Raw genomic sequence first — 229264 nt, 5'->3', positions numbered from 1 at the left:
CATGCAAAAAAATGCTATTATATGCTCATAACATTTAATGAATACCATTTCTGAATCTATACAAGAATAAGGAATACTTGCCACTATATTTGGATGCCAGTTACCCAGCCAGCACACAAAATTAACTCTTATGAATATTCTAAAGCCTAATGAGGAAGAGACTTTAGACTATAAGCAAGCATCTTTGGTTAATGTTTTCCTTACTGGGAGTCACCCTCCCCACAAGCTTCCCCACAACTTAAAAAGAGGAGAGGCCGGGTAAAAGAGGAAGAGTACAGGTATTGTGCTGAGAAAGTCTCAAAAAATTTGAACAGTGACACTCTACTGATAGCAATCAGTACCGGGGAAAGGGCCGTAGGAATGGAATGGTTGGAACCAGGCCTGTCCATTTCTGTGTCTTTCCATGCACAAGTGTTCTTACCTAGCCTTGAAGCTTTAGGTTAAGTGGCAGACAGGAGCTATGGAACACTGAAGGGCTGCTTGATTGCACAGTTAACTTTCAAGTGAGGATCTTCTCACTTTGGAACTTGAGGCTAGCGGGTACTCACAAGCTAGGTAAACATTTGAGAAAATCATTGTTCCTGATAAATTTAATAAGCAGTCACTGACACACTGGCTTAAGGAAAAGTGAAAATGAATGATTGGTGAGTTTAAAAAGCACACAAGTCTAGGCTACATCGCTGAAAGGTGGGTGGCAACTGGCCTAGTCTTAGTATCTCTTTTCAAGGCTCCCTTCCCTCCTCTTTCCCACCCTCTATAATCTTCTGCCAAAGCTCAAGGTTTGAGGCAGTGGTCAAGCTCCATGGCATAAGAATTGGTGTTCCTCATGATGTTCTCCACCAACATAACAGGCTTGGGTTTTTTTCCAGCAAAGCAAGAAAGCCAGGTACAGATCAACATGGCTGCAGCTGCTCCACCTCCGGCACAGTAATAGGCCCAGCCAAGCCTACAGGTACCTGTAGAAACAGGGACAGAGACATGAAAGTTAAAGTAAGAGTAGGCAGCAGTGAATGCAACTGGGATTCCTGTGTCCTCCTTTCCTCCTTTGCTGATGGCTGGTATTTGTTTTAGCAAGACGTTGTAACGTTTTGTACTGTTACAGTAGGAACTTGGGGGTGATGTGGGTAGTGGTAGTGGCAGTGACACTAATGGCAGTGATGATAAGACAACAATCAAGTGTCAAGAACTAGGCTAAAGTCATTACACATACATCCTAATAACTATAGATAAAATGTGTTTTGATGTGGCAGAAATAGTTGCATTAAAGAGAAATTTACAAGTTGATGAAGATGATTCAAAAGCAGTGGGCTCAACCTTGAATAAAGATGAATTAGAAAAGCAGGTAACTTGCAAAATCTTCAGTGAATTGGAAAAGGCAGCACTGATTTCAAAACGTGTATGATTTCCAATTACAAAATAACCCTTAGACTTCCTCACAGCCAAACTAACCTAGACAAGGGTCTTAGGTGTTAGTTGACTGGTGAAAATTACACTAGCGTCTGTCAAGCATTCAACCCAGAACAACGGCTACAAGAAACGGTTCCCTTTGACCAATTATGACATGGCCACGTTGTTGCCCACACATCTTCCTTATCCCTCACCTAAGGAGGAACATTTCTGCTTCATTCACGAACAGGATCACAGCAGGAGCGCATGCGATTACTAACTACACTGGAACTGCGAGAGAAGAATTTTGCTGGAAAGAATACAAAGGGTAAGTACGACCTAATGAGGGTCACCTTTCCTCTCTCCCAGCTTTCTTTTATCTGATGAGAAGGCACCCAACAGGAAGCTCCTCTCTAACAGGGCAAATCTAGGGTAGACCCAGGGGAAGGGAAACCAGGGGAAGATGGTTTAGGCAGCTGCTTTACATTCAAGTGAGAAAAATGAGCATGGTTTTTCTCTCTTCCTTCTGCTGTTGCTGAAGTAAGCATTTAGAGCACATAGCACCCTCAAACCCAGGGCCCACGGCAGACAAGACAGGCCCGGCCTTGGGAACCCTACGCTAAAGCGTCCTTGAGGCATACAAACTCTCCACTCTGGGCTACCTGGGCGGAACTGATGAGAATTTGGGAGTGAAACTCTAGTTATTAAGAAATTGTGTGTTTATTTCTTGGAATCATAGGAGGAAAGATAATTAGACAAAAATTCTGAGATTAGGGATCCTGGCAATATATTTCTCTTTCAACATGACCAACAATATTTACAAAGATAAATATTACTTTTATTTCTTTTCATACTGTAAGTCACAGATAAAATGTAAATCATAAGGAAAGTCAACTTAGAGGCATAATATGGGAAAAGAGTTCGTATCGTTTGCTGTTCAAATGTTTCCTGTGCTCCATGGTACGAAATGGCATGGCCAGACAGAAACGGAAAGCAGAAGTTGAGGTTTTAGAGTACTGTACCAATTACGAACATAGCCAGGACTGGGCTCCGTTCCTAAAAGTGTGTCAGGTCAAATAGGATGTTACACGGAGAGCCTCAGACCGCGAGCAGTTTCCCTATCCCTCATCTCCTAGTAACCACTCAGTAAAACAAAGATTATTTGAAGTTCTCTATCCTTTTGATAAAATCGCCGATCCTTTGATGCCTGAGCTCTGTTGTCAGCATGGGCTCAGAGGGGCAGAGATCCATTTCCTAAGGTGTAGAGTTCATAGGAGGCTTCTTCTGCTATTTGACATATCATCCTACATCTTCCTAGAAACCTGGAGTCTTACCCAATTACAAAATTTTCAAAGAGCAGTTAGTTTTCAGCACAATGTAGGGGGATATGGAGTGGATAAAGGATTTGGAGTTGAAAATACTGGATTTAATTCATCATCAGTTCAATTCAGCACTGTAAAAACATAACAAAACTAATGCTCCCAATGCTTACTTTGATTAAAGTGCATTCTTTGGTTTAGTAAAATTGTATATAATACTCATTCTTTCCAGAAAACATAAAATCTTACAGAACTGTCTAGAAACCTGCTTCAAATCAAGGTTCAGCTAGCTGTTACCAGGTTTAATGAGGTACCCACTGATAAAATGTACTTACTTCGCTGCTGACTGGTCCATAGGCATGACCTGAAGAATCTGGTTCTTCTAAATACAGAGTGTAAAAGTGTGGTCTAAATCAAACAGTATCAAAATGTAATATTTTATGAACACATTATAAAACAGAATGGAAAGAATAATTCAACAAGCCATAGTGAACAAAAATTATACAACACCGGGGTAACATTTCTAAACTTTTTGAGGAAATAACTTACAGGTTTCAAATTCTTCAAAATGTGACTGTAATAGCTCACTAAAGAGTTCGTTTGGACATAAAACCTCAGAGCCAATACCAAAGTTTTCTTGTAGCCTATTTCAAAACATTGCGTAACTTCTATAAAACAAAGGAGAAGACACAACACATACCTTTCGTCCTTGGGAAGCTGTAGCCATTTAAGAACAGCTAAAATTCTCTCTTCAAACGGCACTGAACTAAAGTTAAGAATAAACAAAATGAAACAAATCTGTGACAACTCCTTAGGTTTAAAATATAACATTTTTTCTTTAAAAAATTGCATTAAGAAAAACTAAAATAATCTAATGCATCAATTGTGTGTCTGAAGCCACAGAAGAGTTTTATTTGGAAACTTAAATTCGTTTTCCCAACAAAGGAACAAAAGGTAGGTTTTGCACATGTGAAAGTTGTCCTTGGGCTTCAGAGTTTGCTTGTTGTACTCCACCTGAGGCTGTTTTTCCAGTACCTGAGAAGAGTAATTGCTACCATGAGAAAAACCCATGTGTCAACACGCTCTTCACAGGGCACCGCAGGGAGAACCCACTCATTGAAGACTCAGTAAAGGTGAGAAGTAGGCGACATTTCCTCAGCAGAATTCATTACACCTTCCTCTGGGCACAGGATTTGGTTTAAACTCCATCAGAGTGTGCCTGCCCAACGCCAAGTACAATTAGTTGTGTTCTCGGTCAGACTGTGAGAAGCCAGAGAATACTATCACTGATCTTTGGAGCCTCCAGGCCTACTATAAGGCATGGCAATTAAATCTCAATTACCATCCATGGAATGAAAATGAAGGCAATTAGTAGGGTGGGGAGAGGCACTGGGCTGTGCTCAAGTGAACCAGTAGCATAATAAGGTCACCAAAGAAAATCATGACGCATTTCTTGTCTAGAATTTATTTTCTATTGTATTGATTTTGTGACAGAAATTTCCTGTGTAAAATAAACAAAATTATCTTCGTAGTCTCCGTAAATTACCCAAAGGGAGCCTTCCCCCCAAAAAAAGGTTGTTCTGTTCTTTTCTCAGTACATCATAGATTTTGACTATCACAGGGAGGTTATTCTAATCAGTTTCTCACACTAGATGGCATATTTACTGAAGTAATTTGGAAATACAAATCCAGAGGTGCCATCAATATCTTCTTTTAGATAATATTTCCAGCGGCGTCATTCCCACCTGTGTCCTCTTTAATACTTTCACCTTCCTGTCCTAGCTCTTCTTCCCCCTGGAGTGAAAATGGGCCATGCCTCCACTCTGAGGCCACTGCTTTCCCCCTGACTTCATTTTCCATTCCTGCCCAAAGATCTGGGTGCACACCCAACAGGATACCAATGCCTTCTAGAAAAGCTCTAGAAAAATAACTCATTTTACTATACCATCCACCTTAAACTCTTTGAAATGGAGTCCTTACATTGATAGTTCTCACTTTTCAGCCAACATAGACTCAACGTATTTCAGACGTGAAAAGAAGGAGGTGCTGAGATGAAAATAATCTGTCCTATGGGTGCTGGAAAAAGTTCATCTACACATACCCATTATATATTTTATAGATGTCTGGGAGAATTCCTTTAAGTTCCACATCTGAGCCTGGCCAAAAATATGTGCCAGTCTTCAGGCCTTGGTACCTAGCTGTGAGCCAAATCTGAAAAAGGTAACAAAGGGAAGTTAGAAAACTATGCAAATGTTCATCTCTCAGGAAAGTATATGTTCATGCAACACCAATGCATGCTTCTCAAGTGCTAGGAAACCTTTAACGTTAATAAGATACAGCAGTAGTATTAAATAATAATCATATAGTATGACTCTGAACAGCAGCAAAAATAAAGTGAATGATTAGAGATTATTTTAATCTAAAAAATATGGACATAAATCAGTTGGCAACTACTGCATTTTTTTGAGCTATCCATCTACTTAATAGGTTCCCCATGAAAAAAGAAAAATTCACAAACATACATGTCCAATTGATATTTGAACTTATATAGCTAACATTTATTAAGCATTTTTTATTGAAATTACAACTCTAAATAGTAGTCTTATAAGCATCCTACAGTATTAATTTAAGTAATCCTCAAATAAGCCTATGAGGTACTAACAGTATTGCCCACAGCAGAGAGATGACAAAACTAAGGCACAGAAAAAGAGTTTGCCCAAAGTCACAGAGCCTTAAATGTCAGAGCTAAAATATGAATTTATAACCTGTAAATTAAACATCATGCTCTTTTTTTCCTTCTAAAAGGATTAAGACTACCCAAACAGATCCTACAGAATTATGGTTATAATTTAAAAAATAAAAAAGATACATCTAAATCACAGAATCTTCTAAATTAGCTTATGCAGAAGAAGTCAAAGTTTGCCTCCTTCAGAAACAACTACCTTTGTGTAGATCAAAATAGTACCTTCCATTCACCTACTGCCATACGCTACTAGTGCAAGAAGGTAGAATCCAGTAGAAAGAAAAATGGTCCAGAATAACCCAAGGCCAGTTTTCAAATAAACGACTACTCTCGTTATACACAAACTGCCTTTAGGATTGTCGGCATTCATCTCCATTTACAAAAGGATGGCCACAAACACAGCACATGAAGTAGGTTAATAAGAGTGCCAGGGAATCTGGTATTTTACTGTGATTGAAATAGATGAGAATAATAAAAGAAACTCTTTTAGTAGCTAAAACAGACACACAACTTACTGGTTCTCCTTTGTACCACTCAGGATTAAATTTCTCTTTACTTTTAAGTGCAAAGGAAGCATTCATGTTTGGATCATACATTTTATTGTCGATTATGCCATGGGATTCTGGATAAAGACCCTAAAAATATAAAATACGGGTTTTATGCAAGTTTTAAGTGTTTTCATGTTAAAATCACAACAATTTCATCAAAGAGAAACAGGTTACTGAATCTACAGAAAACTTAACACAGTTTAGGGAGGGAAAAACAAAACAATGGGTATTGTCAAACACACAATGAACCACTCAAAATTTTATGTAGTATTTGTGTTTTAAATTATGTATAGGAGATAATAGGATAGCAATGCTGCGGATGAAGGTCTATGTAAGTAGGCAGCCCCCCAAATTCCAAGAAAAGGACTCTTTTTTGCATTGCTGAGGGAAGTATTTCTGCAGAACATACTTTTTTTGGATGGATCCAAGAATGGCTTTTATCAATCAATATAAGCTAAATTATTAATTTTCTGGCTTCAAGGCCAAATGAATGCCACTTTTATTTTTCTGGATTCAGATTAAATCTGGAAACTTTGCAACAAAAACAGGGCTGTAATCCTATCCAGAGTGAGGCAGAGTGACTTGCTCAAACTCACACATCAACACGACTGGAAAGACAAGTTGAGAACACAGGAGTGTGATCGTTTGGGGCTCAAATAACGTAGGCCTTTTAAACCAGTAAGAAAAAACAGAATATAAAAATGATAGATCTTAAAACTAAAAGGAAACCAAGAATACATTTATCGAGGTCATTAGTCACCTCCTTGCACAGATGAGAAAATTGAGACTCAGAAGGTCAAGTGACTTTCCAAGGCCAAGCTAGTTAGAAGCACAGCGAAGCCCAGAATCTAGGTTTCTTGGCTTAACTACACATTGGGAAAGAAGTTACTTTTTTCCTGATCTGATATCTAATTAATCTCTCAAACAATTCTACATTTACATCTCTCTTCTGTGAACATGAAAAAGTTGAAATGCGGAGCTTACTGTGACAATGCTGTAGTGATTGGGGAAGGTTTTTGTTGGGTATACTGGTCTCATGCTTTTAGCATACGCTCCACAGTTCTCTACAAAGGAAAAATAGTAAAGATTGTTGTTAAATGCAACTGGCTATCTGTTTACCTCATTTAGCTTTGCTGACACAGCAGTCTAAATCACATGAAAAATACAGGAGGAGTTTGGAATCACAAAAATTCAGGGGGATTATAAAGCAAAATTTTGAATTCAAATTCAATGTTAATATTAAGAGTTACTTTTTCTCTTTGTCAGAAACAGTAAACAAAATAATTAAGCCAATGAAGTAATTACCCCATACTAAACAATAATATTAAGTTCCAGATAAACCAGTTGTAACAATGACGCTTGCTAGATCTCCATTACTATTTAGTGGTCACAGACTCAAATTGCAAGACAGTACAAAGCGCAAAACAAAACAGCAACCACAAAAATGAAACTAACAGCTAAATCTGTAAAATTAAAACGGAGGGTGAAGCAGTGGCTGGGGTGAGGGTCCGGACCCACAGATTCAGAGCTAGCTAACTGGACAGGCTCAACGCTGCGGAAAGAGGCACACTCTGGCTTCACGTCGGAGACAGTGCAGAAGGCACACTGTTCCTGATTCAGCCCTGGGGTCACGCTCTCGTCTCCTATGTCTGCTCCTGAGGAAGGAACGTGTAACTAAAGATTTCTGGATTTTAATACCTCATTGCCTGAAAATGCTCCTTAGGTTGGTATGTGTTCCTCTCACGGCCTTTCAAACAGTTCATAATCACAGATCACATTCCCCAATTATCCAAAGCCAGGACTTGGGCTAATTGTGTAGTGGCTTCCTTTAAACGTCATATATGGACACCTACAGCCACTTAATTGTGAACTCAGGATGCCACGTCTGGTACCATCGGGACAAACTTTCCTCCTAATGGTGACAATGGGCCTGGCGAACGAGGACAGAGCCTTCCTTCCCTGCTTATATCAGCTCTTTACTAGAGAGTTTTTGTGTCAAATGACCATTTACAAAAACCATTTTCTTCCAGGTAAAAATTTAAAACTCAAACTTTTAGAAGCTTTCCAAAATGATTTTGGCTTGTCACAAGATAAGCACAATAAATGTACATATGTATTTACTGGAAGTAATTTTAATATTTAAACCAATTTCAGATATTCAAGTCCAGCCAGAACACTAAGTTAGTTGTAATTACTTACTTCTAGTTCAATCAGTATTAAGTGTAGCTATTTAAATACTGCTAACTGAGCAGAGTTCTACAGTTTATATCCCTATATGCAAATTTTGTTTCTTTTTCAATAAGAACAATGATACAAGTGATACCCATACTGCTGGTGGATAGTGTGATTTACATTAATACTGAGAAAAGACCATTCTATTGCATTAGTGATTTATAGAATAATCATTCAATTAAGGCCTTGATTGAGACAAAGAAATTGGAAGGATGCTACAAGATATTACAGGATAACTAGCAGGCAAATATTCTATGGCTACATGACTAGTATCATATCAGAAATACCTTCTGTTTTGAAATTCTATTTAAGATGTAATACTAAATAAATAAAGAAATGGTTTTTCCATCAAAAAAGGAAATTCTAAGAAAAATTTATATATATATAAATATATATGAAAATACGTACACATATATTAGCTAAGGGATAAAAAATTCTAAGATAACTCTATAATCTTAGAAGAATTTAAAAGGCAGCTTTAGAGTAATTACAATATTAAAGACTAGTTCCTTATCATCAGGTTCAGTCACTTTCTATTAGAGTTTAGTAAAATAGTCAAGTTCAGCCAGTACTTTTCCAAAGAAGATTACTGCATCCCTAGTCTATCGCACTGCAATTGTGATACTCCAAGCGTAAACTTTGAAGCTACTCACTTAGTTTGCTAATAACAGGAAGAAGTCCACCCCAAGTGTGTAAATATTCTGCCCTGAAACCATCCAAAGAAAATAAGAGGGTCGGAGGCGTTTCAAACCTGGGCAATAAGGGAAAGAAAAAAATGAAAAAACATGTTTAAAGAAAGAAGACACACATCCAGTGAAGAGTTTCTCCCTCCTTGGCACAGACCCAGTGAAGACTTTCCACTGAGGTCAGTATGTAATCTAGACTAAACTAACAACTTCAGCAAGCTCCCTCATAAAGGACATTTTATAAGCATTTATTTTCATATACAAGGTGCTTTCGTTATTTTATCATGTATCCATATATCATCAAATAGTATTTATTAAGCCCTCATACTATTGAGTTACCCTACAGAGAATATCACTCATGGTTTCTTCTATTCCATAAGCTGACCAAATGGTACTAAAAAGTAATATTTTCCCATTATGAAGGAGGAGAAATGCTAACACACAGTATTTTCTAAATTACATTTTTGTTTCTATTAATGTTTTTCCTGAACAACCACTTTTTGATACTGCCTCTACTTGAATCTACTAGATGTCGCATAAATTATATACTGTATTAAGTGTTTGAGTTTAATACATTTAAAAGATTAATATTTAACAGAGAAGTTTAAGAGGTATTTACTGCATTTAAATATATAAACAATAAAGAAATGATCCAACGCTACAAATGAACAATGATAGTGTGCGCACCTGCGTACACACAGTTAATGTGTGTGGTGTGGAAATCTAAACAGGGAGGCAAAAAAGAAAAAAAAAATACATGCAATGCTATGCTCAGCCAAAGAAATAACTATAGGCAACTGTCGATGGCCTCACCAAGAGAGCCACAGTAATGTTGCGATTCTAGTAGTATCGTAGATGGTGGGAGAGTTGTATACCACTGAATAACCACGAGAACTTTCCACGGACAATTCACTCAGTAATTCAAAATGTGAGAGCCAATGTTTACCTTGCCTTGCTTATTTCAACTCTGTCTCCTTCCCAGCTTACTCTTATATACAAACACAAACAGAAAAGGGAGAAAACGTGTATAGAATTTATGTTTGTTTGTACAGAGCTCTGTCAGGTGACTCTGCAGAACCAGCTGCACATGGTCTCAATGGCCCATCTCTGTGTTAAGTTATTTATACTCAATCAACAGAAAACAGAAAAACTACTGGACCACCAGGTAAATATACTGGCATAAGTTCTAGTACAATAAAATGTATTTTAAAGTACGTTCTTCTTGGAAAGAAAGAGGTTACATTTTCTACTAAAAAGTCAACATTAAAACTGAAAAATAGTAATCAACGTTTGGAAAGAAAAGAAAAATTCAAATTCACTAAGTTTAAAATTTCCAATATGCTTTGCATTTCAAGGCAGCTTAGGATTCATGAGAAGTGTACTTTGAAAAAAAGCCTCTTTTTTTGGCATGTTTTCATTTGAGTTTAGTTCTTTTCTATTGCTGTTACTATTATTTTAAACAACAAAAATATATTCTCCTATCCAAAAGAAAACAATTTTTATTTTTTAAAGCAAAAATACATTATATACATAAATAAAATAAGGTAAAATACAGATATAAAATTTTTAATAGTTTGGAAAAGTCATCATTTTAAATAAGTAAAAATATATTTTTTAAGATGAGTAATTCAAATTACATCTCTTAAGATGAGTAATTCAAATGCAAATCCGCATGAGGTAGATCTCAAGTGGAGAAAAGCTAAATGTACCTAACACCTTTTATAAAACTTCTGCCATATGAATTCCACAAAAACTTTTTTGATGGACTTGTATACATAAAGTTCTGTGCAAAATACTTGAAAGACAAAGAGAACAAATATGAACCGTAAACATTATATAGCATCCTCTCACAGATGCATTGCTTATCCTCCATATTTACAAATGTACCAAAATGCAAAAAATGAAGAGAAGCTGTAATGTGAGACAAGTTCAACTCTCAAAACCCCGAAGGAAAGAAAAGGGCCTTCCTCTAAGAGGGGAGATACACACACTTCCACCCGACACTCATGAATACTAAAGACTGCATACCCATCGCCTCTCTCTTTTCCACTGCTTTCCAGATTGGGGGATCGCACATCGCCAGTGCGAAATATGAGGCCTAACTACAAATCACGTTGAATGAACCAACAAATAATTATTATTATTACCTTTTCAAGTAGGAAAGAAAATATTGGCATTTCTAAAAAAGGAAAAATCCGTATCTCAGAATATCGTCTTACCCTGCTGGGCACTGCGGCTCATTAATGCTCTCACAGGATTCTTCTACCCAACTTTTCTCACCTAAGTATTTTAAAGAAATAAAACACATGAACACATTTGATAATAACAACAACTGCGATGCTTGTGAGACACATTAGGACAGATTCCAAAACCAAAATGTGTTAACATTTGATTTGGGGGAAATATAAGAAAAAGAGGGAGGTACTCGGTTTCAAAATAAAAATCTGTTCCCAAAGAGTGAGTTGATACCAGGAAGAAAAGAGCAAATGTGTGATTGCAGGACTAAACACAACATTGTCTTTGCGAGACCATGAAGGCATCTCTTCCATTTTCACTTTTTACTAAATGCATCGAGGTGACCATGGCTCATAGGTTTCGGGCGCACATTTCTATGACACATGATGTATACTGCACTGTGTGCCCGCCGCCCAAAGTCCAGTCATATTCATTCCATCAGCACATAACTGACCCCCTTTCCCCTTCCCAAATCACTCTATTTTCAATCAAAATTTACAACTCTCCTCCTACCCACCCAACACAAACTTCTAGGCAAGGCATCCAATACTACAAAGGCATGTGCTACCCTATAATCTATTGCAGTAATTTCACATCCACTCTCTCATGCATGGTAGACACTGTTTTAAAATATAAAAGTGTGAGATGGTGTCTATTTGCTAAGAACTCATAATCTAACTATGGAGAGAAAGCAAACACATGAGACTCCAGTAACTGACAAGAGAGAATATGCAATTAAGTTTGAAATGAGTGACACAGGTAATATGTGAGAGAATAGGTCAGAAACGAAGGAGACAGGATGGATGCTCCTCCCTCTGTGTCTTAACATAAGCTTCCTTTTAATGATCTAAAATACCACCTACTGAAATCTAAGAACCTAATTTTTTTTTAAAAAAGAAAATGTAATCTTAATACTATGCCTTAGGAAGTTGAGTTTTCAATATTTTCCCACTGTATATTTCACAAAATAAACAGGTTATCCTAAATGCCTAAATTATTTCTGGTAAGAATTTAGGCAATGGGCCTGGCCATGGGCTTGGTTGGTTGGAGTGTGGTCTTGTACACGAAAAGGTCTGCGGGTTCGATACCCGGTTAGGGCACATCCCTAGGTTGCATGTTTGATCCCTGGTTGGGGCAACTGTGAAAGGCAACCAATCGAAGTTTCTCTCTCACACTGGTGTTTCTCTCTCTCTCTCTCCCTTCTTCTCTCTCTAAAATCAATGAACATAACCGCAGGTGAGAATTTTTGAAAAAAGAATTTAGGCAATGTATAGTCACTTTTTCCCCAGGCATGATGACCCATTTGATGCAATGATATATTCTTGCTGAACTTTTTTTTAATTTGAGGAAGTGGTCACTTCCCTTCCTGAGATCCTCTGACCCAGCCAGCTCTGTGCTGAGATGCCCAACAATCTTTAATCGCTACCTGACCACACTTTTAGGAAATAAGGAGACAGGACCCTGTGGAAAAGTCCCATGTTCATTTGAAACAAGTCCCCTGATTCCTAAGAGAGGCAGATGCCACCATAAAGGACAAATTTACTTTTTATTCAGTGAGGCGTAGAGATATTGCTCATTCTTGGAGCACAGTCCCTGAAATCCATGAGCCAGCGCTCTCACCAACGTCTCAGAGTCTTCTGACCACACTCATATTTACGGAGCTATGCCAGGCTATAGCACACCCAACAGTAAACCTATAATTTAAGCTCCTCCTATTACTCCTGTCATAAATTCCACATCGAAGTTGTTGCTATTTTTCACTGAATTCATGGGAGTGGCATGGAAGACTTTATCCTCATTTTTTATGGGGAAACCTGGAACACAGGAGTCGGCCAGGATGACCTTTCCAAAACACAGCATTAAATATATAGCTAATGCCAAAATAACATGAGGGGGTGGCAGCAGATGAATGAGTGACTATAAATAAAACAAGATTGGCCATGTGCAGAAAAGAATTCTTAAGCTGGGAATGGGTACACTGTTCATTACACACTCCCCGTTTACTCATATATATGCTCAAAATGTTCTTGAACAAAATGTTTAAAAATATTTTTTTCAGCTAATATAGTTGGTCAATAAATATGATTCCTAATGTAAAAAAATAAAACCTATGCAAAACCCAGCTGAGACCGAGGAAGAGGTCAGGCTGCTGTCGAGCCTGGTGAGCACGTGGAAGGAAACCTGACCTTGACACACGGAGCTGTAGTTGATGCAGCAGTCACCATGGCCCCTGCAGTCGTCTGAACAGGAGCAGAGGCTTCTGGGCAACCTTTTCTCACCACACCTGAACTTGCTGCAAGTCCATATGCGTTCTAGAAATAAGTATCAACAAAAGCGTTATGGTCCAAATGTAACACATCCAGAGCAGACTCAGACCTGTGGTCTTCTGGAGCAAGACCCATAACAGACAACAAGCTACTCCCTACCTCTCAGTCACTTGTAGACTGGGCCATCACAACGGTCAACTACAACCGACAGACAGAAAACAGGCAGGCAGCAACTGTGATTATTTCACTACAACCGCAGAATCTCATCATTTAAAATGGGACAAACAATTCTTACTACACGATTCATATGAAGATCTTGGCTTTTTCTGCCAGCCATTTTCAGGGTTCTCAAACTTTCATCTAAACCTGGGTCACCCCCACTGAAATATTATTCCATGTCATGAAGAGAAGTTCGCAATCAGGCTGAGAGAAATCTCCATGTTCTGAAGGTTTTATTTTAAAGTTTAAGTGGACATCTAAGAACTCTTGCTTTAATAAGCCATAATGAAAATATTCACATATTTTCATGTGAACTTGGTTTAAATGCACATTAGACTGTGCAGGTTTTCAGCATACATCAAAAATGGGCACGGTTTTGCTATCCATACAATGTTTAATGGCAAGATATGTGAAATTTTTTCTCTAAGGGAATATGAAAGCCAAATTTTAAAAAATCTCAGATGAATTAGGTAAATCACAAAACTAAAGATGCAGAACCATCCAGTGACCTTGCATGAATGCCAGTAACCGCATTTTTTCCCTGCGCGTTTTTACCTGGTTCTATACACGTCTCCTGGTAATCTAGACAGCAGTTTCCAAGTTCGACGCAAGCAACATCACAGCGACAGTTCCCAAATGTTCTTTCGAAACAGCGACCTTTGCAACTTTTAACTGAAAATATTGAACAGTGAGTTAGAAGTTTCTAATCATTATAGAATCACAAAGCAAACATCAACTAATTCACCTAAGTTGAGGGTACAGATCAAATTCAAATACTGCTTCAGAAAACACAGATGGGAAAATAAAGTTACCTAAGAATCTTTCACAAATACACATGGAAACTGATACAAAGAGAAGGTAACATTATGTACAGTTTATGATTTTCTCTCTTGCCATAGAAAACAGAGAACTTTTTTCTTTTTTTTAATTTTTTTACTGTTGATCAAGTACAGCTGGGAAGAGAACTTTTTTCTTTCACGTATCACCAACGCTACTGGGTCTGATGGGACTTAAAGGCTTTGTGGTCCGGTAAAGAGGAGTCAGGGTGAGAGCTTGTGCTGAAGGTCGGCTTAAACAGCCATGGAGCTTTCTAAACTTTCAACATGTGTGAGACGATTTTTAGGGTGATTATCTATGAGCCTTTGAGAAAGAGAAAGAACACCTGACGTGCCGTACTCCCAGTCTCCGGGTGCAGAAGTGATGCGATTGCGCAGGACCCAGTCTCGGGGTGCAGAAGCGATGCGATTGTGCAAGACACACGCTGCAGGACCGCCCCCCCACCGTCACTGGAAACACCCCTTTCACCAGCAGACCCAGCCCGCTCCCTCCGGGGAGCTTTCCCAGACTCCCCAGTCTACCTCCACTTTCCTTCCTTAAGCTTTTACAAAATCTTATCCTTCCTCACAGCCACTTAATTCCATTTGTAACTACAGTATTTGATTAGGATCCCAGGCTCAGACTAGACTCAAACTTCCCGAGAACAAAGGCCACACCTAAATTCTGCCCGGTACAAATGTATCCCTTATACCCACAAGACACTTGACTATAAATTGGTACTAATAAGTTTCCATTAAATGGATAAATGGCAGATATGGAAGAAAAGACTTTTCATTAAAAACAATAATTTTACCTTGTAACTCTTTACTAAATATCTAGAAAAGCCTAGGATATTATTAGATTTCTAAAAAATCAGGTTGAGGAGGAAAAAATGGAAGTCTAACAAGAAAAAGGAATAATCCTAGCTCTTGACTTTAATGCCTTCTGAACCAACAAGGCCCTGCCACCGAATTAATTCTCGTGACACTGGGAGGCTAGGCAATTTTAAGGACATGAAACGGCAATAATAATTTTTAGAGTCAGAAGTACTTATTCTCCTGTCTCGGCGGGAGGGGGGGAGTTACTAGAATAATAGCTATTATTTTAAGCTCATTAATATGCACCAAGCAATTTTTAAAAATACCATACACACTATGTTGGGTTCAGATTAAAATTGCCGATTTTATGTGTGAACCTGAACTCAAGGGAAATTACTCCGTATCAAAACACTGTACCGGTAAACACTAAAGTCTGTAGCTTCTTAACTTTTGCTCTGAATACAGGCGTGCCTCGTCTTACGGCACTTCCCCTTTATCGTGCTTCACGGATGCTGCAGTGTTTACAAACTGAAGGCCAGCCCCTCAGCCAGCAGAAAGATTACGACCTGCTTTACTGCCGTGCGGGCTCTCGTGCAGCGGTCTGGAACCGACCCTGCACTGTCTCGGACGTGTGCCTGCAGATTGTTGACTCAATGCGTACAACTGCTACATTTCACTCATTTCAATAATAAATGAGAGCTTAGCAATCACTGAAAAAAAATTAAATGACTAATATTACAACTGCAGAATAGTTGAGTAGGAAAAGAATTTTCAAAATTGAATTCTCTAAGGAGACCATCAATCATTTTTACGAGGGGGAAAAACCTACCTCAAAGGCAAGATGACTACTACAATGTACTGTGATTCAGTTTTGTTATTTATAGCAATCCTATCAATACTGGATAATTTCTACACTTGCTATAAAAGAGAAACACATGTAGAAGCTTAAAAATGCCATGATTGCTTTGAAACCACCACTGCCCACAATTTTAAAAGCCTTAAGAGCAGGTGAAGATCAATCTCTGGTGGCCTAGGGATGCTGACTGGTCACCTAGTAACCTCTAGGGCTGCTTCACAACTAACTGCTTGGGGAAAATGAGTATCCCAGGAGTGCCTGGAGGAAGTCAGGGAACCTCTGGGAGCATGACACCAGAACCCGCTGGCTATGTCTGGTGGTTTGTTTCTTTGTTCTTAATTTATTTTCTGTTTTTCCAGGGTTTTTCTGTTTCTTTGGTTGGTGTATTGATCATATCCCCTCTTTGTTGTTTTGGGAGATAAGTATTGCAAGTAAATAAAATATTATATGGCTAAAATAAAAAAGCTTTAGATGGCTCAAACCAGCATCAAATATGCAATATTTATGGAGTAGCCATAGGATTAGCTCATCACACTCTGAAGGCTGAGTGTCATACACACACACACACACACACACACTGTACTAATTACCTTCTTTGGCACAGCTTGGTTTCAACCCAAATATACAACCGAGGATTGTTGTTAACACACAGACTGACAACACCTGTAGGGAGAAGAAGAGGAAATTATATAGCCTCAAGACCATTTTGTTTCTTCAAATGTTTTTTTCTTCAAATGTTTCTAAACTTGCTGGTGTTATCCTATTTCCTGATTGGGGTGCTGGTCACACAATTGTGCTCACTTTGCAAAAAGTCAAACTGCACACCTATTTTATGGACTTTTCTGTACGTATGTTAAGCTTCAACAAAAAGTCTACTTAAATGTTAGCAACAAATCTATGCATCCAAGGTTAACACTGTCAGAAAATTTCCACTTGGTGTAAATTAATCCAATTAGAGAACTTGTAATTATTAAGAGGGAAAAAGAGGAAAGTCCAGTTAGAGACTCAATTTCCTATTTGTTAATCCATAAAAGGCAATGTGAGTATCGGACGCTTGCTTTAACAGTTTGACTACACAAACCTACACCATATCCTCACATGCACTGTGGCAGCTTGTGGGGACCAGCACTGGACAGGGTTAGGTGAGTACATCTCCGGTCCAAATGTCACCACAAGCTGGTTGTATGATTTGGCACAAGTCACTTAAGAATTCTAGACAGCAGTTTATTCACCTGTAAAATTAAAGGGTTGGACTACATGGATCCCTAAAAATATTTCCGGTTTGAACATCTTGGTTCTTTCTCATTCACTACTCTTCTGGCCGTTGACATTTTAAAATAAGTGGATACACCATTCAACTCTGAAGAACAATGACATTTATTTGTGATTCAGAAGAAAAAGAAGAATCCATACAACAATCCATAATATTTTTAGTGGGATGGAGTTTCCCTGACAGCTCTGTGGAATGTCACTTTGCAGGACAATCCAACAAAATATTCATTGAATACCACCTATGTGTAAGTACTATGCTAGGCATTCAAAGAAAGAGTAAGAGGTACCTCAGGGAGCTTGTTTTTGTGGAAGGAGGTAAATACAATAGCATAAATGGCCCATATTTGGTAGCCTCTACAAAGCAGTTGCGGGGTTCTATCGTTTAAAGGAGAAAGTTTGGGGTGGTTGGGGAGAGGGAGAGCAGGAAGTGCATCATAGATAAAGCCTTTGGGGGGCAATGAGGGTCTGATACTGAAGACAGAGTGGAGGGGAAGGAAGAGAGGACACAGCGGAGCAAATCTTTGGATCTTGGAGGGAGACCAGCATAAGGAAAAGCTCAAAGAAAGGAAGGCCCATGGAAGATGGCACATGAATAATCAGCAGTCTCTTTTGGCTGGGACAAAGAAACTGCGGAGGAGAATGGACAGGGACCCGGGGCGGAGGCATGGAAAGGTAGAGTCATATTTCCCAAAGGCCAAGATAGAAAGATAGTAGAGACAGGAGGAACAGGCGAAGTGGCCAGGGTGAATGGTGGGCGGTGGCTTTTATGAACACATTTCTTCAAGTGAAACATTGAGTATTGATGCCAGACTCTAGGCTAAGTACTGGCTACTCAGTAATGAAACAGGCATGACCTCTGTCCTCAAGGTGCCTACCCTTGTGTGACTACAAGAACTAAAGGGAAGGTGAGTGATAAGTAAACTGAAGCAGCAGGTCTAATTTATTTCCAAAAAATGGGGGTGAAGGAAAGGAGAGCAAGAGTGCCGTGGGTCTAAAACACTACAGGATCTACACAAGGCCCCTCCCTTTTTTTAGGAAACCAAAACGTAAGTGTATTTATGTCCATTAAAATAGGGAACCATCACAAGAAGAGCTTGAGCAAGTACCTAAAACCAGCAGAGGCAGAACAAGGTACCTGAAGAGAGTACTAATGGATTCTCCAAAACCTTTGATGGCAGTGTAAATTGGCACAACCATACAGATTAATTTAAAGGTATCCATCAAAAACATTAAAAACCCTCTTACTGTCAAATCTATAGAGAAATGAAGAAAATAGTAAAACTAACCTGTATTTAATATACTGTAATTTAAAACACAGAAAATTAAAGTTTAAATTCATTATAATAAACTTTTCAAGAATAGTTCAAACAATGCTTATCTTCTCATCAAAAAACTTCCAACACAGAGTGAGAATCTTCTCTATGTCTTTGCGAATTGTCACATGCTTAGTTTAGATCTGTTTCCAATGCTTTAAACTTTGCCCTTTCAATATTAAGAAATATCTTCAAGATTTCCTTTAACATGAATTTTGGGGTCAGCGTCACTTCCTCTGAGACGTCTTCATCCTTTTCATCACAACCACACTCCTTCTTTACGTCAGTAAATTTGCCATCAGTAACTTCCTCTGGCTGCATATCCGGAGTCTGGTAACCAGTGGCAGGGTCAACATTCCACAGTTGGCTATTTCTTCCATCGCCTCATTTACATTCAATTTGTAATTCACTTTCAGCATTATCATTTTTATCTTTTAACCACTGGCTTAAAACATATGTAGTATATATAGACCTTTACCCGCTTGTTAAGCTATAGAAGAGATACACTGATTTTTTGAGTCACCTCTTCTTTGCTAAATATTACTTAGATTTACCTTTTATAAGATAATGTATAGCACGTAACTGAAACAGAAGTACAACAGAAGCAATCATTTCTCACCTACAATCCCGTCCATAAAAGATGAAATTTAGATTACCTACTACTATATTACACAACACCCAATCAGGATAATTTGCAGTAGGAAATTTCTCAACAATTTTGAGAGCTGCAAAATCTAATTCCGTCTTAATGTTCTTCTCAAATTAGTTTAATTCTACAACACAATAGCACAATTTCTTTATAGAATAAAATTATAACTTCAAAACTATCTCCATTTCTAATTTATGATAGCCTTCAAGATGTATACTTTATATCTCTGTATTTCCAACCCATGCTCAACCTCATCAAATTAAATTAAGAAATATTAATGCCTGGACTTCCAGTCAAGATGGGGTTGTAGGCAGACATGTTCACCTCTTCGTACAACCACATCAAAATTGCAACTAAAATATAAAACAACCATCATTCAAAACTATCAGAAATCAAGTTGAGTGGAAGTCTGACAACTACAGAATTAAAGAAACCACATACATCCAGACTGGTAAAAGGGGCCAGACATGGAACAGGCTAGTCCCCCACCCACGTGGATAAAATTTTGGGAGGGATATCTTGGAAGAAAGGAGTCCCAGCCCAACACCAGGCACCCCCAGTCCAAGGTTCCAGTGCCAGGAAGATAAGTCCCCACAACTTCTGGCTGAAAAAACCCACAGGGATTGAGTCAGTGGAAGAAACTGCTGGACAAGCCGTTCCACTTAAAGAACCCACACATGGACTCACCTACTCAGACTCACACTCTCTGAGTTCCAGCACTGGGGTAGTAGCTTGAAAGGCACCAGTGGCATAAAGGAAGGAACTGAAGTGCCTGGCATCAAGGTGAGCAGAGGTCATTATACCTTTTCTAAACCCTCCCCCCACAGAACTATAGAGCCAGCAAGCTGGCGCCATATCTGAGACTCCATCAACCTGGCTAACACTGTTTGACCCATTGTGGACATCCCCAGAGACTCTGCCCCAACCAACTTATGGGCCCACCCAGGCTGCTTTTTCATATGAATGGCTGATGTGGGCTCATGCTTCACAAATTCCTAAAGCCTACCAAACAAGCAACAGCTGGCCTCAGTGAACCACAGGACTGGCACTAGCAGCAGCCAGCCTAGATTCACAGCTTGACTTCGCCTGGGAACCTCCAAGCCCAGGACAATTAGCAGCCATCTCAGATAGCTTTATAGCTCATACAGGGTGGCCTGGGGCAATACACAGGTGGGGGCTGACCTTGTCTGCTCCACCTTGGAAACCCCAGGACCAGCTCACCCAGTGGACAGCTACAGGCCATGTCGGAGTCCCACCATCCTGCCTCTGCACAGCTGATTCTCCATGGAGGATGGATGTTGGGGATCAGTGGTCATAGCCAATCCTTTACCAAGGCCAGCTGACTGGCCTTGGTAAATCCCTCCCATTGACCTGCCAACAGCAACCAAGGCTCAACGATGAGAAGAGAGTGTACTCAACACACACAAAGGGTGCACCTCAAGTACCCAGCTTGGGTGATAGAGGCTATGCCACTAGACCCTACAGGACACTACAGTAGGCCACACTAGCAAGAGAGGGAATCAAAGCAGCCCTACCTAATACACAGAATCAAGCACAGGGTGGCTGCCAAAATGAGGAGACAAAGAAACATGACCCAAACCCCAGAAAAAGAGCTAAACAAAATGTAGATAAGTACTCTATCAGGTGCAGATTGCAAAACACTGGTTATAAGGATGTTCAAGGAACTTAGTGAGGACCTCAGAAGCATAAAAAAGATCCAGTCAGAAATGAAGGATACACTAATTGAAATCAAGAACAATTTACAGGGAAACAACAGTAGAGTGGACAAGGCCAAGAATTGAATCAATGATATGGAATATAAGAAAGCAAAAAAAACAACCAATCCAAACAACAAGAAGAAAAAAGAATCCAAAAAAAAATGAGAATAGTGTAAGCAGCCTCTGGGACAACTTCAAGATGTCCAACGTTTGCATCATAGGGGTGCCAGAGAGAGAAGAAATTGGAAATCTATTTGAAAAAAATAATGAAAGAAAATTTCCCTAATTTGGTGAAGGAAATAGACATGCAAGTCCAAGAAGTACAGAATCCCAATTATGATGGATGCAAAAGAGTCCCACTCCAAGACACATCATAATTAAAATCCAAAGGTAGCCCTGGCTGGTATAGCTCAGTGGATTGAGCGCCAGCCTGCAAACCAAAGGGTCACCGGTTCAATTCCCAGTCAGGGCACATGCCTGGATTGTGGGCCAGTCCCCAGTAGGGGATGTGAGAGAGGCAACCACACATTGACGTTTCTCTCCCTCTCTTTCTCCACCCCTTCCCCTCTCTATACAAAAAATAAATAAATAAAATCTTTTTTAAAAAATGCTAAAGGTAAACCTAAAAAGAGAATCTTAAAAGCAGCAAGAGAAAAGCAGTTAGTTACATATGGGGGAGTTCTTATAAGACTGTCGGCTAATTTCTCAAAAGAAATCTTTGCAGGTTAGAAGAGATTGGCAAGAAATATTCAAAGTTGTGAAATGCAGGGGCCTGCAGCCAAGATTGCTCTACCCAGCAAAGCTATCGTTTAGAATTGAAGGGCAGATAAAGAGCTTCCCCAAAATCTAAACTATGAAAAATAAAATGGCAAAAAATACAAACCTATCAATAATTGAATCTAAAAATCAAACTAAGCAAATAAGAAGAACAGAGATAGAATTCTGGATACAGAGAGCATTTTGATGGTTGCCAGATGGGAGGGGGACATAGGGGAATGCATGAATAGGTGAGGGGATTAAGAAGTACAAATACGTAGTTACAGAATAGCCATGAGGATGTAAACTAAGTATAGGCAATGGAGTAGCCAAAGAACCTGTACACATGACCCCCATGGACATGAACAATGGTGGGGGAGATTGCCTGAGGGAGTGAAGGGTGCTGGGTAGAGGGGTGACAAAGGGGGAAAAGTCAGGACACCTGTAATAGCATAATCAATAAAATATAATTAAAAAATAAATATTAATGCCTACTTGTACTGTGCCAGGGGAAACATCTAATATGATAACTTCCTTAAGCAGAATGACCCTTATCCCCACAATTATGTCAGCTTTGGCAAATAGGGCAATAGTGATATTGTTTATTATCTCATCACAAGTCTCAAGTAAGAATCAATAGAAATCATGATAGCAGTATCTATCAACTTACAAATAGCAAAGACCAAAGACTATAATGACAGAAGGAAGAAAAGGTGCTAAAACAAAAGAAAGAATCATTTTATAAAATTATAAGCAATACGTAGCAATTTATTAAACTACACATAACACACATGCACAATGACAACAAACCCCCAAAATGTCAGGGTCTGGACGGACAAGGCCATTCATTACCAAACCACTGCTTGTAAGAGTAGCTGAAGGGCCAACCAGAAGGCTAAGGACAACATAACAGAGGGTAACTCTCTGGTGGTTACTTTGGCTTTGCACAGATTCAGGCCTGTGGGTAGAAACTGTCACTACATGATGAAATCCAGTTGCCCAAGCACTTCCAGGACCTCGCATTACAAAAATGCTAAGACCGCAAGCTGTACAACCTTTCCTCACAGAGACTCCCATTTCTGTCGATAAAAACAATCTCTGCTCTGTGGATACCAGCACAACGATTTCCACAAACATAAAAGGGGAAGAGTGAGAGATAGTAAATCCACACAAACAAGCTTCAAAGACCTATCACAGAAGTTGTTTGACTTTCCAAGAATCCTCCATCCACACATTTTTTTACACGAATGATTAGCAGAATTGCTGGGTGTGTGCCATCATTTCAAATAGTACTTGCTTCTAATTTATGTGAGAAATAGTGCCATGAATCTGGTGCCTTTTTCTAAAATGGCAAATACTTCTCATATTTAGTAAGGGGGGAAATCAGCCGCAGGCCGAGTTTAAAAGAATTTAGCAAATTCTAGTTGTGAGTCAAGAGAACTATATTGACATTAAAAAAAACACATGCTAGCCCTGGCCAGTGTGGCTCAGTTATGTTCTTTTTCTTATATCTTGAAAAAAGAACATAAGAAAAGTTGGAAGGAGGTAGAGCAGTTTTGTAAGGCACAAAACAAATCTTCAAATTATTATTATTTTAAATACCGCTCTTCTTAAACGCTCCTACGTGTCATTCAGGGGCTCTGGGCCTTTAACCCTTTCCTACGTCAGAAGGAAAGATAAAAGCTGGTACGTACTTTTTTAAACTCCGTTATGACACTATGTACAAGAAAGACAGAGAAGACAATGTCCCCAATCTAATATAAATCTGTTAGGACTTGCTGATAAAAGAAAGTACAGTTTAAAACAATTATTTTGAATAAGCATAGGCAGTACACATTTGGTTGAACTGGTTTCTTGGGAAGATAAAACTATGAGATTCTCCTCTAAACTAAAATTAATAGTCAAGGTTTTGGCTATTAATTTTGGCACCTTTGATATTTTAGCAAATAGTCATTTCATCATTTCCCTGATTTTCAATGAATTATCCTGCTAAATAAGCATTTGAAGAGAAGTCTCAAAGAGAGCTTATATCAGTAGCCCACGGAAGCTGGTAATGATCATTGAAAAATATTTTTTTAGGAGAACAGGTTAAAATTAAGTATCAAATTAAAAGGCTGGCTTAAGAAAATTAATAATGCTAGTACTTTACCATAAACTATAAGGAAATGGTTAAAACTCTAGCAATTTTTTTTAAGATTTTATTTATTTATTTTTAGACAGAGGGGAAAGGAGGGAGAATGAGAAGGAAAGATACATCAATTGGTTGCCTCTCACAGGTCCCCAACCAGGGACCTGGCCGGCAATGCAGTCATGTGCTCCGACCAGAAACGGAACCAGCAACATTTCTGTCCACAGGCCAGCGTTCAATCCACTGAGCCACACCAGCCAGAGCCAAAATTCTAGCAATTTTTTAAATTAAAAATATAAGTATGGCAAAATCATGGCCCTAATCACAAAGAGACCAACAATTCTCATGCCCTTATGTCCAAATTAAGGTGTGCATTACATTTGGAGCTCTGAGATACTGAGAGAGCCACGTCAGCCGCAGCCCCTTCAGCGACTGGCCTGGGTAGTCTCTCTAGTCCCCAGCAAATCTAAGGGATCTCTGAATCTACTTCTCCCTGACAACTGACCCGACCTTTATGTGGGTCACTCCTGACCTGACATCCTACATAACCCTTCATACTAGAACTTCTTCCTGAGACCCTGCTAAGCTCCAGAGAATTGATTTATCTAGGGCAGCGATTCTCCTTTCCCATCATGTTGATATGTTTTTGTTTCAGAAAGTACCAAGCATTTTCAAAGGGAAGAACACCAGCACTTAGAACTTCTGCCTGAGTGGGCAAACCCCTTCTCCCAGATCTCACCGAGTACTTGCAAAGACCATTGCTCTATGAAGTTAAAGGTCAAAGAATAAAGCATCCATTGATATCCAGTAATGTTTTCAGTAGACTCACTCACTTCATTACTTGTGGACCCTCACTAAATCTTGGGGCGCAAGCACATAGTCAACAAGGTCAGTAACAAAAAGCACCCCAGTAACAAAAAACAAAGCAAACCACATAGGAAGGCGGGGAAATCTCCTCACACACAGCCTTGTGCCACGAGCTTCTTTACTCCCACAAATGGGTAATGCCACAGTGATCGCAGAATCACTAAATACCAGTGCTCTGGCTTCGGTCTGCTGGTTTACACAACTGTCGTCTGTCTTCAGTAGGACTGTTTGTACAGCAAAATACACTTCTGTGAACTTTATGTAAACTTCTGACTTACTTAAGCTTTTTAAGGAAAACTATTGAGAAAGTAAAGATCGTGAAGGAAGTGTATAGCAAAATGCATTTCTATCTCTTGCCTTATAACAAAATAAAGTGACAGATGGAGTTGATATTTACAGGTTTACCAGGGAATCATGAAGGGGGAAAAAGGGGCAATTATTTTTATAATTTTAGGGTGGCAAATACCTTTACAAACATTGTGCAGAATTCAGAAAGCGTACTGGAAAATTTGATAGATTTGAATCCATAAAAATCCATAGAAATTCCTGTAAAGCTAAAAAAAAAAAAGAGTATCTGCAAGCAAAATTGGAGTGGGAGGAACTAGGATAAAACATTTTCAACATATGACAAAGGTTCTATCCATGACAGATAAAATGTGTATAAAAATCAAGAAGGAAAAGATAGCCCACAGTTTTGTAATACCAAAAATAGTAAGCCAGATGTTTAAAGAAACAAGAGGTAAAAAATATAAGGTGTTTACCTTCATTAAAACTCAAAGAATTATAAATCAAAGAGTTCCCTTTTTACCCAATGAAATTGAAAAATGTTTTAAAAATTACTACTGCAATGATGACAAGAATATGAGGTTAAACAGACATTTTCACACTGTCTTCATGGAAGACAAAATATAAAAATATGCAGAGATATTTATTTATTGTAGTATATTTATGATAGCAATAAAGTACAAATAACCTAAATTTCTGTTCATAAAAAATTGAGTAAATCTAATACATATGGTAACCCAAACAATATAAAATTGATTAGCTCCAATTATGTAGATCACTGGAATACTTTGGAATATTTGCTCTTCAATCCTTCAGCAACCCCCCTCAAAGTCTACCTTGGGACAATCATGCTATGAATAAGCCCAAACCATCCCAGAACTAGAGACCGCTGGGCAAGTCTGAAAACTACAGAAAGTGGGAGCGGGACATGTGGCCAGCTCCTACATGCTCCGTCCCCTGCTGCCGCAGCCCAGCCGCCATCTATTTGACTACAATTGCATGATATCCGAACCACATCGGCCCGGCCATGCCTTTCCCAAACTCATGACCCATCAAAAACTGAGAGGGTTTGGAGTTACAGAGTTAGTGGCCAGATGCTGCACAGAGATGAACTTATCAACTTGGTAGACCTAACCAACATGGCTCCCTGACCACGGGAGAGCATGTGCTTGCTTTTCTCCTTCCCCCATGTCCTGTGCCTAAATCATTCCCAAGTGAAGTGATCAGTCAGGGAATCTAAGGATTGACTCTGCTGGAAGTGCACAGTGGGCCAGCCTCACTCAGATAGGAGCTGGTTCTTTATCATTTCACTGGAGGGAGGGAAATGATTAGGGGTTGCCTCCTGGCCACAACACCCCTTGTTCGGCTTCAGCTCTTCCAACACCTGTGTAACGTGCCTCTTACATTCAGTTCTCCTGAATAAGGCATCAAGTTTAGACACATACACACCCCCAGCGCATACTCTAAGCTAAATTTAATATGGGCACAAAAAACATTCCATTTTGAGAGTTCACTTGTTTTTAATTCTCAATCTCTGAGATGCAAAAAATATTTTAATTACATCTTGCTTCAGCTGAATTTCAAGGAAAAGAAAAACAGCATGACCAAGATAATCCTGAAAACAGTTTGTTTCTTCTAAAGCGATGATCTAGAAAGATGACTCATTAGTATTAACTGATTTAGAAAAAAAATGGTTTAAGTCTAGTTAAGCTTATGAGATAAAAAAAGGAGGAAAAGTAGTTTCAAAGAACAGCCCTTCCTGCCCTCAGGCAGAGGATAAAAGAGACTAAAAGTTTAAGCAACCTGGGTTTCATCTGAAAGACCTTGTTTTTCTTGCTTAGGCAGGTCTCTTGCCTACTCATATAGGTCGGAGATGAAACACAGAGTGGAAGAAAAGACACTGCACTCAGTTTCTGTGATTTCTTTCTTTTTATTCTGAAATAATTGTTGGAGCATATGAATAACTAGAGCTGAAAATGAAAACAAACAAACAGGAAAACACTTTAGTAATTTCAAATTGTCCTTAAAACAAAAACCAAAATCCCTAAACTGGTCTGCAAGGCCTGCCTGGACCTGGCCCCTGACCACCTTTCCGGTCTCATCACCCACCACACAACTCTTCATACACCGGCCACCCCAGCCTCCTCCCTTTCTGGGAAGGCCCACGCTCCCTGCTATCCCAGGGCCTTTGCACATGCTGCTGCCTCCTCTCAGAGTCCTCTTCTGCTCGCCTGTCCTCAGACCTCTGTGACTAAATCCAGCTTCCAGGCAGCACTTACCACAGCTGCAGCATGAGAAACCTCTCAGGATTCTTTGATAAATATCTGATCCTGGAAATAAGTGCACTAATATTGTAAAAACTTCGTACAGTGACATGTTACTAGACTTATTGTAGTGATCACATCCTAAGGGGCCTAAATATTGAATCACTATGTTGTACACCTGACACTGATATGACATTGTATGTACTTTAATATAAACAAACAAACAAACAAACATACAAATGTCTGGTCCTGTGGGGATGACCACGAGACCAGGGGGTAAGTCTTTCTCCTCCCTTGTCACCAGTTAGCCCTGTCCTCTTCCACCGAACTGATCACACAGCAGTAACCATAAATACTTGTTGCATTAGTCACTAACCGTAACAATAAACCCTAATCTAGCACCTACTGTCTCTCAGGCACTTTTTTAAATTACTTTACATGCAGTTAATTCATTTAACCCTCAACATAAAGTTATGACGTAGCTCCTATTATTATGGCCATTTCACAGGTGAGGAAACCAGGCACAGAGAAGGTAAGGGACTTGCCCAAAGACAGACAGCAGTTATTGGCAGAGACGGGATTCTCACTCCAGCAGTCTGGCTCCAGCATCTGGCCCTTAACCACTCAATTCTGTGGCCTGGATATGCTTAAGTGACAAATGATTAGTTCAGGGACAGGGGACAGCTGACCAGAGAGCAGCTAAGGAATGCTTCCTGTGGGAGGACAAATTGAGTTGAATCCCAGTGTGTTGCATAATAAAAGGGACATGCAAAGGTCACTCCTGGAGTAGAGGCAGAAATAACCTACGCAAGTATGTTTGGGGAAGAGTACAAGTCTGCGCTGATGGGAATGAAAGGTGTGTTAGCAGAGCTGGAGCGTCTGTGAGACGCACACCTTGAGCCCCTGACTCTCTAAACTGACAAAGTGCAATAAGAGTAAAGTTGACTGAAAAACAGCCCTTTGAACTCCTAATTCGAAGTTATGCACATAATACACATGTCCCATTGACGAAGAAGGACACAGAGTTTCACTGATGTGTGTATCCCAGACCAGACTCACTCACCGGCCAGCAGGTTTGCTCCCTCCTACCTCACACGTTTGTGCCAATTAAAGGAGATCGAGTGCTTAACACAGGGTCTGACAAACAGCGAACTCCAGGGAGGCACATATAAATTCAACAAACATCCACGCAACGCTGTGTACAAGGGCCTGCTCTAAGAGCTTGGCAAATATTGGCTAATAGATGACTGCACGTGTGTGTCCCAGCCCTTTGGGAGTGCTATGAACATATGAACCTGCTCATGCTAAGCCCCCGAGTGCTGCTCGAGTGATGAGAAATAAGGCTAAAAAGAACATTGAGTTTAGGAGTACACGTTTCCCCATATATGTTGTGGCAATCTCCGGGGAACTCTGAGCAGAATCATAATGACGGGAAACCATTAGGAAAACTAATAACTGAACCCCAAAAAAGAGACACAGCAATGGCAATACAGTTGAGAAATGAATAAAACAAGAAATATGTACTAAAAAGTGAACTGATTATATCTGAGGTACTAGTAGGGATAATTTCAAAGATTACACCCTGAACTAAGGTTAATAACATAAAAGTCTCAAACCCTATTCCTGAAAGATGCATTGAAGAGTTTTCTAGCAATGCATGTAAATTCACAACTGAACATAAGGGAAAAAAGGAAATGGTACAGTATATGCCATAGGATCCCATTTTTGTAAAGATTAAAAAAAAAGTGATCCATACACATAAAAAAGCCCCTCTGGGAATAAATCAAAATATAAATAGCATATAATAAGAGCAATTTTTAATTCTTCTGTATACTCTTTTTGCATTTTCTACACTTTCTGCAATATGTAATGTGTTTATAACAAAGGGAAAATATTGTAAGCTCTCTATATAAAGATTTTAGACCTAGAAGGAACCCACATAATCTAAACCCTCTTACTCTAGTTATGGAAACTGAAAGTCAGAGAAGAAAACAATTGTTCAAAGGTCAAATGGGAAATAATTCTTGTGACCTCAAGGTTAGGACTCTTTACCCGACCCCTGTCTCTCAAAACCTTTGTCTGAATCATCCCAGAAATATCAATGTTCTCTTTTTCTTTGAAGCTTCCAAGAGATGATAAATGTAAACCACGTTTGCATGCCAACAGGCTTCACATTTACTTCCTTTGAGCTCTCAGTCAGATCCTTAAGTTAATAGTGTACACTATAGAGTTGTTTCGTACTTATTTCCCTGATTAATCCAAAGACAGAAAAGACCAACACAGTCTTCATAATGCTCCTGATCCACCTCCTTTCCACTTGAATATACTTCATTCACCTGTTTCCTACTCTCCAGAAGGTTCTAATCTAAATGATGCTGGGTGGCACTTTATGGAAAGCCAGTGTGTTTGGCTAAGTATTATGGAACAATCTTTGTGCCAAGGATATTTAACCTGATTCAACTCCACCTGAAAAAGCCCTGGTAAAATAGTTCCTTGTTTTGATTTTGAGTCAAGTATATTGTTGATTGTGGAGAAGGTACTGCCGTGGAAACTTTGAAGAACTCTATTGGTGGTAAGATGCACAGTGAAATCTACCTGATATCCTGATAGGTGGATGGTTGAATTGGAAAAAACCTCTGACTGTTATTGGATCACAACACAGGCAGAAGACTGGCGGAGATGAAAGCAATAAGGAGCAATTAGAGGACAAGCCAGGACAGAGTGAGGAAAAGTCAGTTACACTACAAGAAAACAAATGAGAGCAGGGATAGGCTCCTAAGGGAGGGATTCTGCACAGTGAGGGGAGTAGGGAGACCGGTGCACCCAGTGCCTCCAATGGCCGACTTTCATCAGTGCATCTCTGAGGGGCCAGGAGGAAAAGGGGCAAAATGCTATCAACAGCAGCAGAGGCATTTTAACCCACGGTGCCAACATGGTTGAGGTCGTGTAGGAACATTTACTGTTTTAATTTTTTTATCATAGCATCATGTATGGAGTCAATGGCTGGCTGAACAAGGGTTGATTAGAAGCCACAGCTAAAGGAAGTCTAGCTGCTGTGCCTTGTGTACCACTCACAGCCTCTACAGTGCTGCTCCTCAAACTTTAATGTGCAGGCGAATCCCCGAGAATCTGTGGAAATGCAGATTCTGGTTCAGTAGGTCTGGGATGAGGCCCAAGACTCTGCATTTCTTACAAGTTCCAAGGAGCTGATGCCGACGTGCTAGGCTGCAGACCACACTTTGGGTAGCAAGGATGTAAAGTGACTTCTGAGTCAGGAAAAAATAAAAAATCCAGTCACACTGAGGTTTAGCAATAAAAACCAGAAAAACAACCATTTATTTGGGCCACACTATGTGCCACGTTATATATGATATGTATTTAATTCTCCTAACAAGCCCCAATATGGTTCTATCATCTCTCCTGGTTGTGGCAGCTGATGTTTGGGAAACTTAAGAACAGTACCAGCATTTAAACCCACTTCTGTCTGACTTCAAGACCATTCGTCATGAAGCTACAGCGATGAGATTAAGAAGTTTATTAGTTTTGTGATTTTGGAAAGTCCCCTAAATTTCTCTGAGCCATCATTTTTTCATCTCAAGCATGGGAACAATGGTGGAGCCATGGTTGGGACCAAAGGAGGTACTAGATGTAGAATTATTTTGAAATCTATAAAGGACCTTACTTAAATAAAGATGCAATTGTTGTAACTTGCTGATTCTTTTTGTCTTAATCTCCTTTCCCCATCCCTAGTTCTTAAATAGTAACGAATGTACACCTTTTCTTAAAGCAGATATTCTCTAAACTTTTGCTCTCAGAATTTCTTTATATTCTTAAAAATTACTGAGGATCCTAAAGAGCCTTTTGAGATAATTGTGGACATTCTTCTTTAAAAATACATCAAATTCTACAAGTGGTAATTTCTTAAAGGCAAAGTGCAACATGAAAGTTGAAACAACATTGATGAACTTTTCACACTGTAACATTAAAATCCATTATTCTATTTTGCACTTTGAATGGCACTTAAACCCATGCATACGTTTGTAAACCATCCATTGGTCCTTTGGAAAATATTGGTTCACTGAGTTACATAGTTCTTTCAAATGCTGACACATGTCATTATTCCACATTTGGAGATAAAAATCACATTCCTATCTTCATCAATTTCATCAGAAAAGCCTTTTAAGGGCTGGGAAGCTGTCAAGCTTACAATGGCAGATACAAATTTTCCAAAATTCTAAATTTTTCTTGAAAGCTCAAATTTTATCAGAGGCAACAGCTACTTTCATGTTTTCCTTGAAGTGGCGCACTAACACCATTCATTTTTGAGAATACATGTGCCAAATACCCAAGTCTGAATAACCACCGTTTGTCAGTTGTTCTTTCTACCCAAAGTGATGAGCCATGAAACGCAGCAGCTAGTTCAGCTTAACCTCATACAATCACAGCTGCTTTTCCTCCAGAAAACAACGGATGCACCTCAGTGTGCAGCGGGTGTGCTATATGCATACCTCCAACTTTGTCCCATGGAATAGTAAAGACGGATACTTTAGGGTTGAAATTTAATAAAATCTGCTTCATCAGGGACATTTTTACTGCTTCACCTAGAACATTTTTTTAAACAAAACATTAAAAAAATTTTCATCCTCACTTGAGCACATTTTTTCATTACTTTTAGAACAAGAGGGAGGGAGAGGAAGAGAGAGAGAAACAATGATGCGAGAGAGAAGCATCGATGAGTTTCTTTTCCGTTCTCTCTCTCCATGAGAGAATACAAGTTCTTGCTAATTGAATACAAGTGCTTGCTAATATCAAAAAGCTCTTCAAGGGAAAGAACCAACTTTAGAACAAGCTATACTCTCAGGATTATGCTCCTGAAAACCAAGATAAAATGATCTTTAAGGGTCCCAAATCACACCTGTGATAAAATGTTTGCCACCTAAACGTGTGTAAAGTCAAAAGCAATGATGAGAAAATGATCAGTCCACAAATGAGATATGCTTGGAAAACTCATTCCCTCCAAAATGACTTTCTATCATAACAACTTCCCTGTTCTGGTGCATTTGCAACGTATTAAGAAGGAAACTCAAAATAAAAAGAAGAAAGCCACTTTCCCAAAAGTGTGTACATACTGGGAACTGACAGTAACACATACTATTGACTTCACACAATGCAAACAGCAAATGGACAAGGTGGTAATAGCCATTAGTCCAGAATAGTTACTAATTTAGTAACTATGATCATTTAGTAAGTATCACTTATCATACTTACTTCACATACTTTAGTAAGTTTCACTTACTAATGGGGTGACTTTTGCCTATAAATTTAACTCATAGTTCCTAAAGTAAATGAACCACCTACATCTAAATCACTTGACGCACTTGTTTAACAATGCAGATTCCTTGGGTCCGTGCCTGCCTTAGTCTCCTCGGCTGCTATAACAAAATACCACAGACTGGGTGACTTAAACAATAGAAATTTATTTTCTCCCAGTTCTGGAGATTGGGAAGTCCACGAAGAAGATGCTGACCAATTCACTTCCTGGCAAGAGCTCTTTCCTGGCTTGCAGATGGCCACCTCCTCCTGTCCTCACCTGGCCTTCCTCAGTGAGTACGTGGAGAAAAAGGGTAAGATCTTTCTCTCCTCTTCCTCTTCTTAAAAGGCCACTGATCCCACCGTGAGAGTCTCACTCTCGTGACCTCCTACAGACCTAATTATACCTCCCAAAGGACCTACCACCGAATACCATCACATTGGGAGTAGGGCTTCAACACATGATTGGAGTGGGGGTGGACACAAACATTCAGTCCATTACGATTCCAAATATCCCAAATCACAATCTCTGGGACTGGAGCCCAGGAATCCCCCTCGTTAAGTTCCCAAGTAGTTTCTATGCACAGTAATATTTGAGAATGTCCACTGTATCATTGTGAGCCAGGTAAGTTTCCTTATTGGTAAGGTAGGATTGTCACCATACTTTCCTATTTCAAAGGTGTTGAGGTGTAGAAGATCAACTAAGAATATATGAACCCTGACTGGTGTGGCTCAGTGAGTTGAACATCGTCCCACAAACCAAAATGTCATCGGTTCAATTCCTGGTCAGTGCACATGCCTTGGTTGCTTCCCAGATCCCTGGTTGGGGTGTGCAAGAGGCAACTGATCAATGTTTCTCTCGAACACCAATGTTTCTTTCTCTCCCTCTTCCCCTCTCTCTAAAAATAAATAAATAAAATATTTTTTAAAAAGAATATATGGAAATGCTTTTTAAAACTGCAGAGTGCTATGTGAATAATCATAATCATTTAAGTTTTCACTACTACATTGCCAAATCTTATTCTAAAAACTAAGAGTGAAAAAGAAAATGAAATACCGATGTTGTCCTAATTCATGTAATTCAATCTCAGATAACTAAAATACTCAGGAAATAGGGTGCTCTATCCAGTTAATATTTAGTGAAACTTTCTGCACATTTTTAAAAAATTCTCTGTTAAACATATTATTAAATTTTCTTTTAATGCTAAATACATAACTTAGCTCTTAGCTAATGCCAAAGGCTTTCACGTTGGGTCAGCAGTCTGATTATCAGTTGTCGTTGCACAGGAGTTAGACTTAGAAGAGTGATCCCCATGCTGCCAGACACATTTTTGTTTATTCCCTGTTGTTTGGAGAACATTTGATAGTTGATAGAGGCATGTTTATTTTAACCAAAGGCAGGCAGAGCTCTAATTACTAGTTGTGTTCCAAAAGCGTATTTGTTCCTAAATTATTTGGAACATGAAATGCCCCCCCCAGGCCAAAAATCCAACAAGCCATGCTATAGATAAAAATACACTTGCTATATCTTAAAAGTCACAAATATTTAGCAATGGAATCATCAGAACCAAAATTAAGATATGATGGGGCAGGAGACAGCAAAACTGAGTGTCCAGAGTTAACTGAAAAAGTGCTATAGAATAGAAAGGAAGAGAAAGATATTGAAAGGGTGGCTGTGTATCCATGAAAGAGATGGCGTGAAGTAGAAACAGCTGAGATACAAAATGCTGAGACAGAAAAAGACTGGAATATGACTCAAAGCAAAGGAAAGGAACGAAGAGAAAACAAGTGTGGAGAAAACAGTTCCCTACAATAGCCACAATGACTGAATTTGGGGTGAGCCAGCAAAGTCGCCAAAACAGAAGAGATGTTGGTAGAAGCGAAGGAGCCTCCTGTTCGCAGCTACAGGATGGCCTTCCTTGTGCCTGCCAGATGGTCGCACTTGGGTTGTTTGTACCTGAGCGAATGCCCAGTGGCCAGATCCTAGGTGTGAATCCAAGTTATCACAGAGGCCCTGTTTGGCTTAAGTACACTGGCCTTCGTTGTAACTTTTGTTTATAGTTCATTCATTGCCTTTTCCATCTCCGTTCTATAGCAATAATTATATACAATTATATATTATAATGCTAATCATCATCATATGCTGATGAAATGTTTGATCTCCCTAAATTTACACCCAAGTTTCATCTCTCTTAGTGTACCTATATTTGGGTTCCTGACCTTCACCTGGCCATGTGAGTAAGTGGTTGCATATTTTGTCTTTCCACCTAGCCCTTTTCCAAGTGAAAGTATCACTAGGTCCAAGTGAAAATGCAGTGCATTCATCCATTCATTCAGCCAAAAGCTGACATGGAGTGTGAGGCGCTGTTAGGCCCAGTAGCAAACACAACATTCTTGCCGGATTCCAAGAAACTTTTGGCACATTTTATTAGAACATGCGAAACAAATACCATAAGGGCAAACCGGAGACCTCTGGTCTTTAAGATGCTCTGGTCATTTGAAATAAAATGTGAAACTATGGCTGGATAGATGTTAAATTTTATAAATCAAAGAGCAATGTCAATTCCAATTCAGAGTAGGAGCAGAGAACTATCTTAAACATTCTACATGCTGAATTCTAGAAATAACATAATGTGTTGCAAGAGGAAGAAGCGAGAAGCTAACAGAATTCATAACATTCATGTCTGAATTTCTAATAAACAAGGCTACTTCTGCCACTTAGAAAGAACTCTTTCATTGGAAGGTGAAAGTAGTCCTCGCTCACCCCCACCGACACACAGGCCCTTTACACATACAGAGGTCTATGTATTCATAAGTACAGCAGAAGGTCACAGACAAAAATAATGCTGTGGACCAGCTCACTGGAGAATGGAGGAAATTTACTGCCATGTGGTTGAAAGTTACCCAATCCTTCAAAAATTACACCACGGACAAGGACATTTCAGATCAATCTTCAAGTCCAACTTCAGGGGAAGTGGACATTTCAGTTCAAAAGCTAACTTGGAACCAAGGAAAGGTGTCTAGTATTTAACAAGCCTATGAAGCACAGAGAGAATACTACTTTCTACACAAGCCGAAAACTCCTGAGAGTGTCCTGCAGCCTGGCGTGGCGCTAGACTAGAGCCAGATGGTCTTCCCTTGGGATCAAATATCACACGGGGGCGAAGCAAGAGTAGGGCAGAATCTTCCCCCTCCGCAGCCACTCACATACCTACATCATTTCAGTTCATCTGAAATATCTTCATAAAAATGCAACAGTCAGGTTCCCACTGATTCTCTCCTGCAGGGAACCTCCTGTATTTATCCTGCTAGATATAAACGGTGTGCGTATGGACCTCCTAGGTGGCTGGCCTCTCATAACCTCAACCCCAGATGCAGTGAGTCAATCCACTTCTTTAGCTTTATGAGAAGTGTGCTCATGTTTAAACTGAAAAAGAAATCCCATAATTGCAGCTCATTTCTAGAAGACATGACCCAGAGCTCTTTGATGACAGCTGTCACATTTCTTTTGGGGATTTTTCCCTCTGGAAGTGCATCATTTGGAAAAAGTCTGGGGGGGGGGGGTGCAGCGGGGAGGCGGTGCGGAAAGAAGGGTATTGACATAGGGAACAAAAAGAAGACTGGATAAATTAAAGAGTTTTAAAAACACAGCAATAAGTTTTAGTGTATAGTAATGCTCCACAGAATTTCACCAAAAGATATGAGGCAAAAATTCTTTCCAGTTCAAGTTGTGTTAGAGCAAAAGACCCCATCTAAGGAGATAAAAAATATTCAGCGCTGTCCTGCTCGTGCAAGTCAGTCCTAGGACCTTCGTGTCAAACGTCCAGGGCTGTATCATCAGAGCAGAAGCGAATGCTGTCCCAGCGGCCGACTGCAAAGGTCAAAGATTGGAATGCATGTTCCACAGGCAAACTTCTACCGGCACTGATTGTGGATCTCTAAGTAAATGAGTAGGAAAGATTTAAAAACTAAATTTAGCAGTTAGAAATTTAGCAACCTTTCAAGACTATGGGCATTTAGATATGATTTCACATTGGAGTTCACATACAGATTCAGTGTATACTTACTGAATACTTTGTAATGGGCTAAATACATGAAAGTCCTGATACTAAATAATTTAGGTGATCAGGATATAAAAGCTAAGATCTCCCATTATAACAAAAACTAAAAATGTGACTCTAGGCAAAAACTAAGTTCTCATCAATGGTGATACATAACGCAAAAAATATCTTCAGATAAAAAAATGTGATTGGTTCCTCAAAGTACTCTAACATCTGCATGATACCCAAAATACGGTGAAAATGGAAATTCCTATGAAAGGAAAAAAGATTTCAAAATCAGAAAAGATGCTCTCTACACAGCATTGTTCAATCACAATGTGTAAGTGAGGATATATTTTAGGGTACCCTATACATAGAAATCTGTTCTTTCCAAATAACACAGTCAAAGTAATTGCATCTCCTCGTAGATTTCAATTTACTTCCCCGCATACATTGTTCCATGGGATCCTCACAATAACCCTGCGCAACGTGCAAGGGGGTTGACGCTGTCCTCCTTTTAACACAGAACAAACTGAGGTTCAAGGACGGGTTATCCAAGGCCTCAACAATTAATCACAGGCATGAAACCAAGAACACCTGCTCCTGACTCTCAGTCCGGCACTCCTCACCGCAGATCTGGACTGAAAAACAACCCCCCACGTCAGAAACTTGAGTGGATCCTGCAACTGTCATAACAAAATAGCAGAGGAATAATGAGGACTTCCGTTAGCAACAAAACCACGTAGCTTATGGTTAGAAGAGTGGACAGGGAATCATAAGCATTTTACGCACACATTTTGAACAGCTTCAAGGAAATTCTTAAACAGAAGCAAAGGAAAATGTATTTTCTAAAGTTCTCATAAAACTTGAGCTCCGCTCAATCTTTCCAAGTGGAATCAGTCAATGGCATCGGGGAAGTCATCAACACTGCACCCAGAGCCACCCAAACGCCACCCAGCAGAGGTGAAACATTTATTGGTGGTTCCCGAGACCAGCAGCTTTCTGGTTGGTCATTTTTTCTTCTAACAACCTTGTACTCTCTGAGGGTTACAAGTGGCATTTCTAAAGATCACAATTTTTTTTTAACAGCCTGCTTTTATAAACGGGCCCTTTTATAAGCATCAGGTAATACCAGTGAGAGTGAACTATTATTCCCCCGGGGTAAAGTGCAGGCACAGGAACGATGAGCAAGTGTTGCCGCCGGCGGAGCGGAACGTGGAGCGGCGAACAGCGTGCCTCTCTCCGGGCACCGGGTGCTGACCGCGATCGGAGCGCGGGAGCTGGGCGCCGCCCTCCCCGCCCGGGACCCCGGGCCGCGGACCTACCAGCGAGAGCACTTTGTAGGTGTTGGGGTCCTTGGCGGGGCGGGCGCGCGCCGCTTTTTCCAGCGGCTCCTCCCCCAGGTCCATGGGGGCCAGCAAAGACGCGGCCGTCTGCGGGTCCCCGGGCGCCTCGGCACCCGGGCCGCGGCTCGGGTCGCGGCCGTTCCCCGCAGGAACCTCCCGGTGGCCGTGGCCTCCCTCGCCGCGGCTCCCGCCCCCCGCGTAGCCGTCGCGCTCCATCGTGGCCCAGGCGCTCCCGCCCCGCCACCGGGTCGCGCCTTTAATAGGCTCCGCGGCGGCCCCGCCCCGCCCTGCCCGCCGGCGCGACCGCCCCCCGCCACCCGAGCCCTGGCTCCGCGCCCTTCGCCCGGCGCTGGGAGTGAGGGGAAAGCAACTCAACGCCCTTGATTATTTGGCTTCCTGTCTGATCTCGGGCACACAGCGTGTCGGTTATTTTGGGTCCTTTACGTGGGTGTGCCTTTAACTTCCTCCAAAGCCCTCCCTCCCCGCGCCCCGGCCACCGTTCGAACACTTGCTGGAATCGACCTGCGTGGCCTCGCGGCTCGGGCTGGCCTGGAACTGCGGTGTGGTCTGCAGAGCGCATGAGCTCATGAGGCCCCGAAATAGAGCGGGAGCCGAAGGATACGGCGGCGGGGCTGCAAGGTGGGAGAGTGCAGCCGGGCAGACCCGCGTTTCTGGGTGCACACGCAGAGGCACTCTAGGGCCGAGTGCGGGGGACTGCGTGCGACCTTCTCTTTCTCCCGCGTAGAAACGAACAGGAATTCCTTCAAAGCCCTGCTACGCACTATTTATGCTATTCTGAGAGCGGAACATCCACTTTAACGATCTAGTTTTACAAAACACACGCGGAAAGAATACTTAGTTTTCCACGGTGTGTGTGTGTGTGTGTGCGGTTGCTGGGGGTTTTTTTTGTCCTTGCTTTTGTTTTAAAATCTTTACGTTTGGGTTCTTTTACATTTTCTATACTGAAGGCTTCAAAGTATCATGACGCTCTCTCTTGAGGTTGATACTTGGTTACTAACATGGAACGTCTGGCGCAAACTGAACTACTTTGATAGTTTATTTTTGAACCAGGGCACGAACGGTAGGCCGTAATTCTCGGTGGGTGGTGATTCACCTTTGATTCTACAACTGTTAACATTTCCTTGCTCATCAGTTCGAAAAACCACAAATGTGCAGTGAAGGGAGTCCTGCCTGTCAGGGGGAAACCAGTGACCTCCAAGGGCATTGCAAGTATCTAGGACTGCCTTCACTGATGGGGGAGAGTTAGACGATCCCAAACAATTCATGTTCACTTCATTTGGATTACATGAGTATATTCAAGTGTTTTTTAAATGAGAACAGGTGTTTGACCAATGAAGTGTATGTTGTCCCCTTGAATGTAGTCAACTTGGGAGGCTTTCCATTTACATTGATTCATTCATTCATTCATTCATTCATTCATTCAATAATGAATCCTTCAACTCAAGCCCTTAGCCTCCAATTATGCATACCACATCAAAGATGAATAAAAGTAAATCTTTCCAAAGTGGCTTACGGTCTGGTCCAAGGGGGTGAAGGCAATAAACAAAAAATTAAAACCCAAGTCATATATGCACTATAGAGTCACAAATAGGATATTTCAAAGGCTTAGTGGGAAGGGTAACTGACATTTGGAAAAAAGGAAAGGCAATCTGTCAACGCATTATTGAGCTTTTTTTTTTTTAATTACCTTTGAGTCAGCTTCCAAACCACCCAAGAGAAACAAGTTTTCAACATTTCATAGTCACATATTTTTTACCCCAGACTTGGCTCCAAATATTCCCTCAACTGTTCCCAAAAATCAAATTCAAGAACAAAGATTTGCTCAAAGGGGACTGGTCAAATGAGTGTCAAAACTCCTAAAAGCAACTCAACAGAGACATGCCAAAGTGGCTTTGAACCTGACAAAACAAATGGAGTAAGTGTATTGTCTGCATCCCAAGGCAAAAAATCACTTTAAAGACTTCAGCCATTGGAACAGTCAGTGTACAGTCTTCCGGGTCACAAACTCAAACATCTAGGCATCCTCGGGAACCAAAAATCAGTGAGGTGGCCTCCTTCAGGCCAATAATGCACCCTGTCAATGGGGGCAGCTCTTACTCATCAGTAACTAGATTGTGTGTCCATTGTGGCCAGATGGATTTCTCAAGGGAAACAGGAAATTTAGATGTTTGTTTGAATACTCCAGATTGCAAAATTTTTGTCTACAAAATTCATAAAAACAATTTCTTTAAACACTTTGAAGGCCAAACCAAATGTAACACATCTGCAGGGTGGACCTGGCACACACACCACCAGGATGTGGCCTCTGCCTTAAGCTCCAGCCTTGCCTGTGCCAGTGGGGACTTTTATGGGTCACTATAAAAATCCAATTCCAACTCTAAAATCAGGGGAGTAAAAATGAATCAAGTGTGTCACTCATATCGTTTAGCTGCAGACATCACAATGCCTCATTACATACACCTTGCCTTGGGCTTCTTATTTAGAGTCTAAATGGTCTGAGGCACACAGCTTTACACTCCAAAGCACGATGATGACGTCAGGAGACAGAAAACTGCAACACAACTTGGTCCTCTGCTTAGTGCAAAGGTGAACAACCAATGTTTCACTTTCAGTCTTAAGACACTCCGTTTCAGTGATTGAGGGCTCTAATCTAGTGCATCATAAGATTATAGTTTAAGTATTTATAAGATTTCTTAAGTTTTACTGTACAGGAGTATTTAAACATTTCTCCCCTGGTGCCTTAGAATAGAACAGGCCACAACACCAAACAAAGCCTATTATTCTATGTTTGAACTACGACTTCTTAAGGCTAAGAAGCAACTCTCTCAGCTTTTAGAAATGAAATATGCTGCAGACTAATTATTTTTGCAGCTGCTCTGAAGCTTCCCCAACTTTCTCCGATTCTCGGGTGAAACACCCAAGACATCTAGCCCGGTCTTAAAAGGAAAAACACCACAAGGCTCTTTAATCCTTAAGAGACCTAGAAAAAAGTTTTTCTATGACACTAATTTATTTTTAAGATTTTTATACGACATCTTCATTTCTCTTTCTTTTTTGTAAGCACAAAAACATGCCCTTGGGAATAAGCTGGGATAACTATGTGGCCTGGTAGAGGTTGTAAGAACTCTCAGAGACTTGGTTTCCTCATTTACAAAATGTTGTTACAGATAATATCATAAAATCGCACTACTATCTCTAAATGCCAACAAAATGTTTAACATTCCCCAGATTTACATAAAAATTTAAATGTATTCTCTTTTGCATTTAAATCATCCAATTCCTACCCCTAAGAGAGAGAATATCCCTACTTCATTTTTACGTAAATTAGGCAGGCTTTATATATACGTAATTCTGGGGAAGGTTTGAGCACTGCAGCTGGGTACGCATCTACAGAGGAAGAGCCTGTGGGGGCAGGAAAGAACACTTACCCGTCTGGGACGGCAGACAGACAGACACCTTGTTGTCACTCGGGTCCCAAATGCATCACATGAACCCAGAAGTATAAGATGCAACTGCGAATGATAGAGACTGCGGAAAAAATGGAAAACGTATACCCCATCTAAAGGCAGCTGCTGCCCGCTCTTCACTTGTCGGTTGTCTGCAGTCTCTGTTCCTCCCTGTTGTCTCTTAGACCTCACAACTGACTTCGTCAGATGCCTCACAGAAATCCAGCCCATCCACTGGCGGTGCTGTGACCGGGCTAACTCTGTCGTGAGTGAGCTAAGAGGCTTGCTGCCACTCAAGAATTTTGCATCAAACACAGCTGAACAGCCATGATGCAGCTTTAAAGAGTGAGAGAGGCAACGTTGGGCTTGTGCGAGGTGAATCAGCAGAGGAATCTGTTGTAGACTTCAAGGCTTGGAGCAGGCACTTGGAGAGAAGCCGTATTGGGAATCAGCATGAGTGACCTACTGGTTTTCAGCATCCTGGCCCAGGACTTGTGTGGCTCAGATATATTTTGCTTACTGTCTTTGGATTTTACTGTTGTATTCTTAAAAGAGTGCTCCTTCTTTTTGCCATAATCCAATTTTAGTGGGTTTTTTTCCTTACACATAAAAAGACTAACACATTAAGAAAACATAACACTTTTACAGTGGCCAAGATATGGAAACAACCAAAGCATCCTTCAATAGATGATTGGATAAAGAAGATGTGGTACATATGCTCATATACAATGGAATGCTACTCAGCCATGAGAAAAGATGAAATATTGCCATTTGCAACAGCGTGGATGGACCTTGAGAATATCATGCTCAGTCAAATAAGTCAGGCGGAAAAAAGCTAAGAACCATATGATTTCACTCATAGGTGGGATATAAAATTGAAAGCAACAAATGAATAAATAAGAAAAACAAACAAACAAACAAAAACTCACAGACACAGATAACAGTATGGTTGTTACCAGAGGGAAGGAGGGCGGTAAAGGTAGTACTGTAAAAAGTAAAGAGTATCAAGTAAATGGTGGCAGAAGATGATTTAACTTTGGGTGGTGGGCACACAATACAATATACAGATTGTGTATAATAGAAATGTACACTTGAAACCTATACAGCTTATTAACCAATGTCACCTTAATAAATTTAATTTAAAAATAGGATAAGTTGTGATATTCTGGGTCTAAGAGAAAAATTTACAGAAGTATTGCTATGTGTAAATATTCTGTTTAGAAAATGATTTTAGAGGTGAGAGCTTTCAAAATACCTTGATTATCTAGAGCTGTAAGTAAACTTATTTTAAAAAATTAAATGTAAGACGAATGGAATAGTAACTATTCACAAATCTTAAACTTTCCATGTGGATCTAAAATCAAGTAATTGAGTTCTTGCTATCAATACATTGAGAATCAAAATTGAAATTAACTTTATTATAACAAAAACTAATTGTCCATAAATCCCCATATTATTGGGATTATCATATTTTTTCTGAAGGAAAATGAAAGTCTTGAACTTGCAAATTTTATTAAAGTGCTCAAATTAAAATGAAGGAAATCAAAGTTTCAAAAAATGTGTGAATAATTGACTTTGTTTACTCCACATTATATATTTTTTAATTGTGGAAATCCTCATAAGAACTGGTAAAACTTATACTAACAATTTAACTGTTGTAATAAAATTAAAATCAAAGTAAATATATGTTTTAATATGCATGATTACTAAATTTAAAAAGATTATTTCACATATCTAAAAAGCATTGATATATTCTTTATTGCTATATATTCACATGTACACACACATATGTTTTTCCTTCTTCATCCACACATCTGTCTATTGCATAACAATAGAAAACAATTCAACCATAGGAAATAACATATTTGAAGGAGCACAAAACTTTTGGTTTCTGAAGCCATAATCAGGTCTTCAACAGACTGAAATACTCAGCAAATTGATTTGATCTGGATGGAGACTCACAATAATAATATTAACTATTTTATTGAGTGCATTGGTCATGGTTCTGTGGACTTTAGTCATTCATCCATGTTTTTAACCCCCTTATTCATTCATTTATTCACTAAATATGTATTGAATCTCTGCTGTGAGGCAAGCATTATTCTAGGCTCAGTCTACAAGGGTAAGAGGACATCAGTGTCCTTAAGGAGTTTAACAGTCAAGTGAAGGGAGACCACAATTAATCAAATAAGTGCTGAGAATTATAATAAATACTACAGTGAAAAACTATGAGAGGCTGGAATGTATGCCTGGAGTGTCTGAACCAATTTGTGGTAGGGGCAGGAAGTGGTCAGAGAAGAATCCCTAAGGCAGGAATGCTTAGGCCATGATTTAAGAAACAAGTAGGGCTTAACTAGAGGAAGTGGAAGTAAGACCACAGACCCAAATGATTTTCCAAGATGGCTTTTGTTGGTGGTGTAAGATCTGTATATAGGAAGAAATTAAATAGATTGGCCATGAGTCACAACCTGGAGACTATCAGTTCTTAACCCACCAATTTAAGGGTTCTCTTTTATGCGTGAGAACAATTCAAGATCCCATCACACCAACACTGTCAGAAATAGTTTTGGGATCCAGATACCAAGGGACACTTGAATGGACAAGTTAAAACATTTTTTCAAAGAGATTAAAACAATAATATATATTTGAAATGTAATTCAGGTATATACATTTTAGAAGTAGGAAGAAAGACCATAAATTAAGTCAAGTATACCTTTGAACCTATGTTAAAATGCGTATTTTGAAAATAAGGAGTGTCACAGTAAATATAAAAGGAGGTTCAGAAAGAAAGCAAGTTGGAGAATGATGTTGAGAAAGAAAATCAGTAAGATATTTTTGTTTTGATTTGAGTTGTGAGATACTATAAATAACAAGTGACCTATAGTAGGTTAATAGGAAATTGAATGTCTTGTGCTTTTTCTCCTCAATCATATAAACTTACAAGGACATTTCATAGAAATGTTTGCTTGGCAAACTGGAAAATGCAACGTAAAGATTCATTTTGGTTATTTTTACACTTTCTTCAGAATAGACATATTTAAACCTCATAAACGTGGTGCTGCAAATTGCAAAATGTACCAAAGTTTCATTTTAGTAAATTATTATGTGTTTTCCCAAACAAGGGGATGTGGACACTGTGGGTCACAATGTTTCAGCCTTCGTCCGTCTTTCCACAAGGAAGCAATTGGCCTCCCCGCCTGGAGCAGAGGCTGCCACATGAACAGAATGAGCAGCCCTAGTCTCTAGCAGCTGCTGTATTATTGTAAACACAAGAATCCCCAAGTGGAGACCAAAAGGACGTTAGGGATTCACTGAATCATGCTCTCCTGCTCTCAGGCAGTAAGATACGACTGGGGAAACAGCAGCTGCTGACAGACCCATCTGGCCAGCAGCTGAGACATGGAGCTGCTTGTTTTGAGAAAAGGCTTAAAGTCAATTGTATCTCTAACTGACATTGATACAAACAATTGTAGGCACCTTGTTGCAATGTGACTCTATTACATGGAGACAGTGAATGATGACAAATAGTAAAATAATACTAGGTACCACTTTGGGGCATTAAGACTAAGCTAGGCTCTGAGCTATGCAATTTACAGATGCTCTGCAATCACGTCAATTCTCTTCACTGTTTACAACCCAGCAACAGCGAGAAAGCTGTGCTGCCACCACCCACATGCAAGAGGCAGGTCTCGTCAACTCCTTACTGGTGAGGAGACTAAAAGTTTGCAATAGTTTTACAATATTTCGTTGTACCAAGGAATCACATTTTTAAACCAGTTTCCTGTGAATGGAGTGGGGTACTAGGTTCTTTCTAATCTTGTTGCCACAATGTTGCACACAATGAATACCTTTGCATGTACCGTATTTCTCACATGTGTAACTATGCTTGTATGAGGTATCCTTCCACATGGAAATGCTGGCTTGTCGCTTATGTTAGTTTCTAAGGACTCTGGAAAAAAGTCTTCTACATAGAATAAATGAATTCCCTGTCCCACATGCAATACACGAGTGTTCCTGTCCTTACCCCCAACCTCTCGATACAGCAGTAATAACAGCCATCCCATGTCGGTGCCTACTCGACTCTGGTGTTGTTCTAAATGGCTTACAAACATTAAGTCACTCAATTCTCACAAAAACTGTAAGAGATAAGTACTATTGTTATCATTACCATTTTATGTATGAGAAAACTGAGGCAAATAGAGATGAACAAATTTGCCCAAGGCGACACAGTTAGCCACACAGGCTTTGGAGGCCAGGGCCCATGCTTTTAAATCCTTCATTACGTGGTTCAAATTTTGTTTTGGTACCTCACTGTAGTGGGTTGTTTTTTGTTGTTGTTGTTTTGTTTTTTGTTTTTGGTGTTTTTTTTGCATTTCTCAGCCCAGTTTTCTTGCCCTAGGAACATCATTTTCCATTAACCATCTTCGTAGCTCTTGGTGGCCCAGGCTCTTGTATTTGCCACTCCTATGATGCTGTTCATTGTGATAACTGCACCCACCTTGCTTCTAAGGTGAAACGCCGTCATCAGGCTTCCATTCTCCTGGTGGCTTTCCGGAAGCCCATATCTATAAAGCTGTTCTTAGTCTCAGCCTTGGCCTCCAGAAAGGACTGTCACAGAGCTCTGTAACAACACCGGCACACCCTCAGCAGTGCATGCATTCCTTGTGGGTTCAGTTACTGCGTTTTCCTGGGCCCTCCCACAGCTGGTGGGCTTTCTGGCCTTATGTAATATATTCACTCTGGCATGCCCACTTCTGTGAGCCTTTTGATTCCTTGCTCAACCTTTCATCGTGGACTTCTGGAATTTCTACTTAAGTGAGTGTGAGTTACTCTTTCCCCCAAGTTTTCAAAGCCAGTCTAGGTCTAGCAATGTATTAATACCATCTCTAGTGGACCCTGCCACTTTAAGTCCTGTGTCAAGAGAGGGGGTTCCTGTATCAATAAACTCTTATTTTACTATATTAAATATTATACGTTCCATCCCACTTGATTTGGCACACTCCCCAAAGTTCTCTTAGAAACGTCAATACACGTTAGCTGGATTCTACATCTGTTCTCCCCGAGCAGGCCCAGCAGTTCACCTGCTAGATAACATTTCCCCAAGTTGTGACTTGACCCTAGTTATTGGTATGGCTGGCAGGTGCACGGGAGTGGAAGGGAGGGAGAGTTACATCTTGAGGTGGGCAAGGCCTTGGCATCATCTTCTAGGTGGGAATACTAGTCTTTAAAAAGAAAGAATGTGCCAGTCTGTTTATTGGAGTCCTGTTTTCCATCAGAGAAACAGATAGCTTTTGAAGGATAGTGACAGAAATGCTTCTGAGAGAGGAGGCATGGACCCAAATCAGAATACAGACACATTGTATTAAAAGTTGTTGCTTAATTCTTCTGGTCATCTTTGGGAAGAACATGAAGCTATATTTTTGACTTTTGGGCTCAACTTCAAGGAAAGTTACTGTCGGGTCAGGATACTTGAATTACTGTATAGATATTGCACATAATTTTGTATTGTTTTGCTTTCTTTATATCATTTCTATGATGCGTTGAAGACATCCTAAGCATTCATATGTCTATCGGTTTATATGGAATCTCAGGGTGGTCACAAGACCTATTAAAAATAGTTGTTTCTCTTGACTCCAACATTTGAAAAATCTGCTCCTTAAAATATAGTTACTCATACAACTTCCTCCTTTGGTTGCGGATATTCTAATGGGAGATTTTTTTTTCTTTTTGTAGAGTGGGTGAAGAGAAGGGGAGGAGATGGCAGGAAGGAAGTGCATGATTAGGTCGTTCCCAGTATCTTTGAGTCCCCGCTGGGCTGTACTGAAATGTGACTTATTTGGGGGTTGGGGGGGGAGGGGGTGAGTCTACAGGTGTTTGTGAATAGTTAGTTGAAGAAATATTTTGTGGAGAGAAGAAGCTCTGGAATCAGTATACCTTTGTTAAAGTCCTCGTTTCTCTATTTCATAGTTGGACCACCCCAGCCAAGTCATTTAACTTCTTTCTGCTTTGGTTTCCATATTTTAATAATGAGGATAATAATAGTATCAGCCCTGCCAATCTCAAAAACAAAAAAAGGCTGTTCAAGATAGTAATTAACATTCTGGACAGGAAAGCCTTTGTAAGTTTTTCAGCTGACACTGGGTTGGTGATGATTCTCCCGTCGTAATTACTGTGGAAAGCTGTGAACTGAAGGCAAACTGATTTTCCTTGCAGGATGCACTTGCCACAATGGGGTGGAGCTTTGTTTTTTCTAAAATTCCTAGGATTTGTATTTTTTAATGTCTCAAACTAATTAAGTATTGGCAAACATAAATTGTAACCATTGTATATTTAAATTAATGTTCATTTCTAATTTTCTACCATGACTATTGAAAAACAAATTTTTTTACCCTGAAAAAAAATGTACAGGTTATGACCACAGACAAGGCAAACTGGTTTTTCTTAATTGTTCCGAAGGACACTCTCTGTATAAATCTGTAGACATTGTGAGGATCCAAAGTAAACTTCTAAATACACAGAACTCTATATGAGAAAATTACCCTTTATTCCAAAGCAAAATTGGAGTTTATAAAGAAAAATCAGTGTCTTTTTTTTATATGTGCTGAGGAAAACAGATCTGTCCTCCCTTTCCTTCCCCATAATGATCTTCATTCCTAAAGAGATCACATAAGATTTGTTTGCTGCTTAACATTACTCTTTTTTTTTTTTTTTTACTATATCCTGGCCTATTGTTACTTCTTTTGAGTCTGTTATTCCAAAGTGACATCAACATTCAGATAATTAACACCATTCAAGGACCTTTTCATAAGGAAGATTCTGAATAGTCTTTGGTCCTCTTTCCCTCCACTCAATATCTCCTGTTTATTTTCTTTCCAAAGATGTGTTGTTATTATATGATATCTATAATGTAATTAGACATAACAACACAAAATTGTATTATCATTATCATGAATAAGTGAAGGTTTTGCTGATTATAGATAACTCTTTGACTACTGGTAGAACGAAGTCTTTGAAAGATACTATCCTGTTAAAGAAACAGCCCTTCAAAAAAAAAACGATTCTCCTGCAATAATAACAAGTTTACAATGAAAAATAATTAAGCTCATAAAAAAATATGTGGCCTGCATAGCCTACCACATTTCTAAATTTTTCACCGGTATTAAGATCAATCTGTGCACAAGTTTTAAATGTGGGAATCGTCCACTTTATTTCGAAAACGTCGGGCAAACTGGAAGGGAAGAAAGAAAACATATTCTCAGGGTGAATTATTTCAGTTGGCTGTTCACCGTAATCAAATCACTGGGATAACTGCCAAATCCCTTCCCTTGTGTGGTGTGCCATATACTCCTAGCAGAACCAACATACCAGAAGTTGTTTTAAAGGTGAACCCTCTGCTGAGCAGGAAACTGGGTGATTCCAGGAGTTCTCCATACCCCACGCATGAGCCCCAGGAGGACTAGGACCCCTGGCGAGATCATCCATACCTCAGGTCAAAGGGCTTCTGTGGTATATTAGACTTTCAAGGAGGCATGTGTGTTTTGAAAAAAATACCAATATTGTGATACGATTTTTATATTTGGAAAACCAAATAAAAATGCTTATTTTGAAATTTCAAACCATGTGTTGCTTATTTGATTTTCTGAGGGAGGAACAGATTTTGAGATGTTGAAACGCTGTTCATACTTTTTTGTTCTGTCTGTTCCTTGTGAGAATTTGCCTGATTTTCTTACCAAAGTCAGGATCTGTGCTGAGAGTGGATGATGTCAACAGGACCACTGGCTTCCCAGGGTGAAAAGGAGAGAGATCCAGCCTCCATCACCCCTGATTCGGGGCACAGATGCCCTGTGTTTTCCCCACCCTTCTTTTCCTTGGTCAGCTTTCCTGTAGAAACTGTGAACCCGATGCCCAGGGGTCCCATGTGAAGCTGAAGCTGTGTGCCTGGAGAAGGAGTGGGCGGAGCTCTGGATGAGAGTTTGGATACAGAGAAGGGGCCATCCCAGAAAGAGCAATTCTCTTTTTTACCAGTCTCCTGAGGGAAAAGTAGGAAGGAAGAGGGGAAGGGGAAACCTAGCTCACACTTGTCAGTGTGGGCTTAAGTGTTTTGCTAAGTAACCATGGAAAAATACATTGATACTAGACTTCATTACTGCAACCAGAAAGAATTTTTCATGAGTAATAGTTTCTGAGTCTCCAATGCCTGGAATATGGTTCTGCTAACGAGAATGCACTAATAGTTTTCAAAAAAAAAACCCGTAAACAAAGTTAAAATCATATATGCTGAAAATATCAAGACATGTAAATGCATACATGTATTCATGTAATCTTGATTATTTCTTATAGAGAAATAAAAATGAAAGTCAGTTTATCACTCAATAACCAACAGGATGATGAATTGGCTTGATTCCTGTATCTAAGAGTTATTGAATATTTACATTTCTTCTTAATCAATGGTGATTCCAGAAGAATGAAGTCTAAAGATTTTATGGTGTCTATATTCTGTAATCAAAAAGAGAGCATCATCCTAGCCAGTGTGGTTCAGTTGGTTGGCCATCACCCCAAGAAGTGAAGGGTCACCCATTTGATTCCAGGTCAGGGCTCATGCCTGGGTTGCAGGCTCAGTCCCTGGTCTGGGAGCGTTCAAGAAGCAGCCGGTTGATGTTTTTCCCTCACATTGATGTTCCTCTCCCTCTCTTCCCCTCTCTCTAAAAATAAATAGATAGATAGATAAGATGTTTTTTTTAATGAAGCACCTATTGTACATAGATCAATATTTGAGAGTCCTGAGGTTCTCCAGCCTTAGGAAGGACAGATCTGAAGGTGTCAGGCAAGAGTGACTCCATCTCTTCTACGTATTCACTGGCATAGACTCTGATGTCAGAAACTAAAGCCTCCAGCCCTGGGTGGTATGGCTCAGTGGATTGAGAGACAGCCTGCAAACCAAATGGTCACTGGTTTGATTCCCAGTAAGGGTACATGCCTGGGTTGCAGGCCAGGTCCCCAGTAGGGAGTGCACAATAAGCAACCACACATTGATGTTTCTCTCCCTTTCTTTCTCCCTCCCTTCCCTTCTCTCTAAAAATAAATAAATAAAATCCTATTAAAAAAAAAAAAGAAAGAAACCAAAGCCTCCAGATTCCAGCATCCCACCAGTAACCAGCAGATGCTGGAATTACATAGTTACTACATTAAGAATGCCTTTGATTGGCCTAATATTTTATTTACCTCTATAGACTGTTCCTGACTTACGATAGTTCAACTTACTTTTGACTTTACAATGGTGCTAAAGTGAAATGCACTCAGCAGAAACCACACATCGAATTCTGACTTCTGATCTTTTCTCAGGCAAGCGATATGCGGCCTGATGCCGGGCAGTGGCAGCGAGCGACAGATCCCAGCCAGCCACACAATCGGGAGGGTAAACAAAAGATACTCTAAGCAGGGTGTCCAAACTTTTGGCATCTCTGGGCCACACTGGAAGAAGAGGAGTTGTCTCGGGCCATACATTAAATACATAAACACTAATGAAAACTGATGAACAAAAGCAAGGCTTTAAGTAAAGTTAGATTCTGTGTTGGGCCGCATTCATAGCCACCCTGGGCCACGGGTCGTCCACAGGCCGCAGGTTGGACACCCCTGCCAGTGTATTATGTTACCAGCATTTTTTAGATATGGTGTCTCATGGTTTTGCATGAACTACATGAGATAGTCAACACTGATTATAAAATAGGCTTTGTATTACATGATTTTGCCCAACTGTAGGTCAGAGTAAGTGTTCTGAGCATGTTAAGGGAGGCTAGGCTTAAGCAGTTTTGATTTATGATATTTCAACTCGTGATGGATTTATAGAGATGTAACGTCACCCTAAATTGAGAAGCGTCTGTATTAATACTTTATTTGCCAAAATGTAAATATTCTTGAAAGGAATAACAGAATATGTTTTATCTAGCATCTAAATATTAATGGAGAAAGTTTATGACAACTCGGGAGCTGGTTCTAACAGGGAAGGAAAAGAGAGAGGTTGAGGGCGCTGAGCATCTAAAATGACTGTGGCAAATGAGGGTGTCCACTGAGGTCAAAAGGGACTCTGAAATCAGTTTGCTTATTCATTTTCCAGCCTTCATTGAACCTTACCCCTGACAGCATTCCCCCTTCAGGACAGCACAAGTTATCTAGATAAAAGAAAGAAGCAGAAACTGGTGAACAAGGTAAACCAGGAATCCACATCCAATGGGAAGTGGAACAGGATGGAGCATCTCTTCGTCAATACAGAATGAAAAACCCACAATCTAAGGCTGGGACATCGGGACAAGGGTGTTACAGAAAGTACATTTGAAAAAGCTCTGAGAACACAGTGCCTTGGTATGAAATGATGCTCCATATTCCCAAAGTATTCGGGTTGCCCTGGTTTCTGCTGCATCCCAGGGTTTTCTCCACTCGGCTACCCTCTTACAGCTGTCACATCCATGCCCTGATAGCGTATAATGCCCCCCATCCCAGTGACCCTTGGACTCCTGGGTTGTCTTCCTCAGGGCTCTGTTCACAGTGCTTTAATTTCATACAGTGACATGGTTGCCCATAAGTGCTCAATAGAGGTCTGATCCACTTACAATGTAGAGCTAGCAGGTAAGAAACAAGTCAAATCTCACCAGGCCCATAGGTCCTCTCAGTCCCTCAGTCTGCCCACCTCATGGTCAGTCTGACCACCTTGCTACCTTTCAAAGTATTTTAATCTCCACTCCAACCACGGCTACCACCATCGAGGCCCTTCCAACCAATTTTTCATGAGCAACTACCCATGTATCAGAGAGATACTGGTAGCCTACTCTATGGCTGGCATTGGGACAGTACCAGTGACCAAAATAGACACAAAATCCCTGCCAGTCTTGGCACTTACAGTTCAGCTGGGGGATGCAGACAAGAAGAAAAACAAAAAATTAAGACCTACAGTATCATAGCCAGTGGTAAGTTCTATGGGGAGAAATAAGCAGGGAGGAAGACAAAGTGTACTAGGAAAAGGCGGTTGCAATTTTAATCATGGTGGCCAGGGAAGGCCTCACTGAGAAGGTGACAATTAAGTAAAGACCTGAAGGACGTGAGAGAGGCTCTCTGGGGGAAGAGTGGTACAGAAGGAGGAGTACAGTTCGTGCAGCTCTGAGGCTGGAGCCTGCCTGGCCTGTCGCAGAAATGCCCAGGAGGCCAACGTGCCTGGAGCAGGGCTAGAGAAGGATGGTCAGCGCAGGTGAGGTAAAAGAGGTAAAGAGGCTGGGCCCGGAGGTGAGAAACCACCCTGACCATCCCCAGGTCCCACAGGCACTGAGTAGCAATGTGAGCAGCTGCTCTGGGGAGCTTTCACCAGGACTGTGTATCCTTCCTACCTGACGGCAGCCAGAGGATCTACTGTGCACATCCAGGTGTTCTGCCCTCCGTTTGGGCCTCTGCCAGTTTGGGGCAAGGTCCTCACGTATGTCTTCATTCCTTCAATGGCAGTTACCTGGATAGGTTTTTAATCCAGAATTGTGACTGTTCTCAATTACTACACAGTTGTACTTTGGTAGGGATTCATTTGCTGTTGAGTTTTTAGTCAATTCAAGAGTAGAGGAAGTATGTAGGAGAATTTGCAATCACAGGTGCTTTTCAGCCATGCCACCAATATTGAGAAAAGATAATAACCGAAGGAAGATGGAGAGGAGGTTACGAGTTCTGAAGGGGATACGACTGACTACATCTGTCCCAAGGTGTCCCCAGTACCTAGATCAGCTCATCATTCTTCCCTGCACTGAATAAATGCATACTTCTTTATGAAATAGAAATACTTTGATAGGTAAGACTTGCTACCTTTCTAACTATTTTAATCTCTTTCTTATTATATTTCATCATATCTAGATGTCACATTTTTTTAATGAGGAGAAGTCACTCAAGAAAAATTCAGGGAATCCATTCAGCAGCAAACAGAGATTATTGGACTTTGGATTATAACCCAACCTTACTATACAATCACAACGTTTCATACAACTTCTGTATTAAAACCAAATCTTTAGGATACTTAATCTGTACCAGATGCTGTGGTGAGTGCATAGTAACTCTTCACATATATTAAGCCACAAAACACCTCCTATGTATTCTGTTATTATACCATTTTATTGATGAAAATATGATGGTTAGAGAGTTTAGAAATATGTATAGCATTGCTATCTGTAGCAGCCAAAGGCACATATTTTCATTTACTCTGCAGAGGGATGTATGAAAAACTGGGAAAATATACTCAAATCTTTTCTTTTTAGGTTAAGAAAAGTAGAAGTTTAATAACACATTACACTTTAGCAGCATACAATTAGGATTTACAAAAACATATACTCAACTGTTGGTATATAAGAAAGAAGCACTATTTAATTTTCTACATACAAAATTGTGATATCAGAGTACATCTCTTATTAAGGTAAGACCAAGTTGAGAAAAAGGAAAATATCCTCTAATTTAAACAATACATTTTTTATGTTCTATTTGAAGATATTATTATTTTATTATTTATTTATTTATTTTTAGAGAGAAGAGAAGGGAGGGATAAAGAGAGGGAGAGAAGCATCAATGTGTGGTTGCCTCTTGCACACCCCCAACTGAGGACCTGGCCTGCAACCCAGGCATGTGTCCTGACTGGGAATCAAACTGGCTACCCTTTGGTTTGAAGGCTGGCACTCAATCCACTGAGCCACACCAGCCAGAGCTAAAAGTATTATTATTTTTAATTATATTTTATTGATTATGCTATTACAGTTGTCCTGATTTTTCTCCTCCCCACCCCCTACCCAGCACCGTCCACTCCCTCAGGCAATCCCCCCACCATTGTTCAAATTTTAAGAAGCAATAAGCAGACTGATATCATTAGATCAGTCTGTGATATTTAATCTAGTTTATTCTCTAATGGATGTCTCTGAAGGTTGAGGAAATGCTCCCTTAAGGAGCAAGGTGTAGGTCAGGAAAGCCATAGGACACCTTGGCTTATTCAGATTTCACTGGCCCAGCAATCGACCTAAAACCTTGTAGAAGTAGATACAGACACATTATCGCACTTTTTCCACATCCGAATCCAGCTTGCACCAAGAAGGTCAGAATTGTGTGCTTGTGAAATAAGCTAAATGACCTGAGCCGAGCCCAGGAGCCCCGTGGTCCTGTGAGAGTAAGTACCCGCAGGGCTTGTCTCTTCCTTATCTCATTGTGAGAAATCCAGAAAGGTCTCCAAGAAATGAAGCATTGTTTCTTTTGTCTGTCTCTCCCACTGGAATCTAAAACTCTGAAGGGCAGGAAGCTTGCTTTAATTCACAGATGTCCCCTAAACACTTAGAACACTGCCTGGCATATAGAGCAGGCACTCAATAAATGTTTTGCAAATAGATGACAGGAAGTCAGTAGGCAGGGTAATATGGGGAGGATGCAGGCTTGGAGCAGGCAAACGTGAGATCCAATACTAGCTCTGTACCTTCTAGTTGGCTGAGCTCCACACTGAAGCTTTAGTTTCCCAAGTTGTGAAAATGTAAACAATTGAATCATTGTAAGAATTATTCTTGAAGCACCCAATGTGACATGGGTTTTATAGGTGTAGTTATTACTGATATCACAATATTTTTATTTATTTTTCTTTCAATTTTATCTTAGATGGGTTTCAGGCATACAGCTTAGTGGTTAGACAATCCTCTACCCCAATAGTCATCATGATATTTTTATATGAAATAGTTACAAATATATAATGTTATATTTTTTAGTGTTTTATAAGACATAATGATAGCTTGAATACTTAAAAATATTTGCTCACTTTAGCACCCTCTGTACTACTGAAAATGCTAAGGCTCATTAACAGCATAAGTTCTTCCAGGTTTCTCGGTGAGAACTTCAGCAGTTCAGTTAGCTACTCGAATAATATATAATATATCAGCAACTGAAACACATGATTGTCTAATGCCAGGGTTTCTTAAATCATAAACACCCCAGGACAACAAAATGGTCCCATTAACAGTATGCAAAGTTAGACGACTGAAGAAGACAGGCTCATTGCTTGGAGCAAATATTTTAATATTGACAAAAGACAGAGAAAAGGCAGTAATAAAAAATGTGATTGATTTTGCTTTTCAGTTTTCTTTCAGGAAGAATGGACTTCAGACCAAGAATGGTGGAACTAACCTCAACGAGAGGATATAGCGGCACGAGATGGGTGAGATTGTGAAGCAGAGAGGGAGGCTGCTCTGGACTAGTACATCCCCACAAGCTAAAGTGGTGCGTACGCAGGGACACCGCTCTGAAGATTTCTGAGCCTTTTCCAATTACTTCTGAGAGGCGAACTGAAATATTTTTACTGAGGGACAGCAGATGACCGTAGGGCTGCTACAGTTGCGTTTTCCTACAGTAAATTGCACAAGCCATAGCTTGGCTTTAAAGGTCATATGTTAAAAGCAGTCTCAGGGAGTAAGAAGAGCCAATCCAATTCATGAAGGGCAGGTTCATTCATTCACTCAAAAGGCATTTAGTGAGTGTCTTCCATGTGTCTGGAATGCCATAGTCAGAGTACAGCTGGATCTCCAAAAAGCACCTGACAAAACCTTTCAGAGAATACTAACAAAGTAGGTCTCTTCTCAGCTGATTGAATGGCAGGGGTCCCTGACAAATGAATGGTGTAATCTGTATGAAAGTGTAAGTTGATATAGATCAATGGCCCATTGAGTGAACCAAGAGGGTGAACCAAGAGGGTGAGTTCCGTTCTCATATGTGAGAGAAATGGTGTTCAGAGAGGATAGAAAGGCCACTCCCTTCTGTGAAGGTCACCTCCCCTGGAGTATTGACTTAGTTCCACACACCACCATTGAAATGAAAAGGAACGTTAAGCTGAGGACAATACAAAGATCCTTAGGGGGAACACAGACTCTGCTGTCTGAGGAGCAACTGCAAAGAAAAAACAGGTGTTTGCCCAGAGAGAAATAAAGACTCTGGGGACACATAATAGCTGCCTCCGTTAATGAACGGGTGCTGCAGAGTCGGGTGGAAAAGGAAGAAAAGGCTGAACATTTGTGACCCATCTCTGAGTCAGGCACTCTCTGGTGCATTATCCTCACTTAATCCTCACATTTAGCTTTAAAGTGTCTGATCTCTGAGGCACACAGACATATTTCTCCCCAGGTGTATCAGGAACACTGAAAGATGTGGCTTCTGCATGGCCAGTTTCCTCTTCCCAGGCCCTGAATACTACTCTTGGAATAACTGAAGATCATTGTTAAAATTCTGAGAGGTTAAGATCAGTGAAGATTCAGAAGACAAAACAAGTATTCTGTCTTTGGGGTGAATGTTTGACTAAGGGGTGGAGGCTGAGAAACCCTTCCAGTGATCTCAAGGGGCTTTGTAATTGAAAGAACACAGAGTGCAGCCTAACATGTCAGCGTAGCAGCCCTGTCTCACAGAACAGTGTACAGACACACACGTAGCACGAGCCCATGCACCCAGAGCTGCCCGCTGATTCCCCCAATGGAACTTTAGGAATATAAGACATGGGGTCTGCTTTGAAAAAGACAAAAATTGGTACACCTGAGTGGCAAAGTCAATTGGATGTCTCCAGTTCAATAACCATTTCTGAATCAAGCTTCCATTCCTTTAAGAACCGTGCTTACCTTCAAACTCATCTTGGTTTTGCAGAGGCCCTCCTTAATAGCCACGTTCACGAAGAAAGGAATCCTTTCAGAAAGAGCTCAGAAAGTACATGAAAAGGTTCTTTGAAAGCGATCACGTTTTGCAACTGACTTTCAACGCGCTATTGCCAGCTGCGGTGATCAGTTTAAGTGCAGGTGATGGTTTTTCCTTATTTTTTGTATTTAATAGTTCACTGTTTCCTACTATTCTCAAATAACCTGAGTCTTCTGAGCTTCCTGGTGTCCCCTTTACGAGGAAACCAACAGCACGAGAAGCAGCGTTCTTTTTCTCTGGTACGAGATGAAGACACGTCTGAGGTTCTGTGGTTAATGGCATAAACTTAAGAACGATTCAAGAAAACAGACATCCAAAACATCACCTTCATGAACGGTAGTGCTGTGTTAAATCCTATGGCTTGGGGTTAGGGAATAGAAAGAAGTACTTTTACTGAAGAAGTAACTGCCCAGACAGCTCCACTCGAGGTGGGGGTAGTCACATTCCCTGACTCAACGAATCCCAGCCATAAGCTCAGTCCAATCTGCCTTTCCACCGCCTCTCAAACCAGAATCAAATCCTTAACTCCCCCAAAGCTGTTCTTTGCTCATGTTGACTTTTGTTAAATACTTATTATGTGCCTACATTTAAGGACACAATTAAATGTAATCCTCACAGTAACTTCTTGAAGTGGGCAGTATTTTTATTCTCACTTTACCAAGGCAGAGACTGAGGCTTAGACATTCTGCTGGAACAGGCCCAGAGCTGTGGGTCTTCACTGTCACACTAAACCGCCTCTCCCAGCCACATTCCTTCCACGTGGGGTGGGTCCACAGATGCCTGAAGTACTCTAATGAGAAGGGAAACCCCAGGTAGGAAACAAGTTAGTGGCACCTTGAATTTCTGGCCACTTCGAACAAGAAGAACCCCCTGGCAGAACATTTTGACAGTTGCCACATGGGAAGGTTGTTTGGGGGTGGGGGGGAGAGGTTATGGGGTGAAGAGGTGAAGGAATTAAGACATTCAAATTGGTAGTTACAGACTAGTGACAGGGATGTAACAAATGTAGTCAGTGATATTCTAATGCCTGTGTATGCGTCAGATGGGTACTGGACTTATCGGGGTGATCACTTCGCAAGTTACATAAATGTCCAATCACTGGGGTGTACACCTGAAACCAATATAATATTGCAAATCAACTTCTTGAAAAATAAAAAAAATATTCAAAGAGAAACAAAAAGGACCCTGTGGCAGGAGACACAGGGAGCCTTAGGGGCATAGGCAGTCACCCTGGCTGGTCCACCCTCAGCCTGGTGGAGGAGCCCCAGGGCATCCGCACACACGCGGAGGAAAGAATCTCCGTCCTTCTTTATTTTGACTTTTCACATTTCTGGGCTTTGGAAATCTGCCAGAAAAGCCTGAGAATAGCCTTAGACCTGTTGGCTTCACCCTAGAAGTTGTTAGCCAAAAGCTTCAAACTTTTCCTCAGCATGGAGACTGGTCTTTTGGGAGTAACACAAAGATATGCTTTCAACCAAGATAATTAGTTTAGCAAAAGAGAGCCCTTGTGGTGTAAGAGCTCACGCTGATTACTAGGTCGAGATAGAATTGTTGTCTCCTTTTTTCCCCTTTTGAGACCCTAGATAGTGAAGTACTTTTGACCTTGTGCAAGAGAGATCCTCTTTCCCACTGAGAATAAGGTGAGGTGAGGAGGAAGGGGAGGGAGGCAGGAAGCAGTTAATGTCCTCGAACCACTTCTCAGCATTTCTGTTTACACCACCATCCTTCCCTTGGTCTATAGGCAAGTGACTCACCAGTAGAGTCAGGAGACAAACATGACTTTCGTAAGGCCAGCCGTGGGCCCGAAGGGGTCGAACACGCAACCCAAAATATGCTGCTTTGGCGTACTGATTATTTTGAGCTGAAGGCACTGGAAAAAAACTGGAGAAGGGTTCTCTGACCTCTCCCTTTATACCTAAAAACAGGCCATAAAATTTCTCATGAAAAAGGTGCCCTCTGTGCACCCGGCAGAGGAAAACATCCTTATCACCAGAGACTTGTGTACAAACAAACCTACTGAAACAACCTCTAACTTCGATTCCTTTCCGCCAGGTTTTTCCTAGTTCCTGTTTCACAGGTCATTGCCCCTAGTTCAGACCTCTGTATCTTATCACCTCCCCACAACTTATCTCTCTTTGTTTAAAAAGACATGTAAGCTGTGGGGCTTCATAGCTTCTTCTGGTCATCATTTTTATTTTGAAGACCTCCATGTATGCATATGAATATTAAATAAAACATGTATGCTCTTCTTCTGTTAATCTGTGTTCTGTCAGTGTAATTCTTAGGCTCAGCCACAGAATTTAGGAAGAAAAAGGAAGATTTGCCTCCCCTACAGCTTTCTTGGAATGCATGGAAACTCTCTTTCCAAATAACTGGGTGACAAAAACTAGCCAAACTGATGAAATGCCTCTTTAAAATATTCCCCCCCCCTTTTTTTTTTTTTTTTGCCCTTATGCATTCTATTCAGGATCACTGGAGAAAATTTGGAAAGGTTAGAATGTACTGGGTCCTGGAGGGCCTAAGCCACTGTCTGTGCTGGGACAAAGAAGGTATGCGGCCTCACAGGCTTTAGCCTACCTGACAAAGAGATTCCTCATTATCAGAAGCAACCGAGGCGTGGCTGCCGGCATCCTGCTGGAAACCCATTGAATTCTCACTTTCCCTCCCCTCGAGCATTTCCCAGAAACAATGCCCATAAATCTCCTCACTTTCCGTCTCCAGGAATCAGCCATCCCTGATCAGAGGACATTGTCTTGCAAACACCTACACCCAGGACTACTGGGGCAGATCAGCAGGGTGACCCACCCTCCCCAGGGGTCTGCTACACTCCCTTAAAAGCTCTTCTACCTTTTCCTTGCCGCTGTAGTCTGCTTGGACTCAGTCCACCTGATCACAGAGTCCCACCGCTAACAAAAGCCCTTAATTGGACCTTTTAATCTCTCAGTCCTTTCGTAGCCACCTCGGCTATCTAACAAGAAATATAAACAAAAAGATAATAGGTGTTTGGCTGGTGTGGCTCAGTTGATAGAGTGCCGACCTGCTAAACCAAAGGGTCGCTGGTTTGATTCCCAGTCGGGGCACATGCCTGGGTTGCAGGCCAGGTCCCCAGTAGGGAGTGCAGGAGACGCAACCACACATTGATGTTTCTCTCCTTCTTTCCCCCTCCCTTCCCCTCTCTCTAAAAATAAATAAATAAAATCTTTAAAGAAAAGAAAATAAGTAAATTAAAACTACTCAAAATACCACTATCCAGAGATAATTACCATAAATTTCATCTGGATTCTTTGAAGGTTTTTCTATTCAAATATAAACATAAAAGTTCTCTCTTTTGAAAAAAATGGAATCAAATTCTCCACACCGTTTTGTAACTTGGTTTTTATATAACACTATACCATGAATAATTTTTTATATAAAAACTTCTCTTACTGCCCTATATAGATTGAAATATATAAGCATGCCATCATTTATTAATCAGTTTAGTATCGTCAAACGTGTAGGTAGTTCCTTACTTTTCAACATCACACTAAGCAACAACACAATAGAATCATTCATACATTTTTGAGCACTTGCCAATTTTTACCTCTAAATAAATGGCTAAAACTGAAACAGCACATTTCTTAAGGTTTCTGAGACACTGCCTTTCAGAAAGATTATCCAACAACAATTTCACAATCAATGTTTGAAAGTACCATTAAGATTTTAATATAGCAAACCGGGGAGCCCCAAAATCATCTGAGGAGAGGGGAGAGGCCAAACCGCAGCTTTGTCAGGAGCCCCTCCCCCGAGCCCTCACACAGCACTAAGATAATGTAAATGATTGTCGGTGTGTGTCGCCATCCCAAACTTGTAAAGTGAGACAGCAGCGGAGGTCGATCATTATCGCAGAACAGTGGCGAGTCCCAGGGGCCTCCTGAGAAGGGATCCCTGCAGTGTGCCCCGCCGATGAGAAAGCAGAGCCAAGGCCTGCATTTGGGGTAAAAGCTCGTCTGCAGCAGCTAGTGAAAACTTCAGAGGTGCAGAACTTATTTATTAATCTCACACTTACACAACACTCATATGTGCCAGCCACTCTAAGTGCTTTATAAACCTCAAGTTACTTAATTCTCATAATGACCCTATAATAATGCGGGTACCACTTTTATCCTCATTTTTACATGAAGAGAGTAAGTAACTTGTGCGTCTAACCACAAAGCAATGTTACCCATCAGGGAATATCTCTGATACAACTTTGAACACCCCCAGCTGCTCCCACATATTAGGAGAGTAAACACTCAGTTTTTCAATCAAGCAGACAGGGCCATTTTCCTGGTATTGCCACAGGAAGAGCGATGAAAACCGACTTTTAGCCACAATAAGCTACTTCATACTTAAAATCACTAAAATAACTTCAGATAACAACACATTCCCCATACTGATTTAGCCCTGGTTTCATTTGCCATTTATTAATTTTAACTGTTCCTTTTCCTGGGCACTTTCAATTTTTTCTTCAATAAATCAAAATTGGATCACTTAGGCCTTCTACTTCCCAAAGCCCCATGACGTATAATTCAGTTCCCCAAACAACAAATTTAGGAGGTATGAGGCTTAGAAAAGATAAATGGCTTCTAGTCACTCCGTGATTGTACAGATAAGAGAAGCAGGACAGGAATAACTGGCCCTGACTGCGTCCTGTCTCCTGGTCTCCACGCGCTTGCAACAGGCACTGAAACCGAGCAGAAATGTGAAGTGCACTGATGTATGAGGAGACATAGGTAGTTAGAGAGAGAAGTATCCACACACACGCACACACACGCGCACACATACGGAGAAAAGGGGCCCCCATGCTAAACCTGGCAAGCTCAGGGGAGGCCCGCACCAGCACGGCAGCCTAACACACTCAGAGACCTAACGTAACCACACAGGGTGGTCTGAAATTAAAACTTTTTAACTAAAAGTAATTTATGAGAGATAGTCATGTTCTGGGCTAGAATCTTCCTTAACAAAAGCCGATCTTTACCTTAAATGAGACTATTTTCTATTTAAATCTATGATAGCCTAACTTTGGAATGTCAAGGTAAGTTCCCTTTTCCCAAAACCCAGGGGCACAGCCAGGCCACAAAGCAGAGACCACAAATCCCTTCGTCGTTATTGTTATCATGTTGTTGACTGTTAACTATCCTGTACCTACTTATGTGTCTATCATTTTACTTTTTAATCCAGTCCCAGAGGGTTCATGGCATTGCTTTCTCCCACCTCTCTAATCTATCACCAATGGATGTCACAGAACCCTTTACGATCTCTGTTAAGCAAATGAGAAAGGGGGCAGGCAGGGCTGGTCTAAGCCATCCCACAAGAGCAGAGAGAAAAATGATACTCAATCCCCTGAGACCAACGAGGGAACATGGTGAGTGTGAGGCTGGAGGGCGAATGGGAGTGGGGGTGGCCATGGAAAACACAAATGAAGAGCAAGCACAAAAATAAAAAATAAATTCCATTGTGTATGAAGGAGCTTATACCCTTTGCAACAGCATGGATGGAACTGAAGAGCATTATGCTAAGTGAAATAAGCCAGGCAGTGAGGGACAAATACCATATGATCTTACCTTTAACTGGAACATAGTCAACAAAATAAAAAAGCAGACAAAATATAACCAGAGACATTGAAGTTAAGAACAATCTAACAATAGCCAGAGGGGAGGGGGGAAAGGATAGTGGGGAGAAGGGTTTTCAGGAACTACTATAAAGGATACATGGACAAAACCAAGGGGGAGGGGGTAGAGGGGTGGGAAGAAAATGCAGACAACTGTAATTGAACAACAATAAAATAATTTAAAAATTGAAAAAATAAATAAAAATTAAAATTAAAAAAAGACCAACCAAAGGGCCAAATATTTTCCTAAAGACATTATTCATTGTCTTTCCTAAAGACAATGAATAATGTCTTTAGGAAAATATTTGGCCACATTTAGAACAACCTGTTTAAAGCGGTAGGAAAGGCTGTAAAACACTTCATAAAGCAGTTGATCAAGTATGGTTAAATGATTTCAGATACTGTTTCATAGAGGTAAACATCCAGGCACATGAAAAATTTAGTTACTTAAAAAGACTCATCCCCTCAGTGGTCCTAGTGGCTCCTGATAACTTCCGTCTCAGAGTGAATTACCACAATCATATAGAAATACAAAAAACAAAAGATCAAGTAGTTCCGTCCCAAAAGTGAAAACACCAAGGATATGCATTTAGGTGAGACACATCAATGTGTAAAATAAGACACCGTCTATTCTTTAATTCTTGCTCTTGCTCTTGATTTCTCTTTTTTGCCACCCACCTTCCAGGACATCTGCTTAAACATCCTGGAAGAGTGAATCACTGTGTGTAAGGAAACCCAGGAGTATTGCTTTCTTGGAAATCTGGCAAGTGACTCATATTGCATAAATTTTGCCTTTAACAATTTCATTGGGCGTGTTTTCACGTTTCCCAAATAGGCAGTGTGTCTGTTAAGAAATTTAAACATGATAAACTAATACATAGCTTGTGAAAGCTGGAAAGAGTTATATATTTTTAGTAGCATAAGTGTTTTCACTTCAGCATATTGTCACCTACATTCATTTTTTAAACCATAATTATCATAAATAATTAGAGTAACGCTAAGTGTTTTAATAAGCACACTAAAAATATATAATGTTCAAGCACAACCACCTTGAGTATGTTATTTAGGATGACTCCATTTTTTTTGTTTTGTTTTGTTTTCCAGCAATTCTAACTCATATTCATATTTGAAAATTAGCCAAGTATGAGGATGTATTCTACTACATTCCAATCGATAAAAAGAGAATTCTTGAACATTAGATATTTCTGAATTCTTTCCTCAGTAGGTTAAGAAGTTTGGCTTTGGTCTAGATTTCTTTATATTACTAAAATATCATTGTGAAACTTTTTGATTTAGTCTAGTGTATGGTGGGTGCTGTAACGTAAGTGACAACAGAGCTTACCCAGGTAATTTGTCATTGGCCATGGAGAAATAAGAAGACTGCTCTATGAAGGCAATATAGCCAATGTTTCCATATGTATAAGATAGCAATACCTAATAGTGTCAAAAGAGGTTTAGTAAAATATTGTATGTAGAACACTTAGCACAGTGCTTGGATATAGGAGACAGAGAAATCAATGTACAGTATATAAGCCTATACAAGCAGCACTAGATGGATACATATCCACATATCAGCAGTGATTTGCTCTGCTTGGTAGTATTTTGAGTGTTAAAATCTTTGCCTATCTGTATTCTCTGTTTATAGTAAACGTTGATAGCTTTTTAATAAAAAAATTAAAAAGTGGTTTTTAGTTTTTAAGATAATATTTTAAATTCAGTGCAAGTGTGTATTAATTCATCTCTCTTTACACCCAAACTTTTCCTGTTAACTGAATAGTCCAAAATACCCATTTGCAAAATGGGTCCTATTTTTTTCATTAGGAGTTTAACATGTGTTAAAATTGTTGTTAATGACATACAGATATAACCATAGAATATATGTGAAAGACAATACTTTTTCACCTGAGAAAGTAATCATCTTTTTTATTCAACAGCCTAAATTTGGAAGGAAAGTATTAATGGCAGATAATCTGATAATTATAACAGCATTCTCAATGAGGAGTTGGATCACTACCTGAAAGTTGAGGCAACCCACATATACCTGAAATGCCATGGCGGCTTTTTTCTTCAACCTGTGCCTACTCTGAAGCCAAACTCAACTTTTGCCACACCTCCAAATGAAATCCAAGAATACAATGTATTCTTGAGTAATACCAATTTTTCTGAAGATTTCTAGGGGGAGTGAGAAAAAGAAATTATATCACATATAACCTAAAAAAAACTTAATAAAAACTTAATAAACTTAATAAAAGCTACTCTTCCCTGTTTGCCCCCAGTCTCTTCTCTTGTCTTCCAGTCCTCTCTTTTTCTAACATTCAAATCCAGCCTTTGGCTCGAATTCTTCAGTTACCAAAAAGATACCCAAGCAAGTTACCAGCAAGAACCTTCACAAACAGCTATCACCGTTGCAATAAAAGAACAGACCAGTAACTGCTGTTAGTTAAGTCTGGCCTGTGGGTGTTTTATGCTTCATCTCAAGTAGTTTATCAAAATATTTGCTCCACCACACAGGTGTATGTGTGGTGGTGGTGGTGGTGGTAGTGAAATTCTGCAGCAAAGAAAGGAATATTTTACCACATAGATGAAAGAGTTATAAAAGTTACAAAAATTATGACACGGCCCCTCTCATTTCTGCTCTCAACCTGTCTTTGGCCTGAGATTTGGCTTCTAATGAAAATGAGCTGGCCGGCTCTGGAGCCCCTGGTGACAGAGCTGAGGCTCTTCGACTTAAGTTCCCTCTGTTCAGGGGTCCTCTCCTGTCTGTTGTCTCATAAAGCACATTGCAGTGGCTTCTGGGAACACATGGAGTCTTAAGTATTTTATTAAAAAAAGAAAAAACTTTTCTTGAAAAGAAAAACAATTTTCTATACTTTGTATAACACATTTGGCTGATCAAGATGAATTTGCATTGGAAATACATAGCAAAACTCTCCTTTCATAGTCTTGTGTCCTATTAGCATCTGAAGCTGTCTATAACAGGGGAGCAAGAAGACTTACCTTGATAGCTGTCATAAGTCCACATTCAAGCTTTTTCCAACTATTTACACCATCACTCAGCAACCATTTGGTATCGCCCGGTTACTCTTTCCAAGTATGTGGGTTCTGGCTTGTAAAGTCAGAGCGGGAAAAGGGGAAAGGCCAGCCTACAAAGTTTCCATCAAATAAGTCTAAATGCCAGACATGTCTTGAGTCACTCTGACTCTACTTGGTTATTGAAATTATATGGAAAATTTTTCTACTCATTGGCGCTGCTAAAACCTCCGGACAACTGGTTTCCAGTCTTATGGTGCGGTGTACTGTTTCTCTCTAGCTGCTTTTTGAAACAGAAAAGCGTGTAATTTTTCCACTTTCATCCTTGCTGTTTTGGGATTTCAAAATTTAGCCTTGCATATTATCTAGGTTATTCTTATTTTAAAATAAAGACAATTACAATTTTAGCTTTTAATATTTGACTTCTTTATTTGCAATTGCTTCTCAAAAGCTAAGTGACCCACCCTGTGTCTGAGGTGGGCACAGTCCACGGTTGTCCTAGACTGCCTCACGAACACGTGTTTCCCGCGGCAGATCTGCGATGACGCTGAGGAGCTTTGTCCGGAATCACCCCAGGCTCTCCTTCTGCTGATCCTTCCTCCCTTATCAGCACCTTACCCTCGAAGTTTTACCCACAGGTCTTAGGCAACTAGCGTCTCTTGAGATCCCAGGAAAAGAACTGAATGAGTTAGAAAAAAGATGAAAATTGAGCAGCATTTGTTCTCACTCAGATTTAAATATATGGCACAACAAATCATGTTATTGCGTCCTGACATATAAAGTCTCTCGAAGCATAGTTTCGAAACAAGTTTCAAAGCTGAAACTTGTAATGCTTTTCTAACAAAAGCTTAAATGGGAACAGTTGAGTCTACTTGGCATTTACTAAGCTGCTTCTCAACCAGACACACTGGGTACTTCCTGGTACAAAGGTGAATAAGACAATGTCCTTCCCCTCAAATTGCTCACAGGCATCTAAATAAATAACTGTGATACAATTTATGCACCAAAATTACTTTTAAGAGCACTGATGTCGACAGAAGTTCTGAAGTTAAGGTACAAATCAAGAACAAAAATCCATCAGCCAGTTTTTTACTGATCTCTTGCTAACAATGTAACTGAATCTATAATGGCTCTTATAATAGTACCACCCATTGTGGTTCAAATAATTATATTTTTTAATTGTGTATTTTTTATATTTTTGATAAAGTGCATTATTTTCCTGCAATTTAATTTTTAAGACTAGTCTAAATTCTTTCACATGGAGCTATATAAGTTCACAGTGATTTTCAGAGGAAGTAACATTGTAATAGTAAAAGCAGCATTTTTCACTTTTCTAAGCATGTTTTATGTGTTATGCCACTTACCCCTTACCAGAGTTATTAAATGATCTCATTTTACCCATGAAAATGAACCCCACAAAGTGTGTGCGGAAACATATAAGAGCCCTGTGTTTAACCACTGCACTGCACTCCCTCTTCCCTGTGCTTTCCCTAAAGCACTTGGCAGGTCCTTCTGGGTAGTATTGGTTTATACAAATTGGCTCCATTCCTCCACATTTATGAAAGTATATTCTTTAAAACACTAGAACTATATCCACAGGTTGTTGGTGTGTTTTGCTTTTAATCAAATTTAAAGTCGTTTTTTAACCAAAAAAATAATTCTTTGAGCCTTTGATATCTTAATGTGCACTATAAATATTTCCAACAAACAAATAATGCTTAGAACTTCCAAACATATATATCCTTTTGTAATGGAATACCCCAGATCTATTAGTCAAGGTTTTCCAGAGAAACAAAACTAATATATTATTATATGTACATATTGTATGTACTCATTATATGTGTGTGTAGGAATATACATATATACATATGCACATACACATATACACATGTACATATACACATACACATACACACATATACATATTGGTTCCTTCCAGGGAGGAGCCAATACATAGTTCAAATCAAAAGAGCTGATGTTGCAGATGAAATCTGAAGGCATTCTGCTGTAAAATTCCCTCTTGCTTGAGGAGGTCAGCCTTTTGTTCTCTTTAGGTCTTCAAATGATTGAATGAGGCCCACCTGCATTATGGAGGACAATCTGCCTTTCTCAAAGCCTACCAATTTAAATATAAATCTCATTTAAAATACCTCCACAGAAACATCCAGAATAGGTCCAACCAAGTTAATACATTAAATTAATTATCACATCTGGGCACTAAGACCCCACAGGACTCACAGGACTGCTTTAGCTGGATTATAGAGGTTCCTTGAAGGCAAGACCTGAATTTTGAAGTTCTTGTCCCCCTAAATATCTTGATTAATTGATAGACTGTAGTTGTGGGAAACTAGAATGAGCACTGGACTAGGAGTTAAAGAATGTGCACCACCTTGTCTCAGCACTCCAGTAACTTTGTGATCTCATATAAAGAATTCAAACTCCATTCTTCTGAGGTTTGCCATATGTGAACTGGGAATAATCAAACCTGTATCAGAAGATTGTGAGTTAAATAAGGAGATAAGTGAAAGTGGTTGATATATAGTATAAATTGAAAAATCCTTCACAAAGCAGTTATAACTCCATGGCAAAAGACAAAATATGACAATGTCAAAGTATGTCTCTGGCAATCAACATACTTTGTGTTATGTTAATGTTACCAAAATGGGGTGTAAGTTAAACTACATGAAACTGTCAATGTTTAACAGTTTTTGAGTTTTAAGAATGGCTTACCTTAATATTATAATCTGGCTAGAATAAAATGCAGAATTATACTTGTTATTGCCAGCTAGAACTTGATATACCCCCTTTATCATTTGTCGCTGCCTACAAAGAGATTGTAGTCTGGGACAGGGTGACTCAGAGTACCTGTGGAACACAACAATAACAGAAAAACATTGACCGCTTTTTTGAATTGGTTACAACTTAAAAAAAAATTCCTTCATCTACATTTTTTTTTAAACATCAATGTGCAGTTGCCTCTCATGTACCCCGTACTGGGAACATGGCCCAGAACTCAAGCATGTGCCCTGACTGGGAATTGAACCAGCGACCCTTTGTATCACAGGCTGGCACTTAATCCACTGAGCCACACCAGCCAGGCTACTTTTTTATTGTTCAGATGGATCCCTGTAATGGTTATGAGAGGTATGAGCCATGCTGGTTTTCTACTGCTGTTTGAACACACCAGACATGTGCCGTGATAGCTTCCATATAAATCTGCCCAGTTAACTTCTCATCTCCTCCATGTCTTTGCTCAGATCTCAAGCAGGCTTAACTTGACCATCCCGTTTCATATTTCTTTCAGTGTGCCCCTTCATCCCTACAAACCACTGCCCTCATCTTTTTTACCCTACTTCATTTTTTGACCATAACATTTACCACTTTTTAACACATATAATTTAATTTTATGGGCTGTATCTATCTTTTACTGTATCTTTCCCACAAGAATATACATTTCTGAATGGCAGAGATGTTTGTTGAGTTTGTTCGTGATTATCCAAAACCCCTAGGACAATACCTGGAATGTAGTAGGACCTCATGAGCATAAGTTGAATAAGTACATTTAATAAGATTTTGAATAGTCAAGACATGTTGCTGATTGACTAGGAAAAGGTAGTTGGTTTCAGATTCAAAGGGACAGCAAGAAAGGAAGACATTTAGTATCAAAGTGACGAACTAAAGTCTGATTCTAAATTTCTGTTCTTGATTTGTGGAAAATTTTGCTTAAATGGTCCAAGACAGTGCAGTCAGAATCTGAGGTGGTAATGGACTGAAATCTCTGCAGAATAAAACCATTTTCTGAAATGAGGTCCTGGAAGATAGGGAGAATGTGAACTTATTGCTAAGTCCAGTCGATATGATCCAGAGAAACAGGATTAACCATGCCATGGTCCTTTTCCCCGCCTAAATTGCTAATGTGGCCATAACTTATAAAAATATTCTTGAACCTAACCAATGAACAGGGATCGTAATAGAGGCAGGCCAAATTTAAAGATCGGGACAACCACAAACCATGATGGGGGATGCTATTGATGTGACTAACTCATCCTGGCAGGAAATACAGGAATCAGTCTTCCAAATCACAGGGAAAAGATCACCCTGACACGATTCACAGATTCGAGTCACTGAAACTGTGCCAAAGTGAAGCAGAAACAATTGCCTGGTAGGTTCAGAAAGAGTGCTTTCCAGACGATTGAGAGAGGGCAGTGCTGCCGTGTTATAGTCTGTGTTGCGCATGCTCTACACCGGGTAACTTACTGAGTCTCCGCAAGTCTGTGTGGTAGGCACTAAGCGATCCCCCCATACAGATGAGAAAACTGAGTTGCAGAGTTTAAGAAAGCTGCTCTGATTTTCACAGCTAAAAAGCCAGGATTTAAATCTTGGTGTCCAATTTATTATCAGAACTCTCATTTTTATCAATTTATTATCACCCATAACACTCACATGAAAAAAGATGATTCATTAAGATACTGTTATACGCAAACTTTACAGATATCACATTAAATAGACAAGACACTGCTAATTACTAGGTAAAATGTCTCCATTTCAAGAAATATGAAAAAATGTTTAAGGTCTTTGTTCATTCATCCCTTAGAGATATAGAGAAGTATTTTTTAATAGAGTGAACTTAAGAGATGGCTTAGCTGGCCTCTCTAGATTTCTTCTAGACATATGAGTCTTTCACTTACACATTTAGAAATGTTAGTATCTTAGGATAACAGAACCAGCCCAGCTCTAAATCCAATGTCCTCCAGCTACAATCACACTAGATTTGGGACAAGTTGGAACAGCACGAATTCTGTCATCGGAAGGCTGAGGCTTGTTCCTGTCTGGAAGTTTGTCCGAGCGTGAATCCACTGATTGAGGGAGTGATTGTGGTCTGCCGAGGGTGCTGTGTAAAAAGGAAGTTGTGTCTTGCAACCACCTTGTTTGTGTTTTTGAAAACGGTTTCATTTTGTGTCCTGTTTCCATTCCCATGCCCAGCCCTCCCAAAGTAAATAGATGACAAGTAGCTGTGGTGGGGCAGTGGTGATGCAGGGGTGGGGATGGAGGTGGAGGACGGAAAGAGATTTCCCCAGGGCAAGAGGATTTTCAAAGAACCCAGATGTAATTTGGAAATAAACTCTTGTGCCCAAACCAGATGAGATTTATAGGATCAAGATCAGCCCAATCTATAAGCAGAAACACAGACTCCTAGAAGTTCCATTTACTTATTCCAAGATGATCAAACACTGCTGGACATTCTTATACTAAATTCCAGTTGAATTAGTGGCTAAGGAGGAATCATTGGAACATCAGTAGGTGCACCTCTTATTCCCACTCATTTCCACCCATCTACTTTTGCTTGCCCAGAAAATTCATTTGTTTCTGATATTTTCTACACCAGACACTGAGCTGCCTTAATTCCAACTAGTACTAAAAGCCCTGAACGTTCATTTTTAAAAAATGGATTGAAGAAATAAATTTCCAGAATTTTAACTAAGTCTGCAAAATAAGCCAACATTTAGAATTTCCCTTCTTTCCAAGTCTGCTCCCAAGACCTTAGCTGACCTCAATTTGATTGGAAAGTTCTCTTTCTACAAACAAAAATTAATTATAACCTTTGGTTCAATAACATTGGAACTCACAAAAATGTCCCTCTTATATGCCTGCCTAAGAAAATATAAATAACTAAAAATAGCAACAATATGTTGTTCTCTTTAGAAATAATGCTGTTATATTAAATTTATCATGTATCAATATATAAAAACACTTGTCAAAAATTTAATTGATCAGATATTTCAATGTCAGCTGAATAAAAAGAAGATATTACATTACCTGAGATGATATAGTTCTATTGTTTGAAAGTAAACAACTAAATCAAGAAGACTGGGGTGATAATTATTCATCCGCCACGTAAGGCTCCATTAATTCTCAGCTACACATGTCTTGGATACAAATTTGTAAAAAAAAAAAAAAAATCAAGGCATTTATTGAAATTTCAAGCACTCATTTTCTTACTTGCTCCAATAAGTTACACTTCCTGATAGAAACGGTTTTAAAAATCCCCCAAATACAAGAATTTTCCTGAAAAATTTGAAGTTTCCCTGAGGAGGAAAAAAAATTGAATCTGAATCAAAGTAACATGTATTGACATTTCCCCAAATCTCATGTTCAAATATTACGTTCAAAGGAGAGCTATTCCCAGGGGCCATCAGTTAATGGGGTTTAATAGTTAAAATTATTGGTTAATGGAATTATGTGTAATAATTTATATTGTGTATGTATATATATACCATCCATCACACCAACAGCCTGAAAAAGGAAAACTACATGATTACGTCAATAGATGCAATGTGGCAATAGCAATCAAAGCTCAACTGCAATCAGAGGGTGTATATAGCCCACCTGGGTGCGTCTCGAGTACCCAGCTTAAATGATCAAGGAAGCAGTGCCACTGGACCCTAGTGAACACTTACTACATTAGGCCACTCTCTCTGCCAAACCTGGAAGGCATAGCAGCTCTACCTAATACACAGAAATGAACACAAGGAGGCTATCAGACTGAGGAGACAAAGAAACATCTCTCAAATGAAAGAACAGAAAAAATTCCAGAAAAAGAACTAAACAAAATGGAGACAAGCAATCTACTAGATGCAGAGTTCAAAACACTGGTTATAAGGATGCTCAATGAACTTAGTGAGGACCTCAACAGCATAAAAAAGGACCAGTAAGAAAGGGAGGATAGCCCTGGCTGGTGTGGCTCAGTGGATTGAGTGCTGGTCTATGAACCAAAAGGTCGCTGTTATAGTTCCCAGTCAGAGCACATGCCTGGGTTGCAGGCCAGGCCCCCCGTTGGGGCATGCAAAAGGCAACCAATCAATGTCTCTAGCACATCTCCTTCTCTTTATCCCTCCCTTCCCCTTTCTCTAAACAAACAAACAAACAAACAAACAAATAAATAAAATCTTCAAATCTAAAAAAATTTAAAAAGAAAGAAAGGATACACTAAGGGAAATGAAGAATAATTTACAAGGAATCAACAGTAGAGTAGATGAAGCTGAGAATCAAATCAGTGATTTGGAATATAAGGAAGCAAAAAACACCCAATCAGAACAGCAAATAGAGTCCTGGTCAATGTGGCTCAGTTAGTTGGAGGATTGTTTCATAAACCAAAATGTTGTGGTTTCAATCCTTGGTCAGGGTACCTACCTAGGTTGCAAGTCTGATGCCTCGTTGAGGAACATATGGGAAGCAACCAATTGATGTTTCTCTCTCACATCGATGGTCTGTTCTCTCTCCCCGCCCCCCCCCCCATCAATGAAAAAGGAAAGAGAATTTTTAAAAACGAGGATGATATAAGGAGCCTCTGGGACAATTTTAAGCTTACCAACATTTGCACCATGGGTGTGCTAGAAAGAGAAAAGAGAAAGTAAGAAATTAAAAACCTATTTGAAAAAATAATGACAGGAAAATTCCTTAACCTGGTGAAGGAAATAGACATATAAGTCCAGGAAGTGCAGAGAGTCCCAAACAAGATGAACTTAAAGAGGCCCACGCCAAGATACATCATAATTAAAATGCAAAAGTTTAAAGACAAAGGGAGAATCTTAAATGCAGCAAGAAAAAAGGAATTAGTTGCCTGCAAGGGAAGACTGTCAGCTGATTTCTCAACAAAAACTTTGCAGGTCAGAAGAGATTGGCAAGACATATTCAAAGTGATGAAAAGCAAGGACCTACTGTAGGGAACCGCTCTGCCTGGTTTCAGAAGCTGTAAACCCCCATGGCTAAGGCTGAGTCAGAGACCTTGGGACCTAAGCCACTAAGGAGAAAAAGCTTATCTCCCTGGCAGGGGCGCTGCCCCTGCCCATTTTACTTTACCCTGCTTGGCCCTGAGGACGACCAAGGGCAGGACGACCTAAAACAGGCATGGTCACGAAGAGGCCCTCAGGGAAGGACTTGGGGGGCTATAGAAAAAGGGGGTGATGGACCCTCACCCCTCGGCTTTGACAGAGCCTGAGTCCTCATTCTGTCTGCAAGAAGTCTCCTAATCTCTTGGCTGCCTTACTTCCCCTTCCTGACTTAAGCCTGAAACAATGACAGAGGGCGGTGCAGTCCTGTGCTGGAAAGGGCAGATTCCCCGGGGCAATCAGGCCTAAGAAAGAATGCATGAAACCCTGTCAAACCTGCTTTGCTAACACCCTCAATTTAAATGATAAGGGCCAACCCTGAAATGAGTTTGTTTCCCAAAGTCTTATAGCCCTTTAGCTAACTGACCCTGACTCAGAATAAGCCCTCAGAGTTCTTTCTTTGTTATCTGTTGTTTGATCCTTACTGCCTGACAATGATTGATGAGCTTTACCTGTACTCCTGTGCAAATTGAACCCAATAAAAGCCCATTGAGGAAAAGGCTCTTGGCCCTTCTCCTTTGAGAGATCGGCCACCTTTCCTCCCCAAGCAGATCACGTCGTGGTAGACTTATTCTCATCTGTGGTGGACAGGGGTGCACTGTGGGTGGAGCCCCCCCACAACCTATAACCAAGATTATTCTACCCAGCAAAGCCATCATTTAGAATCAAAGGACAGATAAAGAACTTCCCAGACAAGAAAAAGCTAAAGGAGTTCATCACCATCAAACCAGTGTTATAAAATGTTAAAGGCTCTTCTTTAAGAAAAATAAAGATTAAAAATGTGAAAGACAAATTGGCAATACATACATATCTATCAACAATTGAATCTAACATGCAAAATAAACAAACAAGCAGAACAGTAGCAGACTCATTGATACAGACAACATTTTGACTGTTACCAGATGGGAGGAGGTTAAGGGTGTGGGTGAAAAATGTAAAGGGATTAAGAAGTACAAATTGGTAGTTACAGAATACTTTACATGACAATGAAAAGTACAGCATAGAGAATATAGTCAATAATATTCTAATAACTATGTTTGGTGTCAGATGGCTGATTTATAGGGATGATCACTAAGTAAGTTATAAAATGCCTAGTCAATTGAGTATAACCTGAAACTAATATAATAGTGTACATCAACTGTGGTTGCAAAATAAAAGTGATTTAAAAATGGGAAAAAAGATGCAGAGAAAGCATGTAACAAATTAAATATCCAATCATGATTTAAAAAAAAAAAACTCAGTTAACTAGGAATTAGAGGTATTCTTCCACTTGATAAAGAATATCTACAAAACAGCTATAGCTAACATCATACTTCATGGTAAGAAATTAAAATTTTCCCCACTAAAATTAAGTATAAGGAAAGAATATTCCCTCCCACCCCTCTTTTTATTTAAAGTATTTTATTTATTTATTTATTTGTTTGTTTGTTTAATTTTATTTTTATACAAAGGAGAAGGGAGGGAGAAAGAGAGGCAGAGAAACATTAATGTGTGGTTGCCTCTAGTGTGCCCCCTACCAGGGACCTGGTGTAAAACCCAGGCATGTTCCCTGACTGGGAATTGAACTGGCAACCTTCAATTCACAGGCCAATGCTCAATCCACTGAGCCACACCAGCCAGCGTTCACCCCTCTTTTACATCATCACATTCTAAATTTTAGCTAATGTAATAAGAAAAGAAAAGGAAATTAAAAAAAATACAGACTAGGAAGGAAGAGATAAAAATGTTTTTGTTTGCAGATGATATGATTGTTCATGTAGGAGATCTGAAAGAATCAACAACAGAAAAAACCTGCAGGAACTAATAAGTGATATGCCAAGGTTGCAAATTGGAAGATCAATTTACAACTGGAATTTGAAATTAAAAACACAATACTATTACATTATCACTCCCCAAAATGAAATGTTTAGGTATAAATCTAACAGAATATGTGCAAGATCTAAGTGAGGAAAACTACAAAACTGATGGGCAAATTAAAATAAGAACTAAATAAGAGGGGAGATATTCCATGTTTATGGGTAGGAAGACAATATTGCTGGGATGTTAGTACTTCCCAATTTGATCTATAGATTAAATGCAATCTCAGTCAAAATCCCAGGAAATTATTTTATGAATATCAACAAACTAATTCTAAGTTTATATAGAAAAGCAAAAGATCCAGAAAATCAACATGATATTGAAAGAGAAGACTATTTTTGGAGGACTAATGCTACCTGACTTCATTTCTCCCTATGAAACTATGATAATCAAGACAGAGTGGTACGGATGAAAGAATAAACAAATAGATCAATGGAATAGAATAGAAAACCCATAAATAGGCTCATGTAAATATGGTCAACTGATGTTGGGCAAAGGAGCAAAGGCAATACAATGGAGGAAAGGTAGCTTTTCAACAAATGATGTTAGAAGAACTGGACGACTACATGCAAAAAATGAAATCTAGATACAGAGCCTACACTCTTAATGAAAATGAATTCGAAATGGGTCACGGACCTAAGTGTAAAATTCAAAATTATAAAATTCTAGCAGATAACATATGAAAACAATCTAGATGATAATTAAGTCAGTGATGAGTTTTAGATACAATATGAAAGGCACAATCCATGAAAAAAATAATTGATAAGCTGGATTTCATTCAAATTAAAAACTTCTGCTCAATATCAAGAGAATTGGAAGACAAGTCACAGACTGGGAGAAATATTTGCAAAATGCACATCTTACAAAGGACTGTTATCCAAAATATGCAAAAAAACAACTGGATTGGATGGCAAAACCACTGAAAGCCAAAGCCTTAGCACGGGCCTGATACTGAGTGCTTATTGGTTCTTAAGTTTAACATACTAAACTAAAATTAAACAAAAGAGAATTAGTCCTCTGTTATTAGGAATCATTCTTCTCTTGTTCATAAATGGCAACATGAAGGGCAGTTTCCTGAATAAAAATCCAGATGTGGTGAGAAATTTTTAAAAAACACAAAGAATTATTAAAACTCCAACAAACATACATGCATAGCCCATAGACACAGACAACAGTGGGGCAATGGCCAGAGGGAAGGGGGTGGAATAAGGACATCTGTAATAGTGTCAACAATGAAAAAGACTCAACAGTAAGAAAACAAGAATCTGATTTAAAAATGGACCCAACACCTTAACAGACACCTCACTAGAGAAGATATACAGATATTAAATAAGCATATGAAAAGGTTCTCCACATTATATGACATCAGGGAAATGCAAATGAAAATGACCATGAGATGCCACTGCACAACTATTGCGATGGCCAATATCCAGAACACTGACAACATCAAATGCTAACGAGTATATGTAGCAACAGGAACTCTCACTCATTGCTGGTGGGAATGAAAACGGTACAGCCACCTTGGAAGACAGTTTGACACTTTCTTACAAAACTGAACACACCCTTACCATATAATTCAGCAACCATGCTCTTTGGTATTTACCCAAAAGGAGCTGAAAACTTATGCCCACACAAAAACCTGTACATGGATGTTAATAGCAACTTTATTCATAATTGATAAGACTTGGAAGCAACCAAGATGTCCGTCAGTAGGTGAAAGCCAATGGACTATCATTTAGCACTTTAAAAAAAGAGCTATCAAGCCATAAAAAGCCATGGAGGAACTTCAAATATATATTACTAGATGAAAGAAGCCAATATGAGGAGGCTACATATTCTGTGATTCCAACTACGTGGCGTTCTGGAAATGGTATGGAGACAACAAAGCAGTGATTGCCAGTGGTCAGAGGTGGTGGGAGGTAGTGGGAGAGAGAGAGATGAACAGGAAGAGCACAAAGGAGTTTTAAGAAAGTGAACATGTTTCATATAATACTGTAATGATACACAACCAAAATCATTGAATAGAACACAAAGAATGAACCCTTAGGCAAACTATGGATTTTGGATGATTATGATGTGTCTATGTAGGTTCATCCTTGGAAAAAATGAGCATTTTGGCAAGTGATGTTGATAATGGAGAAGCTATGCATGTGAAGGGGTGAAGGGTATATAACAAATCTGTCTTTTCCTCTCAATTTTATTTTAAACCTAAACCTGCTCTTTAAAAAAGCCTTTACAAGAACTGTGGTGCACTCGTATGGAGTACTGTGCAGCAATGAATAGGATGAGGAAGATCTATCTAAACTTATATATATGAGTGACTTCCAAGACAGGGCGTCACGTTAAAGAAAAAAAAGTATCTCTTTTTGTGTGAAAAAATAAAAAAAATTAAGTATCTTTTTATTTTTCAAAATAATTACAGGCACGGTAAATCAGAAATTAATGACATTAGTTGTCAATAGAGGGTACATGGAAAATGACTGGGTGGAGAAAGGGCGGACACTTCTTGTGAGTGTCCTTTTTTTATCTGCTATCACCTTTGGAACCATATTAATATTCTACATGCTCATAAAAAGAAAACAGACTCAGCAAAGTTGGGAAAACCTCTAAATGGAATAAAGTAACTACACTGAAGGGAGAAAAAATTAATCCAAGTATTTTTTTTAATGTTTTATTTTTCAATTACAGTTGACATACAGTATTATATTAGTTTCAGGTGTACAACATAGTGATTGGACATTTATATAACTTCTTAAGTGATCACTCTGATAAATTGAATACCCATCTGACACCATATATAGTTAATACAATTATTATTGACTATATTCCTATGCTATATTTTACATTCCCATTACTATCTTGCAACTACCATTTTGCACTTCTTAATCTGTTCCTTTTTCTACCCATCTTCCCAAACCACACCCCCATAAAATGTCCTCTGTATTTATGAGTATGTTTCAGTCTTGTTGTTCATTTATTTTGCTTTTTATTTTTTTAATTTAATCTTTGTTATAGTTTTTCCATTACCACTTAGTCCCGTTATACCCCACTCTCCCCAGCCATCACCGCGTTGTTATCCATGAGCCCTTTTTCCTTTTTGTTCAATCCCTCCACCCCTTAACCCCTATTTTGTTTTTTTAGATTCCACTTGTAAGTGAAATCATATGGCATTTGTGTCTCTCTGTCTGACTTTCTTCCCTTAGCATAATACCCTCTATGTCCTTTAATTTTGGAACATGGAATTCTCACTATAAATTCTTAATCTAGAGACACAAAGAACTGGGTGTATTTCTTGAATTCTACGTAGTAGATGTGTTTCTCTAGTGGTATTTGTTAGCAACTCCTACATTCCTGTGCTGTAGGATTGCGCACATGAGTAAACATGTTGATGATGTTGAGAACCAAATTTCTCAATATTGAATGATAAAGTAGAATTATGACATAGAAAAAGTTAGAGCCCTGCAGTGTTGGGTAGCAGTGGAACTCATCACTTTTTTATACATGTACTTATAGAGATAAAGACATAGACAAAGAGGTACAGGTACAGATGTATTTTTGTTATCTAAAGGGTCCTGGATGCAATGATAACCCCAGAAGTGATTAGGGCACCAGCTCCTACTGATTAGAACCAGACGTCCTCAGAGAAGTGGCTGATCACAGCACAGGGAAAGTGCAAGATGAGCCTAAAATGCTTTTTTTGGCACTCAAAAAGTAAGTGCTAAAAAAAAATAATGAGCATATGTCAAAAGGACTCAAGAGCTCACCTAAAGAAGCTCCCAAAGGCCAAATCTGGGGCAATTTAAGTACCAAAATAAAGAATGATTATAGTGTATTTTATTTCATTGGTATTCATACAGCTAACTAACAAATAATAAACAAACAAAAAATAAGAAGGGAAGACTTTTTCTTACAGTAGAACAGAAATAAACGGAGAAGGAATAATGACAGCTTTAAAAGTCACCCTTTGCAACTCTCATAGTAAAAACTGAATCAGGGAAGAATTATTAATGGGTACTAAAGCCAGTGGGTAAAAATTTAATAAGAATCAGGATACTTACAGGGTCTCAACTGCCACCCCACCCCCACACCAGAAATAACTTATAAATTACCAAGGGAAAAATACTGCCTTTACCGAAGAGAAGCCTGGTGAGCACCAACTTAACCAAATGATCAGATTTGGCATCAATAATAATGGCACAAAAGAACATGTGGTGCTTCCGGACATGAAGCACTTAGCATACTGGATCACTGATGTAGTATTCCCACCAAAAATGCAACACACAGATCTAATCATGAAGAAACGTCAAACAAACCCAGACTGAGGAACAGTCTACAAAATAAATCACCTATATTCTTCAAAAATGTCAACATTATTTGGCAAAAGCTGAGGAACAGTTGCACATTATTAAAGACCAAAGAGAAAAGAAAACTTAATGCAACGAATGATTCTGTTTCGGATCCCAGAATGAAAGTGTGATTCCGTGACCCGTGTCCTTCCTCCAGAATAATTTTACATATGCACATTTCTTTTTTTTTTACTTTAAGTTATTTTTTATTTTTTAATTATAGTTGACATACACTATTATATTAGTTTCAGGTATACAACCCAGTGATTGGACATTACATAAGTTACTAAGTAATCACCCCATTAAATCCAGTACCCATTTAACACCATACATTGCTTTTGCATATTACTGATTATATTCCATAGGCTGTACTTTGCCATATTTCTTTTTAATGGGATAATGAGTCTATAAAAGGGAAATAGAGTATCATACAACATATATGCAAAAAAAATAAACTTCATTTTTTCTCTGACTGAAATTTTTATTTCTATGTTGGATAACCATTTGAAAATAATACAGAAAATAATTTAGTCACTTTCAGAGAAACTCAGAAGCCGTGAGGTCATCCAGAGTTAAATTAGTTAAGGGTTGTAACCATCCTCCATTTGTCTCCCCACAGTGGGTTCTAAATACCTTCAGTGGGCCAAGGGAACACTGTTTGGAGGGATTTTTATCTATATACAGGATATTAACAGTTTACTATATAGCTGGAGATAGATTCCAATTTGTGCCTTGTCTTTCAACCTCTCTATTTTTTTACATAAATGTCATTCTATTTTTTGTTTCTTCTTTTTTTATACGCTACATAAATCCTATAAGTGAATAAAATATGTTTTATAAAAATCCAATGGCATTACACTAACATCTCAATTACTTATAATGAATGACCATAAGCCAATTGAAATCTTGACAGAAATTGTTTGGTTTTCTTTGGAAGCTCAGGTACAAGATTTTTCATCACAGCAAAGCCTGTGTCCCCTGGCAGAACTGGTCTGTAGAGCAGGGAAGACTCTGGAACATTACGAGTCTGGTAATCCCAAAAGCTGACCAATGGTATTGCCCCTCAAAAAAGTCCTAGGATCTCTTTGATGGATAACCACATCTTGAAATGTTACAGTGATACATAAGCAGAGGATTTTTTTAAAATTTTAAACAGTATGAAAAGGGCACGAAATCAAAATTTTATCTCCCTCTCGCCGTTTACCGTTAATCCCTGCCTCTGCCCACCCATCGTTGTCACACACCCCAGGGTGGACAGACGACAGCGCGTGGGCCGAGTCTAGCCCTGTTCGTTTTTGTAAATCAAGCTTTCAGAGGGATTCGGGAAAAATAGAAAATTTTATTTTATGATTCTTCAATAGAAAAAATTTACATTTTGCCAAAATTGTTTATATATTTAGTTAAATAATGGTTTCAAATGTGGGTAAATATGTCTTTAGTTGCAAAATTTCGGAGACAGGCTGTGCTTTTTCCTGGTAAAAGTCAAGCCCGGTAAGAAGTTCCACGTCGCGGACCCGGGCAACGTGCGCTTTCAGCCGTTCTTCGATCCAAACAGCTTCCGCTTTGTGTCCCTGTGAAAGAGACACAGAAGACTATTCTCCATGCGGTACACTTTTTCATTAATAGAAAGGTCTTTTACTAGAAATTCTCCTTTTTCCATGATTTTTGTGTTGCTTTTTAAAAAATTTGGTGTAATTGACAACCTTCTCAGTTTCAGGTGTACAGTGTCATAATTTGATATTTGTTCTGGTGGGTTTTATTACCTTAAATCTTAATTTCATACAGCTAAATCATGTTGTTTATTCAAATAAAAACCAAAAACATCAGTACAAAGTATAATAAATACAGACCACCACAAAGTCATCAAAGTTGAGACATTTTTATAACCACTTCAGATGCAAGTTTTTTAAGTGAAATGTTACAGGTGAAATGAAGTCCCTAGTGTTCCTCCTGTCAGAGTTCATCATTTCACAAGGCAATGTGAATTCAGGCTGTGTTCTTAAACTTTTACTGAACAGCAGTATACAATATATGCTATTGATTTATGAGTTTTCAAACTTACAGAAATGATATTATAAGTGGTATTCAGTATTTTCTTTTTCATGTAATATTATGTTTGTGATCTATTCATAGTGATATATCTTGGCCTAGATAAATCACCTGTTTTTAGCTCAGTATTGTGGTTGCACTGTTTATTTTTTTATTGCCATATTGATAGTATTTTGGGTATTATAAATAATACTGTAATGAATGACTAGACGCATGCCTCCTGTGTTCCAGAACATGAGTTTCTAGCATACACAGGTGGAATTTCTGCTTCAGAGAGTCCATGCAACTTTACAAATGTAAACCTAGCCCTCCTTGAAGTGTTCAGGCCAATTGGCATTTCCATTGGCAGTGGAGAACCACCCCACGTTTTCCCACATCCTTCCCAAACCACGGTGGGAAGTAATGTTTCATCCCTGTGACATTGCAGGTAGGTTTCTTTTCAGATATTTCTTGGCTATTTGACTTTTAATAGGGGTTTTGTTTTGTTTTGTTTTTGTTTTTTACTATGTAAGAGTAAGTTCAGTAATTCAGAGTCATGGATTTCTATGAAATTTTATATTCTTTATTGATTTCTAATGTTCATATCATATTGGTGATTTTCAGTTAAATTTTTAGAAGTAAGAAAGCTTAAAAGTTTAATTAGAGGAGTGTGTTTTAATAACTCTCATTCAACTTTCGTACAGTGGTATATTTGGTTTTTAAACATGAGTACTTAAAATAGGCAGCTGCTATTTCAGCCAGAGGAAGTGTAAGAGGAAATTACTTTTTGTTCCTAACCACTATAGAATTTCTCCTCCTTGGTGTGAGATTCATAGTTGAGTTAATTTATTAAAATAAATATGCAGTGTACCAATTCAAGCTCATATTTCCAATGGAGTTCTAAGTCATTCTTTTTTCCTACCTTTTACTATTTCACATTTCAGCAGCATTTAATATTTTGATTATTTTCATAAAGTTTTCTCCCACTATCTTACTCCTCTCTCTCTTGACTTATTTGGCATCCTTCCAACTAAATGTTTACTGAACACCTGACAATCTATACTCTTTTAAAATTCTAATTAAATGGTCTTAAAGTATAACAAAACTATACCTAGGCAGGGGTGATATTCAAACTCCTTAATACCGTAAAGGTCACCAGCACCAACTAACCAGAACAGACCCCGCTATAGACACACTCTAGTTGTACCAGTGCATCCCAACAGAATAGCAGCCTTGCAAATGTACAGATTTTATGAGTGGTATTTAAATACATGCTTTTGACTAGTACATATAATTGATATATATCTTTGATTATATATGTATTAGAACTGTTACATAAACAGAAGTATTTAATACTCCACAAATACAACTCTTTGTTAGTTTTTTGAGGCAATATCAGTTGCAGTATTTTTCTTGCCTAACCACTTTCTTGCTCTCTCTCCTTAATCACTTCCAGACCGGTTACTGCTATTACCACCCTTACAAAACTGCTTTGTCAAGGAACACCTAATTGAGTGGATTTTTAAAAAGATCTTTCAATTGTTGATCCCCCTAAGCTTCCTAAAGTTCCTTCTTTTATTTTCATAGCTCTATTTATTTGTTCGATGACACCTTTTTCCTCGACTGATTCTAGTTTTTTCTGTTCTGGAAGTGCAGATATTTCCCTCAATTTGATCTTGTTTAACTTCCGTGGTTTAACACCAAATCTGTCTCGACAGTGCTGATTTTTCTTTCAAGTTTCATACGTGTATCGTATGATATCTGCTGAATAACTTACAGCGATGATGATCACTTGAACTTGTGGCAACCTGTTCATTTATCTGATAGAAATTTAATAATATAAAATTGAGGGGAAAAGAAAAAGGAAAAGGAGGGCAGAAAAGACGAAAGGGACAAGGGAAGAAAGAAAATAAGTAAAGTAACATGAATTTAGTCCCCTAGGTCAAGTGTGAGGTGGAACTGTGAATCTATCATTTCTACAACTGGCATTTGTCCCCTTAAACTTCTGATAGTGGGAATATCTCCCCAGATTAAGTGATTAGAATAAACATTCTAAGTGTAACTTTTTATACAATGTGCTCCTTAAAGCAAGCCAACCATTTCATTAGGTGCTTAAAGGACAATTACCTGTTTTAATGTTAGAGGCAATATTGGCTGGTTTGGACTTATTAAGGTATAGTTTGCAGATGTACTGTACTTTCAGGGTGGTTTATTATAGAGGATTTTACCTGTATACAATTTCATTTCATGCTGATTTCAGAATGTTTACTTCATCATAAGAAGTGATTGCTTTATAGTGGCCACCACTTGCTTACTATTTATTGAGAATTCTTAGGATTTTCTATGAAATATTTAATCCTCATAGCAACTTCACGAGGGAGGCAAATTTTTTAACACAATTGAGGGGAATGGCATTCAGTTCTTTACCCAAAGAGGCCAAGTCAATAAATGAACCCAGGCTTTCCAACTCCAAAACCTGTTCACTTAAGTTCTATTCCATACTATTTCTCATATATCCTCTGATAGCCAAGTGGTTGTCTCAGTCTGAAGGCCATCAAGAGCAACTTCTTTCTTCCCAAAACACCTGATTGTCTTATATGTTTCCTAGCCAGTCATGCCTAGATTTTCAGTCAGCTTAGGCACTCTCTCATTTTGCCTCTTCCCATCCCATACTTAATTGACAGCCATTTCTTATTAATTTCACAATCTTTCTAATAATAATAGCTTGTTTTAAGTTTGCTTTATACTCATCCTATATCTCATAAATATCTTTATAGATTTTATATTCATATTACTATGCAGCAAATTTCTTAAAATTTTAGATAATGTCAAGTTCATTAGTGATGATGTCTACTCAATAGAGATGATACCATATTAATTTTGAGATCACCTCCACTTTGGATGATCAGGGAAGGCCTTGTACCATTCGTACTGAACCTTTAAGTATAAGTGGAATTTTTAGCAGAAAGGAAAACAAAAAGCATTCTAGAGAAAAGAAGAGCATGAGCAATGATGTCAAAGTAGGGAAAGTCAAGACGAGTTTAAGAAATTTCAAGGACTTTTGCTAGCCCAGAACTTGGGTCTGGAAGGGTCAACTGAAGGTAAATTGTATACAGGCTGGGAGATTTGTGTTCATTTGTGTTTTTTTATTTGAGGTAGGTAATCAAAATTTGGGGATAAGAAAATACATGATAATAAAAAAACTAAATTTTAAGTAAGTTGGTAGTGCTGTACAGAGGTGAAGGGAAGGAGGGAGGACAGAAGACAATTAAGCTACTTAAGATTCATTTTCAGAAGTACTGATAGAAGGCAATAAAGGCTTGGACCAGGGATTGCAATATTTTCTTCTTTGCACACCCATTCTAATCAATCCACAGTGGCTACCTAGAACCCTTGAGATAAACAACTCCCTACTTCCAATTCAGGGGTGAAGAGCACCACCATCTTTCTATCAGTCACCAATGTCTGCCACCGGAAGAGGACTGAAGAGGGGAAATGCTTCCCCTTGTCTCAACTAAATAAAATTCTGATGAGAAAAGTAGGAAGAGATTCAGCTAGTCAGCATTTTCTGAGAGCATCTTGTTTAGAAAGTCTTTCTCACTCTAGGACTGTGAGTGACCCCTTGTGTGGCCTCTAACCTTTGTCCTCTGTCTTTAGTCACTAAAAGACCTTCAAGTTAAAATCTTATCTTCAAGACCCTGTGAAATGTCACCTTCCCTTCCAAGAAGTATTTTTCCTTTGAAACCTTATAGCAGTTTGGTCTGTCCCACTTTGTGCCACTTATCTCTTCTGATTTATTAGGCTCTAAGGGCAAGACTATGAGCCCCTTTTGATAGAACTCACATCTGATGTATTTGTGAAGGCAGTTATGTGGTAAACACCTAAAAGAATAGAAATGAATCCTGATCGAGCCTAGAACCTAAGCTTTAATTCCAGTCTCTAATAACCAATGGGATTTTCCATTTCTACAAACTGGACGTCCCTGAACTTAATTATCTTATCTACCTGCCCAAATAGTTCTCATTCCTAACTGCCCTATTTATTTTTCCTAATAATCTACATTTAGAATCTCTGATTCATCTTTACATCTCTCTCCCTTTTCCTTTGGCTCTTGCATCCAATAAATTACCAAATCTTCTCCATTCTCCACTCCCTCCTTGGACATTCTTCCTAATCCTCTTAATCTGTTCAAATCTGCCCATCCTTCGGGGCACTACTCTCACCACATTTTATGTAACCTTTTTTGATTATTCCAGCCAAATGTGCTTTGAATTTGAAACACTAAATCTCTATTTGGCAATTAATCCTAACTTGATGACTTCGCTTACTTTTTTATTTGAAAAATAATTCTTCTATTATCAACTGCTCATTTACATGTCCACATTTCATTCATATTAACTTTACATGGGTAATTTTATTTATATTTGTTTATATTTTATTTATGTATCTTATTTATATATCAAATTTATATGTGAACTCTTTGAGGAGAGAGACAATGTTTTCCTCCTTTGTGCATTATAAAAAGTTTCTATTATAACTGTGCACTTAGTAAGTGCTCAATATATTTGTTGTTAACTTCAGTAAAATACAATTATCAGGATACATATTTTCTTGTATAATGAACTTATATCCAAGTTGAAGTAACTATTTACATATAACTTGCCTTGATCCAAAAGATTTTGAAGTAGACTAATACATGATGTTAGAAAAGTAATGTTACTTAAATTAACTTATTTTGTATATTTATATTTCTATATACATGCATATTTAATTTTAGACCACATGTTTCAAGTTGACGAAGTTTTCATATTTCAAACCTTAAAGTTTGTGTCCAGAATCAAAATATTAATGAGATGCCACCTTTTCCCTTATTAGTAAGTATGAATAAAATGTATGAATAAAATGTATAAGATGTGTATATATAAACACATGTTCATGTAGGCACATACATGTTTAAATTGTTATTAATTGCATAAAGATCAATAGTCTACAAAAAAGCTTTCAAATGAGGTTATTTTTAGTACAACTCTACCCATGAAACACCTAAAAAATATATTGTTGTAGTCAGAGCCACTTTTATGAGAGCCCAGATGAGCTCTGAGTAATCATTTTCTCAGGTCCCAAGGAGTCTCCGGGAACATACTCACAGGGCAGCTCTCCACGTTGGTAGGGCGGTGAGGGATGATGAAGGGTAGGACATCCAGCCACCCAGGGCAGGCGTCAGGGGTGTATCTCTTGTCTTTACAGCTAGTCAGCACCACGAAGTAGTGTGTCGGGATGGGAACACTGTTGTTGACTACATAGCTAAAAACATAATTGAAAAGATTTGATGTTGTTATATATTTATTTCTGAAGACTTTGTAGATGTCTTTATAGATTTTTAAAGGAATGCCAAGGTAAAAGTATAATATAACAGAAAGTACAAAAACATATCATGTCCTTTTAGATGTCAATGAGCCAGAGATTTATAGGAATCCACACTTGGTTATTTAAACATTATGGGGAAATATTAGAATGCAAAGGAAAGTAGAGCATGCTATTATGCCTCCTGTTTCTTAGTTTCATTGACTTTATCCTTCATAGTGACATTTTCTAAGAACATGGGCTGAGAAAGAAGCCCATATTCCAAATCTAGCTATGCACTCCCACTGGATGTGTGGATGTATTCTAATCCTCTAATATTCTGGGACTTACTAAGTTTACTCAGCTTAACATGGACTTGATCCTGTGTACCAACTTCATAGTGTAGACATGGGGTAAATCTATAAAACTGATACGATAGTCCTTATTTTCAATTAACAAACATGAAAGTTCTTTTGAAAGTTTGAAGTGCCGAATGAAGTTAGGCTATCAGTATGAGTCCTGTAAAAGGAATATATATGAGCTGGTATAAGAAGTAATATATTATTGTGACTTAGCATTTCTGCATGGACTCTGCACTAGACTGTCTGGCTTTACTGCTTATTGGTTGCAGAATGCAGGCAAGTTACCTAATCTCTCTGTCCTTCAGGTTCTTCATCTCTAAATGGAGTTAATGGAATCTAACATGGGGATGTTTTGTAGATTAAATGAAATGTATGTAAGCGCTTAGAAAAGTACCTGCAAGTAGAAAGGTGCTATCAAAGTGTTTGCAGAATTATTAAATGATGGAATATAGGACTAATAAACACTAAAATAAGGATAGGGCAAACAAAACAGAAAAGGGCCACACACTTGGTAGTTATATATGTTACTTTATCAGAAGGTATAGGTAGAAATTATTGCTTTCATTGTATAATCTAGGCTTAGACAATACAATTGTTTAGTTTGGCCCTTTATACATTTTGGTAATAAAGAGAAACAATGGATGATACTTCTAAATCTCTCCATTCCTGTGCGCTGCGTTTAAAGGCAATTCTTAGCCACCTGTTATAACTAGGTTTAGTACAAAAATGTAGTTAACGACTAGTTTTTGACATGAAGCCTACACCCTCTCATGAGAGATAGTTTTATGAATCATCCACTATTTGACAATAATATAAATTGTCATTACTTGTTTGTTTTTTTTAATTTATTGCTGGACTGGTTATATACTTAATAGTACAGTGTCTTCCCCATCTCTTTAACCTTTACAAAATCACGTTTTTCCTCTGCCCATTAGTTTAGAAATTTTCCTCATATAATTTTGTTAAACCTTTCCTAGACATCATTATTTCTTCACCCATTAGTTTACATTTTTGCCGTATAAAATTTTTGCTAAATACGTAGAGTGACTAGTTAAAAAAAGTCAACAATGACATCTTTATATAAATACACTATGTAATATTTAGAATACTGAGCTTTTATTTTAAATATTGAGGCTTCCCCTCAGGGTACCTAATTGCTAAACCACAAAGTCCATTTGGCTGCAAATTACTTACTCTGTAATTTCACTTGGATCATCAAAACGACCATCATAATTATAATCAAATACGGGCCCACTGACAACATTTACTCCATTTCTTTCCATAGCATGTTGTACAAGGAGAACACTGTGGAAGTAATCCCATATTTCTAAAAATAAAAACATAAGGCGTTAAAAATATCTACCCTTATGGAACACAGAAATATATTTTATTATAACAGGTACATTTAAATAGCATCAAATTCTGCTTCAGTCATTATTAGTAGTAATTGGGTAATTCTGCAAAATGGTCCATGCAACAAAAATGAATAGCCACTCTGATAACAGCTTTCTGTTGTGAATGTAGTACAGTCTTGAACTAAATTAATAGTATGTCTCCAAATTTCTCCCCAGGGCTGAGTTGCTTTCTGAACAGTGACTATAAAAAAAACAGCCGGACCACAGATACGGTCTTATGACTCTAGGGATGAACACCTTTCATTTACTTATGGTGAGTATCAGTAAAATGTTATTTTTTGAATAGCTCTTTACAGTTAAGTTAGGGTAAAAAACAAATGATCAAACTTCTAGAAACAAGTCATCTAAAGGTAAAGTAAGATAAAAAGGAATTATGTCTGAGATCTTTCCTTTTCCTATATTTAAAACATTAAAATGAGATGACTCAATAGGAACAATTTGCAATAAAAGACATGTTTAGTTAGTAAGGTTATAGAGTCGCTTAGGTATTTTAAATTAATAATCTAAGTATATACTTACTTTTGAATGCTTCATACATAGGGACCAAATTGCTTGTCATCAAAGCATCATATTGACTATCAGAAGTTCTATTGTTCGCTGAAAAAGAAATAAATTGTGTTAAACATAGCTGTACGAGAAAGTATGACATACTACATAATAGGCCAGTTGCCATTGCATACTGACATAAATTAACAGTAGTGACACAAATACTAAGTGCTCTATGACAGGGGCCATCCTGAATGCAGGCAGTGTTATGCAGAGGTCAGAGTGTGCGGCTGCGAGCCCCGCAACACCTGGAGCCCCCAGGAGCCCCCAGGAGCCCCCAGGAGCCCCCAGGAGCTGGGAGGGGTAAAGAACTGCCCTCTATCTTCTCTCCTTCAGAAGGACACGACCCTGTCAACACTGTGATTTCTGCCCTCTGGCCTCCAGAACTGTGAGAGAGCACTTTTCTGTTGTTTTAAGGCCACCAGTCTGTCACATCAACTCTAGGATAAAAGTGTGACACCAATATGAACACATACTTATTGAACGTCCACAGAATAGTAATGCTGTTCTAAAAACTTCTTCCCAAATAACATTTTCTGGAGAAAGTGAGTTTTAACTCCATGAAGACTGCTGGTGACACTGCAGACGCTTGGCTCTGAGGACGCTCAGACCTGCTGCGCCGCTTAAGGAGTGCCGGGTACCGTACGTGCTCAGGAGCCCCAGCGCCTGCCTGCCAGCCGACCCACGGAGCAAAGTGCTATGGCCCTCCCTCTGCGTCGTCTGTCTCACGGTGCCTACCTCACGGAAGTACTGTGAGGATTTAGAGCTGTAAGCCTACAGATGTGTATTATAATACTTTTTTATATTTAAACTACCCTTGGGTATCTTAACTAAAACGTAAACGAAACGTTAATGGGTGGGTCCCAAAAGGCAAGGAAAATAGAAGTTGTTGGTTTTTAACTTCAGATTTCTCATGATATTCACGGGCCTTAGATCCCCTGAAAGGCTTTTCTATTCTTTAAGCTAAGCCCTGAAAGTTGGAAGGGCAATATAACACCACTGCTTTTTTGAGAAAAAACAAGAATTAGTTTATGATGAAATTTTTAACAGGATATATAGTGGAAAGTTGGAAGACAGTTTCAATTCATCCTCAATGTTTTTAGACAAGCTCTTTAGTTATAATTTCATTCCTTTGTTGAGGCAAACATATAAATATACCAACCAACATGCTATGGCTTAACATATACAATTGTATATGTCATTTAAAATTGTTTATTAATAAGTTGCCACAAGTATTTAAGGTTTGCGTAAGTTTGGTAGCTCTATTTGTCTCTAGATATATATTTTAATAAGATATATAAATTTATCCTCCTTTACGAGTAATGCTAATGTAAACTTAGAAGTTTATTTCTAATGTAGTTTAACGTGGTAATGTGAGAAGTCTACTTAGAAGTGAACGTCCAGTGTGGAAGTTTGTAACAGCATTACACGCAATGCTGTTTGCTGTCATTGACCCTTCCTCCCCACTTCCCCAACTGTAAATCTCAGAATCTTTAAATTACAAATCTCTGAATCGACCTCTTTGGTCATGGCTTCCAGAAAAATGAAGCCAAACATCAGGAGTAAACCCACTCTCAGAAGCTGAAATTGCTGAACATCTCACAGGTGAGTTAATGAAAATGGCTCTTCCTGCTGAACAGGCCAGAGAGATGAGTTTTAGAAAAATCACACTGGCTTCTGCATGTTCCCATTAGAGATGCTTTCTAAAAACAAAGTTTATTAGGCTGCTTAATCCACAGTTTAAAGTTGTTGGATACACAGCGTGAGTGAGAGGGCTGAATTCCAGCTGGATTTCTCTTCATGGGCACAGCTGCATCCTCGATGTCGTCCTTATATGGGCAGCAGCCAGAAAAAGTGGTTTTTTTTAAAGATGATCATGACCCTCTCCAAAGAATATTCAGTTTTAAAATTAAATTTAAACCTGCTGAACTTTCTGAACATCTGGGCCAGATTAGAGCTGATGTGTGGTTCCCGCTGCAAAATTTATTAGTCTTTATTATAGCTGTCGCACTGCTTCAGGCCAGCCCACAACCACTGGAAGCCTGCTGGCCGGCTAGTTCAGCCCAAGCAGATAGTTTCGCTGGCGAGTATATGTTTAAGGCACATGCCCACATCCAGCTGATGAGAGCTTTCTAAGCTGCTGCTCTAAAAAAGAGTTATACTAACCAGGAGGATAGAGGAAGCCGTGGGTGATATTCTGGTGTGGTAAATAGAAGGAACATTTTTGGCTCTCAGAAGGAGCAACCCTGACATCAGCCCGCAGACAGTCTGGGACAGTGGGAGGAAGAGGCGATGTGTCTCCCTGTTGAAAGAGAGAAAAGAAAAAAAAAATTACACCCACAGTTGTGGTTCACCCATAACCTTATATGGTTTGTAACTTCCCTAGAATGTTTTTCATCTAATCTTTTCCTATTTTCTTAGTGAATCAGATCTACGCAAGCAATGAAAATGGATGTCTTCAGCAATGTTTTCTTCTGTGGTTCCGTTCTGGTTAGGAACACCAGGAGGGCAAATCAAATACACCCTGGAAAGAAATATTTGCAGTATAAACCCTGAATTGAGAGCAGAAGAATTATGGGAGTTGCTGCGAAAAACCAAACTCCTTTTCAGGATCTAACTTTAGGTGGTGATTTATGTTGTACTTGCAAATAAAAGTTGAAAATAAAATAAAAACTTAAAAAGTACATATTGAACTAAGGATTTTTTCTTCAGTTGGGCAAGAACTTCTAATGAACCTAAGATTAATTCAAAGAAGCTGTAAGTTGTCTAAATTTACTTATTTGGGGATTTCAATAAATTGTTGCTATGCTTCATTCATCATGAAATATAAGAATTATAAAAATAATTTTCTTTGTAACTATTTAAAAATTAACACTATAATTTATTAACTAGTAGCCATCTTATAATTGTGCTGTCTAACCCCAGCACTTAAGATAATATAGTATTAAATTATCATTATATTTTGATTAGCAAATAATCATGAATAAGGAATACTTGGGTATTCATTTATATTTTTTTCAGAGATTTTGATTTGTATGCCCTCAGCTGCCTACAATGTATATATTTCTTAACAAATTTTAACATTTACAAAAAAGAATATTAAATTATGATGTCTTCTTCTATTTACTGCCTTGTACTAAAAGCAAAAATGAGCCTTATATGTGGTAATCATTTTATTAAATCTTCACATTGAACACTTTAAACTTATACAATGTTATAAGGCAGTTATACCTGAATAAAGGTGGGGGGAATATATAAATAAATATAAAAGATTAGTTCACAAAGGAAAAGGCAATGTACACTTGTCCTATATTCATAGACCGAGAATACCATCGTAAGAAATAGAATAAGTAGGAGATGAAGATAAGGAAGTCTAGGGAAAGCCAAACAGAGAATGGACCCCCTAAAGGTACTGCAACAGTATGGATGGAAAACACTATAGTGAAGGTGAGTAGACCTCTCAACTTCTTTGAACCCTTATCTCTGCTCCCTTCTGAAATCCTATTAAAAACACAGTAATGATAAAGATAAGTAAGGGATGATGAGAAACTTTCAGAAGTGGAAATCAGGTATTTCTTTATAGGCGTAACCTGACTTAGCAGACCAGAGTACACTTACAACCAAAAGCCTATGGTTGGGGAAAGCACAAAGAAGCTGACACCTACTACAGGACCCCAAGGTAGAGCCTGATGTCTCTTAAAGACAGGGGATGTGTACAGGGCTGGAAAGAAGGATAGGCTGAAAGTCTGTAAAACAGGCTAAATGGGATCTTCACTCACTGGAGAGGCTGAACCAGAAGGATGATCAGACTAAAGGACACAAGACACCCCAGAGGGCAGGTGTGCCATATTGAAGACAATGGAATTAAATAAAAATCTAAGATCCCTCCCGATCTCAAAGTCCCCACATAGCCTGACAGTTTTATACCATGGGTCAGATTAAAAGTGTCCATTTTTAGAAAACAAACCAGCTTGAAATGAAAACTAGATACTTACTTGTGATAGTCCCCGATACAATGTCTGGGTCTCATCCTGATCGACCTCCAGCAAAGCCTGCCAGCTGACAAGCCCCAGCCATGCAGCTCAGTACCTCTCCATACAATTATGAGCTGACAACCAGGGACCACCAGATGGTGGCTGTGAAAGTTGGGCTCGAACAATTAGTTGAGTAAAATGCGTATTAATTTCTCAAAGTGGCATAGACTTTAGACTGGGGAAACGGACCAGGATGGCATTACCCAGAAAGTACTAAAAAGGTTACATGTTTTGGGCTAACTAAAAATCTTGTTTCTTACATATCGAATTTGAACCCTTAAGTATAATAAGCGCATCAAGATTAAGAAAGACAGGATGTGGACTTCTTTACAAGGTAAGATTATCCTCTAGAAGGATGGAGGGGAGGTAAGGTCATGTCTTTTCTGAGTCCTGGGCTACCTACCTGCTCTATACCCCCACCATATACACATATATAATATACACAGTTTTACCAGAACTCTTCTGAGATAACAACAAGAACGACAAGAATAAAAATTAGAAAACCCCAATTGGGACGTGAGGGTGGGTAGGGTGGAAGAGAGTAACTGGTGGAAAATAAGGACACTTATAATTGACGAACAATAATTTTTAAAAAAGAAAAAAGAAAAAGATTTTAATTGGAAAAACAGAAAAAAGAAAAGAAATCCACCAAAATCACCAAAAAACTAAAGCTCCATAAAACTTAAAGGCACAAACTAGTTAGAGCCATGTTTCAAAAAGTGCTTATTTAAAGTCTGATTTTTCAAACACAGAGTTGATTTACAACATTTTTATGTGAGTTTCAGAACATCCTTGTATGTAATTTTCTTGAGCCACAACATACTAACAGAGTGATTTCTGAATTAGAAAGCAGAAAATTGCTAGAATTCCATCCTGTCACATGTAGGGAGAAATACACAAGTAGTTCTGTGGACAGGAACTTTTGGTAACAAAGAAGCTAGTTTTAAAACAATAACAAAAAAGAATTGTACAAAACTCCTTGTCTGAGTCCACTTAAAGTCTCTCCGCCCTTGGTTTCCTCTAAAACTCATAGAAATTCAGGAATGCGAAACAGCAGGGGAAAAGTATTAAAACCATAAGCATTCCACACGATCCCTGGTACCTGGACTTTTCAAAATACAGAACTGAATAATAAGACTGGCTTTGAATATGCTGTCCCTCTCAAAAGCAAAAATGAGTAGATATTATTTTAAGGAATAAATAACTTCATATTGTCGTTTCATAGTATGCTTCACAGTATGTTTCACAGTATGTTGAACAAAACACAAACAGCTGAATATTGTGCATATTAAGAAAGTGACGTTTGCATCGTCAGGGAGAAACTTTCCTCTACTTTCCTCTACCCTTCTAGGTTCTTTCAGCTGCTGTAATAATTAAATCTACATGAGACGGATTAACTAGAGAAGATAACCAAATTTAGTTACATACTTGTGGGAACCCCACATACTAGGGGGACCCCCCAAAATACCGAATTATCTTCTGGAAGGTCAGTCCCTTGTAGTACAGGCTTCCCCCACTAGGTGAGTGTTCCAGGAACCCATCTGTATCAATGCACCAGCTGGTGGTGTTGTGAGAGGATGTGTTCAGCTTTACGAATTTTTCTGAAGACTCAACATGTCTTCCCATTTCATGATGGGCGATTTACGAGTGCACCTGCCCACACCACACTGAGTGTTCAGCAATTTTTGACCAAAAACATCATGACCCCCATGCCCTACCCTCCCTATTCACCTGATCTCCCCGAGTGACTATTTTTTGTTTCCCGGGATGAAAAAAGTCCTCAAAGGGAAACATTTTGTTGGTGTGGAAGAGGTGAAACAAAAACCAGCAGAAGCATTAAAAGGTATCAATATCGATAAGTTCAAAAACTGTTTGGGGCAGTGGAAAAAGTGTCTTGATAGGTGTATTGCATCACATGGAGAGTACTTTGAAGGTGACTGAAGTTTAAACATATAAGAATAAATACACAATTTTTTATAAATAAATTCAGGGATTTTTTTAGGTTCAGAGTCAGAAAGGAAAAATGAGGTATATATGGCGTTCTGAGCTAAGGATGAGATAAGTCACTTTGGGGCTTAATAGAGGAGGGCGGTCATTTGCAGGGTGGTAAGAACAGATGTTCAGTAATTACAAGTTTGCCCTGCTCTATAGATAGGTCATAAAAAGTTATTTCTGGTGACAACTCTTATTATGGGCAGCACCCCTAATTTAAGTTCTTTAAGGGAGAGCTAAACATTTCTCATAAGCCTACAGGGTCTCTATTGCCTTCAGCTCAAAATAATTCACATCTAAATCAGTATATCTTGGAGAGGACAGTTTTAAACCCCTTCACCATTAATCATTCATATGAACTCAGGTGACTGTAAAATATTTGCCCACAACGGAAATCAGCATTAGTGCTCTTCTTCCACGGACCACAGTCAAACCACTGTCGGCAGCACCGGTGCTTTCAGAACACACAGAAGCTCTTACTAGCAGTGGGAAACCATGCTTATTTTCTCCAAAAATCTTGAATTGGAATGAGAGTAAATAAACCAGATACAACCAATCACTTCCCTTCCATAAAAGAACAGTAACAGGTTGAGGTTTGTCATCAGAATCTTTGAATCAAAAAATACTACACATTTCTCTATAAAAACAGCTTCCTGATTACTGTTGAAAGTAGTACTTTATCTTTAAGTCTTTCAAAATAATGGTGGAGATTAACTTAGCAATGTGTTCATTCCTTAAACATGTGCTGGGCAACTCCGGTGTGCTGGGGATACATTAAATGAAACCACACCTGCCCTAAAAGAGTGTTGGAACTAAATTTTTGGCAGATTCTGACATTTGCTTTAATTTACATTTCTCTGATTGCTAATGAGGTTTAGTTGCTTGGCTCATATCCTTTGCTCCTTTATTAACTGAGATACTTGTCATTTCTCTTGTTCATTGGTAGAAATTTACTAGCTATTCTAGATCCTAATTATTATTAAGGTTCGTCATCTTGTTTTTTACATGCAGTGCAAATGCATTGTCCCATGATAACTGCCTTTTTGTCACACATTAATATAGTCAAATTAATCCACTGTCTCTGGGTTTTTGGTTTTGTTGTTGTTGTTATGTATCTTAAGAAATCCTTCTCTATCTCAAGGTTATAAAGATATGCACAGAGAAAAATAGATTTGCTGTTCACATTTAGGTCTATAAACCTACCAGCAATTTAATTTAGTGTATGGTGTGAGGAAGAGATCTAGTATTTTCTTTCTTATGGTAGACAAATGTCCCTGTCCTTTAACTGAAAAAGAGCTTGTTAGAGTGAAGAGAGAAGAGGATTTAAACCACTGGATTCTCAACCTTGGTCTGGAGAGATCTGTGGCATAGCACACCTATACATGTAAGCCTAACCTGACCTACTAGAGCACTAGATCCTTCAGGGAAGAATTGCCTCTTATTCACACTGTGTTCCTTGTGCCTACCATAGTACACAGCAGGTAGTAAAGTATTTGTTAAATAATCGAATAAATACAGAGGTCTTTATAATCTAGTTACCATCACCTTCTAGGTACACCCACCATATACAGGATGGAGCAAAAGTAGGTTTACACTTATGAGTACACAAAACACAGTTCATTCTTATATTATTATTCATTAATTATTATATTATTTTCCCATATAAACAACTGTAAACTACTTTCACCCCACCCTGTACTTAAAATATACCAAATGAATAGTATGCCTCTGGACTTCCTGTTGCCTCTGTTCAAAATCTTCTTTTCTAACTGCCTTACCAATTGGCCAATTGGCCTGTGAACATTTCTCCAGGCACAACACCATGTGTTCTTCCTTTGCACCCACACAACACCTACAAATTCCTTTAAGCAATACCTGGGGCATTGTCTTACAAGACACAGGCCAGTGAGATCCCTTTGGGGCCTCTACCAAAAATCAAAATTCAAGTCTTAGAATATTAGAGAACTACAATTTTTCTCCAACTTGGTTAGACCAGTGGACACAGGAACTTACAGGTTTGGGGACTGTATATGAGGTCCACATGGGCATCCTGAAAGCTTTTCCAAATCCACTGATATATTCTCTGTGATAAAGGAGACAGTGTTCCTTGTTCTTCTGCATGACCCTGGGCCTCCCATATGGCAAATTTAGTTTCTCTGTAGCTGTTACTAAAATAAAAACAATGACATTAAAATGTTGGTGAAATCAGGAAATTCTTCTATGCATAATAACTACCATTCTCAGATGACTTATATCGTGCCAAGTACTCTGATAAATATTTTACATGTTTAAACTCTTTTAATACTTAAAACAACTCTATCAGATAGATGTTATTGTTCCATTCTACAGATTAGAAAACTAAGACTTAGATATGTAATTTAGCCAAGCAGTTAACAGCTCTTGGGACATATCTGAAGAGCTAAAATCTCAAAATCAAAAGTACAAACTTTATAACAAAGATGATCTACTTTAATAATTGTCATAAGGAAGATATTGGAATTTTATAATAGGTATGTCCAAATGTATTTATTTTCATTTATTCACCATTATAATCTAAATATTCATCAAATATCAATAGTTAAAAACCTGTGGGGTATTTGTGCCATGGAATAACACTCAACAGAGTATCAAACAGCAAACTTACTGAGCTCTTCCTGTGTGCCAGGCACTATGCTAAGTGCACACATGTATTAACTCATTTCATCTTCATATGAACTCTACAGAGCAGATTTCTCCATTTTATAAATGATGAAGTGGGCCTAGTGAGTCTGATACAAGAATAGTTAAAAGATAATGGGTAACAAAATACTGCTTTAGGTCAGGCACTGTTCTAAATTCTTTCCATGGATTAATACTTTTAATCTTTATTACTACATGAGGTGGATATCTGTTATAGGTGAGAAGACTGAGGTACAGAGAGTTTCAATAATTTGGCCCAGGCGACACAGCCAGGAAACGGTACAAGTAGGGCTAAACCCAGGCAGTTTGGTCGGTTCACATCTGAGAAGGGGAATAGGGGGCTGTGGACCACGCACTACCTTTTCAGGGAGTCCCTGCTGTTCTCAGAACCACTGCAACCACCTCGCGCTTGCTATCGTAGTCAATAGTCCTGGGTTGGTTTCTTTGTTTCTCTCCCTTACATTGGCAATAAAGTCTTTATGAGCAAAAGCCCTCTGAGCTTATTTTGAAGAATTCCCAAAAGACAATATTGTATTCTGTTAGGTCTAAACACCAAGGATGTAACATGTATTCTATTGACTTACTTTCATCGTGAGTGAGATTTAGCAGTTGATTCACCCGTTCTACAGCGATATCCTGTAGGATAACGTGGGAGAGGGGGGGAAGTAAGCCAAGGCAATAACATGTTTTAAAAGGTGATCAAGATTATTTCTGCAGTAATCACATGAATGTTTTACTATCGAGCAAAGAAGCCACACGAACTTGAGTTTAACTTCCAGTTCCACCAAGCACTCAGAAACGTAGTGCCATTCCTTGGAGTTCTTTCACGTGGGAGTTTGCAGTGATGTAACCAGCAAGGGGCAAAGCGTCCTGACCACCGCTCGGATCCACTACTGCGCTGGGATGGCCACACCCCAAAGCTTCTCAAACTTTAATCTGCATACAGCTCACTAGAGGGCCTTACTAAAATACAGATTATGCTTCACCAAGCCTGAGCCCAGGGTGCCTGAGATCCTCAGTCTCTAACCAGACGGCAAGCGATGCAGGTGCTGATCCTGGGACCACACTTGGAATAGCAAAGGGCGTTCTTGACCGAGAAGAACTGGCCTCACGGTTAGGAAGAACAAGCTTCTGTGACCTTGGACAGTTTATCTCACTTCTCTGAGCCCTCGTTGTCTTTAAAATGGGGACTAAAGCACCCACTTTGTAATGTTTTATAATTATTATTTTAAATGGCAGTTCCGGTGAGGATATCTGGAACAGGTGGTAGGAAACCAACACTCTGACTCTGATCTTTGCTGTGTGTTTGCTTTTAATTGGGAAGCTTGACTGGACTTTTCTCCCTTGGAGCCTCTTTTTGTTGGTTATTTATGTATTTATTTATGTGGTGTGATGTTATTCTGAGGATTAGAGAATGTAAAGACTTTGCTGACTCCTGGCTATCAGGAACAATTCCCTCCTGAAGGAGCAGGTGGTTTATTTAGCTCTACGACCACATCTGGAACTTGGCATCGAGTGCCCCTTGACATTAGTTGGAGCTTCATAGACTCCTGGTAACTGGGCTCTGACTCCATTCTGAAATCCCAGCCCCATCCATGTGCTGTAATTCTCACAGGTAGGCTCCAGGCTTGCCCTTTGAGCTCCTGCCCTGACTCCTTGTAGTTAGGGGGCCCCTCCTCACACTGGAAACTCACCTTGCAGAAAGTCACCTGGCAGAAAGTTCACTGTCTTTGCCCCTGAGCTCAGCAAGTTACCCCACCCACTACAATGGACTTCCCAAATTTATCAGGCAGCCTCCAAGCATTCCCTGAGGGAGATCTTTCATTGTTACCTAAGGAATGCTGGGCTTTTTGCTGAGTAGATTCCACAGCACCCAACCTAGTGACTGTGCCTGACACTAGATCCCAGTTATTTCTGCTCTAAATAACCATCCACGGCCATCTGATTCTTCAGCTGTAAGAGAGATGGTTTATGAGGGAAAACAAAGAGAGCTCCAAAATTCTACTGTTTTAAATGGTTATAGACAGTTAGTTCATAAAAGAATTAACAACTTCCAAATAGTGCTTTCCAGTAGCACTTTACAAAGCAAATTCACATACTTAATCTTATGATGTATCTCTCATTTCCAGATGAACCCATGAACATTTACTTAGTAAATGTCTAGGCTAGAACACAAAACTGGTTGTCAGCTACCTTGCTTATAGATTAGCTCACCACTTACATTCTTATAGTTACATAAGTTATTACTCACGTTTTGTAGCTGAGGGCATGAACAACCTAGAGTATCTGTGGGCAACGGAACAGTAAAGCCACAAACAGAAAACTTGGACACTTCCTTTGCATGGGATGGCTCATAAAAAGGCACCTTCAGAAGATGGTTTAAACTACCATGGGTACCATTGTTTGGTGCTGGTTGAATGTGTAGAAGATCTGTTTTAAAACATAAGTTCAAAGTAGATTTAAATTGGAAGGCAACAACATCTGAGTAGGAGATGGAAGAAAAGAAACACCCGCTATTCACTTCCTTTAATAAGTTCTGCAGTGATGCAGTCGCCAACTGCATATGGCGCTCAGTTCACTGACTCTGCTCCCCGAGAGCTTCTGTCAGTCTTTCTAGACATTAGTGCCTGTTGCTGTGGGTGGGATGCAGGAACTCGCGGGGACTTTTGGGAACTGTCTCCCTTTCTCCAAAGAAGAGCATCATCGCTAAAATGATCACTTTGTTCCTTAAGCATGTTATGACTTTCTAGCACAGAAAGCTGTACTTTTGGTAAAATAAGTTTTAAAGAGTTAAATAATCTTACTTCTAGTATATTTAATTAATGTGAAAATTCTCTAAAGACAGGTACTTTTTAAAAATTAAACTAGTGAAGTTTGCTTAATATTAGAACTTTCTCTAATATTTTTCTATAAAAGCAAAATACACGAATGTTTTTACAAACATCGCCTTGTAAGTGGCTCCTGCTGAGCATGACCAAACAAGAACTGGAAGCCTACCTGGTTCCTTCTAAGCCTCCCTACAAAGGGCCAGCAGCCCTGACCAAAAAAATCAGCTTGGGAACCAAAAATTTAAATTGTTAAGGCAATAACACATTATTTTTAAATAGATACTTTTTGGTTTCTAAATCATATTCAATTACCATAGGCCTGGGCAAGATTAAGAGTGGCGACTGTGACAATATTTATGTGTAAATTCCTACAGCTAACTCACTCATTGCCTTGCCTACATAAATAATTTGTTAATAGAATAGTCTCAGGTAAGCATGTGAGCAGAACGGTGGGTTAGGTACCCTAAACCTCTAATTATTTAAGGTTTATACTATTGAGAGTAATAACAAGTGTCCAAATAGGACTTTCTTACCACTCTTTTATGCCAGCTTTCTCTCTCTCTGTAATTACGAGGGAATACTTGTGTTTCTAGGTGTATTATTCCTGCTTTGAAAAGTTGCAAGTGTAATTTCATTTATCTAAGTTTTGTTAAATTAAATTTTCATATAGTATCTAACTAATAGAAAAGCTGGTCTCCTGAGATTTAATGTTTAGCATTACTAGAAAAACAAAAACAAATTTATTCTCATAAATGAATAATTCTGAATCATAAATAATTCTTCCTCATCTTTTTTACTTTCTGTCTCAGTGGGAGCCTCTACCTCTGGAACTCAACTCAGCACCAATTTCAAAATATATTAAATTATATACACAATTTGCTGTTGAAGTCATGTAAATATACTTACCACACATTAGGTTATAGACTTCAATATTGTTAAAGGGCTCAACTTCAGTCTTCGCTTTAAAACTGGGTCCATGTGCCAAAAAGATAGCCTAGGCGGTGATAATCCGGCTATTAGTAAATGCCATCTGAGCTCAAGGACAGATAGTGGAAGGGACACAGTTTTCTTTCTGTAACAGTTCTCCTACTTGCATTTAGGCCTCTGTAAGGATGTCTTTTCAGATTTGAAAGTGACCTTTACATCGATCTCACCTGTGATGTTGTACCAATTCCAATCAAATATAACCCATACTGCATTTACTTTTTCTAAATATACCTGCCTCTGCAGTTCCTCAGATGTCACCAGGCTAGGAGAATACAACCAACTTTGGACGGCCAAAGTTAGCATGATTCTATAATATATGCACAGTATAAATTAGAATTCATCATATACCATTATATATATATATTTTTTTGTATTGCTTTCCTATCTTTTCTCGGATATGTTAATACTTGACAAAAATGTTGAAGTTACTGAGCATTAAAATTTTTGCACAGCCTGTACTAACCCACTGACTTCTCAAATATCTCTCCTTTTTAATTTTTAGGATAAAAATACTTAAATATTTTTACTTCTATTAATTAATTAATGTTAACTTAATTATATTATTTCTAACAGACCTAATTGTTTTAGATTGCAAATAACTTGTAGAGAAGTACCAAACATAAAGAAACAATTCAAACATAAAGAAACAATAGTCAGCAAAGAATTGGGGGCATAGGTTTTTCTTGCAGTAATTAACTTCTTTATCAAATAGTACCCTAATTAATAGCAAAGCTCTCTATCTCCAGAGATTTTTTAAATATTTACAAAGACATATAACTCATTATGACCATGTTAAGAGGCAGTGTATTCATAAAACGCCTAACGCATTTTCCTCCATCTGGAAAGGAGTGTGTGTGCGCGTGGGTACGCTCTATTTGTGGTGTGAGGTGTGTGTGTGTGTTACAAATGGACCTGGATACGACAGTCAGGTTGCAAACATCACAAAGCTTTACCCGTGGGGGAATACTGGCAGCACTAACTCATGGACTTCTCCAAATAGGCTTTTTCCTGGGCTTCTGGAACACCACATGCTCCTGGTTTTCTTCCTTCCTCACTGGCTCTTCCTTAACTCTTTTCCTCCCAACCTCTTCAAGTAAAGGCACCGAGGGCTCAGTTCTCGGTCCTCCTCTCTACCTACACTTAATCTCTGAGGATCTTATCTAATCACATATCTTTTAAATAATGTGTATACCTAAAATTCAGTTGTCCTGCTCTGGACAGGTTCTCTCTTTAATTGCCTATATAATGTCCCCATTTACCTGTCTAATGAATGAATATTCTGAACTGAATGTGTCCAGCCGCACTCTCACTTCTTCCCCGGCAGTCGGCTGCAGCCACAGTCACACAGCTTGTCAGGAGTCTATGGAGGCTCTCGCCCCAACACCCTAGGCGCATTCCCTGCTTCCTGCCTTTGCACTGGCTGTTTCCTCTGCCTGGGACACTTGTCCCCTGACTTTCCAAAAGCTTGTTTCTTTCACCTTTTTAAAATCTCTGCTCAAATGTCAGCTCAATAAATCTTATCCTCTCCACCTTATTTAAAGTTTCCTATTGACCTCATGGTACCTTGAAACACCCCAATTTTCACCTACGCTGCTTTACTTTGTTTTATTTCCAAAGCACTCGTCCACTAACACACCAAATAATATATTCTTTTCTTGTGCCAGTTGTCTATATCCCCTGTTAGAAGGAAAGCTTCGTGAGGGCAGGGGTCTTTATGTTTTGTTGGCAGATGTAGTCAAAAGTCCTGAACATTGGCTATCAGGAAGCAGGCACTTAATATTTGTTTAAAAAAAAAAAAAGCAGTAAGTTACCTCCATGGCCTTAAACTTATTGTCAAAACCATGGTCACCTCCTCCACAGTTTGAACTGGATTTACTCCTATAAAGAAATAATATGATTATACTCTGATCAATCTATTTATATGAGATCTTATTGCAAACTGAGATTTAGTGGATCTTTATGTCTTTATGTAGCTTCTGCTTTTACATAAGTAAATTGTTCTGTCAACAACAGCGTAAATCTAGTTATGTTCACACTCAAATTCATAAGCCCAGAGGGACAAGCAGAATGATAGAAGAGAAGGAAGGAGAATTCCAAGATCTACAAAGAGAAGTCAAAATACTTTTACTCTTAGACATTGACGAAAGGATAATAACAAAGGCATAGATTAAAAAAAAGAGTGTCTTCATGCTTACCTGCACATTTACATGTTAATGTCTGTGTTATTAAGAATAGTTTGATTAGTACGTTACTTTGCTTTAGAAATAATTTTTTAATCTGGAAAAATAGTGATTTTCTATTTTATGGCAGAGATGTCTAAAAAATAATATAAACATATAAATAAAAAAGCTCAAGGCAAGTTAATTATAATACTTGAAAAGGACAAGCCAGCATATTCTGTAAATTCAGAGTTTATTTTTAACTTTTCAGATTTTCTTCCAAAAGAAAATGGACTGCTGCTGTATAACTTGAATGATTTTTCAAATTTAATTAATTTTTTTTTGCTTACTTTTCACATTTCAGTCTTTGAATTGAGTAGTATTGGTAATTTCATATATAGTTGGTTTTTGTACTGAAAACAAAATAGCAATCAATGAACCTTTATTATTTTTTTAAAGCAACAATGTTATACTGGTTCAAATTAGATCTCTAAAGGGGAGAGAGAGAGAGTGAGAGAGAGAACAAGAGAGAGACTCTTATTTCTAAAGTTTCTAAAGGTTGTTCTTAAAAGATTTCTCTCACTTGCCTCTCCACTCCCCAAATCCCATTCTCTAAGGCAAACACACATGCACACACTATTTCTATTCCTTTTAGAATTGTAGGCTCAACTGAGCGCAGGACAAGTGTTGGCGAGGTTGTGGAGAAAAGGGAACCCTAGTGCACTGTTGGTGGGATTGCAGACTGGTGCAGCCACTGTGGAAAACAGTATGGAATTTCCTCAAAAAACTAAATATGGAACTGCCTTTCAATCCAGCAATTCCACTACTGGAACTATATCCTAAGAGCCCTGAATCACCAATTCAAAAGAACCTATGCACCCCAATGTTCATAGCAGCACAATTTACAATAGCCAAGTGCTGGGAACAGTCTAAGTGCTCATCAGTAAATGAATGGGTCAAAAAACTGTGGTACGTTTAAACGATGGAAATACTAAATAGCAGAAAGAAAGAAGGAGCTCCTATCCTACCCCTCACCACAGCACGGGTGAAACTGGAAAGTATTATGCTAAGTGAAGTAAGCCAGTTGATGAAAGACAAATACCATATGATCTTACCTATAAGTGGAACCTAATTAACAAAACAAACAAATGACCAAAGTAGAACCAGAGACTTGGTAATAAAGAACAAATTGACAGTGACCAGAGGGGAGGGGAAACGGGGATAATAGGGGTAAAGAGGAGAAGGGGGTAAGAAAAGGAACACAAATAGAGGACTCATGGGCAAGGAGAAGGGGGGATTGATGGTGAGAGTGGGGGGGCAGGGTAGGGGTGAGCAATGGGGAGAAAGGCAGGACAACTGTAACTGAACAACAAAAAATTAAAAAAAAAATACTAAGAGTAATGACCAAAAAAGGTCTTTTGAGCCATTCATTGGTAAAATTTTCTAAAAGTGATTTTTATTTATCTTTCTATTTTCAGAAAAATCTGTGTTTTTTAAAAATATTACTCCTAACCCAACTTAATGAAAAAAGTTTAGTAAATATTACAAATCTTTATTTGGAACCAAAAGATAAAAAATATTGTTTGAAAAAGCTCTAATTCCCATTGCAAGTGAAAACTTTAGAAACTTGTTCTTCTAAATCATTCTGCTTATGTTTCCAACTATTAATTTGGCTCTGGAAATTACATATGGAAAAATGGAAGCTGTCATTTGGAAAAGATGAGTTGATTTTATCTGTCGTAATTTAGCTCAACTTCCAAGTACTATATGAAATCTTTGGAACAATTTTTTTAAATGTTCTTCATGTCTAATTAATAAAGTCGAGATCAGGGCCGGGTCTCTCTGCCCCAGCTGGGCAATGACACAAATGAGAGATGAACAAGACTGCTTTCCACATTCCCCATCAGATGCCAACTCCTACCTTGCTCTGTAGTGTCTTGCACATTTTCCCTTGGTTGGCTCTTCTACTGCCACCATTCTAACCTGGATCCTCATTACCTCTGATCTGAACTAATTAGCTCATTGGTTATCTGACTCATAACTTCAGAATCTTACTATAAAACACACGCACACAAACACACACTCATATACACACACCTCTAATCCTATTCAACACTATCACTCCTGGAAATGGAATTTGTGTTTTAATGAATACAAATGTGGAACAGAACATGATGAACCAGTGCTACCCTGAAAAATCTAAGTTATGAGTTCACTACAGTTCCTTTCCTGGCAGTGTGCTACCTGACTAGTCTTACCATCATCCCCCCACTGCTCCACAGCCGCCCTTGGGGCTATTATAACCCTGAGGGATGGATCCCTCCACATCTTCCTAACTGGCCTCCCTGCCACTCACTTGACCTTCCTCCTCCATATGGGAGCTAGGGTGAGCTCTCTGAAATGCAAATCCCACTGTATCTGCCTCCAGCCCCCTTGTATTTCCCAGTGGTCTCTTCCTTTACTCTGGATCAAAGTCACAATCCTTAGTCTTGACAGAGAAGGTCTTCCATGCAGAAGGCAGCTTCATTCACCCAGTGCTCTAGCAATAGAGGACCACTTGGCAATTGCTGGGATCTAGTTGTTCTGCCAAGAAACCTAACTCTTTCTGCCATTTCTTGTCCCAGGGCTGCTCCTGGCTGTCAAAAGGTGCCCTACTGCTCTGGGAGGAGCATTTAGAGAAAGCAGCACCTCTGAGAAGACACAACCTGGCGGCACTCAAGTCTTGGCAAGCAGAGGATGCCTCCCAGCAAAAAGAAATACTTCCTCTTCTCCTGCAAGTGCAACTGATGTCAGGGCTTGGTGAGCTGAGAGAGGGTTACCTTTTGGCTCCCACTCACGTTCTTGGCTGAGGGCTCTTTACCAGGAACAGACTGCACAGCTACACAGGGTGGATCTGCTGTGTGCAGTAGCGTTTAGCCTAACTGATCCTGCATCTTCAAATCCACAGGAATCGTGCTTACCAGGAAGAATTCTCTGAAATTCTCTGACCATACCTGTGCCTTGTGCTTGATCCTAGTGCGCAGTTGTTACATCTGATGGCAGCTGCTGCCTCCCTCCCCACCTGGGCTAAGATCTTTAAGGTGGGAACTGTGTCTATTTCCATTTCTTAGAAAGGTTCCTGGGATGTATTTGTCAGCTTCTAATGAGCATAAAGCTTATTTCCAATAAAATTAAAAGTTGCTATTCATGTATGTCTGAATGGGCACTTTAACAACACTTCAACTATAGTGTTAAAAGTAATTGGGTTTCACCAAAACAATAAAATCTAACACATTAGGGGCAAAAGAAGGATGATGAAGAAGAAGAAAATAGATTACACTAAAATGATGAAATTTGCAATGACTTTGAAAGTGGGAATCTAATCTAGCTATCAAGTATTGAACACTGTAACTAAAGACAGCATGCTTCAACTTAGAAAATAAGTAGCCTGAGACTCAGGAGTGAAGAGTTGGACACAGACTGACCCAAGGACTTCTTCACATGAGACTCCTTCGTTGTTCTGCTTAGGGCTGTACTCAACCTTTCTACGATGTAAGCTAGGTTACCTTGTATGTTAATAGCAAGAGAATAATAAAACCAGGCTCATCTTGCATTACAGATGAGAAAAATGAAGCCCTGGGACAGTAATTAGTCCTATTTCTCACAGCAAGCTAGGTGCAGGGCCAGGTGTTGAACTCTGGCTGCTTTTTTAACATCTCACTGCTAGCTATTAAATGTACAAAGCGCATAATTTGAGACTGTGTATTAATGCGGGCAACCCAGAGGCATTCTGGTGGCTGGACTCTCCTTCTGTAACCCGCAGGTCATGCTGTGGGGTGATGGGCACGTTCTCATTTGTACCAGTGGCCTCCTAACTTTGATCTCATACTCCTAACAATAACTATTTGGAGAACTTACCCACATTTGGACATGTATTTATTTATATATTACATACATACACTACTAACAATCCTACTTGTTTAATATTAGTAAAGCTTAATGTTGTTCACACAATTTAACCTTCTTTTAGAGAATGTTGTTCTGAGCCGTGGTATACCCTAATGATGCGCAAAAAGGTCAGGCAACTGCAATCTCAAGAAGAGAGGCCAGTGCCATCTAGTGACCAGATGTGAAACTGCACAATCTGTGGCCTAGCAATGTACCTGCTTGCTTTCCCAGTACCTTATGAAATAGGCATGGCCGAATCTCCAGTTCCTCGCCTTGCACACTTATATTAGAGCCCAATTCCTTCGTCTACCTTCATCTCCTCTTCCTTTGTTAAACATGCCTTTCAGCCACTGTATTCCCACTGTCTTATGTATTTCCCTGGCTTTATGTAGCAGAGAAATAAGATAGGCCAGAAAACATCATGTAATCCTCATTCTATTTATATCCACTCACACACATGGGGAAAATACTTCAATAAAATTTTAAAGTGGGAAACATTAAACTTCTAAAAAACAAGCAAATTTTGTCTACTGGATGATGATCAGTCTTCTGCATTTCAAATGCTGGGAACAGGGTCTGACACACAGCAAGCATCAATAAAGTCTTGTTAAATCAATGAGTTAATTGGTTATTTGGGGATGCAGTGATGCAGAGTCATTTTTATTTCTCTTCCACACGCTCATGTATTGCAAAGGCCCCATGATCAACATGAATTACAACTATAGCTAGGAAAAAAAAGTGACAACCACTTGGTTGGCTTGGCCTTACAGCCTCAAATGTGCTCTGTTGTGAAAACCACAAAGCTGACAAGGATCTTAAAGAGCCAGCCTGGAATACAACTGATACATTTTTATATCCTGTCTGCTGCCCGAAGGAGGCCACAGCTGTTTGGATAAGAATGAGCTGGTACTGACAGTGTCTGGGAGAGTCAACGAACCATCTCAGCATCCTTCCTCACTCTCAGCTGCATCATGGAGACTAGGAAGCTAAAATCAGCAATCCAGTAACACTCGCTTCAAACACAGAAGTGCTGGGTAGCATATAAAAAGTCAAGAAAATATCATGCTCAAAAAAATTCACGTGATCATAATAGCAGAGAAAGGTCAAGTAAATTTATAATAAAAGATGGCTGCTAAAAGTATTATAAGGAAAAGGCACACAGACCTCACAGCCAGCCACTGTCGATCCATCAAAAGATGAGCTTTGTCAATTCTGACATTTTTGGCAAAGTGTAGTCGTTTTGGCAAATCAGGAGTCAAATAAGGTGTGAAATGCTGATCAGGTTTTTGGCACTGAAAAACAGATAAATTATTATTTTTTCAATTTTATTTTTCAATTACAGTTTACATTCAATGGCACTTTATATTAGTGCCAGGTGTACCGCACAGCAGCAGTTAAACAATCATATACTTACAAAGTGACCCCCTGATGTTCCAAGTACCTACCTGGCACCATACCTGTTATTACAGGACTGACTGCATTCCCTACACTGTCCTCTACGTCCCCACAACTATCTTGCAATGACCAATCTGTAATTCCCAATCCCGCCACCTTTTATCACCCAGCTCCCCCCAAGTCTACTCCCCTCTGGCAATCTCCAGTCAGTTCTCTGTACCTATGAGTCTGTTTCTATTCTGTTTATTTATTTTGGTTTTTAGATTCCACATGTAAGTGAGATCATATGGTATTTGTTTTCCTTTGTTTGACTTATTTTACCTAGCATAATACCCTCTAGGTCCATCCATGCTGTTGCAAATGGTTAGTTTTTCATTCCTTTTTATGGCTGAGTAATATTCCATTATATATATTTTCTTTTCTTTTCTTTTTTTTTTGCACCACCACTTTTTTATCCATTCATTTACAGACAGGCACTCGGGGTGCTTCCAAACCTTGCCTATTGTAAATAACACTGCAATGAGCACAGGAGTACATATATTCTCTCATTCTAGTGTTTCAGGTTTCTTCATATATATTCCCAGAAGTGGAATTGCTGGGTCATAAGGCAGTTCTATTTTTCATGTTGCACTGTTGTCCACAGTGGCTGCACCAGTCTGCATTCCTACCAACAGTACGTGAAAGGTCCCTTTTCTCCACGTTCTCGCAAGCACTTGTTTGTTGCAGATAAATTATTTCTTTATGACATATAAACTATGAAAGCTAATTCAGCAATTTTGCTTTCTAAGACAATTTGTTAAGTACTTTTTAAAAATAAGAAGATTTAAGCTTAGCTACTACAATAGGAATATTAAATCTATTATCAATGTGGTCTCATTCCCTAATTATGTTATTTTTATTATTGCAACAATACTTAGGTTGTGATTGAAAATATGATGTAAATTATATTGTTTAATGTTCTAAGTTTTTATTCCTATGTGTGTATGTGTATATATCTTTACCCACCATAAATTTCCCTTCTTGTTTTCTTATTTTGAGATAAAATAGATATAAGTCTAGATTTAGAATGGTACTTTTGAGTCTAAATTATATATGAAAACTATATACTATACATTAGCAGAATGAGTGAAAATTTTAAAATCACTTTACTTGCACCAAAAAATCCCTTCACTATTGACTCAATTTATACTTTAAATAACCCTACATTTGCTTAATTTCAAATCAAGTCAGTAGTCTTTGAAATCTACTAGTCTCCTTATTTGTAATATATTATGGAATTCTCACCAATTAGAGAGAAATGTTGTTTTTTTAATTATTACTGCTGTACCTAGATGGCATATTTTAAGAGTCTATAAAAACAAAAATCAAACTGCTATCTATCCACGTAAAAAAATGAAATGAGAAATTAGACTATGAAAGATCCTTTTTTCCCACATTACCTCTTTCAGAAGAGAAAGATAATACAGGTAAGAATATGGGTATGAAGGAAAAGGGAGTTCTATGGAAAATAATCTCACAGGGTGATCTGATCATAAATTCCTAACTGGGCAGCTCTTGGTGGGTAGTCTCTCCCCAGACTTGTAATTTTTTTTTTTAAATTTTTTAAATTAAAAAAAATTTAAATTTTTTTTGAAATAAATTTGACTTGTAACTTCTTTAGGGGAAGGTGTTTCAAGCAAGACCTGTCCATTGTTCTTGTGCATCTACATTAACACACCTTTTGAATAAACAAAATCATCCTCAAGAGAGCACATAACCTTGCTAACTATCCTAATCCAATTCCTGCCTTGCTTTCCCCCCATCCTCCTGTAATCTTCCCTACTTTCCTTCTTAATTTCAAATGTCTGAGAGAAGCTGCCAACACTGTCCTTCTCCAAGCATTTGAGATTTTGCTTTTTGTCAATTGTCAGTTTGGGCTCCAATAGATCCGTATGCATTCTCTATAGGTTTGGACATTTCTTACACAGACATGGGGAAGTAATTTTTTGCAATACCCTGATTTCTCATTTATTGTAATCATCAATAATATCATAAATATTTGAAGTCTGTGTCACTGTTAAAGAAATATATTATAGAAAGTAGGAAAACAAAGTATGTTGTAGAATGAAAGGGGGAAGAGAAAAATATTTATTGCACAGATATTTCTGCCTATTTTTTTCTTACTTAGTTGGCTGTCATTTCTAGGCTTATTTTTCTACTATTTTATTATTTATCATTACTTCCTTCTTAAGCCAGTGTCATTTGACAAGCCATACTTTCCTATCTGGATGATTATGTAGACAGTAAATCCAGGGAACAGTTGAGCTACACTCCTCACCCCTGAAAAAGTACATGATTACTGTTTGTGTTTGAGAATTTGATACGAAAACACTAGAGTTGAGATTAAATTTTGGTTATTTTATCCTAAGGAAGAACTTGATACTGTTGTCTGTCGTGCAGCCAGAACGCTGAGGAATGTACTTGAGTTGCCAGTCTGTATTTGGTTATGTTTGTCCAATCCTAGCTCCAAGTAGGCCCGAGAACAGCAGCACTGGGAATATTGTGCTACTACAGGCAATATTTTCCCAGGAATAATGGACTACTTGGTGTAATAGCGGTCCATGTGGGGGGCTCTGTAGCTCTAGGCCCAGTCCACATCTGTGATGCCACATAATGGATTTCCAAAGCCCATGGCAACCGACCCCCTGTACCAGGGGGATTATTTGAGATTTTTCCCTTCCTCGTGTTACCAGGACTTCAGCAATATAGATCGTGAGGTGAGGGATAAAAGGGAAAACAGTGCATGGATTCAGAGAATCCACAATTGAAAATATCTCAACTACCCATCCAATCAGGATGAACACACTGCATGTATAACCTTCACCAGTAGGGGGTGAGATAGCCTAGCATTCTTACTCAAAATCAGATTATTAGAAAGTGTAAAAGAAAAAAGGACTGCTTAACACTCAGGATTTCTTCTCTAGTGGTCATTCCTACTCCAAACTTGCACTGGGTCCCAGGTTATAGTAAGTTTATTCTTCACTAAGCATATCCTTAATCATTCACATTTCATCCTAACGATTTTTACTATAATTGCATATCACCTATACTTTAAAAATATCTAAACCTGGCTGGTGTAGCTCAGTGGATTGAGCATGGGCCTGCGAACCAAAGGGTCTCTGGTTCTTTTCCCATTCAGGGCACATGACTGGGTTGCAGGCCAGATCCCCAGTAGGGGGCACTCAAGAGGCAACCACACCTTGCTGTTTCTCTCCCTCTCTTTCTCCTTCCCTTTCTCCTTTCTCTAAAAATAAATAAATAAAATGTTTAAAAAATAAAAAATAAAATAAATAAATAATCTAGTCCCATCCTAAGCAATGGTAAAGTCATGAATATAGTAGCTAGGCTAATTGATATATAGATATTTATTTATGAAGATGATTTAAATATAGAACTATTAAAACTACCACACAAGACTAGTTTCAGGTCTTTCTAGGTGTAGTGAACTCCACCTTAAAAAATTCAGATTGATTTAAGCTGTCTGGAGTTTGTCTTGCTCATTCTCTTACAATCTGGGGTGTGGGAAGAACAACAACAAAAAAAACAGTTGCAATTATACTTGGAAGGGAAAGACGATTTTTCTGACCTGTACAAAAAGATCTGTCAGACTTTGTGTTCTGATGTAAAGTCACACACACACAAAATATGAAAGGTGACCTGCCTGAAGCTCATTAGCACGGCCGCTTTGAATGAAACCTGAGCCCATTCAGTGAAAACCAGGAGTCAGTGCCACATTTAACCCCAGATGAATTTCCTGTGGTGGCATCAACTCCAGAATGAAAACAACTAAGATCAAAGCAACTGATTGAAAAAAAAAAAAAGCAACTGATATGCATATGACAGAAGGTTTAAAAAATAAATTACATGTGGCTTATACTCATAAATATAGAATATAAATTTCTTGAGACCCAGATTAAGAACATTACATTAACTTAAATAGATGTGTCAGGAGACAGTATACTTACACTGAGGTTCCTAACAATTTCCTCAGAATTAACTGTTTTAAAAGAAAAAATATAAACCGCATTACAATTGGCACTTGACAACTGCAACAATGTAAACAACTCAGGTGAATTTGACATATACATTAATAATAATTATAATTTGGTAAAATTAAATAAAAAATTATTTCAAGCAAAGAAGTATTTTAGCATTTAAGAATGGAGTAGAATATATTTTCACCCAACAATATTAGGTTTTACCATGGCCTTTATCCGCTGACTGAACTTACACATGGGATTTTCTCATTTACTTCTGTCTGTTCTTCCCAAGAAATCCAAAGAGAGGGCCTAGTAATCCCTACATCTCCAGAGGAGGGGGCTAGGGTGATTCACTCTCAGTTTTACCTTTTTCTTTTTTCCTAGATGGGCATCTTCATACTTACAGCTGTAAAATTCATCAGGTATATTACGAGCCCTGATTCGGGGGGCAGGCCCTTGAAACATGTAGAAGTTTACTTGGGGAAAGTAATCGGTCATATATTCCACCTGGTCACAATAAGTCTGAGCCATTCCTGAAATTAAAATATATATATATGTAATTATATTATATGTAGTACATATAATATATATATATTAGTCGCTGAAAGTATAAAGATGTTAACAATTAGTTGTCTTCAATCCTGTCAAACAGAAGACTTTTTAGGTTACAGATTCCAAACCAAGTTTCCTGAGAACCTGTACAATTACCAGATTACTTTACTCTGAACGGCAGACCCTGAAATCCTGGCAGTGGAGGAGAAGGTCATGTTTATAAGAAGAGAACACTAGACAGAAACTATGAACGGATCACTTTGCTCCATGTGGGTCAATTAAGGTAATTTCGGAGAAAATGCTCTATAGGAAGTGAGTTAGATTTTATATCTGACTTGAACCTAAGGTAACATGATAGATCTTAAAATAAAAAAAAATAACATGCATTTTTATGAAACAATACATGAAGAGAATAAGGGCTAGAAGTATTTACTTTTTATAAGTGTACTATTTAATTTATCTAAGAATCATGTGCTCTAAAAACAATGTGGTAGTTAAGCCACTTTATTTGAAGATTCTTCAAACTACGTCTAAATTTTAATTATTAATATTTTATCTTCTCTGTTTATGATTATCTTTTATAATTTCTTTGAACACAATATACATTGAAATATCTTTTAAATTTTAAAACAATAGGCCAAATGTTAGGGAATCTTTTTATACATTTTAAATAAATCACTATGTTTCATATTACCTTGACATTCTAAAATATGAACAAAAGTTCTACAAACATGCTCCTTTCCTCTTCTTGCCCCATACCTGGTTCCTTCACAGCCCTCGGAACACACCAAATATCCTCCTAGAGAAGATGATTTTGACCATCCCATTTAGAAAAAGTTTGTTTCTGCTTTCTGTACTTTCAAACACACCATTATTAGTAAAGTACTCGGTATTAAGTAAGCCCTTAAAAAATATTTGTTGAATGAGTACTTTAAAATTGTGTGAGGTGGCAGAGGGTGTGGCAGCTGTTCCTTGTCTTTTTTTTTAGAGAGAGAGGAAGGGAGGGAGAAAGAGAGGAAGAGAAACATTGATTGGCTGCCTTGCACGCACACCCTGACTGGGGACTGAGCCTGCAGCCCAGGTATGTGTCCTGACCAGGAATCAAACCGATGACCTTTTGGTTTGTGGGATGACTCCTAACCAAGCCACATGGGTCAGGGCTATTCTTTGTCATTTAACGCTCAGGTTAACTGAAATGAAGAGTTAACCTCAAGTAGATGAATGTGAAGTAGCAGAGACTTTATAGAACTCTACTCACATAACTTAAAAAAGAAATCTGCAGGGCATAGCAAAATTAGCCAGTATAGTAACAGTAGCCAGTCTATATGAAAGAATCACCCACTGACAGGTAGCCCCCCAAAAACACCTTTAATGATTAAATAACAATCTAACTACATCCATGAAGTATGAACAACTTCATTCTTACCACAGTGTATGTATGGATTTTCAGAGTGAATGTTAGAATAATTAAACTAGAAATTTAAGGGCTACTCCTCTTTTCATCACTGCCTACCCAAAACTCATTCTTTGCTTATTTGACAGCATCCAGGTCTACAAGTATGGACTTTAAAGACATCACTAGTCTTTTTGTAACAGGTAATCAATGATAAAAACGCAATATTTTGAAGCATACCATGGTCAGCCAGAAGGATTATATTGACACAGTTGTCTAAGTTCCGCTGTTTTAGACCTTCCATCAACATTCCAAAGGCATTATCGACCAACTGTAAGGCTTGAATTACCTATGGAAAAAAATTGAAGTTAAGATGGTCTTCATGAATTAAGGTTTAACTAACCAAATCATTATCTAATCAAGTAAAAATTAAACATATTTTCTTCTCTGAAATTGCTGGTACTTTAAATAGGACATCAGAAAGCTTTACCAAATACCACTTCTCTAAATTTCTGTAGACAAGACATTGAAGCACTGTGTTTTGCCACGTACAATGCACTCCCATGCAGTGCCCACCCGCATTTTTGGCCTAATCTTTTAGGAAAAATGTCTTATGTTTTAATTTTTTAATTCAATTTTTATTTATTTATAGATACTTTTTTGTATTATAAAGGAACTTTAGCATTTATTTTTGAACATATTATGGTACAAGAAATTTTATGTAATGAATAATTATAAAATACAAGCACAGATACAAGGTATTTCAGGCACTACCCACGTATAATGCATAGCCTTATTTTTCCCTCAAAAATTTGGGCAGAAAAATGTGCCTTATACAAGGCAAAATGTGGCATCTTCCTACAAACAAAGATAAACTACTGTCCAGTAAATATCTGAGAAAAATGTTCAACCTCAACAAACATTACTTAGTTGCAGAGGTTTTCATGATAGTGCCCAATGTTGGGGAGGGGAATCCACCGAAATTTCTCTGGGGACTAAAATGCGTACGACCTTCTGCAGGGCCATGTGACAACAAGAGCATGAGTAACCAGAAAGTTAAAAGGAGCACGTCCAGTAACTTAGTAATTCTGCTTCTGGGCACTCGTCCTAAATAAACACTTAGAGTACAATTTACATACAAAGACATTCATCACAATATTTATTTAGAATTTAAATACAAAAACAAAGTTTTGCCACACCTTTGAGAAGGCACACTTGACAGCCTTTAAAAAGTACTTTTAAAAGAACAATGGCATAAGAAAAGGCTCACAATACAATGTCAAACATAGAAAAGTAAAACCAAACTATATATACACTGATAGATATCGCATAATCCTGACTTTGTTTTTACATATATTTAGCATTTTTTAGTAAGCACACATGAGCAGAAAACGGAAAGGAAATATGTTAAGGTATATATTATTAACCTTGGTTGTCTCTGAATAGTGAGTTGGAGTTTATTTTTGTTTCATTGTCAATATCCTTTTGTGGCTTTAAATTTTTCTACATTTTATCAGTATAGTACATTGAACTGACTTTAGTTTTAAATGAATAAATTTTAACTGGCATCACTTTTTAAATTTTTTTCAGTGGATAAGAAGGTATACTAGCCTCCATTAGGAGGGGGAAATGTTTATAATCTTTCTTAGTACTATTATAACAATGATGGCCCTTTTTCTCTTTTTTTGAGGAATTCTACTAGCCAATTTCTGTTAGGAACTTTAGTGCGTTATTTCATGAAATCCTCACAGCAAACATTCATGGGTGGTCCTTGTGGAACTTCCAGTTGTAGAGGCCAGGAAATTGGAAGTTTAAAGAAGTTCAGTGATATGTTCGTGGCTCCACCACTAATAAAGGACAGAGCAGCACTTGAACTGAAACTACCTTTATGTACTGCTAAATGTATCAAACTCCAAGATGTTTTCCTGACCCTCATTCTTAGGGTTCACCATACACTCCGGTTCGCCGGCGAGAGTCAGTTTCCATCGGTTGTCATGGCATAATTATGTCCCCTTTCACAGAGTCACCCTACTCACTCCCTAGTACACCAAGGGCCCCTCAACTCTGTCCTCTCCCAGCACCTGGGCATTCTGTTACTGTTGGACTCCCCACAGTTGTGAAATGACCTGGGCTTTCCTGCCTGCCTCCCCAGGAAAGCGTGTGCTCCTATGGCGGAGGGACTGGGCAACCGAACTCATCACAGGCTCCCTAAGCACAGAGTCGTCACAGAGTACACACTCCACAGACGGCACACCTTCCTGAACGTGAACTCTCCAGCCAACCCAGCTCTAGCCCAGCGGGGTTAGCTGCTGTTATTATTCTTCCCATTGCCATGGTGTCTACTTGTCTAGCCATCTGTCCTTGCATCTGTCTGTCCCTTTGTTCATTCTGTGTGATCCTTTAATGTGCTCAGCTCCACCCTTGATGAGGCTGCTTGTGAACTTTTTTCTTTTTGTCTCTCAGAGGAGAACTTTCTAACCAGCCCCAGCCCTCTTCCAACCCAAGAAGTTTAGAATCTACTCAAAGTCCTCTCTGGGCACCCTGATCTTTTCCTTTGCAGCACTTTCCGTAAATACACTTAAAATTTATTTGGGTGCTAAACTAGAGCATTGATTAAGAGAAAAAGATATGGTGCCTGATATTAAGTCAACTATAGTGGGCAGACAAATGCAGATTATAGCATACTCTGTCAAGGGATTAATCATAACAAATATGGGTAACAATTAAAATGGGAAAGAGGAAATTGTGAATATGCATTAGGACGTCCAACCTGCAGCCCACGGGCCACATGCGGCCCAGGATGGCTATGAATGCAATTCAACACAAACTGTAAATTACTTAAAACCTTTTTTTTGCTCATCAGTTTTTGCTAGTGTTTGTGTATTTAATGTGTGGCCCAAAGACACCAAAACATTGGACACTCATATGAGTGAGCCATTCACTGTCAGAATAACCTGATTAAGTGTTAAATTCTGTGCTATAGTTTAGAGCAGTATTGGACAAACACTGAAGGGTTAAGGTGGCAAGAATGAGCCAGGCTTTATTTAGAAATCATTTTGGTTTAATGGAAAGGAAAAGAAAAGGCATTTCTGATAAATAGCCAGTCATGCTGCCAGAATAAATATGCTTGTGTTCCAGTTGAGGATAACTGAGGGTAATTGTTAAGTGAGTTCCCATGGGATGGGGAAATGCCATAGTCATGAGGGCCTTCGAAGCTTTACATCAGTGGGTTTTAGAAGAGAGACTTTTTTTTTTTAATTAACCTTGAAGAACTGTTTTTCTATAGTAAAACCATAACAGAATGGTTTAGATAATGAAGAAACTAATGTTAAAAAGTCTCCTTCAACTATAATGGGAGTTCAGGAGGGGAATAACTCTGCCTGAGGCAATAACATGTTAAGTCAAATTACAAGGAGCTTATAAATGAAGCTGAGCGGGAGAACAGACAGCTGGGTACCCCACAATGAACTTGCAGGTGACTTAATGTGAAAAGGGCTACATTAACGCATTGGATAGACACATGCAGTATCTAGCTTTGATGTTTTCATGACATGAAATTACAGTAATATCATTTAATTTTATGGGTTAAGGCTGGATGATTTGATATTTGTACATTAAAAAAAAACTTACTTGGGCACTAACTGGTCCAAATTTATGTCCTGAAGAATCAGGCTGTTCCACATATAGTGTATAAAAACTGGGTCTAGGGGTAAAATTGAAACAGAGAAAGACATTGTTGACTTGGAATAAACCTATAGGTTGGATTTGGGAAGTTTGTAAATCTAGAACTTTGTGGCAGTTCCTTCTCTTTGTCCTTGGCCTCCTCCTATTCATCCAGGCCCAGAGGTTCCTCTTGGCCCCAGCAGGGACAGTCTCCAAATGGCAGTTAAGTAAGTGTCAGGGCCGGTCTGACTCAGTAACAAAAATCGTCTTGTTCTTGCCATTCGGTCCTCTCTTGGCGTGCCTCGGCCCTTTACATTTCTGAGTTTCTTACTTTTGGCTGGCTCTGTTCTACTGCTCCAGTTTTGCCTTTAAGTGTCTGGTTTCTGACACACTGTTGACCTGGCGGTCTCTTCCAGGGTGCTCTGACTCCGGCCTGCTGCCATGACCTTGCTTTGGTGCCACGGGCTCCTGGAGTCGGTCCTGACCCCTGAGTCTCAGATCTAATCTCAGCTCTGCTCTCAACCCATACCTGGTTCTGTGACACTGGCCTCTGTTCTGTCTCTCTCACCCCATAGTGGCAACCAAGTGCTCAAGAGCAAAAAGTCAACTGCACTCAGGAATAATTTGTAAAAAGTACCAATTAAGAGGAAATGTCAAGTTTCTTTGTCCCAAATGGTCATTTCATGTAAAGAAATAATTCCATTTTATGCCCACAAATCGCTCACTGTGCCTGCATTTCTTTGACGTTACCTTTCAGCTTTGGGCAGGTCCAGCCATTCTAACAAAGTGAAGATCCTCTGTTCATATGGGACGTTCCTAAAAAGTACAATAGATCATTTTGTTAAATTAATCAAATCAAAAATATTTCCATTAGATTCTTACTCAGAAAGGCAGGTGGATATTTTCAGATATCCATTCTGTGTTTAAATATGGCCAAAATACTGAAAAGAGTTCAGTATTACTTAAAGGGATTCCTGATTTTAACACTCGTATAGAGATACACTTGCCTCATTATAAATTAAATATAGTTTTTTTCCTTCTCATCTTTGTCTCCTTCAAATTTTCCCCAACTAAAATAAAAAAACAATCATTATTATCTACTCATGTAATTTGTCTAGTTTATTTATTTTATTCATTTGTGCACTTATATATGAAGCTTCTAGTGCCAAACACTATTTGTTCATTTTGAACAGAATTTATCAGTGAGCAAACAAGAATGCTTTTCTACCTAGAGATTATATTCTCTTGAAAGACAAGTAATAAATAATAAATCTAATATATAAATTATATAATATATTAAACATAAAATATTATTAAAAAGAGAGAGATGAGCAGAGAAAGAGATTCTGAGAAAGTGGGGTGGGGTGGTTTGGAATTTAAAATCTTAGTGTGAACAGGCTAAGACAAAATTGAGAAGGTTATTTTAGAGCAATGGCCCAAAGGAGGTGAGGGAAGAGGCTACACAGATGCAAGGAGTGAGATTATCTCAGACAGAGGGAACAGCAGCTCAGACGCCCAGCAGCAGAAGCAAGTCTGGAGAATTTGGCCCACTGAAAAGGTCAGCATGAAGAGTGGATGCCCAGGGAAGTAGTGAGAGAGGAGGCCCAAGAGGCAGGATGGGGGACAAAGGGGATCATACCACGTAGGGCCTTGCAGGCTTTTACTCAGAGTGAAACAGGGGCCATTGAAGTTTTGGATGCAAAGGACTGTTATAATCAGACCTGGGGGTTTTTTTTCTGTTTTTTTTTTTTTTAAGGAATTATTCAGGCTGGTAGATTGAGAATATAGGGGACAAATATAGAAGCAGGGAGACGTATGAAGAGGTGACCAAAGTCATTCAGGCAAAAGATGATAGCTCAAACAGATATTAATGCTGGAAGGAATAAAAAGTTCTCAGCACATACTTGGAATTAGAGCTACAAGCACGTGCTGAAAGATGGATGAGGGGTGCAAGAGGAGGAATCAATGATGACTTCAAGAGTTTGGGCCCCGAAACAGGAAGAATAGAATTACCATCAAGATGAAAACCAAAAAAGAAAAAAGTCCTAATCATTCTTGTCGAGATGGGGTCATATCTCGGTGGGGGTAGTAAGTGCTTTACTACCTGTTGTAAGGTGTGTAGATGGTAGGAAAGGAGCCATTTATAGCCACATCTGATCCTGGCCAAAAGTAGGCACCAGCTTTCAAGCCTTGATACATTGCTGTCAGCCAGACCTATAAGGAGGGGAAATTAAAGTGGAAGCCAAGAGAATAATCAGTTTGGGCAGAAATGGTGCCACTTATTAGAAAATAAATGATATTAACAGTTTCAGAATTTCTTTAAGTATTAAAATATATTTCACTTTTAAAAATTTATCTTTACAGCAGCTAAAAAATATAATTATCCAGGAATCCACCTGAAAAATAAAAATTGTAGTAAGGTGGTAAGAAAGAAGATCATTTTTTTTCAACTTGGTAAATAATAGCTTCTCTTTCCCTTTAAAAAATTATAAAACAGAATAAGGAAAAAATAACAGAAATCTTTCCAAGTAATTTCCAGATTGCTATGTTTATAATACATCCAACATTCAACAGGTCATTTAGTTGAACAATCATAAATATTTCAAGATTACAAATAGTGGTTAAATACCTTCCTACCCCCAGTCCTTAGAATTAGAGAGATAATGAAAAACTCAGGGCAGAGAGAAAAGAGGGACCCACCGCCACAATGGGAAATGCCATTACTTTGGCGCCACAAGCGGAATGCTACGTACCGGCTGCCCTTGCCACCAAGCTGGGTTATTTTTCTCCACCGACGAAAGTGAAAAATTCTTGTTGAGGTTTACATCGTACATATTATTGTCAATGATGCCATGTGATTCTGGATATAAGCCCTAAAATAATAATTTTTTTTAAAAAGGGTTTAAGGTAAAAGAATACATTACTAAAACATTAAACTGAAATAGCATGGATCTACAACACATCTTGGAAGGATGCCATACACATTTCGATATAAAACCCCTGAATCCGAACCCAAATATATGTGTGCGTGTGTATCCAGGTCCACCACGGCCCACGGCAGCTAATGAATATGAGGCGGATGGCGTGTGCTGATGGTGTTAAAATAACCCTTTGTGATTAATAACCTTGTTAACTGAGGTTTCCTATATTATAATAAGGATTAGGCACTGGTTATATCAGCAATAACATCAAGAAATTTACTACATAGAAACATTTAAGTATCAAATTTCCTGGCTAAATGGGTTCAGATGTGTTACCAGCACAGTAAAAGGGAGTCTGCCAGGTCTCCATCTATCTTCCCTTCTATACACACATGTGTATGTATTACCTCTTATGTATGCATATTCATGTTTTCATGTACACACAGTCAGCTCTTGTTATCATGGTAGTTATGTTCTATAAAGTTGTTGCCCCCACCACATGCCTCTACCATCGCCCTCAGGGAGACACAGGGTTAGGTGCCTGGGACCCTCTGGTCACAACAGCTCTGCCTACTCATCAATACATAATCTTATTTTATGTGTATTTCCATTTAAAGACACATTATTTAATATATATTGTTGGCTCACGATAACTCATGCCTGAAAGAAGCTTGTGCAATACATGTTTTCCTTGTAAGATGAATCACAGCCTTCTTATTCTTAGAACCCTAGACAGCATTTCAGCACTACACTTGAAGGACATTTTAAACAGCAAAATCTCCGCAAACAGCACAAACAGAAAACACAGCACTTAATAGACAATGGACTGTGAAAACCTCATTTACCGTATAAGAGCGCAAACAAGAAGGCAGAGTGCCCCTTGTTAGCCCTCGGCTGGGGACATGTGAGCCCAGCAACTCCAAGTTTTTCTGCTCCGTGAATGTTCTCAAATGACTGTGACCGTATCACAGGTATTGGCTTTGGGGTCGCAAATAAACCTTAGCAAGTAGGTAAATCTACAAATATAGAATCTGCAAATACATATATGTGTAAGTGTGTGTATAGATATACCTATACACACACTTATACATATATAATTACTTAAGGGTTAAAATTTAAATAAGTTATAGTTACTGTTCTACAACAATAAAAGACCAAATGCAAAGTAATAAAGACACAGTTGGGGCTTTGGCAATAAAGGCTGAGGCAGAGGCCTCCTTAAGAACTGTTCTAAATCTACAAAGGTTACGTAACTGAATTTTCCTTTGGGTCCATTTTGATCATTTCACTTATGTCTTTTCATACATTAAGGAGAATTTATTTGCTTTACTTGCTTAATCTAAAGAGAAATAGCCAGCAACAGTTCATTTATGAAACAAAGACTTCATAATGGCCTATGACAAAGGTGAATTAATCTAATGCCTGGACATCATTCATTGCTGTCACTCCCAGCACTGGATGGGCCATACACTGACACCTCCCAGCCTGAATTAAGCCATGAACTATCACCACATGTGCTGGTAAAATGTGTGCCTGCCTAAGCGTGTCTGGTGGCATGGTCAGTTGCCTGTCTGTGTCTGTCACTCTTTCACTGAGTCAAGTACTTACCGTGACAATGGTGTAATGATTTGGAAAGGTCTTGGTTGGATAGACAGGTCTCAGGTACTTTGAATGAAGTCCACATGTTTCTGCAACAAAGTATAGTGAGAAATTAAAGCCTTTACTGCCTCCAAAGTTGTTTGGATAACTAAAAATCTGAACATAAAAGTTTCCCAGAGAAATAGAAAACTGACTAAAGAGTGGATTGAAGATGAAAAGAGGTTAAAATTCTGACACCTACAATTCCTCGATTCTAAGGAATGTCAGTTTTTAGGAGAAGAGTGAACTAAGTTAAGGGTCTGCAAAGTAATTTTTCCAGAGAGAGCCAGATAGTCAATACGTTAGGCTCTGCAAGTCCCTGCGATCTCTGTTGCAACAGCTCACACTCTGCTCCCAAAACCCAAAGCATCCCTGGACAATACATAAACAGACAAGCACGGCTGTGTTCCAATAAAACTTTACTTACAGTTTTTCAAATTTAAACTTCACATAATTTTTTATGTATCAAAAAGTATCCTCTTCTTTTTTCCTAACTATTTAAGAATGTAAAACAATTCTTAGCATTTAGCAAGTCATACAAAAACGAGCAGAGTAGGCTGGATTTGGCCCATGGATGGCTACAGCCTGCTAGCCCCTGAGCTAACATACCCTGAACTATCCAGTAGGCGTTGTTTGCTTTTGTTGCCCCCCTCTTTCCGACCCAGGTCATTACATTAGAGTTTTCACATAACATTTGCATCTCAGCTAATAGTTCTTATATGTAAAGTATCCAATATAACAGAAGCCATCACAACTACGAGGTAACTAAGAAGGAACCGGACTGGTATAAACGCATAAGCCCTGTCATGTAGTAATGTTCGCAAAGGGAGCTAACTTTGCTGTTTATTATTTTCAGCGGTTTCCTTAGATGAGTGAAGTTTCCTGTAATCCATTTTCCACAAAGTGTGGCGTTCGTTGGGTTGTCCACGTGTCGTTTTCGGCCTGCACAGTAGCCTTGTTTCAAGGAAGTCAGAACCATTAAGCCAGTGCTGTTTCCTAGGCAGCAGTGGAGCAGAGGAAGTTTCTCATGCTAATCCCGCCCACTCGAACTCTAAACAAAAGCCTCACCATTACAGATTCTATTTAGGTTGAAACAAAGAGTGAAAATGATTGTTGTCCAGGAAGCAACAAACGTTACAGTTTGAAATAACGAATGTTTTCTCAAATACATTTGGAGTTACTCTCCTTCCCAGCCTCTAGTTCCGTGTTTTCATTATGATTCAGGAATTTCTCCCTTCAGAACCTTCTTGGGATCTATATCAAGTCTATCAAATAGGACTGGTGGGATGAGGGGTTGGGTGACAAGTAAGGAAAAGGGAGTTCAAAAAAAATCTACATTTTTAACAAACACCCCAAGTGGTTCTGATGTACATAAGTCCAAGGCCTGCTCTAGGAACTGATGCATAAAGTCTAATTAAAGATTAAAATACGTTTTCAAACAAAACAAAACAAAACAAAATTAAAATACGTTTTCCTTCTTTTTTTTAGTTAATACTGCCAATAAATAAATCTTGCCCCCAATCAAGACACAGTTAATATTGTTAAGAAATCACATAAAGAAATGAAATAAAAAATAATCCACTTATATAAGTAAAAGAAGTGGGAAAAAATCAAACAATAAACAGAGAGATAAAGTTAGTTTCTGTTTTTATTTCCTTGAGCCATGAGTGACACAGTCAAATTCTTAAATGCCTAAAGGCACAGAGCATTAAACAAAATATAAACTAGCTACTAGCAATGTGAAAACATGACATCTCCTTAATCAAAAGTCTCACACAACACAGCCCTGCTGACTATCTGCAGACTCACACTACCATTTCGGATCATCTGCCTTTGAACTAGAGCTATTAGAGAACAACTCACAGAAAACAAGGTCTACCATTGTTTCTTCCAGATGTTAGGGATCTAAATTACAAGTGAATAGAATAATTCTGGAAGGGCATAATACATGAATGAGAGTGGTTGTTTCTCCAGAGAAAAACTAGGAAGATCAAGAAAAAGGTTTTTTTTTTTTTGGTTGGTTGGTTGTTTTTTACTATACACCTTTTAATGCATTTTTAAAAGTTTATCAGCCCTGGCTAGTGTAGCTAAGTGGAGTGAGCACGGGCCTATGAACCAAAGGGTTACTGGTTCTATTCCCAGTCAGGGCACATGCCTGGGTTGTGGGCCAGGTCCCCAGTAGGGGGCACACAAGAGGCAACCACACATTGCTGTTTCTCTCCCTCTCTTTTTCCTTCCCTTCTCCTCTCTCTCGAAATAAATAAATAAAATCTTTTTTTAAAAATGGGCTAAGACTTGAATAGTTACTTTTCCGAAAGCATAAAAATGACCTACATATAAAAGAAAAGATGATCAATGAAGGAAGCATTTACCTTATTCATGGATAGGAAGAATTAACATCATTAAAGCATCCATTCTACCCAAAGCAATCTATATTTTCAGTGCAACTCCTATCAAGATTCCAATGTCGTATTTCACAGAACTAGAACAAATATTTCAAAAATTTTTATGGAACCACAAAAGGCCCTGCATAGCAACAGATCTGACTCACTGAGCTGTGCTATTACTTCATGCTCAGTTTCTACAACTGAAGCAGGGTGCAGCCAAGAGGAGGGCCCCAGGAAGGGATTTATAATGGGGTCCAGGACTCGGGGTGTCCAGGAAATATTAGAAAAATGTTTGTAGGATGTCTTCACCCCCACAGGCCTGAGCCAAGGGGGATGGGACACATGGAACAGGGCCATTCAGAGCTGTTTTGGGTAGCAAGAGCTTTGCAGCTAACCCCTGGCATGGTCATTTAACATATCTATAACCTTTAACTGGTTTCATGGATATGTTAAATAGCTGTGGCCCTGCTTTGAGCCAGGGAGATGGGAGTGACTTCCACCCAAGGTGGGACTGGGAAGCAACTCCCCCTGGTTACAGGGCCTTCGTGAGAGCTTGGAGATGATTGGCTCCATGCCATGGGGCCACACCTGCCCAGACTTACTATGGCAGCTCAGAAAAGCTGGAAGAATACGTGGATGCTGGCAGGTGTAACTGACTGTAGGAGGAGTCGGAAATGGGGCTGCAAAGGAAGATGGGCACTGGGATTTAAACCTAGGCCCGGCAGCCATAGAGAAAGAAGAGACCATGCGGCTCTGAAGTAAAGAAGAGACCACGCGGCTCCAAAGTAGTAGGGAGGACCACAAGGTTTTGGGGGAGAAGGAGGAGACCACGCGGCTCCAAAGTAGTAGGGAGGACCACAAGGTTTTGGGGGAGAAGGAGGAGACCACGCGGCTCCAAAGTAAATGGGGAGGAGACCATGCGGCTCTGAAGGAAAGAGTAGAACCACGAGGTTCTGAAGCAAGTAGATAGATAAAGGTCCATGTGGTTCTGAAGTAAAAGAGGAGAACCACGAGGTTCTGAAGTGGGGAAAAGGACCACGCGGTTCTGAGGGAAAGGAAGAGGACCATGAGGTTTTGGAGTGCTTCTTCTTGCCACGCAGCTTAGGCAGCAGGAGAGACTTTGCAGCCATAGAGAAAGGGGAGAGAGGACTCTTGCTGGTGGGCCATGAGAAGGTGCCGCATGGCTTTGGATTAACTGGAGATTGCAACAGCCACACAGCTGATGGTGCCGGGAGCCTGAATCACGGACTTCTACTTCTTTTCCTGAGACACGGTACCCCGGACTGGGCACAGGGAGAGGGAAGGACTGTGCATCTGTGGGTATTCTAAAGGACTTTAGTATCTTATTGAAGACATTAGGTCATTATTCTAAATTTGTGTAACTTTTAAATAAACAATTCCTTTCCTTTTCACCAGTCTCTGGCATTGAGAGACGTCTTTCCTCTGGCGGCGGGCATTGCGAACCTAGCAGGTGGGCGTGGGGGAAGGAACCTCCAGAGACAGAAAGGGGGAATCTTTTCTGTAATAATTTATCGTGAACCACCCCCCCCCCTCTGCTCTGTAACACAACCACTGTAGCCCAGCCTGATCCAGGCAGCTTAATGGGACACTAGAGAAGGGATTCTAAACTTCCTTAAAGGGATGCCTGCTGTCACATACCTCATCTCAAGCCTACCATTCTGGGGAGGTCCTAATCTACTCGTAATTGGGCCTCTAAGAAACTGACAGTACGTTTTGCCTTGGTATACCTAATGAGTGATGTATGCACACATGATGTTGTCTGGACGACTTAAAAAAATATTTTAGATCTTAGTGCAAAGCTCTGAATGACCCAGCATTTCATTGGCCTTATTTCTAATTGTCAGTGGCATGAGAAAATCAAATAATTCCACTTCAAAGGGGCTCAATTCAGCTTGGCTAGTTAAATTCCCTTTTGGACACAGAATTTGATATCTAGATCATTAAGGGAAATCCAGATAAGAAAATAGAAATTGAGAAGTATTAGTTAACTTTCCAGGCTAAAGTAACTCAGTAATATGTGACCAGTCTTGAATTTTGAGCCAGTTCTATCAGAGCCCCAAACCCTAAATCTTTTTGCTAAAGATCCGTCTCAGAGAGTGAGAAGCTAAAGAGACAAAACACCTTGTGTTATAGGGGTAGAAGTGTATGTGTCTACAATTATAAATTTTAGAGCTGGAATTAGCAACAGAAATCATTAGATCTAATTCCTCATTTTACAAATGAGGAAACTGAGGCCTAGAAAGAGTAACTCAGGGTCAGAGCTTTCTTATATCCAATTTCTTAATTTGAAGAAAAATAAAAACAGGAAACCAGTAAAACTGTCATAAAAACTTGAGGATTTTAAAAGTGAAAAAAAGAGGGGAAGGGAGGCTTATAGAAGGGAAAAGAAAGACAGGAATTGAAGAGCAGTGAAAAGTATGGCCTCTGGAGCCAACACTCTAAAACTTAGTTCCGTGTCCTTGGTACTCAATTGCTTTTTATTACTAACTTTATAAAATTGTATGCAGGCCAAGTGCCCTAACAAAGAAGTAAACTATCATAATAAAGATGATAATAAAATAATTATAAATCATCCAGTGTACACTATGTATATAGTCTCACAGTCTTTCTATCAGGTAGCAAGTGGCCGTTTTATAGATGAAGAGACAAGGGCACCAATAGGTGAGACAAACTTGCCCATGGTCTCACAGCTCGTAAATGGTGGAGCCAGGTTCCAGATACTTTGATTCCAGAATTGGACATAGATACTGGACTATCCACCTACTGGAGTACTGGTATGCACGGGCTCTGTCCAGTCTATGCAGGCTTCTTCAGGAGCCTGTCTTTGCTGGTCATATCCACCGTGCCAAGACCCAGAACCCAGGCCTGACAAATGCCACTGTTGAGACAATATACGTAAACAGAAGATAAGGAAACAGAAGAAGTTTCCTTAGAGCAGAAGATATATTCAAATACAAAACAAATCAAAATTAAAAAAAGAGATGAAAATGCTACAGATAAGAAAGGAGGAAACAACAAGTATGAAAATAGATATCATGTAGTAAAGTCATCAGCATCTTGAGAGGACAAGGCTAAGATGATACACCAACATTAGAGGCCAGAAAGACAAGTGCACCATCTAGAGATTGACTAACTAGGTGTCATCATCATTTGCATGCCTCCAGTTGTAGAAGACTTACTCATTTTATCAATGTTAGGCATCAGAGTACTCCATGTCTGTAAATACTCAGCTCTAAATCCATCCATGGAAAACAAAATAACTGGTGGCAGGTCAAATCTAAAAATGAAAACAAAAAGTTAGTTCATTATTTTGATCGTAAAAAATTATATATTGTGTATATATATATACACACACTTGTCTATACTACTCACAATTCTCTAAATTAAAAAAAAATTCTAAGAAAAATTAGTTTTAGGTCAAGTTTTCCTTTCTATTTTTTAAAATGGTTATTTCCCTTAACAATCAGTACTTCCAGTATTTTAGCAATCTAATAAAATGGACATTTTTTAAAAAACGTAAGTCTTATATAATTATCTGGGCCTTTCAACTATGACATCTACTACCCTTTGCCCTCTTGAGTTTAAATAAGTTTGGCTAACTTTCTTTATTTCTACTTAGTCCTTGGCATCGTCTGTCTATGACACCCAGGTACACCATGTCTGAAATTTCTCTGGCCTGGAAAGTTTACGACAAGGAAGTGTGCTATAAAGAAAAGGGAAGGCTGTTGGCCTCAGAAAAACTTAAGTTCAATTCTCAGCTTCATTCTTTACTATTATTTAACCTTAAGTAGTTACCTAACCTCTCAAAACTTGATCCCAACCCACTCATCCAATACTTTGACATCATTACAACATAGCTCATTGGCATGGATACATTGCATTACCTCAAATATATTTGGTATTTTACAATGGTAGATTACATGGAGCTAAGAAAATGTAGTTTTGTAAGAGAGGTTGCCAACACGCAAGCAAACCCTGTCAGCATTAACAAACCCTGACCAGAAACGAGGTCTACATTGTAGACCTCTCATGGTCCTGGCTTTGGCTGGGAGACAAAAGTAATGATTACTGAATGCAATGCTCAAACTCAAAAATTATAAAAATTATAAAAGTTGCAAGTAGTCTACTGTCTTTTGTATATAATTATGATATGAAATTTTAAAATGGTAGTTTATGAAGTGTTTTTATTATTCTAAAGTTCTACATTTTGATTATTCTAATATCTCAAGATATTAATGTTAACCTCAAGAGCATTGCAATCTTTTCTTAGGCCAGTATTTAAGTTAAAATGATAGAAGATAACTTTTGCATTAGATCCAGACAGTCTTTTCTTTAATTCAATATTTTTTACTTTAAAATTTTCTTGTATTTCATACACAAACACACTTTTAAAATTATGTTGTATTGATTATGCTATTACAGTTGTCCTGATTTTTCCCCCTTTGTTCCCCTCCACTCAGCACCCCCCCCATGGCTTTCTATAACTACTTATTTGTACTTCTTAATCCCCTCACCTCTCACCCTTTCTCCTACACCCCCCTCTCTTTATCTTTAACCTTTGGCACTTTAATTATGATGTGTCTTGGGTGAGCCTCTTTGCATCCACCTAGTTTTGGACTCTCTGTGCTTCCTGGACTTGCATGTCTATTTCCTTCACCAAATTAGGGAAATTTTCTTTCATTATTTCTTCAAATAGACTTGCAATTTCTTGCTCTTTCTCTTCTCCTTCTGGCACCCCTTTGAAGCAAATATTGGATTGCGTAAAGTCGTCCCACAGGCTGCTTATACTATCCTTGTTTTTTTCTTGCATTCTCTTTTCTTCTTGTTCTGATTGGCTATTTTTTGTTTCCTTGTGTTCCATAACATTGATTTGAATCTCAGCTTCATCCAGTCTGCTTTTTTTTCCCCTCTAAATTGTTCTTGACTTCAATTAGTGTATCCTTCATTTATGACTGGGTCATTTTTATGCTGTTAATATCCTCACTAAGTTCCTTGAGCATCTTTATGCCTAGTGTTTTGAACTCTGCATCTGATGGATTGCTTATCTCCATTTCATTTAGCTCTTTCTGGAGTTTTGATCTGTCCTTTCATCTGGGCCATGTTTCTTTGTCTCCTCATTTTGGCAGCCTCCCTGTGTTTGTTTCTATGTATTAAGTAGAGCTGCTTTGACTCCGTGTCTTGGCAGTGTGGCCCAAGATAGTAGGTGTCCTGTAGGGTCCAATGGCACAGCCTCCCCTATCACCCAAGCACGGTACTCAAGGTGCGCCCTTCATGTAGACTGAGTACACCTTCCTCTTGTAGGGGAGGCTTGATTGTTGTTGGCAGATCAATGGGAGGGGTTTATCCAAGCCAGTCAGCTACAGGGATTGGCTGTGACCACTTGCCACCAACTTCCACCCTCTGTGGAGGATCAGCTGTGCAGGGGAAGGGTGTTGGTACTCCAACATGGTCTGTAGCCATCCACTGAGTGCATTGGCACTGGAGTTTCCTGGGTGCAGGCCAAGGTCAGCCTCCACCTGTGTTTTGCCTAGGGCCACCCTGCCTGAGTTATAAAGCCATCTGAGATGGCTACTACTTGTGCTGGGCTTGGAGACATCCAGGTGAAGCCAGGCTGTAAATCTAGACTACTATTTCTGGGCCTGGGGCTCACTGAGGTCAGCTGGTACTTGTTTGTTCACATGGAAAAGCAGCTTGGGTGGGCTGGTAATCTGGGTGGGGCAGAGTCTCTGGGGATCTCCAGGGCAAGTCAAAGAGTGTTAGCCGAGCTGATGGAATCTTAGACGTGGCATCAGTCTGTGAGCTCTGTGAGGGGAGGGCCCAGAAAAGAGACAATGGCCTCTGCTTGCCTTGATGCCAAACACCTCAGCCATCTCCTGCAAGCCACTGGTGCCCCTGAAGCTGCTTCCCCTGAGCTGCAGCCCAGAGGGAATGAGTCTGAGTCGGTGAGTCTGTGTGTGGGTTCTTTAAGAGGAACTGTTTGGGGCTCCAGAAGTTTCTTCTACCAACTCAATCTTCACTGGTTTTTGCAGCCAGAAGTTGTGGGGAGTAATCTTCCTGGCACTGGAACCCTGGGCTGGGGGGCCCAGTGTGGGGCTGGGAGTTCTTGCTCTGGAGATATCCCTCCTGAATCTTTATCTACCACAGGTGGGTGTGGGACCAGCCTGTTCCGCATCTGTGCCCCTCCATTGAGATTTTGCTTCCTGGCATACGCTCAAACGTTTGGCTCAAGAAAACCTATAAAACTTTTCTATAGGCTGGACATTATTTTGTTGACAATTCTCCCATGAAATTACCTGAACTTTATTATATGATTATTATTCCAATTTTATAGATGAAGCTCAGAAAAATGACTAGTGCAAAGTCCCACAGACAAAACCAGGACTCAGACTCAAGTCTCTTTTTTTTCCTAAATGTGTTGCTCTTCCACCCAGAAGCTGCTGAAGAGGGCAGCTAGATCTGAGGGTTGGGTTAGACAGAAGTAGCATGGTACAAAAATGCAGTATCCACCCCCATTTAAAAAAAATTGAAATAAAGCTATCTAAAATGCCTCCGCCAAGTCTTCCTATTTCCTAATTCCTTTCTCCCTCTTCTACCCCACTGACATCCTTCCACTGCTTGGGCCAGAAGAGTGAAGTAGATCAAGGGCAGAAGGGGCAACCAGAGGACAGGAAATCCGTTCTGCCTGGGAGATGATGGGGGGGCGGGTTGCCAGGCCTGGGCAGTTGGAGAAGCGGCCATCATAACCATGTGGAGGAGATGCATGGGAGGAGTGGGAGTGAGGGGTGTTACCTCACAGGTTCATCGCCCATGCCCACCTGACAAAGTCCCCCTCAGCTCTTCTCAATGTCCACCTTTCACTGTGGGGCCTTCCATGGACAATCTCTTTCCCTTCCCTTGGTAAGAATAAGTTTGGCATGTCAGGAGGTTAACAGAAAAGAATTCTGGGTGGGGTAATGTAGATCTGAATTCCAGTGTTGACCAAAGGACCTTGGAAATGTTAATATAAATACTTCAATCAATTTTGAAGGCATTTTTTAAAGACACAAACATAATAAATTAATATAAAAGTGCTTTGTAAACAGTAAAGCAAACAGAAATCATTTAACAACTTGAGTCATACGGAATCTGATCTTTTTTTGTTTTGGAATATAAACAGTGAAGGAAATTCCACCCTGCCTCTCAGCTCCTTCTCTCGTTCCCACGTGCCATCTGTTCACAAGAAATAAAATTTCCCGTATCGTACTCACCCTTCTGGACACTGAGGCGGCAGGTGTGTGCTGCAGTTTTCCTTGACCCAGGGGGTTTCTCCTGGAAAGCACAAGATCAGCATCTTTAGACCCCTGCACCACAGACAAGAAAGAGAAACACACATTCTCTTTCTCTATAGTCTGGGAAGATGCACAAGATCTTCCCAGACTATAATTCGTGTTACTGCAATGAGAAAATTCTTCCAGAACGTGCTACATGTTATTTTATATATTGGCAAGCTCAGTGCCTCGAGCGATTTGCACAGATCAATAATCTATACTGACCGAATGCCAGGAAACTGATCTTTACCAAGATAAACAAATGGGATTCCTTTAGCTCTAGGCAAGGGACAATTCCTTTGTTTTTTTATTAATAATTTTTTTTACCCTCAAGGACAATATTTTTCTGTTAGAAGAAAACAAGTTTAACAAATACAGCTATACAATCTAAAAAAGAGGAAAGATGGCATTTAAAAAAAAAGAAACAGCTAATGATAATAATTGATAGAAATTGGGGGAAATTGAACATATTTTTAAGATCTTAACTAAAACATTCTTATTCCATAAATGTTTGTTTATAGAACATTCCAGTTAATTAATAAAGTATAAATGATAGAATATGAACATCATCATTTGCAAACCCTCATGGATCTAGGCAATGATCATCAGTAGCTAACATCTCTCCCCAAACAGACAAGTAGACAAGCTGTGACTCCTGCTGGAAGTAACGCCCCCATCTACTTGCAAAATAAACAAATTGTACCTGAATCTGAACAGTCCTCAGGTTCTAACTACCAGTTTGCAGGGGAAGTAGGTGATGACAAACTACCTATCAGAGAGGATGCAATCTGCACACCCAGACTGGAAACCTCTGCAAGACCACTGACCCCATTTCTCTAAAATGTACATTGCTAGCGGAAAAAAGAGGAAGGGCAAACCTGCTTTTAAAGGACTTGAAATATATCAGCCAGTTGCCATGTGTGGAGTCTATTTGGATCATACTTCAAAAAAGCTTTTAAATAAATATTATGAAACAGATAATATTGAACACAATGAATATTTGATGACAAATGATTTTTAACTATATTTCAGATATGTTGATGGTATTGTAATTTTGTCAAGTCCTCATGTTTTTTAGATGCATACTGAAAATATTTATGGATAAATTATATTAACTCTAGAATTTACTTCAGAATAATCTAAAATTTGGGGAGAGGTTGGGGGAAATAAAAGTATACTTTGTTAAGAAAAGATCCAAAACTTGAAAATAAGCAAAAAGAGAACTGATCACTAAATTTCACTTCAATGTCACACTGGAAATTATCTTTAAAAGCCCATATATGGATTATCCAGTTACCTAGGAGTATGTACCATTATCTTGCTTATTCTTTACTATTCATTTTATAATACAATAAGGGTAGCAGTTCACTGGTAGAAAACTAATAGCAGTATAACTGATTCTTGTTTGATAACAACTAAATTGTCCTAGAGAAATGCAGATCAATTCTGTACCATCAGAAGTTAGCTTTAGTCATTTTGTTCCAACGTTCTTTCAGTCTCATATATACTTCGTCTCTTTGACTCCCCTGAGCAGCTGAACACCCCAGTTGGTTATCTTATTAACACGTTCATAAATCTTTGACATGTTTACTTTACATTCCCATCAGATTCATGTTTTTATCTTTATGAAAATTGTACTGTGTCAATGAGACAAGACTGGCCAGGAATTAATCACTGCTGAAGCGAGGTGATGAATGTATGGGAAAGCATCAGACCATTCTCTCCTGTGTTTGTTAGAAATTTATCACAAAGTTTTTTAAAATTCTAAACTTAAAATTGAGCATTTGGTTTCATGCACAAAAATTATTAAAATCCCATCAGGTCATTGTCTGAAGATCTAATTTTGGCAAAAAATCATTTAAAATCTTTAAATATAATGTGTTAATCCTTAGAGTGAAAAACACTTTTGTTTAAAAAAGAAACTAAAATTAGTAAGTAGCAAAGCACCCAATTAGTGGTAATAGTAAATTTCAATCCTGCTGATAACAATTACTTTTGTTTCTGTGAAATTATGTGATATTATGCAATGAACCCAGTGGAAAAATTTGCCACGTGACCTGAGGACTAGTCTTGAGATAAAAATTAAGATTTTCAAAACTGGAGTTGGAGGCAGGAAGGAGAACACAGAGCACAGAGGCAATGTGGTCACTGAACTTGGCAGAGAAATAAGCAAACTAGAAACTATATTTGTGTTTAGAAATTTAGAGGAACTTTTAATGGTACAATATTCATTCTATCAAATACTATATCAAAATATCAAACAATTATATTTTTCTTTCTGATTGCCCTTTTTAACTAATTTTCAATTACATTTTATGTAAAAACAGATTCATCTATTAGTGCAAAACCTATTTTCTTTAAAGAGATTATATAGTTAATGTTTCTACTTCAACATTTTCCTCCTATTTAAAAAAATCAGAATTCAACCTAAACTCTTTTTATGCCTAAAAATATTGAAAGTGTACATTAGTTGGCTGAGTTGGGTTTGGTGTTATGAAAAAGGGGGTTTGTAGCTTGAAGCAATTCTTTGTTATGTGTATATGTGCATTTTGGTAAATCCCACCAGATGTTCAAAAGGATTGGTGATGTTTTTAGAAATTGACATCACTTATAATGTGGCAAGTGAGTGGAATCAGAAGTTGAATAATCTGGAGTCTAATCTTGACTTTGCATTGACTCCTGAGGCTCCTCAATAAGTAATTTAACCACTCAGGACCCAGTTGTTTCAACAATGAAATTGGTTTAACAAACTGATATTTGGGCCAAATAACTTTTCATGATGTTTTATCCATTGGATCTTCCATCTGGTGTCTCAAACCACAAGTATGTCATTGGTCATTGGACTGAAAAAGTCCTTGCCACATGGTCATTGGACTGAAAAAGACCTTGCCTTACAGACAAACAGGAAATTCTAATCTTTCTCTTCTCTCTTATAATATCTATGTTATGAGCTTGCTTCCTCTGTAGTGCACAAACCACATTTCTTCCCACAGTAAGCACATTTTGTTTTTTGTCCTCTATGGAGTCCTTCTCTGTCTGGTTTTAATTTTTGCAGCCTAGACCAGCTCTGGGGGCACCGAGCTCACAGAGGTGAAATGGATCGGCATCCTCGGCTTACCTTGGCAAACACTCTTGTAGTCTGCACAGCAGTCCTTCCTCTGCAAACAGTCATCTGAGCAAGAGCAAAGGCTGGATTCTAGTCTCTTCTCCCCACAACGAAACTTATTGCATGTCCATATTCGAGCTGTGAAATTACATGATTTGGTTTTGACCATTTAACTTATTTTAAGTATCCAATACCAAAATGTATAAATTCCCTGAATTTCTCCTTGTACTATTACATAATCAAATTCTTGGTTTACCTGCATTAATAAATGAAAATACATAATACAAATGAGAGGCACTCTACCACTTTTCTTCATTCGGCATGGGTGGTGGAGAGAACTGCAGCTTTAAAAGCTGTAGCTCTGGTCTACATAGCATGTACACCTGAGTTGGGAGAAAATCTGAACACTGGCTCTACCCGCACCCAAAGATAAGATGACAAACTAGTAACACATGAGTGATGTTGTCACCCAAGAGCAACTTTGCCCAGCCTTGTCTAAGGACAGGCAGCAAGGAAGGGCCAGTGACAACAGAAGTAACAGGAACACAGTCAGGTATGTGAGGACGTGACAGGTCAGGGGACCTCCTAAGCTGAGAGTGACAGAAGTGGTAGATCAGCACCTCATCATGTCACCAGTGTTCTCCCAGGCTAAGCACTAACATATGAGATAGTCTGAACAAATCTCAATGCTAAAAACAACACGAAGCTAGACTGAGGCTGCTTCCTGGTGATACCTGGTAGGAAACAATAACTAAAATCAACATCAGCCCTGGGCTTAGACAAATATGTTGAATAGGTGACTGCTGTGTGCTTCCTTAAGCACTGAGTTCTCTACTCCCTATTGCGTAGAAAGATCTTTGGAAATTAAGTGAAAGGAATACAAATCTTATCTATACTAGGTTACTCCTCACTCTCTTGCCTTTTTCAGAGAGGATAACCTAAAGAGGTCCATCATTTTTGTTTTCTTTTAAGATTTGATTTATTTACTTTCAAAGAGGGAGAAGGGAAGGAGAAAGAGGAGGAAACATCAGTATGTGAGAGATACATTGATCAGTTGCCTCGCACACACCCCCAGCCAGGGACCTGGCCCACAACCCAGGCATGTGTCCTGACTGGGAATGGAACAGGCCACCTTTCAGTTCACAGGCCAGTGCTCAATCCACTGAGCCACACCAGCCAGGGTAGGCGCTCCATGATTCTAATCTTCCCTCTCCTGGAAGCACTAGACGCCCCCTCCACCTTCCCTGATTTCTTAGGAAATTAAATGTTGCAATTGCTTCTTCTACCTAGAGAACAGTGTTTTTCTCAAGTTCTGTTCTGTGGAGCACTGGCAATAGAATCACCAAGAATCATCAGCTTTCCATGTTAGCCTTATGCACAATAAAATCTGAAAATGACTGCAAATGAAACTAAATATGATGATTAACTTAAGTCACAGCAAAACTCCATGGGAACTTACATAACGATACAGCATTTCATCTGCTGAAAACTTATTCCTCAACCTCTGTTAACTAAAGTGTGGACTCTGTGTCCATCACTGTAAATGGGGAAAGGATAATAATAGACCCTCTATACAAGGTGTTATGGGTTGAATTGTGACAATCACCCTCAAAAAGTTCAAGTTCTAACCCCCGTGACTATGAATGAGATCTTACTTAAAAAGGATCTTTGCAGATAATCCAGTTAAAATGAAATCATTAGGGTGGGCCCTAATCCAGTACGACTAATAAGAAGGAACCAACCATATCAACAACTAGATCTTGGACTTTCAGTCTCCAGAACGGTGTGAAATGAATTTCTATTGTTTAAGCCACCTGGTTTGTGGTACTTCATTATGTGGCCCTAGCAAACTAGTGTACAAGGTGTACGGTGAGCATTTGGACATGCATTAAGGATAGCACAACCAACGTGATAATAAAGCTATTCTCGGAATTCGTACTTGATTCCACACAGGTGTCTTCAAAATCCCAGCAGCAGTCACCTCGGTCTTTACATCCCACATCACACCTGCAGCCATCCAGTGCTCTATATGAGGAATCAAAGCATTTTTTCCTGCAGCTGCCTGTAATGAAAATAAGGAAACCAGTTCTTGGAATCTCGTGGCTAAATGGCAGAAGCACATTAGTACTTAGCACAGACTAGGAAAGACAGACACATAGAGAATTTTTATTATATGATCTCTCGGTGCAGCGATAAATAATGAGTGATACATAACGAGTGATTTTTCCCAAGACCCCAGAGAGGTTCTAAACTTGGAGACAGCAGGTACTATTAGGCAGGGGTAGGAGAGACACTCAAAGGCTAAATATAGTGGAATGGATTGAAAGTCTGGATATGGAGCAGTGACTACATCCACCCCACCTGCCCCTGTAGAATAGAAGGATCATTATCTGGAGCAATTTAGGAAGAGGAGGTTTTGTCACAGAGACAGTAGACATAGAGGATGGCTAATGATGAGAGAAGATGAACAGACCTTACTCTTCAATGTGAACAGATAGTTACCAGATATTTGAGCATAAAAAGACAAAGACCAAAAAAAGCCCAAAAGACCATAAAAGACAAAGACCAAACCAAACAAGAAAAAGAAAAATCTTGGTTGAAAGAAAACAATGCAGGGAGCATAGGAGTTAAACACACTCACATACACACACAGGCACAGCTAATATTGAGATCCTCAGAAAAGAGAAGATATTGCATCCAGGGAATAAGAAAGAGAGATACAGTTTTTTTAAAAAAGGAATAACATTCAGGGTGGTCTTGGAAATAAAAACATGGGGACAGTCACAGAAAAACTTCAATAGAAATGTGTGGCAGATAGAATTATAGTCCCCAAAAAGATTCCATGTCCCAATTCCTGAGACCATGAGTATGTTGCCTTAGATGGCAAAGTGACTTTGCAGATGTAATTAAGGCTACTACTTAGTTGACCATAAAATGAGGTGGTGCCAAAAAGTGAAAACAAAGAATATGGAGATGATATTATTTTAAAAAATCATATTATAAAATTTCCCTGAATGGAAAAATATAAACTACTACTTCAAAATTGCCCACCAAATTTCCCAGGGCAAAACTCACACCAAGGGATCAACGGGAATAAAGAGATCTTGAAATTTCCTAAGAAAGTTCGTGAACAATTGATAAAAGATCACACATCAGAATAGTATCAAATTTCTTATAAGCAACACTGAAAGCTAGAAGACAGGAAATTAATGTCTTCAAATTTCTGGAGGGGAGTTATTTTCATCTCAGAGTTCAATTATCTAACCAAATAGTCAAGTATTAGGTTAGGATGATGAAGATGTCTTGAGATAGGCAAGAACTCAAGTTAAAGGTTGTATGCATTCTATTTAGGAAGCTACAGATGGATGTTTTTCAGCAAAATGAGGAAGTTAAAAGGGAGAGAGATCGAAAAGTTATAAGATCCAGGGTTGGTTGGGATGCACGCTGAAGGTAAGGTAGGCTGGAAAGCAATCATCTGGGACTATTTACCCAAGTTAAAATATAAACCTTAAGGCCCTAGAATTCCATTCTTGAGTACATGATAAAGCAAACCTCACATAGGTCCAATAGAGAACCTGCAGAATTTATGTACATTAAGAAATTAAAGCCAACCTCTTCCAGCACTGGGAGAGGGCATAGGTCAAATGGCATGCTGGATCTAAGTCAAAGAATACTAAGTAGTAAGCAGGTAGATACATATGAATAGATGCATGCATAGCAATTAAGATGAGTCTTTAAAAATGTTCAGTGAAAAGGTAAGAAAAAAAAGTTTATATACCATTTACACAAAAGGCCTTCAGTGTCTGTCCATCCAGGACTTCCCCCCTAAAGCCAGCCCCATATATCCAACTATCTTCTTGACTTCTTGACCTGGACATCTAGTATATATTTCAAATTTAACATATCCAATTCTGAGCTCCTAATTATTCTCCCCAAACCAGCTTCTTCTACAATCTTCCCCAACCTAATTATGAAAGTGCCATTATTTTCAGACGTTCATGACAAAAGTCTCAAGGCCATTCTTTAAAAAAATTTTTTTTTAAATATGTTCATTGATTTAGAGAGACAGGAAGGGGGAGAGAGAGAAAGAGAGAAAGAGAGAGAGAAACATCAATCAGTTGCCTTCCGTAAATGCCCTGATGGGAGACTGAACCTACAGTCTAGGTACAAAGGCCGACCCCCCAAAATGGAGTTATCCTCTGGAGGGCAGACCCCTGGTAGTACTGGCTTCTCCCACTAGGCGAGTGTTCTAGGAACCCGTCTGTATCAGTGTACCAGCTGGTGTTGTGAGAGGCCACAATAGGCTTCAGTGATTTTTTTCTGAAGACTCTTTCAACATGTTTGCCCATTTCCTGATGGGTGGTTTACGAGCGCACTTGCCCACACTTTACTGAGTGTTCAGTAGTTTTTGACCCCTGAGCCCCACCCTCCCTATTCACTGGATCTCACCCTGAGCAACATTTTTGGGTTTTTTTGTTTCCCTGGATTAAAAAAGGGCCTCAAAGGGAAATGTTTTGTTGATGTGGAAGAAGTGAAACAAAAAACTTAAGAAATACTAAAAGGCATCAAAATTGACGAGTTCAAAAATTGTTTTGAGCTGCTATGAACATTGGGGTGCATAGATTCTTTTGGATTGGTGTTTCAGGGTTCTTAGGGTATAATCCCAGCAGCGGAATTGCTGGGTGGACATTGAAATTAAGAACATTGTAACAATAGCCAGAGGGGAGTGGGGAGAGGGGTCTATAGGAGCTACTATAAAGGACACAAGGACAAAATCAAGGGGGAGGGTAGAGGTGGGGGAAGGAGGTGGGACTGGCTGGGGTGGGGTGGAGGGATGGGGAGAAAATGCAGACAATTGTAACTGAATAAAAGTAAATAAATTAATTTAAAAAATTTGAGCAGTGGAAAAAACATCTAGATGGGTATATTGCATCAAATGGAGACTACTTGGAAGGTGACTTAAGTTTAAACATGTAAGAATAAGTACACAATTTTTTATAAATAAATTCTGGGGGGTTTTGGGTTCCCCCCTCATATGTGTCCTGACCAGGAATTGAACCCACAATTTTTTGGTGTATGGGACAACACTCCAACCAACTGAGCCATGCCAGCCAGGGCTTAAAGTCATTTTTGAGTCCTCCCTTTCTCACCCTATATCCAGGTCAATAAAATCTCTCTCCCACATCAAAAGATACTCAGAATCTAACTATATCTCACCAGCTACACACTATCACCCTAGTCCAAGACATAAAACGTATCTGTTATTACAATTACTTCCTCATTGGTCTCTCTTCTTCTCATTGTTTCACTCTGCCATTTGTTAATAATATAGCAACCTAAGTAGTAATATTGAAAAGCAAACACAGCATGTCATTCCTCTGCCTAAAACCTCCAATCACTTCCCATCACACCCAGAATGAAAACCAAAGACCACACTTTGACCAACCGATCTTTCTTTGACCTGACTGCTCTTTGTTTCTCATTTTGACTACCCTTCTTCTAGTCCTCCCAAGTTCTAGCTCAATGTTCTCCTTTCTATTCTTGAAGTTAAACTTGCCAGGCAAGCTCCAGCTTCAGGCCATTGCCCTTGTTATTTTCTCTTGCCTGAAATGTTCTTATATAAAATATCCTGGTTCTCGTTCATTTCCTTCAGCTGTTTACTCAAAAGTTATTTCACACATACACCCCATCTCACCCTGACTCAATAATCCATATTCCTTTTTAGAGTTTTACTTATTCCTTAGCACTTTCCCTAGAGTATTATATGTATTTTGCCTATTTATACTTTTATTGTCTGTCTTCCCTGCTAGAATGTAAACTCTCTGAAGGATTTTTGTTTCTTTACCACTGTATTAGAATTATATTAATTAGAATAGTATCTAGTTATATTAATTAGAATAATATCTAGCCCATAGTCAGTGCTCACTTGTTAAAGAATAAGTAAAAAAAAATACATGCACATAAAACAATAAATTTGTAAGAACATATACAAATGCGAAATAGAAAAACTACTTTAAAAATTCACACTAGAAAAAACATATTGTCCATAAAAAGTGGGTTAATTGGAGCAAAGAATGGCGAGAATGGTCCAGGGTTGAGGGTAGGAGACAGTTGTGGTGGGTGAATGAGGGGATCAGTATGGTCAGCACACTGGTGAAGAGGGGCTGGAGTTCAATCCCCATGCGTTGGGGCGATGGGGGTGTGGGGGGGCGGGGCAGCGGAAGGGAATGATGCCTCATAAGGGCTGACAGACCAAGAGAGGAGGAAAAGAACACAGAACAATTACTTTGGGAAGCCAGCCAGTAGGTGTAGCACTATCGGAAGGAAGTCAAAGAACTGGAGACTTTCTTCAGAGACTAGTATGTGCCTCTTGCCATTAAAGATAATTTGTGGGATAAAATAACCCGGAAATGATGCCCACCTGGTACACTAACATCAGAAAACCACTGCCAAAATGGCAAGCCAACATTCGCTAGATCTAACACGGGCACTGTAGTTCAGAAACACAACAGGCAAGTGACCAAGCAAAAACAGTAATTTTGCAGGTAATGTCCACCTTTTCAGTTGTACTGTGTTTTCATGTTACCCTAGGGGTACTGAGTGTGTGTGAATTGTCAAGTGGAAGCAACTGGAAAATTGTCAGCCAACCTCACCAAGAATCTCCCTCATAAAGAAGTGATAAGACTTGCCCCACAGGAGTCATGGTAGAAGTTAATCAACCAAATTAAAATTAAAAGGGGAATAAATTATCTAACATTTGACTTTATACTTCCCATTAGTAAAAGTACCAAAACAGTGCATAGTCAATTGTAAATGGATTATTTACTGTTCTTACTAATGAGGTGTTTTGGGAAATGTATCTCCTTTTTTTTTTCCCCTTGCTTCTTATGGGAAAAAGAAAAAAATGTGACGCTTTTATTCTGCACTATATTTCAGGAATGCGGCTCTGCCTAACCAAAAAATCTCGAGATTTCAGGGAAAGCACAATACTCAGGTGACATCAAGATGCAGGAGAGGTAGCAGGAGGTCCTGGGAAGGGAGCAACAAAGAACTTTGGCCAAGTTTACTATCAGATATTCAGGATTAGAGTAGGAGTTGGGTCAGGAGTCTTTAATCCAGCTATCAAAGTCCTCTAGGAAGGTAAGGAAAAGTGAGGATAAAATACTAGATGATGTGTATGACTCTCAAAGGAGCAGAGGGGCGAGGGTGAAGAATAAAGTCCAGCAATGACCTAAACAATGCGAATCACAGGTTGGGCTCCTGATAAGAGGAGTTAGGAGACGGAGAACCCAGAAGGAAGGTGCTACCTGTAAGAAAGAGGAGACTCAGGTGAGAAGCGGTACATGTTTTAACCGGTGAAGGTAAGGAGAAAGAAGAAATAAAGAAATGCTTTGAGAAAATGCTGAGTGGTGTACCTTGCTCATCTCGTTGCCCAAGTCCAAGTTTCAGGCCTAATCCAAGTGTCACAATCACCAACAAAACGAGAAGAACCTACCACAAAAAATGAAAAGTAACCTTCATATATATACAAAGATCCAGATAACTGTTTCCCTCAGTGAATTCTAAGGGCACACAGTGCTCTGGTTATGCATAATACACGACCCAACAATGACAGAGGTACATAGTTTTATTTAATGCCAGACAATAAGCGAGGTTTGGGAAGAAATACCATTTAGTACAGATCTTCAAATCTAAATACATTAGTCCCAGTTAGCTTAATCCTAAAGTGAGTTAAACACATGAAGCCATGGGAGCCATTTACCTTTGCCCATTTTTCTTTCTTAACTAGACAACTGTTTGAAGGTCATTTATCTAAAACAAACAAACAAACAAAAAACCTCTTCTAAAACCGTGAAGTCGCTAACAACCTCATTCTTATGGGTAGGTTCTCCCCCTACCCCACTCTGCCCATCAGAGGACAATGAGAATATTTAACATAAGTAAAAATGTAGTGTCCAAATAGTAAGCTGGTATATAATCTGCTTTAATATACAGCTCAAACAAAAATGATGTAGCACAATTTGGAAGCTACGTGACCGAAGATTGTGTGTGCCATTTATTATCACCACTGCTGACAAAGCTCTTCAAAGTAGTGGACTTTACATTATGACTAGTGTTAGGCTGTGGTATAATTAAAGAGAATTCTTCCCTCTCGCCTCTTTCCCCATCCATTAAGTCTAATGATAAGCAAAGTGGATGATAGAGTCTGAATACTGTATATTGCCATAAAGCATATTAATGCAACAGATGCACAGATCCCGTAGGAAGTAACTTACAATCCCAGTAACCTTTGCTGTAGTTTTTTCTTTTACAAATCACTTTCATGAAAAAAAAAAAAACCCCACAACATCAAAATCAACCAACAAATTAATATATCTAACAAACACAACTCTCCTATGAAGTCTTCAAGTTCACCCAAGGTTCAGTAACCTTCCGGCAGGCATTCATTTGATGGAGAAGAAAAGGTCAACAGAAACATTTAATAAATAACATCATTATCACGTAGTCCATTGTTATGATGCTCAAAAGCCTCTGGTGACAGGACTAGGAGTACTACAAGGAAATAGAACGCTGGGAAACTTTCCTGTGGTAAACCTCATGCATCATAGATTTACGAGTTGACATATTTCCGTGAACATCTTTAGTCCTTGGCAGGTCAAACTTGCTGGAGAAATAAGCAACGGCTAGCTGACTTTGTACTTTTTGTATACATTTATGGCTTGCCCTCTGCATTATTCTGTAAGCCCCTTGAGAGTAAGGCGTGTTTTTAATCTCATATAATTATTTACTCTAAAAATGTAATTCTGAATAAGCACCTTGATACTGAGATGCCTAGATATATCAGACTATCTCATGCTATCTACAAAGTGGAGAGGGGCCTCCAAAATTCACTGAGAATCCAACACTGGGCTATAGCTTGGCTGAATAAAGAGTGCTGGAAACACAGTAGATACCTTAAAATTTTTTAAATGAAATATTAAAATCTGGAAACATTAGGGTACCTTTGAACTATGATTATAAAGTATTGAGCATCTATTATATGTCCTAATAAACCACTAGAAGGATACAATGGTGTATAAACAATGCATACATTTTGCTCCCAAGGAGTTTATAATTTCCTGAGTTTAACAATATGGTAAATATAATGAATAGCAATATGAGCTAAAAGCATTGCTGCCAAGTTCCAGGAGGATAATAAACAAGTAAAATATGTTGAGGATTTACTTCACTATAATCACTGAGTTCCATGTTTACACACATCGTTCAATTTATTCCTAGAAACAATGCTTGAGCGACAGAGATGGTGGCGACCTTCACTCAAGGAAGGAATGTGGGAGAACACGGCAGCAGGATGGCTGTGGGGAAATCATGCCGTAGGTTTGGGCTTGAGGTACTGGATGAAGAGCCGGAGAGGAGGCACTTGAAATTGTGTGACAGAAACTCAGGGAGAGGTCAGAGCTAGGGACTTGGGACTGTAGGTTCAGAAAAAAATGACTCTTAAAAAGATAAAAGATGAGTTGTCTGAAGATCTTTGGCTAGGACTTCGTGAAAGACTGTTGTGAATTGAGAAGAAAGATATCAACGGAGAATACAGATAAGAAGAAAAGTCATAAAAATGGGAATTTTAATGTCATCAAAGAAGCAAAAGGAGAGAATAATTCAAAATGAGAAAACACTGAGCAACATCTATGTATTGTTGCCATAAAGACTCTGGAGCAGGACAGGGGTGGACTGGCTTTCGAGGGGTGACTTCATAATAGTGAAAGCAAAACTAAACAACAGGGAATGGTTGAATAGTGAGAAAGCCAAAACAACAGCAACCACTAGTGCCCCTCTTCCTGAAAGTTTAATGCTGCAAACAAAAAAGAGTGTGATAAAATCAAGAAAAGGTTTTTTGTAGTTTTTGTTTGTTTGTTTCTTTGTTTTATTTTTAGGACAGGAAAGAACAAGAAAGAGAATATAGGAAAAGAGATTAATTCTAGGAGGGAAATAAAACAGGATAAAATCAACAGTCTGGTAAAGGCTATAAGATACAGTGCTTTTAATTTCTGTTTCTGGTCTTAAAATATTCACGCAATAAAAATGTGAATTGGCAAGGAATTGCAATCATATGAAAAGAAATGCTGCAAAGTGTTTTGGCACAGACCCTGACTTTTCAGTTTGATCAAATATTCATTTGTTGTTACTCAAATGTTTTTACTTGTAAAATATGAATAAGCTATTAACTGCCTTAGAGTTGTCACAAAACTGAACACAATTATTTAAAACTTTACATTTAAATAGTAACACAAATAAATATGAAGAGAGTATCATTTAACATTTGACACAAAGCTACAATAAAGTAAAATAAAAAATAAATTGTACTTACAATACAAATTATTTTATATTTCTTAACAGTGCTCTTCTTAACAGTCTCTTCCACTTGTAAAGTCATCAGAGAATCCATTGGTTTTCAGCTGCATAAACCTGTTTTAGCAGAGACAGATTACTCCTTCCTCTCTCTAGTCTGGCAAGGAGTAACTGTAGCGAGCATCGGACACCAGCCAAATCCACACCCTCCATGCAGTTTAGACTTTGGAATAGGTTGCCTGCATCACACGGATCTGAGCTCACACTCTGAGTTACCTGAACCTTGGAAACCTCATGATTCCTGTCCCCTTAACTTTAGAACAGCCTGTACCTTCTTGGTTCTGAAACCTTCACTCTGAATATTTTAATGCTTTATGGCCAAGAACACCTGTGCTCTGCAAGGCAGCTAGTGTTACATTACATCCCCCACCAACCATACACATTCTTCATATTTTACAAGGTCCCTGTGTCCACAGAATTCAAGAAACTTCTCTAAAATCACAGGAAGCTCACCCCTTGCTGTCTCAGGAAAGCCCAAGGAGCCCGCCACCATCCACTTCTTAAGTCTCATCAATCTGTCCTTCCTGGTTCTAGCACCAGAGCAGGGTAGTAGTTGGAGAAACCAGACTAGGAGAGTTCAGAGGAACTCGACACATTGAGGAGGGTGGTGGAGATGGGGCAGATGCCAGGCTCAAGTCCAGCAGCAGGAAGGAGTTCAACAAAGCATGGAGAGCTCAAATAACATGGCAGGGTTGGGTGAGCAGGTGGCCAACTACAATAAAGGACCCATCATGGGAAAAAGGCAGCAAAACCTGCAGGGAGATTAGTGAGCATACCTTGCAGGCAGGTAAGCAGTTGGTATAGGAAGAACAGATGCTAGTCCTTGACAAGTGGAGATCCAATATTGAAGCTGAACCTAGAACTAGCTGTCTTGGTGGGACTGGTGTTAGCAATGACAAATAGGAGTCTAGAGGCAATGGTATATAGAAAGAGATGAGGCAAAACCTCAGCATGGACTACAGAACTCAAGTTTTTGAAATTGAAATATACAGTAAGTGTCTCAGTTATTAGATATCCAAATGATAGAGTTACTGCATGTGTGTTGATATCAGTTATTTTGCAGTACCTATGTATGTGAAAAACATTTTCCAAGGTGAGATACATAATATCTCATCTTTGATGAGCACGGATGAACATTTTAATCAACATGTAGAAAGGAAACAGTAATTTTGACCCTCAAAGAAAATGTTATTCCCCAAACCTGGGGTGGGGCATGCTCTATTGTTATATTTTGAATTTTATCAATAAAAATTGATGAAAATTTGTTTTCTCTCTTACTATATACATACACACCTCTTTGACTTCATACACATACCTATATAACATTTTTGGTGTTGCCTCTTGGCCCACAAAGCTTAAAATATTTACTAATGGGCCCTTTGCAGTATTGCTGATCCCTGATCTATTCCCTTAATTCTTCCAAGTCTCAAAGCCTCTCAACTAATGTACTTACCCAAAGAAACCTGCATTAGCTTATCACTTGACCCATATATTAGTACCTCTAGTGACTAAGACAGTGAGAACCTGACCCAATGCCTCCTGTGGCATCACAGCCAACATCTCCAAGGCTGGCCACGGCTCCTGGAGGACAGCTTCTCTTACCTGCCATCAAGCGCAGCAACCTGCCCAACTAGTGTTAGAATGCCAGCAGCCATCTCTTGTTCACTTCAAAACTCAGAAATAATTTTATTTCCAAAAATGTTGTAAGCTTTTGTAGACTCTTCTTGTTTTTAATGTTCTCATTCATGATTCATCAAATCATCATGAATGAGCAGACCTCATTCATGATTCAAATTCTAGAGATATCCGCAGAAGACACATCTAAAACCACGGTGCCACCATGCTACCTGAGTTCTCCAAGGCTGGGCCCCACGAGTCCCAGTTCATGAAGGTATAGGCTGTGGGTTCATTTTAGTTCTTGAACCCTGGCAGAAACTGGGTTATTTGCAAAACATTTCAAACCCCTCCCCATCCAAAAAAAAAAAAACCCACAAAAAAAACACTTGCATCCCCTCTGGAATGTCAGCTCCACGGGGGCAGAGGCCAGGTTAGTTTAGGCTTGTCCTTGTCTTCCAGGGTCTAGTACAATGGCCAGCACTTCGAAGCCGTTCAATGAACACTTGCTGAATAGCCTTGGAGGTCTAAGTGTAGCTCATAAATGGCTAGCAAAACAAGTTGTTATAGATTATAGTAACTTTAAAGGATAACTTTATATGTGATCCAAATCTTTCTCTACATCCAGTATTTCAGAAATAGCTGTTTCCTCCAAGGAAGCCTCGCCCATGAAGGAATGCGACTTTACATGCTTTTATTCAATCTGGGGTAACAAATAATAAGTGGGTACCTCCAAGCCCCAGATTTTATGCCAGGTGTTCAGAGATGCAAAAATGTTTAGTTTCCATATCTACTCTAAACAGCTTTAGTCTGATAGAAGAAACAGACATTTTTAACCACAATACCATGTGATTTGGGCTATACTGTGTAAAGAAATTTTCTTACACTATTTTCTTTAGTATAAGAAAATAATACACTTTTCTAAGAGGATTCAGAAAGGTACCTTATTAGTACTTTCTAGGGTTGCTATAATAAGGTATCCAAGACAGGGTGGCTTAAGCAACATAAATTTATTTTCTCACAGTTCTGGAGGCTGGAAGTCAAAGACCAAGGGTTAGTTTCTTCTAAGGCCTCCATGCTTGACTTGCAAAGGGCCGCCTTCTCCTTTGTCTTCACGTGGTTGTCTCTCTGTGCTTTAACCTGTCCAGTGTCTGTCTCTGTCACAACCTTCTGTCCTCATAAGTCCACCAGCCAGATTATATTAGGACCTCATTTTAACTTAGTGACCTTCTTTAAAGACTCATTTTCCGAATAGTCACATTCTGCAGTACTGGTGGTTAGGAATTCAACAAATGAATTTGGGGGGAACAAGTAAGTCCCTAACAATACCTCAAGAGGTAACATTTTCTTTTTTACACTGTCATTGCTTATTACTGTTTGGGCTACATTCTCTACAGTTTCAGCAGCATTTTATTATTTTTTTAATTTCTTTTTTTTGTAAATATATTTGTTGATTATGCTATTACAGTTGTCCCATTCCCCCCCCCCACTCCACTCCATCCTGCCCACCCCCTCCCTCCCACATTCCCCCCTATAGTTCATGTCCATGGGTCACACTTATAAGTTCTTTGGCTTCTACATTTCCTACACTATTCTTACCCTCCCCCTGTCTATTTTCCACCTATCATCTATGCTACTTATTCTCTGTACCTTCCCCCCCTCTCCCTCTCCCACTCCCCTATTGACACCCCTCCCTGTGATCTCCATCTCTATGGTTCTGTTCCTGTTCTAGTTGTTTGCCTAGTTTGCTCTTGTTTTCGTTTTAGGTGTGGTCGTTTGCTGTCAGTTTTACTGTTCATATTTTTTATCTTCTTTTTCTTAGGTAACTCCCTTTAACATTTCATATAATAAGGGCTTGGTGATGATGAACTTCTTTAACTTGACCTTATCTGAGAAGCACTTTATCTTCCCTTCCATTCTAAATGATAGCTTTGCTGGATACAGTAATCTTGGATGTAGGTCCTTGCGTTTAATCTTGGGTAATGTAATTATGATGTGCCTTGGTGTGTTCCTCCTTGGGTCCAGCTTCTTTGGGACTCTCTGAGCTTCCTGGACTTCCTGGAAGTCTATTTCCTTTGCCATATTAGGGAAGTTCTCCTTCATTATTTGTTCAAATAAGTTTTCAGTTTTTTGTTCTTCCTCTTCTCCTTCTGGCACCCCTATAATTCGGATGTTGGAACGTTTTGAGAAGTCTTAGAGGTTCTTATGCCTCTCCTCATTTTTCTGAGTTCTTGTTTCTTCATTCTTTTCTGGTTGGATGTTTGTTTCTTCCTTTTGGTCCACTCTGTTGATCTGAGTCCCAGTTTCCTTCGCATCACTATTGGTTCCCTGTACATTTTCCTTTGTTTCTATTTGCATAGGCTTCATTTTTTCATCTACTTTTCAAACGGATTCAACCAATTCTGTGAGCATATTGATAACCAGTGCTTTGAACTGTGCATCCGATAGGTTGGCAGATCTCTTCGTCGCTTAGTTGTATTTTTTCTGGAGCTTTGAAGTGTTCTGTCATTTGGGCCTTTTTTTTTTTTTTGGTCTTGGCGCTTCTGTTACTTTAAGGGGTGGAGCCTTAGGTGTTCACCAGGGCGGGGTAACGCTGGTCGCTGTGCTATGACGCTGTACGTGGGGGAGGGGCCGAGAGGAAGCAATGGCGCCCGCCTCACTCTCCTCCCGATTTAGGTCTTTCACTCTGCTACCCACAATCAAACTGGGCCCCTCTGGTGCTGGCTCCCCAGTGGGTGGGCTTGTGCACACTCTAGGCCCCTGTGGGTCTCTCCAACGACCTCTCCCGTGAGGCTGGGAGTCTCTCCTGCTGCCGCCCCAACCCCCAGGGGCGTTTTCAATCAGAGGTTTGAGGCTTTATTTCCCGGAGCTGGAGCTCTGGGTTGCGCAGTCTGCTTCGCTCCCCGCCGTTCGCCTGGTTTATCTGTGTGCGAATGTGGGGCCCCGGGGTGCTACCCACTGCTCTGCCTGCCCCACTCTCAGCCACTCTGAGTCTGGCCCTCTCGGTTTATCTGCGCAAATGTAGGGTTGCAGGGCCTGCTAGTGCTCGGACTGCCTGCCCCGTTCATCCCACACTCCACCAGTCTCAGTCCCGCCACGGCCACGTGAGTCCTCTCCACCCCGGTGCCCATCTCCGCCCCTCCTACCGGTCTGGATGAATGTTTATTTTGTATTTCCTTGGTGTTGGACCCCCTTGCTGTTGGATTTTCTGTCAGTTCTGGTTGTGTGAGGAGGCGCAGTGTGTCTACCTACACCGCCATCTTGGTTCTCCCAGCATTTTATTTTTTTAGTAATTGATTTTAGAGGGGGGGGAAGGGGGACAGAGAGAAACAGTGATTTGTTGTTCTACTTATTCATGCACTCATTGGTTGATTCTTATACGTGCCCTGAAAGGGGATCAAACCCACAACCCTGGCATATCAAGACAACACTTTAACCAACTGAGCACCCGGGCCACCCAGCCACGGCTACAGTGGCATTTTAAGGATACAACGTGTGTAGGAGCTCCTTCTTTCTTTCTGCTGCACATCTTCGCTCTTTAAAATGCTGCTGCAGCCCTGGAAGGGTGGCTCAGTTGGTTGGCATGGATGGAACTGCAGAGCATTATGCTAAGTGAAATAAGTCAGGTGGTAAAAGACAAATACCATTTGATCTCATCTATAAGTGGAACTTAATCAATAAAACAAACAAGTAAGCAAAACATAAACAGAGACATTGAAATAAAAGAACAGACTGACGGTAACTAGAGGGGACGCGAGAGAGGGATAACAGGGAAAATAGGGGGATTTGTGGTCAAGGAACATGTCTAAAGGACACATGGACAAAGCCAAAGGGGATAGGATCGAGGGTGGGAGGTGGGGGGAGGTAGTGGAGGAAAGAAAATAGAGACAACAGTACTTGAAAAACAATAAAAAAAAAAATGAAAAAACAAAATGGCTTGCTACATCAGAAATAAGAGCCAAAGTGTAATTGTACAACATTAAGGAGACTCTGTGGTTAAGTATAGCCTCTTTTTCTGCAACAGGGACAGCTTCCATGTAAGTATCAGCATTATGAATGTAACAATTAAGGAATAATTTTTACAGGAGTAAAATACAACATCCTGAAAAATAATGCTTTCTACTGGACAAGACAGTTAGAAAATGTTCACATTTTAACAAATCTGTACAAACCACAAGAAACTTGTTTAGGGGACCATCATCCATTTCTAATAAAAATTATGTGACTTCTTAACCTGGCTGGTGTGGCTCAGTGAATCAAGCATTAGCCCGCAAACCAAAAGGTCCCCAGTTTGATTCCCAGTCAGGGCACATGCTTGGGTTTTGGGCCAGGTCCCCAAATGGAGGGTATGTGAGATGCAACCTATCAATGTCTCTCCTCGCTTTCTCCCTCCCTTCCTATGTCTCTAAAAATAAATAAATAAAATATTTTTTAAAGAATTAAGTGACTTAAAAAGTAACTCAAGCACAGTTTTTGAGCAGCGAGAGCATGGGTCTCTCTCCCAGGCCGGTCGCGCTTACAGCACAGGCTTTGCCAAGTTCATGCACTTGCAGGAATAGGCTCCGCAGGAATAGGCTCCACAGGAATGTCTGTGAAATGCTTGAAATTATGCACAAACTTTATTTGCATACATGTGTATGTATGTGCATATGTGTACACATGTATATGTTTTCTATAGGGCTCACATCAGAGTCTCAAAGGCAGTAAGCTAAACCTTCCAAGAAACAGCACTTTTAAAGATACAATATGACTTATAGAGCATAACTATGGAAAATAAAATATGTTTAACTTGAATATAACAATGAGAAATGAGACAAATCCAAATTGAAAGGTATTCTGGAAAAAAAACTGGCATGGAATCTTCAAAAATGTCAATTTTATGAAAAGTAGGGGAAAAAAATGGTTAGTGAACTGTTCTGGTTCAAGGACAACAGAAACCTAACAACTAAATGCAATGCAAGAGCCTTAATTGGGTCCTGGATGGAAGACAAAAAGTGATAAATGAAGGACGTTATTGGGACAATTGAGGAAATGTGAGTGTGAACATATTTTCGATGGTAGTGTTGTACTGAGGTGAAATGTCTTGACTGCGATAAGTGTGCAATGGTTATGCAAGTCGGGTTTTATATGCGTGGCTTTCTGAAGGCACATGGTGAAGTGTTAAAGGGTGAAGTTATGTCTGTAAATAATTCTCAAATGGTCCACATAGAGATTTAATTAGTAGAGAGGAGGACAGAGAGAAGAAAGAAAAAGAGAAGAGGCCAAGAAATAGCAAATGTTATGAAATGTTTAAAATATGTGTGTTGATTGTGAAATTCTTGCCATTTCTCTCTAGGTTTAAATTTTCTTCAAAAATAAAAACTTGGGAATAAAGAAATAGTATTTTTGAGGAAGTTAAAGGAAAATGTGCATTCCCCCACCCCCCAGCAAGGGAGTAAATTGAGGAAGAGGAAAAGAGGAGACTGAGCTAACAAAAGATGTATATGGGAGAGAAAAAGAGAGTGGCCAGATGCTCTCCCTGGACAGTAGCTGGGAGGGAGACTTAGAAAGCAGCCAGTCCAGACAGGCAGAGGAGACAGAGGTTTCAGGAAGGATATCCACCCCCCACCCCCCACCCCCGAGGAAGATAAAACTGGTAAATACTTTATGTATCTGATCTCCCTGAGAGGAAATTAACATCCCAGGCAGAGGTTTCCAGAAGCAAGATCTAAAATGCTCCAGAGAATAGCAGTTTTTCAATTTCTCTTACACATTTGAAATTAAGGAGGGAACATAAGGAAGATTCCATGAAGGTGGGGGAAAGCCGGACAGGGATTGGGCTACATCGTTAAGGGCTTTCTTAAGGGTGGTTACCACCTTCAGGTGTATTACTTCTGGCATTTCAAAGGTGTGTTATCCCAGATGCAAAAGAACACTGAACAGGGCTGGCTTAAAATCTCTCACTAAAGCCCTGGCTGGGTGGCTCAGTTGGTTGGAATGTTATTCCATGCACTGCAAAGGTTATGAGTTCAATTCCCAGTCAGGGCACATACCTAGGTTGGGTGTTCATGATTGATGTCTCTCTCTCTCTCTCTCCCTCCCCACCCCTTCTCTCCCTAAAATCAATACACATATTCTTGGGTGAGGATTTAAATAAATAAATAAGTAAATCAATAAAACTTTTCACTAACAAACAAGAAGAATGGACAGAGCTTGCTTAAATCCTTTCACCAAGTAAGTTGTAGGCGTGGGCATGACTGCCCACTATGATCCGTCCGGTTATGAATTTATTATCAGATCATCCTGTGAGGTTACTTTCCATGAAATACCAATTGTGCCCACAGTTCCCCCTTGGGGTTAAAAAAATAAAAAATAAAAATAACCAGCCCTGGTTGGTGGTGCGGCTCAATGCATTGAGTGCCAGCCCAAGAACCAAAAGCCCACATTCAGTCAGGACACATGCCTGGGTTGCCCGCCAGGTCCCAGCTGAGGGCATGCAAGAGGAAACCAGTTGATGTTTCTCTCCCTCTCTTTCTCCCTCCCATCCCATCTCTCTAAAAATAAATAAATAAAATGTTAAAAAAATGATAGCCTGAGTGATGCATTGATAACCAACCTTGGGGTCAGACAGTGTGGTCTCACAGCTCTAGGGGGGCTCATCTGGAGGAAGTCTCAATGATATAGTCTTGTTAACACTGGGGAAGGGCATCTGAGTGGAGGCTGCACTTTTCCCAAAAAGGGAAGGGAAGGCAAATGGAAGGAAGTCAGGTCTTATGGCCTTTACTGTGAAAAAACACTCTGGATTTTTTCTATCTTATGAACTATCATGATCTGAATTTTTTTGTATTTGGCCTCTAGTATAACATCTACATAAGCCATGACAAGAGTATTAACAGATATTTTATATGTGTTTAGTAATCATAAATGGTTGGACTGTATAGAAAAGTCCAAAGAACAAGTGTAACTATTATTATGAGTAATGTCATTAACAAATAGGTAAAAAATATCAAACAAAATATTTTCTGAGTTCAATGCAAAATATGTTCAAACCTGTAAGAACTTTTATGAGTTTATCTGAGCCAAATTGATGATAGTTGCCCGGAAGCAAAACCTCAACAAATTGAGAAAATGCTCCAGAAAAATGGTAGTTTTACATTTATTTTATACATTACAATCAAAAAAGAAGATATATTATAAGTGGGTTACATGAAATCCATCAATGACAGATAAGGGAGGTGGGAGAAAGCAAAGTGAGGAAACCTGGGAATTGAGTAAAATGTAAAATGATAAACACATACTTCTTTTACATAGGCAGGTACAGGATAGTTAACAGTCAACAATTACCATGATAAAAATAATGAGGGGTGGGGGGATTATTCTGTTACTCCAAAGGCATGTTATCAAGAATGGTATCCTATATGCAAAAGACAGATAGGTAAAGATTGACCTTTGTTAGGGAAAAACACTGCCCTAGGACATGACTACCTGCCCTGAATTGCTTTTCATTAAAAAGTATTAACTTCAGATCATCCTAAGTGGTTATTCAGGTCTCTGAGTACAAACTCAGGAAGGCCACCACACAGGCCTCCCCTGAATATGCGGCCCCTTTCGTCCACAAACATCAATCCGCAGGTGTACTAGCCTTGTCAGCGCCTCAGGCTGGCTGTCCACCTCTGTTGCTGGTGGTTTCTTTTTCCCAAAGAGACTTCAATGTTCCTAGACAGGAGTCCACGTCCATTCATGGACAGGCGCCTGATAAGGTCCCTTCCAAGGTGGTTGAAGAGAGTCTTTTATTTAATCTTTTCCCAAAAAAGTATCTAAAGTCTTTGTGTCCTTGGAGCTCACTGTGAAAGGAAGCAGTTACCAAGTCGGCATTTCTGACTTTATCAAAACTTGGCAATGGTGTAAGAGATCACCTTTCAATAAATATCAGCTCATTAGTTTCTTCATCTAAGTCCAGTGTAAATGTGCTGTGATGTGTAAAGGGATGCAAACACTGAGAAATGGGAGCCAGGGACTAGGGGACAACTACGTAGTCATCTTGGTTTCCCACAGCCCTAACTATTCATTTAATTTACAACCATTGTTTAACCATACAATATACTCCAGAAGTTTTCCTACATATACTGAGATTTTAACCCTTAAAATCTCAGTGTCTAAACAAACTAAGAAGCAATCAATTGATATTCTTTATCTTGGACATTTAATAACTTCTAGAAATATTGGTCATACATATGTCAATTATTAACATGCAAACTTAAGCTAGCTTTTATTTACTAGGAACTAATTAGATCATGTGACCCTGAAAAGTATTTGATTTAGTTTCTGTATTTCTGAGAATTTTAGAATACCCAATCCTTACAAGCACTTGCCTTTAACTTAATTTTAACAATACTATCCATAGGTAGAAAATTATCTCACACTTAAAATATGGACATACACAGACACAAACAGAACAGTTGGATCCAAATTTTGTTTTGGAGGCATTTACAATTTATATCTGTCCTTGACAAGTCACGTTCCAAATGACCTTCCCCCTTTTAAACTGAGGACAGACACATTAAATTCCACAAAGAATTAGGTTGACACTCAGAAGATGTCATAGGTTGATCCATTACCTAAGTCCTTTTTCTTTTAGCTTAGAAGAGGAAGCCTTTTAAGTTCTAAGATAGTCTCTCTAAGTTATTTTTTTCTTTCATTCTGCCCAATTTTGCAGATGATTTTTTCTAATTATGCATGCAAAAATTAATTTAGAAGTATCAGAGAATCCTCATCTTGGCCATCGTAGTCATACATGGGAGACTAACTATAATGGGCCTTTTTGGCCCAGAGGCATGATTTCCACTGTTAATTTTGAGATCTGCAGAGTCTGAACCAACCTCTAGGGAAAACCAGTCCTCACATGCACATCTCCAGGTGTCACAAACGCGGTGGCTATCCCTGTAGGATTTTACCCTCTCAGGCAACTCCAAGAGTCAGAGGCCCCTAGGAAAACCTGAGTAAGGCAAAAACTTACCTGACGCGGCCCAAATCATGACACTTTCCAAGGCAGAGGCCCCTCTGTTGGGCTTCTTTCTTGGGGTGCATCCTTTCCAGGGAAATCTGCCTTTCCCCAGGGATCCCTCCAGCTTCTCCAGGATCATCTGCGCTACTACACTGGGCTTTTCACAGAGCCCATCTCGGCCACTCCACATTCGGGATCTGAACAACTGCTCTCACATCGCTGTTATTCAGGTTGGAAAGCACATGTTCCTTCCCTTTTGGAGCTAAAGAGACTTCAGTATCTCATTTAACCAGCAAAGATGTTGTGCATTAAGTAATCCAATGCAAAAGAACAAAATTAAAAGCAGCCGCCCCTTTCTTCCCTTTTTCCTGGGCTATCAGAACACTTACCCACCTCGAGGATTTTTTTTCTTTTTTTAAAAATATTTATTGATTATGCTATTACAGTCGTCCCATTCCCCTCCCTCACTCCACTCCATCCTGCCCACCCCCTCCCTCCCAAACTTCCCCCCTATAGTTCATGTCCTTGGGTCATACTTATAAGTTCTTTGGCTTCTACATTTCCTACACTATTCTTACCCTCCCCCTGTCTATTTTCCACCTATCATCTATGCTACTTATTCTCTGTACCTTTCCCCCCCTCTCCCCCTCCCACTCCCCTATTGACAACCCTCCATGTGATCTCCATCTCTATGGTTCTGTTCCTGTTCTAGTTGTTTGCCTAGTTTGCTCTTGTTTTCGTTTTAGGTGTGGTCGTTAATAACTGTGAGTTTGCTGTCATTTTTACTGTTCATATTTTTTATCTTCTTTTTCTTAGGTAACTCCCTTTAACATTTCATATAATAAGGGCTTGGTGATGATGAACTTCTTTAACTTGACCTTATCTGAGAAGCACTTTATCTTCCCTTCCATTCTAAATGATAGCTTTGCTGGATACAGTGATCTTGGATGTAGGCCCTTGCCTTTCATGACTTGGAATACTTCTTGCCAGCCCCTTCTCGCCTGTAAGGTCTCTTTGGAGAAATCAGCTGACAGTCTTATGGGAAGACCTTTGTAGGTAACTGTCTTCTTTTCTCTTGCTGCTTCTAAGATTCTCTCCTTCTGCTTAATCTTGGCTAACATAATTATGATGTGCCTTGGTGTGTTCCTCCTTGGGTCCAGCTTCTTTGGGACTCTCTGAGCTTCCTGGACTTCCTGGAAGTCTATTTCCTTTGCCAGATGAGGGAAGTTCTCCTTCATTATTTGTGCAGATAAGTTTTCAATTTTTTGTTCTTCCTCTTCTCCTTCTGGCACCCCTATAATTTGGATGTTGGAACGTTTCAAGATGTCCTGGAGGTTCCTAAGCCTCTCCTCATTTTTCCAAATTCTTGTTTCTTCATTCTTTTCTGGTTGGATGTTTCTTTCTTCCTTCTGGTCCACACCGTTGATTTGAGTCCCAGTTTCCTTCGCATCACTATTGGTTCCCTGTACATTTTCCTTTGTTTCTCTTAGCATAGGCTTCATTTTTTCATCTGGTTTTTGAACAGATTCAACCAATTCTGTGAGCATCTTGATAACCAGTGTTTTGAACTGTGCATCCGATAGGTTGGCTATCTCTTCCTCGCTTAGTTGTATTTTTTCTGGAGCTTTGAAGTGTTCTGTCATTTGGGCCATTTTTTTTTTGTCTTGGTGCATCTGTTACTTTAAGGGGTGGAGCCTTAGGTATTCCCCGGGGCGGGGTAACTCTGGTTGCTGCACTGTGATGCTGTACGTGGGGGAGGGGCCGAGAGTGAGCAATGGCACCCACTCCACTCTCCACCGGACCTCAGTCTTTCACTCTGCTACCCACAATCAAACTGGGCCCCTCTGGTGCTGGTTCCCGAGTGGGTGGGCTTGTGCATGCCCTAGGCCCCTGTGGGTCTCTCCAACGACCTCTCCTGTGAGTCTGTGAGTCTCTCCTGCTATCTCCCTAACCCCCACGGGCATTTTCAATCAGAGGTTTGAGGCTTTATTTACCCGCGCTGGAGCCCTGGGTTGCATGGTCTGCTTTGCTCCCTGCCGTTTGTCCGGTTTATCTGTGTGCAAATGTGGGGTCACAGGGTCTGCTAGCGGTCAGATTGCCTGCCCCGTTAGTCCCACACTCCGCCAGTCTCGGTCCCACCACGGCCACGCGAGTCCTCTCTGCCCAGGTGCCCGTCTCTGCCCCTCCTACCAGTCTGGATGAATGTTTATTTTTTATTTCCTTGGTGTTGGACTTCCTTGCCCTTTGATTTTCTGTCAGTTCTGGTTGTGTGAGGAGGTGCAGTGTGTCTACCTACGCCGCCATCTTGGTTCTCCTGAAGATTTTCTAAGAATAAATCAAATACAGTCATGGCCTGCTACTTAAAGCAAGAATGCCTGGAATTCCAGGAGCAACTCTCCCCAGGTCACTGGATGCAAAGCCCTGGGGAACAATGGGCCCTTGTTTGTACCTAGCACCAGGTCTCAGTCCTCAGGGGGGTCTTGGGAAGGCTTTGTCCAAAACCTGCCAACTACATCAAGTAGTTGTCTGAGTCCAAAACCTGTAGAGAATTTTTGAGTTGATATATACTGGCAGAAAGTTCTGTTATGCTCCATAGAATAACAGTTTTGCAGCTTCTTCTATACATTTGAAACTTGCAAGGGAACATAGTAAAGATTACATAGAAGTGGGAAAAAAACAGGGCAGGGTTTGGGTTACAGGACAGTTAACAAGATTATGTGTTCTGGGAGAACCAAGATGGCGGCGTAGATAGACACACTGCGCCTCCTGGCACAACCGGAACTGACAGAAAATCGAACGGCAAGGAAGTCCAACACCAAGGAAATAAAAAATAAACATTCATCCAGACTGGTAGGAGGGGCAGAGACGGGCACCTGGGCAGAGAGGACTCGCGTGGCCGTGGCGGGACCGAGACTGGCGGAGTGTGGGACGAACGGGGCAGGCAGTCTGACCACGGGCAGACCCTGCGGCCCCACATTCACCCACAGATAAACCAAGAGGGCCGGACTCAGAGTGGCGGAGAATGGGGCAGGCAGAGTGGCAGGCAGCACCCCACGGCCCCACATTCATGCACAGATAAACCGGACAAACGGCAGGGAGCAAAGCAGACCCCGCAACCCAGGGCTTCAGCACAGGGAAATAAAACCTCAAACCTCTGATTGAAAATGCCCGTGGGGGTTAGGGAGACAGCAGGAGAGACTCACAGACTCACAGGAGAGGTCGTTGGAGAGACCCACAGGGGCCTAGGGCGTGCACAAGCCCACCCACTCGGGAACCAGCACCAGAGGGGCCCAGTTTGATTGTGGGTAGCAGAGTGAAAGACTGAGGTCCGGTGGAGAGTGGAGTGGGTGCCATTGCTCACTCTCGGCCCCTCCCCCACGTACAGCATCACAGTGCAGCAACCAGAGTTACCCCACCCCGGGGAATACCTAAGGCTCCACCCCTTAAAGTAACAGATGCACCAAGACAAAAAAAAAAATGGCCCAAATGACAGAACACTTCAAAGCTCCAGAAAAAATACAACTAAGCGAGGAAGAGATAGCCAACCTATCGGATGCACAGTTCAAAACACTGGTTATCAAGATGCTCACAGAATTGGTTGAATCTGTTCAAAAACCAGATGAAAAAATGAAGCCTATGCTAAGAGAAACAAAGGAAAATGTACAGGGAACCAATAGTGATGCGAAGGAAACTGGGACTCAAATCAACGGTGTGGACCAGAAGGAAGAAAGAAACATCCAACCAGAAAAGAATGAAGAAACAAGAATTTGGAAAAATGAGGAGAGGCTTAGGAACCTCCAGGACATCTTGAAACGTTCCAACATCCAAATTATAGGGGTGCCAGAAGGAGAAGAGGAAGAACAAAAAATTGAAAACTTATCTGCACAAATAATGAAGGAGAACTTCCCTCATCTGGCAAAGGAAATAGACTTCCAGGAAGTCCAGGAAGCTCAGAGAGTCCCAAAGAAGCTGGACCCAAGGAGGAACACACCAAGGCACATCATAATTATGTTAGCCAAGATTAAGCAGAAGGAGAGAATCTTAGAAGCAGCAAGAGAAAAGAAGACAGTTACCTACAAAGGTCTTCCCATAAGACTGTCAGCTGATTTCTCCAAAGAGACCTTACAGGCGAGAAGGGGCTGGCAAGAAGTATTCCAAGTCATGAAAGGCAAGGGCCTACATCCAAGATCACTGTATCCAGCAAAGCTATCATTTAGAATGGAAGGGAAGATAAAGTGCTTCTCAGATAAGGTCAAGTTAAAGAAGTTCATCATCACCAAGCCCTTATTATATGAAATGTTAAAGGGAGTTACCTAAGAAAAAGAAGATAAAAAATATGAACAGTAAAAATGACAGCAAACTCACAGTTATTAACGACCACACCTAAAACGAAAACAAGAGCAAACTAGGCAAACAACTAGAACAGGAACAGAACCATAGAGATGGAGATCACATGGAGGGTTGTCAATAGGGGAGTGGGAGGGGGAGAGGGGGGGAAAGGTACAGAGAATAAGTAGCATAGATGATAGGTGGAAAATAGACAGGGGGAGGGTAAGAATAGTGTAGGAAATGTAGAAGCCAAAGAACTTATAAGTATGACCCATGGACATGAACTATAGGGGGGAAGTTTGGGAGGGAGGGGGTGGGCAGGATGGAGTGGAGTGAGGGTAGGGGAAATGGGACTACTGTGATAGCATAATCAATAAATATATTTTTTAAAAGTTAAAAAAATTAAAATCAAAATTATTTTCCTCTGAACACACACATGCACGCACACACACACGAAAGATTATGTGTTCTTTTGAGGTTACTACCCCCTTCCACAGGTATTCTGGTATTTTAAGTGTGTCTTAACCTACAGGCACAAAAACAACAGACAAGTCTAGTTTAAAACCTTTCACTGGTCAAGTTATAGGCCTGGGACATAACTACCCACCATGACCTGCCCAGTTTGTGAGGTTACTTTCCATAGAACCCTTTTTTATCACCCACAGTATGTAAAAAATTCTAAATATTGGCCCACAAATTATGAAAAGGAAGTTCTTATAAAAGTCCTCTCTTCCAACTGGTGAATCAATAAGTAATCTGTAGTATATTCATTTTTTTTTTTACAGATTTTATTTATTTATTTTTAGACAGAGGGGAAGGAAGGGAGAAAGAGAGGGAGTGAAACATCAGTGTGTAGCCTTTTGAGTATCCCAAACTAGGGACCTGGCCCGCAACCCAGGCATGTGCCGTGAATGGGAATTGAATGAGCGACCCTTTGGTTCACAGTCTGGTGCTCATTCCACTGAGCCACACCAGCCAGGACAGTAGTATATTCATACAATGGACTGATACACATAAATGAATCTCAAAATATAATATTGTATGAAACTAGACAGAAACGAATACATACTGTACTATTCCAATTATATAAACTTCAACAACATGCAAACTAGTTAATGGTTACATAAAGCAAAACAGTGCTTGCCCCTGAGGGGAGGGTTGAGTACAAAGAGACAACAGAAACTTTCTGGGGTGATGGATGTTATTCCGTATCTTGATGGAGGTGTAATTAAACAAGTGTGAACATTTTCAAAATTCATGAATCTGTACATTTAAAATGTATGCATTTCATTGTATAGAAATTATACATCAATTTTAAAATTTAGTGTAGGAGGAAGACACATTAAGAGGTTCTAGAAATGGTCGATTTTTATTCAATGAATGAAGCATCAGCAAGGATGATATAAAAATTAGTGTGTATTTGGTTATTACAAAAATATAATTCTTTCCTGACTATTTTACTACTTAATTATGTTTACCTTTTTAATTAGCCAATATTTGCTGAGAATACACTGGTTTGGAAACAGAGTGAAAGTATGGCAATCTGCTTGATAGTAGATGAAAGCTATTTTAAAAGAGTATCCGATTAAAAATAATCCACAACAAGAATCTATTTAGAATACAAAAAGAAGAACAGTAGACTGTTCAGGAAGTTGGATTGTAATAGTTCTAGCTCTGTTGTCCATTTAGCTTCGACATTCTGCAAAACTGATCACTGCAATGATTCATAAACGCTAAACCACGCACAGACTACCTGCTTCTGGGTCGGAGTTTCTCCTAGCAGAGCAGCTCCCTTGCTGCGATCTGCTGAAAGTCAGCCCTCCACACAAGGGTTTGCAAAAGAAGTGAAAAAGGAAAAAGGTAAAGAGGATATGTAAAGACATTAAAAAAAATTCATTAAATACCTAACACCGTGTCTAGTACTGAGCAAACAGTGGAAAAATATTCCTTCAATGACGTACTCTACTGGTTATACACAAAGGTGTTACCCGAGGATAAAGAAAACGCCCCGAAATGAGCTTGAAAAAGTTGGACTAGCTTCCCAGAATCTGTCAAACTGATGCTTGAAGCAATGAAACCGTGGGGGCCCGCCAGTCAGTGCACTTAGGCGTTTGCTCTTTCCACGCCAGGGAATTAGCCTTCCTCTTTGTCACCTTGCTCGACCCCAACCAACCCCTGCCAAATAGCCTATAGGTACTCAGTAACTGATATATATATGTATTTTTAGATTAGTATAATTTAGAAATGTATTATTATTCTAATTGAAAAGTGACAATGATGTGTTTATTCTATTCTTTTCTTTTTTCAATATCATTGAAAACCTGCAGAGTGTTCAGCACTCTATTGGGGTTGCCATAGTTAAGAAGACATGGTCCCTGTGGTCCAGGAAAGTGTGGTTTCAACTCCTGTTTCCAGGCTACAGGTCAGACGGAGCTACAGGTCAGACGGAGCTACAGGTCAGTAGCTCACAGACGTCATCTGGTTGACTCAGGTTGCGGCAGAAACAGCCGGCAGGCTGCAGCAAATCCCCCTCCAGCCTGGAGGTGGCGGCCTGCCCCCGACAACGCCTCGGGGTGACTCAGGCTCGAGGCTCCGCTTGGGGGCGCTCTCGTCTGGCTCTCAGGGCGCCCTTCCCCTCAGGCGGAACCATCTGGCTGGATCCCTGGTTTCTGGGGGTTTGGTAATGAGCGAGCGCCAGGCGCTTCCCGGCGCTTCCGTGCGGGCCCGGTGTTGGCTGGGCCGCGGAGAGGAACGTCCCAGCTGAGCGATTGGAGTGGGGAGCGACCCCGTCTGCCTGCGGATCGTGCGGGCGTCCCCGCCCCTCCGCCGGTCAGCTGCCGGAGCCCGGGCCTGACACCCGGCCGCGAGCCGGGCGCCCAGGAGGGCGGGGGCGATGGTGCAGATGGAGACGCAACTACAAAGCATTTTCGAGGAGGTGGTGGTGAGTGGAGCGCCAGAGATCCGGGGCGCTGGCGGGGCGTGGGGGACACACGGGGGCAGAGGATCGAGGGACCTTCCCAGATAACCTCTCCCTGGTCTCTCCTTTGTTGGGACTCCGTGTATGTTTGCGGAGCTTTAGCGATTCTCAAACTGCTGTCAAATTCTTTATAATCCACAACACCCATTGTGACAGGCTGGGCAGGTATTGTTACTTTCTTGCACGGAGCTGATTAAGATGATTTGCCCGATGTTACATTGTAATAGTTTGCTCAAGGAGGCCCCTCTTTTTTTTTTTTTAAATTCACCTCGTTTTCTTTTGTTTTTTACAGAAAACAGAAATTATAGAAGAGGCTTTTCCTGGGTGAGTATTTGCATGGCAGATTTTTGTGTTTTAACGTGAATGTATCTTTGTAAGATTTTGCTTAGCTTTACCTCGGAGATTTGTAACTATTCTGGTTATGTTGAATTATCTTTTTCAAAGTACTGGCAAGTAATGGTAATGTGATTTTTGTTTATAGAATGTTTATGGACACTCCTGAAGATGAAAAAACAAAGCTAATTAGCTGTTTGGGGGCCTTCAGACAGTTTTGGGGTGGTCTTCCTCAGGTGAGTACTGCATTTTTAATACATTCAGCTGATGATTTCTGACCTCTTCTTTTTTTAATATTTACTTTGATGGTGCTGTTTAGGTTTTCTGGGAAGGAAGACATAAAATTGTCATCATCTTTGGTTTGTCCATTCTAGTTTCCATTTGTTCTGATACCAGTTCTTCCCGTGGAGAGTCTGTATGGAGAAGTCAAGTTGATGCCAGTCAGTGGCAGATGTTGAGACTCTCCCCCGTGTTAGATTATAGAACACAATTTCCATCCTATTTTGATTTATTTGGTGCAGTTGAAGACAACTGTGTTAGGGATTATGAAAGATATGAATTTCACTTATTTTCTCAACAAAAGAATTGGTACAGTATAGTGAAGATACTATATTAAAGATACAAAAATGCCACAATAAGAATACAATGATTTTATAATAAGATATAAAGGTATAATAGAAATGAGGAAAAGAACAGTAAAACTTAGTAACAAAGAACAGTCACTAGGAAAGGTTTCCTTGAAAAAGGCAAAATGTGTGATCCTTAAAGAATTCATGTTCCAGCAATGCATTTTCTTCTCGTGATTTATTATAGTTGGGGAAATGTTTGCAGTTGAGGCGCTGGTGGTAAGACGTGCTACTCAGACATGGATCAAATAGTGGCAAAACATTCATTTTTTAAAAGTCTTTTAATTATGTTTTAATAGGTAATATGTTCCTATGGTGCAAAATGCAAAAAGTACAAAAAGGTGGACTCAATTAATAGTTTGCCTTTCATCTCTCTTAGCTTAATTACCTGTTCTTTTTTCTGCCTGCAGCCAGTATGAGCAGTTTGTTTTCTTAAGTATTTTATGCAGGTAGAATCATTTTTACAGAGTGATCATATAGGCCCTAGCTGGTGTGGCTCAGTGGATTGAGTGCTGTCCTGCAAACCAAATGGTTGCTGGTTCGATTCCCTGGCAGGGTACATGCCTGGGTTGTGAGGCAGGTCCCCAGTAGGGGGTGTAGGAGAGGCAACCATACATTGATGTTTCTCTCTCTTTCTCCCTCCTTTCCCCCTCTCTAAAAATAAATAAAATCTTACCAAAAATATAAGAACAATCATATACTGTGTACACTGTTCAGTCACACCTTGGTTTGTTTTTCCAATTAATAAATTCTGAAAGTAATTCTACAGAAATCCACCAAAAGTTAAAGTTTTGGCCTTTCTTTCTTTCTTGCAGCATAATATTATATATTTTTGGCTTTACTTTTCTTTATTTAACCATATTCCTTCTTACTGACGTTTAGGTTTCTTCTAACCTTTTTCTGCCTGAAACAATGTAGAATGAATGATATTATATATGGACACAGAACAGATTCCTTCAAGTAGTGTTGCTGGGTCACAGGGTATATTTATTTGTAATTTTTATAGAAATTGCCTAATAGCTTTCCATAAGTCACCAATTTATATTCTGATTAGCAATGTATTAGAGTATATATTCCCAATAGCCTAGCAATTAAGTGCTAAGAGACTTTTTTTAAATCTTCACTGGAGGGTATGTTTATTGATTTTAGAGAAGGAGGAAGAGGGGGGATAAAGAGAGAGAGGGAGATGGAGAGGGAGAGATACATCAATGTGAAAGAGAAACATTGACTGGTTGCCTCCCATATGATCCCTGCTCAGGGATTGAACCTGCAACCTAGGTATGTGCCCTGATTGGGAATTGAACCTACAACCTTTTGGTGCAAAGGACAACGCTCCAACCAACTGAGCCACTGGACCTGGGCAGAACTTTTTGATCTTTGCCAAACTAAAACATGAGAAATTTTTATCTCCATATAATTTTATTTTGCATTTCTCTGAGTGATGTTGAACATCTTTACAAAATATTTAAAATTTTAAATAATCCATTAAACATATTATGAGATAAGGTATAGCCCTTATCTTCAAGCAGTTTACATTCTAATGGGGAGCTAGGAAGAAAATGTACGTTTCTAGATCAGCACCATACATTCAACAGTAGGAGCATGTGTGAGGACAGTGGCGGTGCGGAGGGAGAGGACATAGGCCGTTCTTGGGGGTGTCCTAGAAGACGGACTGATATGATACTACATCTCTGTATCAGATTCCATGTAATATAAGTGTAGAAATGCGTTGTATTGTTGGGTTCATATTGATTGGGCTCTTAGGGGTTCCATTCACACTAAATTCTCACGAGGCTAATGTACTAACTCATAATGAATTTATCCCCCGGTGACAGGAATATTTATATCTGCCATTAAATAGGTTTCTGCTTACAGTGGCTTACACAATCCATGTTAGAATTTTCTATTGACCACAAATATGTTAATGATATCTTACTCCTTTTGGAGGGAGGTCCTCTGTAATAAAAATGGTGGGAATTTAATCTATATAGTTGCAAGATTTTAAGCTTAAAATAACTAAAATACTAAATCTGGGTTTTTTTAAATTTCTTAAAGATTGTCTTTATCCATGAATGTTTATAGTAGAGTATCTCATTCATAGTCTTGATATACTCCCAGGTATAGTATTGGCTGTTTGTTAGTTATATAACTTCAGACCTAAAATATAATCACTTTGTAATCTTCCAGGAATCACATGAGCAGTGCATCCAGTGGATTGTTAAATTCATTCATGGCCAGCATAGTCCTAAAAGAATTTCTTTTCTCTATGACTGCTTAGCAATGGCAGTTGAGACTGGCCTTCTTCCACCCAGGTATGTTTAATGGCAGGTGTGAGCAATCCAGAGAATTTTCTTCTTTTAATTAATGCTTGGAAATTGGTCAAGATTGTTATATAAGGATAAGAGAATGAAGAAGGAAGTTAGTTTCAACAAACAATCCTTCAGTCCTGGCTGGGTAGTTCAGTTGGTCAGAACATCATCCCGATCCTCCAACGTTGCAAGTTCCATCCCCTGTCAGGGCACGTACAAGAATCAACCAATGAATGCGTAAATAAGTGGAACAACAAAGCAGTGTTTCTCTCTCCCTAAAATCAATCAATAAGTTTTTTTTTATAAAAACCAAGCAATTCTTCATAATACCAGAGGTTTTAGTTTCTAGGAAACAATGTAATTAATTTTTTATTGATTTTTTTTTTTAGAGAGAAAGAGAGACACATTGATTTGTTGTTCCATTTATTTATGCATTCATTAATTGCCTCTTATATGTGCCCTGACCAGGGATCAAACCTGCAACTTTGGTGTATTGGAATGACACTCTAATCAACTGAGCTACCTGGCCAGGGCTAGGGTACAGTATTCTTAGAATTGTATATTTAAAGGCTCAAAAACAGGCTGTCTTTGCCTTTTAGCCCAGGGGCTAAAATCAAGCACTTTGAAGAGCTTGCTCTAGTTAACTTTTGTTGTACCTCAACACTTCATGCCCTAAAATAATTAATAATCATTTTATTATTAACATTCATGGCTAATGGTGGTTGACTGGGCTTACTAAGCAGTTTTTTCTGAGAGTCCCATGATTATAGTCAGAGGGTAGCTAGGACTGGAGTGACGACTAAAGCTTCCCCATTTGTATATCTGGTGGTTGATGCCACGCTTTCATCTGGGACCTCTGTTGGGGCTATTGGTTGGAATCTGCACATGCCCTCTCTGTGTGACGTGGGCTTTCTCAAAGCATGGTGGACTCCAAGAGCAAGCATTCAAAAGTGGGCTAGGTAGAAGTTGTATCATCTTGCTTTGGAAGTCATGCAGTGTCCCTTTTGCCGTGGTCTTAGGCCTGTCCAAACTTAAGGGTAGAGAATGTAGATTGTCCTTTAACCTCTTCAGGGGAGGAATATCAATGCCATATTTTAAAGGGCAGGAGTATCAAAAATCTTGTAGCCTTCTTGGAAAAATACAGTCTGCCACAAGCTAATAGATAGATGGTAAACATTTAACCATCTCTCTTTAGATTTCTTTCTAGTATAAATAATGAGTATTATTTAATTCTACTTTGTGCTTATTCTTTATACAAGTAAAATATGTAAAATACTATACATAATTTTTAAAAATTGTGCTTGAATAATGTACTTTTACAAAAAATACTACAAGTGTAATATCCAGGGTATAAAGACCTTGGCTATTAAAGAATTTGCAAAATTCTGTCTTTGTAATTGGAATGGGTATTTTTTTTTTTCTAGGATGGTTTGTGAATCCTTGATAAACTCTGATACTCTTGAATGGGAAAGAACACAGCTTTGGGCCCTAACATTTAAATTGGTTCGGAAAATAATTGGTGGAGTGGATTATAAGGTATTTTTTCCTAATTATAAAAATACTCACTTTAGGCCAGATTAATTTTTCAGTTGTGTATATCTTAATTTCAGATGGGAGCAATGAAGTGGAAGCATTACCAAATCTATTTCATGTTGCTGATTTCCTCAGAGGGTTTAAAATTCCTCAACATTTTCCACAGCTTTCTGCTTCTCCTCCCAACATAAATATGCAGATGGCTAGTACGTTTCTATGATGAGGAGATAATTTGCCAAGCAGTCTTTGGGTTTCTTATGATGTTGGGGCCCCTTTCAAGTGAAAGCACAGAGGAGGAGTCTGTGGAACTGAGAAGAGATGGAGACATCACCCAATGAAGGGAGCAAGTCCTGCTTCACCTCTACCTTGACCTTCCTTGCACACATGTCCTTTCTTAAGTTTCTTCGGTGCTCTGCTCTCAACCAAAAACAACAGCATATAGTCTCCAGAAGTGTCTCATAATACAGCTCAGTATTTCAATAGCTGCAAAAGCCATTCTGCTTCATTTAAGCTGCTTTTGTTACTTTCCTTTTTGAAAGAATTGCCAGTGTCTGACCCTGTGTTTGAAGTCTATATTTTGTCTAATCTAAAATGAATTAATTGATAATTATTTATTTGAATTGTGATTTAATACAAAATTAACTCTAAGAAGCTTTTTGTGATTGTTTTGTCTTTATTTCAGTTTCCCTAGCAGGTTAATATGCAGTTATTACCTTTTAATTTATATGGTGTTTTATAATTGTTTTTAATTTCTCATGTATATGTTTTCTCTTTTTTTAAATATATTTTATTAATTACACTCTTACAGTTTTCCCAATTTTTTTCTCCCCTTTATCCCCACTCTGCCCTGTACTCTCCCCACCCTCCAGCACTCCTCCACCCCCTTAGTTTGTGTCCATGCATTGTACATATAAGTTCTTTGGCCTCTCTGTTTCCTATACTATTCTTAACCTCCCACTCTCTGTTTTATGCCTGCCAATTATGCTTCTTATTCCCTGTACCTTCCCCCCCGCAATTCTCCCCCTCCGCCTCCCCACTGAAAACCTTCCATGTGATCCCCATTTCTCTGGTTCTGTTCCTGTTCTAGTTGTTTGTTTAGTTTTTGTTTTTGTTTTTTAGGTTCAGTTGTTGATAGTTAAGAGTTTGTTATCATTTTACTGTTTATAGTTTTTAATCTTCTTCTATTTCTTAGATAAGGTCCTGTAACATTTCATATAATAAGGGCTTGGTGATGATGAACTCCTTCAACTTGACCTTATCTGGGAAACACTTTATCTACCCTTCCATTCTAAATGAAAGCTTTGCTGGATAGAGTAATCTTGGATGTAGGTCCTTGCCTTTCATGACTTCAAAAACTTCTTTCTAGCCCCTTCTTGCCTGCAAGATTTCTCTTGAGAAATCAGCTGATAGTCTTATGGACACTCCTTTGTAGGTAACTCTCTCCTTTTCTCTTGCTGCTTTTAAGATTCTCTCTTTATCTTTAATCTTGGATAATTTAATAATGATGTACCTTGGTGTGTTCCTCCTTGGGTCCAAATTTCTTTGGGACTCTCTGAACTTCCTGGACTTCTTGGAAGTCTATTTCCTTTGCCAGACTGGGGAAGTTCTCCTTCACTGTTTGTTCAAATAAGTTTTTAGTTTCTTGCTCTTCCTATTCTCCTTCTGTCACTCACCCCTATGATTCAGATGTTGGAATGTTTAAAGTTGTCCTGGAGGTTCCTAAGCCTCTTCTCATTTTTTTGTATTCTTGATTCTTCAGTCTGTTCCCAGTTGGATGTTTATTTCTTTCTTTTGTTCCAAATCATTGATTTGAGTCCTGGTTTCCTTCCCTTCACTGTTGGTTCCCTGTATATTTTGCTTTATTTCACTTTGGGTAGCCTTCATTTCTTCCTTCATTTTGCAACTGAGCTCAATCAGTTCTGTGAGCATCCTGGCTACCAGTGTTTTGAACTCTGCATCTGATAGGTTTTCTATCTCCTCTTCACTTAGCTCTTTTTCTGGAGTTTTGATCTGTTCTTTCATTTGGGCCATATTTCTTTGTCTTGGCAGACCTCTTATGTTGTAATGGGGTGGAGCCTTAGGTATTCACCAGGGCAGGGCAACCCTCTTTGCTGTGTTGTGGCGCTGGCTCTGGGGGAGGGTTCAGAGAGGGAACAATGCCGCTCGCTTGCTGCACTCTAGCCCCACTTTCCAACCAACTCTTGTGTGAGACTGGGAGTTTCTCCCGCCATGGCAACCCCCACAGCGTTTACAGCCAACTTTGAGCCTTTAGTTTCCCGTTTGGCCAGTCCCACCTTGCCCACATGGTCAGCTGTCTTGCTGTGCATCCTCTCTGCTCAGCTGCCCATCTCTGCACCTCCTACCAGTCTAGGTGAATGTTTCTTTAACTCCTTGGTTGTTGGAGTTCCATGCAGTTTGATTTTCTGGCAGTTCTTATTGTTTATTGTTTTCAGATTGGTTGTTATCCTTTTGGTTATGCAAGGAAGCAAAGCATTTCTACCTACATCTCCATCTTGGCCAGAACTCTGTTTTCTCTATCTTTTTATAAGATTCATCACTGAGTTTATACTCAATAAGTGCATATTGAATGAAATTTCTTCTCTATATGTCAGATTCTGCTCTCAAATAATGCAACTTGTAATATATATGAGGAGATGAATGATTAACAGGACAGCCTTGTTGGATAAATTTGAAGGATTAAGGTCTGTGATGGATGAGAATGGAGAATAGTTAGAATATGCCAAAGGGAGTGAGCAGAAAGGGTCATCTACCAGAAAGTTTAATATTTTTGTCCGTATTTTCAGGTCATTTACAAGTTCTATTCTAATATATTTCAGTCTGTAAGCCCAACTCAAGCTTTTTTGGCCTTTATAACAATGGAAACTCTTAACACTCTGAAGGTCAAACAAGTTCAGCAGAGTGTGGAAAGTTTAATTTTTATTTATTAGTGACTCTTTTGTTCATTCATATGACAAGGCATTCTTTAGAATTCTGTCTTGGAACACGACTCATCTCTTGGGTTCATGTTAGAAGCTTGAATATCAGCTCTGATTCATAAAAATTGAAGGTGTGAACTTGAAGGAAAGTTTTTTTCTGAGTGTGTAATCTCAAAACTAGATGTCTGACTAGCACAGGGAACATTGCCTAGTTTGAACACTGGCTTTTTTTTTTTTTTTTAATCAGGGTGTTCGAGATCTCTTAAAAGCAATTTTGGAGAAAATCTTGACAATTCCCAACACAGTGAGCTCTGCCGTTGTACAGCAGCTTCTGACGGCACGAGAGGTAATTGAACGTGCCTGCAGTGCGCTGGCCATCACCTCCAAAAAGTATTTTATACAGTTATGTGCTCTTAAACCTTAGGGTAATTTGTGGGATGTTCTATTTGTTTACTTCTCAAATACCACTTTTTTGTTTTATTTTGAGAGTACATTTATTAAAGTGGGGGACAGTGAAACATGCAAGGACTTAGGAGAAACGAAGCAACAGGACAGAGCCTAGGCAGGGCTGCTCTGGCTCACTGGAAGTCAGGGAAAAGGGGCCTTGGAGACGGGTTCAGGGCTTAGCCCGGGAGGAGCTGCCGCTGCCCGCTGCACATCTCATGGGGACCATTAGAGTTTAGGAGCTGCCAGCTTGTGAGGGAAGAGAGATGTGGGCGTGCTCCTTTAGAGGCAGAGCGTGCCCAAAATCACCTTGAGTTTTAAAGATGCTCTTTTACTTTTTTACATTTTAATTAATTCATGGTTTTTGATTGTAAAAACAATATAGATATTAAAGTATTTTCAACCATTACAGGATGTCAGCCTATGGACCACTTAAAAGATCCTTGTGCTTTGTAACTCATGTTGCCAGAGTTGTCACTTTGGGTCTGTTGCTCTCCTATTGAAGTCTACTAGTATTTAAAGCACTTTCAATGTTACTTACCAAATATCAGCAATCCATTTCCTTGTTTGTTGTTTAAAGATTTGATTTATTTGCTTTTAGGGAAAGGGGGAGGGAGGGAGAAAGAGAGAGAGAAACATCAGTGTGTGAGACATATATATCAGTCATTTGACCCCCACACACTCCCACATGGGACCAGGCCTGCAACCCAGGCATGTGCCCTGACCAAGAATCGAACTGGTGACCCTTTGGGTCTCAGCCCAGCACCCAATCCACTGAACCACACCAGCCAGGACCATGTCATTGTTTATTAGTCTTCATTTTTAGAGATTCTTCACATATAAACGACTTCCTTCATGCTATAGTTTAAGCCCCCGAAATTAATGAAATAATATTTATACTTTTTAATACATTTTTTATTTTTATATTTAAAGAGATCAACAACAACAAATATATTTAAACTCATTTAAAGGGATTAGTCAAAAATAACAATATTTCCCTTTTATTTTTCCTAGGTTATAGCATATATCTTGGAAAGAAATGCCTGTTTGTTACCAGCCTATTTTGCAGTCACAGAGATCAGAAAACTATATCCAGAGGGAAAACTTCCACACTGGGTAAATTTGATATTTTTCAAAATTTTTAATAGCAATTTTTATAAAAAATAATTATATTAATCTTTTTTGTGTGTGCTTATTTTTAAGATTGTATTTATTTATTTCTAGAGAGAGGGAAAGGGAGGGAGAAAGAAAAGGAGGGAAACATCAATGTGTGGTTGCCTCTTACACACCCCCAACCAGGGACCTGGCCCACAACCCAGGAATGTGCCCTGACCAGGACTCAAACCAGCAACCCTTCGTTTTACAGGCTGGCACTCAATCCACTGAACCACACCAGCCACGGCTGTACTTATTTTTTAAATGGTCACTTTTATCCATAGATACTATGTATTTTTATCATTTCTTTCATTTCTCTGCTGTCCTATTGAAATAGTTTATATACTATGTGATAAAATATACATAGCTTCATCAAATAGCTTAGGACATTGTGGTGAGACTTGGCTTAATTCAGAGAAAGAGGAACTGGTAAGAAATTGTTTGGAAGGAAGCAAGAGAATTAACCTTTGAGTAATTTTAATGTGCCAAGTTTTATACTAAATCTTTCCATATACTGTCATTTGATGTAAATGATCATTCTATTGAAAGCAGTCTTGATTTTTTCTTTATACTTATTTATTTTTGTTTGGTTTTTAGTTACTTGGAAACCTGGTGTCAGACTTTGTGGATACTTTCAGGCCCACAGCAAGGATAAACTCCATTTGTGGTAGGATTATAATGTAAAATATACTAAACAGTGTGTGATTTCTAATGATTGACTGTGAACAAAATTGACAGTATCTTTTACATGTCTTGATGGATTGTCATTTTAGTAACTCTCTAGGAGCTTCATAATAGCCTTTTACTTGTTCTCAGGTGCTTTGTGTACTGAATAAAGGGAGGGAAAACAAATGTCTGGACTGGGTCTCAGCTTCAGATAGAACTGTCATAGAAGATGTATTTCCTGGTGATGAGAGGGAACTTTGAATAGAGCTGGGAAAGCACCATGAATCTCTAAGCAACTGGAAGTCTTTGCAGACCTGTCCCTCTGTGGCCACAGTACATAAAACTCTGAGGCTCTTTTAAGCCCATTCCAATTCACAGCTTTGCTGTCTATTTCCTTTATTATATTTTCCATTGTTTCACAATTGTTGGATTCTCAGAATTTTCTTTTGAAAATAAGCAGGTGATTTGGCAATGTTTGCAAGAAGCATGGTGGCCTCAGAACTGTCTGGAAATATGGTCCATTATTTAGTCGGTAGCGCTTCCTATGAGCAGGGGGCTGTTCTAGACGTTGAAATACAAAAATAAACTAAATACACACTAGACAGATAATTCTCAGGCTTCTAGCTTTTGTGACTGAGTGGATATTGATATTATTTAATGCATTATAAAAGTGGTGCAGGTTTAAGAAGTACGTTGATGAGTTCAGTTTAACACACGTGGAGCTTGAGGCACCCACAGCCATCCACGTGGCAGTATTCATCCTGTAGTCGGGGATGTGTGCTGGTAGTCATATGCTGCATCGAAGGCCTCTGGGAGCATCATGCCTGAAGTTAATCAGAGGTCTGCACACTTTTTCAGTAAATGGGGATACAGTAAATATTTCAGGTTTTGTGGGCTATTTAGTCTGCTGCAGCTACTCAGTTCTGCCATTGTAGTCCAAAAGCATCAGTGATCCAATAAAACTTTATAGAAGTGGGTAGCAAGCTGTAATTCACCTGTGGATTACAGTTTCCTGACCTCTGTCCTAGACACTTAGGTATATGCAACCTTTTTGAGCTTGGGAGGCCTGTACAAATTGGTGTCAGACTTGCGGATACCTTCAGGCCCATAGTATGTTCACAACCTCACAGATCAGTCTCTAAGCATCTGGACTAAAGATCAAAGAAAAAAGAAAGAAACTTTTTAAACTTCTATCTAATTACAACGTTTTTTAAACTAGCGCCTGGTTCAGCATAGATATTCATTAAATATTTATAGAGTGAATGAAGGACGAGGTATTGCTGTGTTCACATTTACTTGAAAACATTTTTTTGTGATACATGCAGGCCGCTGCAGCCTTCTGCCAGTTGTCAATAACTCGGGCGCCATTTGTAATTCATGGAAATTGGACCCTGCAACCCTCCGTTTTCCTCTGAAAGGCCTTTTGCCATACGATAAGGTACGTTGCTAATTATACTGGGACTTTTGGGCTAACAGTCTTCATCCTGTATTACATAATGTGTGGTGCTGAATTGTTCATAGACTGAAGAAGCAAATTTTTAAAAAAATTTTTATTGATTGATTTTTTTTTTAAAGAGAGGAAGGGAAAGAGAGAGAGAAAAAGAAACATCGGTTTGTTGTTCCACTTATGTATGCTTTCATTGGTTGATTCTCGTATGTGCCCACACCAAGGATTGAACCGCATCCTTGGCCTGTCGGGACAATGCTCCAACCAACTGAGCTGCCAGGCTAGGGCTGAAGGAGTAAATATTTAATGAAAGATAGTGTATGGCTCAATGTATGATTCCCGAATCGAAGAAAAGGCTGTGGTTTATATTTCAGGTGTTTGTGCTCCAGTGGTCCCACCTGTGGCAAAGCTATTGGCGTTAGAAAACTGACTTTTTACATTGATTCCTTGTTTTCATTCTTTACAAAGAGAGGACCAAGATGAATTTGCAATGTGTGAAATTTGAAGAGTGATCCTCCTATTTGTTAGATTTTTAAAAAGGGAGTATGGGATAAAAGTGGAATAGAAATTCTCAAAGGAAAAAAATCCCCAAATATTAATGAAGTGAACCGGAGGTAAAGACAAGCTATAATGACATTTGGTAGATCATTATAGTATCTTGGAGGCTGGAGTGATAACAGAGCAGGCTATTGGAGGGCTGGGTATTTTTCATGTAAATGATTCATGTCAAAAGCAATGTATAGAGTAATTAGGAAACTTGTCCGAAAGTGAGGCAGGTAAAATCGTGAAAGTAAGGTTACAATCTGAGCTCTTGGCATATTAGTCAGAAAACTTTGGAATGTGAAAAAGTGGTAAACTAAGTGGAATTTATTGTCATCATGACAGCAATAATAATGAAACCAGTAATAATAATGAAATAATAAATTTATTGCGTGCTGTGTGCCAGGTAGTTTTCCAAAAACTTTACTTTGCAAGATCCTCATTTTTTAACTGTCCTCTGGAGGTCTCCGTTTATGGCACTAGGATGGCACTGAGACACAAAGTGGGTAGTAGCCTGACTAAGGCCCCAAAGTTTAGGAAGCGGTGGAATCAGAATTTGAGCTCAGGCATGTGATTACAGAACCTACGCTCTTAAACCCTGTGCTATGAAGTCTTTTGTCCTCTCCAAATTTGGAAATCGTGTCTGTTTTCACTTGTGTGAGAATGATTGGACACTGCCGCCGTTTCCCTTTGATTCGATCTCTGAAAAAATCTTTTCCTTACAGTGATGCTCATGACTTTCATGGGACTACCTGAAGTCATTTCCAAGTTCATACTCTGTATGACTTTGGGCAAGTCCTTTCACATCAGTTTTCATTTATCAAATAAGGGGTGGGAATAGATTAATTGCAAGCACTAAAATCCTATGATTTTTTTTCACTAGATACTGCCTACTGTGTGCAGGTAACAAGTGCTCTTAGAGGCTTTTTTTGATCCCAATTTCAAATTATTTGAGTTAACATTTACTTTGATCTTGAAACAATAATTTTGTTCTTTATTTTCTTTAAAGGATCTGTTTGAACCACAGACTGCTTTGTTGAGATATGTATTGGAGCAGCCTTATTCCAGGGATATGGTCTGCAATATGCTAGGTTTAAATAAGCAGGTACTGTACTACGCTGGAAACCTAGTGAATTCTGCATAGAATCTGCACTATTCTTTTCTCTTTTCTTTGCTATAGCTAACTGAGCAAAACAGTTAAAAACTATTTGGTGATTTTTTTTAAATACATGATTTATTCAACAATGTATTATTCCTATCATATATATATATATAAATATACATTGCTTTAAGAATGTTTATATTAAAAAGGAAATATTTTAAAAGTTGGTTTATTTTGCATTGCTTTTTTTTCTATAAGGCCAGTTTCAAGTATACCTTTTGCCAGAGAAACCTACACATGACTTAACCATAATTTTTGACTTTTTTTGTTTTTTGGGTATTCTTTTTTATAACCCCTAGTATCTTCAGCGTGGCTGATTTTTTTTTTTTTTTTTTTTTTTTGGTGTGTGTTTGTTTTTTGGTGGTTTAACATGTGGGAGGGTTTATGCTGACTCTGGGTTCCTTGAGGCTGGCCTCATAGTCACTGTTTTGTCTTTTCTTTTTTTCTTCCTTTATTTTTGTTCTGTCCTGTCTTGTCCTGCCCATCCTCCAATGCTCTAGACCTTGAACATTGCTCAGGTATGTTCACAACCTTACTGTTGTATTGTGACTAACGATACGCTGGCCGCTTTGTAGCCACTGATTTCATTTAGAGAATACATGTATGGTCGGGGCTTGAAATTGGCAGGACCATGCTGAGACCAAGGCCACTATAATGAATTTCTTCTTGGGATATGCGATATGAGAGTTGTTTTTGTTGGATTGTTTTTGGTTTTGGTTTTTGGTATTTTTTAAATATATTCTTTTTTTTTCTTTTTAACAAAGAGACAACACCTGGTACACAATAAAGCCTGTCGCTTTTTGATGGGTTGTTTTTCCTTCCCACTCCATTTTATTGTTTTTCATACTTCAGGGCTAAAGCTAGCCTGGTGGAATTTTTAGAGATGGAAAGATTTGTGGTGGCCTTTATCTTTCCAGACTTTTAAAATATAAATAAATAACATCAATAAAAATACTTACATTGCTTTGCCTTAAAAAGGAAAACAAAAACAAAACAAAGAAAAAAAAGCACTTTAATAGAGATGTTACTTTGAAAAGTTGGAGTGGTAAACTTTATACAGGGAAGGGTTTTTTTTGGAAACATGGGGATTGACTAAGAAATGTCACACTCTTAGGTGACCCCACACCTGCCTGACAGACACCCTTCTTTGTCAGTCTTTGCCACGGTGTCCTCCTAGAGTGAGCTCCTCTCAGGTGAAGTTCACCTAAGGCGGGAGGAAAACACTGTGGCCCAACTTTATAAATCAAACTCTTATACAGTCCCAAGTCTGTTCCCGGACTTTTCACCTTGGAGATTTTAAGCAAAATAGTGGTTCCAATTATTTTTGTTAAAAATTTTTGAGCCCAACATATTAAAATAAACCAGCTTTTTTATTTTAAAAAGACGTTCTTGTCTAGGTTATATAAAATAGCGTCACTGTTTGCAATACTATAGTGAAGGTTGTGCCAGTGCTTCCATTTATAAAGCCCTATTTTTAAGGACATATAGCTTGGCCATAAAACTTGCTCAGTGTTGAAACTTTGCATGCCAAACCTCACCCTAGTAGCAGTATCTCTTATTATTTTAAGTTTTTTCTTCTGAAAAATTTACCAAGTTTCCTTGTTTGGACAAGCCTTTGTACATGTGAAAATGAAACTGCTTCCCCCTCCAGTATCTGACAGTTACCTCATATAATCAGTCTGTCAATTTTACATCTTAAATGCCCAGTCGTTAATTCTGATCAACTTTCACTTGAGTTAGAGGTAAGTATTCAGTTAACTTTGAAAGAATGCTTCATGCCGTGTCTTAAAACCAATTTTTGCAGTGAACTTTAAATCGAACTTGACTCGGTTTTTTTACAGTTTGGTGGATAAATGTACCCATGGTCATCTGAGCTGCGAGTACCTCCCCCCAGATAGCCTTAGCTATCGTTAGCTCCCTTCTTTTGGGGGGCAGCTCTCCTCAACCAAAAATTGACAGAACAACTCAGAGAAGAGTATCTCTGATCTGATCATTTTAATAACAAGTTTCAACCTAAAAAAAGTTTATGACTAAGACATAAATCCATAAAAAATAAAGTTTATAATGGAAATGCTGACAGAACATTATTATTATTGGTCCCACTGAAGTGTAAACATTGTCAAAAATGCATAATTCATCAGTAGTGGTTTGGTAGAAAACTGCAGTGAATGGACTTGTAGATGGAAGATACGTGCTGGATTGACTTGATGTTATTTTTACCACCTGGAAAGTAGAGAAAACGTGAGAGCACACAGCATAAGGCTCATATGGTTAAAAATAAGCAAGTTATCTAATCACATCTCTTATCATTACAAAGCTATATCCTGCACTGTACTTTCTTGTCCTCTCTCTAGCAATGCAGTAATTAATGAAAGCTTGAAGCCTCTTAAGAGCTGTCCAAATTGCATTTTCCAGTAGGAATTGGGCTATATTTTATCTTAAAATCATTCACATTTAGAAGGTCATAAATAGCCCAGTTCTGTGACCAGCAATGTGGAGTGTTCACAGTGGGAGAATACTGTTTTATGTGTTTACAGGAGTTTGTGTTCTTTCTACTAAATAAGAGCATCACAAAACATACCCCTCAAGCTCTTACGTGGTGTTGTGTGAACTCTTGTTAGCCTGAGACAGTGAAGCACTAGACTAATCACTGTGTATCTTTGAAAGGCGCCATTGAAAGTGCTGTTAACTAGCATAGTTTTCCAGTTCTTACTGACTGAGAATATAATAAATGATACGCAAAGGGATATTTTTTCCCAACTTGTCCTGAACAGGTATTGCTTTAAAATTGTTTTCTAGCACTGAAATAATGATTTTAAATTAATTTAAGTCCACCTAAGTGCAATAGGTTAAAATGTAACCACAAAAACAGTACCAGATCTGTTATATAAAAGTGTTAGAGGCCACGTAGCTAGAACATGGTCACTCAGACTGAAAAAAGCCTTAGCATTTGCCACGTGAAACCATGGTGGAAAAGGATCAGGGGCCTGGGCGGAGGCTAATGTTAATGTTTCTCTTAATGCCTCAGCTTTCAATGAAGCTGAAAATTTAAGATATTGCCAATGTAGTTCAAGCTATTATGCAGAATTTTAATTCTTAAAATATTGAATTTAGATTCTTATTCTTAAAAGAGGTTTTAACTAAATACGCATGTAGATGTGTAAACTAATTCAACATATATGCTTATAATGAAGACTTAAATTTATAAAAGTTTTCAGAAAGCAAGTTGTGAGTAACCATAGACAGAGTATTCATTGGCTTACAGAATTATCATAGCCTAGTGATCGATAATTAACCTTTGTTTACAGACCATTTAATTGCTTTGCAAATTTTCATTTGTTCCACTTTGTACAATAGTCTATGTGATGGAGAGTCTTAATTTTAATGTCCTTATCTTAGTAATTAAAAACTAAAGCAAAACTTATTATTTTAAAGTAGTTAGTAGCACAGATCATTTTCTTTTTCATATTATTAAAATCGGCAAGTAAACAAAGAAACATCTTTAAGTTAATGGTTTAAGAAATATCCTTGGCCTTGACCAAAACACCTGGGAAATAGAGAGTTAATCCTAGCAGATGTTGCGTTGCCCTCAGACACTGGGGTGTTTAGACTTCATAGAGATCCATCCTTACTGATCTAGTTCTTCACCGAAAATGTGCATGAGATCTGGAGTTGGTATGTATTGAAAAGTCATTAGCTTTAACTGTAAATTTCCTTTTTACTTTGTCAAAATATCCTCCTACTTGATCAGAGTCTTAATATTTTTGGGTTTTCTCCTTAAATCATTAACTGTATGACCGTCACCACACCCCTAAAATCTGTAGGTAAAAATCCAGTTTAAAAATATATATATTAAAAAGGGTAATTCCAAAATGACTCAGAGGCTAAAACTCATTTTATTTAGTTTGCTCTTTTTTCCTGAAGCAGATTGGTGAAAGATCATCATGGATGGAGGAATAGGTGACAAATTTGTTAGTTTCCAAACTAGAAGCAAATTCCCATCACTAATGAAAAATTCCTACTGGAAATAATGGCTTTACTTCTTTTCACGAATTTTTCTGACTCTTATATAACTTTGAATGATCTCACTCTAAACTTGTGTTGTCTGAAACACTTCTTAGGTTGTTGGTGGTTGGCAGAACTAGTGAATTTCAAGCCCTGTACACAGTAGTTTTGCATGCTGATTTAAGAAATAGTTTGTAGTGTTGTCTGTTGCACTTTGCTCTGCTTCATAATGATAATTACATTTGGAGGAAAAATACTGTAGTCTCAACTGGTGGTGTTAATATTGCTATTTGTAAACCTGTAATGTGGTTGAACTGTGAACATGGCATTGTGTTTTTGGAAAAAAAATGAAACAACCATTGATGCTGACTGTTCCCGATAGATGTTTGTTTTCTGTGCATGCTTTAAGAAAGTGCAGCTATACTGGAGCTTTACGAGTTTGGAGCTGGCAAAGAGCATGCAAAAGAGGGGATGCTATTCATTATGTTTTGTTTTTTTCCAAATTCGTCCCCATTTTGCATTTTTTCCCTAAATTTAAAGAAATCATATCCCTTTTTCATGGCAAAAGACTAATAACTACATCAAAAGTTTAGAAGGAAAGCATGTATATTAGCAATCATATTCACTAGAAAGGCATGTAACTGCCTCACTATTAAGCCATATAACATATTTTATTAAGGAAATATGAAAATGCATAAAATATGGCTTAACATATATCCTTTGGTAAAATATATTTTCAAAATCACTTTAAAAAGCATAAATCTTTTTGCCTCTAGAAAGGGAAGTTGCATTCTCATTTTTAGTGTTTAAACTCAGTTCTTTTTCTTGTTTTAGATTTTAAAATAGTCTAATTTATAATTAAAGCTGCATTATGTTTGACTTCTAAGAGAGAAGAGCAGAGATTAACTTTGAAACTTTTTTTTTTTTTTGGAGAGGAAGTTTCCACTTCAGTATCAGGATCAAAAAGAGATATTGAGTAATCTGGCAGCTGTTTAGGTATACCTCTGTATACAAAGTTAGAGTAAACTTGTGGTTACTTTAAAATAAATTCACACACTTCTTTGCTCTCCTATCATGATGTTTGATTCTTGAAAATCCAGGGTTTTCATATTTTGAGTTAGATTGAAAATTAATACTGCTATCTCCATTTCATATGCCCTTTAAATTAACTTTTTTCAAAGGATAAATAACAAAATGTTCGCCGGTGCAGTTCCTTTTGTCAAATTGAAATAATGATGTCTGTCATGAAAGTCAAAAGTTAATGGGAAGTCTGTCTCTCGTGAGGCCTAAAAAACATTTTTTTAAAAAATGAAACTCATCCTCCACGATAATGTAACATGATGCAGCTTTAATAGACTAAATCTAACCTTAACTTTCTAAGTTCAACTTCATTTCATGCTTCTCAGCCTCTTGTTACAAATAATGCCCATGAACTGGTAACTTAGGAAACTAACCAGGAGGCTTTTGGAATACTGTATTTAATCTCTGCCCTACAGCACAAGCAGCGCTGCCCTGTGCTGGAGGACCAGCTGGTGGACCTGGTGGTCTATGCCATGGAGCGATCCGAGACTGAGGAGAAGTTTGACGATGGGGGAACAAGCCAACTCCTGTGGCAGCATCTCTCGAGTCAGCTCATTTTCTTTGTGCTTTTCCAGTTTGCAAGTTTTCCACATATGGTTCTGTCTCTTCATCAGAAGGTTAGTACTAAACCTTTTGTTAGGGCTGCTTCACCTGTTGATTAGTATGTTTTTAGACTGGTATGGACTGTGCCTAGTGATTTTAGCATTGGCAGAAGTTCTGAGGCCTAATTTCTGTTTTGTTCAGTGGTTTCTTAACTTTTCACTTTCTTGTTATTACAAAAACTGGATTTGGCCATGCATTCTATATAGTCACAGTGCAAGGATCAGTGGATGTAAGATGATAAGGCACTATGGGACCCTCAATGAGCTCCTTACAGGTGGAAAGATAGAGATATAAACATTTGATTATAATTTAATAGTTTGCATAATGAAAACGTGTTTCCCTGAAGGGAATGAAGAGTCCCAGTTGAAGACATAGGAGTGGCTTTATCAAAGAGATCTTGAAGCTGGCACTTAAAGGACAAACAGAAATTTGCCAAGAGGAAAAGCTGGGAAAGTGTTTCCATGGCAATAAGATCATCATTTGGAGAGGGTTAGAAGTGTATAAGAACTGGAAATAAAATATAAAGGGGAAAGTGTTGGTGAGATAAGGAAGACGGGAAGGCAAGACTTTATACAGCCATGTGTTTGTTCTAAGGAGTTTAGATTTTCTTTGCGAGGCAAATGAAGAAGGGAATGACATCATCATATACAAGTTGAAAAGATTGTTAACGGCCGCATGAAGGATGATGGTGATGTGGGTATGGATGGGGCCGAAATCAGGGGCAAGGAAATTAGTGAGGGAGCTACTGAACTGGTCTGGGTGAGAGATGCAGAAGGCCTGAACCGAGAGAGGGAGGAGAAGCCAGAGACCAGGTATACTGAGTCAAATAGAACTTGGAGACTGTAGGTAACAGAGAGAGTAATAGCAGTCTGGGATCACTCACTGGTTTCTACCTTGGCAGTGAATAGAAAGATAAGAAAATGAATGCAAAACTGGAAATACAGTGGAAGGGTAAGTTTGAGGGAATAGTTGATTTTAGTCATAAGGTTTTAGACACATTGAATAGGAATAAACTAAGTGTTACATTTATAACATCTCTACAGCATGGATTATTTGGGGAAAAAATTTTCAAAAGAATTGCTAAATTTCTTTCAACCCCAGCTACCCCCAGCCACCCCACCATCATTGATTTCTGTTATGATCTACAGGAAACCAGAAAAAGTATTTTTTGATAACCAATCCTTAAGGATTGTAAATTATATTTGATTTTAGCCAAAAGGCTGAGAAGCTTGAGAATTCTAAATTAATTTTTTTTGGTATAATAAAGTATTCCTCATGTTTTGATGAGATATTTATAGTAATTATACCATTAAACTTGATTCTCATGCACACATGATCAACTTAATTATGTTCTAAAACATTTAGTTTGTTTTTTCTTTTTTTCTTTAAAAACATTTAATTTTTGATATGCATAGTTATTATTGGGGTCAGGGAGGAAAGTTATATATTAAAATAATTCAAAAGGCCTTCCTTGGTGTGTCTTGAATTAGAGAATACCGTATTTTTCGGACTATAAGGTACACCAGACCATAAGACGCACCTAGGTTTCAGAGGAGGAAAATAGGGAAAAACACCCGCTCCACCACCGGGGCCACCCCATCCTGGTGAGCCAGGTAAGCTACATTTGGACTATAAGATGCACCCCTATCTTCCTCCCAAATTTGGGGAGAGGAAGTGCATCTTATAGTCCAAAAAATATGTTAAGTAGTTAGCAAATGTCAAAGTTAGATGCTAACTTTCAGAAAGCAGGGTTTCTCCTTTTTGTTTTCACATCTTTAAACTTTACTGCATCCATCTCTTTAACTGGCTGTGTAGATGTGTATTTGAACATCTTTTACAGTTGGCGGGGCGAGGACTGATTAAAGGCAGAGATCATCTAATGTGGGTTCTCCTGCAATTCATTTCCGGAAGTATTCAGAAAAACGCACTAGCTGACTTTCTCCCTGTCATGAAACTCTTTGACCTTCTGTACCCAGAAAAAGAAGTAAGTTTTTCTAAATAGTTAACAATGTGATGAGTGAATTATGTCTAATTTATGTTTAAGGACTTCAGTGTGATTTTTGTGAAGAGAACACTGGATTTAGAAGCTGGAAATCTGCGTTTTGTTTTTTGTTTCCCAGTTCTGTGACTAACCACGATTATGGGATGACATGAATTAGGTCTCCCTTGTCATCAGTTTACTCGTGTATAATAAAGAAATTGAAATAAATTATTTATGAAGTTTTATTTTAAATCACAACTGAACAGTTAGTACAGCAAACTTTGTTCTACATTTTAGGTAGATTTACAATTTTAAAGAGCATTATGCTGTTTTTAGCTTGCACGTCACTGAATGACCAAATAACATCGGTGTCTGTGACTGTCTTTTGTCGTTTGTTTGCTAATTGTGTCCCCTCCCGTTATTTTATTACATAAGGTATTTGAGTAAAATATGTTATGTATTGATGATTGCCATTTTTTAAAAAACATTTTATTATGGAAATTTTTTCCAGTTTTGAAACAGGCCATCATTTTGTTAAATTATGTAAGCTTTAGGTGTACAACACTCTAATTCAGCATCTGTGTGCACTACAAAGTGATCACCTCCAAAAGTTTAGTTTCCATCCGTTGCCATACAGTTGACTCCCTCCACCCCTTTCACCCACCCCCTGACCCTTTTCTCCTCTGGTAAACACCAGTCAGTTCTCTGTATACATGAATTTGTGTATGTTTTATTTTGTTTGGTTTGGGTTTTTTTTCTTTTTTATGATTCCACATGAAGGAAATCATATACAGGGGTGTCTAACCTGTGGCCCACGGGCTACATGCAGCCCAGGATGGCTATGAATGCGGCCCAACGCAAAACCGTAAATTTACTTAAAACATTATGAGATTTTTTTGTGATTACATGCTGCAATGTATTTAAATGTGTGGTCCAAGGCAACTTTCTTCTTTTAGTGTGGCCCAGAGATGCCAAAAGGTTGGATACCCCTGATAGTATTTGCCTTTCTTCTTATGACTTATTTTATTTAGCATTATTCCCACAAGGTTTATTCATGTTGTCACAAATAGCAAGATACCACTCTTTTTAGAGCTGAGTAGTATTCCACTCTGTGTGTGAATGTGTACAAATCTTCTTTGTCATTCATGCTAAGTGATGGTCACTTAGGCTTTTTTTCCTTTCTTGGCTAGTGTAAATAATGCTGCAATGAACATAGGGGTTCAAATACCTTTTCAATTAGTGTTTTCACTTTCTTCAGATAAATACCCAGAAGTGGAATGGCTGGATCCTGTAGTAGTTCTATTCTTGAATAAATTAGTGGCTGCTCCAATTTACAATCTCAACAGGAGTATACAGCAGTGTACAGGGGTTTCCTTTTTTCCACGTTCTCTCCAACACTTGTTATTTGTTGTATTTTTAAAAATATTTTATTTATTTATTTTTAGAGAGAGAGGAAGGGAGGGAGAAAGAGAAGGAGAGAAACATCAATGTGTCATTGCCTCTTGTGCACCCCCTCACTGGGGAGCTGGCCAGCAACCCAGGCGTGTGCCCTGACTGGGAATCAAACAGGCAGCCTTTTGGTTTACAGTCTGGTACTCAATCCACTGAGCCACACCAGCCAGGGCTATTTCTTATATATTTTTATAGTAGCCATTCTGATAGGTGTGAGGTGATATCTTATTGTGATTTTGATTTGTATTTTGTTAGATATTTATGAAAAATCTTTTCAAATTTTTATTTTGATTTTTGAGAAAGAGACATCAATTTGCTGTTCCACTTATTTATGCATTCATTGGTTGATTCTTGCATGTGCCCTGACCAGGGATCAAACCTGCAACCTTGGCATATCGGGATGATGCTGCAACCAACTTAGCTACCTGTCCAGAGTAATTTGGGGAAATTTTTAAATGCACAATAAAGTAGATTGAATAGAAAAGAAAACTCCTATATAACCATCACCAAGAAATATTCTTATTTCATCTTTCCTTTTTATCTTTTTTGTTAATGCTGGACATTTTAAAAGCAAATTCCTAATTTTAATTTTCTAAAAAAAGCATATATGTGCCCTGACCACGGTAGCTCAGTTGATTGGGCATCATCCTGCAAAGCAAAAGGTCACTAGTTCAATTCCCAGTCAGGGCACATGCCTGGCTTGCAGGTTCAGTCCCTGGTCAGGGTGCATACAAGAGGCGACCAATCAATGTTTCTCTCTCACATCGATGTTTCTCTCCCTCTCTTTCATCCTCCTTTCCCCTCTGTCTAAGTATAAATAAATAAAATCTCAAAAAGAAACCTGTATATGGGACTTTTAGAAATTTTGTGTTTTCAGTATATTTATCACATTGAGTAAGATTTTTAAAAAATTTTTTATTGTATTTTTTTCCATTCCCATTTAGTCCCCTTATACCACCCTTCCCCCTCAGTAAGATTTCATAGTGTTTAATTTTTAAAGAATAAAAAATTTTTAAATGATAGTGAATGCTCTGTAGAAGGAAAAGGTTGACTAAGCACCTGTGAATTTGTTATTTTCTTGGTAAGTCAAAATAATCTTGCAATAGTTTCAATATTTTATAGCTGTTGTATCTTCTGATTTATATTACTGAACAATCAAAGAACTATTGGAGCCAAAAATTAGTACAGGATAATTTTTAAAAGAGCTATATCAAAAGTAGATTACTAAAATAGCTTTAATTAGATAGTTTTTCTCTTTCTGATAATATTATTTTTCAGTGTATTCCAGTTCCTGACATTAACAAACCTCAGTCTACTCATGCCTTCGCAATGACTTGCATTTGGATTCATCTTAACAGAAAAGCCCAGAATGATAACTCCAAGCTACAGATTCCTATACCTCATTCCCTCAACCTTCACCACGAGTAAGTATTTGTAGCTTAACAGTTAATTTTTATATTATAAATCATGGATTATAGGCTAATATTTTTCTTAGTATTTGTGTAAAGAATGGAAATATCCCCACACTCACTGGAAGAGTCAATATTTAATGTGTGTGTTATACCAATAGAAACTGACCAATGTCTGCATCAGAGAACAGCTAGAAGATTAATCAGTTTTCCATAAATGTGTATATATGTATTTAATCAGGCCTAATCTTTGCTCTTATATGTTTTACTTTAATTAAAATTCTTAATTTCCAAAAGTATGTGAAAATGTTTCAGAATTTCTTAAGTTTGGGAGATGGAAGCATGATCTGACTGAGACGTCAGTCACGCCCTGGGCTGCCGGGATGGAGTGAGGTGACCTGCCTGGCATGCAGCCTCACATCTTTCCCTAAGCTGTGATTACTCAAAGAAGGGGCCCTTCTCGGGACTGGGCTCAGTCCAAGGTGTTGGAATAGCTGAACTTCCCACCCAGAACTTCTGAAAAGAACTTCGTAAGAGACTAAGGGACAGTCGAACTTCACATTCCCTTTAGCTTTCATTTTATGAGACACCCCTCACCCGTCTTTTCATAGTGACACCTACAATGTATTGGAGGCCTGTTGTTGTGCTTACGCAGGTAGACAGGAGATATTAGAAACCTCCTTCATGAATCTGTGAGTTACTTCTTCACTTCTGAATCTTAGTGCTGTATATGTAGTACGTACTTACAAAAACTCATTAACTGTTAACTTATGATTACGTAAATTCTTTCTGAAATGCTACTTAGACTCTTATATGTGTTTCTATTCCACGTTTCCAGCAGAAACTATAAAACTGGTAGGAATAAAGACAGTAAATAGTAAATAGTTCCATGAAATGAAACTTTAAAAAAATACAAGTTAACTTCTGGAAATTATTTGCATTTTTTCTGTTTAATGGGACTTGAAATTTTAGGTTCCTACAGCAGAGTCTTAGAAATAAAAGCTTACAGATGAATGACTATAAGATTGCCCTGCTGTGTAATGCATACTCTACAAATTCAGAATGTTTTACATTACCCATGGGAGCTCTGGTAGAAACTATTTATGGAAATGGAATTATGAGGATACCGCTTCCTGGAACGAGCTGTTTGGCTTCAGCATCTATTACTCCCTTACCAATGAACCTCCTGGATTCACTGACGGTTCATGCCAAAATGAGGTATGATCAATTTATTTGGTCCTGTGTCCTGGAATTGATGTCATGATTATGTATGTGTTTTATGGTCAGGTACATTTAAAAAAATAATTAGGTTTTGTGTGCGCTGACTGGTGTGTCTCAGTTGGTTGGGCATCGACCCACAAATGAGGGGGTCTCTGGTGGGATTCCTGGTTGGGGCACATGCCTGGGCTGCGGGCTGGTCCCACGGTGGGGAGCATGTGAGGGGCAGCTGATCAGTGTTTCTCTCTCAGATCGATGTTTCTCTCCCTCTTTCTCTTTCCCTTCCCCTCTCTCTAAAAAATAAATAAAATCTTTTAAAAAATAGTTTTCTTTATTATAAAATGATAATTATTTATTACATGGTTTCTAGAATATACAAATAAGCCCACAGAAAATAATTGCCATAATCCCTCCATGAGAAATATGGATTGTAAATATTTTTGTGTATATTCTGAGTCTTTTTTTCTATATATACATATATGAATTTATGGATTTTTAAAATAAAATGGGGTCTTAACTACAATTTTTTAACCATCTTTTCCCATAATAATCTATCAAACACCTTTGTAGGTTTAGTATTCTTCAAAAACATTTGCTTTAATTGCTACAAAGAAGTCTTTTTTGTGGCTGTGAGTTTTTTAAAAATTTCTTTCTTTCTTTAGAGAAAGGGAGAAAGGCAGAAAGAGGGACAATAAAAACATCGATTTGTTGTTCTATTTGTTTATGCATTTACTGGTTGACCTTTGTATGTGCCCTGACCAGGGATCAAACCCACAACCTTGGTGTAATGTGACAACGCTCTAACCCACTGAGCTACTTGGCCAACGCTGGCTATACATGATTTATTTAGCCAGTTCCATATTGTTGGACATGGAAGTTATTTGCAGTATCTTAGTTTATAAAGATGGCTATGAAGACTGTCGTTATGGCTGTCTTTGCACTTATCCATGATTACATTTTTGTTAAATAAAATTGCTGAATATAGAATTGTTGAGTCCAGGGATGCAAAGATTGCAATGTCTTAATTGTATTTATTAAAAAATGGGCACTTTTAGAATTGACTTTATGGTTTCTAAAAGACAGAAAGATTCTACTGAGTGTGATTCTCGAACTTCAAGTGTCCCTAAGGGCCAAACTGGTGATGTAGATGAGCGACACCGGTACAGAGTGGGGGAGCCAGGTAGTAGTGCACACGGAAGCACGTGTGTGTGGACGGGACTGGAGCGGACCAGAGCGTGCAGGGCTCCTCTCAGGTGCTGCCGCTTTCGCTCATTTCCCCAACGTGAGAGTGCGGGCTGGTGTGGCTGGCTCTTGAAAATTTTTTGAGAGGGGCTAGAAATTCAGATTTTTATTTCTAGTCTTTTAGCTCTGAAGTATTGGCTCAAACTTCAAATACTGTGCAGGCCAAAGAGTACTCATCTGTGGGCGTCTAGGTGGACTTCAGTTCTAGAAAAGCCATGCTCTTTTTCTGACGGCAAGCAGTGTGGTGGAATTACACATGTACTTCAGCAGCATGTGCGACAGAGTGGAGGGAAGCCCGGTGAGATCCTACTATTTGGGTCTTAGCCTGATTTATTAAGTAATTCTGTAACAAAATTTAAATTTCTCAAATGGTTTTAGATACATATTTGAAAAAGAAAAACGTACCGAAACCATTCAAGCATGTTTTTATGAGTCGCACTCAAATCCTGCCTTTCCATGAGCAGAGGGGTCCTGATGCACATTGGCAGCACCATGGAAACCAGAGCAGGTGTCAGGTGGTGCGGTGCATTGCTACCAAGTGTCCTGCACAGCGTGCGTGATTAAAGTGGGACTGATTCTTTTCATGGTTCTTTTCAAGTTCAGATTTATGCCAAGTTCCTAACAATAGAGTAACTCCTGCATTGATGTCAAAAGTATGGATTTTTATTTTCTTTCTTTCTATTTCTCCTCAGCCTTATCCATAGCATTGCTACCAGAGTGATAAAACTTGCTCATGCAAAGTCCAGTGTGGCCTTGGCTCCAGCCCTGGTGGAAACGTATAGTCGTTTATTGGTCTACATGGAAATAGAGTCTTTGGGCATCAAAGGATTTATCAGTAAGCCAGACCTTCTGGGGTTTATAACCACTAACCCATTCATTAATTCAACGGGTGCTCTTCTGTAGGTGCTGGGGATGCAGCAGTACACAGAAGTCACTGCCATCGTAGAGTTACCTGCAAATGAGGGAGACAGACAAAGAGTAAATCAAAGAAATTGGAATGTGTCAGGTGATAAGTCTTACAGAGAAAAATAAAATTCAGAAGAGGGATACGGTCAGGGGAGTGAGTTGCATTTTTATGTAAAATTCTGGTAAAATTGTGCGTGTGATACAGTGAGCAGAACAGACATAGCCACTGCCTTAGTGCAAGGATCACGGTCCTATTTGCCTCTTTTGCTGGTTTGCCCCTGGGGCAGCAGTGGGCACTGAATCTGACTGGGAATGCGGAAAGTGTTTTCCTGCATTGCAGAAGTCAGCTTATAATGTTTGTTAGTTATTACGCAGTTCTGAATAATAAATACTTTCTTAAGTGGAAGTGTTTTACTGATTCATGGTAATTCTAACTTTCACCGGTACAATATAATTTTAATTTTAACCATAGTTACTCTTATGTGATAATTGAGAGCTGAATAAAACGTTCTCAGGAGGGAAAAAGGAATAAGGGCATGTGTGATACAATCTGTGTTAAAAAGTGATCCTCTCACTTCATAACATTGGGAACATTAACTTCATAAAAATAATTTTTAAAAAACTGAGAAGTGAAAAAGGTTAGAATAATTTTTTTTCATATCCTGTCTCTTATTTTTTCCACATGAACTTGAGGATCAATTGTCAAATTCCCAGGGAGTGGGGAAGCAAACTTGGTATTGTAATGATGATCTTGATTTTTTTTCTTCCAATTAAAGTAGAAATGATAGAGAAAATTTGGGAAATATGTGCACATATGTATGCCTGTGTGTGTGTGTGTTCACAATCAAATCTTTACATAGGTCTTATTCAATGTGACTTTTTTTTAAATGTCTTTCAATGCACAGCTTTTATTCATCAGTGTCTTAAATTATCTTGTTACTCAAGGTCAGCTTTTGCCAACTGTCTTCAAGTCTCATGCCTGGGGGATCTTACACACACTTCTTGAGATGTTCAGCTACCGGATGCACCACATTCAGCCTCATTACAGAGTTCAGCTCTTGAGTCATCTTCATACTCTGGCTGCAGTTGCCCAGACAAACCAGAACCAGCTCCATCTCTGGTGAGCTCATTGGAGACTCTTCCTTTAAGATTTATAAGAAACTTTGTTGGAGATGGGAACTTAAACCTTTGCCTTATAATATTTTTATTCACTTGTTATAAAACTCCTTTGCTTCTGGAGTATATTATTTCCAGTGTAGAATGAATAGAGTCCAGCTTTTTAAACAGAAGTTTGTTAAGATAGGTGAGTCCTTCCCTTGGACTCTTTGGACTGAGAATAAGTACTTCCAAGGCCTTTGACATCATGTTCTGCCTTAGCCCTTTAAAATTTTTATGTGTGGATTTCTTGTATGTGCTCTGATTGGGAATCACACCCACAAGCTTGCTGTATCAGAACAATGCTTTAACCAACTGAGCTACCTGGCCAGGGCTAACTTAGCCCTTTAGAATTTACTTCAGATTATGGTTAAAGTATCAGTAATGTCATTTTGATTTTGTTCTCAGTAAAAATGTATTGCAAAAAAAAAAAAAGGTAATTTTTGAAATGCTCTTTATCCGGGTGAAATTTTTTAGTCCTGTGGGCAGCAAGCTATTCTTTCAAATGTACAAACATGCCAGGTGGTTTTCACTACAAAATTTGCCACTTCAGGTTTTTAAAACAAATTAAGCAAAGCTCAATTCACACAAAAGAAGTTTGTTTTGTTTTTTTAAATCAAAGAAGGGAAATTCACAGCTACATGTTTTCCCCTTGTAATTAACTTAGAATTAGGTTCAATTGTATAATTCTGAACTTTACGTGCAAGTTAGCTTCTTCGCGTTTCCTCTTGTCCCCCCACCTTTCAGCGTGGAGAGCACTGCGCTTCGGCTCATAACAGCGCTGGGCAGCTCGGAGGTGCAGCCGCAGTTCACACGCTTCCTCAGCGACCCCAAAACAGTGCTGTCTGCCGAGTCGGAAGAGCTGAACCGAGCCCTGATACTGACGTTAGCCAGAGCAACTCACGTGACAGGTACAGTGGCTCCACCCCTCAAACAAAACCAGCTGAATTAGAGTGTGCCGGGTCTCTACTCTTATCAAGGGGTAACATACTGAAAAGATACTTTTCATTTGTTTAAGAAAAAACAGTTATTCTGATAGCTTCACCGTTTCAGTCATTAATATAGGTTCTTTTGTGCAGTGTCATTTTAAGTAAGTTGAACATCAGTTTTCAGCCATTGTTCGATAGTGGTTCTGAGCTTTCTGGTCTCAGGACCACTCACTCTTAAACAGCATAGTTGAGAGGGCTGGGGTGGGACATTTCAGGTAGAAGGAGCCCAGGTCTAGACCCAGGGGAAAGGAAGAAGGCTGTGGTTGTGAGAGAAGGCTCATTTGGCTGGGCCACAGTGAGCAGAGTGCAGACCCAGCACTTAAGTGTTTATGCAGGGTGGAGCAAAAGTAGTTTGCAGTTGTGCATACGGAAACTAACGCCATAATTAATCAATAACAATACAGGAATAAACTCTGTTTCAGGTACTCACAACTGTAAACCTAATTTTGCCACATCCGGTGTTGCTCCTCCCTTTGCCCGGTCAGGCCTCTGACTGTGGTCACCTTCACTGGGAAGGCCTTTCCCGAACCACTACATTTACATAACAGACCCCCTGCCACCAGAGCTCTTTCATCCCTGCCCTGCCTTTTCTGTTGTTGCTGTTTCTTCACAGAACCTGTCACCACCTGGCACGGTACCTTTTACTTGTTTGTTGAGGGGACACAGCAGGGACCAGGTTTAAAGTTGGGGTTTTAGTCTAAGAGCAATGGTTATGCCACAGCTTTTTTTCTTTTTTTTTTGGTGAGATACAATTTACATACCATAAAATTCACTCTTTTAAAGATTTAATTTATTTATTTTTAGAGGGAGGAGCAGGGAGGGAGAAAGGCAGAGAAACATCAATGTAAGAGAGAAATATTGACTGGCTGCCTCTTGCACACCCCAGCTGGGGACCTGGCCTGCAACCCAGGCATGTGCCCTGAGCAGGAATTGAACCAAGAACTTTTTGGTTTGTAGGCCGACACACAATCCACTGAGTCACACCAGCCAGGACAAACTTCACCCTTTTGAACTGTAAAATTCAGTTTGATTGTAGTGATAAGGTTGTGCAGTTATCACCATTATCTAATTCCAAAACATTTTCATCACCCTCAGTAAACCTGTATACCCCTTAGTCATTTCCCATTCTTCCCCCACTCCCAGTTCTAGAGAAACACTGGTCTACTTTGTCTCCATGTATTTGCCTATTCTGGACATTTCATACAAAATGTGCAAACAAAAATTGAAATTCCCAAAGATTTTCTGTTTGTATGGATTATAGCTATTAATATTTACTTTTTTTATTAAAATAGAAGTTTTTAAAGTACTTATTTGATTTGTTTAAAATAACAATAATAAACCAATACATGTTAACATAAATGATATTTTTATGAAAAATAAACTATATTCTACAAAACAAAACTACAGTCAGAAGAGGTGCCATTGTTTTACTTTTTTATCATCTCGCTTTAATATCTGATACAAAGGAAGATTGCTGGATTCTCATATTCGCTTCTGTATTTCATCTATTGCAATTTTGTTTTAGTAGAAGTAAGGGGAGAAAATATGGCCTCACACAGAGAGGTCAGAAAGGAGTATTTTAATAGCCTTTTAGCTAATTATGCATGTTTTTTGATGTCACACAAAATTGGACATTAGTTGCAACACAGAATCCAAAATCTTGTTCATGAGCATTTTGTACTCTGTTACTCTATCATCCATGGATCTATTTTGTACATTTAATGGGTTTTTTATTCCATGGATTTTGTAAACTTATGAGTTTTTTGAAAGATAGTGATTCACTGTGTTATGTAGATCTTATCAATGTTGACACATTTCCTTATACAGTATCATAAAATTAGATTTGTTACTAGCACTACAAATTTCATCAGAAAAGTCTTCAAGTTTTGGAAAGCCCTCTGTCAGTCTCGTGGTAGTGGAGAGAAGTTTTCCAAAGTCTGATTTTCATTTGAAAGGTCAAGTGTTGTCCTTGGTGAAAGATGCGGTCGTTTGTTTCTCTTGAAGCGACAGCCTTCCTTTGTTAATTAAAAAAAAAAATGTCTGCTTAATGCCCGAGTTTTCTGTCAGATGTTCTTTCAAGTAAAACTGGAATTCCATAAGAGCAAAAGAACTGGATTTTCTTCCTCGAAATGAAGGTTTTGGTTTTTTTTTTTTAGTCTTTTGGATGTAATGCAGCATTGCTAGCGGAGGCCAGTCTGCCACGGTGTGAGAGATCTCAGACTGATGGAAGGTGTGCTGCCTGATTTAAAACCAAACCCTGAACCCTTTTAAAGAACAGTAACATATTTTACATGCAAAAAAAAGAGCTACATTAACTGAATACTCAATTACACAAGTCCTTTTCCTAAAATACCCTTCATACTTCGGTGTATAGCTGGAACACTTCATGCATACTTCCATTTTATCACACAGAATATTTAAAAAGGTACACTTAAGGCCTGAGGTATAATCCTTTTTGTCCACTGCTTCATTACGGATATTCTTAAGTGGAACTGGCACTTTTTCCACTGAGAACGTGTGGCGGTGAAGATTGCAGTGGCTGTTCATACAGTTTGGTGCCAGGGGTTTGTTCTGAGAGCCAGCAGCTTTAGCTGCTGTGCCTATGTACCATCGGTGTGCCTGTGAACACAGTAGAAAGGCCACTGGTGTCCTAGTTGTGCTGTTTTAATAGTTTTGACTTGATTTGTGAAAGGATATTGGGACCACGGAGTCCGTAGACCACACTTTGAGAACAGCTCTTTTAAAGAAGTAGTTACTGAATTTAATAACCTAAATTACATTTGTGTAAATAAGTAAATCTCTTTGATTTAGGGAGATACTTGTAGTCTACAGCTGTTTCAACCACCAGAAAGGATACTTTCTTAATTGCATTCTCTTGCCTCAGAAGAGTGCTCTGACCTCATTGTCAGAGTGAACTAAAGGAGCAATCATGCTGGACCTGTACAAAAAGTGTATCGCTGGTGCTCTGCAACTCAAAAAGAGTCCAGTTGCCTTTGGTCTTCTTCTTACTCACTGCGCTCATATTTCCCAGTGTGGTAATTCGTATCTTTCAAACTTAGGTCCGAAGCTGAATATTACTAGTAAATGCACTGCAATGAGATTCTCTGAGTGTACATAATTGCCGTGGCTTTCTCTATAATGAATTATAGATATGATCATTTCTCTGTGGATTACATCTATTTGTTTATGTTTAGATTTTTTCACAGGCTCAGATTCAATCCAGGGAACTTGGTGTAAAGACATACTTCAGACCATCATGAGTTTCACTCCTCATAACTGGGCTTCACATACTCTTAGCTGTTTCCCGGGCCCGCTACAGGTAAGTTGGTCTCGAATTACGTATTGAATATATATATGAAATCATTCTCCCCATTGACAGTGCTACTCTAGAGAGTTAGTTTTGTTGACATCCAAAGAAAGTTAGCTTTTATTTATTTATTTTTTTGATCTTTGCTATTCCAAAATCTTGGGTCATTCCTTGTTCTATTCTAGGAACTATATGTTTCTAAAACTTTAATTAGTATGGCTTCCTTTTACTAGTTAATTCTTATGAGAAAGAACACATTACCTAAAAAATTCTTTCTTTCTCATAGAACTGAAATGAGGAGAAATATAATTTAATGGAACTTTACAGAATACACCTATGCTACACTTCAGTGCATTTTTTAAAAAATCGCACAGAGAGAAAAACAATGAACTTGACTTTTATAATATAGAGAAAGAAAACCTTATCTATCATCTACTTTTCAGAGACAATTGCAGGCATATGAGCATCTGTTTTCTGTAACACCTAATAGGGCTAGAGCAGTAGTTCTCAAACTCATTAAAACCTCCCAGAGTGCTTGTTTGGATACAAATTGCTGCTGACGCTGATGGCCTGGGGCCTACACAGAGAACCACTGGCGAGTGCAATGGATTTTTCCTTACAGGCATACTAAAATATGTAAGCAAAGGGCACATAAATTCCTTTTTCTTTTTTTGAAAAAAATACTTTATTTATTTATTTTTAGAGAGAGGGGAAAGGAAGGAGAGAAACATTGATGTGGGGGAGAAATACTGATCTGCTGCCTCTTGCACAGCCCCAACTTCAGGCCTGGCCCGAAACCCAGGCCTGTGCCCCCAATGGGAATCCAGCCAGCAGCCTTTTCATTCGCAGGCCAGTGCTCTATCCTCTGAGCCACACCGGCCAGGGCTAAATTTCTTTTTCTTTTCCTTTTTTCAAGGTGAACAGAAGTATCAACAGATGATTAAAGAAACTTTGAATTCAGGCTTGCTTGGAATTTCTGTTTAGGAAATCTAGGAAAGGAACCTTAGGGATAATCTAGTCAAGCCTGCATATTTCCCAATATAGAAATTCATGCCTTGATTGCTGAGTTGCTTGGGGTCGCTGAGAATTTATTAGTGTTAGGGTCAAGTCTAAAACAGGTTTCTTGACTCTATAGCCAGGGCTCTTTTTACTACAACCATTGAAATAAACTTCTGATTTTCCTTTTAGGCATTCTTCAAACAAAATAATGTGCCTCAGGAAAGTCGTTTTAATCTGAAGAAAAATGTGGAGGAGGAGTATCGGAAGTGGAAGTCAATGAGCAATGAAAATAACATCATTACCCACTTTTCTAATCAAGGCTCTCCTCTCTTTCTTTGTCTTCTCTGGAAAATGCTCTTGGAAACAGATCATATTAACCAGATTGGCTACAGGTAAGCCGAAAACCTAGATCTGCATTCCATTTGGCAACCCGTTACACCATACAGCAATTTGTGTTCTCTGCTTTCCAGAGTATTAGAAAGAATTGGAGCCAGAGCCTTAGTAGCCCATGTGAGAACATTTGCAGATTTCCTCGTATATGAGTTCTCTACATCAGCTGGGGGTCAGCAACTGAACAAATGCATTGAAATTCTTAATGACATGGTGTGGAAGTACAACATTGTTACATTGGACAGATTAATTCTCTGCTTGGTAAGAATATGCTTCCTTAAGAATAAGATTCTAAGCTGTCTATGCTCTTTGGGGTCAGGTGTGTGATTGCTGGATCTTGGGCTGATCTACTCTGTATTGCTTCTAAGGATTTAATAAATTTATACTATAACCAAGCATTGCTATCACTTCTCTAAGGAACTAGATTCCCTAAGGAACAGATTTCTGTCTTCATTCATTCAATAAGTATGTATTGAATATCATGAATATCATTGAATATGTTCTATGCACAGAAGGTAGAGTAAATAAGACAGACGTGCTCCCAACCTTGTGATGCTCTAAAAGTGCAAGTGGTTAAGACTCTGAGTTGATTCTCAAAGTCTCCCACTAGCATCGGGAATTAATAAGTCACTGCATTTCTTTGCAGAGTGCTGATACCATTTCTGTACAGTTTGGGAGCCATAGTCACAACTAAATGTTTCTCAGAGCCACCCAGTGGTCCCCGAAAGGTTTTTTCCTCCTGACTTTGATGTCTATCTCAGGCAAAAATTTAAGAAATAGACAATGGATCAGGATGGACAATGCTATATTTTTAAAATATTATAGTGGTGATATTTGGGGTGGCTTAGTTGGTTAACATTAATTAATCTCTTAGCTGTAGAGCAGGGGTGTCAAACTCATTTTCACCAGGGGCCACATCAGCCTCGCAGTTGCCTTCAAAGGGCCGAATGTATTTTTAGGACTGTGTAAATGAAAGTACTCCTTAACTGTTAAGCTCGGCACTGCCATGGGGTAGAAACAAGGTGTCAGGACAGATAAACAAGGTGGAGGGCCGGATTCGGCCCACGGGCCTTGTGTTTGCCACCTGTGGCACAAATATAAAGGTGGTTACTCTCCACTAGGGTAAATAATGCAAATCTATAACTCAATAAGAGAAACGGATACAATAGAGATATTGAGAGGCTTTTCTTATTCAGAGTTAGACTGTCAAGTGGCAGAGCCATGCTTCTGTCCGGGTTAGGTGCTGTCATACACTCTGCTCTTGTTCTCCAAAGGCCATGCGCAGTCACGAAGGAAACGAAGCCCAGGTTTGTTATTTCATCATTCAGTTGCTGTTACTCAAACCAAATGATTTCAGAAACCGAGTGAGTGACTTCGTGAAGGAAAACTCCCCAGAGCACTGGCTACAGAACGACTGGCACACCAAGCACATGAATTATCACAAGGTACCAATTCAAATTCCTGCTTCAGTTAATCCTTTTTAAGCCATTCTTCGGTATCTGGCTGTTGACGTGGCTGTTTCCTCTGTGGTTCTACTGTTTCCTTTCTGGTCTCTAAACTTTTTCAAGGTTTTAGAGTATCTCTAAAGTTATGAGTAAACTAAAAATCACAGGTTTTGTAGGCATGGGTACTTATAGTACAAAATGAAAAGAATTATTGCAAATCCTTTAATCTTTTTTGATGTATCTTTGGGATAAGAGATTTTCATTGCATTGTAGGAGCAAACACAGTTTCATGTTCTTTTAAAAACAGCGAGTTTATTTAGCTCTACTTTTTAAGAGAATAAAAAATATGCCCTAAACATTTACTGTTTCCTCGCTTCCACAGAAATATCCAGAGAAGCTGTACTTTGAGGGCCTGGCGGAGCAGGTCGATCCTCCTGTGCAGATCCAGTCCCCCTATCTGCCCATCTATTTTGGAAATGTGTGTCTCCGATTTCTTCCAGTATTTGATATAGTAATCCACAGATTTTTAGAGTTGCTGCCAGTATCCAAATCACTGGAGACTCTACTAGATCACCTAGGAGGGCTATATAAATTCCATGGTGAGATTTTTCAAATTTTAATCCCATCTAATAGCTCTCTAAGCAAAAGCAGGCTAAGCGTGACCATATGGGTAATAGTGGTTCTAAAGATTTTGTTTTAATTATTTTTAAATAAAAGTGTTTTGAGGGGAAGTGCCATACATTGATACCCTGAAGTATAAAACTGACAACATAAAAATATGAATAGGTAATCATAGCAAATGTATTAAATAGCAAAAAAAAAAAAAGTGATATGCAAGAGATGCCTTATTTTATATAGTGTGTGATTAATTGCCAAATTAGTGTAGAAGGAGAAAATTATGTTTTCACAATAGGCTGATATTTCTGTGAACAAATTGGATCTTGGCAGGCTTCTTGGATGGATATAATTTTACCTGTGGCATACATGATTGTATAAACAGAAAGAAGAAAAAAACATACTAAGCAGAAAGAATCCTTTGAGTAACTCTTGTGGGTATTAAAAACAAGACCTTGTGAAAACAGGTACCTCAGTGGGCTGAACTGAAAATTCATTTATTGTGCCTGACAGGTCACCTTAAATCCCTGACCAAGAAGTTTTGATTTTATAACTTGCAGATAATCAGAATCAACTAGAAGTTATTGAGTAAGGCAATGACATAGAAAGAATAAATGGAAAACACTTATTTTAGATAAATCCTGTTTTAGTTGGCAGCATGTCTTGGAAGGGGGAAGCCATTTTCACAACTTATGTCAAAAAGTTCAGGTGTGTGAATAGGATCCAAACATGTATGATGGCATTGAAAATAAGAAAGTAGGGACAGATAGTCAAGGAAGAAGCAATAGAGGAATGGGACTGGGTTGGCTAGTTATGGGGAGAATATCAAAAGAAAGAAATTAAAGACAACTTTAAAGTTTTAAATTTGGTATGGAGAATGCCAGAGATTGAAGGGTGGATGTCCCAGAGCAGCCACTATGGGGACAGTGTATTTATCTAGGATTGGGGGGAGGGGACAGTTCTTTTTAGTCCTTGATCTAAGGTGTTTTCCTCTAATGCAGAAGCTTGAATTGTCTTCTAGCATTACAGAATAGGTATGAAGTTCAAGTGAGCATGCCTTTACAAACATTTTTCATTTGGATTAGGTGATATAAGCACATGGTATAGGAGGGTACGCAGTAAAATGTCCCATTCCTGTCACCCAGCAAGGAATTTTCCTGTACCTGTGTCATTTTTGCAGGGTTAATTTCCAGAAGTGCAATCACTACCTCAGAGTATAATGTATATCCTTAAATGCAAGATGTGTATATTATTGGAAGACTTCTGCCTTCTGTTAAAATTAAAACATTCATTGTCTGCCATTACCCAGCACGTAAAATAGTTTCATTATCTTCTGAGCTGTTTTTTAGTGACCATGAGAACAGAGCGTGAGTTTTTCACAGTTGTCAGTAACCAGACAAGCATTGTGGTGATGTCTTTTCTTGGCAGATCGTCCAGTGACTTATTTGTATAATACCCTGCACTATTATGAAAAGCACCTGAGAGATCGCACGTTCCTCAAACGAAAGCTTGTCCACGCGATCATTGGCTCGCTCAAGGATAACCGACCGCAGGGCTGGTGTCTGAGCGACACTTACCTGAAATGTGCGATGAACGCACGAGAAGACAATCCTTGGGTCCCGGATGACACCTACTATTGCAGATTGATTGGCAGACTAGTAGATAATATCCTTTTCACTGTGATTTCTCCAGATTTTTTAGAAATAACTGTACATATTATTTGTGAGAACATAGGTGTATTTTCTTTTCAAGGTAATTATTTTTATATATTCTAAGATTTCAAATTTCTTGAAGATCATTTCTGCTTTTACTTCTGTAAAGGTTTTGAAGTCTTAAACTAGCAGCATCATGCCAGAAATTCATTCCATTAAATATTTAAAAGCAGGTCTTACAAGATTTGTTTCAAAAAAAACCACCATGCTATTTCTAAATAAGTGAACTGTGTATTGTAGTGTATGCATCTGTTTGCTACTGAAGAACATAGAATTTTGTTGCTTTAATCATTGCATTTTAAAAATGTTAATAGATAATAATAAAACTTATTTTCTCTCATTTTTAGTAAAAAATGCTGCTATATTGGTACTTTTATTTCTTCATATTGATTTCATGTTTTAAGTTATCAGCACAGTATACTTAATATGCCTGTACACCATGCTACTGTTCACCTGACAGAGCCATTTTATATAAATGGGCATGATTTATTTGCATACACGAAGGGATTCATTTCCTGAAGTAAAAGAATAACTTAGTATAAAGTCACTTTCTTTTTAACTGTCCCATAACTATTAAAAGAAATAGGTTGATAGCTGCAGTGTAGTGTGGTTGCATCTATAGCTACACGTCACAGTTAGAAGAGCCCGCCTGTACAAGACCAATCATCTGTGTCTTGTGGTTGATGACATGGTTGCAGTCAATGCATTTGTCATGTCAAGCTTATTTGGTTTTGGTTTGTATTATTTGCCTTCTGATCTCAGATAAATCACTTCCTGGGGGTTCATAATCAGATAAATTGATAATCAAATAAGATGTTTACATGCAAAAATTGGAAACTTTAAAGTACTATACAAATGTGAGCCATTAACCTCAAAATAATCCAATAGTTATTGCCTTAATCATTTGCACCGATGGCTGGCAAATCTCCTGGTCCATTTCCAAACTGCGACTGGAGGTTCAATGAGTTTCCCAATCCAGCTGCCCATGCTCTACACGTTACGTGTGTGGAGCTCATGGCCTTAGCTGTTTCGGGCAAAGAAGTTGGGAATGCTCTTCTAAATGTCGTGCTGAAAAGGTGTGTATCCTGTTGTATGAAATAAGATTCATTGTATATTTGTAAACAGAATGCTATTTTACTTGGAGTTGTTAGACAAATCTGCTGTTCCGAGGCCAGTGCACATTGGATAGTAACAGTCTTTGGTTCTGGATCTTGCCTTTATCGTATATGTGTAGTGGAATGAGCCCTGGACAGTGTCAGAAAACATAGGTTTGTTCCCACTTCTGTTCTCTATTAGGTGTTTGGCATTTAATTTAGGAATAGTTAACTTCTCAGAAAACAAAAAACAAAAAACAGTCTTTCAGTCTTTCAAGAGTCCTTTCTTAGCCCTGGCTGGTGTAGCTCAGTGGATTGAGTGCCAGCCTGTGAACCAAAGGGTCACCAGTTCAATTCTCAGTCAGGGCACATGCCTGGGTTGCAGGCCAGGTCCCCATTTGGGGGCACACGAGAGGCAAGCACACATTGATGTTTCTCTCCCTCTTTCCTTCCCTTCCCCTCTCTCTAAAAATAAATAAATAAAATCTTAAAAAAAAAAAAAGAGTCCTTTCTTAAAGACCAACATAAAGTAGGGGATAATGATTAGAGAAGAAGTATAAATAAATGGAAATAGTCTTTCAGGCCATTTGTTAAAGGAAACATTCCAAAACAAAAGCCTTATTTTGCTTTTGTATCTGTGTATTAAATTTTTACTCGATAAAAATCTATTGTAGTTCTGTCAGATTAGGTCACTTATAAGCCCCCAAATTATATATATATGTTCTCAAAATAAGATCCATTGTCAACCATACGAAATGTTTTTGTAATTTACATTTTTATTCTTTTTCCCTCCTGTAGCCAGCCCTTAGTGCCCAGAGAGAACATCACAGCATGGATGAACGCAATCGGGTTGATCATCACTGCCCTACCAGTGAGTTCAATTGTGATTTGTGTGCAGCAGTGGAATGCAGCTGTCCCCTGCATGGAATAGATGCCTTCATACAAAGAATAGATGCCCTTATACAAGGACGTCACGCAGTCAATGAAGTGTTTCATACTTTTAAAGCTTTCATATTATTATCGCTTCAAAAATCTACAGTGACTATTCTGTTTGCCTTCCACATCAAATCCAATTCAATCAACCTGACTTCTGGGTCCCTACATCCATTGGTCCCATCTTACTAACCCAACCTTAGTTTTTAAATTGAAATATGATCTAGCTTTGACCACTTAGCATGTCGTATATTTCAAGCTTTTTCTCATGCAAATAATGCTCATTACGACATGTTTCGGGTACCTCTGATATGTTAGGGAGTAAGGCGTTATGCCAGACACTTCTTCCTCTGCCAGCTTCTCTAAAGCTACTCACTCTTTGTCTGCTTCGTCCTGCTTCTTCGGGAACCTTCCCTGGCTTCTCCACTCGTGTGAAGTCTCCATTCTGTGACCTCCACACGTGTCTGGTCAGCGTAGCTGTCTGTTCTGTATTTGCAGGTCAATGTTGTCTAGCCCTGTGCTCTCCAGACTTCTTTGAGTATGCACCTCTATAAATCACGTTTTCCTTCCACACCTCCTATATGTAAATAGTTGTATATGTACAGCAGTATTGTCTGTAGCAAATATTGTTAAAGTAGGTTTACCATGTAGTACATACCAGGTACCAAATGCACGGGACAGGCATGTGTATGGAGCCCTCTGACTCACAAGCATTTCTCTTCAAGTTGTTATTCACATATTACGATGCCACGCAGTTTTGATTTTAAAATCTCCGCTAAACAAAGACACAAGCTGGATAAGTAGAAAACATTAAGGAATGAGAAAGTGCTACTGTTTTGGGCGTGGGAGTGTGATGATGAATATGGGGTGGAATACTGGGTAAGTGATGTGTTTCATCAGGTTGTCCTCTGGTTTTCAAGGAGCCATATTGGATAGTCCTTCATGACCAAATTGTGAGTGTAATCAGCAGTCCCAGCCTGACCTCTGAAACAGAGTGGGTGGGCTATCCGTTCCGTCTCTTCGATTTCACTGCTTGTCACCAGTCCTACTCCGAGATGAGCTGCAGCTACACGCTAGCTCTGGCACACGCCGTGTGGCACCATTCCAGCATCGGGCAGCTTTCTCTCATCCCCAAGTAGGTGTTGTGGTTTCTTAAAGAAACTCAACTTTTCCATTTTGTTCTTGTTTTTGTTTGATGGCCTACATATGAGGTACATAGCTCATTCAGTAGAACAAGTTGCAAAGTAAAAGTTAAGTAAAATTTCTAGATAATTAGAGAGCCTCTTTTATTTCAGAATTGTTTGAAAAAACTTAATTTGTATGTGCAAGTAAGAATTTAGTATCTGTTTTCCGTTACATTTTTAAAGAGGCTTTTTCCAGACTATATTCCCAAAGATGCCTTCTGAACTGAATAACTGCTATTAGCCTATTTTCTGATTACTTATCTTGACTATAAAGTTGATATTAATTAGATTCAAAATTCTTGAGAATGGCATTTATATTAGATTGATTATTTGCCTCTGTCATGCAATAATTTTATTTATTTATATTTAAAGATTTTATTTATTTAATTTTAGACAGAGGGGAAGAGAGGGAGAAAGAGAGGGAGAGAAACATCAATATGTGAGAGATACATTGATCAGCTGCCTCTCGCACACCCCCTATTGGGGACCTGGCCCGCAACCCAGGCCAGTGCCCTGACTGGGAATTAAACGGGCAACCTTTCAGTTCACAGGCCGGCACTCAGTCCCCTGAGCCACACCAGCCAGAACTCAATTTTATTTTTAAGAATGATTTTAAATCTCAATTTATTTTAATAATTAAGTAAGAGCCAGTGAGAGATGTGAGATTAACTTCAAATGTTACCAAAATTAAAAGAAATTTTTAAAAAAATTATTACAAGTTTTGCAAATACTGGGGTAGGCTATATTAGCAAAACTCAAACAATTCAACTGATTTCAAATCACAAGAAATTTTATCTTCAAATTTTAGGTTTCTCACTGAAGTACTTCTTCCTATAGTAAAGACCGAATTCCAATTGCTTTATGTGTACCATCTTGTGGGACCATTTTTGCAAAGATTTCAGCAAGAGAGAACTCGATGTATGATAGAGGTAAAATATAATCTTGGTTTTCTGTGATAATATTAAGCTCTAAAAGATCTATTTAGGTTTCTTTCCCAGTGTTTTTCAAACCTCACACCATAGTCATTAGTAGTGAAGTCAGTGTGGTAGGTTCCAAGAGCGATTGTAGAGGGCTTCCTGTGACTTAGTGTGCACACCGGTAATGAGTGTGGTGTGTAGTGGGATGTGCTGAGCTGGAGATGCAGGAGGAAGTACCCATCATCAGGGTTGAGAAGAAAGATAAGGATGGAGAAATGCAGCTGGGAACCTGCACTGTAGTCCAGAGGGATTAATTAAAATCATGGAAATGCATGAAGTCAATCACCTATAACAAGAGTGCAGGGAAAAGAAAATGAGGCAGGAATAGAACCTAAAAGTATGAGGTGCCAAGTGGAACTAAGAGGGTATAATGTATGCAAGTTAACCCTAAATATCAGTCTTAAACCTGAACATACCAAAAAATATAACATATTTTAAAAGCCACTAACAAATATCTTTCAAAAGTGCAGGTATGAATACGTCTCAGGTCAATTTTATTCATCTCTTTAAGAGAAGATTTAGAATTTATGGATTATATCTCTGCTAGGAGGGGACTGCAAAAATCGCACTTCATAGGAATTGAGCTGGAGCGGGCAGGAACCTGCAGGCACTCCGGGAGAAGAGCGGGTGGACGCTTACAGCGGGCGGTTACAGGCACACCTGCCTGGTGCCTCTTCAACACTGCAGTCACACACGTCTCGGTGCGGTGTCGACGCATTTCTTAGTTTAGTATGTGTCTGCCTTTGATAAACTACTTTGCTAATAGCTTGTTTTATTATAAAATATCACTATAAGAATGTTATTTTACCCTTTTCAAGTTCTAACAAAGGCGGTCTGTCAGCAGCTCTTCAACACACGCTTCCTTACTCACTCGCACCGCTTCAGGAGCGCAGTTTATGTTGTTTCTCGGTGAACACTGTAGAAACTGCGTGTTAAACCGACCTCAGCTGTAAACCGAGCACTGGTTTCAACTCTGCACACGCCCACAACACAGAACGAACTGCAAGACGGAATTCAAACAAACATCAGAGGAAAGCATGTTCATTTCCTAAGCGCTGCTTCTTTTTCTGATCATAATATTTATCCGAGCTGAACCTCGATTCAAACCGAACCGTGAATGTAGGTGTGTCTGCAATTCTAAACTCAAAACAGGCAACAACACTCACAAGCATTTACACATTCATTTACTCTGTCGGCCTCTTTCAGGCTTCTAAACTAAGGCCCATTCTATCTCAAAATTTCTGTGTTTATAGAACTTCCCATATTTAGTAATAACCAGAATTTGATATTGACCAACTTCTATAATGCAACATGAAGTTAACCCCAAAAATCAAAGTCTAAAACCTGAACACACCGTAAAATGCATTATGTTTTACAAGGATACTAGCAAATTTCTTTGAAAACTTGGGTTTGAATCCAAATGATTTCAAGTGTATTCATTACTATAGAAAAGATTTTGAATTTAGGGGTTCTGTCATCAGCTAAGGAGAGATTGAAACAACGAGCTCCACAGGAATTAATCTCAAGAGGGCACTGACACTTCTCTGTGGATTTCCCATGATGAAAACATACTGAAGACTAAATTTAGAATGTTGCACATGTATGTATCTGTTCGTTTCCATAGACTTCACACTGCGCATCACTCTGTAGGCTCTACAGGCGCTACTTACTTTGAGTATGTTTCTTCACTTGATAAAATTCATTAACGAAAGCCTTGTTAAATCATTATCAAAAAAGGTATTTTACAGTTTACAAGTTATAAGGTTGTTTCTCAGTAACACTCAGCAAACTGTCACTGGTCACTTCATCATGACGAACACAGAGTTCGTGTTGGTCGACACTGAATACCGAAGAAACTTGATGTTAAACTGATTTTAAATTCAAATGGAGCACTAATTTCAACTCTCCAGTCCTGCCTCACAAAATGAAGTATAAAAGGAAATTCAAAACCAACATTAGAGTAAAATGTAATCATTTTCTAAGTACTACTCCTTTTTCTGAGCATAATATTAATTCAAATTGAAATCAGGTCAAACCGAACCTTGAATGTAAATATATCTGCTATTCCAAACTCATAACAAGCAATAACCCTCAACAAATACGTGTTAGTCGATTCTGTAGGTCTGTCTCATGCTTCTAACCTAAGGCTCACACTATCTCAAACTTTTGTCTGTCTGTAAAACTTCCCATGTTTAACTTTAAACCAAACCAGAATTTTGAATTGAACTAACTTCTATAATCTAACAAGGATCCCCGAGATTGTGATTATCCCGTAAATTGAGAAATGGTTTCCTGAAAGGGGACCATCTGCCTCTTAGGTTAAGAGAAAGTGCTAAGCTATAAAAAGAAGTCTCACTGAAGCCCCGTGGGGGCGTTTTGCAGCACTGTGGGTTCTGTGGCAGTGCGGGCTGGGCCGTCTCACGCACACACCGAAGTTTGCGTGCTCAGTGATGGTCTTCCACAAACTCGTTGTCCCTCTGTGCTGGTCGTGGGATGGGTCTGGCTACATCACGCTGGATTATGGAACCATTTTTGAATATGAATAATTGTATATTATTTGTTAAATAGATTGGTGTGGCATTTTATGACATGTTGCTGAATGTAGACCAGTGTAGCACCCACTTAAATTACATGGACCCCATCTGTGACTTCCTGTATCACATGAAGTACATGTTTACTGGTGACAGCATCAAAGAACAGGTAAGTTAGCTTCATCGTGTTTAATGATGTTTGGTATAGACAGGTGGAATGCGTGGTGATAGACTTTTTTTGTTTGGGTGAGTGGTTTTGTTATGTTGTTTTAAGGGGAAAAGGTTGATATCAGACCCTTTTATGCTACATGAGCAGATTATTCTGGTTATAGTATTAAAGTAAAAGTAAACACATGTTATAACTTCTCACATTTGCAACAGGACATCTGAAAAAGACCTGGGGGAGTTAATTAACAGTAATCTCATGAGGAAGAAGCAGTACAGGTTGGCTACTGAAAAGACCGGACAGGTGTTGTGTTATGAGTGAAGGAGGTCCTACTTCTTCCCACAGTGAGCAGGGGACCCTATGGGAACATTAGACAAATTGCAGCGTAACTAGAAGGCTGAAGCCAGGAGAGTCAGAAAGTAATTTCATGAAGGATACTTGAAGGAACTGGGAATGCTTGACTCGAATTTTAAGACTCCTAGGGAACTGTGTCCTCATTATTTGGAGGGTAGCCGTTTGCATTAGGTATTAGCTCTGTTCTGTGTCACTTCAAAGGGCATGTAAACTCTGGCGAAGGTAAAGGGAGGCACATCTGACTCGACGTACAAAGAGCCACTTGCTAGTAGAGCTGTCTGAAAGTGGACAGGCCCTCCCTGAGCCACAACTGAGTTTGCTCTCTGTGGGAAACAATCTTGGCTGTTTCAGAAGGGTGGAGACGTTCACTAACCTCCCCTCCATACTTAATGTTCTTTCCGTCTCTAATGGGAAAGAGAGATAAACCGATATTAAAAAAACATATGAGTCCTAGTCTACTGAATTCTTTCCTTGCATCCAAGAACACGGGGTGGGGAGGATGTTGACTCCCTTATCAGCGGGATTGTCAAGGACAGTTGAGTGGGAACCAGGATAAGCATGTTTTACTTAACATATCCTTTATATTTGGGTCTAAGACACTTTAGCACAAAGTAACTGCAGAAAGAAAACATTATTAATGGGCTACCCTTTTCCAGCAAGGTCAAAGAGCATTTGAGTAAAGCTAAGAAAACTGAAACTGCTTGATGTATTTATTTCTTTAAAGTATCTTAAGTAAGAGTAGATCTGATATTATTTAGTTTGAATTCCAATATAAATCAGGACCAAGAGAAATTAGCTTTGTAGATATACGTTACAGACATAGGTTATTCGAAGAACTTCAAAATGTAATTGTGCTTCATGCCTCTGTGAAGATGGCATTTTAAAGGATGATCACCTGTTGCATGTGTAAAATTTCTGGTGTAAACTATCCTAGCTTTTGGCAGTGGAATTAATGGCTAGCTCAGTGTGTATGTTTTTGTAAATATAGGCATGTATACATAGATATATGCACAGGCACACATGTATATAGAATGTATATGAGGGAAAACATGATTTTTCTCACGTGAGATAGAAACAATTTTATCTGCTTTTGTTAAAACACAAAATGTATGATAAACTTCTCAGCCACCCCACTCCCTAGTTTATTATCTCAGGATATATATAAATCACTTCTTTAAAAAGTGGGAAATTAAAATTCCCTGGTTAAAATATTGGTTCATGTGTTTTCATTTTTTAGGTAGAGAAGATTATCTGTAATTTAAAACCAGCTTTAAAACTCCGTCTTCGATTTATCACACACATCAGCAAGATGGAGCCAGCTACAGTACCTCCACAGGCCGTAAACAGTGGGTCTCCGGCGCCCCAGTCTAATCAGGTGCCCGTGTCCTTACCAGTCACTCAGTGACGTCAGGCGGTACTGTGGTGACGTAGGAATGCATCTGCCTTTGAAAGTGAACTCCAGTTATTAAATCTGAACATGATCGTGCTACATGGTGGTGCAGTAGAAGCAGTGATGTTCAGGTTATTTTATTCAGTTGGCCCAAAAGTCCATTTGGTTTTTTCCAAAACACGACTGAATGCAAAAAAAGATTTGTGCAGTGTATGGAGAAGGTGCTGTGACTGAACATGTCAAAAGTGGTTTGCGAAGTTGTGTGCTGGAGATTTCTCGCTAGACTGTGCTCCATGGTCAGGGTTAGACCAGTTGAAGTTATAGTGATCAAATCAAGACATTAATTGACAACAATCAATGTTATACCACATGGGAGATAGCCAACATACTCAAAATATCCAAATTAATAAAGTTATTGGTGAAAATGAAAAATGTGTCTTTAATTTCACAGAAAAAAACCATGGAGACTTTTTGGCCAACCCAATATTTTGATTCAAATGGTGAATCTGTTGACACCTTATAACTCCCATCTCCCTGTGTATACTTATATCTCTAAGAGATCAAGTACACGTCGTTCATGTACATAACTGCTTATTAGAGCTACCTAGGAGCATTGAGGTGTTCGTGATCAAGACTTTATGAGATCTTCTCAATCTTTCTTATTCTATCCATGGGTTTTGTTTTTATATTTTGCTATTAATGTTTTTCAGTCTTGAAACACGTTTTTTTAAAAGCACCACACATGTAGAACAGTTATTATATATCCTTTTATACGTGACTCTCTTTTGGTGTGTCTTTGGGATAAGAGATTTTTGTCATGTAAAGAACTAAAGATTTCATTGCATTGCAGGAGTGAACACAGTTTCATATTCTTTCTAAATGGCTTAAAATTTTCATCATAGATTTCCAGGTAAATAAGCTAATGTTCCTTCAAGGTAAATTGACAAGTTTATGCCTTTACTGTGGACTTGAACTTAACTGTATGAAATGAGTCGGAAGAGATGTAAGTAAATAACATAGCTAGAAATGCATAAACAATAATTCATGATTAAATGGTGATTGTTCAATCTCTGTTTTTAAAAACAAATTAATTGCTTTTCCAGGTTGACATTCACTTGGCAGAAGATTTGATTCTTTGAATTTTTATAATATTAACATTTTTAAATATTTATTTTTTAAATGCAGTGTACATTTTTGTTCTTTAAGGTTTATTAAATTTTGAGAAACTTAATGTCAATTTTGGGGGGAAATTGCATTAAGATTGTAAAACACTTCAAAAGTAAAATCTGTTAAGTGAATAAACTGATTGATTACTCGGTGTGAGTGAGCATCTGTTGTGTGTCGGGCAGGGTGCTGGCTGGGTAATGACAGAGGATGGGGCTCCTCCCATGGGTTGCACAGTACATCGGTGACTGACTTTTACCTAGAACTACGAGTATTGATTTTTTTTTAAAGTGTTAATGAAGTTTAGTCAACTATACTTCAAATTTTATTTCCAAGTACATTTTCCTAGACCCTTATCTTTTTCATGGTTCATATTACTATAATCACTAAACCTTCATTTGCCATGCAAGTCCAGCTTAATATTTATATAATGCATAAGTAATTTTCCAGGCTAATAACATTGTTAAAATTCTCCAGAGATTTTATGCTAGAAATGAATTCAAGTGCTACTCTTAATATAGTCTCAATATAGTCTTGCTACCTGAGGAATATATTGCTTTGAGATCCTAGAATGGGAGTAGTTATGACACTGGTATTATACAAATAGAAGAAAGGAAGTGAAAATCAATATCACTTTCTCAAGGATATTTACATGCATTACAATTTATTTATTAAAAATGCAATTTCTTCATCTCTAGCTTTAAAAATTAGAACATGATATTCCCCAAATGGGCTTTTTAAAGAATGGTTAGTAGTCAGAGACATTAATAGAAGGCAGAGGCAGAAGCTTGGATTTAGAATGCACCTGAGGGACAAAAATGTCTTACATTCATTACATCCTAGAAGTTTTTGTTTGCTTGGTGGTTGTTGCACTAGTGACGTGAGAGCGGCCGTCCCACAGGACTTCCTGCAGTGGCGGACCTGCTCTGTGGCTGCGCTGCCCGATTCAGTAGTTAGTAGCTCCATGTGCCTGCTGAGCACCCGAAGTGTGGAACTGAGTTTAAAATCGTATTAAGCTTTAAATAAGTACATGTGGCCACAGTGTCGGCCAGTACACTCTAAAGCAAGATCCACCCTCATTGCTCTTATCTAAAAGTAATTCAGTAAAATATTTATTTACAAAGTCCATATGTCAATGGTTAGGTTTTAAATTCTGGGCTGCATATGAAAAATCAGATGGTAGAAGCTCTAATATTTAATCATTTTATTTTTCAATTACAGTTGACATACAGTATTATATTGGTTTCAGGTGAACACCTCAATGATTAGACATCTTATAACTTACTAAGTGAAAGTCCTGATAAGTCTTGTCCCCCTCTGACACCATGCATAGTTATTAGAATAATATTACTACATTATTGTCTCTGCTGTAGTTTACATCCCCATGACTTTTCTATAACAACCACGTCGTACTTCTTAATCCCTTCACCTTTTTCACCCTAACCCCCAACACCCCTCCCATCCAGCAACCGTTAAAATGTTCTCTGTATCTGTGAGTCTGTTTCTGTACTGCTTGTTCGTTCATTTTGTTTTTTAGATTCAATTGTTGATAGGTATGTTTTTACTGTTCATATTTTTTCTTTTTTTCCTTTTTAAAGAAGACCCTTTAACATTTCATATAACACTGGATTGATGGACTCCTTTGGCTTTTTCTTGTTTGTAAACTCTTTATCTGTCCTTTGATTCTAAATGATAGCTTGGCTGGGTAGAGTAATTTTGGTTGAAGGTCCTTGTTCTTCATCACTTTGAATATTCCTTGCCACTCCCTTGTGGGAGTGTGTTTATTTTTAATGCCAGCAATTTTTTTTGGAAGTTAATGTATACTTCTCTTTCTATAAGTCTTTTGCCAAAATATAAGCCTTTTAAGTTGACAAAAATTTGAATTTCCAAATCTTTCACACCAGGAAGGAATTGATACAGTTTATACTAATTGTACTACTATTTCCTAAGGCAAAACATTTTTCTGAAATACCAAATCTGTAAGAGGATAACCGTAAGCTTGAGTGAATTACTAGATTTGGTAATCCTGTTATTAGCTGGGAGATTCCTGTACAACGTTCCCACACTTACTTAGGTGGGTTAAGGTAGTCAACAGGCTTGTGGCTGCCCTCCCGAGCAGCACCAAAACAAGCCAAGGTTATTGCTACTGCTGTGCTGACTGTTCGAGTTACTTCTTCTGGTGTCTTCCCCAGAGATGGGTTCACTTCCATTATATCTAATCCCGACAGCAGTCCTACAACGACAAATGGATACAAGGTAATTTGTTAAATAGTTGACATTTTAAATTCAGTATCTTTGAACTATTACTTAGGAGTTTAAAGAAGGGATGGCCAACTGAAACCACTTCCGTTCTTACATCATGTGATGGGCGTTATGGAAGTGTCAGCTGGGGCTTGCTTTTCAGATTGGGGGGTATAAGTATATATTGGCCATGTGTATATTTGCTTCCTTGTTCACTCAGACTTATACCTACCTGTCTTGTAAATTTCCTCTGTCATGTAGAGACCTTCTCTGTAAGTCAGACCTCCGGCGACTGGTGTCCCAGTGGCTGGTGTGACAGACGGGTCCAGTCCGTCCACGTCAAAGCTCAGATGAATTGGCCTTTTCTTTCTTTTAGAGGGTGGGAAAGTAATTCAGTTTAAAGTCAGAGGTTTAATATTTAGGAGACAAATAGAGTTCTCCCTCTGCTCTATAACAAGGAGCAGCCCAGTGAAGTTTCATGATTTTACAGAAAGGCTTCACTACTAACTTGCATTGATTCGTGTCAGTAGCAAGTTCTCTTAACAGTATTTATGTTACACGAGCATCATACCTTCCTAGTAGATAGCTGAGTGCTTCTTCCATCACCTTGCCAATTCCCAGTTTGTCTACTTCAGTCATTGAGAAGTATTTAATACCCAGAGTTTTCAAAAGGTAGCTATGAAAGAGGAGATATTACGATAATCTATAATTATAACTGATTACAGGAACTACTATAAAGGACACATGGACAAAATCAAGGGGGAGGGTGGAGGTGGGGGAGGGAGGGGGGTTCAGCTGGGGTGGGGTGGAGGGATGGGGAGAAAAGGCATACAACTGTAATTAAATAACAATACAAAATTAAAATTAAAAAAAACGAGATTGTAATTCTGAAAAAAAATAAAACAACATAAATTTTAAAAAAATTAAAAAAAAAAACAAAATAAATAGGAGACACTGTGGAAAAAAAAAAAGATAATCTATAATTAGTATGGAGGCTGACTGCATGGCCTCTTGTTTCCTTTTCAGAAAAGATCAATGTGGTAAAATACATAAAATATTTTAAGTCTGTAAACTATGTATATATCAATATATTTTTGACAGCAAGTCAATATGAAAATCGTGAATATATACATATATGTGCATATACACCTATACCTATAAATACATGTAGACATAGGTGTAGATGCATAGACTTGGTACTTAAGATAATTTTTCCTCATCGGTTGGCCAGTACACCTAGCATACGAAAGAACAAAAGTGAATTTAATTACATCAAGGAATAAACTTACTGTTCCCCTGGGTCCACGTCTCTCAGGCCAATATACACAATATCTTTGGCAGATATGCAGGGTGTCACCCAGGATAATCCTGGTATATCAGGGATCTAAAATTGCAATGTTTCCATTTGGTTATATATTCTTCTCTTGAGCAAATCTTACACTGAAAGTTTAAGTACACTTGTTGGATTGCATACATCTTACATTTGGAACATAAATGTTTAGGAATCATGCAAAGACAATACAAAACAAAGAAGAGAATGCCTGCCGTCCCTGGTAGTACCTTGATTGCTTTGGCCTTACCCAACCCCGCCGTGTGGCCCAGACCTAACCTGAATCATTAGTCAGCGCTCAGCAGCATTTGGTCATGGGCGCGCCCTTTCCACTGGGCCCTCCTTTCCCGGGGACTCTTCTATAAGAAAGTCAGTGTGCTTCCATCACTTCCAGTCCTCCTTAACTTCTCTGTCTCAATAAGGACTTAATCCAGAAGATGGCTCAGGGAAATTTTTGACCAACCTTCTGGTTGCTCTTCAAGTGTCCTGCAGTCAAGCTTGTTTCATCTTACATATTTTAGAAAAGAAGTTTCTAGGGAGCAAGAAGGTAGTTCTGCTTGATTTAGATATGTTTAGATAACATCTCACAATAAAGATGTTAAATAATAAATTATTGTTATCTTCACTTTAAAATGCCGTTTTTGAAGAGGCCCCATGATGTGGAAGGGACACTTGGTAAGAATGAGAGGCTGGCTGTGGGGCAGGGGATAGAAAGAGGTCGCCATTAGGAGACCAGTTCTGGCCCTTGCCTGACTCCTGACTACGCTTGGCATGTGATCTTGGGAGAGTTGGGTTAACCTTGTAACCTCTGCTAACTTGCTTATAAAGGACTACACTCTGCCACACCTACTACAAAGGGTAGTTGAAGAATCAAAAGGAAATATATAAGGTCAGTTTGCAAATTATCAAGAAAGGGAGAGGTACAGAACCTCACCACCTTTACCCTCCAACCCTTGCTTATTGACTGCCAAGAAGAGTTTGAGATTACACCAAGGATCAGATGCCAGAGGGGTTCTTCCTTCCCTCCACCTGAACTGCTCCTAAGGTTGTTCTTTCGTCATAGGATACCAACCAGCCTTTTACCTTTCCCTTTAGTTCCTTCAGGAGAAAAGACACAGGTTGTCCATGCAAGTTCCCACTTGTGGTTGTCTGTGGAGTGTTGATGTCGGTGTGAGCATCCACCCAGATGACACAGAGATCCGGGTGGACCCTGGCATGGCCAGAGATGCTTCCAATCGCCAAACTTGGGAGGAAAAAGTCTGTGTGAATATCAGGTTTGCAGTATCATAACGTACTTTCTATTTTTCCTTTTCTTTACATACATCACATTATTAACTCAGTGCTCGTGCTTCATTTTTCTTTAAGTTAAAATGGCTGATATTTCTCATAGGTTTTTAAATCAGATGCCAATTAAACAATTATAATAACAGAGAAAGTAGAGTTTACACTTAATACTTACTGAGAAGTTATAACTACATGGAGGTATCACTGAGCCACCTTCTAATAAAATTGTAAATTATATTTCACCCAAAATAAAATGTGTGAAAACGCTAGCCATACAAAGGATTCCTTATCATGAGACTAGTCCATTGTCAGGGTTAAAGGAGGCTTGTTTTCTGCACTCTCATTTCTCTTGGTAAATTCTCCCAAATGAATTGTGACAGAGTCTTTCCACTTTTCTTAGAATCCAATCGTTTTCATTGGGGAGCGCCCCTCAAAGGCCCTTACATTCCCTTCAGTCCGATATCCCAGTGCTCGCTCACTCTGTTCAACAGTGGGGTCCTCCGCTTAGCTCTCTACTCCCCCGCCCCACGTTTAAGGTCCCCCTCGTCACCAGGTCCAGAACCCTCCAAGTTCACCCCAAGCACCCTAAGCTCCAGAGAAGTTGCCTGAGTGCAATAGCTAAGTAATATCTTACACGAGAGTTAAAAGGTTTGGATTTGCCCTACAGTGCCCTGATTCTCCCACTTGTGAATGTTTCGAGGATCCTTCAGAGAACCATGAACTTTTTTCTCACTTCTGAGTGAAAGCAATCATGCCATGATATCCAGGTATTGATTATTCAGCTGGAAGTTTGCTTTCCTTTTAGGTTTCTTATCTTTTTTGCCACTTCTAAATTGTCCACTGAAAAACTTTTCTGCTTAAAACAGAAAGTAAGCCCCAGTTCTTCAACTGCTGTTGGTCTTACAAGCCCTAGTGACAGTCTGGCTTCAGAGAAGAAACCTGAGGGGGGTGGAGTAACTGACTTTTGAGTCGAGAGCCATTGTAATGTTTATACTCTTGATCTAATCATTCTGCTGGTTACATATTTTAGGAACTCGAAAGTAAGTATTAAAGAGGCTTAGGCACAAAAATTATCTTTGCCGTATTGTTTGTAATGCTGAAAATCTGAAAATAACCTGAATGTCAGACAGATGGGTATATACAATAATATAATAATTTAGTGAAAATTATGCAACTGTAAAAACATGCTTATATATCATGAAGTGAGATAAGGAAATGTCTGTATACTGAGAGCAAGGCAGGATAACACACGCACGCAAGTGTTAAAAAAAATTGTGTAAAAGGGAAAAACTTTGGCAGGAAGGAAAATATGCCAGATTTTCAATTCCAGTTGAAAAGCTTGTTAGGGAACTACAGTTACCATTGGTCCTTTTCCTTTTATGTGTGTGTACTTCAAAAATTGTATAATTGATACTTTTATAATGGAAAACACTTTTAAAGGTTGACCACCTGGGTGGTTCCTATCATCAGTAATCAAGTACAAAAACGTGACTGAATTTCCTCAGTGCTTATTTATTTACAAATGTAAGCCTGTGCTGGATGTGTTACTGAAATTCATTCATATTTCATGTACTTTCTGATGTAATAAAGATAGTGCAAGACTTCAGACAGAGCTAAGTCTCTTTCCAAAATAAAGTAGTAACCAATAAAAAAAAAAATCTAAGGGCAGGAAATGTGGTGTAAGCCATTGATCAGTGCTTTCCCTTCCACATGTCCTTTTTCACATGGTTTTGGTTCTGCTTCCTTCGCCCCATTTGTGCCAGATCGCCATAGAGCTCATCCCTGAACAGCACCTGTGGTCTCCACCCAGCACCACGCTGATCCTTCCACTCTTCTTGACTTCCGCCACCACGCCAGCCAGCTGCTCATTGGCTTTTCCCACCGACCTTGGGTTCTTCACAATTTGAAATGGACTGTCATTAGGGACATCAGCAAAGGGCAGGTCCCCATAATCCTTTACATCACATTCTATAAATAAAATGGAAACTTGCAGGTTACTAAATCTAAAAAGTTAACATAAGAGCCTGTGCAGGATGATTTTAAATTTACAAAATAGGTATGTTTTCTGAAGTATAAACACAGAAAAAGTCTGAACAGACTGGAAAAGTTGTGAAGGTAGAAACCGTGCCTGCTTTTGCCGGACACCATCATCTCACCTGTGCTGCACCCTGCTGCCTGCCTGCTATACACTGGGCTCTCGGGAAATACTGGAATCCACCCAGTTGGGCCGTAAGTACAGCAGCAGTGGGTGTCCTTCTGGTCTGGGTTTGACGGGTGGTGTCACCGTCTTTGTCTCTGTCTGGGTTTGTGTGCTTTCTACTTTTCTACAATAAGCATGCATTTTATTTGTAGTAAAGCAATCACTTTTTAATAGTACACACACACACACACATACATACACCCAGAAGAAAATACACCATTATTTTATTTGCGGTCCTTGGTTTCAATCCAATCTGTCACCTGCTGAAGCAGTTCGGCTCCCTCTTCTGTGCATTGCACCTGCCTCACAGTGGTATTGTCAGAATTCAGTAAGAGTACGTGATTACCATTGATCTTAACGCTTCAGCAAGCTCAAGAGATAAAGGCTCTATTATTATACTCTTTAAATAAGGTAACCCAAAGTTCCTAAGGACCTGGGTGCACTTCCTAAAGGGCCCTGCATGCGGCCTCAAGATGCAGAGCTTCATGTAAAACTGCGATACAGGCTCAGTTCAGTGTTCCCAACTACGTGGTCGTTGTGCATTGCACTTACTCATGTCCGTGTGTATCCCTGATTCAGTGCCACCATCGAGAGATTTAACTTAAAATCAAACGTGACTGAATTATGCTTCTTTACTGATGAACTAGTCCAATTAATTTACCCTGGACCTCTGTCCTCTACTGGGGTCTCTCTCCTTCGATTTGTGAAATAAAGTTCTTACTTGCTAAAATGTATTTATTTTAAGTGTACTGGTCAATGACTTTTAGGAATATCTACGATCTTTCAGCTACCACCACAGTGAAGATTCAGAGAAGTTCCTCTACCCGCCCCCTAAGTTCCCTCATGGGCCTTTGCAGTCCAGAAATTGCCCATCTTCTTTCCAAAGTGCTTGTATCATTATACATTTGCATCAAACACCTGAAGGTTCCAGTTGGTCCATATCCTCGCCAACACTTCATCAGTGTGTTGTGTATAAAGATGACATTTGCTTTTGCCATACTTTTAAAATACAAAGTGTTTTTCATTTGGATGCTCACATATACAAATAGGATGTGTGTGTAATATGAGTAATAATACACACATATTAGTATTATTAGTGTTTTTTTGTTTATACTTCCCATGTTTATAATAGCAGTGGTGTAACTTAATACTCCCTTATTATTTCTGATATTACAGTGGATGTCCATGGGCATATTTTCAGAGAGCTTAGGCCTCCTCTTAAAGAAAAATAAGTATCAGTTCTTACAACAACCAAGGGAAATGAACTGCTCCAGCTGGTGGAAGGAAGTGCCTGGAGAGACAGGCAGAAACTGGAAGAAAATAAAGTTTTGACTTAATAGACCATGCTGATGTTTGTGGTGGGTATTTTTGGATGTAGCTAGCCATCTATAAAAAGCTCTAACTTTACTCTTCAACAATATGGAAAGACATGGAATTTGGCATAGCCGTCCAGGCCTAATGGTGGAGCTGCTGGAAGCTCCATAGGTATTGCCTCCCCACCTGATCCTGACTCAGAGGCCCCAGATCCATTCCATTCCCAATCCTTTCAAGTGGCCCAGTTTTCAGAACTAACTGAAAGGACAAGAAAGCTCCTTTCAGGCCCTCCTTACCAGACCTAGCTATCTCTTTCCTTGAGTCTGTCAGGTATAATTAACTGTTGTTTCTCTGAGTCTCTATTCTTAGGACTGGAGAGATTGCTAAAAGCACCCTCTGCACAGGTGTTTTAAGAACTTATACAAACAGGTCATTCAAAACCCAAGTGCCTGGACACTGAACCCAAAGTAACAGCAGAACAAAATGAAGACCACACAATCAGCCGGAAACCTCCTAATTTTCAACTAATTGCCAGGACTACCCAGTGTCACCGCTTTTCCTTTATCACCAAATAAAAACTCACAGCCCCAACATTTCACTACTGGTGTATCTCTTCATACCAGCCCCTTTCCCCTCTTGGAAAGTGAATAAAACTTTACTCTCTGCCTTTTCTTCTCTTTGTGAATTCTTTCATAGCCGATGGCACCAACCACCCTAACACCAATGATGGAAGGGTAGGATCCAAGGAAGCCTGTTGATGTAACAAGCCACCCAATTCATGGGGTCTGGGTGGCAAAGGACTTGGAAAAGCCTTGAGACTCTGAGCAACTACCCCGTTTTCCTCCTCCTTCTCTCTCACAGAGCTGGGAAGGTTGGGGTGGGGGGTTCCATTCTTCCTGCATGCAACTCCTCAATGCCTCTTCTTTTACAAAGCAGGCCATAGGAATCTGGTTCCCCACCTGACCTATTGGAGTACACTTTCTGGTCCGAACTTGACCTACCTAAAGCCTGCTGCTTCTCCATTGCACTAAGCCCCCACCAAGGAAAATGGTGTTGTCAGACAGAGACTCGGTATTATTACTGTTTTATTTCCTCTTACAAATAGGGCTCCCCCTGGTAGTAGTGCATTTCCTGCTATCCCTTGCCTTTCCTTTTCAATCTCCTCAACTCCCCTACCACCCACCCCAACTCCAGTTCTTGAACACACAGATTCTCTTACACAGCATTCTGGCTAGAAAGACAAAATATCTGAGTAAATAATAGCAATTGTGCATTTTCCACATATGCTGCTTTTTTAAATAGGGTGTGTATCTAAGGTTGTAGCCACAGCTGCAGTTCTGTGGCACAGGTGTCATTCCAGACACCACCCCATGTTTCCAAGAGCCCGCTCCTCTCTTCAGAGTGGGAAAGAAATCAAGCTCATCACCTCTTAACTTAAAAACTACCTGCCCTGACTGGCATGGCTCAGTTGGTTGAGTGTCATCCTGCAGATAGAAGGGTTGCCAGTTTGATTTCCAGTTAGGGCACATGCCTGGGTTGCCTGCTGGTCACCAGTTGGGTCGTGTGGGAGAGACAGCTGGTAAATGTATCTCTCACATCAGTGTTTCTCTCCTTCTTTTTCTCCCTCTCTTCCCCTCCCACTAAAAAAATAAATAAGATCTTTTTCAAAATTACCTTGTTCTTTAAGTTTCTCAAGCAGGCCAGCCTTTCTCAATACCGTAGGGCCTTCTTCCACTCCTCCTCGTGGCTGAACAATTAAAAAATAAAGTAATTCAGACATCATCTTAATCATCAGATGCACACAATTAGGAAACTCTTAATTATTTAATCAGTTGAATTGTAACTTATGATTTATGGAGTTCTTAGAGAGCCAGAAATTTACATAATAATCTCATTTAATTAACACAACAAGGTAGATTGGATTACTCTTATGTCAGATGCGAGGATCTCAAATCAGAAAGTTTATACAATTTTCCTACAGGCACGCAGCTGACAAGTGGTAGAGCCTTAGGGCCTTATCCAGGTCCTTTGGGTCGCCAAACCTGCATCTTCTCTTCGCATCACTCTGTGTTACCCACATAATAAACATTAATTTTGTGCAAAAGCGCTCTGATAGATGGAGATACAATTATTAAGAGGAGAGGGTTTGTGTCTTTTAGTACCTTACAAGCTAATAGATTTGGATATTTAACCTCAGTTACAGTACTGGGAGATTTGCTTTAACCCAAAACTGTACCAGATGTCATAACAACAACAGGATGCTCCTAACTCCGGCAGACCCAGGGGGTATCGGGTGGAGCAGATGCCATTTCTGTTTAGTGTTGCAACCTGAGTTCAGAACAATGGATGGGGTGATGGAGAAACTTTGTAAACCAGGGGAACAGCTTGAGTGAAGGCATTTGAAGAAATGTGGCACGGGAGAGAGCTACATGCAGGTCCTCACAGTAGTAAGGTGGGGTCTTGGAGACAAAGCAGGCAGCAGGGAAAAAGCACCTGGGAACTGGCTGAAACCACAAAGACAGCCTGATATTTCAACTTTCGACCTGCTTAATAAATAGAGCGAACAAGAATTCTACCCTCGCTGTTTTACTTCAGGGAAGCTAACCTACTTCCTCTTGGCAATAAACCTTATCCAGCATTTTGGTAGATTAGTGATCTAAAGAAACAGCTCTTTTATGTATCTCTCTGATTCTAATTTCCAACAAGACTTTTACATGCAAAGTTATTTCCTGTTGTCAGAGGAGAAGAGGTGGCAAAAGACATGTGTCCGTCCGTAGGATTGGCTGTGGCACCAAACCAAGCAATACTTCTTCCCAATTCAAATTAGCAGATGACTTGCCCTGGCTACCAAGAAAATCCTCGATTCAAATCCCTGTCCCTGGCAGCAGGAAACCCATACACACTGTCTGACACAGTTTACTCTTTTATCCCATTCCCTTCTCACCTGGCTCTCCCCTCGCCAACTCCAATCAAGGAGACAGAATTCTCATTCTTTACAGTCCCATAGAATGCTGCTTGGCTCAAATTCTTCTTTTGGTTTTGTGTTAGATTTTGGTCCAAGTTTCTTTAAACTGACACTTAATAGATGCTCAAAAATTGTCAGTTTGATAAAATTCTATGGCCTTTCCCCCTCTCCCTTAAAAACTACAATAAATCTCATGGGCAAATCTTTGCAAGCACTATATTTGCTCTAACACAGTCACTGAATTTTTCCAGAGTGACCCTCGCTAACATTCTTTTTTTATTTCTTTGATTCAAGTTGCTTCTCATATCAGTCTTTTCTTAGTGCTTGGTTTTTATACCCTAGAGGGGTTATCATCAGCCTAAAACCTTCTGCCAAGTCCAGGGGCCAGAGCATGTTCATGCAGCTCCTTCCTCTCTCCCTCCCTCCCTCCCTCCCTCCCTTCTTCCTTCCTTCCTCCCTCCCTCCTTTCCTCCCTCCCTCCCTCCCTCCCTCCCTCCCTTCCTTCCTTCCTTCCTTCCTTCCTTCCTCCCTTCTTCCATCTCCCTTGCTCTTTTATTTTGTCAGTTATTTCAATTCCATCTTTTGGAATTTTGCAATTAACTGAAGCATGAAAAGAACCACTTCTGTGTCGGCAAAATGTGGTGGGCACACAATGCAATATACAGATCAGGTGTCTTAGAAATGTACACTCGACACCTGTGTGATCTTATTAGCCAATGTCACCCCAATAAATGTAATAAATAAATAAATAAATAGAATATAGTGTAAAAACAGGAGCCCTACTGTGCTCCAAGTGTACCTAAAGGTAGGGGTTCTTAGCATGTGGTCCTGGATGAGCATAAGGTGGTTTGTGAAACACCTGATCATTTGCAAAATAAATATATATATGAAAAAAAGAGAGAACCATTTCTGTGTCAGCAAAATGTCCCTGTGTTCTGGGAAAGACCTTTGAAGGATTTGCAAGGAAAGTAAAGCAGTATTTACTGACCTTCCAAATGTGCTCTGGGTCTCTAACCTCTGACCTGCCCTATTTGGTTTTGCAATAAGAAGCCAGAGTGCAAAGCAAGAGTTCAAAACTAAGAGGAGTACAGCACTGCCTGGGGGGGCCAAGAGAAAGTTCTGAGAAACCTGGAGAAAATTCCATGTAGAACAACAACCACCACCACAACAGAATAACCTTGGGAGTGTCAATTCACACTTGTCTTAATTTGCTTTGTTTTTCCTTCCTCTTTACAGACAGATATATGTTGAAGCGTATGGTGTCTGTAATCGTATTATATTTACCAGAATGAGTGTGACCAGGTAGAAAAAAAAAGAATTGATTTCAATGTTACTGTCATGTTTTGGCAGTCCGGGAGCTTCTTAAATCCATTAGGTAGTCCTTTCAACATTACCAACTTACAGTCAGATTTTCTTTCTTTCACCTTTCTTTTTTCCTGCCTCAAAGAGAGCTACACAAAGGATTCTTTAGTCCATGGACCAACACTTTTATAGAATTACTCAAGCTCTTAAAAGTATGAATCATTCACAAAGTTGCATAAAGCAATCACATGTAGGTTATTTAAATTAAAAGAACACTAATGGTTGATGCCAATCCATGAAATTATTCTAGCCATTAATTATATAACTAAATAAAAGTATCTTCTTAAAATTCTTTCTCTATGTATATACACAGTAGCACTAAAAACAATGAGAACATGGAAATCTAAATAAGAAGCTAAAATGCAGAAATAGCCCATTTCCATTCAAATAAAAATATTTCTTTTTTAAAAATATGAGGAGAAATTATTTTTTGTTTTTTATAAAACATTTAGTTAACTCACTCTGGATTTTAAAAGACCCAAGTTCCAATGCCAGCCGCACCACTCCACCAGCCAATCAGTGTGGCCTTGGCTACGTTACGTCACATTTCTGTGCCTCAGTTTCCTCACCTATAAAGTGAAGACCATAAGTGTAACGAACTCATGGCGCCACTATGAGAATCAAATTAGATAATGCTCATGAAGAACTTGGCTGCTGTACCTGCCACAGGGTAAGCACTCAAAAATGCTATTTTTTATCATCTAAAAAAAATTAACATGTTTTAAAAATAAAATTGAAATGAGGGAGAAAATATTTTACGTGGAGTGTTTTTGTTTCAAAAACAAGTTTACTATTGTTAATGTTTACTTCCTCCACTTTTGTGGGTTTCTCCTGTTAAGAGCAGACAACACTGACACATAAACTCACTTGGCAAAGGAGAGATTAAAGCAAGTGAAACAGCTACTGTAAACTAGAACCGTGAAAATACATGTAGTCTATGGAGCTGAGTCATAAAGGAAGAAATGGGGCCATATTAGTGAGGACGAAAGTACAAGCAGCAGACGCATGTTTTTACCTTTGCATTCTAATGAGAGATGGACCATATTTCGTTAGTAAACTTAACATGTGGTCTTCCTATGTGGCTGAGCTTAATATTCTATTCCTTTATTATTTTATTGGTTGATTTGAGAGAGAGAGAGGAGGGCGGGGAGAGAGAGAGATGTTTTATTTCACTAATTATGCATTCGTTGGTTGATTCTTGTATGTGCCCTGACTGGGGATTGAACCCACAACCTTGGTGTATTGGGACAATGCTCTGACCAGCTGAGCTACTTGGCCAGGGCGATATTTTATCCTAATAAGAAATTATCTCAGTGGAAAAAGGAAATAAAAACCCCAAACTTAATTTCTAGAAAACAGAGTGGTAAAGAGACATTTCAAAGGTAGTTTGAGCCCCTTGCTGGGCAAAAAGGCCATGAGACAAAATACTGCTGAAGCAGAAACCATATAATAAGTTACCTCTTCAAAAAGCCTTTCTCTTTGTCAGGTCTTTGGAATTCTGCCATCTAAGCCTGGTAAGCACAGTATTTGGCACCGATATCAAGCCCTGAGACGTTATCAGGCCCTCTGAGGATGGTGTGGCACATGCTCGAGGGCTCATTTTCAAGGGGAGAAGGCTCTTGAAACCTCTGGTGTTAAGAACCAGAAAAGTGGGTTGTTTTCCCACAGAATTTTAGACTTTTCACTCTTGGTGAAAAGAATGCAGTAAAGCAGGCCTATTCACCTAAGTTGTGAAAACTAGATCTCCACACTGCTAGTAATTAGTACCCATAGAGAGAATTTCTTTTCCAAAGAACTTTATACATTTAACTGGAAGTTAGCATTCATTATCATTACCTGGCAAGATGAAAAAATAGCAGGCAGTGAGAAAAGACTGTTTTTTCAAGATGTCAGAAGATGAGTTTCAACTTAATTTTTTGCCCCTGAAAGTATGTGTGTAGTATTAGTTTATCTGGTCCACAAGCCACAAGTGAATGTATTAATAAGGCCTTAGTCATATCAAGGTTTGCTGGGTATGTTTGGTGTTATACCTAAAGCAGAAGGATGTCTTCCCCCAGATAGAGCTGTTCTAAGATTTTTCCACCCCTATCTTAAGTAATAACCAATTATGTACTTACTGCAAAGCCTTTTGCTTCTCACGCTTCCCAGGAGCTGCTGACCTCAACCAGCAAGTCAGCTGCCCAATTCTGGGGCTTGGTGGGGGCCAGGGAAGAAAAATACACACAAGGGGCCCAGGCAGTGAGCATCTGAGCAATGATTCACTCAGGAAGCAGGCTAACAATATAAGGGAAATTTAGTGGATTCAAATAAAGTTGGCTGTGGCTGAGATGAGAAGCCACCAGTACAAGTGGGTTTGTGAGCATAGTTGTACCATGTTTCAAAATGGTGAGACAACGTTAAACCATATACTATTTCAGGGCCAGCTTGAACGTCCCTGAGCAGACAATAATGCCTCACTAGTTTTTAAGACTGAAACTCTCTAATAAATCCCAGCTATTCAAAGCCAGGCTTTTTACTCACCTGTCCCTTTGAGAAAGGAGCCCCGATGATCCCTATGGATTTCGACTTAGAACTCATGCTCTGGTGTTTCTGGTCGCTGCCCCTGAGCTCTGCAGCCGGTCCCCACTCTCTGCAGCCCTCAGTGACAGAAGGCACATACTGTTTCCCACTTATAATTGGGTTGGATCTGTTTGCTTTATTCTAATGAGGAAGATGGGCTCCACCTACTGAACCAAAGAATGATAGTGTACTGGAAGTCTCACAAGTTCATGTGTGGAATAACTACAAATCCTCCAAGTGCAGGATCTCAGGTTAAGTGAGATTATTCATGTCACCAATTCACAGCCATCTGGTAAGTCATCTAGGGTAATGCCTTCCTTAACCGCAATCTTTATTTCCCAATCCTAATAATCGTTTCTAATCATAATCAGTTCTTCACATAAACAGTACCATCGTTCTAGTTGTGCCAGCTCAGGGAAGGGCACTTACTTCCTTGAGGCTTTTGAGTCCCCCTGTGTCAAAAAGGGCCGGGACTGGCAAGATGATCGCCCACATCCCGTCAAGCCCGGCGACCCTGAGTTCAGGTTTCACACGCTAGGGTTAATGGTTAAACAATGTGAGACGCACATTATACCCCAATAGGATGCTGTCCTAGGGAAAACATGACTTTCTTTTCTGCTTATTACTTACAGAAAATCTTAATTGCTTCATTAATAACCCAGAGGTGTTACCATACTAATTTTTAAATACAGTGTGTAGGGAAACTGTTTTCAGACTCATAATACATAATCAAGACACAGAAGTAAAAGCAGCCAACACTGATTTTTATCATGTGCCAGATGTTGTTCTGTTCTATTATCTCATTTAATCCTTATACGAACTTTATGTCAAGTCTCCCCTGTAGTGCCATTTCCCTGATACAGGAACTGAAGCTCAGCGAGGGTGCCAAATGTCGCAGGAAGATTTTAGAGGAAGAGCTACGGTTCACTACTAAGCATTCTGGATCCACCTAATTTCTGGGCTTTACAGTCAAAACACAAGCTATGTGTCAAATATCCATGCCTGTCAAATCTGTGAGGGAGGTTATTTATTGTCATTCAAAAGTATGGATTTAGAAGAAATGCACCAAATTTTTTTAAAATTTAAAATGACCTGATTATAATTTAGAAGGAAAATTCACTTAGTAGAAATGGGTTTCTCTTTCCTTTTGGTGGGAGGGAACATTGTGGAGTATTCAAATTCTGTGAAGGCAGAGAATTTTGTCTGTTGTATTCCCAGAACTTAGAACAATGCCGATATGTGATGGGCACTCAATAAATATTTATAGAATGTGTGAATGAGAAAACCAAGGTCTCACAGGTCCATTTTACTTTATTAGTTAATTTATTTTTTATTTATTGATTTTAGAGAGAGGAAAGGAGTGGGGAGAGAGAGACAGAGAGATTGATTTGTTGTTCTTTCTAAAAAATTCATTGGTTGATTGTCATGTGTGTCCTGACCAGATATCAAAAGGGCAACCTTGGCGTATTGAGATGATGCTCTAACCAACTGAGTGAGCTACCTGACCAGGGCTCGCAGGTCCATTTTAACA

At 39.1% G+C, this 229264-nt stretch overlaps 4 protein-coding genes across 5 annotated transcripts in view; 1 reads left to right on the top strand and 3 right to left on the bottom strand.

Annotated features, from left to right (window-relative positions):
• ENPP1 (ectonucleotide pyrophosphatase/phosphodiesterase 1) overlaps positions 1-38301 on the bottom strand; it is a 76876-nt gene extending 38575 nt beyond the window's left edge. The window contains exons 1-11 of the mRNA XM_053913762.1: positions 38053-38301; positions 16716-16788; positions 14191-14307; positions 13336-13461; positions 11134-11194; positions 8882-8979; positions 6981-7060; positions 5964-6083; positions 4807-4916; positions 3406-3471; positions 3041-3113 (exon numbers count right to left, since the gene is read on the bottom strand). Of these exons, the coding sequence (XP_053769737.1) occupies positions 3041-3113; positions 3406-3471; positions 4807-4916; positions 5964-6083; positions 6981-7060; positions 8882-8979; positions 11134-11194; positions 13336-13461; positions 14191-14307; positions 16716-16788; positions 38053-38289 (1161 nt within the window). The 5' untranslated portion in view covers positions 38290-38301. The remainder of the gene's footprint in view (positions 1-3040; positions 3114-3405; positions 3472-4806; positions 4917-5963; positions 6084-6980; positions 7061-8881; positions 8980-11133; positions 11195-13335; positions 13462-14190; positions 14308-16715; positions 16789-38052) is intronic.
• Positions 38302-79380: 41079 nt separating this feature from the next.
• On the bottom strand, positions 79381-147258 carry ENPP3 (ectonucleotide pyrophosphatase/phosphodiesterase 3). Its single transcript, XM_024551877.4, has 25 exons — positions 147083-147258; positions 144129-144204; positions 138653-138775; positions 136726-136851; positions 133548-133608; positions 129480-129577; positions 123863-123942; positions 122087-122206; positions 121438-121547; positions 120084-120149; positions 119301-119373; positions 115911-116019; positions 114130-114258; positions 113711-113742; positions 109476-109603; positions 104037-104103; positions 102145-102232; positions 100662-100840; positions 98995-99046; positions 97745-97899; positions 91872-92007; positions 89679-89756; positions 88939-89071; positions 87187-87343; positions 79381-81582 (listed from the first exon to the last, which is right to left on the bottom strand). The coding sequence occupies exons 1-25, from the start codon at positions 147158-147160 to the stop codon at positions 81412-81414; spliced, it is 2625 nt and encodes an 874-aa protein (XP_024407645.2). The 5' UTR covers positions 147161-147258; the 3' UTR covers positions 79381-81411.
• Positions 147259-164746: 17488 nt separating this feature from the next.
• Positions 164747-212632, top strand: MED23 (mediator complex subunit 23). Of its 2 annotated transcripts, XM_024551874.4 has the most exons (30): positions 164747-164990; positions 165319-165350; positions 165508-165595; positions 168173-168297; positions 169719-169830; positions 173011-173109; positions 174222-174323; positions 174960-175029; positions 176354-176466; positions 178025-178120; positions 178678-178695; positions 183679-183879; positions 185706-185849; positions 188577-188722; positions 189680-189925; positions 191860-192002; positions 193019-193193; positions 193976-194139; positions 197412-197536; positions 198713-198915; positions 198994-199174; positions 200188-200358; positions 200741-200957; positions 202402-202638; positions 203596-203761; positions 204578-204650; positions 205633-205847; positions 206705-206825; positions 209442-209573; positions 211162-212632. In XM_024551874.4, exons 1-30 carry the CDS (start codon positions 164943-164945, stop codon positions 211327-211329), a joined length of 4131 nt encoding a protein of 1376 aa, XP_024407642.1. In that variant the 5' UTR covers positions 164747-164942; the 3' UTR covers positions 211330-212632. The 2 variants fall into 2 exon arrangements, with proteins under 2 accessions (XP_024407642.1, XP_024407643.1); XM_024551875.4 differs by lacking the exon at positions 178678-178695.
• A 1035-nt stretch (positions 212633-213667) lies between these two features.
• ARG1 (arginase 1) lies at positions 213668-227830 on the bottom strand. Its single transcript, XM_024552174.4, has 8 exons — positions 227695-227830; positions 222522-222594; positions 219127-219301; positions 217133-217292; positions 216009-216103; positions 215291-215395; positions 214952-215088; positions 213668-214711 (listed from the first exon to the last, which is right to left on the bottom strand). The coding sequence occupies exons 1-8, from the start codon at positions 227749-227751 to the stop codon at positions 214545-214547; spliced, it is 969 nt and encodes a 322-aa protein (XP_024407942.1). The 5' UTR covers positions 227752-227830; the 3' UTR covers positions 213668-214544.
• Between the last annotated feature and the right edge of the window lie 1434 nt (positions 227831-229264).

Source organism: Desmodus rotundus, chromosome 11 (genome assembly GCF_022682495.2).
Source record: "Desmodus rotundus isolate HL8 chromosome 11, HLdesRot8A.1, whole genome shotgun sequence".
Taxonomy (NCBI): Eukaryota; Metazoa; Chordata; class Mammalia; order Chiroptera; family Phyllostomidae; genus Desmodus; species Desmodus rotundus.
The sequence above is the reverse complement of the archived record's forward strand: the minus strand, read 5'-3'. Positions and strand labels throughout refer to the sequence as shown.

Coding starts and splice junctions, on each gene's coding strand:
- ENPP3 (XM_024551877.4), bottom strand. CDS start 147,160: ATGGATTCTCTGATGACTTTACAAGTGGAAGAGACTGTTAAGAAGAGC. Junction 121,548..122,086: donor CTTGGTGGCAAGGGCAGCCG/GTACGTAGCATT, acceptor CCCTCCTTATAG/GTCTGGCTGACAGCAATGTA. Junction 89,072..89,678: donor TATGTATGAAGCATTCAAAA/GTAAGTATATAC, acceptor TTTTATTTTTAG/AAATATGGGATTACTTCCAC.
- MED23 (XM_024551874.4), top strand. CDS start 164,943: ATGGTGCAGATGGAGACGCAACTACAAAGCATTTTCGAGGAGGTGGTG. Junction 173,110..174,221: donor AGCTTCTGACGGCACGAGAG/GTAATTGAACGT, acceptor TATTTTTCCTAG/GTTATAGCATATATCTTGGA. Junction 209,574..211,161: donor GTGACAGCATCAAAGAACAG/GTAAGTTAGCTT, acceptor TTCATTTTTTAG/GTAGAGAAGATTATCTGTAA.
- ARG1 (XM_024552174.4), bottom strand. CDS start 227,751: ATGAGTTCTAAGTCGAAATCCATAGGGATCATCGGGGCTCCTTTCTCA. Junction 215,396..216,008: donor GACGTGGACCCAGGGGAACA/GTAAGTTTATTC, acceptor CCTCTTTCATAG/CTACCTTTTGAAAACTCTGG. Junction 214,712..214,951: donor AGAGGAAATTTACAAGACAG/GTAGGTATAAGT, acceptor TTGTCGTTGTAG/GACTGCTGTCGGGATTAGAT.